This window comes from Macaca nemestrina, chromosome 20 (assembly GCF_043159975.1).
Source record: "Macaca nemestrina isolate mMacNem1 chromosome 20, mMacNem.hap1, whole genome shotgun sequence".
In the NCBI taxonomy this organism is placed as follows: Eukaryota; Metazoa; Chordata; class Mammalia; order Primates; family Cercopithecidae; genus Macaca; species Macaca nemestrina.
The window spans coordinates 22,711,247-22,983,120 of record NC_092144.1 but is presented as its reverse complement, the minus strand read 5'-3'; the positions used below and the strand labels follow the sequence as shown (position 1 = coordinate 22,983,120).

The window sequence follows — 271,874 nt, the reverse complement described above, 5'->3', positions numbered from 1 at the left end:
CTACAAAATGGGGAGAAAACTGTTTGCCTGTGGTACACACCTACACTCATAGGATTGAAGACAGTACAGGCTCCTGTACAGAGAAACGTCTGTCACATCTGAACTGCATACTGAGTGGGTAAGTTGGTTGTAAGTTCAGAAAAATCCTCTAATGATGCCAAAACAAACAAACAGAAAGTATTAAGTTTCACAAGCTCTTTGTATTCAAATCTATTTTCTCAGTTTCAGATCCTCTGCTATTCTATTGAGTGGAAAGTCTTTAGCTAAAAGGGTTCAAAAAGAATGATGTTGCATTTCCTTATGTCGCAGGAAACACTTTTAATGATAACTTGTCAGATTGTCTACGACCAAACCAACTTTTTTAGACACTGATAAAGTATTGTTTTCTTCACATTATAATTTATACAAGCACACTTCAGATGTATTAGATGTGACTGACTTTAACAAATTCTATTAGATTTGTATCAACTAGGTACATGTTCCATTCATGGTCTTTTGTGAAGCATTGCCTTTTCGTTTAAAAAAAATGCCCTATTTTGAGCTTTTGTATAGGTACATTCCTATTTTTGTGACCAAAAAATACAAACTTTAAAATTGTCTCAAACAGAAAAATAATGGCTATCAGAAGCATGTTTTGTCTTAGTGTGAATTACGGTTATTGTATTTGTTTATTGTAAAAGTGGACATTTAGAGTTCAGTGTAGTTTTCAATAAAAAGTAATTTTCAAAAAACTGCTTAATAAACAAAAACAGAACATAGACAATGAAAGAATATTAGAACAAGTGATGCATGAGGAAAATGAGATATCAATAAAACCCAACAAAAATTGTGAATCTAAAGAACACAATAACTGTATTAAAAATTTAATCAACAGTCACAAAAGCAGGCTTAATAAAGTAGAAGAAGAGAGACAGAGAGAAGGCCACAGACAGAGCATGAGGTGGAGGGGGAAGAAGAGAAAAACAGAGGGTAAGAAAGAGAGCAAGAACAATAGAGACTTGGAAAGAAAGTGCTCTGCTCTGGTAGAAAGGTCCCTTTTGAGAAGGCCAAGATAGGGTGGAGGGTGCTTGAGCAGGGACAGAACAGGGTGGCAGGGCCGCCCATGCAGGAGGACAAATGGAGCCCTGAGAAGTGTTTTTTCCTGAATTGGTTGGTTGCTTTGGGGGTGTGTTTTGTAAGGTCATTAATTTGTTGGCTCCTCCCTGTCCTCTTGGTGTGGTGGACCCCGAGATTTGTAGAGTGTGCCCATCCATCTGGTAGGAGCCATAGCACCAGCATGCCCATGGGTCCTGAGGCCTGGGTCTCACTTGTGTCCTCCAGACTAGAGTTTACATGAAGCTGGTAGCAATGGTAATCCAGGTGCACAGGGACAGCTTTCCTCGTTGTTGGCAAAGGCAATGTCCTTCCCCCAGGGAAAGCAGCCCATGCATTCTGGAGTGGAGGTCTTGACTGGCATCTGTAGGACCCGCTGTCCCTGCCTGGCCCTTCCCCGAGCTTTGGACTGGATGAGTGAATAGAATTGCTTAGGCCTTTCAAGAGCGGGAAGACACCTGGGACAGCAGGCAACCTGCACCCGCCCCTTCGAGGTTGGGTACGGGTGTGTCCCATCCTGGCTGGAGCCCAGATTTTGGCGGGGCTGCCACAAGGTGGAAGAGGTGGGATGCTGCTGCCTGGCAATGCTGCAGTGGCAAACCTCCGTGAAGAGGTCCCAGGCTGTGGCCGGGGTGCAGGCGGGTGAAAAAGGGAGAGTAGAGTCAAGGGGCAGTTGGGAAGCAAGACAACAAAAGGGGGAAAGAGGGAGGGAGCAGGAAGCCAAAAGCCTACAGCACCTGGTATTCATAGGTGGAATCCCATACCAAGTACTAACCAGGTCTGACCCTGCTTAGCTTTCGAGATCATAGGAGATTGGGTGCATTCAGTGTCTTATGGCCATAAACACCAGTGAGAGGTGACAACCGTGCTAGCAGCCCTCATTCTGTCTCAGCACCTCAGCCTCAGCAAGCTTGAGGAGCCCTTCAGCCTGCCACTGCACTGTGGGAGCCCCTCTCTGGGCTGGCTAAGGCCTGAGCTGGCTCCCTCTACTTGCAAGGAGGCGTGGAGGGAGAGTCCTTGGTGAGAACTGGGGCTGTGTGTGGCCTTCGTGGTCCAACCCAAGTTCGGGGTGAGGGAGGGTTCGGCAAGCCCGCACTCTGAGCAGCTGGCCAGCACTGCTGCCCCAGGCAGTGAGGGACTAAGCACACCTGGGCGAGCATCTGTAGAGGGTGCACTGGGTTCCCCAGCACTGCCAGCCCACCCACAGTATGCTCAAATTCTCGCCACCTCAACCGCCTCCCAGTGGTGTAGTGCTCGGGACCCACAGTCCGCCATGCCCAAGCCCCCCCACCAGTGGACTCCCGTGCACCAGAGCCTCCCTGACGGGCACCGCCCCCTGCTCTGCAGCACCTGGTCCCATAGGCCACCCAAGAGCAGAGGAGTGTGGGCGCATGGTGTGGGACTGGCAGGCAGCTCTGCCTGCAGCCCTGGTGCAGGATACACTAGGTGAAGCCAGCTGGGCTCCTGAGTCAGGTGGGGACTTGGAGAACTTTTGTGTCTAGCTAAAGCATTGTAAATTTACCAATCAGCACTCTGTGTCTAGCTCAAGGTTTATAAATGCACCAATCAGCACCCTGTCAAAACGGACCAATCAGCTCTCTGTAAAATGGGCCAATCAGCTCTCTGTAAAATGGACCAATAAGCAGGATGTGGGTGGGGTCAAATAAGGGAATAAAAGCAGGCTGCCCCAGCCAGCACCAGCAACCCTTAGGGTTCACTTCCACATTGTGGAAGCTTGGTTCTTTCACTCTTTGCAATAAATCTTGCTGCTGGTCATTCTTTGGGTCCACACCGCCTTTATGAGCTGTAACACTCACCATGAAGGTCTGCAGCTTCACACCCAAAGCCAGCAAAACCACGAACCCACCAGAAGGAAGAAACTCCGGACACATCTGAATATCTGAAAGAACAAACTCCGGACACACCATCTTTAAGAACTGTAACACTCACCATGAGGGTGTGCAGCTTCGTTCTTGAAGTCAGCGAGACCAAGAACCCACCAATTCCAGACACACCAGCACTGGCGCCAGGCTGCCAGAAGAGCCTGGCCCAGCCACACTTGCCCGATCCCACGTGTCACTGCCACCCGGGGCTGTGGGGCTCGGATCAGAGACCCCTGAGCTGCTCACCTGCGGCCGGGCTAGGCTGCTCTCCCCCTCTATACCGGAGCACTGCCATCCTGAAAACTCTTAGAGTTATGTGCCTTAGTCTCCCCATCTGCAGCATGGGTGCTCCCTCCTACCTCCAACCTGATACCTAGAGCCAGCTGAGCCAGACAGTGAGATCTGTGGGTCAGGCATCCAGAGCCATGTCAGTGGCCCAGTCCCTCCTCTACCCTAAGGGAACCCTGACCATCAGTGTGACCCTAGGGAAGTTGTCCCCAAGTCCTTTGTCCCTCAGCTGCCTGTAGGGGGCAGGGTTTGGTGGGTGGGAATCAGGTCCCACCCCAGACCAGCCCTACGTGCCTGGAGTCTGTTCTCACCTGTGTCTTCAGCCTTAGCTTCCCATCTCCTTCACCTCCTGAAATGCAGGAGATGGTGCGTGTGCGTTGTGGCCCCTTGATGGCCCACGTCCAGGTGCCTGCTGCTACTCAGCTGAGGGCAGCATCCTTCTGTCCTGGGGCTCAGCCTTTGACTATTCCCAGGAGGGCCCCGGTTGGCCCTCACTGGTGGGACTGGAGCCCCTCATTCAGGAAGCAACTCCTGGGGGTTCCCTCCTCTCTACCAATTATCAGAGAGACCCTCACAGAGAGGGTGCTGCAGCCACACCTCCTGAGACCCCTTGGCCACTCCAGGCAGTCACTCAGTGAACTTAGCCACCAAGGCCCCCTCCCCACAGCCTGATGTGGACCCAGCAGGCACTCTCTGTCACATGCCCATGTAAGGAACACAGCATTCCCTGGGCGAGCTGCTGCAGCTGTTGTCTCTGATTTCTTCATGGGAGGAAGTCAGCGCCTGCAGTAGTTGGGGCTCAGCAGGATGCAGTCCAGAACACCAGCTCTGCACCACCCTTGACCCAGACAGTGAACTCCATGGGACCCCTTCCAGGTGGGTGGCAGCTCATTTCCAGGGTTCCCACTGCTGAGGACCAATTGTCCCTGCAGGCAGGCCTGCCTCAGGCCCGGGACCTCAGCGGGTGAGATGAGTAACTGTGAAGCACACACACTGAAACCCGGCACACAAGGCCTCAGCATCCCCTTGAGAGGCACCATGTCACTCCCTCTCTACAGGCACACGAATGGAAGCCACAGCAGCTGTGTGACTGAGGAAGGATCTGACCCAGAGCCTGGGGTCCTGCCAGACAACTCTCAAACCCCAGGCTGGAAATTATTCCTCTAAAGGGCCAGGGTTCAATATTATCAGCTTTGGCAACCATTTTCTGTGCCAAGGACTTAACTGTGCCATTGTAGGCAGACAGCAGCCTTCTCCAGACCACCTGTAAATAACAGGCAAGGCTGGACTCCTGTAGAGCTTTATTCATGAAAGAGCAACATTCAAATTTCACAATGTCACGAAGCATATTTGTTTTGATTTGTTTGAATATTTGGAAATGTAAAATCCACTCTTAGCTCACCAGTGGCACAAAAGCAGGCAGGGACAGGCTGCACTTGGCTGACCTCTGGCTGAGATGGAGCTCAGATGAGTGGATGCCAGGATGGGCAAGCCTAATCCCCTCACAGTGGAGATTCACCCCAGGAGAAAAAGAGCAAAATACAAATAGGACAACAGGTCTGGCCAGTTGGGTCTCACAGGCCAGTGGAGTGAGAAGGCCTAAGGTAGTTGGTGGTGGGCCCCTACCTACAGGAAGGTTGGGACCCCCAACTCACAAATAAAGACCCACATAAAGTTCCCACAAACTCAGGGGAGAGTCTGTCAGTCATTAGGCAAAGAGGTCAGAGCCAGAGTCACAGAGCAGGTGAGGAGCCCTGGTCATGTCATCCTGAGGACTGAGAAGCCAGTGTGGGGGCACACATCCAGGGGCAGATGCACACAGGTGGCCCCCATGCCACTCCCCCTGCCCAATGCTTGCCCATCTCCTTAGGGGCCACCAAGGCCTGAGACCCAGAGACACGACATCTGATCATCACACCCAGGCTTCCCTGCCAAGTCTCGACAATGCCCAGTGCAGGCAGGCAGTCTGGGCCTGGGGCCGGTACAAGGGTGGGGGCCTCACTGGGTAGGCCTGCTTCCCCATACCCAGCTGGGATGGTTGACCCACCGCTTGTCATTCTGAAAATGTGCAGCCTAGATGTGAGGGCCCAGCTGCACACTGAGCACAGCAATCACACTCCCCAGCCAGGCCCAATTCTGCCCATCCCACCTAACCTGGCCCCACATGCCCAGTGCCCACCAAGATCCTGCCAGCCAGAAGGACTCATCCTCATCTCCTAAAGCATCCACACATGCCTGCAACCCATAGGGACCCACAGCTCAGGGACAGCCCCTGTGGACCCCATGGTCAGGAGATCTCCTGATCTAACCCCCAGCTCTCCAGTCCTGGCCATCATGTCTTCTGAGGACCACCAACCACTACCCTCTAATGGCCAAGGAGGCAGAGAATGAGTTGGTCATGGCAGCCTCAGGCCTGGGCCCTGGCCCCAGGGAAACAGCTGGTTAGTTCTGATTTGTACTGAGCCCTGACAACAGCTCAAGCCATGTGCACAAGTATTCTTTTCAATCTGGTCCAGCAGGAGACTGGGGGACGCAGTTAAGCCCCCAGGCCAGCCATGCACAGTGGTTCCAGCAGTGTGAGGTGGGGAGCGGAGAAGGGTACCACACTCAGTCGAAAGCTGATCCCTGACCTGCTCAACCACCCTGCACAGGGACCCCGAACTTCAGGCAGAGGCAGGCAGCAGAGTTGCTATCTCCTGCAAGCCCATCCAGGGCCCATAGAGGCCTGAGAAAGCACGGCAGGGACTGAGCTGGGGGAGTCCGGCAGGGGGATGCCAAGTGAAGGGCAGCATGAAACCGGGTATGACTGGCACTAAGAGCTCAGGGTCTAGCTGGCCCTGAAAAGGTGACAACAGGACAGAGGCCAGCTGAGCCCCTCCACACACCTAACCAGCTGCCAGGAACACATGGTGCCCCTCACTTCCCCAGAAACCTCAGGAAGGACTCTTTCTTAATCAACAAAATGGGGGCCCCACCCGCACCCACACATGTAGTGGTGTCTACACACATCAGAGAACGAAACTCCTGCTGTGCCGATGTGGGGAACGAATATCCCTGCCCCCACATTCCCCAGCATCATCACCACATGGTGTCGAGCTTGGGGTACCCAAGCCAACAGCCCACTGATGCCCAAGGGATGCTGTGTCCTGGAGGGACCTGCAGGGCCTAGGGGTCATTTCACAGTCAGAGCATGTCCCTGACTTTGTCATTCACCGGCCCTATGCCTAAGTGTCCTCCACTGTGACACAAAGGAGAAATCCTGCCCCACAGACCTGGGGACCCAGGGAGGCCACCACACCAAGTTAAATGGCTGGAGTGTACAAAAGCGAGGCTGAGAGTTCCTGCTTGGGGTATCTCACCCTGGGACGGAGGTCCACCAGTTCACAGCCAGGCCACCCTGTCGGGGAGGGCTCCCAGTTCCAAGTCCCTGCAACTGAGGCTCCCAGTGCATTGGGGAAGGTACAGGGTGGAACGACGCCCCATCATAAGAGCCCTGGGCAGACCTTAGAGAACAAGCATTAAACTGAGACTCGAGTCTAAAGCCAGCTCCACCAAAAGACTTGAGTTTGGGGTGATATGAGGGCTGGGGTCAGGAAACAAAATATTCTGGTTTTAGACCCACAGGAAGATCTGTGAAGTGCTCTTGGGTAGAGCACATGTTGCCAGGTGTGTGCTTGAAAATAGCCTAAAAAGAGGGGGCACCTAGAAGGAACCCCTATGCCAAGGGAGAGGGTCCAGCCTTCCCACTTCAGTATATTCCGCAGTTTCCTGAGAAAGCCAGAAAAATCTTTTAAAAATCCAGAGGACGGGGTGCTAATGGGGCTTCACTGGGACTATCTGGCCTAATCCTCCAAACAACCCTGCCATAGCAGCCCATCAGTCCACTAGGACAGGTGAGGAATGCTAGGTCCCAGGAGGACACCTAGAAGGTCCAGGCAGAGCCCCTTAGGCCCCCCACCTCCCCCCTACCTCGGGGCAGCTGCAACTCCAGCTTTTTCACTAGTAAGGCACTCGGGCTGCTGGGCCACACCCGCCCCCCCATGTGGGAAGCAGCTTTGCGCTGCAGCCTGGCTGGGGACGGGACACCGCCCTCCCACAGCTCCGGAACTGGCTGCCACCAGGGGGCGCCCCCGCGGGGTCCTGGAGCCTGGTCGCGAGTGTACAGCTGCCCGCGCACCCGCTCCTGCCCTCGCCGCGGCCTCTGCCAGGACCCCGGCGCCCTGCCAGACCTTGCCCTCCAGCAGGGCTGTGACCCCACGGCCTGCGACAGCCGCCCCGCCCGGCATTCCACGCACTCCCCGGGGCAGAGGTCGCAGCGTCCCCAGGCTGTGGCACTGGCCTGCGACCCCCATGTCTGGCTCAGGCAGGCTCCAGCGGAGAAGGGCGTTGCTCCCCGGGGAGGGCGACCGGCCACCTGGGCCGGGAGGGCGGCACAGGGGAAGAAGCTGCGGTCCAGGCTCCTGCTTGCGACTTCTCCGCCCTCTGACAGGTCGCCGCCTGGCGCCGCCGCCTCTCCCCACCGCGGTCCCTCCGGTCTCTCCCTGGTGGCTGCGCAGCCCTTCTGGGACAGGGGCCATAAAAGAGGGAAGCTGCGCCCTTGCGTGGCAGCCACAGGGACCGCTCGAGATGCGAGCCCGCCTGGTGCCCCGGGCGCTTTTCTTGCCTGCGCGGCCCCGCGCCCAGACCTGGCGGCAGCTGGCGCCTGACCCGCTGCGTGGGTCTCCGGGGAGATCGCTGCCCACCCGTCGCTGCGGTATCAGTTTCCCTGTGCGCGCTCTGGTGGTTCCTGCTATGGGCGACCCCGTAGGCCAGCTTCCCACGTCCGGTCCCCAGGCAGTGCCCACCCTGGCTCCCTGGACTAGGGGACTGGCTCCTCCTGGGGACTGTGGGGCTGGGAGGCGGGAGCATTAGGGCAGAGGGTGGGACTGAGGGCAGCCCCTGGTGTGTGCATAGCTAGGTCGACCTCAGGCCCCTGTTGCACAGCGTGCGGCTTCAGCTGGGACTGTGCTGGGGCTCAGAGGGTGGTATCAGTGCGGGAGGCGATGTCAGGGAGGCTTCACCAAGAAGGAGCCACGGAGCTGACCCCTGGGGTGTGAGGTCTTTTTCAGGTGGAAGAGGGCAGGACCTAATTGGAGGTGGAGACAACTGTGTGTGCGCACACCTTGCGGTGAAGGGGACGCAGCCTGTCTACCTGGTGTATAAATACATAAACATACAGATTGAAAATATTTACAATACTAGATCTCTCTGATGTGAGAACCTCCAAACCTGTGTCTTCCTGGGGGAGTGGGTGTTGGGACTCCTGGCGCAGAACTCGCAGCTTAGCTACATGTGTGTCCCAGACTTGCTTAGTCAATGCAGCAGTGAACCTGCTACTTCTGGGGTACAGTCTCCTGCATTTCATGGGTCAGGTAGACAGGCATACAAGAAAGCAAGCTACAGAATTTAAGCTACCAAATAAATTAGATTACACATAAATTTCTGATATTGAAATTGTCAGAAATGTTCAAGTCAATACAGTGGGAAAATATAAAACCAAAATAATGTTGAAAGAGCAAAAAAACTTTAAAGTTGAAAAGCATATATAAAAAGAGCCGATGATAAATTGAATGCTGAAAAATAAAGTATAGAATCTGAATATACATCCTATGGGTTAGCCATCAACTTTTTAAGAGCTGCTGAGAAAAATAGTGCACTGGGAGATTAAGCAGAACAAATCTATAGTGAAAAAGGTAAAAGTCTTTTAATTCAGACATGCATAGTGTTTAAAAAGAGATTAATAAATATAAATATTGATGCAGAAATAAACTAGTACTGCATACTAAAAAAGAGAAGGGAAAACTAGAGAAAGATATATATCTGAAAAATGGAATTTACATCATAAATATTATTTACTATATGGTCAAAATGGTCACAAATGACATCTTTTTTTATTCCATTCAATGTTTTCTTGATTTGTTATATTTTTTAATTTTTTTAATTTTTAGTTTACAAGATGTTAAACACTCAAAATGTTTTCTTGACTAATTCTATCGTAAATTTTTTAAAAATACAGTCACATTATATTGTACACCAAATTATACGTGTATATATAAATACACACACACACACACACACACACACACACACACACACACACAGCACCAGCACATACAAAATTACCCGTGTAGAACGCCTATTATCTTATCTATACTACTATTGCAGGGGCCTTTGAAAACAGTATGCTGAGAATAGATAGGGCTCAAGGACAGTATCTCCAATTGAACTTTTAATGAACTCCCGTAGGTGCCAAGAAGGCGGGCAGATAAGGAAGAGCATAGAAACAAAGAACTGAGTAGAAGGTTACATCTGGGAAAAGAAAGTTTGTTTTGCATTGCATTCTTTCTGCTGACGTGGGGTTTATGGAGTATAAATAAAGTGAGGTGGAGGCTCTGAGCGCGGCCGCCATGTTCTCTGTGTGTCTTTGTCTTTTGTGTGTTCTTTCATTCTCCACCACCCCCGGCACGGACCCCAACAAGTGGCGCAGCGAGCAGGGTCAGCACGGGTGAGTAGGGGAGAACAAGAAGGGGAACCCCCTAGGAGCGGGTAAGGCTCGGATATTGTTAAGGGGAACCTTCTTAAGCTTTCATTATGGGAATTCCATCTCTCTGGCCTCAGAAAATTTATGGCTGTTTCAAGGACTGTTGCTGTCTATGGGAGTAGAAGTGAAAGAAAAAGACTTTGAAGCGATTGTTTGCCCATGTTGAACAACATTGTTACTGGTTTCAGTATCAGACTAAAGTGCAGCTGAATCGGAAAAAATGGTTACAGGTAGTAAAAGCTCTGCTTAGAGCTCTCCAGTTAGGGGATATTATGCCTCTAAAATTGTGGACCTTGTGTAACTCTATCACTCAGACATTAGAGTTACTTGAGACTGATCCGGAGTGTGGTAATGTAGCCACAGGAGGAAAGGTATCTGAGGATTTGGAAAAATAAAATAAAATAAAATAAATCTGAAATGGAGCCCATTTGTGCCAGGGTAGCAAAAGGGGGAGAAGAGAAAAAGCCAGCTCTTCCTTCTTCTAAGGGAAATTCTGACATGCAGTGTATTATGGAAATGCTTCAACAAATATTACAGATACATTCTTCTAATTCACCTTTGTGAGCTTTCCCTGTTTCTTTTCCTTCTGCCCTGTTAAAAGAGGATTTTCCAGTGCCTCCAACCCCCCGGCTTCCTTATCTTTTTTTTTTTTTAATTTATTTATTATTATTATACTTTAAGTTGTAGGGTACATGTGCATAACGTGCAGGTTTGTTACATATGTATACTTGTGCCATGTTGCTGTGCTGCACCCATCAACTCGTCATTTACATCAGGTATAACTCCCAATGCAATCCCTCCCCCCTTCCCCCTCCCCATGATAGGCCCCGGTGTGTGATGTTCCCCTTCCTGAGTCCGAGTGATCTCACTGTTCAGTTCCCACCTATGAGTGAGAACATGCGGTGTTTGGTTTTCTGTTCTTGTGATAGTTTGCTAAGAATGATGGTTTCCAGCTGCATCCATGTCCCTACAAAGGACACAAACTCATCCTTTTTTATGGCTGCATAGTATTCCATGGTGTATATGTGCCACATTTTCTTAATCCAATCTGTCACTGATGGACATTTGGGTTGATTCCAAGTCTTTGCTATTGTGAATAGTGCTGCAATAAACATACGTGTGCATGTGTCTTTATAGCAGCATAATTTATAATCCTTTGGGTATATCCCCAGTAATGGGATGGCTGGGTCATATGGTACATCTAGTTCTAGATCCTTGAGGAATCGCCATACTGTTTTCCATAATGGTTGAACTAGTTTACAATCCCACCAACAGTGTAAAAGCGTTCCTATTTCTCCACATCCTCTCCAGCACCTGTTGTTTCCTGACTTTTTAATGATTGCCATTCTAACTGGTGTGAGATGGTATCTCATTGTGGTTTTGATTTGCATTTCTCTGATGGCCAGTGATGATTTATCCACCATGATCAAGTGGGCTTCATCCCTGGGATGCAAGGCTGGTTCAACATTCGCAAATCAATAAACATAATCCAGCATATAAACAGAACCAAAGACAAGAACCACATGATTATCTCAATAGATGCAGAAAAGGCTTTTGACAAAATTCAACAGCCCTTCATGCTAAAAACACTCAATAAATTCGGTATTGATGGAACGTACCTCAAAATAATAAGAGCTATTTATAACAAACCCACAGCCAATATCATACTGAATGGGTAAAAACTGGAAAAATTCCCTTTGAAAACTGGCACAAGACAGGGATGCCCTCTCTCGCCACTCCTATTCAACATAGTGTTGGAAGTTCTGGCTAGGGCAATCAGGCAAGAGAAAGAAATCAAGGGTATCCAGTTAGGAAAAGAAGAAGTCAAATTGTCCCTGTTTGCAGATGACATGATTGTATATTTAGAAAACCCCATTGTCTCAGCCCAAAATCTCCTTAAGCTGATAAGCAACTTCAGCAAAGTCTCAGGATACAAAATTAATGTGCAAAAATCACAAGCATTCTTACACACCAGTAACAGACAAACAGAGAGCCAAATCAGGAATCAACTTCCATTCACAATTGCTTCAAAGAGAATCAAATACCTAGGAATCCAACTTACAAGAGATGTAAAGGACCTCTTCAAGGAGAACTACAAACCACTGCTCAGTGAAATAAAAGAGGACACAAACAAATGGAAGAACATACCATGCTCAGGGATAGGAAGAATCAATATCGTGAAAATGGCCATACTGCCCAAGGTTATTTATAGATTCAATGCCATTCCCATCAAGCTACCAATGAGTTTCTTCACAGAATTGGAAAAAACTGCTTTAAAGTTCACATGGAACCAAAAAAAAGCCCGCATCTCCAAGACAATCCTAAGTCAAAAGAACAAAGCTGGAGGCATCATGCTACCCGACTTCAAACTATACTACAAGGGTACAGTAACCAAAGCAGCATGGTACTGGTACCAAGACAGAGATATAGACCAATGGAACAGAACAGAGTCCTCAGAAATAATACCACACATCTACAGCCATCTGATCTTTGACAAACCTGAGAGAAACAAGAAATGGGGAAAGGATTCCCTATTTAATAAATGGTGCTGGGAAAATTGGCTAGCCATAAGTAGAAAGCTGAAACTGGATCCTTTCCTTACTCCTTATACGAAAATTAATTCAAGATGGCTTCCTCATCTTTACCTTTGTTTGGCAAAGTTTTCTCAGTGCCTTGCCCGCCATTGGGGGAGGGAGAAAAGGAAAAGATAAAAAAAAAATTGAGGAGCTGGATCTGTTTCCAATTATTTGTGCTTCTTTTGCTCCTAATGCTCAGTTTTCAAATGGTGGCAATAATGTCCAATTTAATGCCTTACAAATTAAATTTTTAAAAGAAATGAAAGCTGCCATTTCTAACTATGAACGCCTATCCTTGGTCTTCTTGATATTTTTTCATCAGAAAATTTGATAATTCCTATAGACTGGAAGACTTTGGGGAAGGCTTTTCTTGATCGTTCTCAGTGGTTACAATTGCACAGCTGGTAAATGAACAAGGTGCATGTACAGGCTAGAAAAAATGTTATGTGTGATCCCCCAGGACCCACTGAGGAACAACTCACAGGCACGGGCCAATATGCTACTCTTAATGCTCAGGCTGGTCTAGATGATGTTGCCCTTACTCAAATCAAGACTTTGTTTTTAAGGGCCTAAAATAAGGTAGAGATAACAGGAAAATCTTCCCTTTCCTCTGTGAAGATTTTACAGGGCACAAATGAACAATATTCAGATTTCGTAGCCCGTATTCAGGATGCTGTCTTGAAAATTGTGGGTGCTAACCTTGCTTCAAAAATTTTGTTACAAACATTGTCTTTTAAAAATGCTTATGCTGACTGTCAAAAATTGTTAAAATCGTTAAAGGCCAATGGGGCCAATTTAGATAAATATATTAAAACTTGTGTTAGTGTTGGAGGGGCTATTTATAATGCTCAATTATTTGCTGGAGCTTTGTCTAAAGCCTTAAAAGGAAATAACAAACAAGGTGTTTGCTTTCAGTGTGGTAAACCTAGACATTTCAAAAAAGAATGTCATAAAAATTGAACACTTTTATCCCTCAAGGCAGAAAGCTGCCTTCAGAGGTGTACAAATGTTGTGGTAAAGGTCGACATTGGACAAATAAATGTCGTTTCAAAATTGATAAAAGTGGAAATTTACTGTCTCCTCTCCTGGGAAATGGGAGCCGGGGCCCACAGGCTTGGGGCCCCAACAATTTATGTCACCAGGTCTGAAAGTGTAGTTGGTTTATCAGTCTTTACAAATGAGAAATATAAGAAAGGAAAAGAATGCACAAACTAACTAGGTTTCTCGTAATAAATCACTAAACTAGTCAAAGGACCAAAAAATACAAGATCAGCATGACTCTGAAGGATGTGAGATTATGGTTCTGCACTTGTTACATTAAAGAGCTAAAATAAATAGACATAATATTAACAGTAATAACAGTAATAATAGCCATAGTATACTGAGTACTTACTATGTGTCCACTACTGTGAAAAAATCTTCACTTGCATTTAGTTCTTCCAACATCCCTTTAAGACTGACAAATTTTATAATTATTACCATTTTGTAGATAGGAAAACAGAGTTAAGACAGTTTTATAAATGTATCCAAGGTCATATAGCTATTATATTTTGAAAATATGACTTTCTGTCCCCAGAGCTTACATGCTTAACCCTTTCCTCTAGACTGCTCTATAAAGTACAAAAATGGTAGTCACCCTCCTTGGAATAATCGGAGGAAAGAAAAATCAATAACTAAGTAAAAGTTGTATCTCAGCACCAGATCCAATCCCAATTTCAAGTATCCATTTAGCCTTGGATAGCATCACTGTGTTTTGAAAACCAAAATCCGTTGAGTATTTTGTGGTCCACCATATTTTACAAAGCAGATACTCTATTGAATAGTAAGCTACGAACTGAATTTCTGTACCTGTAATCACCTTATTTGTTTACAAATATTTGTTATTGACTGAATCTGCATACAATACCCAGTGAGCAATGGCCTACAACATCAAGGAATAAATTCAAGTCCTCCTTAAGGATCCCACACCTTACCCCAGTTTCTCAGCCTTATGCGGCAACTAAGCAGAGCGCCGCTGCTGATGTAGCTATTACTCAGCCTTATACTTTGTCTCCTAATAGAGGAGTATATAAATTAGCTATTCGAGTGTGTGGCCCTTTGCCAAAAGGACATGATGTTACTAATAAAATTCTTATTATGGTACAAGTCTCACAATTTATATGCCTAGAGGCAGGGGAACGTATTCTCAATAGGGAGGGTTTGGTAGCACAGAAAAAACTGTTTTTTGGGAAACTTTAGTTTCTAATCAAAAGCCCTTATGTCCATTGCATATTAATGGAATAGTTTTTAAAGGGTTAATTGATATGGGGGTGAATATGTCTATTATTTGTTTAAATTAGTGGCCTATACAATGGGAAAAAAGACAAGTTTCAGTTATACTCACTGGCTTGGGTGCTGCTTCTGTGGTTTATCAAGACGTAGAACCTTTAACCTGTGTCGGTCCTAAAGGTCAACAAGGTCAAGTGTTTTTTTTTTATTTTTATATTGTTCCTATCAATATTAATTTTTGGGAACAAGATCTTTCACAACAATTTGCTGCTTTTTTAAACATTCCTTATATTTCCTCAGCTGCCAAAAATATGATGTTCAAAATGGGCTACAATCCTTTAAACTCATAGCCACCACTCCTATTTAGGTGAAACAGTGACCATTATTTAAAGAAATACTTAGGACTCTAAAAGAGTAAGTCAAAAATCAAATGGCCGAGAGGAATATAAAGCCACGTATTTCTGCATGAAATTCCCGTCTTTGTCTTGTCTTAAAACTACAAATGTTTACATTAAACCTAGGGAAAGTTTACAGCCTGGTCTTCCTAATCCTGCCCTTATCCCACAAAGTTAAAAATTAATGGTCATAGATCTCAAAAGTTGTTTTTTCTCTATTCAGTTACAACCTCAAGATTGTAAAAAGTTTGTCTTTATTATTCCTAAATATAATAATGGACAACCCATTCAAAACTATCAGCAGAAGCTTCTTCCTCAGGGTATACTTAATAGCCCTACTATATGTCAAAAATTCGTACATAGGACTTTAAATCCTGTAAAAAATCAGTTTCCAACTGTGTTAATTTATCATTGTATGGATCTTCTCTGTCCCTGTTTTTAATAATTCTCAGCCACTTTCTCAATATCAATGGAAAGTTTTACCTCAAGGTATGTTAAGCAGCCCTACCTTGTGTCAAGAACTTGTCCTTTTGCATCATTACAAACTCAGCTTTCTTTCTATTCACTTAATATTGCCCCAGAAAAAATTCAACTGGATTTTCCTATTCAATATTTAGGTTATACCTTAGGAGCACAAAATATTTGACCCCAGAAAATTCAAAGTCGATGTGATCATTTCAAAATATTAAATGACTTTCAAACGATGCGTCTTGTTTTAGGAATATAACATCTTTTTTCTATTCTAGAAGGAGACAGTCACTTGGACAACTCATGCCATTTAACTCCTTTGGCTTTACAGGAACTCCAGCTTGTAGAAGAGCAACTTCAAAAGGCCCATTTACATTATCTCCTTCCCGATGTTCCCCTTTCCCTTTGTTTATTTCATACTTTACATTCTCTTACAGGAATGATTCATCAGACCAATCGGCCGTTAGAATGGATCTTTTTGTCCAATAAAACATCTAAACGCTTGGCTACTTATATCGATCGTTTAGCTGAACTGATCATCAAAGGACGGCATCACTGTCGACAACTTTGGGGAGGAGATCCTTCCTTAATTATCTCTCAATTCACTCATAGTCAGATCACTTATCTTCTTGTAACTTCTGATTCTTGGCAAGAAGCTTCATCAATCTTGAGTTACAGTTTATCCTTATCCCTCGGTGCAACAGGGAGAATTGTTTGCTATTCTCATGGTCTTACTTGATTTCCCTACTACTGGTTGTAACATTGTTAGTGATTCTCAATATGCCGTTTATGTTACTTCTTATATTTCTCAGGCCACTTTACCTCTTTGTGCTACTTTTTCTCTTCAGAAATTCTTTTCTTTGTTATCCTTTACTTTGAGCCAGCGTTGAGCTCCTTTATTCATCACTCATCTTCGTTCTCATTCTCAACTTTCTGGACCATTAGTTCATGGTAATACTCAGATTGATTTGCTTTTAATCGGCCACCTACATGCTGCAGAACAAAAATATACTCTACATCACACTAATAGTTCTGGCCTTCAACGACGGTTTCATTTAACTCATAAACAAGCTCGTTCTCTTATTCGAGCTTGTCCTTCCTGTGCTCCTTTGAGCATTCCATCCTTCCATCCTGGGGTTAATCCACGAGATGTCCCTTCTTTTGGACAACTAAAATGTTCATCATACCATTGATACCTTTTCTCATTTCTGTTATTACTCATCTCTTAGTTTGTTTCGCCATGATGGGAATTCCTCTTATACTTAAAACTGATAATGCCCCTGCTTATGTCTCTCATAAATTACAAGTTTTCTTAGAGCAATACAATATTTAACATATCACCGGTATCCCGGGCAACAGTCAAGGTCAAGCCATCATTAAGCGCACAAATTTAACCTTAAAAACTCAACTGCTAAAACAAAAAGGGGGAAATGAGCCCCCCAAAAAAACAGATTTTTTTGAAGGTTAACCTTTCTACCTTAATTTTTTTTATTTTGAAGGTTCTTTTTACCTTAATTATTTTTTGAATCAATGGAGACAATTGCAAGACTCCGCTGTCGTAACCCATCTTTCCTCACCTCCCTCGGTGATAGTCCCCGCTGACAATTTAAAGATTTGGTATCCTAATGAAGAAGGTAAGTATGTTCAAGGGCAAGTTCTAAAACAGGGACGGGGCTATGCTCTTGTCCTTACAGGGAGCAGACCTGAGTGGTTTCCTACAAGATGATTGAAACCCTGTTGAAAAGAAAACTGGATTCAGCATGCATTTCTTCCTTTGTTGGATGTGCCTCGGTGGGGGACTTATTTCCTTTAGTGAGGCTTTGTATGAATATTGCACTTATATTCCCTTTCCACCCTTGTATCAGGGAGTCGCCTGGGGAGAGGCGGAAATTAAGGTTTTCACCAATGACACTACTTGGATGCCGTCCCCCTATATAGACAAGGACAATATAGAATGGGAAACGGGAATTATAAACAACACATACCAATTTGGAGTGGAAGAACTTCCAATATGCATGGGAAATAGTTCTCATTGTCTCCGAAAATCGCATGAAGCCTGGGTTGTTCGCTATAATCATAGTCATGTGGCTGCTAATACTGTTATTATAATCATACTGTATATAGTAATGAAACTATTCCTAGTTCTTTACCTTTTTGTCCTATTCCAGAGGTTTCTCCTAATATTGAGGTGCTGGAGTGGCAACAATGTCGGGGAAATAAACCCCGGATTTTATTAGAATACAATGGGATGCAAATAACTGATTGAAGTGTGCACGGTGATTTTCAAACAAAATTTAGTGACATACCTTTGAAATGGCACCGGGTAAATAAAAGTATTTCTGCTAACAATAATGAAACCTTGGTATGCCGTGAAGGAGGCCTAACTACAGAGTCATCTTTGGAAGTTGTTAGCTGCAGGCAATGCCATTAGCATTTTTGTGGGGAATATGCCCCTTAATATTTCTAACCCGAATAACTCCTTTCATATTCAGTTATATCAAAATACCTCCTGATATATTATTGCTTGTGTCTGTAAGCCCTACCTATTATTAGCAGGGAATTTGACATGGGATAATGATATGAGGATTGTTAATTGTACAGATACGTGTACATTTTTGTCTTGCCTCAATCATTCATGGTGGCACAACTTTACTGAGGATATTTATATCCTCAGGGCTCGTAAGGAAATTTGGCTACCTGTTAACCTTACGCGACCATGGGGGGCATCATCTCTTGAGACTTATATTTGGACTTCTCTCCAGCGAACCCTCCATGCCCCTGGACTTATAATTGCCTCGGTGATGAGCCTTGTCGCCATCGTCTCCACTGCAGCCATAGCAGGGCTCGCTCTTCATCAAAGCCTACAAAATGCTGAATTTGTGCAGCAATGTCACGAACAATCTCACCGGTTATGGCTTCAACAACGAAACATTGATTCTCAACTTGCTGAAAGATTGGACAACATGGAACAAGCCTTGACATGGCTTGGAGATCAGCTCACTGTCCTCGGTACTCGGATAACATTACAATGTGATTGGAACTCCACTCAATTTTGTGTAACGCCTGTGCTTTTTAACATCTCTCAAAATTGGACCGTAATCCGAAAATTATTAATAGGCCATAAAAATATTAGTTTGGACATCCAAGAGCTCACTCAGAACATTTCTGAAGCATTTTGACAACAATTACATGTGTTGTCTGGAACTGTAACCCTTCAGGAGCTGGGTCAGCGCCTTGCTGCCTTTAACCCATGGACCCAGATGAAGACATGGATTTCTACAATCTCTGGAAGTATATTGCTTTGGGCACTTGGATTGGGTCTACTTCTTTTGGTGATTTGATGCTCCCTCCGTCGCCTCCAAAAACAAAAGAAAACACAAGAACAAATATGGGCTACCTTTTTAGGATTGAGGCAAAACAAAAAAAAAGGGGGGGGAAATGCAGGGGCCTTTGAAAACAGTATGCTGAGAATAGATAGGGCTCAAGGACAGTATCTCCAATTGAACTTTTAATGAACTCCCGTAGGCGCCAAGAAGGCGGGCAGATAAGGAAGAGCATAGAAACAAAGAACTGAGTAGAAGGTTACATCTGGGAAAAGAAAGTTTGTTTTGCATTGCATTCTTTCTGCTGACGTGGGGTTTATGGAGTATAAATGAAGTGAGGCGGAGGCTCTGAGGGCGGCCACCATGTTCTCTGTGTGTCTTTGTCTTTTGTGTGTTCTTTCATTCTCCACCACCCCCGGCACAGACCCCAACAACTATAGTACTGGGGCTCACTGTTTAGAAAACACTTTTTGTAGTTCTAGATTCTCTTGCCTAATATTTATCAACCAGAAGAATGATAGCCACATAAAAATATCTTATGAGTGTTTGTATATCTGAACTAAAGTAAATTTTATTTTAAACAAGAAAGTCACTAAATGGAAAAAAAATTAAAAAAAAAAAAAAAAACAGATTCCCTCACTCACATCACAGCACTCAGATTGTTTCCCTTCTTGGTTTCTCTTTTACATTTGAGGACCCTTTTAATTACATTAGGCCAAATATTCTTATTTTCGAGTCAGCTGATCATCCACCTTTATTTCACCTGCAGTCTTAATTCTGCTTTGTCACATACCACGATACATCCCTAGACCCTATGGGTGAGACATAGGCATTATGGCATTATTTCCCTTACCACCAGGCCATTTAGTTACATCTCCTTAAAATAATTCTGGCTCTTTTCAAGTTTTCTTTCTATCACTGAGAAGTATGTAAACTTTTTTTTTTTTTTTCCATCTCAGGAGGAAATTGCAAAATCCAGCTCTCAGTGTTACAGGACATAGACTACCTTTCTCTACTTTATGACATCAATGAATTTGCATTAAAATAATTTCATGGCAGTCCTTTTCTTGAGTCTTTATACAAGAATACTTTCTCATGCCTTGGGAAAATACTAAATTCTCTAATGGTGAAGATAATTCTCCATATCTTAAGCAAGATATCTCCATATCAAAACCCTTTATAGACAGACAATTTCACTGAATAATTTTGCAGTTACTCTCTCTTGTTATTGTCCTAGATACATGCAAGTAAGTGCATTATATTAGGAAACTGATTCACATACAGTAAATACATATATATGTGTGTATATGCATATATTATATATTTTAATATATATACTTTGTATAAGTCATATCCCATAAAGAAATAATGAAAATAGATAAAATAGCATAGGTAAGAATTCTAACTTTTTTTTTTCTCCCCATGGGGTAAGCAGATCATACACTCTAATTCATGCCACATATTCTCTAAATGTTTACCGCATACTGCAAAAGAGTGTGTTTTGTGAATTATCAAACATGTTCTTTAATGAGGTTTTGAGGGCATTTATGCTAAGTCTTGAGGAAAGAAAAGTGGTTTCCATAAACTAGAATTGAATAGTAAAATATAAGGGGACTCAGGGGATCATGGCCGACAGGAGGCAGGACTAGATTGCAGCTCTGGACAGAGCAACATGCGAAAGCTTGCATTGTAAATTTTAGCTCCAGGTCAATGGTAAGAACAAACCATCAATACCAAGAGGACCCACAGAGCCTCTGAAGGGGTGGACTGTACCTGCAGAGTTACAGGAACCAGCAGAAAGGTCCTGGGAGCTCGCTGGGTCTCCAAGAAACCCATTCCTGCTTGGCACCATAGGAGTCCGTCAGCATGGTGATCAGAGGAGCAGTGGGTAAAACTTCACAGGGAGAAGGAATTCTCTAGCTAAACTTTGTAACATTTTGAACCAGGCAAGAAGCCTCCTGGCCAGAACTCAGGGGAGAATGCGAACCAGGCGTGCAGACTCCACAAGCAGGGGAAGAACTAAAGCCCCTTTCTTTTGCAGCTTGGAGGCAGATAGCCTCAGGCAAATTTTCAAGCCTGTCTCACCCTCAACCTGGAAACAGACTTAGAGGTGTTGGGGGTGGGGGCAGTGGGAGTGAGACCAGCCCTTCAGTTTTTGTGGGAGCTGGGTGAGGCCCTTGACTGCTGGCTTTCCCCCACTTCGCTGACAACCTGCATGACTCAGCAGAGGAGGCCATAATCCTCCTAGGTACACAACTCCAGTGACCTGGGCATCTCACCACAGCGGCTGCAGCAAGACCAGCCCAAAGAGAGTCTGAGCTCAGACATGCTTTGCCCTGCCCCAACCTGATGGTCCTTCCTTATGCAGCCTGGTAATGGAAGACAAAGGACATATAATCTTGGGAGTTCTAGGGCCCCACCCACCACTGTCTGTCTCCACACTACTACAGCTAATGCTTTCCGGAAAGGACCACCTCCTGGCAGAAGGCCAACCAGCACAAATAAAGAGCATTAAACCACCAAAGCTAAGGATCCTCACAGAGTCCATTATACCCTCTGCCACCTCCACTGGAGCAGGCGCTGGTATCCATGGCTGAGAGACTCATTGATGGTTCACGTCACAGGAATCTGTGCAGACAACCTCCAGTAACAGCCCAAAGCTGGGTAAACTTACTGGGTGGCTAAACCCTGAAGATAGACAACAATCACTGCAGTTTGTCTCACAGGAAGCCACACCCATAGGAATAGGGAACACCTCGTGGGACAAAATAATCTGAACAACAGTCTTTAGCCCTAGACCTTTCTTCTGACAGAGTCTACCCAAATTAGAAGGAACCAGAACACCAACCCTGGTAATATGATCCAACAAGGCTCTTCAACACCCCCCAAAAAATCTCACTACTTCACCACCAATGGATCCAAACCAAGAAGAAATCCCTGTTTTATCTGAAAAAGAATTCAGGTTAGTTATTAAGCTAATCAGGACAGGGCCAGAAAAAGGCAAAGCACAACACGAGGAAATAAAAATAAATAAATAAATAAATAAAAGAAGTGAAGGGGCTCACGCCTGTAATCCCAGCACTTTGGGAGACCAAGACGGGAGGATCACGAGGTCAGGAGATCGAGACCATCCTGGCTAACACGGTGAAACCCCGTCTCTACTGAAAATACAAAAAAAAAAAAAAAAAAAAAAAAAGAAGAAGAAAAAGAAGAAGTGAAGGGAGAAATATTCAGGGAAACAGCTTAAAGAAAAAAATCAAAAATTCAGAAAACTTTGGACACAGTTTTAGAAATGTGAAATGCTCTGGAAAGTCTCAGCAATACAATTGAACAAGTAGAAGAAAGAAATTCAAAGCTCAAAGACAAGGTGTTCAAATTAACCCAAACCAATGAAGACAAAGAAAAAAGAATAAGAACATATGAATAAAACCTCCAAGAAGTCTGGGTATGCTAAATGACAAAACCTAAGAATAATTCGCATACCTGAGGAAGAAGTGAATTCTAAAAGCCTGGAAAACATATTTGGGGGAATGATCAAGGAAAACTTCCCTGGCCTTGAGAAAGACCTAGACATTCAAATACAAGAAGCACAAAGAACACCTGGGAAATTCATCACAAAAAGATCTCAGCCTAGGCACATTGTCATCAGGTTATCCAAAGTTAAGATGAAGGAAAGAATCTTAAGAGCTGTGAGACAGAAGCACTAGGTAACCTATAATGGAAAACCTATCAGATTAACATCAGATTTTTCAGCAGAAACCCCATAAGCTAGAAGGGATTGGGGCCCTATCTTCAGCCTCCTCAAACAAAACAGTTATCAGCCAAGAATTTTGTATCCAATGAAACTAAGCATCATATATGAAGGAAAAATACAATTACTTTCAGACAAACAAATGCTGACATAATTTGCCATTACCAAACCAGCACTACAAGAACTGCTAAAAGGAGCTCTAAATCTTGAAACAAATCCTGGAAAAACATCAAAACAGCAACTTTTTAAAGCATAAATCACACAAGGCCTATAAAACAAAAATCCAAGTTAAAAAGTTAAACAAAAAACAAAAGCAAAGTGCACAGGCAACAAAGAGCATGAGGAAAGCAATGGTACCTCACATTTTAATACTAGCATTGAATGTAAATGGCCTAAATGCTCCACTTAAAAGATACAGAACCACAGGATGGATGAGATCTCACCAACCAACTATCTGCTGCTTTCAGGAGACTCACCTAACACATAAAGACTCACATAAATTTAAGAAAAGTGGTGGAAAAAGGCATTTCATGCAAATAGACACCACAAGCGAGCAGTGGTAGCTGTCCTCATATGAGACAAAACAAAGTTTAAAGCAACAGTGGTTAAAAGAGACAAAGAGAGACAGTATATAATGGTAAAAGGCCTTGTCCAACAGGAAAATATGACAATCCTAAACATATATATACCTAACACTGGAGCTCCCAAATTTATAAAACAATTACTAATCGACATAATTAATGAGATAACAACACAATAATAGCAGGGGACTTCAATACTCCACTGACAGCACAGCACTAAACAGGTCAACAAGACTGAAAGTCAACAAAGAAAGAGCAGATTTAAACTATACCTTGGATTTAAACTATACTATTTCAACTAAACAATGAATTAAACTATACCTAAACTATACCTTGGAACAAATGGACTTAACAGATATATAGGGAACATTTCATCCAACAACTGCAGAATACACATTCTATTCAACAGCACACGAACTTTCTCCTAGATAGACCTCGGCCAAAAATGAGCCTCAATAAATTTAAGAAAATTGAAATTATATCATGCACTCTCAGATCACAGTGGAAGTAAAATCATCACTAGCCGTCAGAGAAATGCAAATCATAACCACAATGAGATACCATCTCACACCAGTTAGAATGGCAATCATTAAAAAGTCAGGAAACAACAGGTGCTGGAGAGCATGTGGAGAAATAGGAACACTTTTACACTGTTGGTGGGACTGTAAACTAGTTCAACCATTTTGGAAGATAATGTGGCAATTCCTCAAGGATCTAGAACTGGAAATACCATTTGACCCAGCCATCCCATTACTGGGGATATACCCAAAGGATTATAAATCATGCTGCTATAAAGACACATGCACACGTATGTTTATTGCAGCACTATTCACAATAGCAAAGACTTGGAACCACCCCAAATGTCCACCAGTGACAGAATGGATTAAGAAAATGTGGCACATGTACACCATGGAATACTATGCAGTCATAAAACAGGATGAGTTCATGTCCTTTGTAGGGACATGGACATAGCTGGAAACCATCATTCTGAGCAAACTATCGCAAGAACAGAAAACCAAACACAACATGTTCTCAATCATAGGTGGGAATTGAACAATGAGGACACTTGGACACAGGAAGGGGAACATCACACACTGGGGACTGTTGTGGGGTGGGGGAAGCGGGGAGGGATAGCATTAGGAGGTATACTTAATGTAAATGACGAGTTAATGGGTGCAGCACACCAACACGGCACATGTATACATATGTAAACAAATCTGCACATTGTGCACATGCACCCTAGAACTTAAAGTATAATAAAAAAGAAAAAAAAAGAAATAAATAAAAATAATAAACTAGAAAAAAAACTAATTATAGATTATAGTAAAACATAAATGACAAAATAATTAAAAGTTCTGAAGTTTCCTGTTGGGTATTTACAATAGCTTTTATTATCTAATTATCCATTATTGGTAAGATTTTAAGTTTCATAACTTTTACATAAATAATTTGATTTTTAATGAAAACCTGTTTTATTTAACTCTGAGTTGTGACTCAGAGTTTTTATAGTCTATCTTCAAATTTTTCTGTAGTTTAATAATTTTATTCTTATTTTTATGAATGATTTTGACCCTGATATTTATTTTGGAAAGAGGAATTCTACAAGTTTTCTACCAGGTCAGACCAATTACATTCTGTCATCCAGGATTTAGCAACTGATGTTCCAATTAACAGGTGTACAAGTTGATATGTCAAGTAACCATTAGGGCCATATGTGTCCTAAATAATTCTAAATTATTTGATGAATATTTGATTTTCTTCTTTGGTTTTTTTTTTTTAAACTGTCAATTATTACTTGTTCATGTACAACTCTGAACTCATGCACTAAATTCCACAGTTGCTTACATATCTGGCTCATGGTAAAGGTGGATCTTTAGATGGAACAAACAATTTGGGAATTTGTGACCTTTGGGAAAATAATTTCAGAACAAAACGCAAGTAGTAGAAGTCAATGGTGGGGCAGAAGAAGAGAGATCAGAATCATAAGGGGCGGGAAGGAGAGCTACACATCAGGAGGCAACTGAAGGACAGAGAGGGGAAAGATTTACTTTAAAAATGTGTCTAGTTTTTGTTGCTTCTGATCGTAAAATTTTTCATCTTTAGCCACAGAATATTTTGGTGGAGCAATGTTTAATTCAGAATTATGTATGGAGTACTCTGCCTACCATTAAAAAATTTGACCCAAGGAATCTTTTTCTAAAGTGCCTCTCAAAGCAACAATGTTTCTCTAGTTAACATTCATTAATGTGCCCATTAAAGGCCCAAATAAACTTTGATGAAGTAACGCTGTTCAGACAAATAAGTGTAAGAATTGTAATAAATAAATTGTAATAAAGGTACCAATATTTTTATCCTAAAATGAATAGTATTTAGAGTACGGTTTGTATGTAATTCTGTTCACCTAATGTCTAGGCCCTAATGCAATGGTTGGTCATATCTTAAAGCAGAAAAAAAGTCTGTGATCATAGTGGGTATAAAACCAGAGAAAACATGCTGTATGGATTAAAGATGTTTTCTTAAGATGAAAAAAGTGAAGGGACAATGCAACCAGTTTCAAAGTAACTGACAGCAATATATATCCAAATTGATGCTGATCCAGGGAAAACTACTAACAGATCTCTCTGTGGGGTTGGCTCAAACAACAGGCTCAAAGTTCCTATGCCTATGGTCTACCCTCAGATTATTTTCATAAAAATAACTTCAGGCAGAGCAAGATAGCCGAATAGGAACAGCTCCAGTCTCCAGCTCCCAGTGCCAGCGACACAGAAGACAGGTGATTTCTGCATTTTCAACTGAGGTACTGGGTTCATCTCACTAGGGATTGCCGGACAATCGGTGCGGGTCAGCTGCTGCACACCGACTAGCAAGAGCTGAAGCAGGGCGAGGCATCACCTCACCTGGGAAGTGCAAGGGGGAAAGGAATCCTTTTTCCTAGCCAGGGGAACTGAGACACACAACATCTGGAAAATTGGGTAACTCCCACCCCAATACTATGCTTTACCAAGGGTCTTAGAAAACGGGCACACCAGAAGACTATATCCCACTCCTGGTCAGGAGGGTCTCGCACCCCCGGAGCCTCCCTCATTGCTAGCACAGCAGTCTGCGATCTAACTGCAAGGCAGCAGCGAGGCTGGGGGAGGGACGCCCGCCATTGCTGAGGCTTAAGTAGGTAAACAAAGCCACTGGGAAGCTCGAACGGGTGGAGCTCACAGCAGCTTAAGGAAGCCTGCCTGTCTCTGTAGACTCCACCTCTGGGAACAGGACAAAGCTAAATAACAACAACAACAACAACAAAAGCAGCAGAAACCTCTGCAGATGCAAACGACTCTGTCTGACAGCTTTAAAGAGAGCAGTGGATCTCCCAACATGGAGTTTGACATCTGAGAATGGACAGACTGCCTGCTCAAGTGGGTCCCTGACCCCTGAGTAGCCTAACTGCGAGGCATCCCCCACTAGGGGCAGACCGACACCCCACACCTCACACGGTGGAGGACACCCCTGAGAGGAAGCTTCCAAACCAAGAATCAGACAGGAACACTCGCTATTCAGCAATATTCTATCTTCTGCAGCCTCTGATGCTGATACCCAGGCAAACAGGGTGTGCAGTGGACCTCAAGAAATCTCCAACAGACCTAGAGCTGAGGGTCCTGACTGTTAGAAGGAACACCAACAAACAGGAAGGACACGTACACAAAAACCCCATCAGTACGTCACCATCATCAACGACCAGAGGCAGATAAAACCACAAAGATGGGGAAAAAGCAGGGCAGAAAAGCTGGAAATTCAAAAAATAAGAGCGCATCTCCCCCGGCAAAGGAGTGCAGTTCATCACCAACAACGGATAAAAGCTGGACAGAGAATGACTTTGACGAGATGAGAGAAGAAGGCTTCAGTCCATCAAACTTCTCAGAGCTAAAGGAGGAATTACGTACCCAGTGCAAAGAAACTAAAAATCTTGAAAAAAGAGTGGAAGAATTGATAACTAGAGTAATTAATGCAGAGAAGGCCATAAACGAACGGACAGAGATGAAAACCATGACACAAGAAATACGTGACAAATGCACAAGCTTCAGTAACCAACTCGATCAACTGGAAGAAAGAGTATCAGCGATTGAGGATCAAATGAATGAAATGAAGCGAGAAGAGAAACCTAAAGAAAAAAAGAAGAAAAAGAAATGAACAAAGCCTGCAAGAAGTATGGGATTATGTAAAAAGACCAAATCTACGTCTGATTGGGGTACCTGAAAGTGAGGGGGAAAATGGAACCAAGTTGGAAAACACTCTTCAGGATATCATCCAGGAGAACTTCCCCAACCTAGTAGGGCAGGCCAACATTCAAATTCAGGAAATACAGAGAAAGTCACAAAGATACTCCTCGAGAAGAGCAACTCCAAGACACATAATTACCAGATTCACCAAAGTTGAAATGAAGGAAAAAATCTTAAGGGCAGCCAGAGAGAAAAGTCGCGTTACCCACAAAAGGAAGCCCATCAGACTATCAGCAGATCTCTCGGCAGAAACTCTCCAAGCCAGAAGAGAGTAGGGGCCAATATTCAACATTCTTAAACAGAAGAATTTTCAACCCAGAATTTCATATCAAGCCAAACTAAGTTTCATAAGTGAAGGAGAAATAAGATACTTTACAGATAAGCAAATGCTTAGAGATTTTGTCACCACCACACCTGCCTTACAAGAGACCTTGAAGAAAGCACTAAACATGGAAAGGAACAACTGGTACCAGCCATTGCAAAAACATGCCAAAATGTAAAGACCATCGAGGCTAGGAAGAAACTGCATCAACTAACGACCAAAATAACCAGTTAATATCATAATGGCAGGATCAAGTTCACACATAACAATATTAACCTTAAATGTAAATGGACTAAATGCTCCAATTAAAAGACATAGACTGGCAAGCTGGATAAAGAGTCAAGACCCATCAGTTTGCTGTATTCAGGAGACCCATCTCACACGCAGAGACATACATAGGCTCAAAATAAAGGGATGGAGGAAGATCTACCAAGCAAATGGAGAACAAGAAAAAGCAGGGGTTGCAATCCTAGTTTCTGATAAAACAGACATTAAACCATCAAAGATCAGAAAAGACAAAGAAGGCTATTACATAACGGTAAAAGGATCAATTCAACAGGAAGAGCTAACTATCCTAAATATCTATGCACCCAATGCAGGAGCACCCAGATTCATAAAACAAGTCCTTAGACACTTACAAAGAGACTTAGACTCCCATACAATAATAATGGGAGACTTCAACACCCCACTGTCAACATTAGACAGATCAACGAGACAGAAACTTAACAAGGATATCCAGGAAATGAATCATCTCTGCACCAAGCAGACCTAATAGACATCTACAGAACTCTCCACCACAAATCAACAGAATATACATTCTTCTCAGCACCGCATCACACTTATTCCAAAATTGCACACATAATTAGAAGTAAAGCACTCCTCAGCAAATGTACAAGAACAGAAATTATAACAAACTATCTCTCAGACCACAGTGCAATCAAACTAGAACTCAGGACTAAGAAACTCAATCGAAACCGCTCAACTACATGAAAACTGAATAACCTGCTCCTGAATGACTACTGGGTATGGAATGAAATGAAGGCAGAAACAAAGATGTTCTTTGAAACCAATGAGAACAAAGATACAATATACCAGAATCTCTGGGACACATTTAAAGCAGTATGTAGAGGGAAATTTATAGCACTAAATACCCACAACAGAAAGCTGGAAAGATCTAAAATTGACATTCTAACATCACAAATAAAAGAACTAGAGAAGCAAAAGCAAACACATGCAAAAGCTAGCAGAAGGCAAGAAATAACTAAGATCAGAGCAGAACTGAAGGAGATAGAAACACAAAAAACCCTCCAAAAAATCAATGAATCCAGGAGTTGGTTTTTTGAAAAGATCAACAAAATTGATAGACTGCTAGCAAGACTAATAAAGAAGAAAAGAGAGAAGAATCAAATCGATGCAATAAGAAATGATAAAGGGGATATCACCACCAACCCCACAGAAATACAAACTACCATCAGAGAATACTATAAACACCTCTACGCAAATAAACTAGAAAATCTAGAAGAAATGGATAATTTCCTGGACACTTACACTCTCCCAAGACTAAACCAGGAAGAAACTGTATCCCTGAATAGACCAATAGCAGGCTCTGAAATTGAGGCAATAATTAATAGTCTACCAACGAAAAAGAGTCCAGGACCAGATGGATTGACAGCTGAATTCTACCAGAGGTACAAGGAGGAGCTGGTACCATTCCTTCTGAAACTTTTCCAATCAATAGAAAAAGAGGGAATCCTCCCTAACTCATTTTATGAGGCCAACATCATCCTGATACCAAAGCCTGGCAGAAACACAACAAAAAAAGAGATTTTTAGATCAATATCCCTGATGACCATTGATGCAAAAATCCTCAATAAAATACTGGCAAACCGGATCCAACAGCGCATCAAAAAGCTTATCCACCATGATCAAGTGGGCTTCATCCCTGGGATGCAAGGCTGCTTCAACATACACAAATCAATAAACGTAATCCAGCATATAAACAGAACCAAAGACAAAAACCACATGATTATCTCAATAGATGCAGAAAAGGCCTTTGACAAAATTCAACAGTCCTTCATGCTAAAAACGCTCAATAAATTCGGTATTGATGAAACATATCTCAAAATAATAAGTGCTATTTATGACAAACCCACAGCCAATATCATACTGAATGGGCAAAAACTGGAAACATTCCCTTCGAAAACTGGCACAAGACAGGGATGCCCTCTCTCACCACTCCTATTCAACATAGTGTTGGGAGTTCTGGCTAGGGCAATCAGGCAAGAGAAAGAAATAAAGGGTATTCAGTTAGGAAAAGAAGAAGTCAAATTGTCCCTCTTTGCAGATGACATGATTGTATATTTAGAAAACCCCATTGTCTCAGCCCAAAATCTCCTTAAGCTGATAAGCAACTTCAGCAAAGTCTCAGGATACAAAATTAATATGCAAAAATCACAAGCATTCTTATACACCAGTAACAGACAAACAGAGCCAAATCAGGAATGAACTTCCATTCACAATTGCTTCAAAGAGAATAAAATACCTAGGAATCCAACTTACAAGGGATGTAAAGGCCCTCTTCAAGGAGAACTACAAACCACTGCTCAGTGAAATAAAAGAGGACACAAACAATGGAAGAACATACCATGGTCATGGATAGGAAGAATCAATATCGTGAAAATGGCCATACTGCCCAAGGTTATTTATAGATTCAATGCCATTCCCTTCAAGCTACCAATGAGTTTCTTCACAGAATTGGAGAAAACTGCTTTAAAGTTCACATGGAACCAAAAAAGAGCCCGCATCTCCAAGACAATCCTAAGTCAAAAGAACAAAGCTGAAGGCATCACGCTACCTGACTTCAAACTATACTACAAGGCTACAGTAACCAAAACAGCATGGTACTGGTACCAAAACAGAGATATAGACCAATGGAACAGAACAGAGTCCTCAGAAATAATACCACACATCTACAGCCATCTGATCTTTGACAAACCTGAGAGAAACAAGAAATGGGGAAAGGATTCCCTATTTAATAAATGGTGCTGGGAAAATTGGCTAGCCATAAGTAGAAAGCTGAAACTGGATCCTTTCCTTACTCCTTATACGAAAATTAATTCAAGATGGATTAGAGACTTAAATGTTAGACCTAATACCATAAAAACCCTAGAAGAAAACCTAGGTAGTACCATTCAGGACATAGGCATGGGCAAAGACTTCATGTCTAAAACACCAAAAGCAACGGCAGCAAAAGCCAAAATTGACAAATGAGATCTATGTAAACTAAAGAGCTTCTGCACAGCAAAAGAAACTACCATCAGAGTGAACAGGCAACCTACAGAATGGGAGAAAATTTTTTCCACCTACTCATCGGACAAAGGGCTAATATCCAGAACCTACAAAGAACTCAAACAAATTTACAAGAAAAAAACAAACAACCTCATCCAAAAGTGGGCAAAGGATATGAACGGACATTTCTCAAAAGAAGACATTCATACAGCCAACAGACACATAAAAAAATGCTCATCACTGGTCATCAGAGAAATGCAAATCAAAACCACAATGAGATACCATCTCACACCAGTTAGAATGGCAATCATTCAAAAGTCAGGAAACAACAGGTGCTGGAGAGGATGTGGAGAAATAGGAACACTTTTACACTGTTGGTGGGATTGTAAACTAGTTCAACCATTATGGAAAACAGTATGACGATTCCTCAAGGATCTAGAACTAGATGTACCATATGACCCAGCCATCCCATTACTGGGTATATACCCAAAGGATTACAAATCATGCTGCTATAAAGACACATGCACATGTATGTTTATTGTTGCACTATTCACAATAGCAAAGACTTGGAATCAACCCAAATGTCCACCAGTGACAGACTGGATTAAGAAAATGTGGCACATACACAGCATGGAATACTATGCAGCCATAAAAAAGGATGAGTTTGTGTCCTTTGTAGGGACATGGATGCAGCTGGAAACCATCATTCTCAGCAAACTATCGCAAGAACAGAAAACCAAACACCGCATGTTCTCACTCATAGGTGGGAACTGAACAATGAGATCACTTGGACTTGGGAAGGGAACATCACACACTGGGGCCTATCATGGGGAGGGGGGAGGGGGGAGGGATTGTATTGGGAGTTATACCTGATGTAAATGACAAGTTGATGGGTGCTGACGAGTTGATGGGTGCAGCACACCAACATGACACAAGTATACATATGTAACACACCTGCACGTTATTCACATGTACCCTAGAACTGAAAGTATAATAATAATTTAAAAAAAAAGAAAAAGAAAAGAAAATGTGGCACATATGCACCATGGAATACTATGCAGCCATATAAAAGGATGAGTTCTTGTCCTTTGCAGGGACATGGATGCAGCTGGAAACCATCATTGTCAGCAAACTATCACAAGAACAGAAAACCAAACACTGCATGTTGTAACTCATAGGTGGGAATTGAATAATGAGATCACTTGGACACAGGAAGAGGAATATCACACATCAGGGCCTATTGTGGGGAGGGGGGAGGGCGGAGGTATAGCATTGGGAGATATACCTAATGTAAATGACAAGTTAATGGGTGCAGCATACCACCATGGCACATGTATACATATGTAACAAACCTGCACGTTGTGCACATGTACCCTAGAACTTAAAGTATAAAAATAAAAAAAAAGAACAAAAAAAAATAACTTTAGACATCATAACACATAGCACAATGGGATGAAGATGGCCTGATTCTACCAAGAATGTCAAAGAAATGGGGTCTAATTCCACCAAGAATGTCAAAGAAATCAGGTCTACAAAATCTAGGTACCAAACTCAGGATAAATAGCTGCAGAACTCAATAAAAAGAGAACACTGTTCAGCCCTCGTGCTGGCTTATCACATCATCATGCACTTGACAAGTCAGGAAAGGCAAGGTTAATGGGACCTTTCATGGGTGGTGCACATAGTCAAGACTGTCACCTATGGCAGCGGCTGGTGCAGAATATATCTCAGTGGAATCTTCATGTAACCATGAAAACTAGCAGACCACCTGAGGTAAATGCCCTATTCAAGTGTACAATTTTTTAATCTTTTATACTATATTCTTAATGTACCTTTTCTGTGTTTGTATACACAAATGCTGACCATTGTGTTACACTTGCCTACACTATTTAGCATAGTAACATGCTGTACAGGTTTGTAGTTTAGGAGCAATAGGCCATACCATACAGTCTAGGTGTGTGATAGGCTATACCACCTAGGTTTGTGTAAGTACATTCTATGATGTTCACGCAACAATGACATTACACAATGGTGCATTTCTCTAGATATATCCCCATTATTAAAAATGCATGATTGTACAAAAAATAAAATGGATTTTGAAAGAGCGAAATTGCTATCTATTGTTTCATAACATATAACCTCAAAATTTTGTGGCATAAAATTGCAATATTTATTACCTGATTGAGTTTCTGTAAATGTGGAATTGAAGGACAATTTATCATAGTGGTTGTGCCTCAGGATATCTCATGTGGTTACAGTCAGATTTCAACTGGGGCTGTCATTCAAAGGTTTGACTAAAACTAGAAGATTCACTTTTAAGTTTGCTCACGTTCACGGCCCACTAGTCTGTGAGATGCGTAATTGAAGGCCTCAGGTTCTCTCCACATGGATATTTTTGTAGGGCTGCTTGACTCTTCTCACCAAATAGTTGCTGGTTTCTTCCAGAGTGAGTGGCTTGGGAAAAAGCAAAGCATAAGTGGCAAAATATTTTATGACCTAGACTCAGAAGTCACACATAGTCACTTCTGTCAAATTCTATTCACCAGAAAGGATTCTTAAGCTTGAGATACCTTCAAGAAGAAGAGAATTCAGGCTTATGAAAGGACTTCAATAGTGTGTGAAAAAAATGAAAGTAAAACACAAAAATAAAATATACAAACTTTATTTTTCAACATAAGCTTTATCAAGTTCAAGAGACTTTTACAAGCAATAATACCAGCCTTTAGTCTCTCCCTACAAAAACTAAGGTCCTGGAAATTTAACCATGTCGAGACAGTTTTTTACATTATTAACTAAAGAAAAATGGGTGTCCTTTAAAGTTTTTTAATATCAGAAAAGAAAAAGAAGTTAGAGGGAGCCAAATCATGGCTAAAGGGGGGATGCCTAATAAATTTCCACTGAAACTCTGGCAAAATTGTCTCTTTTTGGTGAGAGTAATGAAGAGGAACATTGTTGTGGTGGAGAATAATTCTCTGGTGAAATTTCTCAGAAGTTTCTCTTCTAAAGGTTTGGCTAACTTTCTCAAAATATTCATAATAACACGTGTTATTGGGGTTTTTTTTTTGTTTTTGGCCCTCTAGAAAGTCAATAAGCAAAATGCCTTGAGCATCTTAGGACACTGTTGCTATGAGCTTTGTTCTAGACCAGTCACCTTGTGCTGTGACTGGACCACTTTCACCTCTTGCTTTGATTGTGTTTTGTTTTGAGGATTTCACTAGAACAGCTGTGTTTTACCTGCTTTTACAATTATTTGAAGAAATGCTTCAGGATCTTGATTCCACTTATGTAAAACTTCAGTTGAAAGCTCTAGTCTCGTCTGCAGCCGATTTGGGAACAATAATTTTTGTATCGTGAGAAGTTTTTCAAAATTATGTAAATTTAACCAATTGAGATGGCTATGGTATTGGCGGTTGTGTATGCTATTGTCATTCCTAAAGCAGGGCATGAAAAAGATTAATTTTTTTCTGGTGAATTAATGTGAATTGTCTGCCACTGCAGGCTTTATCTTCAACATCTTGTCATCCCTTCTTAAAATGAGTTATTTATTTGTAAACTTGTGAATGTTGGGGGGCATTGGCCTCATAAACTTGTCATAAAGAATCAGTGATTTTACTATTCTTTCACCACTGTCATAAGTTTGATGTTTATTCTTGCTTTAATTTTAGCAGAGTTCATGTTGCTCTAATAGCACCTCTTTTCAAATTTGTATCTTAGTTTTCCTATTGTAATTTTTCAAATTAGATCCTGTTCAGACATGTTATAACAAGGTAGTACATGTTTATTTAGGTGTAACATATTTCTGAAACCTATGCATAGTCTCTTTATGATATGCATTTCCCATAAACTTTTTGAAGATCCTTCATACTTTGAAGAGTTTCAAACCATTTTTGAACATATTTTTAAATCATCACAAGAAAATTTTCTATAGCACTGAATTTCAGGCTTATCAAGTTTGTGCTATGTATAATAACCAATGGAAATACCAGATGGGCAGCTTAGCTATTGAAATAGAATTGAAGTTAAATGATTATGGTGGTATTCAGTAAAGACCTGCAGGAATTGAAAAGCATTAAAAAGTTTAGAAATGAAAGCACAGGATTATATGTACCAATTAAGAGGAAGGAGAAGAGAGGAGCGATAACAGAAAAAAAAAAAAAAACAGAGAAGAACCAATAATAGCAAATTTTATGTAAAATTTAAGAGTAGGGAAGCCATTGCTGTTCTTCACAGGAACACTGACATTTCTTTGTCAATAGTATCACTGAAATGCCTGCTTCCATTTCCAATATCCTGTCTTTGTGAAGCAGAGAATTTTTCAATGACAGCAACCAAAACAAGATTATGGAGTAGACTGGACATAAGCACCACATTTTGGGTGTCACTGTCTCCCATCACCCCCTGATGGAACTGTCTAGTTGCAGGAAAACAAGCTCAGGACTCCCACTCTACATTGTAGTGAGTTGTATAATTATTTCATTATATATTACAATTCAATAATAATAGAAATAAAATATGCAATATATGTAATGTACTTGAATCATCCTGAAACCATGCCTCTGCTCAGTCCATGGAAAACTTGTTTTCCATGAAACCAGTCCCTGGTGACAAAAAGATTGGGGACTGTTGCAATATAGGAATAACAACATAAAGCGAGGAAAACAGAAGATCACATCTTTAATAATATATGCACTGATGGTGTACAGAATACACTAATTACATTCATTCAGTTAAGTATCAACCAGTACCTACAAACCACATACAAATGTGTGCAATTATTTTAGGAGAGCAGTGAATGAAAGAGCAAGAGAGACAGACAGCAAATTAAAGATATACATGCATAATTATTGAAGCAAGAACTCATCCCTATGAAGAAAAATCTACACACACGTCAAGTAGTAATGAGTACTAAGAACACAAAGAAGAGTGAGAAAAAAGATACAGGTTAATTCATATAGAACAATCAAGGAAGTTTTTCTGCAATAACAGTAGTTACCATCACAGGTTTCATAATCAGGCAGATGCCAGTTTTAATCTTGATTCCACATCTTATAGCTGGGTGTCCCATGCACAGTTTATTCCACTTGTAAATCTCAGTTTTCTAATTTCTAATTTCTAAATGTTTATTGCATTATTAGAAATAAAAGCACATGAACAAATACTAACATATGTAAAGAATCAAGAACAGAAAAAATAATAAGACTATATAATGATTCAAGAGTAATGGTATAAAAATGAAGACAATAAAACTGCCAAACTTATTAGAAGATAAATACACATAAAGAATTTAGCATGTCATGTGGCATACAATTAGCCCAAGGTAACCACAATTATTATCCTCACATTACTAAGGAAAAATGCGTATCATACTTGGGCATTTTAAAAGCTGTGAGACATAATTTTTCAAATTATGCTAATATGTAAAGATTCAATTTTGTGTAAAATTAAATAGTTCTACCTTTAACATTTTTTAAAGAGATTTATTGAAAGCATATGTCAAGAATCTCATGTCATGCTTTCTGCTTCTTAACCAAAGTTTAGAGGGACTTAACATTAAATCAGACTCTTAAAATGTAGTTGTATTAAATAAACTGTTTAAAGCAAGAATAAGCACAACAGCATTAGCTTCTTAAAAACTGCTTAAGCACTTCATCTACAAAATTATTTGACTTTCAAATACACAGGAATCTGTTTAGAAAAATTTTAACTAGAAAAAGCTGGAATTCTAAAATAAAAAGTGCATAAGGCCATAAACATTTTTACAGCTTTTAATTTAGATGTCAACTGAGGAGAAAAAAACATTCTCTGGTTTGCTTTTATACCATGAAAGACTTTATCTTTTATTACCTGCCATACAGAGCAACTCAATCATGTTGAATCTTGAAGATAAACTTTAACTTAATTTTAAGTTTTGGCTAATTTTTAAGCATTTTTCAGTCACCTGCCACAATTTTATATCAGAAACCCAAAGCTCAATTTCATTTAGACATTTGGAATATTAAAACAGAAGGTTAAATACTTCAAAATAATATTCATGTAGAGGCTTATGAATGTGGACCAGGAATCCTTATGTATTACAAAGTTTATGAGAACATAACAAATGTTGATATACACATTTAATTCTAAAATAAAAACTTAAATAAAATTGTAACAAATCAAGTATATTCTGCGGTTTACACATTTTGTCTAAAAATACAGGTATTAAACACTCAAGGATGAATAAAAGAAGAAATCACAAGAGAAAATAGAAAACATCTAAAGACAAATAAAAAATATAAAGTACCAAAAGTTAATAAATACATCAAAAGCAGTACCATAAGAGAAAAATTTATAGCTATAAATGATTATATAAAATAAGGTATCAAATCAACAACAACTATACACCTAAGGAACTAGAAACAGAGGAAACAAGAGAGAACAATTAATAGCTAGCAAAAGACAAAAAAATGATAATGATAGCTAGCAGTGGAAATAAGTGAAATAGAGAATAGAAAAACAATATCAAAAATGAACACAACCAAGTTTGTTCTCTGAAAAAGATCAACAAAACTGACAAACCTTTAACAACATGGACTAAGAAAAAAGGAGAATACTCAAATTAATAAACTCCAAAATAAAATGAGTACATTACTACCAAAGTTACAGAGTAATAAAAGGATATAAGAGGGTATCATAAAGACTTGTACACCAAAAAATTGAATAACCTAAATAAAATGAACAAATTCCTAGAAACAAAAAAACTACTAAGAATGAATCATAAAAGTCAAATAAACCTATACATCAAGGAGATTCACCAAGAAGATTGCATCAGTAATCAACAATCCAGCTACAACAACAACAAAAAGCCCTGGACTACACGGCTTCATTGTTGAATTCTACCCAACATTTAAAGCAGAATTAACACCCAGTTTTTCTCAAACTCTTTCAAAGCGTTGAAGGGGAGGTAACCATTTTCTAACTTATTTTGTGAGGCCAGGATTACCCTGACACCAAGTCAAAGACATCACAAGAAAACTACAAACATAATCCTCCACAAAATGCCAGAAATTCAAATTTAGCAGTGCATTAAAAGGATTATACACTATGAGTGAGTATAATTGACTCCCGAAATAAAAATATGCTCTAACACATGAAAATCAGTGTAATACCACATTAACATAAAGAAGAAAAAACCTCATGTGATCATATTAATCAAAGAAGCATATTATATTTAAAAAAAACAGCTAACATTACAGTGAAAGACTGGAAGCTTTTACCCTAAGAGCAAAAACAAGGATGCCTGCTTTTATCACTTCTTTTTGACATAGTACTGGAGGTTCTAATTAGTTAGAGCAAAAAGACAAGTAAAAGAATAAAAGATATTCCAATTTTTTAAAAAAGTAAAATTACCTGTTTGCAGATGACATAATCTTATATATTAAAAATCTTATAGTTTCTGTGATATCAACTGTCAGATGGAATAAAATTTAGCAAAGCTACAGGATACTAAGTCAATACACAAAAATCAATTGTATCTCTACAATAACTAACAATAAACTATCTGAAGAAGAAATCAAGACAACAGTATCATTTGTGATGCATCAAAAGAATAAAATACTTAGAAACCAACTTAACCAACGAAATGAAAACCCTGCACAGCAAAAACTATAAACATTGCAGAAAGATATTAAAGATGACACAAACAAATGAAAAGACGTGTGTTTATGGATTGGAAGACAAAACATTGTCAAGATGCCATTTTTAACTATAGTCATCTGTGCATTCAATAAAATTTCTATAAAAATCCCAATATTTGCAAAAATAGAAAAACCTATTCTAAAATTCAGATGAAATCTCAGAAAACTACAAGTTGCCAAATTAATCTTAAAAATGAACGATTTTATAGGACTAACACCTCCTGGTTTCAAATTTACTGCAATGCATCAGTACCAAAAGCAACGTTGTACCAGCATAGAGACAGACATAAAGACCAATACAATAGAAATAAATAACCAAAAAACATGGTCATGATTTTCAAGAAGGCAGCCAAAACTATTCAATAAGAAAAAAACAGTAGTTTTAATGGTGTTAGAAAAAAATGGATATTTACACAGAAAGAACGAAATTGGACCCTTACTTTATATCATATAAAAACCTAATTTCAAAATGGGCCAAACATCTAATTGTAAGAGCTAAAACTGTAAAACCCTTCCAAGAAAACATAGGGAAAAAGTTTCATAATATAGAATCTGCAATAATTCCTTGGATATGACAGTGAAAACACAGACAACAACAACAACAAAAATACATAAAAAGAACTTCAACAAAGTTAAAAACTTTTATGTATCTGAGGATACAATCAACAGATTGAAAATGCAATTCACACAGGGGGAGAAAATATCCACACATTATATACGTGATAAGTAATTAATATCCAGGCTATATAAAGACCTCAGCAACAGCAACAAAATAATCAAATTTAAACAAGAGCAAAGGTTTTAAAATACACATTTCTTTAAAGAAGATATACAAATGACCAGTAAGCACAGCATAAGGTGCTCAGCATCACTAATCATGATAAAAATGCAAATCAAAATCACAATGCAATACCAACTGACACATATAAGTACAGCTACCATCAAAAATAAAACAACAACAACCCAAAACAACAAAAACCCAGAAACAACAAATGCTGAATGTGGAGAAGTCAGAACTTTTGCACACTGCTGGTGGGAAAGTAAAATGGGACAGCCACAATGGAAAACAGTAATCACCATGTGACCCAGTAATTCCACTTCTGGGTATATACCCAAAAGAAGTGAAAGTGGGAATTTGCATAGATATTTGCACACCCATGTTTATAGCAGCATTTACAATAGCCAAAGGTGGACAAAGCCCAAATGTCCATCTACCGATGAATGGATAAGCAAATATGGTCAATACACTCAATGATATATTATTCAGCCTTAAAAAGAAAAGAAATTCTAACACATGCTACAACATAGATAAATCTTGAAAAGATTATGCTAAGTACAATAAGCCAGACACACAAAAAAGCAAATACTGTATGCTTCCACTTTTATGATCCACCTAAAGCAGTTAAACTCATAGACACAGAAAGTACGTTGGTGATTGCCAGGGGGTGGGGAGAAGGGAAATGGGGAGCTATTGTTTCATGGATACGGAGTTTCACTTTGGGATGATAAAATAGGTTCAGAAATGGATAGTGGCGATGGTTGCACAACAATGTATTTGTGCTTAATGCCACTGAATTGTACACCTCAAAGTGGTTAAAATAGTAAATTTTCTGTTACACATATTTTACCAAAGTAAAAAAAAAAAAGCAAATATTTTAAAAACTACATTTTTCTTTGAACTGTCTCTTTACATCCTTTGTCCATTTTTCAATTCGGCTGCTGGTTTTTTGTTTAATAATTTATGATAGCTATATATATATATATATATATATAGCTATATATATATATATATATAACCCAAATTAGCTTTTTATCTGTCATGTATGTTGCAGATCTATTTCCCCAGTCTGTTGACTTTTGACTTTGAGGCATTTTTCTCTCATAGAAAATTTTAATTTTTATGGAGTTAAATGCATCAGTCTTCTATTCAATGACTTCTTAATGGGTATGGTGTTTCAGTTTAGGATGATAAAAAAAAAAAAGTTGTAGATGTGGTTAAAGATGGTTGCACAACACTGTGAGTATACTGGATGCCACTGAACTGTACATTTAAACATGGTTAAAGTGGTAAATTTTATGTTATGTATATTTTACCAACAAAAAAGGGCCAGGCTTAGATGTTTCTACGTTAGGGGTTTGAAGTACCTCTAACATTTATCCCCCTCCAGGACTCTAATTTATAAAACACCCACACAAGAAAAGTAGCTATTGACTTCACAAATCTCCATTGCACCTTACAGTCCCCTCAGAAGGGACTGTCTGGGAAAGCAGAGCTGGAAAAAGCCGCATAAACTTGAGGTCAATATGAGACCTCCCATCCCCTACTCTGGAACCTAATGGAGGAAGCATGCATGCAGGCTGACCTGGAGAGATGAGATGGGGTGGGTAGAACAGTCCTCCCATTAGCCTAGACTTTGAGTGCTCTCACATGCTCTTAGGAATGCATCAAACCAAGAAAGCAAGCTAGGAGGGTAACACAGCTACCTGTACACAGGGAGTTATGAAATGTCTGCGCTGAGCAAGTGACGCACAAGACGACAGAATCAGTATGACCTTTACACAGTGACCTGGCTTAAATAATTTCAGGCTCTCATTAACCAGGTGAGCTCCTCTTTCCCTCTGAGGTAGGTAAACTAGAGGGAATGAAGTCGGATTTGAGGATAATGGAAACGAAAGCCTGTTGTATTTCTTCTAACTCTGTTATAAATATAAAGTAAAAAATAAATTCCCTTTCTCAGGGCCCAAATGTTGGGTAAAAAAATTTTTTCTTCGTCATCTCCGTCACGTAATGACGACTTTAGCAGAGCAATACAATCATGATTGTTTACCCTTTCTCTGCACATTGTGTGCTTTTTCAATTTTATAAGGTAACTGATCCACTCGTCTCATCACTAGAGGTGACAATGCCAGCCGTCCTCACTCGCTCTCGGGGCCTCCTCAGCCTAGGCGTCCGCTCTGGCCACACCTGAGGAACCCTTCAGCCTGTGGCTGCGCTGTAAGGGCCCCTCTCTGGGGCTGGCCGAGGTCGGAGCCGGCTGCCTCTGCTAGCTGGGAGGTGTAGAGCGAGAGACGCGCGCGGGAACCCGGGCTGCTGCGCGGCCCTCTTGGGCCGGCGGGGGTTCCGGGTGGGTGCGGGCTCTGCGGCCCTGCATTCCACTCGGGGTGGTCGGCCGGCGCCTGCTGGGTTTGGTGGGGGGATGAGTTCCCTCTGGGCTGCCAGAGTGCCCGGGCTGGGTGCCACAGAGTCCTGCCGGGAGTGCAGTGAGAGGTGAAACCGGCTGAGTTTCTGGGACTGGCGGGGACTTGGAGAACTTTTCTGTCTAGCTAAAGGATTGTAAATGTACTAATCAGCACTCTGTGTCTAGCTAAAGATCTGTAAATGCACCAATCAGCACTCTGTGTCTAGCTAACCAGGTGGGGACTTGGAGAACTTTCCTGCCTAGCTAAAGGCACCAATCAGCACCCTGTCAAAACGGACCAATCAGCTCTCTGTAAAATGGACCAATCAGCAGGCTGTGGGTGGGGCCAGATAAGGGAATAAAAGGCTGCCAGAGCCAGCAACTGCAACCTACTGGGGTCAGCTTCCATATGTTGAGAGCTTTGTTCTTTTGCTCTTTGCAATAAGTCTTGCTGGTGCTCACTCTTTGGGTCCATGCTGCCTTTATGAGATGTAACACTCACTGCGAAGGTCAGAAGCTTCACTGCTGAAACCACAAACCCACCAGAAGGAACAAACTCCGGAGGCACCATCTTTAAGAATTGTAACACTCACTGTGAGGGTCTGCAGCTTCATTCTTGAAGTCAGCGAGACCAAGAACCCACCAATTCCGGACACAATCATACTAGCTGTGAGCAAGACCACTGAATGTCACACCGGGTGGTCAGCATGTCTGGGAAGAGCAGAAACTGGGGCAGCCAAACGGCTGGCGGAGGCCAGCTAGTATGTATGCGATGCCTACTCCATGGAGGACTCCATATTTAAAAGACAAGATAACCAAATGCCAGGCTGCCTCGCCAATTATCCCCCAAATAAAACAATACAAGTAAACTCTCCAGGGAATGTGTACGTGTGCACACCTAAGCACATGCACACAGCTACATGCAAAAGGGAAAGGCTGGGAAGGAACGAAACCAATCTCTGAACACCAGTTACTTCTGAGAAAGGGTCAGGTGAAGCTGACTGTCAGTATTACTCAGCTTTTCAACTGATGAGATTGCGTCAATATATTTTGGCAATTTTTTTTTTAAAGTCAATTTGCACTCCTTGGGTGATCACACAGGCCCCGCAAAACTGAACCAGCAACAACTATCTGCACCACTTCCTATGAGGCCAAATAATGGCTTCCCTCATAGCTCAGCCCTCCCACCCACCTCCTAGTCGTGGTCCCATGCAGGGGACTACTGGGCTTCTGAGGTACAGGGATCCAGGCCAAACCCACCCCACAGATTCCTGGTGAAACCAGAATGTTTCCGAGTGCCTTTCCCCCACCTGGGCCACGTACCCACTGCATTGATATGCCTGTGTTTGCTCCCCTAGGGCAGAGGCTACATTTTCTTACAGCTGGAATGAGGAGTGGGGAGATTTGATGATGTCCTGTACACGTTGGATGTTAATCTGATGTGGTGCTGTAGGAGTAGCTTGCCTGAATCAGGTGCATTCTCAGCACGTGGTGTGTGCTGCCCCTTCCAGCTGCAGGAGTCCCAGAAGGTAAATGCTACCACAGCCCGCATCTACTGGTGAGCAAATGTCAGGTGACCTGCAGCCGGCCAAACAGCTGCTAAGTGACCAACAGGCTGGATCTGCATCTCACTTGCAGAGGCCCTGCCTGGCTGCTGGGGCTGCCCTGTAGACTCATCCTGCCTCCTCCTGCTCTTCTGTCCACAGCTATCCCAGCTTCTAGCCACAGCTGCTCTCCAGGTGGGGAAAATCTATGGATGCACCAGAGTGCAAGTACTCAAAGACTCCAGTGTGCAGACAGGCCCCTGCTCCATGTTGTTCCCATATCCAAGCCCAAGTTTATCTAGAGCTTCAGCAAATCCAAGCTTCCCTGAATTCCCTGCTGAGGCCAAACTGAGTCCTGCAACCCCCTACACTGGTAAGCTACACTGAGTCCTACAACACTACACTGGTAAGCTGCTAGTCCCAGCCTCTCCTTCCTCCTGGGCCCCTGTCTGTACAGTTCTGAAGCCCTACAATAATGTTGAGATTCTAAGCCAACGCTCACCCATAGAGGTAAACAACCAGGGGCCGCCAGGGGTAGAGAACATACTCAGACAAGTTCCACTGCCTGTAGGCTTAATGTCCTTCCCCCACTACCCGCCATATTTGCCAGGCTGGAAGGGGACTCCAGAAACTTTGGAAACCCAATCTTGTAGCTGGTGTACGAAAAAGAGGCCAGGAAAAGCACCACTTCTGTCCATGAAGCCCCTAGATGGAACCCAGGAATTGGGAAATATGTGGGTACCAAGCCTGATACCCACTCAGACCCAGGTGGCAACTGCAGCAGTGGTTGCCCCCTTTGCCACTCCCGCTGTATCAGTACAGGAGGGAGGAGCATCTGACCCCATGTGTGAGAGTAGAGACACTAAGTGTGGGAAGGTTCCAGTGGTTACTGCAGTTGAACCTTCCCAACTAGATCCATGCAAGGCCATCTTAGGTGGGTGCATGCCTGGGCTGGGCTGGGCTGGGCAAGGACACCCTTCGGAGGGTGAGAGCCATGGAGGAGGGCTGTCACAGAGGTTCCTTTTCCTGCTCTGAGAACAGGTTGGGGGAGTATGGGTACCTCTCCCACCTCCCTGCTGCTTCCAGGACCCCCTTCTTTCAAGATGAGGCATTTTTCTGCCTGCCTGTTCTCATTTGACCCCCATAGGCCATTGCAAACATTCAGATAAGAAAAAGGAAACAGCCCCATCTGTTTCCCCTGACACATCTGAGGCAGGGGGGTGTGCCTAGGGAACCTAGAGTGGAACCCATACATCTGCCCACCCCCAAGGCTATGCTGGCTTCATCTTGTCTATCTGTGTGATATGGGGGGAGAGGTCATCAGACAGGCCGTGGACGAGTTCTACAAGAGCCAAATAGAAGAGCACTGTCCTGGCATGCTGCCCAGCACCCAGCTCACATACACATCTCCAACTGGACAGCTTCCCTGAAGCAGGCCTTGAAGTCAGGCTCCCTGAGAAGCCTGGAAAGGAAACTCTGCCAGGCTAAAGGGCCTATCCCCAAAGGTGCCACCCACACCAGTCTCATCCTGACAATCTTGGATTATTTTTGCCCTGAAGTTTTGGAGTGGAGGACAGGGAGACAGGAGACAGTGCACATTAGCCACCTTTCCAGAGAGAGTACGCCAGCCCTCCAGATTGGGGCGGGTCAGACCTCCTCCTCACTGGTTGCCAGTTGAGGAAAGCAGCACTCGTGAGCATCCGCCTGTCTCCCCAGGTCCTGTTTAGAAACCCCATCTGTGCCTTTGGAGAGAGACTGCCCTGAGAACACAGGCCCAGCAACTGCCATCTACTACTCCCAGGGCCTAATCCCCTTCTACATGGGGTTCACTGCCTGTGACTATATAGTGGGCTTGATTCCTGCCCACTAGTGCCTGCCAGATACCCCATGCCCACCTCATGAAGAGAATGAGGTCACATAGACACACCCAGGCCACCACGGTGAGGGGGTGACTGGGGCCCTACTTGCCCACCCTTCATTGCTGGTTCAAGGCCAGCTGTCTGACCACATTCATACCCTGAGGTGGGATGTTGGGGACGTTGTCCACTGGGGTCACTAACCACTTTTACATTTCCAGAAACAGAGGGCCAGCTGGTCCCCCTGGAAGTTCGGTACATGGGATAAGCCAAGGTTTAACCTTCAGGAACAGGTTTCTCACCAATTAGCTGCCCAAGACCCAGGGCAGCCCCAAGTTTGTGTGAAACCTTCCTTCCATGTCCATGGCCCATGTCGACCCCTCCAGGAGCCACTGGAATGCTTGTTCCTGGGCATGTGATAAGCCCAAGACAGCTGCAGCTCTGCAGAACCACTATGCCCATCTGGCAGCAGTACACCGAGAGGGTATAGAATGAAGTTGGAAGTGAAACCAGATACTATGTGAATGCTTTACTAGGTAAAATCACTTCCTATAAAAATGGTCTAAAATGCAAAAGGAGATGTGAAGACACAAAGAAAAAGTGCGTAGTGACACATGGCTATCAGGACACACTAAAGAATCCACACTGCTTCCCCCCTTTACCCAGAAAAGAAAGGCTCTAGGCCACCTCCTCCTCAGCACACTCCTCAAACTCCTTGGCCAAGGCATTCTGGCACTGCTGGTACTCAAACCAGATCATGTTGCTTTCGACCTCAGTGAACTCCATCTCATCCATGCCCTCACCCGTGTACCAGTGCGGGAAATCCTTGTGCCTGAACATAGCTGTGAATTGATCTGAGACATGCTTGAAGAGTTCCTGGGTGGCCATGTTGTTGCTGCTGAAGGTGGCTGACATTTTTAGCCCCTGGGGTGGGATGTCACAGATGGCTGTTTTTACATTGTGGGGGAGCCAGTCAGTAAAGTAGCTGCTATTCTTGTGTTGAATATTGAACATTTGCTCTTCCACCTCCCTCATGGACATGCAACTTCTGAAAATGGCAGTCACCGTTAGGTAGCTGCCATGATAGGGGGTCACAGGCAGCCATCATATTCTTAGCATCAAGCATCTGCTGGGTGGGTCAGGGCTCAGTACTGCTGGCTGCCCTGGCTGGTGAGTGAGGCAAAGCCAGGCATGAAGTGCAGCCAGGGAAACAGGACCATGTTCACAGGCAGATTCCACAGGTCAGCATTCAGTTGGCCTGGGAAGCTCAGGCACATGGTGGCCCCACTCATGGCAGCAGACATCAGGTGATTCAGGTCACCATAGGTGGGTGTGGGCAGCTTTAGATTTCTGGGGCACATGTTATAGAGAGCTTCATTATCAATGCAAAAGGTCTCATCTGCACTTTCTACAAGCTGGTGGACTGAGAGGGTGGCATTGTAGGGCTCCACCATGGCATCTGACACTTTGGGTGAGGACAGGACACTGGATGCGTTTATGATCCTATCTGGGTATTCTTCCTAGATCTTACTGATGAGAAGGGTACCCATCCCAGACCCAGTCCCCCCACCCAGGGAGTGAGTCAGCTGGAACCCTGCAGTCAGTCACGGCTCTCAGCCTCTTTCCTCACAACGTCCACTACCCACTCCATCAGCTCTGCGCCTTCTGTGTAGCGCCCCCTGGCCCAGTTGTTCCTAGCTTCACACTGACCTGAAAGAAAGTACAGCCACTCAATGGCCAGGTATACGGTAATCACTGGTCACCACAATGCAAAAAGGGCCAAGTGTCACATGTAAGGTGAAAGTATCATTCACCCTGCAGGTGGAGCAAATAAAACCCCCTCCCCCAAAGTTACAGGACAGCAGCGTCACCTGTTATAAATTCAGTCAAGAGCCAAACCTGAGACAGCCTAACATCAGACCATGCTGCAGGTGCCTCCTTGCTCATTACCAGGGAAGGCAGCAGCCATGGTCCCAGCTCAGCTCCCTGCAGGGAGATTACATCAGCAGCTCCTCACCTTGAGGAAACAGCTGAGCCTTCCTCCCAAAGCCCATTTAGGAGAGGGAGATTTCCTGACTCAGGATAGAAGGGTGTTCAGGATCCTTGACTCCACAGTTCCCACAGCGATGACCTTGGGGCACTCCTTGACTTTGAGCTGCCCTAAGGAGCTGCACCCCAGTCTTGACCTGCAGCTCACCGAAGATGGAGTTGTCCAGCCTGAAGATCCACCCGAAGGGCCTGGAGTACACAGAGTCCATGATGCCCGGCTCCAGATCCATGAGCACAGCGCGGGCTACCTACCTGCCACATGAGGGGGATGGGCGGGCATCAGCGAGGGGAGGGCCGCCATTCTCAGGAGGGCGGTTGGGGAATGACTGGGGTCTCACCGCTGGCCTCGTTGTAGTACACGTTGATGTGCTCCAGATACAAGTTGCTGTCCCCGTGGTAGCTGTCAGTGGAGTCAATGGCATGTTCGTCAGAGATCACCTCCCAGAACTGCGAGACAAGAGGGGCCAGACAGGCCAGGGGTGAGCCAAGGAGGCCACGGAGCTGTAGGCACCCTAGCCCCTCTCCCACCTCCACCCCTCCCGCAACCCCCAGACCGCTGTGTCCCTGGGGGTCCTCTCTGGCAGCCTCACCAGCGGCCCAGCTCCACCGTGTCACGGCAGGGAGCCCAGGGTCCCCAAAGCAGAGGCGCCAGCCCCGTCACTGCGAATATCTTCCCGGCCACCCAGCAGGCCTGCGCTGGGCCCTCAGAGCACCGGCCGCCAACCTTGGCGCCAAACTAGTTCCTGCACTGCTCGGTCTGCTTGAGTACGAGCTCCCTCATGGCCAAAACAGGACTAGGGCGGCAGGAAAAACGCCAGGAGGAGCAGACGCGCAACGACCTAGCCCGCGCTTCCCCAAGGCTTAACTAGCCCCGCGCCTACCTACCCCAGCCTCGGATTGGGCTCCCAGAATAAGCAACAGCTTTACTTCCACACAGGGGTACCCGCCTGTGAATCCCTTGTAGTTTATCGTCTATTGGAGAGTTCAGGTGGCCTTGCTCTGGTCCTTTCCACGTTGGGGAAAGCTGATCAGCTGGAAAACTTCCTCCCATGTCTTCAGTAAAACTAAATCCCTAGGTGAGCTGAAACTGAATTTTCCTCCCATGTGAAAGAGGCAGGCTTTTGTTTCCATATTCACAGAGGGCCTTTGCACCTGTCCTAGATTGGTGACCTATTTTTGTAATTGATGAGTCCTTTCATCTCTTAGGAGATCTGTCGTTGTGAAAGGCCTTCCATGTGCTAACTCAACAGGACTTAATTATAAGTTTACCTTTGGAGCAGCTCAAACCCGCAGTAAGCTATGAGTGTTAGAGATAGGCCTCTGATTTAGCTAGAGTCTTCTTTAGAATATAATTAGCCCTTTCACCTTTCCAGAGGACTGCGGTCCCCATGCAGACTTAAGGTGATATTGGATTCCTAAAGCTAAGAATAGGTGTTGGGATACGCCTGATGTGAAAGACGGGCCATTGTAACTTTGCAAGCTCTTAGATGACCCATACTGAGGAATTATTTCTTCCGGTAAACACTTTTCAGATAGAATGGGGAATGCCTTGATCTAACCAGTGAAGGTATCACTAAGCATTAGCAAATATTTGAATCTCCTACAGAAAGGCATCTGAGTAAATTAGAGTTGCCAGTCCTCACCTGGATAGATTCCCCGAGGTTGGACAAGTTTAACTGGAGAAGAGAAAATTGCTGGGCCCTTTATTTCAGGCATAGAGCTCACAGGGCTGAGTCACCTGTTTTAGTGTCTTGAAAAGATTTATCCTCATAAACAAATGAGACATTAACTGAAACAAAGAATCCCTTCTAGGGCGAAAAGAATCATGAAAGTGCTTATTTTCCTATAATTGGTACCTGGCATTAGTAATTTATTACCATCAGTCAGCCAGCCAGAGGGGCCCTGGACTAAATTTCAATCCCTGGCCCATTTTTCTTCTTCCTCAGAGTATTCTGGCCCAGCTCTATGTATGCTGACCAGCATGCCCATGAGTTTAATTGGTCCTTTCAGTGAGGGGCCTTGGCTGCCACATCTGCAAGGGCATTTCCTTTTACACAATCAGCCTCTCTTTTGATGTCCTCTGCAATTAATTATTGCCACTTTTTTTGGCAGCAAGGCAGCATTCTAACAAGCTCAAAATCTGAGTGATGTATGGAAAACCGCTTAGTAGTCAGGAGTCCCTACCCATTCCCAGTTGCAGCATAAGCACGAAACACGTAAAAAGCATACTTGGAATCAGTGTAAATGTTAACTTTTCAATCCTTTCCAAACTACAGGGCTCTAGTAAGTTCAATTAACTCAGCTTTTTGAACTGAGGTAGAGGCGAGCTAGGCTTGTGCCTTGACTACCTTGTGCTGACTGATAACAGCATATCTAGCCCTCCTGTTTTCCTGATGCAAAAAACAACTTGCATCTGTTAACCATTCTTCCTTGGGATGGTCGAGGGGCTCATCTCTTACGTCTGGTCTGCTAGAATAAATTTTTTTCAAAACCTGTGACATGGGTTGGCTGTTTCTCCAGTCAAATCTTGTCTTGAATTGTAGCTCCCATAATTCCCATGTGTCAGGAGAGGGACATTTTCTGAAACATTTCTTGTCTCTTTTTTTTCATCTCTGATTTTATTGATTTGTATCTTGTCTGCTTTTTAGTTAGCTTGTCTAAATGTCAGTTGTTTGACTTTTCAAAAAATCAACTTTTTGTTTAATTTTTTGTATTGTTTTCTTTATTTCAACTTTATTTCTGCTCTGATCTTTATTATTCCTTTTCTTCTATTTTTGGGTTTGGTTTGGCCTTTCTTTCTAGTTAATTAAGATGTATTGTTATTTATTTAAAGATTTTCTGTTTTTTTGTAGGCACTTACAGTTACAAATTTTTCTTTTATACTGGTACCTCTTTTACAGTATTCCATAGATTTTGCTGTGCTATGTTTCCATTATCATTTGTTTCAAGGAATTTTTCTATTTTCTTCTTAACATTTTATTGAGATACTGATCATTCAAGAGCGTATTGTTTAATGTCAACATGTTTCTACAGTTTTTGAAATTCCTTTCATTTATTGATTTATAGTTTTATTCCATTGTGGTCAGAGAAAAATGCTTGATATTACTTTAATTTTTTGAATGTTCATAGACTTGTTTTGTTACCTAACATATGGTCTATGCTTGAGAATAACCCATGTGCTGAGGAGAAGAAAGTGTATTCTGTAGCTGTTGGATAAAATTTTCTGGAAATATTAGGTTCATTTGTTCTATAGTATAGTTTAAGTCTGATGTTTCTTTGTTGATTTTCTGTCTGGATGATCTATCCAATGACTAAAGTGGGGTGTTGAAGTGTCCAGCCATTATTGTATTAAGGTCTTTTTCTTTAGCTCTTATAATATTTGCTTCATTTATCTAGGTGCTTTACTGTTGGGTGCATATATATTTCTAATTATATCCTCTTGATGAATTGATATCTTTATTACTGTATAATGACTTTCTTCATCTCTTCCTACAGTCTTTTGTTGAAATCTATTATTGTCTGGTATAAGTATAGTTATTTCTGCTCTTTTTTTGGTTTCTGTTGGCATGGAATACATTTTCCAATCCTTTTATTTTCAGTCTAAATGTATCTTTATGGGCAGAGTATGTTTTTTGTGGGTCACAGACTATTGTCTTGTTTATCCATTCATCCACTCTTTGTCTTTTGACTGGAGTATTTAGTTCATTTACATTCAATGTTATTATTGATAACTAAGCACTTACTCCTGCCATTTTGTTATTTGTTTTCTGATTAATTTTTGTCCTCTCTTCCTTCTTTCCTTTCTCTCTGTCCTCCTTTTAGTGAAGGTGATTTCTCTTGTAATATAATCTAATTTCTTGCTTTTTATTTTTTGTATATCTGTGGTACGCTTTTTGATAGGAAATTACCATGAGGCTTGAAAATAATATAACACATCATTTAAAACTGGACAATTTAACACTGATTGCATAAACAAAGAAATAAGCAAAACAACTAATAAAAACTCTACACTTTAACTTCATTGCCATTCTTTTTTTTTTTTTTTTTTTTTTTTTGAGACAGAATCTCACTCTTTTGCCCAAGCTGGAGTGCGGTGGCACTATCTAGGCTCACTGCAAGCTCCGCCTCCTGGGTTCACACCTTTCTCCTGCCTCAGCCTCCCGAGTAGCTGGGACTACAGGTGCCCACCACTGCACCTGGCTAATTTTTTGTATTTTTAGTAGAGACAGGGTTTCACCATGTTAGCCAGGATGGTCTCGATCTCCCAACCTCATGATCCACCCGCCTCGGCCTCCCAAAGTGCTGGGATTACAGGTGTGAGCAACCGCGCCCGGCCTTCATTGCCATTCCTTTAAACTTTTTGTTGTTTCTCTTCCTTCCCTATTTTACTGTCTATGTCTTGGAAAGATGTTGTAGCTATTAATTTTTATTGGCTTGTTGTTTACTCTTTCTATTTGAGATTTTTGCACACCATGATTACCGTGTTATAATATTCTATGTTTTCTTCGTGTGCTATTACTAGTGAGTTTTCTACCTTCACATTATTTCTTGTTGCTCACTAACACCTTTTTTTTTTTTTTTCCAGGTTAAGAACTCCCTTTAGCATTTCCTGTAGGACAGGTCTGGTGTTAATGAAATCCCTAAGTTTTCATTTGTCTGGAAAAGTTCTTATTTCTCCTTCAAGTTTAAAGGATGTTTTTGCCAGATGCATTATTCTAAAGTAGAGGTCTTTTTTTTTCCTTCGGCTCTTTGAATATGTCATGCCACTCTCTTAGCCTGTAAATTTTCCACTGAAAAGTCTGCTGTCAGATGTATTGGAGTTCCACTGAATGTTGTTTCTCTTCTCTTGCTGCTTTTAGAATCATTTTGTGTCCTTAACCTTTGGAAGTTCAGTTAAGTGCCTTGAGGTGGTCTTCTTTGGGTTAAATCTGCTTGGTGTTCTATAACCTTCTTGTACTTGAATGTTGCTATCAAATGTTGGGGAATTATTTAATATTATTTAACATTTCTTTAAATAAATGTTTAACTCTTATCTCTTTCTCTACCTTCTCTTTAAGGCCAATAACTTAGATTTGCTATTTTGAGGCCATTTTTAAGATTCTGCAGGCGTGCTTTATTTTTTATTCCTTTTTTGTCTCCTCTGACTTTGTATTTTCAAATACTCTGACTTCAAGTGCTCTAATCTATCTTCTTGATCAATTCTTTTAAGTAATTCTGGCACATTCTTCGGTATGCAAATTTCATTTTAACTTCAGAATTTCTGCTTTATTCTTTTTATAGAGTGATCTCATTGTTAAATTTATCTGATAGAATGTCGAATTCCTTCTCTGTGTTATATTGCATTTATTTAAATTACCTCAACCAGCTATTTTGGATTTCCTGTCTGAAAGGTCACATATCTCTGTTTTTCTAGGATTTGTCCCTGGTGCCTTATTTAGCTTGTTTGGTGAGGTCATGTTTTCCTAGATGGTCCTGATACTTGTAGATGTTCATCTATATCTGGGCATTGAAGAGTTCAGCCTTTATTGTAGTCTTCACAGCCTGGGCTTGTTTGTACCCAAGATTTCTGGGAAAATTTTCCAGGTTTGGGAGACTTGGGCCCCAAACCCAATAACACAGTAGTTTATGCAAACACATAGAAGTACTGCCTTGGTGGTCTTGGATTAACATCAAGAAAAATTCTCTTGGTTTATAGAGACTCTTGTTTTCTTACCTTACTTTCTCCCAAACCAACAGTCTCTTTTTCTGTGCTGAGGCATCTGGTGCTGGGGTTGGGGTAACATAAGCACCCCTGTGGCCATCACCACTGGGACTGTGCTGGTTCACACCTGAAGCAGGCACATAGCTTGGTCTCACCCAAGGCCCACGGTAACCACTCCTTGGCTACCATATAAATTCGCTCAAAGACCTAGGGCTCTATGATTAATAGGTGGCAAAGCCAGCCAGGTTTGTGTCTCTTCCTCCAGGATGGCAAGTTGCCCTAGCCATGAACGGGTCCATAGATGCTATCTGGGAGCCAGAGACTGAAGTATAGAATCCTCAATATTTACCTGCTCTTCTATTTTACTGTAGATAACCTGGCACTTAGGCTATAAGACAAAGTAATTTTTACTCTTCCTTCCCCTTTCTGTAGGCAGAGGAGCCTCTTCTATGACTGCCAACACCACCGGACCATAGGATGGTGGGGCCGGGGGGGATTCTGCCAAATTATCATCAATTTCTCACTTAAAGCCCAAGGACTCTTTAGTTAGCTTATGATAAATTCTGCAATGCCCGGGACTCAACTTTTGGACCAGGGCAAGTGCAGAAGTGCTGACCTAGTCACTAGGCCTGGACTCAAGAACTCTAAGATTCTGCTTGGTGCTCTACCCTACTGTGGCTGAGCTGGTATAAAAAGTGCAACACAGAATTCTCTTTACTTTCTCCCCTGCTTTTCTCAAACAGAAGAAGTCTTTCACTGTAGCTACCACCACTGGAAATGTGCTGGGTCACACCTGAAGTTAGCACCTCTCAGAGCAAAATGCCCATGGTGCATTATCTGGGTATCATTGTTTTTTATTCTGGGTGCAGGTGCTCTTTAGTCAGCAGGTGATGAATTATGCCAGATCTTTACTGACATGGCAGCACTGGGTTTAAGGTAAAGTCCTCCAATCACTGTGCTCTCCCTCTCCCAAATTCACAGGTTTCTCTGTATAGTGTGACTGCTGCTGACTGGCGGAGGTGGGAGAGTGGTGTTGTGAGCACTCCCTTAGCTGTTCTGCCTGGTGTCTCAGTAGTTCACATTCTTCCCATTCCCTCCCTACATTCCACTGGCCCTGAGCCCAGCTTGGCAGTATGACTTGCCTAATAATTGAAGTCCTTGTGGCCTAGACTGCCCCCTTAAGTTCTCTTAGGGTCCAATAGCAGTTCAATTCATAGTGGCAAGGCTTTTGAAGACTCAAGATCCCAACACTGAGATGGGAGATTTTCCTCTTACTAAGGCCAGTCCGAATGCTCCCTCCATTGTCAGATGTCAGCTGAGTACAGCCTGTTTCTGCTTTTCACTGTGACAGGATAGTACTGAGTTTATTGCAAAGCCTCACAATCTGTGCTCTCCCTCTCCCAAACATACAATCTCTGCACTATGTGACCACTACTGGTGGTTGAAAAGGCGGTGGCATCAGTGCTTCTAGACTGTCATTTTTTTGTCTTCTCCAATGTCTCTTTCAGTGATATGAAGTTAATACCAGCTACTGTGATTGCTCACCTAATTTTTGGTCCTTTTGGCAGTGCTTCTTACATGTAATGAGTTGTAAAAAATTGGTGTTTCTGTGTGGGGGATGAGTAGTGTAGGGTTCTATTCTGCCTCCTTACTCTGTCCCTGCCTTAAATTTTTTAGATTCAGGGAGTAGATTTGCAAGTTTGTTACCTGGATATATTGTGTGATCCTGAGATATGTGGGATATTATTGATCCCATCACCAAGATAGTGAGAATGTACTGTGGAATATGATTGATCCCATCAGTAAAGTAGTGACCATATCACCCATAGTTTCTCACACCCTGCCATCCTCCTTCTTTCCTTCATCTAATAGTCCTCAGTGTCTACTGTTGACATCTTTATATTCATGAGTACCCCATGTTTACATCCCACTTATAGGCAAGAACATGTGGTATTTGGTTTTCTGTTCCTGTGTTAATTTCCTTAGGATAATGGCCTCCAGATGCATCCAGGTTGCTGCACAGGACATGATTGTATTCTTTTTAATGTGTGCATGGTATTTCATGGTGTATATGTATATTTAGAACATATTTCTATGCAATTCATTGATTCAAATATAAATTAATTCCATGCCCTTCCTACTGTGAATAGCAATATGATGAACACACAAGTGCATGCGGGTTATTTTTGTAGAATTTTTTTATTTTCTTTTGGATAAGTACTCAGTGATGGAATTGCTGGTTGAATGTTCTTCTGTTTTAAATTTTTTTAAATATCTCCAAACTGCTTTTCACAGTGGCTGAGCTAATTTACTTTCTCACTAAGTGTATAAGCATTTCATTTTCTCTGAAGTCTAACCAGAATTTATTTTCTCACTTTTTAATAGTAGCCGTTCTGTCTAATATGAGATGGTATCTCACATTGATTTGCATTTCTCTGATGATTAGTGATGTTGAACATTAAGAAAAAGATCCCATTAAAACAGTGACAAGGGACAAAAGCAGACACTTCTCAAAAGAAGACATACAAGTGGCATTCTTATTCTGTCACAATAAGTTGTCTTTCCTTTGAAAAATACAAAATCACAACATTTGAAAAATCACTTTCATTTTAGCATGTTTTCCCTTCTCTATCTTCTTTTCTCATTTGTTAATCTTTTCCCTGATCATTATGAATCCACTCAGAAGAGTAACCTCCATTCTTAGTCTGCGTGATTTGTGCTGATGAGCTAGTCAGCTCTCTTAAAGTCACCAACAAAAAAGTTTTAAATTTCCTAGTTAGTAATACATTTTTAGCATGCCACAGGATACTAGTAGAGCAAGGACTTCTGGTCCAGGCATTGTGGATTATGATGATTAGTTCTCTGGATTTCTATATGCTTTGAGATTAAGAGGTATAAATTTAAAATAAATTGGATTCATACTCTTTACACATTTATTGGATTTGTTAATTATTCCATAGGAAAACAGACAAAAGACTTTTGTGTAATTCAGTTCTGTTTCACCATATTTAGGGTTACAAAAAAAAAGAATTATATTGATTATTTGAGAGATTAAATTAACCTCAATCATCACATGTGATTTTTCTACAGATTTTTAATGGTACTGACATTCTTTTCAATATGTCAATGCCTAACTTGAGTTTCTGGGGGAGAGATGAGCAGCTAGTACTACCCATCTAAAACATAATGTTTGTTACTTGGAATAATGGTGTGATAAGATAGTCTTCAAGATGATGCCCTCAATTTCTTTCTTCCTTGCATGCACATGCTGCTCTTTACATTGACAGGTAGTGTAATCTCCCATTTCTTGAATCTGAGCTGGGCACAATGACTTGCTTTGCTAAGAGGATGCAGCAGAAGTCATATTCTAAGACCTCCATGCATAGGTTATAAGAAACTTTGTAGTATTTTCCTGTGTGTCTTGGGACTAATTACCATGTTGTGAGGACTCCAGGTAATATGGAGAGGTCAGATAGGCATCACACAAAGCAGCCAATATGCACTGCCAGCCACGTGAATGGCCCGTCTAGGCTTTTTAACCTAGTTGAGCTTTCAGTTGACTTCAGCAGCAGCCAACCAAGTATTTTTTGCAACTGCAAGAAATACTCCAAAAGAAAACTTTTGTAGCACCCGTCAATCCACAAAATCATGACAAATAATGTTTTTTAAAATTACTAAACAAATAATAAAAATAAACACATACTAAACAATAAATAATGCCTTAAGTTTTGGAATGGCTTACTATTCAGCAAGAGATAGCTAGAACAAGTACTAAATATTGTACAATACTGAATAAGTATAAGTTTAGTCGTGTAATATACTTCTATATTTTAAAGTCATTGACATTTCTGAAAACAGTGTAGAGGTGAGCACTGATTAAATGGTTCCCAGGAGAAGTTATCTGTTGTATCTCAACATCACCATTTGCCAATGGGAGCTGTATTTTGTTTATGGAAAATATACATTTTAATGTTCAGTTTAAAAAAATATACTAACAATTGTTTAGAAAGGCATATACTATTTTGAAAACAAAATCAGAGAACCAAAAAAGTGTAAACTTTAAGGCTCTAATCATATTTATATACTATTTAACACATATATCCAAAGTCTCATGGTAAATATGTTTATGTAACACTGATATTTGGATAAATAAGTTAAATTATCAGTTTTCTTTTTAAATGATAGGCCTCATAATTGATGTGACATTGAGATGGCTGCAGTGAATGGGCTTATCACCATAATAATATTTTCTTTTTAATAGTTATTTAGGAAGTTAAGTGACAACCGAAGTGTCTAAAGCTGGGTTACATAGTAGTAATAAAATTAGAGTGACGCTTATTTTGCAGCACCAAGATTGTAATTCTTGCTGTTGGGGTTTCTGATAGCAAACTCAATCATGGGTGGCTTCTGCTTCATGCTTAGATGGTTGGCTGGAACATTTCCTGTTTAGAACTTTCTATTTTAACACTTCCTGCCTGGAGCTGTTTAAAATAGAAACAAATCGATCTGATTTTGAATTTAGCCAAGTTATTGTTATAATTTGTTCATATGTTTCTACTTTTTAGACTGTGGCTTTCATGTAGACAGAAATTGTATCTTATACCTCTTTTTCTTCAGCACCTGTATGCCTGGCACCTAGTTAAATTTTTGGGTTTGTTGAATAAGTAAAGTAAAATCATACCAGAGTAAACTATTAAATTTATGAATTTTACTCAGAAAATTTATAGGTAAATAAAATATATGAATCCTTTAATTGTGATGTTAGGGTGTTGATTTTAGATTTTTCCTGCTTTCTCTTATAAACATATCTCAAAATAATAAGAGTTATTCATGGCAAACCCATAGCCAATATCACACTGAATGGGCAAAAGTTGGAAGCATCCCCTTTGAAAACCAGCACAAGACAAAGTTACCCTTTCTCACCACTCCTATTCAACATAGTATTGGAAGTTCTGACTAGAGTAATCAAGCAAGAGAAAGAAATAGGAAGAGAAGTCAAATTGTCTGTTTACAGACAACATGACTGTATATTTAGAAAACCCATTGTCTAAGCCCAAAAACTTCTTAAGCTGATAAACAACTTTAGCAAAGTCTCAGGATACAAAATCAATGTGCGAAAATTACAACCATTTCTCTACAACAATAACAGACAAGCAAAGAGCCAAATCATGAGTGAATTCCCATTCACAATTACTACAAAGAAAACAAAATGCCTAAGAATACAACTTACAAGGGACATAAAGAACCTCTTCAAGAATAACTACAAACCACTGCTCAAGGAAGTAAGAGAGAACACAAATGGAAAAGTATTCCATGCTTATGGATAGGAAGAATCAATATCACGAAAATGGCCATAATGCCCAAAGTAATTTATAGATTCAATGCTATTACCATCAAGCTATCATTGACTTTCTTCACATAATTATAAAAAAACAGTTTTAAAATTGTTTTATAAATAATAAAATCTAAAAAAGAGCCCATATAGCCCAGATAATCCTAAGAAAAAAGAACAAATATGGAGGCATCCCGTTACCTGATTTCAAACTATACTACAATGCTAAAATAACCAAAATAGCATGGTACTGGTACCAAAACAGATATACAGACCAATGGAACAGAACAGAGGCCTCAGAAATAATGCCACACATCTACAACCATCTGATGTTTGACATACCTGACATAAACAAGCAATGCGGAAAAGATTTCCTATTTAATAAATGGTGCTGGGAAAACTGGCTAGCCATACGCAGAAAACAGAAACTAGACCCCTTCCTTATACCTTATACAAAAATTAACTCAAGATGGATTAAGGACTTAAAACCTAAAACCATAAAAACCCTAGAGGAAAACCCAGGCAATACCATTCAGAACAAAGGCATGGGCAAAGACTTCATGACTAAAACACCAAAAGCAATTGCAACAAAAGCCAAAAGTGACAAATGTGATGTAATTAAACTAAAAAGCTTCTGCTCAGCAAATTAAAATATCATCAGAGTGAACAGGTAACCTACAGAATGGGAGTAAATTTTTGCAATCTATCTGTCTGACAAAGGTTCAATATCCAGAATCTTAGACAAATTGACAAGAATAAAACAAGCCCATGAAAAAGTGGGTAAAGGATATGAATAGACACTTCTCAAAGGAAGATATTTATGTAGTCAACAAAGGTATTTTAAAAAGCTCATCACTGCTGGCCATTAGAGAAATGCAAATCAAAACCACAATGAGATACTATCTCATGCCTGTTAGAATGACGATCATTTAAAAAGTCTGGAAACAACAGATGCTGGCAAGGATGCAGAGACATAGGAACACTTTTACACTGTTGGTGAAAGTGTAAATTAGTTCAAAACATTGTGGAGTACAGTGTTGCATTGTTCAAGGATCTAGCACCAGAAATACCATTTGACCCAGTAATCCCATTGTTGGATATATACCCAAATGATTATAAATTATTCTACTATAAAGACACATGCACACATATGTTTATTGCAGCACTATTTACAATAACAAAGACTTGGAACCAACCCAAATGCCAATCAATAAGAAATTGGATAAAGAAAGCATGGCATATACACCAAGGAACATTATGCGACCATTAAAAAAGAATGAGTTCATGTCATTTGCAGGAACATGGATGAAGCTGGAAAGCATCATCCTCAGCAAACTAACACAGGAACAGAAAACCAAACACCACATGTTCTCACTCATAAGTGGGAGCTGAACAATGGGAAAACATAGACACAGGGAGGGGAACATCACACACTGGGGCCTGTCGTGGTGTCAGGGGAAAGGGGAGGGAGAGCATTAGGACAAATACCTAATGCATGCCGAGCTTAAAATCTAGATGACAGCTTGACAGGGGCAGCAAAGCACCATGGCACATGTATGCCTAGGTGACAAACCAGCACATTCAGCACATGTATCCCCAAACTTAAAGTAAAATAAATTTTTTTAAGTTATTAAAATCAAAAAAAAAAGGAAGCACAGATTCTGTTTTGTGAGATGAATCCACACATCACAAAGCATTTTCACACATAGGTTGTTGTTTCTAGTTTTTAATCACTGGATATTCGATTTTTCTCTTATATCCCTCATTGGGGTCAGAAATGTCCCTTCATAGATTCTTAAAAAAGTGTTTGCAATCTGATGAATCAAAAAACGGGTGCCATTCTGTTAGATGAATCCACAAAACACAAAACATTTTCACAGATATCTTGTTTCTAATTTTTGTCACTGGATATTTGATTTTTCCTTATATGCTGAAATGGGTCAGAAATGTGTCTTTGCAGATTCTACAAAAAGAGTGCTTCCAACCTGGTGAATGAAAACACAGGTTCCATTCTGTAAGATGAATCCACACATTACAAAGCATTTTCACAGATAGCTTGTTTCTAGTTTTTATGGCTAGATTTTCTGTTTATCCTTACAAGCCTCAATGGGCTCAGAAATATCTCATCATAGATTCTACAAAAAGAATGTTTCCAACATGCACAATAAAAACACAGATTGCATTCTGTAAGAAGAATCCACATATCACATAGAATTTTCACAGAAAGCTTGTTTTTAGTTTTTATCGCTGGCTATTCTATTTTTCCTCATAGTCCTCAACGAGTTTGGAAATATTCCTTTGTATGTTCTGCAAAAAGAGTGTCTCCAGCCTGTGGAATGAAAACATAGGTTCCATTCTGGGAGATGAATCCACACATCATGGAGGATTTTCATAGGTACCTTGTTTCTAGTTTTTATCACTGGATATTCGTTATTCCCATATAGGCTTCGATAAACTCGGAAATGTCACTTTCTAGAATCTACAAATAGAGTGAGTCCAAGCTATGGAATCAAAATGCAAATTCTACTCTGTGAGATGAATCCACATATAGCAAACCATTTCCACAGATAGCTTGTTTCTAGTTTTTAAAACTGGATAATTGATTTTTCCTTACAGGCCTCAATGGACTCAAAAATGTCCCTTCATAGATTCTACAAAAAGAGTGGTTGGTACCTGGTGAATGAAAATACAGGCTGCATTACGTGTGAGAAACCACACTTCACAAAACATTTTCACAGATAGCTGGTTTGTAGATTTTATGGCTGGATATTTGATATTTCCTTACAGGCCACAATGGGCTCAAAAATGTCCTTTTGTAGATTCTACAGAGAGAGTGTTCCCAGTGTGGTGAACCAAAATACATGCTCCTTGAGATGAATTCCTACATCACCAAGAATTTTGACAGTTTTCTTTCTTCTTTCTTTTATGGCTGGATATTCCATTTTTCCTCATAAGCAACAACAATCACCAAAATGTCCCTTTGTATATTTTACAAAAACTATGATTGAAACCTTGTGAATTTAAAAACATGTATTCTGTGAGAAGAAACAAAACATCAGAGAGCATTTTCACAGATAGCTTGTTTCTAGTTTTTATCGCTGGATATTCAATTTTTTATAGGTTTAAGTAGGCTCAGAAACATCACTTCCTAGATTCTACAAAAACGGTCTTATCAAAAACAAGAAATGGGGAAAGGATTCCCTATTTAAAAAATGGTGCTGGGAAAACTGGCTAGCCATATGTAGAAAGCTGAAACTAGATCCTTCCCTTACTACTTTTATGAAAATTTATTCGACATGGTTTAAAGACTTAAATGTTAGACCTAAAACCATAAAAACCCTAGAAGAAAACCTAGGCAGTACTATTCAGGACATAGGCATGTGCAAGGACTTCATGACAAACACCGAAAGCAATGGCAACAGAAGCCAATATTGACAAATGGGATCTAATTAAACTAAAGAGCTTCTGCACAGCAAAAGAAACTACCATCAGAGTAAACAGGCAGCCTATAGAATGGGAGAAAATTTTTGTAATCTACCCATCTGACAAAGGGCTAATATCCAGAATATACAAAGAACTTAAAGAAATTTACAAGAAGAAATCAACCCCATGAAAAAGCGGGCAAAGGATATGAACAGACACGTCTCAAAATAAGACCTTTATGCGGCCAACAGACACATGAAAAAATGTTCATCATCACTGGTCATCAGAGAAATGCAAATCAAAACCACAATGAGATACCATCTCACACCAGTTAGAATGGTGATCATTAAAAAGTCAGGAAACAACAGGTGCTGGAGAGGATGTGAAGAAATTGGAACACTTTTACATTGTTGGTGGGACTGTAAACTAGTTCGACCATTTTGGAAGACAGTGTGGCAATTCCTCAAGGATCTAGAACAAGAAATACCATTTGACCCAGCGATCCCATTACTGGGTATATACTCAAAGGATTATAAATCATGCTGCTATAAAGACACAAACACATGTATGTTTATTGCAGCACTATTCAAGATAGCAAAGACTTGGAACCATCAACTTGGAACCATTGATGTCCATCAATGATAGATTAGATTAAGAAAATGTGGCACACATACACGATGGAATACTATGCAGTCATGAAAAAGGATGAGTTAATGTCCTTTGTAGGGACATGGATGAAGCTGGAAACCATCATTCTGAGCAAACTATCACAAAGACAGAAAACCAAACAGCGCATGTTCTCACTCATAGGTGGGAAATGAGCAATGATAACACTTGTACACAGAGCAGGGAATATCACACACCAGGGCCTGTCATGGGGTGGAGGGATGGGGGAGGGATAGCATTAGGAGAAACACCTAATGTAAATGACAAGTTAATGGGTGCAGCAAACCAACACGACACATGTATACATATGTAACAAACCTGCACGTTGTGCACATGTACCCTAGAACTTAAAGTGTAATAAAAAATAATAATAAGTCTTATCAAGCTGGTGAATCAAAACACAGTTTCCATTCTGTGAGAAGAAACCACACATCAAAAAGAATTTTCACAAATAGCTTGTATCTACTCTTTATCCATAAATAATTGTTGTTTCCTGATAATAAAGCCTCAAAAGGGTGAGAAATTTTTTTTCATAGATTCCACAATAAGAGTGTTTCAAACATGGTGAACCAAAACACAAGTTTCATTCTGTGACATGCATCCACACAACACAAAGCATTTTCACAGTTTGGTTGTTTCTTGTTTTTATGGCTGGATATTCAATTTTTTTCTTGTAGGACTCAATAGACCCAGAAACATCCTTTCATAGATTCTACAAATAGAATGTTTCTAATCTGGTGAATCAAAACACAAGTTCACTTCTATGAAAAGAAATCACACATCTCAAAACATTTTCACAGATAGCTTGTTTCTTCTTTTTACTGCTGGATTTTCTATTTCAAGAATTGTTTCTTGTATATTCTGCAAAATGGGTAAGTCACAGTTTTCATTCTGTGAAAAGAATAAACATATCACAAAGCATTTTCAGAGATAGATTGTTTTATGTTTTATTGCTGGATATTCCATTATATTTTCTATGCCTTAATGGGTTCAGAGAAGTCCCTTCATAGATTCTACACAAAGAGTGATTGAAACCTGGTGAATCAAAACACAGGTTCCATTCTGTGGGAAGAAGCCACACATCACAAATTATTTTCACAGATAGCTTCTTTCTAATTGTTACTGTCAGATATTTGATTTTTTTCTCACAGGCGTCAAAGGGCTTAGAAATGTCCCTTCATGGATTGTACAAAAACTGTGTTTGCAAGCTGGTAAATTAAAACATAGATTTTATTCTGCAATTGAATTTACACATAACCAAGCATTTTCACAGAGAGCTAGTTTCTAGCTTTTATTGTGGGATATTCAGTTTTTCCATATGGGCCTTGCTTGGCTCAGAATTATCCCCCCATAGGTTCAGCAAAAAGGGTGTTCCCAACCAGGTGAATCAAAACATAGGTTCTATTCTGAGAGGTGAATCCAAGCATCACAAAGCATTTTCACAGATATCTTGTTTCTGGTATTTGTCTCTGAATATTTGACTTTTATATATGCCTTAATGGGCTCAGGAATGTCCATGTGTAGATTCTATACAAAAAATAATTGGAACAATGATAATCAAAACAGTTTCCTTTCTATGCAGTGAATCCACACATCACAAAGCATTTTCAACGGTAGTTCATTTCTACTTTTTATCAGAGGATATTTTAATTTTTATAGGCCTCTGTGGGCTCAGAAATGTCTTTTTGCAGATACTACACAAAAAGTGATTGGAACTAGATGAATCAAAAAAATTCCATTCTGTGAGAGGAAACCCCATATCACAAAGCATTTTCACAGAGAACATGTTTCTAGTTTTTAGTGGTGGATGTTTGATTTATTCTTATATGTTTCAATGGACTTAAAAGTGTTTCTTAGTAGATTCTACAAAAACGGTGTTTCCAATTTGATGAATTAAAACACTGGTTAAAAACTGTGAGAAGAAACTACACATTGCAAAGAATTTTTAAAGACAGCATATTTCTAGTTTTTGTCACTGGATTTTTTTACTTTTAACCGTCATTAGACTCAAAAGAGTCTCTTCATAGAGTATTAAAAAAAAAAAAAAAAAAAAAAACAAAACCGTGTTTCCATCCAGGTGAACCAAAACACAGGCTCTATTCTGTTAGATGAAATGACAAATCTCACAGCATTTTTACAGGTAGATGATTTGCAGTTTTTATCACTGGAAATTAAATTTTTTTGTATAGGCATCAATCAGCTCAGAAATGTCACCTCATCAATTCTACCAAAAGAGTGTTTCCAATCTGGTGAATCAAAACACAGGTTCCATTCTGATACATGAATCCACACATCACAAAGCATTTTCACAGATAGCTTTTTCTTAGTTATTACATCTGGATATTTGATTTTACTTACAGGCATCAATGTGCTCAGAAATGTTCCTTTATAGAGGCTACACAAAAAGTGATTGGAACCACATGAGTAAAAACACAGGTTTCATTCTGTTAGAAAAAAACACACATCAAAAAGCATTTTCACAGATAGCTTGTTTCCTAGTTTTTATTGCTCGGTATCCAATTTTTCCTTATAGGCCTCAATGGGTACAGAAATATCTCATCATAGATTCTACAAAAGCAGTGTTTCCAATCTGGTTAATCAAAGCACAGGTTCCCCACTGTGAGAAGAAACCACTCTTCATGAAGCATTTTCACAGAAAGCTTGTTTATAGCTTTTATAGATGGATATTTGTTTTTTTTTCCTTTTAAACATCATTTGGCACAAAAAAAATCACTTTGTAGATTCTAAAAACAGAGTATTTCCAACCATATGAATAAAAATACAAGCTCATTTCTGTGAGATAAAATGACACATCACAAAGCATTTTCACAGATAGCTTGTTTGTAGTTATTACTGCTGGATATTTGATTTCTTTCTTATCGGCTTCAAAGGGCTATTCATGGGTTCTACAAAAAGAGTGTTTACAAGCTGGTGAATTAAAACACAGATTTTATTCTGTGATTAACTTTACACATAACCAAGCATTTTCACAGATAGCTTGTTTCCAGTTTTTATTGCTGGATATTTGATTTTTTCTTTTAGACCTTAGTGGGCTCAAAATTGTCCCTTCATAGATTCAGCAAAAAGAGTGTTCCCACTTTGATTTGAGTGCAAATCAAAACACAGGTTCCATTCTGAGAGATGAATCTACACATCACAAAGCATTTTCACAGATACCTTGTTTCTAGTTTGTATCATTGGATATTCTATTTATTTTTACAGGCCTCAAAGGCCTCAGAATTGTCTCTTCACAGGTACTAGATAGTGTTTAAAACCTGGTTAATCAAAATGCTGATTCCATTCTGAGAATAGAAACCACACATCACAAAGCATTTTCACAGACATTTTGTTTCTTGTTTTCATTACTAGATATTCTATTGATCCTTATAGGCATCAATGGGCTAAGAAATGTCCTTTTGTTGATTCTACATAAGGAGTGATTGGAATCTGGTTGATCAAAACCCTGGTTCCATTTTTTTGTGGAAAAAAACACACATCACAAAGCATTTTACACAGATACATTTTTCTAGTTTTTAATCAGTGAATATTTGATTTTTTTCTTATAGGCCTCAAAAGGCTCAGAAATGTCCCTTTGTAGATGCTACATAAAGAGTGATTTGAATCTGTTAAATCAATATACAGGTCCCATTCCGTGTGAGGAAACTGCACATCACAAAACATTTTCACCAGTATATTGTTTTTAGTTTTATCGCTGGATACTCGATTTTTTCTTTTTTGTTTTTTGTTTTTTTTTTTTTTATTGTTTCTTGACTTTTAATTTTTTTTTTATTTTTATTTTTTTTTATTTTTATTTTTTTAATTATTATTATTATACTTTAAGTTGTAGGGTACATGTGCATAACGTGCAGGTTTGTTACATATGTATACTTGTGCCTTGTTGGTGTGCTGCACCCATCAACTCGTCATTTACATCAGGTATAACTCCCAATGCAATCCCTCCCCCCTCCCCCCTCCCCCCTCCCCCCTCCCCATGATAGGCCCCGGTGTGTGATGTTCCCCTTCCTGAGTCCAAGTGATCTCATTGTTCAGTTCCCACCTATGAGTGAGAACATGCGGTGTTTGGTTTTCTGTTCTTGTGATAGTTTGCTAAGAATGATGGTTTCCAGCTGCATCCATGTCCCTACAAAGGACACAAACTCATCCTTTTTGATGGCTGCATAGTATTCCATGGTGTATATGTGCCACATTTTCTTAATCCAATCTGTCACTGATGGACATTTGGGTTGATTCCAAGTCTTTGCTATTGTGAATAGTGCCGCAATAAACATACGTGTGCATGTGTCTTTATAGCAGCATAATTTATAATCCTTTGGGTATATACCCAGTAATGGGATGGCTGGGTCATATGGTACATCTAGTTCTAGATCCTTGAGGAATCACCATACTGTTTTCCATAATGGTTGAACTAGTTTACAATCCCACCAACAGTGTAAATTGTTCCTATTTCTCCACATCCTCTCCAGCACCTGTTGTTTCCTGACTTTTTAATGATCGCCATTCTAACTGGTGTGAGATGGTATCTCATTGTGGTTTTGATTTGCATTTCTGTGATGGCCAGTGATGATGAGCATTTTTTTCATGTGTCTGTTGGCTGTATGAATGTCTTCTTTTGAGAAATGTCTGTTCATATCCTTTGCCCACTTTTTGATGGGGTTGTTTGTTTTTTTCTTGTAAATTTGTTTGAGTTCTTTGTAGGTTCTGGATATTAGCCCTTTGTCAGATGAGTAGATTGCAAAAATTTTCTCCCATTGTGTAGGTTGCCTGTTCACTCTGATGGTAGTTTCTTTTGCTGTGCAGAAGCTCTTTAGTTTAATGAGATCCCATTTGTCAATTTTGGCTTTTGCTGCCGTTGCTTTTGGTGTTTTAGACATGAAGTCTTTGCCCATGCCTATGTCCTGAATGGTACTACCTAGGTTTTCCTGTAGGATTTTTATGGTATTAGGTCTAACATTTAAGTCTCTAATCCATCTTGAATTAATTTTCGTATAAGGAGTAAGGAAAGGATCCAGTTTCAGCTTTCTACTTATGGCTAGCCAATTTTCCCAGCACCATTTATTAAATAGGGAATCCTTTCCCCATTTCTTGTTTTTGTCAGGTTTGTCAAAGATCAGATGGCTGTAGATGTGTGGTATTATTTCTGAGGACTCTGTTCTGTTCCATTGGTCTATATCTCTGTTTTGGTACCAGTACCATGCTGTTTTGGTTACTGTAGCTTTGTAGTATAGTTTGAAGTCAGGTAGCGTGATGCCTCCAGCTATGTTCTTTTGACTTAGGATTGTCTTGGAGATGCGGGCTCTTTTTTGGTTCCATATGAACTTTAAAGCAGTTTTTTCCAATTCTGTGAAGAAACTCGTTGGTAACTTGATGGGGATGGCATTGAATCTATAAATAACCTTGGGCAGTATGGCCATTTTCACGATATTGATTCTTCCTATCCATGAGCATGGTATGTTCTTCCATTTGTTTGTGTCCTCTTTGATTTCACTGAGCAGTGGTTTGTAGTTCTCCTTGAAGAGGTCTTTTACATCCCTTGTAAGTTGGATTCCTAGGTATTTTATTCTCTTTGAAGCAATTGTGAATGGAAGTTCATTCCTGATTTGGCTCTCTGTTTGTCTGTTACTGGTGTATAAGAATGCTTGTGATTTTTGCACATTAATTTTGTATCCTGAGACTTTGCTGAAATTGCTTATCAGCTTAAGGAGATTTTGGGCTGAGACAATGGGGTTTTCTAAATATACAATCATGTCATCTGCAAACAGGGAGAATTTGACTTCTTCTTTTCCTAACTGAATACCCTTGATTTCTTTCTCTTGCCTAATTGCCCTAGCCAGAACTTCCAACACTATGTTGAATAGGAGTGGTGAGAGAGGGCATCCCTGTCTTGTGCCAGTTTTCAAAGGGAATTTTTCCAGTTTTTGCCCATTCAGTATGATATTGGCTGTGGGTTTGTCATAGATAGCTCTTATTATTTTGAGGTACGTTCCATCAATACCGAATTTATTGAGCGTTTTTAGCATGAAGGGCTGTTGAATTTTGTCAAAAGCCTTTTCTGCATCTATTGAGATAATCATGTGGTTCTTGTCTTTGGTTCTGTTTATATGCTGGATTATGTTTATTGATTTGCGAATGTTGAACCAGCCTTGCATCCCGGGGATGAAGCCCACTTGATCATGGTGGATAAGCTTTTTGATGTGTTGCTGAACCCGGTTTGCCAGTATTTTATTGAGGATTTTTGCATCGATGTTCATCAGGGATATTGGTCTAAAATTCTCTTTTTTTGTTGTGTCTCTGCCAGGCTTTGGTATCAGAATGATGTTGGCCTCATAAAATGAGTTAGGGAGGATTCCCTCTTTTTCTATTGATTGGAATAGTTTCAGAAGGAATGGTACCAACTCCTCCTTGTACCTCTGGTAGAATTCAGCTGTGAATCCATCTGGTCCTGGACTTTTTTTGGTTGGTAGGCTATTAATTATTGCCTCAATTTCAGAGCCTACTATTGGTCTATTCAGGGATTCAACTTCTTCCTGGTTTAGTCTTGGAAGAGTGTAAGTGTCCAGGAAATTATCCATTTCTTCTAGATTTACCAGTTTATTTGCGTAGAGGTGTTTATAGTATTCTCTGATGGTAGTTTGTATTTCTGTGGGGTCGGTGGTGATATCCCCTTTATCATTTTTAATTGCGTCAATTTGATTCTTCTCTCTTTTCTTCTTTATTAGTCTGGCTAGTGGTCTGTCAATTTTGTTGATCTTTTCAAAAAACCAACTCCTAGATTCATTGATTTTTTGGAGAGTTTTTTGTGTCTCTATCTCCTTCAGTTCTGCTCTGATCTTAGTTATTTCTTGCCTTCTGCTAGCTTTCGAATGTGTTTGCTCTTGCTTCTCTAACTCTTTTAATTGTGATGTTAGAGTGTCAATTTTAGATCTTTCCTGCTTTCTCTTGTGGGCATTTAGTGCTATAAATTTCCCTCTACACACTGCTTTAAATGTGTCCTAGAGATTCTGGTATGTTGTATCTTTGTTCTCATTGGTTTCAAAGAACATCTTTATTTCTGCCTTCATTTCGTTCTGTACCCAGTAGTCATTCAGGAGCAGGTTGTTCAGTTTCCATGTAGTTGAGCAGTTTTGATTGAGTTTCTTAGTCCTGAGTTCTAGTTTGATTGCACTGTGGTCTGAGAGACAGTTTGTTATAATTTCTGTTCTTGTACATTTGCTGAGGAGTGCTTTACTTCCAATTACGTGGTCAATTTTGGAGTAAGTACGATGTGGTGCTGAGAAGAATGTATATTCTGTTGATTTGGGGTGGAGAGTTCTGTAGATGTCTATTAGGTCTGCTTGCTGCAGAGATGAGTTCAATTCCTGGATATCCTTGTTAACTTTCTGTCTCGTTGATCTGTCTAATGTTGACAGTGGAGTGTTGAAGTCTCCCATTATTATTGTATGGGAGTCTAAGTCTCTTTGTAAGTCTCTAAGGACTTGCTTGATGAATCTGGGTGCTCCTGTATTGGGTGCATATATATTTAGGATAGTTAGCTCTTCCTGTTGAATTGATCCCTTTACCATTATGTAATGGCCTTCTTTGTCTCTTTTGATCTTTGTTGGTTTAAAGTCTGTTTTATCGGAGACTAGTATTGCAACCCCCGCTTTTTTTTGTTCTCCATTTGCTTGGTAGATCTTCCTCCATCCCTTTATTTTGAGCCTATGTATGTCTCTGCGTGTGAGATGGGTCTCCTGAATACAGCAGACTGATGGGTCTTGACTCTTTATCCAGTTTGCCAGTCTGTGTCTTTTAATTGGAGCATTTAGTCCATTTACATTTAAGGTTAATATTGTTATGTGTGAACTTGATCCTGCCATTATGATATTAACTGGTTATTTTGCTCGTTAGTTGATGCAGTTTCTTCCTAGCCTCGATGGTCTTTACATTTTGGCATGTTTTTGCAATGGCTGGTACCGGTTGTTCCTTTCCATGTTTAGTGCTTCCTTCAGGATCTCTTGTAAGGCAGGCCTAGTGGTGACAAAATCTCTAAGCATTTGCTTATCTGTAAAGGATTTTATTTCTCCTTCACTTATGAAACTTAGTTTGGCTGGATATGAAATTCTGGGTTTAAAATTCTTTTCTTTAAGAATGTTGAATATTGGCCCCCACTCTCTTCTGGCTTGTAGAGTTTCTGCCGAGAGATCTGCTGTTAGTCTGATGGGCTTCCCTTTGTGGGTAACCCGACCTTTCTCTCTGGCTGCCCTTAAGATTTTTTCCTTCATTTCAACTTTGGTGAATCTGGCAATTATGTGTCTTGGAGTTGCTCTTCTCGAGGAGTATCTTTGTGACTTTCTCTGTATTTCCTGGATTTGAATGTTGGCCTGCCCTACTAGGTTGGGGAAGTTCTCCTGGATGATATCCTGAAGAGTGTTTTCCAACTTGGTTCCATTTTCCCCCTCACTTTCAGGCACCCCAATCAGACGTAGATTTGGTCTTTTTACATAATCCCATACTTCTTGCAGGCTTTGTTCATTTCTTTTTCTTCTTTTTTCTTTTGGTTTCTCTTCTCGCTTCATTTCATTCATTTGATCCTCAATCGCTGATACTCTTTCTTCCAGTTGATCGAGTCGGTTACTGAAGCTTGTGCATTTGTCACGTATTTCTCGTGTCATGGTTTTCATCTCTTTCATTTCGTTTAGGACCTTCTCTGCATTAATTACTCTAGCCATCAATTCTTCCACTTTTTTTTCAAGCTTTTTAGTTTCTTTGCGCTGGGTACGTAATTCCTCCTTTAGCTCTGAGAAATTTGATGGACTGAAGCCTTCTTCTCTCATCTCGTCAAAGTCATTCTCCGTCCAGCTTTGATCTGTTGCTGGCGATGAGCTGCGCTCCTTTGCCGGGGGAGATGCGCTCTTATTTTTTGAATTTCCAGCTTTTCTGCCCTGCTTTTTCCCCATCTTTGTGGTTTTATCTGCCTCTGGTCTTTGATGATGGTGATGTACTGATGGGGTTTTGGTGTAGGTGTCCTTCCTGTTTGATAGTTTTCCTTCTAATAGTCAGGACCCTCAGCTGTAGGTCTGTTGGAGATTGCTTGAGGTCCACTCCAGACCCTGTTTGCCTGGGTATCAGCAGCAGAGGCTGCAGAAGATAGAATATTTCTGAACAGCGAGTGTACCTGTCTGATTCTTGCTTTGGAAGCTTCCTCTCAGGGGTGTACTCCACCCTGTGAGGTGTGGGGTATCAGACTGCCCCTAGTGGGGGATGTCTCCCAGTTAGGCTGCTCAGGGGTCAGGGACCCACTTGAGCAGGGAGTCTGTCCCTTCTCAGATCTCAACCTCCGTGTTGGGAGATCCACTGCTCTCTTCAAAGCTGTCAGACAGAGTCGTTTGTGTCTGCAGAGTTTTCTGCTGCTTTTGTTGTTGTATAGTTGTGCCCTGTCCCCAGAGGTGGAGTCTCAGTTGAAAATGCAGAAATCACCGGTCTTCTGTGTCGCTCGCGCTGGGAGTTGGAGACTGGAGCTGTACCTATTCGGCCATCTTGCTCCGCCCCCTCGATTTTTTCTTATTGGACTCAATGGGCTGAGAAATTTCACTTGGTAGATTCTACACAAAACGCATTTTCCATCCTAGTGAGTTAAACATAAGTTCCATTTGTGAGAATAAACCACACATCAAAAGTGCGTGTGTGTGTGTGTGTGTATGTATGTATATATATATATATACACACATATATATATATATATATATATATATATATATACACACACACATGTATTTGTAGACCTCAATGGGCTCAAAAATGTCCATTCGAAGATTCTACAAAAAGAGTGTTTCTAAATTGGTATATGAAAACACAGTTTCCATTTTGTGAGATGAGTCAACACATCATGAAACTTTTTCCCATATAGATTTTTTTCTAGTTTTTATCGATGGATATTCAATTTTTGTTTACAGGCATCAATATGCTCAGAAATGTCCCTTCATAGATTGTACAAAAAAAGTGTTTCCAACCTGGTGAAACAAAACACAGGTTCCATTTTGTGAGATAAGCCCACCATCACAAAACATTTTCACAGATAGATGTTTTTGTTTTTATTGTTGGATATTTGATTTTTCTTTATATACCTCAATGGGCTAAGAAATATCCCTTCATAGATTCTACACTAAGACTGATTGGAACATGATGAATCAAATCACAGGTTCCCTTCTGTGAGAAGAAACCACATATTACAAATCATTTTTCCAGATAGCCAGTATCTAGTTTTCATTGCTGGCTTTTCAATATTTTTATAAGCCTTAATGTGCTCAGAAATGTCTCATTATATTCTACACAAAAAGTGACTGGAACAGGCTGAATCATAACAAAGTTTCTATTCTGTGAGAAGGAAACACACATCTCAAAGCATTTTCACTGATAACTTGTTTCTAGTTTTTATCATTGTATATTTGATTTTTCCTCATGGGCCTCAGTATTCTCAGAAATATACCTTCATAGATTCTATAGTAAAAGTATGTTTAACCTGGTGCATCAAAGCAGAGGTTCAATTCTGTGAGAAGAGACCACACACAACAAAGCACTTTCACAGATAGTCTCTTTCTTTTTTCATGCTGGATATTCAATTTTTTATGGATCTCAATTGACTTGCAAACATCCCTCTGTAGATTCTACAAAAAGAGTGTTTGTAAACTGTTGAATAAAAACCTTAGTTCCATTCTGTTTGAAGAAATCACACAGAAGAAAGCATTTTCATGGATAGCTTATTTCTAGATTTTATCGCTGAATATGCAATTTTTGTATAGACCTCAATGGGATCAGAAATGTCACTTTGTAAATTCTACAAAGACAGCGTTTCCAATCTGATTAATCAAAACATAGGTTCCATTCTGTGGGATGAAATGACACTTCACAAAGTATTTTCACAGATAGCTTGTTTCTCATTTTTATTGCTGGATATGCAACTTTTTCTTAGAGGACTACTGGGCTCAAAAATGTCACTTCATAGGTTCTCCAAAAAGAGTGTTTTTCAAAATCAAAACATTTTTACAGAATCAAAACACAGGTTCCATTCTGTGAGATGACCAAAACATTACAAAGGCTTTTCCCAGATTGCTTGTTTCTAGCTTTTATCACTGGATATTTGATTTTTCCTTAAAGGACTCAATGGGCTCAGGAATGTCACTTCATGGATTCTCCAAAAAGAGGGTTTTTAACCTGGTGAATCAAAACATATGTTCTATTCTGTGAGATGAAATGACATATTACAAAGAATTTTCACAAATAGTTTGTCTCTAGTTTGTATTGCTGGGCATTTAATTTTTTCTTATAGGCTTCAATGGGCTTAGATATGTCACTTCATAGATTCTACAAAAGAGCGTTTCTAACCTGCTAAATAAAAACACATTTTTCATTCTGAGAAATTAAATGGCACATCACAAAGAATTTTCACAGATAGCTTGTGTCTAGTTGTTATCACTGGATTTTCAAATTTTTTTAGAACCTGTGAGATGAAATGACACATCAACAAGCACTTTCACAGATAAATTGTTTCTAGATTTTATCACAAGATGTTCAATTTTTCCTTATGGGCCTCAATGAGCTCAGAAATATCACACTTCATAAACTCTACAAGGATGGTGTTTCCAACCTGGTTAATCAAAACACAGGTTCCATTCTGTGAAATAAAATGACACATCAGAAAGTATTTTCACAGATAGCTTGTTTCCAGTTTTTAATCACTGGATATTCAACTTTTTTTAAGAGGCCTCAATTGGCTCAGAAATGTCACTTTGTATATTCTCCAAAAAGAGTGACTTTAACCTGGTGAATCACAATACAGATTTCATTCTGTGAGATGAAACGACACATCCCAAAGCATTTTCACAGATAGTTGTTTCCAGTTTTTAGATGGATATTCGGTTTTTCTTTATAGACCTCAATGGACTCAGAAACGTCTCTTTGTAGAATCCACAAAAAAGAGTGTTTCCAGCCTGGTGAATCAGAATGCAGGTTCCTTTCGGTGATGTGAAGTGTCACATCACAAAGCATTTTTACAGATCACTTTTTTCTTGTTTTTCTTGTTGAATATTCTACTTTTTCTTGTAGGCCTCAATGGGCTCAGAAATGTCACTTCATAGATTCCACAAGAAGAGTGCTTTCAACCTGGTGAATCAAAACAGTTACATTCTGTGAGATAAAACCACACATCACAATGCTTTTTCACAGATAACTGGTTTCTAGTTTTTATCATTGGATATTCCATTTTTCCCTATGGGCCTTGTTCCATTAAGAAATGTCACCTCATAGATTCTACAAAAAGAGTGTTTCCAACCTCCTGAATATAAAGACAGATATCTTTTTGTGAGATTAAATGAAACATCACAAAATATTTTCACAGATAGCTCATGTCTAGTTTTTATTTTTGGATATTCCATCTTTCATTATAGGCCTCAATGGGCTCCGATATGTCACTTCACTGATCCTACAGAAAGAGATTGTCAAACATGGTGAATCAAAACCCATTTTCCATTCATTGGTATGAAACAGCACATCACAAAGCCTTTTGACACATAGCTTGTGTACAGCTTTTAGTGATGGACATTCCATTTTTTTATAGGCTTCAATTGCCTCAGAAATGTCACTTTGTGGGTTCCACAATAAGACTGTCCTGAACCTGGTCAATCAAAACACAGGTTTTATCATGTGATATGAAATGGCATATCATAAAGTATTTCCACATATATCTTGTTTCTAGTTTTCATTGCTTGATATTTGAGTTTTTCTTTTAGGCCTGAACATGCTCAGAAATGTCACTTTTTAGAGTGTATAAAAAGAGCGCTTGGAAACTGTTGAATCAAAACACTGGTTCTAGTCTGTGATATGAAAGAGCACAACAGAAAGTATTTTCTCATATAGCTTGTTGCTTGTTTTTGGAATGGGATATTCACTTTTTTCTTACAGGCCTCAAATGACTCAGAAATGTCACTTTGTGCATTATACAAAAAGAGCGTTTCAAACCTGGTGAACCAAAACACAGTTTACATTCTGTGATATGAAACAGCACATCACAAAGCATTTTCACAGATGGCTTCATCGCATTTTTTTGCTGCATTTTCTTTTTTTCTCCTGATGGACTTCAATGAACTCAGAAATGTCATTTTGTCTATTTTTACAATAAGAGTGTTTGGAACCTGTGAATCAAAACACAGTATTAATTCTGTGACAAGAAAGAGGACAGCAAAGGCATTTTTACAGGTAGCTTGCTTCTAGTTCTAAGAGCTGGATATTTGATTTTTTTTCCTATAGGCTTCAAAGGGCCCAGAAATATTACTTCATAGATTCTACAAAAAGAGTTTTTGGCAACTGATGAATAAAAACTCAGTTTATATTCCATGATAACAAACAGCCATCACAAAGCATTTCCATATATATTTTGTTTCTAGCTATTAGTGCTATATATTTGATTTTTCCTGAGAGGCCTCAGTAGGCTTAGACATGTCACTTGTCATATTCTACAAAAAAAAAGGGGGGGGTTGGAACCTGGTGAATTGAAACATAGGTTGTATTCCAAAATATGAAAGAGATTATGAAGTAGTTTCACATATATCTTGTTTCTATTTGTCATTGTTGGATATTCAATTTTTGTCTTATAAGCCACAATCAGCTCAGAAATTTCACTTCATGGATTCTACAAAAACTGTGTTGGAACCTTTTGAATCAAAAGGCAGTTTCCATTATGTGACAAGAAAGAGCACGTCAAAAGCATTTACACTGATAGCTTGGTTCTAGTCATTAGAACTGAATATTCATTTTTTCCTAGTAGGCCTCAATGTGATCAGAAATGTCACCTGGTAAATTCTACAAAAAGAGTGCATGTAACCTGGTGAATCAAAACACAGGTTCCATTCTGTCACAAGCAATAACACAGCTCTGAGCATTTTCATATATAGGTTGTTCATAGTTTTTGTGCATGGATATTCAATTTCTTCCTTATAGGGTACAATAGAATCAGAAATGTAACTTCATAGATACTACAAAAAGAGTGTTTTGAATCTGATGAATCAAAACATGGGATCCATTTTGTGATATGAAACAGCATATCAGAAAGCATTTACACACAGAGCTTGTCTTTAGTTTTTATTGCCGGATATTTAATTTTCCATATATGCTTCAATGGGCTCAGAAATGTCACTTTGTATATTCTACAAAAAAGAGTGTTTTAATTGGTAAATCAAAAAACTGAATTTTGTAATATAAACAACACACCACAAAGCATTTTCACACAAAGCTTGCTTGTACTATTTAAAGCAGGGCATTCAATTTTTCCTTGAAGACCTCAATTGTCTCAGAAATGCCACTTTGTATGTTGAATGAAAAGAGTGTTTGAAACCTACTGAACCCAAAATAAGTTCCATTCTGCAATACAAGACACGCATCACCAAGCATTTTCATGTACAGCCTTTTTCACATTTTTATTTCTGAATATTCTATTTTTTCTTATAGGCCTCAAAGGGCTCAGAAATCTCACTTTGTAGATTCTACAAAAAAAGGTGTTTCCAACCTGGTGAATCAAAACACATGTTCAATTCTCAGAAATGAAACGAGACATCACAAAGCATTTTTACACATAGCTTGCTTTTAGTTTTTATTGCTGAATATTCCATTTTTCCATATAGGGCTTCAGTGGGCTCAGAAATATCATTTCAGAGATTCTACAAAAAGAGTGTTTCCAACCTGATGAATCATAATAAAGGTTCCATTCTGTGAGAAAAATCAATTTATTGAAAGCATTTTCACAGACAGCTTGTTTTTAGTTTTTATTGCAGGATATTTGATTTTTTTCTTATAGGAAAGAGTGTTTACAACCTGGTGATTCAAAACACAGGTTGTGTTTTGTAATTTTAAACTGCACAACAGAAAGCATTTTCACACATAGCTTGTTTCTAGTTTTATTGCTGGATATTTGAATTTTTTCTTGTTGGCCTCAATGGGCTCAGAAACGTCACTTCATAGATTCTATAGAAAGAGTGTTTCAAACCTGGTGAATCAAAACACAGATTTTGGTCTGAGAAGCAAAACCGCATATCACAAAGCATGTTTACAGATATCTTGCTTCTAGTTTTTATCACTGGATATTTGATTTTATTTTATAGGTTTCAATGGGTTCAATAATATCACTTTGTACATTGTACAGAGTGTTTCGAACCTGGTGAATGAAATCATGGTTTCATTCTGTAATATGAACATCACACCTTAAGCATTTTCAGACTTAACTTGTTTTTAGTTTTCAGCTTGGTGTATTCTATTTTTCTGTACAGGCTTCAGTTAACTCAGATATGTCACTTCGTAGATTCTATAAAAAGAGTGTTTTGAACCTGGTGAATCAAACACAGTTTCCATTCTGTGATATGAGACAGCACATCACAGAGCATTTTCACAGATACCTTGTTTCTAGTTTTTATCGATGCATTTTTAACTTTTTTATTATTGTCCTCAAATGGCTCTGAAATGTTACTTCACATATTTTACAAAAAGAGTGTTTATATTCTATTATCTCAAAACATAGGTTTCATTCTGTGATATAATACAGCACATTACAGTGTTCTCACAGGTAGCACGTTGCCAGGTTTTATTGCTGTATATTCTATTTTTTCTTATAGGCTTCAATGGGCTCAGAAATGTCACTTCATATATTCTCCAAAATAGTGATTGGACCCTGGTGAATGAAAACACCAGTTGTATTTCTTGATATGAAATAGCACATCAAAAAGCATTGTCACACATAACTTCTATATGGATTTTAGAAATAGATAGTCAACTTTTCTGTATAGCCCTCAATGGCAATAGAAGTGTCACTTCATAGATTCTACAAAAGGAGAGTTTTGGATCTGGTAAGTTAAGACACAGGTTTCCATTCTGTGATATAAAACATAACATCACAAAGCATTTTCATTCATACATGCTTTTTAGTTTTTACATATGTATATGCAATTTTTACTTATAGGCCTCTATTGGCAGAGAAATGTCACTTCATAGAAGTTTTTGAACCTGGCGAATCACAACATAGCTTCCATTATATGATGTGAAACAGCAAATCACAAAGCATTTTCATGAATACCTTCTTCCAGTTTTTAGAGATGAATATTTGATTGTTTTCTCATAGGCCTCAATGGGCTCAGAAATGTCACTTTGTAGACTCTACAAAGATAGTGTTTAAAACCTGGTGAATCAAAAAACAGGTTCCATTCTTTGATATATGTACAAAGCATTTTTGCACATAGCTTCTTTCTAGGTTTTATTACCGGTAATTTCATTTCTCTTTATAGGCCTCAATGAGTTCAGAAATGTCACTTTGTAGACTCTATATAAAAAATGTTTGAAATCTGGTGTATCAAAACACAGGTTTCATTCTGTGATATGAAACAGATCATCACAAAGCATTCTCACAGATAGCCTTCTTCTAGCTTTTAAAGCTGGATATTTGATATTTCCTTATAGACTTTAATCTTCACATGTTTTTCACTTCATATATTATATAGAAAGTATGTTTGGAACCTAGTTTATCAGCCTCAATGAGCTCAGATTTGTGACTTCATAGATTCTTCATAAAGCATGTTTACAACCGAGTGAATCAAAAAATGATTCCATTTTATGATATGAAACAGCACATCACAAAGAATTTTCACAGATAGCTTGTTTCTCATTTTAACTGCTGTATATTCATTTTTTTCTTTTTATAGGGATTAATGGGCTCAGAAATGTTACTTGTTATATTCTACAAAAAAGGGTTAGAAATCTGGCGAATCAAAACAGAACTTTCATTGTGAGATATGAAACAGCACATCACAAAGCATTTTCACATGTAGCTTGTTTCTACTTTTCATTGCTAGATGTTAATGCTTCTCTTATAGACCACAATTGACTCAGAAATGTCATGTTGTAGATACTACAAAAGGATTGTGAAAACTTGTTGAATGAAAATATAGGTTCTATTATGTGATAACAAAGAGCACAACAAAAAGCATTTACACTGATAGCATAGCTCTAGTTATTAAATCTTAATATTCATTTTTTCTTACTAGTAGGCCTCAATGTACTCAGAAATGTCACTTCATAGACTTTACAAGAAGAGTGTAACATGGAGAATCAAAGGACAGGTTTCATCTGTCATAAACAAAAGCACATCTTAAAGCATTTTAACATATATTTTTTCTAGTTTTTATTGCTGGATATTCAATTTTTCTTTATAGGATGCAATGGGATCAGAAATGTAACTTCATAGATTCTACAAAAAGCGTGTTTAGAACCTGCTGAATCAAAACACAAGTTTCATTTTGTGTCATAAAACCACACATCACAAAGCATTTTCACCAATAGTTTTTTCTAGTTTTATCACTGGATATTCAATTTTTCTATGTAGGTTTCAATGGGCTCAGAAATTTCCATTTGTAGATTCTACAAAAAGAGTGTTTTTACCTGGTAAATCAAAACACAGGTTCAATTATGTGACATTAAACAGCACATAATAATGCATTTGCACAAATAGCTTGTTTCTACTTTTTAAAGCAGATTATTCTATTTTTTCCTTATAGGTTTCAGTGGGCTCAGAAATGTCATTCTGTATGTTCAATGAAATGAGTGTTTGAAACCTGGTGAATCAAACATAGGTTTCATTCTGTGATATGAAACACACATCACACAGCATTTTCATGTAACTTTTTTCAAATTTTTATCTCCAGATATTTGATTTTTTCTTATTGGCCTCAATAGGCTCAGAAGTATAACTTCGTAGAGTCTACAAAAAGAGTGTTTCCAATCTGGAGAATCAAAACAGAGTTTCTATTCTGTGAGACATATTGTTACATTACAACACATTTTCACAGATAGCTTGTTTCTAGTTTCTATCACTGGATATTTGTTTTCTTTTCATAGGCCTCAATGGGCTCAGAAAAATTACTTCATAGATTCTACAAAAAGAGTGTTTGGAACCTGATTTATCAAAACACAGTTTGATATTCTGTGGTATAAAACAGTTCATCACAATGCGTTTTCACAGACAGCCCTTTTCTAGTTTTTAGAGTTGCATACTTGATATTTATTATAGGCTTTAATAGGCACAGCCTTGTCACTTTGTGTATTATCCAGAATGAATGTTTGGAACTTGTAGAAACAAAATCAGTTCTGTGATGTGAAACAACATGTCACAAACTAACTTTAAAGATAATATCTTCTAGTGTTCATTGATGGGTGTTCGTGTGTGTGTGTGTGTGTGTGTGTGTGTGTGTGTGTGTTATAGGACTCAATGAGCTCAGAATTATCACTTTGTAGATTCTACACAAATAGTGTTTGGAACCCCATGATTCAAAAAACTGGTTCCATTCAGTGCAATGAAACAGCAAGTCACAAGGCATTTTCACAGATAGCTTGTTTGCAGTTTTTACTGTGGGATATTAGTTTTTTGTTTATAGTACTTAATAGATACAGAAATGTCACTTCATAGATTCTATGAAAAGAGTATTTGGAACCAGGTGAAACAAAACACAGTTTCCATTTTGTGATACAAAAGAACACATGACTTTTTAATTTTAATTATACTTTTTTGAGACAGTTTCACTATCTCTGCCCATGCTGCAGTACAGTGGCATGATGTTGGCTCTCTCCAACCTCTGCCTCTGGCATGAAGTGATTCTGCTTCCTCAGATTCCTGAGTAGCTGGGATTATAGGCATGTGCCACCATGCCCAGCTAATTTTGTATTTTTAGTAGGAATGGGTTTTCACTATGTTTGCCAGGTCTGTTCTTGAATTCCTGACCTTAGGTGATCCTCCTGCCTTGACCTCCTAAGTGCTGGGATTACAGGTATAAGCCACCTTACCTAGACTTCTTCCAGTTTTTAGAATGGGATATTTAATTTCTCCTTATAGGCTTAAATGGGATCAGAAATGGCACTTTGTAGATACTACAAAAAGATTGTTTTTAACATTGTGAATTAAAATATAAGTTGTATTCTGTGATTTGAAACATCACATCAGAAAGCATTTTGATATATAGGTGGCTTCTAGATTTTATTGCTGGATATTCAATTTTTCCTATCAAAAAGAGTATTTGGAACCTGTAGAATTAAAAACAGATTTTAATTTGTGACATAAAAGAGCACCTCACAAAGAATTTTCACACAGAGCTTGTTTCTATTTTTTAGAGTGGGATATTCAATTTTTCCTTATAGGTACCAATGGGCTGAGAAATGTCACTATGTAGATTCTACATAAAGAATATTTGGAACTTGGCAAATCAAAACACATATTCCACTTTGGAGATAAAACATCACATCACAAAGTATATGAACAGATAACTTTTTTGTAGCTTTTGTCACTCAATTGTTTTTCCATTATTGGCCTCAAAGTGTATTGAAATGTCACTTCACAGATTCCACAAAAATAGTATATGGAGGCCGGGCGCGGTGGCTCAAGCCTGTAATCCCAGCACTTTGGGAGGCTCAGACGGGCGGATCACGAGGTCAGGAGATCGAGACCATCCTGGCTAACACGGTGAAACCTCATCTCTACTAAAAAATACAAAAAATTAGCCGGGCGAGGTGGCGGGCGCCTGTAGTCCCAGCTACTCGGGAGGCTGAGGCAGGAGAATGGCCTAAACCCGGGAGGCGGAGCTTGCAGTGAGCTGAGATCCAGCCACTGCACTCCAGCCTGGGGACAGAGCGAGACTCCATCTCAAAAAAAAAAAAAAAAGTTTATGGAACCTGGTGAATCTAAACACAAGTTCCATTATGTGGTATAAAACAGCACATCTGAAAGCATTTTCACAGATAACATGTTTCTAGTTTTTAGAGCTAGATATTCAATATTTCTTTATAGGCTTTAATGAGCTCAAAATTGTCATGTCACATATTATACAGAGTGTTTGGAGCCTGGTGAATCACAACACAGGTTCCGTTCTGTGATATTAAACAGCACGTCACAAAGCATTTTTACAGATAACCTGTTAATACCTTTTATCACTGAATCTAGATACATTTTATGGGCCTCAAGGGGCTCATATATGTCACTCTATAGATTCTACAAAAAGAGTGTTTGGAATCTGTTAAATCAACACAGGTTTCACAGGTTTCATTCTATGATATAAAACAGCACATTACAAAGTACTTTCACAGATATCTTGTTTCTAGTTTTTTCACTGGATATTTCGTTTTTCCTTCTAGGCCTTAATAGGTCAGAATTGCCAATATATTGATTCTATAAATAGATGATTTGGGATCTGGTGAACAAAACACAAATTTAATTTTGTAATATGAATCAGCACATTAAAAAGCATTTTCACAGATAGCTTGTTTCCAATCTTTAGAGCTGGATCATTGATATTTGGTTATATGCCTCAATACACTAGGGCATATCACTTCATAGATTCTCCAAAAAGTTTTGGGAAGTGGTGAATCAAAACACAGTTTCTATTCTGTGGTGTCAAACAGCACATCACAAAGCATTTTCTCACATACCATTTTCTAGTTTCTATCACTGGGTATTTGATTTTTTCTTACAGCCCCCAGTGGGCTTAGAAATGTAACTTGTGGATTCTACAAAAAGAGTGTTTTAAATATGGTGAATGAAAACACAGGTTCCATTCTGCGATAAGAGACAGCACATCATAAAGCATTTTCACAGATTGCTTGTTTCTTGGTTTTATTGCTGGATAATCGATTTTTTCTTACAGGCCTCAATGGGCTTAGAAGTGTCACTTTGTAGATTCTACAAAAAGTGTTTCAAACCTGGTGACCAAAACACAGATACTATTCTGTGATGTAAAACAATGCATCATGAAGCATTATCACAAATAGATTTTTTCTAGTTTTTAAAGATGAATTTTCTATGTTTTCTTATAGACCTCAAAGGGATCAGAAATATCGCTTTGTAGATTCTACAAAAAGAATGTTTCAAACCTGGTGAATCAAAACACAGGTTCCATTCTGTGATATGCAACAGTATATCACAAAGTATTTTTCACATAGTTTCTGTCTAGCTTTCATTGCTGGATAGTCTGTTTTTACTTATAGGGCTCAATAGACTCAGAAATGTCAATTCATAGATTGTACACCAAAAAGGTTTAGAACATGTCAATCAGAACACGGATTTTAATCTGTGACATGAAACAGCACATCAGAAAGCATTTTCACAGATAGCTTGGTTCTCGTTTTTATTGCTGGACATTCCGTTTTTTTTCTTGTACAGCTCAATTGGCTCACAATGCTCCCCTCATAGATTCTATGAAAAGATTGTTTAGAACCTGATAAAAAAAAAAAAAAAAAAAAAGGTTCTGGGGGGGCAGAGCAAGATGGCCGAATAGGAACAGCTCCAGTCTCCAACTCCCAGTGCGAGTGACACAGAAGACAGGTGATTTCTGCATTTTCAACTGAGGTACTGGGTTCATCTCACTAGGGAGTGCGGGACAATCTGTGCTGGTCAGCTGCTGCAGCCCGTCCAGCGAGAGCTGAAGCAGGGCGAGGCATTGCCTCACCTGGGAAGTGCAAGGGGGAAGGGAATCCCTTTTTCTAGCCAGGGGAACTGAAACACACAACAACTGGAAAATTGCATAACTCCCACCCCAATACCGTGCTTTAACAAGGATCTTAGCAAACGGGCACACCAGGAGATTATATCCCACACCTGGCTGGGAGGGTCCCACGTCCACGGAGCCTCCCTCATTGCTAGCACAGCAGTCTGCGATCTACCGGCAAGGCAGCAGCAAGGCTGGGGGAGGGGTGCCCGCCATTGCTGAGGCTTAAGTAGGTAAACAAAGCCGCTGGGAAGCTCGAACTGGGTGGAGCTCACAGCAGCTCAAGGAAGCCTGCCTGTCTGTGTAGACTCCACCTCTGGGGACAGGGCACAGCTAAACAACAACAACAACAACAAAAGCAGCTGAAACCTCTGCAAATGCAAATGACTCTAACAGCTTTGAAGAGAGCAGTGGATCTCCCAACACGGAGGTTGAGATCTGAGAATGGACAGACTGCCTGCTCAAGTGGGTCCCTGACCCGTGAGTAGCCTAACCGGGACACATCCCCCACTAGGGGCAGACCTACACCCCACACCTCACATGGTGGAGTACAGCCCTGAGAGGAAGCTTCCAAAGCAAGAATCAGACAGGTACACGTGCTGTTCAGTAATATTCTATCTTCTGCAGCCTCTGCTGCTGATACCCAGGAAACAGGGTCTGGAGTGCACCTCAAACAATCTCCAACAGACCTACAGCTGAGGGTCCTGACTGTTAGAAGGAAAACTAACAAACAGGAAGGACACCCACACCAACCCTATCAGTACATCACCATCATCAAAGACCAGAGGCAGATAAAACCACAAAGATGGGGAAAGAGCAGGGCAGAAAAGCTGGAAATTGAAAAAATCAGAGCAAATCTCCCCCTGCAAAGGAAGGCAGCTCATCATCAGCAACGGAACAAAGCTAGACGGAGAACGACTTTGATGAGATGAGAGAAGAAGCCTCCGGTCCATCAAATTTCTCAGAGCTAAAGGAGAAATTACGTACCCAGCACAAAGAAACTAAAAATCTTGAAAAAACAGTGGAAGAATTGGTAACTAGAATAATTAATGCAGAGAAAGCCATAAACGAACTGACAGAGATGAAAACCATGACACGAGAAATACGTGACAAATGCACAAGCTTCAGTAACCGACTCGATCAACTGGAAAAAATAGTATCAGTGATTGAGGATCAAATGAATGAAATGAAGCGAGACGAGAAATCTAAAGAAAAAAGAAGAAAAAGAAATGAACAAAGCCTGCAAGAAGTATGGGATTATGTAAAAAGACCAAATCTATGTCTGACTGGGGTGCCTGAAAGTGAGGGGGAAAATGGAACCAAGTTGGAAAACACTCTTCAGGATATCATCCAGGAGAACTTCCCCAACCTAGTAGGGCAGGCCAACATTCAAATTCAGGAAATACAGAGAACACCACAAAGATACTCCTCGAGAAGAGCAACTCCAAGACACATAATTGCCAGATTCACCAAAGTTGAAATGAAGGAAAAAATCTTAAGGGCAGCCAGAGAGAAAGGTTGGGTTACACACAAAGGGAAGCCCATCAGACTAACAGCAGATCTCTCGGCAGAAACTCTCCAAGCCAGAAGAGAGTGGGGGGCAATATTCAACATTTTTAAAGAAAAGAATTTTAAACCCAGAATTTCATATCCGGCCAAACTAAGTTTCATAAGTGAAGGAGAAATAAAATCCTTTACAGATAAACAAATGCTTAGAGATTTTGTCACCACCAGGCCTGCTTACAAGCAGTACAAGCCATTGCAAAAACATGCCAAAATGTAAAGACCATTGAGGCTAGGAAGAAACTGCATCAACTAACGAGCAAAGTAACCAGTTAATATCATAATGCCAGGATCAAGTTCACACATAACAATATTAACGTTAAATATAAATGGACTAAATGCTCCAATTAAAAGACACAGACTGGCAAACTGGATAAAGAGTCAAGACCCATCAGTTTGTTGTATTCAGGAGACCCATCTCACATGCAGAGACATACCTAGGCTCAAAATAAAGGGATGGAGGAAGATCTACCAAGCAAATGGAGAACAAAAAAACACAGGGGTTGCAATCCTAGTCTCTGATAAAACAGACTTTAAACCAGCAAAGATCAAAAGAGACAAAGAAAACCATTACATAATGGTAAAGAGATCAATTCAACAAGAAGAGCTAACTATCCTAAATATCTAGCACGCAATACAGGAGCACCCAGATTCATAAAACAAGTCCTTAGAGACTTACAAAGAGACTTAGACTCCCATACAATAATAATGGGAGAATTCAACACCCCACTGTCAACATTAGACAGATCAACGAGACAGAAAGTTAACAAGGATATCCAAGAATTGAACTCGTCTGTGCAGCAAGCAGACCTAATAGTCATCTACAGAACTCTCCACCCCAAATCAACAGAATATACATTCTACTCATCACCACATCACACTTATTCCAAAATTGACCACATAATTGGAAGTAAAGCACTCCTCAGCAAATGTACAAGAACAGAAATTATAACAAACTGTTTCTCAGACCACAGTGCAATCAAACTAGAACTCAGGACTAAGAAACTCAAGCAAAACCACTCAACTACATGGAAACTGAACAACCTGCTCCTGAATGACTACTGGGTACATAATGAAATGAAGGCAGAAATAAAGAAGTTCTTTGAAACCAACGAGAACAAAGATACAACATAACAGAATCTCTGGGACACATTTAAAGCAGTGTGTAGAGGGAAATTTATAGCACTAAATGCCAACAAGAGAAAGCTGGAAAGATCTAAAATTGACATTCTAACATCATAATTAAAAGAACTAGAAAAGCAAGAGCAAACACATTCAAAAGCTAGCAGAAGGCAAGAAATAACTAAAATCAGAGCAGAACTGAAGGAGATAGAGACACAAAAAAAACCTCCAAAAAAATCAATGAATCCAGGAGTTGGTTTTTTGAAAAGATCAACAAAATGGATAGACTGCTAGCAAGACTAATAAAGAAGAAAAGAGAGAAGAATCAAATAGACGCAAAAAAAAATGATAAAGGGGATATCACCACCGACCCCACAGAAATACAAACTACCATCAGAGAATACTATAAACACCTTTATGCAAATAAACTAGAAAATCTAGAAGAAATGGATAATTTCCTGGATACTTACACTCTCCCAAGACTAAACCAGGAAGAAGCTGAATTCCTGAATAGACCAATAGCAGGCACTGAAATTGAGGCAATAATTAATAGCCTACCAACCAAAAATATCCAGGACCAGATGGATTCACAGCTGAATTATACCAGAGGTACAAGGAGGAGCTGGTATTTTGAAAATATTCCAATATAATATTTTCTGAAATATTCCAATTGAAACTTTTCCAATCAATAGAAAAAGAGGGAATCCTCCCTAACTCATTTTATGAGGCCAATATCATCCTGATACCAAAGCCTGGCAGAGACACAACAAAAAAAGAGAATTTTAGACCGATATCCCTGATGAACATCAATGCAAAAATCCTCAATAAAATACTGGCAAACCGGATGCAGCAGCACATCAAAATGCTTATCCACCATGATCAAGTGGGCTTCATCCCTGGGATGCAAGGCTGGGTCAACATATGCAAATCAATAAACGTAATCCAGCATATAAACAGAACCAAAGACAAAAACCACATGATTATCTCAATAGATGCAGAAAAGGCTTTTGACAAAATTCAACAGCCCTTCATGCTAAAAACTCTCAATAAATTCGGTATTGATGGAACGTATCTCAAAATAATAAGAGCTATTTATGACGAACCCACAGCCAATATCATACTGAATGGGCAAAAACTGGAAACATTCCCTTTGAAAACTGGCACAAGACAGGGATGCCCTCTCTCACCACTCCTATTCAACATAGTGTTGGAAGTTCTGGCTAGGGCAATCAGGCAAGAGAAAGAAATCAAGGGTATTCAGTTAGGAAAAGAAGAAGTCAAATTGTCCCTGTTTGCAGATGACATGATTGTATATTTAGAAAACCACACTGTCTCCACCCAAAATCTTCTTAAGCTGATAAGCAACTTCAGCAAAGTCTCAGGATACAAAATCAATGTGCAAAAATCACAAGCATTCTCATACACCAGTAACAGACAAACAGAGAGCCAAATCATGAATGAACTTCCATTCACAATTGCTTTAAAGAGAATAAAATACCTAGGAATCCAACTTAAAAGAGATGTAAAGGACCTCTTCAGGAGAACTACAAACCACTGCTCAGTGAAATGAAAGAGGACACAAACAAATGGAAGAACATACCATGCTCATGGATAGGAAGAATCAATATCGTGAAAATGGCCATACTGCCCAAGGTAATTTATAGATTCAATGCCATCCCCATCAAGCTACCAATGAGTTTCTTCACAGAATTGGAAAAAACTGCTTTAAAGTTCATATGGAACCAAAAAAGAGCCCGCATCTCCAAGACAATCCTAAGTCAAAAGAACAAAGCTGGAGGCATCATGCTACCTGACTTCAAACTATACTACAAGGCTACAGTAACCAAAACAGCATGGTACTGGTACCAAAACAGAGATATAGACCAATGGAACAGAACAGAGTCCTCAGAAATAATACCACACATCTACAGCCATCTGATCTTTGACAAACCTGAGAAAAACAAGAAATGGGGAAAGGATTCCCTATTTAATAAATGGTGCTGGGAAAACTGGCTAGCCATAAGTAGAAAGCTGAAACTGTATCCCTTCCTTACTTGTTATAAGAAAATTAATTCAAGATGGATTAGAGACTTAAATGTTAGACCTAATGCCATAAAAACCCTAGAAGAAAACCTAGGAAATACAATTGAGAACACAGTCATGGGCAAGGACTTCATGTCTAAAACACCAAAAGCAACGGCAGCAAAAGCCAAAATTGACAAATGGGATCTCATTAAACTAAAGAGCTTCTGCACAGCAAAAGAAACTACCATCAGAGTGAACAGGCAACCTACAGAATGGGAGAAAATTTTTGCAATCTACTCATCTGACAAAGGGCTAATATCCAGAACCTACAAAGAACTCAAACAAATTTACAAGAAAAAAACAAACAAACCCATCCAAAAGTGGGCAAAGGATATGAACAGACATTTTTCAAAAGAAGACATTCATACAGCCAACAGACACATGAAAAAATGCTCATCATCACTGGCCATCAGAGAAATGCAAATCAAAACCACAATGAGATACCATCTCACACCAGTTAGAATGGCAATCATTCAAAAGTCAGGAAACAACAGGTGCTGGAGAGGATGTGGAGAAATAGGAACACTTTTACACTGTTGGTGGGATTGTAAACTAGTTCAACCATTATGGAAAACAGTATGGCGATTCCTCAAGGATCTAGAACTAGATGTACCATATGACCCAGCCATCCCATTACTGGGTATATACCCAAAGGATTCTAAATCATGCTGCTATAAAGACACATGAACACGTATGTTTATTGCAGCACTATTCACAATAGCAAAGACTTGGAATCAACCCAAACGTCCATCAGTGACAGACTGAATTAAGAAAATGTAGCACATATACACCATGGAATACTATGCAGCCATAAAAAAGGATGAGTTTGTGTCCTTTGTAGGGACATGGATGCAGCTGGAAACCATCATTCTCAGCAAACTATCGCAAGAACAGAAAACCAAACACCGCATGTTCTCACTCATAGGTGGGAACTGAACAATGAGATCATTTGGACTCGGGAAGGGGAACATCACACACCAGGGCCTATCATGGGGAGGGGGGAGGGGGGAGGGATTGCATTGGGAGTTATACCTGATGTAAATGACGAGTTGATGGGTGCTGACGAGTTGATGGGTGCAGCACACCAACATGGCACAAGTATACATATGTAACAAACCTGCACGTTTTGCACATGTACCCTAGAACTTAAAGTGTTATAATAATAATAATAATTTTAAAAAGATTCTATTCTGATATGAAATGGCATATCAGAAAGCATTTTCCCACATGGGATTTTTCAAGTTTTTTCACTTGATATTTGATTTTTCCTCATCCTCTTGTAGGCTTACATATGTCACCATGTAGATTCTACAACAAGAGAGTTTCAAACCTGGTGAGTCAAAAAACAGGTTCAATTCTGTGATATGAAACAGCACAATGAAAAGTACTTTAACAGATAGTGTGTTTCCAGTTTTTATGCCTCGATATTCGATTTTTCCTCATCAGCCTCAGTGGGCTCAGATATGTCACTTTATATATTCTACACAAAGAGTGCTTGGAACCTGGTAAATTAAAACACTGGTTCTATTCTATGTGATAAATTGGCACATCTGGAAACATTTTTACAGACTGTTTCTACTTTTTAATCACTAGATATTCAATTTATCTGTACAGGCTTCAATGGGCTCAAAATGTCACTTCATAGCTTCTGAAAACAGTGTCAAAATTGATGAATCAAAACACAGGTTTCATTCTGTGATACAACATAACACATCAGAAAACGTTTTCACATATAGGTTTTTTCTAGTTTTAATTGCTGGACATTCAAGTTTTCTTTTAAGTTTTAAGGTGCTCAAAAATTTCACTTCATAGATCCTACAAAAAATGTATTTGGAAACTGTTGAATCAATACACAGGTTGCATTCTGTCATATAAAACAGCACATCACAAAGCATTTTTACACATAGCTTGTTTCTAGTTTTTAGAGCAGAACATTCTATTTTCCCTTATAAACCCCACTGAGCTCTGAAATGTCACCTCATAGATTCTATAGAAAAAGTGTTTCAAACCAGATGAATCAAAACACAGGTTCCATTCTATGATATAAAACAGCATATCACAAAGCATTTTCACAGAAAACTTGTTTCTGTTTTTAATCACTGGATGTTCCTTTTTTCAAAGGCCTCACTGGGCTCAGAAATGTCACTTTATAGATTCTACAAAAAGAGGGTTTTGAACATGGTGAATCAAAAGCCAGGTTCCGTTCTGTGACATAAAACAGCACACATCAAAAAATATTTTTGCACATAGCTTGTTTGTAGTTTTTAATGCCCAATATTCTATTTTTTATAGGCCTCAATGGCCTCAGGAATATCAATTTGTCAATTCTACAAAAAGACTGTTTGCAACCTGGTGTATCAAAACACAGGTTTCATTCTGTGATATGAGATAGCTCATCACAAAGCATTTTTACACGTAGCCCTTTTCTGGATTTTAGAACTGAGTATTTGATATTTCCTTATAGGCTTTAATCAGCAAAGCAGTGGCATTTTGTGTATCACACAGAAACAGTGTTTGGAACCTGGTGAAACAAAGCACAGGCTCCATTCTGTTATGTGAAACAGCATGTCACAAATCATATTTTAAAATAACTTGTTTTTAGTGTTCATTGCTGGATATTTGTTTTGTTTTTCTTTTAATAAGCCTCAGTGAGCTTAGAATTGTCACTTTGCAGATTCTGCAAAAAGAGTGTTTGGAATATGATGAATAAAAAAACTGGTTCCATTCAGCATGTTACAAATTATTTTTACAGATAGCTTGTTTCTAGTTCTTATCACTAGATTTTTTATTTTATTTTTATTTTTGTTTTTATTTATTTATTTATTATTTATTTATTTGCTGATAGGCTTTAGTGGACTCAGAAATGTCACTTCGTAGAGTCTGTAAAAAGATTTTGTTTGGAACCAAGTGAATCAAAATGGAGGTTTCATTTTGTGACATGAAAGAGCACATCACAAAGCATTTTCACAAATATCTTTTTCTTGTTTTTACCATTGTGTTTTTATTTCTTTAAGACAGACTTTTGCTCTTTTTGCCCAGACTGGAGTACAGTGGTGCAATCTTAGCACTCTGCAACCTTCACCACCTGCATTCAAGTGATTCTCCTGAATCATCTTTCTGAGTAGCTGGGATTAAACATGCACTACCATATCCAGGTAATTTCATATGTTTAGTAGATATGAGGTTTCACCTTGTTGGCCAGGCTGGCCTTGAACTCCTGATCTCAAGTGTTCCACCTACTTTGGCCTCTCAAAATGCTGGGATTTCAGAAGAGAGCCATCACACCTGGTTTTTTTCTAGTTTTTAGAGTGTGATATTCGATTTTTCTATATAGGTCTCAATGGGGTCAGAAATGGCACTTTGTAAATGCTACAAATCATTGTTTGGAACATGGTGAATGAAAACATCAGAGGTTGTATTCTGTGATATGAAACAGCACATCACAAAGCATTTTCACATATAGCTTGTTTCCAGTTTTTATTACTGGATATTTGATTTTTACATATAGGCCTCAATGGGCTCAGAAATATTACTTTGTAGACTCTACAAAAAGAGTATTTGGAACCTGTTGAATCAAAAAACAGATTTCAATCTGTGACATGAAACAGTACATCACAAAGCACTGTCACATATAGCTTCTTTCTAGTTTATTTTGTTAGATATTCCATTTTTTTCTTGTAGGCCCCAATAAGCTCAGAAATGTCACATCATAGACTAAAAAAAGAGTGTTTCAAACCTGGTGAATCAAAACACTGGTTCCATTCTTTGATATGAAATAGCACATCACAAAGCATATTTACAGATAGTTTGTTTATAGTTTTTATTGGTATTCATTTTTTAATAGGCCTCAATAGGCTCAGATATGTCACTTTGTTGATTCCACAGAAAGAGCGTTTGGATCCTGGTGAATCAAAACACAGGTTCTATTCTGTGAGATTGGATGACAATTGACAAAGCATTTTCACAGCTTGTTTTTAGATTTTATCACTGGATATGTTTCTTTTTTAATAGGCCTCAGTGGACTCAGAAATATCACTTCATTGGTTCTACAAAAAGATGATTTAGAACCTGGTGAATCAAAACACAGTTTCTATGCTGTGATATAAAACAGCACATCGTGAATCAGTTTCACACATAGCTTGTTGCTGATTTGTAGAGGTGGATATTCATTTTTTTCTTATCAATCTCAATGGGCTCAGAATTGTCACTTTGTAGATTTTATGACAAGAGTGTTTGGAACCTGGTGAATCAAATCACAGGTTCTATTGTGTGATATGAAACAGCACATCACAAAGCATTTTCACATATGGCTTGTTTCCAGTTTTTATTGCTGGATAAACCAATTATATGACTGGCATATATTTTAAAATAAACAAAATTTAACAATAACAAAGAAATAATAATGAACACTATTAAGGGTCAATAAATAAATAAGTGGGAGTGATTAGTAATTAGTAATAGTAGTAATTAGTATCATAATTAAAATCTTCTTCTTTTCTTCTTCTTCCTCCTTCTTCTTTTCTCTCTCTCTTTCTCTCTCTCTCTCTCTCTCTCCCCTCCCCCTCCTCTAGTCTGGAGTGTGACAGAAAGACAAATCTTAAAAGGTCAACTTCAGCATGTAGAAAGGAGCATAGGAAAATACAGGGGAAAAAAAGAACAAAGAAGAAAAGCAACAGTAAGTCACTATAAGTACTGTAGAAACAAACTGAAAGTGGGGTTAGAAGAAAAAAGTGGGAGAAAGTCTGAGTAATGCCAGGTGGGAGGCTGGGATAGGAAGACCACCTGGGCAAGAACGGAAAGATTGAGGATGCAGTGAATCACGATCACATCCCTCTGCTAGACCTGAACAGTACTACTGCCATTGAGAGCCACCTGGTTGACCTTGCCACTGGCAAGAGCCACTGGTAGACCTTAGACATAGCAAGCCAGTGGCTAAGTTCAATGTTTGTGGTCAGCATCTATCTCAAAATAAATTTAAAAGGATGTAAACATTTAACAATAACAAAGAAATAATAAACAATATTAAACACCAGTAAATAAGTAAGAGTGAACAAAGGCAAAATGTAATTAATATATTATTTTCTCTCTCTCTCTCTCTCTCTTCATTTGTCACACACATTTTGCAGTATGGCAAAAAAACAAATAAACCACAAAAGGTCAACGTTACCATGCAAGAATAAGCATAGAAAAATAGGTAGAGAAAAGAACTTAGCAGAAAAACAACAGCAAGTCACTCTAAGTACTGTGAAAAGAAACTGAAAGCAGGGTTAGAAAAAAAGGAAAAAGGAAGGTCCAAGTAGTCCCAAGTACCCGGGAGGCTGAGATGAGAAGACCTGGCTGAGACCAGGGAGATTGAGGCCACAGGAGGTCACATCCCCCTTCTGGATCTAAACAGTACTGCCAATGGCAAGAACCATCTGGTTGACCTTGCTGTCAGCAAGAACCATCTGGCCACTTCATACCTAGCAAGCTTGTGGCAAAGTCCAACCTCTGCAGCTGACATCAGTCTCAAAATAAATATACCAAAAAAAGTAAATATTTAACAATAACCAACAGTTAATAACAAACATTACTAAAAGTTAAGAAATAAATAAGTGGGAGTGAACAAAAGTAAGAGGTAATTAATATCACAATTAAGATCTTCTCTCTCTCTCTCTCCTTTTTATTGTCACACCCAGGGTGGAGTATGACAAAAACAACAGTAACAGGTCAAATTCAACATGCAGGAAGAAGGGTAGGAAAATAAAGAAAAGAAAAAAGAAGAAAAACAACAGCAAGTCACTCTAAGTACTGTGGAAACAAACTGAAAGTGGGGTTAAAAAAGAAGAGGAAATAGGTTGAAGTAGTCCGAGGTACTTGGGAGGCTGAGATGGGAACACCACCTGAGCGAGACTGGGGAGATTGAGGCTGCAGTAAATCATGATTGCATCCCTCTGCTGGATCTAAACATTACTGCTACAATGAAGAGTCATCTGATTGACATTACTGCTGGTGAGAGCCATCTGGTAGACCTTAGACATGACAAGCTGGCAGCTAAGTCCAATGTTCATGGTCAACATCTGTCTCAAATAAACAAAAAAAGACAGTAAATATATAACAGTAACAAAGAAATAACAACAAACAATATTCAACACCAATAAATAGGTGGGAGTGAACAAGGGCAAAAGGTAATTAATATCTTCTTCTCTCTCTCTCACTTCCTTTGTCACATCCAGGCTGCAGTATACTTTTTCTAAAAAAAGTAGAAAACTGAAAGGTCAACTTCAGTGTTACACTTCAGAAGTGTAGGAAAATAAGTAGAGAGAAGAACATAGGAGAAAAACAACAGCAAGTCACTCTAAGTACTGTGGAAAGAAACTGCAAATGATGTTAGAAAAAAAAAAGAAAAGAAAGAAGGTCTAAGTAGTCCCAGGTACTTGGGAGGCCGAGATGGGAAGATCACTCAGATGAAACTGGAGTGATTGAGGCCACAGTGAATCACAATCACATCTCTGTTGGATCTGAACAGTACTGCCACAAGCAAGAGACCTCTGGTTGACCTCTGTCATGGTAAACTTGTGGCAAAGTCCAACCTCCATGGCTGACATCTGTCTCAAAATAAATACACAAAAAACCAACAGTAAATATTTAACAATAACCAAGAATTAATAACAAACAGCATTACAGACCAAGAAATAAATAAGTAGGAGTGAACAAAAGTCAGAGGTGTTAATACCACTTTTTGATTAATATCAAAGTAAGAGGTATTAAGATCTTCTCTCTGTATCTCTGTCTCTCTTTGATTGTCACACCCAGGCTAGAGCATGACCAAAAAAAAAAAAAAAAGGTCAAATTCAGCATGCAGGAAGAAGCATAGGAAAATAGGGACAGAAAACATAAAAGAAAAACAACAGCAAATCACTCTAAGCACTGTGGAAACAATCTGAATCAGTGGTTAACAAAGAAGAATAAAAAGATTCAAGTAGTCCCAGATACTCAGGAAGCCGAGACTAGGAAGATCACCAGGGCAAGACCAGGGAGGTCTAGGCCACAGTGAAACACAATCGTGTTCTGCTGGACCTGAACGGTACTGCCACTGGGGAGAGTCATATGGATGACCTTAGACAAAGCAAGGTGAGAGGAACTGGTCATCCTTAGACATGGAAAGTTGGCAGCTAAGTCCAATGCTTACGACTGACATCTGTCTCAAAATAAATTTAAAACCTACAGTAAATGTATAACGGTAACAAAAAATAATAACAAACAATATTAAAAACCAATAAATAAATAAGTGGGAGTGAACAAAGGTAAAAGGTAATTAACATCACAATTAAGGTTTCTTCTCTCTCACACACACACTCTCTCTCTGTCTGTTTGTCACACCCAGTCTGGAATGTGACAAAAAATAAACGAAAAGGCCAACTTCAGCATGCAGGAGGGAGCATAGGAGAAAAGAGAAACAAAAGAACAAAGAAGAAAAAACAACAGCAAGTCACTCTAAGTATTGTGGAAACAAACTAGAAGTATGGGTAGGAGAAAAACAGAGGCAGAAAGTCCGAGTAATCGGGTGGCTGAGATGGGAAGATCACCCAAGTGGGTCTGGGGAGATCAAGGCTGCAGTGAATCAGGATCACATCCCACTGCTGGACCTGAATGATACTGCCACCAGCGAGAGCCATCCAATTCACTTTAGACAAGGCAAAGTGAGAGCCATCTGATCGACCTTAGAGATGGCAAGCTGACAGCTAAGTCTGAGGCTTACAGCCTACATCAGTCTCAAAATAAATAAACAAAACAAGTAAATATTTAATAATAACAAAAAAGCAAACAATATTACAGACCAATAAATAAATAAGAGGGAGCAAACAATGGTAAAAGATAATTAATATCACAGTTAAGATCTTCTCCTTTCCCCTCTGTCTCTCTCTGTCTCTCTCTGTCTCTCTCTCTCCCTCTCTCTCTTCTCTCTCTTTCTCTTGATTTGTCACACAGAGGCTGGAATGTGACAAAAAATAAAATCTAAAACTTCAATGTGCAGGAAGGAGCATAGGAAAATAGAAAAGAACAAAGAAGAAAAACAACAGCAAGTTACTCTAAGTACTGTGGAAACACTCTGAAAGCGGGGTTAGAGAACAAACAGAAGAAGAAAGTCCAAGTACTCCCAGGTACTACTTGGGAGGCCAAGATGGGTAGACCACCAAGGGGGCGGGGGTGAGACCTGAGAGATGGAGGCCACAGTGAATCACAATTGCATTCCTCTGCTGGATCTGTATGGTACTACAGCTGGTGAGAGCCATCTGGTCAACTTTAGACATGGCAAGCTGTTGGCTAAGTCCAATGCTTGCGACTAACATCTGTCTCAAAATAAATTTAAACATCAACAGTAAATATATAACAAAAAAAATAGCAGACAATATTAAAGACCAATAAATAAATAAGTGTGGGTGAAGAAAGGTCAAAGATCATTACTATTACAGTTAAAATCTTCTCCTTTTACTCTCACTTTCTCACTTTCTCTCTCTTTCTCTCCCTGTTTGTCACACTTAGGCTCAACTGTGACAAAAATAAAACAAAAGGTCAAATTCAGCATGCCGGATGGAGCAGAGAAGAATAGTTTTGGGGTTAGGGCTCAGAAATGGGAGGAAGACTGGGAAGCGCAGGACCAGAAGAAATGAAAAGCTGTGTTCATTCTCCCCTTGTGACCCTGTGCTCAGCAGGGCCTAGAAGAAATTGAGGGGTTTGTGATTTGAAGGGAAGGATGAGTCCAGCTACATACCCCTGGCTGTTACCTAATGTGTGGGCTTCTCTAGGATTAGGGAGTAATTTGGGGAAAAGAGTAGAAATAGCTCACTTGTTTGTCTCCATGTAAGATTTGTGTGTGTGTGTGTGTGTGTGTGTGTGTTTTAAGACAAGGTCTCACTCTGTCACCCAGGCTGGAGTCCAATACTGCAATCTCGGCACACTGCAACCCCTGCCTCTGGGGCTCAGGCAATTCTCCTGCCTCAGCCTCCCAAGTAGCTGGGACTACAGGAAAAAGCCACTGCGCCCAGCTAATTTTTGTATTTTTGTAGAGATAGGTTCTCACCATGTTCCCCAGCCTGGTCTCAAACTCCTGAGCTCAAAGATCCATCCTAGTCTCCCTCCCAAAGTGCTGGAATTACAGACATCAGCCACAGCACCCAGACTTCATGTAAGAGTTTTTAGTCTGAATTTTTTTCTCTTCTACTGGTCAGCATAGAACCTTTTTTCAACATGTGAGTTTCTTCCTAATTACAGGTTTGTGGCACCAAATGAAGAGGTATATTTGAAGTTCTGAATGTCATATTTTACCCTGTGAAGTGATTTCTGAGAGCTGATCTTACCTAAGAAATAAGTATGGAGAAAGAGAGAAAAGAAAGAGATGTGAAGAATGGCACTATCAACCCAGTCATTCTTGGTTGATTGCTCTGTCTTCTTACTGCAGTGCTGGATTTAACACTCACCAAACTGACTCTGCAGGCTCCTACCTGACACACTGGCTTTCACTCACCCAGAACCTTACCCTAGTCTTCTCCCATCTTCATCTAATTGTCATTTCATGAAATGGCACTTGTGAAAAGATAAATAGAATATTGTCTTGGACAGAGCTTCACTCCAGACCTGGATCAAGGACAAGGAGAGGGCTCTGTGGGATCAGTGGGGTTGAGCTGTAATGATTGTTTAGGGGACACATCTGCAGGTACCATCTGCTTTCTTTGAACCAAAATTAAGGAAACTGCACACATAATGGTGCATTAATATCCAGGAAGATTTGGGGAATCTTAGACAAAGAATATTGATACCAGAAAACCTGCTAAGTTTGACTTCATAATACATTTGAAGGTAAGCCAAGCAAATCAGTGCTGTTCAAGCCTCAAAGTAGAATCCATAAAATTCTGCAATTACAAATATAAGCCAATTCCATCTTTAAATTACATTTGTTGTAGGTGGCGCCTTGTCTGGAAAAGTAACTCTTTTGTTTCAGAAACTGACCACTGCCAAAGCTACGCATGAGGTGTGAAAAAATTTATAACTCATAGGCTGAAATTGTGGAGAGAATATAATGTCAAAAACATAAGCCAGTCCTTAACTGATCCTAATTTAATAAAATGTAATTTTCAGTGGTCATTATTGTTGCTTTGTGATGTATAAAGCCATGAAATATGTTTTACAAAAAGTTCTTTAATACAATTTAACAGTAAATCCACTAACTCTTATTTTCTCTAAAAGAGTCAGGAATGACTCCAAGGTTAGTAGATGTATTTCTACAATACCTTCTTGCATATAAAGTGCATAGGATGTAGCTGATTGAATTATCTTATTCTTTTCAAAAATATTAAATATAGGGTTTTTTGGTGTTATTTTACCTATTAGGGCATATTATGTACTTAAGAATGGTCATAATTGGATGGTGATAGAAAATATCTGGTCTTTGTCCATTATGTTAAGACTATTTGATTCATGAAATCGGGAAAAGAGAATTCAAGGAAAGGTAACTTGCTGACCTTAGGTTTTCACATTAGAAAAAAATAATGGACTTCAGTAGTTTTCAAAATTGAATAGCTTGTGACATTTTCTCTGGGTTTAAAAATATTCTAAAGCACCAACCTGGCCAACACAGTGAAGTGAGGTCTTTACTGAAAATACAAAAATTAGTCAGGCATGGTGGCACATCTTTGTAGTACCAGCTACTTGGGAGGCTGAGGCAGGAGAATCACTTGAACCCAGGAGACAGAGGCTGTGGTGAGCCCAAATCGCATCACTGCACTCCAGTCTGGGCAACAGAATGAGACTCCATCTCAAAACAAACAAAACAAAAAATTCTAAAGCCATTGCCAGGCTTAATACTCATCTATTTAAATTAGTTAATTAAATAATTGTTTCTGCCTCCAGTTTCCTGCTCCAAAATGATTTTATGTTTTAATATATTTAATAATTCTAACATTGAAATAACTTTCTTTGATGCTTTTATTCATTAAAAATACCAATTTTTCCTATTATTAATGGTTAGATTTAACTTAATTAGATTTAAATGAGAAACTGCCACAATCAAAGCTTTTTTTAAAGTACAATAATATTTTGTAACTGACAAGATATACAAAATTAAAAATAAAAAATGTGTGACATATTAAAGTGTATCTGTGTCTGAAAGATTGAGAAACATAGTGGATAAGCACGTTGTCTACTCCTCAAACTTTCTTTTTACAATGAGGTGACTTTAGAAATGTCATTCAGCCTTCTTTAATTTAATATTTTTTCACCTGTAAAAGGGAACAATAAAGCACATTGTAGCTTTATTATAAAAACATATGTTATAGTATTCTAAAGTAGTACTATAGTAGAGTGAGAATTCTACAGTATTCTAGAGTAGTACTACAGTATTCTAGAGTAGTACTGTAGTATATCGAGAATATATATGTTTTTCTTTTTAGAACAAAACTATTATAAAAAAGAGGTTCAATAAAATATTTCTGAACATTGTTGGAAACAATGGCAAGTACATGATAGAATGTTTTTGTTTCCCCTGTAAAACAGACCTCATGTGTCCATGAAAGATCTCCTCACTCAGAATGAAATTATCAGTTACTGAAAACATCAAATTTTCTCCAATAATACAGCAGTAGGAATGATCTTATCTCAGACCATAGTTAAATAGCTGGAATTTTTTTCTTCCTTGACATCAGAGTTTTCTTTATTTACCAGATGCACATTATGATCCACAGATTTGATTCTCAAGCACCTGACTATGGCCATCTCCTTGGTACTCTCTAAAAAAGTCCTTCAGACAATGACTGGTTTGGAGTTGAAGTATTTTTTCAGTAATATTAGAGAGAAAGTTGTTTTCTGTCTTCACAGAGTGGCCAGAGCATGTGCATTGGCACCAGCTGTCTCTTGAGTATCTCTCAGGCCATCACCATTAGTCCCAAAAATCTCAGGTGAGCAAAACATAAATACATGCTTCCAAATATATGTGCTATCTAATATCCAAATTATGTGCTGAATTCTGAATATGCTTGAAAATGTCATTTTTCCTATGTATGTTACTGGCAAGTGGAACACCATAAGCAACACAGAAATTCTTTTAAACATTGTTCTGGAGTTGTTAATAACAGAATTCCACATTTATCACATGTTGTGTTTTTATCATTTTTTAGTGTTTTGTGTTTGGGACTTATAATGTGGGCCAGCAGCTCCATGACTTTTATTCTGTTCAACACAAGGGGGCAGGGTCCAACACTTTCATAGGTCCAAAACCACTCCTAAATTCTCACCTGAGTCCAGAATCACCCAAAGCATCTTTGTCCTAAGGAGCACCTTTGCATGATTTTACACTCTCTCCTACATCTTTTCAGTATATATGTCCGATTTTTTTAATAATCCAAATTGTTGACTGATGAACAACTCTAAATTGATCACTGCTTGTTTTCTCTATAGTCAGGCCCATTGTTCTCATAAGCCATGACCTGAGGATATCCAGGTAAACCTCTTCCTGCCTTGGAAAGAATACACAATTTCCTAATATGATCAGATAGATCTACACTTTATGTGGAATTATTTTTTAATGTGCAGACATTTATTAATTATTTCATGCAGAGGTTTAATTACCACAAAGAGCAGTCACATATCAGAGAACCTGAGTCACAGACTGAGTCCCTGCCCTCATAGAATTTATTATATGGTACCAATGACAGTTACAGACTAAACATTTTGCAGAGTTTTTCCATAATTTTCTATTTACTAAATGTTATAATAAAGAAATTTAGAGGCCAAAAATTTATTTTAAAATGGAGCCTCTAATAATTTAGAGACAAAGGAAAACTTATGTGGTTATGTAGCTTTAAATTAATTAATTTAAAATGTCATAGATGGCTCATAGGTACAGCCAGATGGCAGAATAGAAGACTTCACCAACCATTCCCCCCTGCAAGGACGCCAATTTAACAACAACCTACATTTCAAAAGAACTGTTGTAAGAACCAAAAATAAGGTGAGTACTCATAGTACCTGGTTTTAACTTCATATCACTAAAAGAAGCACTGAACAGGTAGGAAAGACAGTCTTGAATCTTTTACATCATTTCTCCCCCATCTCCCAACAATGGTGGCATGATGCAGAAAGGGAGAATACAGCAATTGTGAGGCATTGAACTCAGTGCTTTCTTGTTAGAAAGAAAAACCAAACCAAACTCAGCTTACACCTGCCAATGGAGGAATTATTTAAACCATATAAATATAATTCCTGGTGATAGTAAGTACAGAGAAAATCAAATGATATTATAACACTGTGACTGTGGTGTATGAACTAATCTTATGCAAAGTAGAAAGGCTAAAAAATAAACCAGTCAAAAATAGCAACTACAGCTTTTCAAGACATAGACAGTAAAATTACACATAAATAGAAACAAAGTCAGGGGAAGAGTTAAAGCATACAGTTTTTATTACTATTATTTTTGTTTCTTTTTCTATTCAAACAGTGTTAAGTTGTTATTAGATTAAAATAAGAGGCTATAAGTTATCATTTGCAAGCCTCATGATAACCTCAAACCAAAAAGACAAACAAGGAATACACTAAAAATGAAAAGCACACAACTAAATTATATCATCAGAGAAAATTACCTTCACTAAAAGGAAGACAAAAAGCAAAGTAAGATAAAAAGAAAGGCCACAAAGCAAGCATAAATCAAAAAAAAAAGGCAGAAGTAAGTTCTTGCTTATTAACAATAACATTGAATGTATATAGACTAAACTCTCCAATCAAGACAGAGTGGATGAATGCATATAAAAACAAGACATATTGATCTTTTGCCTATAAGAAATTCACCTCATCTACAAAGACATAGACTGAAAATTTTAGAAATGGAAAAAGATATTGAATGTCAATGGAAACAAAAAAATGCAGAAGTAACTATACTTACATCAAAAAATAGATTTTAAGACAAAAATTATAAGACAAAGAAGTTACTATATAGTGATAAAAGGGTAAATTTAACAAGAAGATATAACAATTTTAAATATAAATGCACTTAACTCTTGAGCACTGAAATATATAAAGCAAATATTACTAGAGCCAAAGAGAGAGATAGACTCCAACACAATAATAGCTGGAGACTCCAACACCCCACTTTCAACATTGAATAGATATTCCAGACAGAATAGCAACAAAGAAACATTAGACTTAATCTGTACTATAGACCAAATGTATGTAATAGATATTTGCAGAACATTTATCTAGTGGTTGAAGAATACACATTCTTTTCTTTAGCATATTATTTTCAAGCATATGTTAGGTCACAAAACAATTCTTAAAACATTCAAAAACTTGAAATAATATCAAACATCTTATTTGTCCGTAATGGAATAAAATTATAAATTAACAAAAAGAGAAACTATAAAAACTATACAAATATACAAAAAATAAACAATATGCTAGTGAATGATCAGTGGGTCAATGGAGAAATTAAGAAAATTAAAAAATTTTTTAAACAAATGATAATAAAAACACTACATATCAAAATCTATAGGATACATAAAAACACTACTAATAGGAAAGTTTACAGGTATAAGTGCCCCCATCCCAAAAAAGAGAAAATTTTCAAATAAATAACCTAGTAATGTATCTTAAAGAACTAGAAAAGCAAGAGCAAACCAAACCCACAGTTATTAGAAGAAAAAAATCATAAAGATTAGAGCAGAAAAAAATAATATTGCAACAAAAAATACAAAAGATCAGTGAAAAGAAATTTCCTTTTGAAAAGTTAAAAATTGACAAACTTTCAGCAGACTAAAAAAATTAAAAATCCAAATTTAGAAAAATTTAACAAACAGAAAATTAAACTATGAAAGAGGAGGGCAAATGAGTGAGGCCTACAGGCTCCAGAGCAATGTAAGAGACCTCAGAAGCCTCCTGTGCTTCCTTGTTTCCCTCCACTGTTCTGAAGTATACAGTTAACTCAAAAGATTTCACCATCCTAGCCTGGAAAATGACTCTGGTTCCACTTCCAAAAAAGAAGCCTGAAGCTATGAAAGGGATGGCCTTCAGAGCAGTGATCTGATGCTCTGCCACATTCTACACTAACCTGAGTGCTCAGTCCCACAAATCCCCAGGCCAATTTCTGCTCTAAAAGATCTCCAGAGGATATACAGTAGTTTCCAAGGATCTGAGAGTACAACAAGTAATTGATTAGACAGCAAGGTCAACTCACTTTTTTAAGCCTTTGAAATTTAAGGGCCACCAAAGTCAATTACTTCAATTCGTAGAGAAAAATTTGAGGTTTTCATTACTGTATTCCCTTCCATACTGAGTGTAGGGGAATTCCTCCCAATTTTAATTATGCAGAGCAGTGAATGCAGAAACCAAGTTTTTGTCCTCTGAAGGCTTTCCTGGGGATGGCCACAGCCCAGGCAGATCCATGGGAACCTTGAGGTTCCCAAGTCATCAGCCTGTTATCTTTTTTCCTCCCCATGTTTTAAGTCCTGGACATGTTACCAAGAGACTGGGCGCCCTACCCCATGGCAGAGCTGTCCCATCCTCTGTCTTCTTTCTTCTTGTCACTCCATCAGTGTTAACTCTACTTCCTACCTTTAACCTGAAAAGTCTATGTGTGTGTGTGTGTGTGTGTGTGTGTGTGTGTGTGTGTGTGTGTGTCTATGCGTGCACACAAACCTATGAAAATTTAATGGTGCAGACATGAGTTGGCTCTATATGAGAAAATTGGCAGAATTTCCCAAGATCTCAGGGACTCTCATTACCAAAGCAAAGACCTCAGTTTCCCAGTTATCCAGTGAGACGTTAGATGTCAAAGTGCTTAAGCCACAGCTCAGCATGCACATGATGCAAGCTCCCTACCAACTAGGGTGGGTGTAGCAGGGCTTTGATCAGGGTGTGGCCAGATCTTCCTCACTTGGGCAGAAATAGATGGGTTATGCACTGAGCAGCTGAACTTTCTGTCCAAGAAAGCTCATACACACAGGATTCTTCAAGACCCACAAACAATGTGTGCATGTGAGCCCCACCTCTAACCCCCAACAGCTCCCCATGGACCATACCCAATATATCCTCTGTCCTCTGCATCTAGCAAGTGGTGACATCCTCATTTAACACGCTGACTGATGGACCCTTTGTGGTGGAGTGGTCCCACAAAGAGAATGTGAGATGCTATTAACTATACAAGGAACTATGGGTGTGGGCCATACGAAGGCACTAGAACTTCAAAATTAAATCTTCCCCACTCCTACCTCCACTACTATGCAGATAGAAAAATGTCTTAGGAAAGAGACATGTCTTATCGAAGATTTCAAGGAATTCCATGACAAAGCTAGCCCTTTGATTACATTTGCCTACAAGTAAAAGGATGCCCAATATAATGGTAGTACAGACAAGAAAGAGAATGCTCTCTTTCTCATAAATAAGAATCTTAGAGCTGGACAGTCCATACTGACTCTGGACTGTGCACCAACTCAATAATTTTTCCTAGAAATTTTTTTCTTTTTCTAAGTTTTAAGTTCAGGGGTACAAGTGCAGGATGTGCAGGTTTGTTACATAGGTAAATGTGTGTCATAAAGGTTGGTTGTACAGATTGTTTTATCACCCAGGTATGAAGCCTACTATCCATTAGTTATTTTCTTCTTTCCCTCCTCCCACTCTCCACCTCATGATATGTCTTAGTGCATGTTGTTCGCCTCTATGTGTCTGGGTGTTCTCATCATCTAGCACGCACTTAAAAGTGAGAACATGTCATATTTGGTTTTCTGTATCTGTGTTAGTTTGCTAAAGATAATGACCGCCAGCTTCTTCCATGTCTTTACAAAGGATATGATCTTGTTTTCTTTTATGGCTGCATAGTATTCCATGGTGTATATGTACTACATTTTTTTATCCAGTCTGTGATTGGTGAACAAGTGGGTTGATTTAATGTATTTGCTATTGTGAATAGGTCTGCAATGAACGTGTCTGTGCATATGTCTTTATAATAGAATGACATATTCCTTTGGGCATATACTCAGTAATGAGACTGCTGGGTTGAATGGCATTTCTATATTTAGGTCTTTGAGGAATCATCACACTGTCTTCCACAATGGTTGAACTCATTTACACTCTCACCAACAGGGTGAAAACGTTCTTTTTCCTGCACAACTTTGCCAATATCTCTCTTTTTTTTTTTTTTTACTTTTTAATAATGGCCATTTTGACTGGTACAAAACGGTATCTCATTGTGGTGTGGATTTGCATTTCTCTAATGATCAGTGATGTTGAAGTTATTTCATATGCTTTGTTAACTGCATGTATGACTTCTTTTGAGAAGTGTCACTTCCTGTCCTTTGCCCACCTTTTGATAGGGTTGTTTGCTTTTTTCTTGTAAATTTAAGTTCCTTATAGATGCTGGAAATTAAATCTTTGTCAGATGTGTAGTTTGCAAACATTTTCTCCCATTCTGTATGTTGTCTGCTTACTCTATTAACAGTTGTTTTTTGTTTTTGTTTTTGTTTTTTCTGGGCAGAAGCTCTTTAATTTAATTAGATCCCATTTGTCAATATTTCCATTGTTCCAACTGATTTTGGCATCTCCATCATAAAATATTTTTCCATGCCTGTGTCCTGAATTGTATCGCCTAGGTTGCCTTCAAAAGTTTTTATACTTTTGGGTTTTACATTTAAGTCTTTAAACCATCTTGAGTTGATTATTGTATATGGTGTAAGGAAGGAGTTCAGTTTTTTTTTTTTTAATTTTACTTTAAGTTCTGGGATACAAGTGCAGAGTTGACAGGTTTGTTACATAGGTATATGTGTGCCATGGTGGTTTGCAGCACCTATCAATCCATCGTCTAGGTTTTAAATCCCTCATGCATTAGCTATTTGTCCTTATGCTCTCTGTCTCCTCGCCCCCACCCCCTGACTAGCCCTGGTATATGTTGTTCCCCTCCATGTGTCCATGTGGTATCATTGTTCAACTTACAAGTGAGAACAAGTGGTGTTTGGTTTTCTGTTCCTGTGTTAGTTTGCTGAGGATGATGGAGGAAAGGGGTCAATTTCAATTTCCTGCATATGGTTAGCCAGTTATCCCAGCACCATTTATTGAATAAGGAGTCCTCTTCCTACTGCTTGTTTTTGTCAGGTTTGTAAAAAATCAGATAGTTGTAGGTGTGTGGTCTTATTTCTGGGTTTTCTATTCTGTTTCATTGGTCTATGTGTGTAGAGAGCTGGGAAAGGGATTGTGATCAACTCAACATTCCACTGGAGGCCATATGATCAAACAACAAACCGTTTATCATGAATACAGGGTGTGGGCCAACTGATATCTGCTCCAGCTGCAAGAAGATTTGCTGAAGGCAATCACTCCCTGGCGCTGTGCTCCTTGAAATTATCTACTGGAACATCTAGAGCCTATTGTTCAAAGAATGCAGTCGTGCAAGCCTGCTGTGAATCAAACTGCCAACCGACAATCACCCCCACTTCTCACTATCTCTTTTACCTAAAAAATATGGAGGGGCTGAGAAAACTCAAGGTCCTTGTTCACTAGAAGCAAGGAGCCCCCTAACCCCTTCTTCCAAATATTCTCTTTTGTCTTTATCTTTATTCTCACATTTGTCATCCTTTGTTCAGTCCAACAAGGATAAGGCCCATGGCAAACTGGCGCCCCAGAACAGGGACTTCGAGGACATCAGCAAATGGTGTCCTAACACAGGGACTTCAAGGACATGAACAAAGAAGGTCTGCTGGAGCAGAGCAACTGAAATTGAGAAGATGAACGGGGACCGGATGAGTCTGCCGGCAGCGGATATAAGGTCAGTTCCCTAAAGTGGTACTGATCAGTGCCCTAAAGAGGTACTGGGACTGATATAACGTTAGTACTCTAAAGAAGTACTGGGAATGGGAAGTTTTCTGAATCAGGGTAACATGGGGCAGAATTTGTCTGTTGAAGAAAAACATTATGTGCAGTTGCTTAAAGTTTTGTTGAAACAGTCTGGTGCTTAGGTTAGTTCTCAGATACTAACCCCCTGCAGAAGCCACAAAAGATTATTACGCATAACCTATGGTTTCCACAGGCAGGCACTCTTGATGTGGAAAGTTGAGATAGAGTAGGAGGAGGGTTAAAACAGCCTCATCAAAAAGGTCTTAAAGTTGATTCTTCTGTTTTCTCCACTTAGATTCTAGTTTGTATGGAACTTCTGCCTTATTACTCTGCTGGACAGCAGGCTATGTCTAAAAATCTGCAATTATCTGTTGTCCCACCCATAGCTTTAATTGAAAATAAAAAACAGGAGAGTGAGGATTAAAAATTGGTCAATACTGCCTCTCCAGTTGCAGAAACATCTGTACCGCCTCCTTCATTAGAAGAAATAGAGACACCAATACAAATAATTTTACGCTCTTCTGCCATAGCTGGAGAGCCCTTAGAACCTTGTGCTTTTTCCATTTCTGTAATGCCTGATACAAATAATACATATTAGTTTATTCATGAACACACCCCACTAGAGTTTAAGTTCTTGAAGGAATTAAAAATTAGTGTAGTTAATAATGGGGTACAGAGCCCATTCACTTTAAGATTGCTAGAATCTGCATTTGGTGCTATGTGCCTTCTACCCTTTGATGTAAAACACTTGGCTAGAACTTGCTTGTCTGCTAGTGCATATCTGACATGGAATTTAAATTGCCAAGAACTGTATGCAGACCAGGCTAGACAGAATTGTGTTGCTGGACATGAGACATTACAGAAGACATGCTATTGGGTAATGGTCCTTATTCAGACCCGGAAAGTCAAATGGCACTCCCAGATGCTGCTTATCAGCAGTGTACACAGGCCACTAAATGCACCTGGGACTCAATTCCTGAAGAGGGAGTCCTAGCAAAATCCTTTTTACATGTCATGCAAGGGTTGCAGGAGCCCTATGCACATTTTCTTGCAAGATTACAAGAGACAGTGAAGCATCAAATTCCTCATACCACTGCCACAGAAATGTGAACCTTAACTTTAGCTTTAGGGAATGCAAACACGGATTGCAAATGTGCCCTAGCACCTATGAGGTGTACAAAAAAACTTGGGAAATTTTCTCAGAGCTTGTCAGGATGTAGAAACTGAGCTTCATCACTCTGCAATATTAGCATAAGCAATGGCTAATTTAGTAGCTGACAAATCTAAAAGGAGCCAAGGATTAGGCCCTTAAGTGAGAAAATGTTATAATTACAGAAAAACTGGACATTTTAAAAAGGAATGCCGCCAGATCTCAGGACAGAAAGGACCTTACAGTGCAGTAATCCCCAACCCAGTGGAAAAAAACCACCAGGACTCTGTCCCCGCTGTAACAAAGGAAATCACTGGACTAATCAATGCCGCTAAAAATTTCATCAGAATGGCAACTCCCTGTAGGGAAATGAGAAGGGGGCCTGGGTCCAGGCCCCTCAAACAATGAAGACATTCCCAGTTCAGACCACAACCTCGTCTCAGGGATGGGTTCCCAGAGGCACATTAATTCCCTCTCCCCAGGAACACCTGGAAGCTCAGGATTAGATCTCCCAGTCAGAGAATGTGTAATGTTAGTGGGAGGAGACAAACTCACCAAGATTCCCACTGGTATTTGGGGACCTTTGCCAGCAAGATAAATGGGACTAGTTTTAGGTAAAATCTGTCTTAACTTCCAAGGCATTACTGTAGTCCCAGGAGTAGTTGACTTGATTTTGAAGGAGAAATTCAAGTAGTTTTAATATCACAAGATCTTTGGGGTTTTGAACTGGGAGAATATATAGCACAATTGTTACTTATTCCCTGAAAACTACACCATTCTCCACAAAAGGAGAAACAAGGAAATAAAGGGTTTAGGAGCACAACTACACAAGAAATCTATTTATCACAACCTATAGCCTCTAACAGACCCACCTGTGTAGTACAAATTAAAGAAAAGAAATTTTATGGGCTTATGGACACAGGAGCTGATGTGTTAGTAATATCCAGTAAGGGCTGGCCCCCAGTATGTCCTCTCAGACTAACCTCTACATCCCTAGTGGGAGTAGGAGCAGTTAAAAGTGTTCAACAGAGTGCTGAGATGTTGTCTTGTCTTGGTCCAGATGGACAATCATGTACTTTTCAGCCTTATGTTGCAAATATAGCTATCAATTTATGGGGTGAGACTTACTTACAGCATGGGATATGAGACTTACAAATAACAATTTTGAAAACCCAGGATTTAAAATGTTGAAGGACATGGGATACCAGAGTGGGAAAGGTTTAGGGAAATTTCTACAAGGAAACCCTAACCCGATATCAGTAACTGGAAAAACATATAGAAAAGGGCCAGGATGTCAGGATTTCTGACGGGATCATTGATATGTCTCCTCTGCCCACTGCTTTACCATTAGAATGACTTAGTTTCAAACCTGTGTGAGTGGACCAATGACTCCTAACACAGGAGAAGTTAGATCAACTTCATCTGTTGGTTAAAGAACAATTGAATGCAGGAGATATAGAAAAGTCAGTCCCTGGAATTCACTGGTATTTGTTATTCCAAAAAAGTCTGGGAGATGGTGATTGCTGCATGATTTGAGAACTATTAATGCACAAATTAAACCGATGGGTGCCTTTCAGCAAGGTTTAGCCTTGAAATATGTTTCCCATTGTGTCTATCACTTTATTTTATGGATGATATTCTTTTGGTCATTTCTACAGATCAAATAGTGCATCAATTATTCAAAAAAGTAAAGCAAACTCTTGTTAAATGGGATCTCAAAATTACTCCAGAGAAGGTACAAACAACTTCCCCATACCAATATTTAGGAACGTTGTTACGGAGAGGAGTGTATGGCCTCAGAAAGTAGTTCTCCATAAAGACAGATTACAGACATTAAAAGATTTTCAACAATTATTAGGAGATATTAATTGGCTACACCTGATGCTAGGTATTGCGATGTATCAACTTACACATCTTTACCAAACCTTGCAAGGAAATTCTTCCTTAAATTCCCCCACAGCAATTAACTAAAGAGGTCGAAGAGGAATTAAGACTTGTTGAGCAGATGCTTCAGCAGAGACATGCCTCATAGCTACAGCCACAAAAAAACCTTTGCTTTTGTTTATTCTCCCTAACCCCTCCATGGACCCAGTGTCTTGGTCCACTGACCAAAAAATCAATCTATGTTTACTGGAGACATTGTGGATTGGGAACCTACAGGTCAACTATATGGTAAAGATAAAAATGAGAAATCATGGCACAAACTTCGCTGGCGTTGGTGGCAATCTTTTAATGTTTCTTCATTATACCACACTGGGATCCAATCCCAGTCTGCTGCCCAGATTGCTTGGCATGGGGCAGGCTTTAGCCCGCCTCTTCATCAGTGGTATTATCTAGGGAGGAAAGGACCAATTCAAGAGACATTATGGAAGGCAGCATTCCCATTTATTAATGGCACTATCTGGATTGGGATACTAACCAATAATAGCAATAGTAAGCAACACAGTCTTAATGTTACTTTTGTAAAGAATATCATCCGTCAATTTATGGTTTGTGTTTTTAATCCTTATGTCTTTTTGGCAGCTAAGAAGGACCAGCTCCGGGTAAACAATACTCAATTGACCTGTAAATCTTATCAGTTACATCACTGTATTAATCACAGAACATTGCAAAGCAGATGCTTTGCACACAATATCTCTACTTTGAAAATTTTGGGTCACATCCCTGGACTATGGATTCCCATAAATCTGTCTGAGCCTTGGGCTGCCACCCCTGCTTTACGTTTTGTGAAACTTCTTCTAACTCCACTTACTCATTGTGTTCATAGAGCCTTAGGCATGATAATTTTTGCTATTGTTTCCTTAGTCACACTAATAACTTCTGTTGTGATGTCCTCTGTAGCTTTGCATAGTTCTGTTCAATTTCTCAGTACATAGAGAACTGGACATGTACAGCCAACCAAGGGTGGCTACTTCAGAATGAAATTAACACTGAGTTACAAACTGAAGGGGCAATGTTGAAATCCATGGTTCTGTGGTTAAGAGAACAAGTACAAAGCTTACAATTGCATCAGTAATTGCACTGTCATTTCAATCAAACTCATATTTGTGTAACCAACTTAGAATATAACCAAAGGGAGTATCCATGGGACCTTGTGAGAGCCCATTTGCAGGGAGCTTTCACATCCAACATCACCTTTGATATTGGTGAATTATAAAACAAAATTCTTGATTTAAATAAAAAACTCAAGAGTTTCAGCCTTCTTTAGAAGACTGGACTGAATTCCAGCAAGGCCTGGAGAGCCTCAACCCTTGGACCTATCTAAAGCACCACATTAACATCTTATATGTAGTTCTTGGACTAATGTTGTTGTGTCTCTGTCTTCTGTTCATAGTCTGTAAAATAAGATGGACCGCCTATTGGAAAATGAGAGCTGCCCAACCTGGCCTCGCATTCTTTCAATTAATACATAAACATAAAAGGGGAGATGTAGAGAGCCAACAAAGATATCATGACCAACTCAACATTCCCCTGGAGGCTACATTCAGGCTATATGATCAAACAGCAAACTGTTTATCAAGAATGCAGAACGTGGGCAAACTCACATGTGCTCCAGTCACCAGAAGGTTTGCTGAAGGCAATCACTCCCTGGCACCATGCTCCTTGAGATTATCTACTGAGACATCTAAAGCCTATTGCTAGAAGAATGCAGTCTTGCAAGCCTGCTGTGACTCAAACTGACAACCAAAAATCACTCTCCCTTCTTACTATCTCTGTTACCTAATAAATATTCAGGGCTGAAAAAGTTCAGGGCCCTTGTTCACTAGAAGCAAGGAGCCCCCGACCCCTTCTTCCAAATATACTCTTTTGTCTTTATCTTTATTCCCGTGTTTATCATCCTTTGTTCAGTCCAACAGGGATAGGGTCCACCCCATATGTGTCTTTTCTTGTATCAGTAACATGCTTTTTTCGTTACAGTAGCCCCATGGCATAGTTTGAAGTTGAGTAGCGTGATATTTTCAACTTTGTTCTTTTTGCTTAGAACTGTCTTTACTCTTCAGGGTCTTGTTTGGTTTCATATAAATTTTAAAATAGATTTTTCTTGTTTTGTGAAAAATGTCAGTGGCAGTTTAACGAGAATAGTGTTAACTCTACAAATTTCTTTGGGGCGTATGACCATTTTAACAACCTTAATTCTTCCTATCCATAAGCATTGACTGTTTTTCATTTGTTAATATTATCTCTGATTTTCTTTTTTGTTTTTCTCTTTTTTAGACAGTCTCACTCTGCCACCTAGGCTGGAGTGCAGTGGCGTGATCTCAGCTCACTACAATCTCCACCTCCCAGGTTCAAGCAGTTCTCCTGAGCAGCTGGGATTACAGGGGTGCACCACCACACCCTGCTAATTTATGTATTTTTAGTAGAGACGGGGTTTCACCTTGTTGGTCAGGCTGGTCTCGAGCTCCTGACCTCATGATCCACATGCCTCAGCCTCCCAAAGTGCTGGGAATACAGGTGTGAGCCACCATGCCTGGCTCTGATTTCTTTGAGTAGTGGTTTATAGTTCTTTTTGTAGAGGTCTTTCACTTCCTTTGTTAGATGAATTCCTACCTGTTTTATTCTATTCCTGGTGATTGTGAATGGGAGTTTATTCATGATTTCACTCTCGGCTTGGCTGTTGTTGGTGTATAAGAATGCTAGTAAATTTTGCACATTGATTTTGTATCCTGAGACTTTGGTAAAGATGTTTATCAGTTTAAGAAGCTTGGGGGCTGACACAATGGGGTTTTCTAGATATAGGATCATACCATCTGCCATCAGGCATAGTTTAACTTCCTCTCTTTCTATTTGAATGCCTTTTATTTCTTTCTCTTGCCTGATTGCTTTGGTCAGGACTTTCAATACTATCTTAAATTGGAGTAATGAGAGAAGGCATCTTTGTCTTGTGTCAGTTTAAACGGGAAATGCTTTCAGCTTATGCCCTTTCAGTATGATGCTGTCTGTGAGTTTTTCGTATATGGTTCTTACAATTTTGAGGGTTTTTTTAATACGTATTGAGAGTTTTTAACTTGAATGGATATTGAATTTTGTTAAAGTTTTTCTGCATCTATTGAGATAATCATGTGGTTTTTGTCTTTAGTTCTGTTTATGTGATAAACCACATATTGATTTGTGTATGTTAAACCAACCTTCCATCTTATGGATGAAGCCTACTTGATTGTGGTGGTAAGCTTTTTGATGTGCTGCTGGATTGGATTTCCCAGTATTTCATTGAGAATCTTTGCATTAATGTTCATCAAGAATATTGGCCTGGAGTTTTCTTTTGTGTGTGAGTGTCTCTGCCAGGTTTGGGTACCACGATGATGCTGGCCCCATGGAAAATGTTAGGAAGGAGTCCCTCTGTTTCAATTCTTTGAAATAGTTTCAGTAGGAATTTTACCAGCTCTTTTTTGTAAATCTGGTAGCATTCAGCTGTTAATCTCTCTGGTCCTGGGCTTTTTTCGGTTGGCAGGCTGTTTATTGTTGCCTCAATTTTAGAGCCTGTTATTTGTCTTTTCAGGGATTCAATTTCTTCCTAGTTTATTCTTGGGAGAGTGTATATGTCCAGGAATTTATCCATTTCTACTAGATTTTCTATCTTATGTGCATAAAGGTGTTTATAATATTCTCTGATGACTATTTTTATTTCTGTGGAGTCAATGGTAATATCCCCCTTATTGTTTCTGATTGTGTTTACTTGAATTTTTTTTTAATTTTTTTTTATTATTATTATACTTTAAGTTCTAGGGTACATGTGCATAATGTGCAGGTTTGTTACATATGTATACTTGTGCCATGTTGGTGTGCTGCACCCATCAACTCGTCAGCACCCATCAACTTGTCATTTATATCAGGTATAACTCCCAATGCAATCCCTCCCCCCTCCCCCCTCCCCCCTCCCCATGACAGGCCCCGGTGTGTGATGTTCCCCTTCCCGAGTCCAAGTGATCTCATTGTTCAGTTCCCACCTATGAGTGAGAACATGCGGTGTTTGGTTTTCTGTTCTTGTGATAGTTTGCTAAGAATGATGGTTTCCAGCTGCATCCATGTCCCTACAAAGGACACAAACTCATCCTTTTTTATGGCTGCATAGTATTCCATGCTGTATATGTGCCACATTTTCTTAATCCAGTCTGTCACTGATGGACATTTGGGTTGATTCCAAGTCTTTGCTATTGTGAATAGTGCCGCAATAAACCTACGTGTGCATGTGTCTTTATAGCAGCATGATTTAGAATCCTTTGGGTATATACCCAGTAATGGGATGGCTAGGTCGTATGGTACATCTAGTTCTAGATCCTTGAGGAATTGCCATACTGTTTTCCATAATGGTTGAACTAGTTTACAATCCTACCAACAGTGTAAAAGTGTTCCTATTTCTCCATATCCTCTCCAGCACCTGTTGTTTCCTGACTTTTTAACGATTGCCATTCTAACTGGTGTGAGATGGTATCTCATTGTGGTTTTGATTTGCAGTTCTCTGATGGCCAGTGATGATGAGCATTTTTTCATGTGTCTGTTGGCTGTATGAATGTCTTTTAAAAACCCTGGAAGAAAACCTAGGTAGTACCATTCAGGACATAGGCATGGGCAAGGACTTCATGTCTAAAACACCAAAAGCAACAGCAGCAAAAGCCAAAATTGACAAATGGGATCTAATTAAACTAAAGAGCTTCTGCACAGCAAAAGAAACTACCATTAGAGTGAATAGGCAACCTACAGAATGGGAGAAAATTTTTGCAATCTACTCATCTGACAAAGGGCTAATATCCAGAACCTTCAAGGAACTCAAACAAATTTACAAGAAAAAAACAAACAACCCCATCAAAAAGTGGGCAAAAGATATGAACAGACATTTTTCAAAAGTTTACTTGAATTTTTGATCTTTTCTTCCTTATTAGTCTAGCTAGTGGTATATCTATATTATTAGATTTTTCAAGAAAGAGCTCCTGAATTTATTGATCTTTTGAGTGGTTTCTCATGTCTCTATCTTTTTCTGTTCAGCTCTGATTTTTGTAATTTCTTGTCTTCTGCTAGCTCTAGCATTTCTTTTCTCTTATTTCTCTAGTTATTTTAGTCGTGATGTTAGGTTGTCAACTTGAGATCATTCTAGCTTTTTGATATGTGCATTTAGTGCTACCAATTTTCCTCTTAACACTGCCTTAGCTGTTTCCCAGAGATTCTGGTATGTTTTGTCTTTGTTCCATTAGTTTCAAATAATTTCTTGATATCTGCCTTAATTTCATTATTTGCCCAAAAGTTATTCAACAACAGGTTATCCAATTTCCATGTAACTGTATGAGTTTCAGTAAATTTCCTTTTTTTTTTTTTTTTTTTGTGTGTGTGTGTGAGATGGATTGGCGCAATCTCAGCACTCTGCAAGCTCCAACTCCTGGGTTCATGCCATTCTCCTGCCTCAGCCTCCCGAGTAACTGGGACTACAAGCACCCACCACCATGCCCAGCTAATTTTTTGTATTTTTAGTAGAGATGGGTTTCACCATGTTCGCCAGGATGGTCTTGATCTCCTGACCTTGTAATCCACCTGCCTTGGCCTCCCAAGGTGCTGGGATTACAGGCATGAGTCACAGCACCCAGCTGATTTTTAGTAAATTTCTTAGTCTTGAATTCTAATTTGATTGTGTTGTGTTCTAAAACATTGTTTATTATGATTTCAGTTCTTTTGCATTTCTGAGGAATGTTTTACTTCTGACTATAGGACTGATTTTAGAGAAAGTGCCCTGTGGGAATGAGAAGAATGCATATTCTGCTGTTTTGTGGTGGAGAGTTCTATAAACATCTATCACATCCATTTGATCCATAACTATGTCCAATTCCTGAATATTTTTGTCAGTTTTCTGTCTCAATAATCTGTCTAATATTATCAGTGTGGTGTTAAAGTATCCCACTATAATTGTGTGAGGGTCTAAATCTCTTTGAAGACCTCTAGGAACTTGTTATATAAATCTGGTTGCTCCTGTGTTTGGCACATATATATTTAGGATATATAGTTCTTCTTGTTTAATTGAACCTTTTGCCATTATGTAATGCCTTTATTTTTCTTTTTTGATCTTTGTTGGATTAAAGTCTGTTTTGTTGGAAACTAGGATTGCAACCCCTGCTTTTTTTCTGCTTTCCATTTGTTTGGTAAAATGTCCTCCATTTCTTTATTTTGAGCCTATGTGTATCATTGCATGTGAGGTGGGTGTCTTGAAGACAGCATATCAATTGGTCTTAGTTCTTTATCCACTTGCCATTCTGTGTCTTTTAATTGCAGCATTTAGTCCATTTATATTTCAAGTTAGTATTTTTATATGTAGTTTTGATCCTGTCACATTGATGTTAGCTGGTTATTTTGTAGACTTGTTTATGTGGTTGGTTGGTTTTGAGTGTCACTACTCTGTGTACTTAAGTGTGATATTGCAGTGGCTGGTAAAAAATTTTTCTTTCCAAATTAGTGCTTCCTTCAGGAGCCCTTGAAAGGCAGATCTGGTGGTAAAAAATTACCCCAGCATTTGCTTGTCTGAAAGGAATGTTATTTCTCCCTAGCTTAGGCTTAGTTTGGCAAGATATAAAATTCTGGGTTAAAATTTCTTTTCTTTGAGAATATTAAATATTGGCCCACAGTCTCTTTTGGCTTCTAGGGTTTTAACTGAGGAATCTTCTGTTAGTCTGATGGGCTTCCCTTTGCAGGTGACCTGGCCTTTCTCTCTGGCTGCCCTTAACATTTCTTTTCATTTCAACTTTGGAGAAACTGAGGATTATAAGGTCTTAGGTGTGATCTTTTTATGGAGTATCTTACTGGGTTCTCTGCATTTTCTGAATTTGAATGTTGGCCCACATAGCAAGGTTGGGGATGTTCTCATGGGTGATATTCTGAAATATGTTTTCCATATTGGTTCCAGTCTCCTCCGCTCTTTGAGCTACACCAATCATTTATAGATTTGGTCTGTACCTAATTCCATTTTTCTCAGAGTTTTCTTTTGTTCCTTTTTATTCTTTTTTCTCTATTCTCATCTACCTTTATTACTTCAGAAAGACAGTCTTCAAGCTCCAAGATTCTTTCCTCTGCTTGGTCTATTCGGCTATTCATACTTGTGATGGCATTATGAAATTATTATATTGTGTTTTTCAGCTCTACCAGGTTGGTTAGGTTCTTCTCTATCCTGGCTACATTGTTTGTCAGCTCCTGCAATGCCTTATTATAATTTTTAGCTTTTTTGCATTAAGTTAGAACATGCTCCTTTAGCTCAGTGAAGTTCACTTTTATCCTCATTCTGGGGTCTACTTCTGTTATTTCAGCCATCTCAGCCTCAACCCTATTCTTAACCCTTGCTGGAGAAGTAATGTGGTCATTTGGAGAAGGGAGGCCACTCTGGCATTTTTAGTTTTTACTTTTCTTGTGCTGATCCTTTCTCACCTTTGTGTGCCTATCTATCTTTAATCTTTGAGGTTGCTTACTTTTAAATGGGAGTTTTTGTTTGTTTGCTTTCTTTTTGACTGTTTGGTCATCTTTTGTAAAGCTGCTGCAGTTCATTGGGCATCTGCCCCAGTCCCTAGTTATTGGATTTTTCAGTATCTGGATGTATCACCAGTGAAGGCTGTAAAACAACAAATATAGCAGCCCACTCTTTCCCCTGGGAGCTCCATCCCAGAGGAGGTGCAGACATGTTGCTGGCCCAAACACATTTGGAGGAGGTGACTGGGGATCCCGGTTAGAAGGTCTCACCCAGCCAGGAGGAACAGGGTTGGGGACCCACTTAAAGAAGCAGTCCAGCTCCACTCTCATAGAGCAGCCATGTTGTGCTGGGGTGCCATTTCTGCCCCTCATCAGGTTGGGCTCTCCCAAGCCTGGAGGCTGAAACAGCTAAGTTGCTGAAACAGCAAAGATGGTGGCCCACCTTTCTTTCTAGGAACTCTGTCCTAAAAAGTTTTCAAACCTTTGTTGGACAGAGGACATCAGTGGGAGTAGATGGAGGCCCTAGTTGGGAATTACCACCCAGAGATGAGGAGCATATCAGGGTCCCACTTAAAGAAGCAAGGACTTCATGTCACATTATGGTAAAGAGCTACACTGGGAGATCCCTTCTGCCCCTGGATGGTTTGGACTCTCCTAAGCCGATAGGCTGGAATGGCTGAGATGTCCTAATACCAAATATGGTGGCCCACTCCTCCCACTGGGCACTGTATCTCAGGGAGAAATCAAAACCCTGTCTGCCAGAGAATATGGGAGGGGCTGAACAAAGGCCCTAGTAGGAGGCCCCATCCTGAGACCAAAAGAATGTGTCAGTGTCCCACTTAAAGAAGCAGTCTGGCCACAATTTTGGTAGTGCCACTGTACTGTGCTGGGGGCTTCCTTCCATAGGCTGTCAGTTTTGTTTGGACTTTCCTAAACCCACAGACTGGAATGACTGAGTCATCCAAACAGCAAATATGGCAGTCTGCCCCTGCCTCCAGGACTCTGTCCCATCCCAGGAAAGTGCAACGCAGTTCCTGGGAAGTGGCTGCAATTCCAAGACATTGGGTCTTATCCTGTGAAGCGCCATGAAAGTGGGGCCCACAGACTGATGCTGCTTTGCCCCACAGATTCAGCTCCCTTCCTAGGGGTGTTTATGGATGTCCAAACTCCTGCATTGTCTGAGTTGTTTTCACCTTTGCCAGTCCTTGATCCAGAATATCTAAGGCTCCTGAGATTCTGTTTGTGCCTGAGCTGTTACTCTGGCAAGACCACACAGTTCTGTGTGTCAGACCAAAAGACCTGGTGGAATGGGTTCATGAGAAAATCTGACCTGAGGGTTGCAAAGATCCATGGGAGAAGTGTGATTTTCCAGGGTCACACATTCACTCACTAAAGTACCTGGGTGTTTCAGTTGAAGATGCTGCATTCACTCTTCTCTTTTGTTCCTTTCCATGACAGCCACACATCATAGCTGCTTCTAGCCAGGCATCTTGGCACCCTTGCCTGCTACAATATTTTGATAGATGGTTTTTATTCTGTAGACTGTCTCATGGCCCAAGATTGCTATAGGAGCACCAGCCTGCACCAACAACCACGTGCATTTCAAAGAGCAAGGAGAAGGAAAGATGCAAAGTCAAAGTGCCTGATACAGCTGTGTTAGCTCCATCTAAGGAGACTCCTCAAAATGCCATCAATACTTCTTGTTATACCTAATTGTCCTGAATGTCCTGTAATCATTGTTACCTTCAACAGGGATTAGGAACTATAACCTTTGTGTTTGCTAATTTGCTGTTTGAATGAAACTGAATCTCTCCTTTTAATAATGAAATAAGCAATAAAAACTGTGACAATGACCAGAGCTCTTTTGCTACACTAAATTCAAATAGGAAGAGAAGAAGATAGAGTTACTCTCAGGTGAAGTGGGAACTTGTTTTCCAAACAAAGGCTCTTTTGGTGTTTATTTTCAGATTAGATGGGAAAAAGTCTTCTTTCTGACAAGCACTCCCTTTATGACCAAAGGTTAGTCAAGATTAACGGAACCCTCTTTTTGACTAAGCCAACCTTGACTCACTACCCTGCTCCTGGTTTGAGAAGCTGATTTTCAGAAATTCTGCTAAGATTGCCTAGTAAGAATCCACATATTCTTTACATTTACTGAAATCTTCATTTCTCTTCCTTGATATTTAAGTCCTTAGCCTGCCAGTAGCCAGAATCCTGTTAGAAAAAAAAGAATCTTTTCTTTTGGTATTTTATCAAATTTCTCCCAGTAATTTTTTATCCAATGATCTATTCTGCCTATTGGTTATAAATCCTGAGTTGTCTGTGTTCAGAGTTATGATCAATTTTTGAACCCTATTACAATGGCCACAACATTTACTGCATTAGTATTAAAGTCTTTTTTCCCAATTTTTAAAAAATGTCAGAATTATTTTATTTGACAGTTGCCCAACAGGATGTTTGAGTATAAAAACAGTTTTTGGTTTCCAAGAAAAATGATGTGAATAATGTGTAATTGTATCTGCCTGACCCTTGTAAGTGTGTCTGAAAAATTATCTTGTTTTTCAAATGGGGTGAGGGTGAAAGATTATAGAGCCAACATGTTCCTAAAATGCTGAGTCATAATTGAAACCATACAAATCAAAGAGGTAGAATGCTTAGACTCCAACATCTTTAACCCCAAGGATACTTTGATGTCCACGCTCAAAATTATTGTGAAACTGGCTGGGCATGGTGGCTCACACCTGTAATCCCAGGATTTGGGGAGGCCAAGGAGGGCAGATCACCTGGGGTCGGGAGTTCAAGACCAGACTGACTAACATGGAGAAATGCTGTCTCTACTAAAAATACAAAATTTGTCAGGCTTGGTGGCACATACCTGTAATCCCAGATACTCAGGAGGCTGAGGCAGTAGAACCACTTGAACCCAGGAGGTGGATATTGCAGTGAGCCAAGCTCCTGCCATTGTACTCCAGCCTGGGCAACAAAAACAAAACTCTGTCTCAAAAAAGAAAATATTATGTAACTAACAACAACAACAGCAAAACTGATAATGGTTAAAATTGAATATGGTAAAATGTATCATTGACTAAAAACTGATATAAGAAAAAATATTCTCAAAAATCTTTGGGGATCCACAATTTGACTCAGGAAAGTAGACTAGGTAGAAATAATGATCCCTATGAAAATTTTTAGAAGAAGAATCTGTAAATTATAATGTGAAAAAAGTCAGGTAATTCTTATTTTAAAATAGTAATCCTGATAAAAAATAATTTAATTAAATTAAAAATTAGAGCAGATTAACATGAATTAGTTATTTTTTAATAAAATATAAATCCTCAAGTTGAAATGTCATAGGTAAGTTTACTCTGTAAAATGCATTCTTAAATAAATAAAATCTGAATTTATGTAATTATTTGATTGTTTGATTTTATCTGTTTATTAAACCCATAATAAAATTATTTTGTGCAGTTCAAGTTCTCTAACAAAACATAGTATGGTCAAAATGGAAGGGTAAAAATTGCAAAACCAACTTAATATTTGTCAAATGTACTATAAGAATGCCTTTTAAATTAATTTAATGATTAGGCATTTAAGTGTATGTTTTAGGTTATGCTGAAGTGTCAAATACCACCCTCCCTAATTTGCAGTAGATTAACAGCATATTTTAGCACGTATAACAGTGCTGTTGTGTGTCCAAGATGAAAAGGCATCTCCTCTCTATGTGGTCTTCAGGAACTCAGAGTTCTTTCATTATTTCCTTTCACCATCTATGAGTCGTGGTTTTCCTTTGTATTCAGTCCCCTGATACTTTAAGAAATGCATCATGGAAGATTTAATGGACTCATCTAATTGTGGCTCACATCTGCCTCATTCCATCAACTTTGGCAATGAGTGGTCACATATCCACATCTGATGCAAAGGAGGCTAAGAAATGTAATTCAGTTCTGTGGCTATAAAAGGGGAGAATAGATTTTAATGAAAGACAAAAGTTTTCTGTAACAGTATGTCACTCATAAGGATTTATTGTGTCTCTCAAATATTTCTTGAGCATCTATCATAGCTACGCACTGTAATAAGGGCTGCAGGGAGAAGAGAGAGCTGACACAGGAAAGTCCTAGTCTGAGGAAGCTCACAATCTAAGAAAGTAAGAAAAGACATGGTATGGAGTGCCTGCTCTCATGAGAAAGAAAAGAATAATGTGAAAGGGCTCTGAAAGTTTAATTATTCTGCTCTGGGAAACTTCCCGAAGATCATAGCAAGTAAGCTCCACTCTCAGTGATAAGTAAGATTTGGTTGGTAGAGAAAGATGGAAGCAGATACTGCTGAGCAATGGCATGGTGACAGGATGACAGAAGAGTAGTCACCATCAAATGGGAAAGAAAGCTCTATCTTTGGCAATGGGGAGGGATAGGGTTGGAATCATTCCAATGTCAACACTTACTCAAAGTGAATCATTTTACACTGATTCCACTCATGCTGGAACAGTTCTACAAGCACTTGTGAGACTGTATTGTACACTGTGGGGCTGAAGAACAAGAGTATGGGTGACTCTTGCTTCCAAAGAATTCAATATCCCATTTGTCTCAGTATACCCAGTGCTCAGAGTCATTTTCAGAAAAGTTTCAAATGCTTGGGAAAGACTGGCCTCTGAACTAAAGAGAGTTCTCTGTCTGGACACAGGTGGAACTGTAAAACATTCACTCTGTGTCCCTATTTTACTGTCATAGAATTTTTCATATCTGCTTCTAGGAGGAATGAGCTGGATGTGTTTAAAGACAAGCTGAAGAGCTACATTACATCATGAAAAAGATGAGAATGCTGGCCCCACTTAACCCTGCAGGGGAAAGAGCTAACCAACATCACCACATGCAACATTATTTAACCTCCACGGTGTGAAATTTTGAGAGTGGGACCTGTACCTCGTGGCAGGTGCATACCTGTAGTCAGTATTACTGCTACTCCTGGTTAAACTGCACTGATGTTACTTTCCTGATAGATAAATATGTTCCAGGTCATTTATATTTCCCTGGGTTTACTAGAGAGACAAAGAGGTCAGGACACAGGCCATATTTTATAAACCTATTTAAGGCTAAACTAAAAGGTGAACATGTTCTAAGAATTTTTTTAAATAGCTTGCTTATTTTTAATGCCTATTGGAAGAATTTAAATGATTATTTAATTTCAAATTTGGACAAAATAAAACACCAAACACTGTTTTTTAGTTAAGGTGGTAAGAAAAGTTTGTTGATGTCTTTCAAACTTTGTCTTAAATTCACTTGTATCTTAAAATGGAAGGTTTCTTTGAAAAATTACATATTCTAGTAATAAGCTCACTGCCCATGAGTGGAAACCTATTAACTATTCCCCAATGAGGAAAGATCTTCTAAAATGGGGCTAAAATATATTACACAAATGATTTCCAACAGCTCCTGGAGCCCTGCCAACTCCATGTCAAAAAATTACATGTATGATTTTTTTTCTGACCCTGAATTCTATTCCATTAATGTGCATGTATTGATCTTGTATCCTACAACTTTGCAGAATTTGATTATTAGTGTTAACAGCTTTATGATATTATTTAGGATTTTAATTATATATATAATTATAACATCTAGATATAAAAATGAGCTTATTTCTTTTCCAATTGAAGTGTTTCTTTTCTTTCATTGCCCAATTATTCTGGCCTGATTTCTATTACAATGTTGATCAGAAGTGATGAATGCAAGTATCCTTGTCTTGTTCCCAATCTTAAGGAGGAAGCTTTCCATCTTTTACCATTGCATATAATGGTAGTTTTGAGGTTTTTATACATATCTTTTCCTGTGTTGAGGAAGTTTTAGTCTATATCTAACATACTAAGTGCTCTTATCATGAAAGAGTTTTGGATTATGTCAAATTTTTTCCTCTATCAATTGAGATGATTATGTTGTTTTTTTAAATTTATTCTATTGAGTGGGTATATTGCATTGATTGATTTCAATGTTTGAAGACTTCGAGAAAAATTTGGAGTTACAACTTTTAATGTTTAAAACAATTCATTAGTAAAGCCATCTGGTTATGGACTTTTCTTTGTTAGTATATTTTTGATAACTCATGCAGTCTTTTACTTGTTACACATTGGATTAGAGTTATCCAGAGAAATAGAAGCAATAGAATAAGTGTCTACATCTATATCTATACAGTCTCTGTGTGTGTATTTATCAATATAAATATTAATTTATAGAACAGAGCCCTTTAGAGTTGCCATAGTGGTGTCTGGCCAGGGGGCCTTCCTCAGGCATCTGTGGGCTCTGCTGTGGAGAACCCTCTGCTCTTCCACTCACCTCAGGTAATGCTGGCCCTTGTTGGGAGGAGCAAGCTTCTGCCCCTCACCGGAGTGTTGCCCCATAGACACCTTTTTACCAATCTCCTGTGTGGAGCTCTGCACTGACAGTGACTGGCAGAAAGACCTGGAAGCCTCAGAGCTATTCCTGATCATCACTGCTGCCCCTTACACCCCAAGCAACATCCATGTTGTAGCATGTATCAGCATTACTTTTTTTTTTTTTTTTTTTTTTGAGACAGAGTCTCATTCTGTCACCCAGGTTGGAATCATGACTCACTGCAGCCTCAACCTCCCAGGGCTCAGGTGATCCTTCTGACTCAGGTGATCCTCCCCTGTGGCTGGGACTGCAGGCACACAACATCAAACTGAGCAAATGTTTGTATTTTTTGTACAGAAGAGATTTTGCTATGTTTCCCAGGCTGGCCTCAAACTCCAGATTCAAGAGATCCTCTCATCTTGGTCTCCCAAAGTTCTGGGATTGTAGGCATGAGCCACCATGCCCATCAGCATTGCATTCATTTTAAAGCTCCACATTTTGTACTGTAAATGATGCTGCTATAAAGAATGGTGTGAAAATATCAGCTTAAGTCCCTGCTTTCAATTATTTTGGATAGACACTTGTAATGGAATTGCTGGAACATATTGTAATTCTATTTAGAACTTTCTGATAAATTGCCAAACTATTTTCCACAGTTGATAAACCATTTTATATTCTCACCAGCAATGCACCAGGGTTCCACTTCCTCCACATCCTAGCCAATACTTGTTATTTTTCATTTTTGTTGTTTTGGGTTTTTTTATATAGCCATCCTAATAGGTGGAAAGTGGTATCTCATTGTGGTTTTGGTTTGCATTTCTCTAATGACTGGTAATGCTGAGCATTTTTCCATACACTTATTGACCCAATGTAGATTCAAGTTCTCTGAACTTTTATAAATGCTGTTGTTAATTTGTCTTCTTGTTGAGTTTTAGGAGTTCTTTATATATTCTGCTTATACCTTACGTACCTAATCAGATACATGATTCACAAATATTTTCTCCCATTCAGTGGTTGTCTTTTCACTCTGTTTTTCTTGTTTTTTGATAGAGAAAAGTATCACATTTTGATTAAGTCCCATGTATCTGTTTCCTATTTTGTTGCCTGTGCTTTTGGTGTCACAGTCAAGAAACAATCACCAAATTTAATGTCATAAGATTTTTGCTTATGCTTTTTTCTAAGAGTTTTTAAAGTTTTAACGTTTTAAACTTTTATTTTAGGTTCAGGGGTACATATGAAGGTTTGTTACATAGGTAAACGTGTCACAGGGGTTTGCCGTACAGATTATTTCATCACCCAGATATTAAGTCCAGTACCCAATAAGAGATTTTTTCTGCTTCTCTCCTTCCTCCCACCCTCTACCCTCAAATGGACCCCAGTGTTTTTGGTTTTCTTCTTTGTGTTCATAAGTTCTTATCATTTAACTCCCACTTGTAAGTGAGGACATGCAGTATTAGGTTTTCTGTTCCTGTCTTAGTTCGCTGAGGATAATAGCTTCCAGCTCCATCCACGTTCCCAAAAAAAATAATAATCTTATTCTTTTTTATGGCTGCATAGTTTTCCATAGTGTATATGTACCACATTTTCTTAATCCAATCTGTCAATGATGACATTTAGGTTGACCATGTCTTTGCTATTGTGAATTGTGCTGCAATGAAATATTTGCATGTGTGGGTCTTCATGGTAGAGTAATTTACATTTCTCTGGGTTTATATGCAGTAATAGGATGGCTAGCAGAACTATTGAATGGTAGTTCTGCTTTTAGCTCTTTGAGGAATCACCTAACTACTTTTTACAATGGTTGAACTAATTTACACTACCACCAACAGTATATAAGTATTCCCTTTTCTCGACCACCTGACCAGCATTTATTATTTGACCCTTTAATTATTGCCATTCTGACAGGTATGAGGTGGGATCTCATTGTGGTTTTGATTTTCATTTCTCTAACGATCAGTGATGTTGAGCTTTGTTTCATATGCTTGTTGGCTGAATGTGTGTCTTAAGAAGTGTCTGTCGATATTTTCTGCCCAATTTTTAATGGAGTTGTCTGCTTATCTATTGTCATTGCCATGGTTGCATCTGCTGAGTGGAGGCTTACCCAGTGGCCTTCATGCCACTGTGTGTGCTGCCCATGTTTGTCTCTGCACCGTGGGGGGTGGGAACCCCTGGACACCCGTGGAGTGTCCATGCTTACCCTTGTGGGAGCAGCATGCATGCACCTGTGGTGAAACATTCCAACTGCTCTGAAGTCTGGTGTCATTGCCATCTCACTAGCTGGCCTAAGGCAACCCCTCCAGGGATGTGCTGTGGCAGGAGGGCCTCCCCATTTTGAGCAACCTTCACCAAGAAACCTTCTACAACACTTAGGGGCAGATCACTCAACTCATGCTTTGATGAAGAATGCAGCCAGCTGTGAAAATTAATGTAAATTGCAGGACACACTCATCATCAACACTTCCAATGCACTTGTGGCCCCATGTTCCTCCCAGGGCTACGCCTGTCTGAGCCCTCACTTGCTGATCAATCGCCCCCAGCGATGCTTCTGGCCTCCTGGGGGTGCATGGCTGGGGGTTCCCTCACAGAACTCGTTGGTCCCTCTGTCCTCCCAAGTGCAGACCTAGTGGTGCCCACCTCCTCATTCATCTGCACCTTCCCCCCCCAACCCCAACCTCCATGCCAGCCCTGGGAGGGACCACGTGGTGGGGGAAGAGGCCTTGGTTAGGAGGTAGCCCACTGCCTGTGAGAGGGAAGGAAAAGAGAGCCGGCTGGGGCCGAGTTCCTGTGGCTGCCACAGTCCGGGTTCCACTAGAGAGCTCACTCCTGCTGCAGGCGGTCCAGGGTTCGCCTGAGCCTGGATAGAAGGTCTGGTGCTGTGGTGCATCGGCGGGGTGAGAGTGGGGGTGGAAAGCGAGATTGCTTCCCGGTCGCCCCAGTTCACTGCCACCCCCAGTGGCAACCTGGTGTCTTGCCAACTGCTGCTCCTCCCTACACCCTCCTCCTCTCCCGCCCAGCCTGCTGTGCTGTTCCCGGAACGGAAGTCTACCCTGCGTGACCCCTCTGTCTAGGTCAGGGCCCAGCCGCGGGCTTGGCCGTGCCGCCGTTGGTGACCCATGGGACCACCATGGCAGTATCCACCATTGTGTGCTTACCTCTGATTCATGGCTGTGACGTGCCTCGTGGCGCCTCTGAGCCGCATTGTGGCGAGGTGGAGCCACATCCTCAGTCCGGGTCCTTTGGACGACCTCAGGGCACTGTGTCTTCCTCGCCCCGAGTTCTCTCGCTCCTCCTTCCCGTCGTCCAGCTCTGGGCGGCAAGCGGGCCATCAGCCACAGCTCTTCTCTCTCACCCCCGCTCCCTTCACTGGACTCGTCTCCCGACGGAATGTCCAGGCTACCGTCCTCCTTGCCCACCTATTTCTTCCTCCCCTCCCAGAGGTAACCTCAGGCTAGAGATGGCGACCCTCTGAATTTAAGCATACTAGTCAATGGAGGAAAATAAACTAACCAGGATTCCCTTAGTAAAGGGGAGTGAACAAGGAGCCCAGTGCCAAATCCCTGTCCCTTGGTGGGGTGCGGGAAATGAGGTGTATGGAAGACTTACTCCCCAGCACCACTTGTGGGGGCCTAGGTTCTTCCGATTGAGGCCCAGCCAACCTGTGGACGATGTGAGGTCATTAGCAGCCCCTGGCTGCCACGCTTGGGTCTTCCCAGAGTCGGGTTGCTTGGGAATGCAACCTAAAGCTGGTGGTAAACTCTATCTAAGGCTAAATATCGGCATGACACCACAATAGTCAACAAGTGCTGTAAGGGAAAGTTGACGCAGTTCAAGAGGGCATGAAACCTTTAAGACTTAAATGGGTGGGGTCCATGCAGTCTGATGGAAGATTAAAACAGGCAGCAGGTCGGGCTGTGCCAGTGATCTGGCGGATCTTTCCTGCCTCCCGTTCCTCCTGACCCCTCCAATCGCCCTCCCTTCCGGGGCACCCCTCCTCCTTCTTGGTGCAGAGGTGGGTGGGTTGGACAGGCGGGGGAGTCGTTGGGAACTGTCCCCCAGACGGTGACTGGCCACCGCCAGGTGCATTTCCACTGTGGTTCTGCGCCCTGACTGGCTCTGGGACGTCTGGGAAGGCCCGGAAGGGAAGGTGGCTCGGGGGATCATGTCCTCCCCGTCCCTCGGGAGGGAGTGGGGTGGGCCACCCCCCGAATGTTACAGTCCCCCAGCAGTAGCATTCGCCGAATCCCGGGACTGAGGTAGTGAGACCTGTTGCCGTGCTCTCCCCTTCCCTGCACCCACTCCTGTGGGAGCCCCCCATGAGGGGATGCCCCGTGGGGTCGTGACAGCGTCACTCTAGGGGGCTGGGCCACCCGTCCCACTGTGTAACTACTCCACCACTCCCTTTCTACCCCCAGTGAAGAGGCTGCATGGGAGGGGCTGGGGCTGACTGTGGTGTGCCCCAGGAAGGTTGTGCTGTCGGGCCTGGGGCGTTCTCTTCGACCACGCACTCATCCCAAAAGAACAGTGGAACAAGTGCATGAGATCGGTGGTGGCGCTGTCGGCTACCTACATGATCCATCTTGAAACACGAACCAAGGAGTGTAACACGTGTGCGAGTCAGGGCTCGCACGAAAGCTGCCGTGGCACAATGAAGGTGAAGATTGGTGCGCTCACAGGCCGAGATGGGATCCTGAGGCCTCTCCAGTTTGCCGAGGGTACACCACCTGCCCGTTTCCCCACCATGCTGGGGAGGTGGATCACAAGCCCCTGTGTTAGGCACCAAAAGATAATGAACTATGCCTGGGCAGGGCCAAGCCAGAGAAAACCCTGTGGGCGTCTGTAGCAGTCCTGACGTGCAAATCAGTCGTCTGATCTGTGTATAGGGGCAAAAGACTAATGGAACCTTCTAGTAGGTAGTTCCCTGTGAAGTTTTCCTAAGGATAGCTGTCACTCTGGCAAAAACCCCATGCCACGCAGTTATCCCGTAAAGCGAATGATTAGAGGTCTTGGGGCCGAAACGATCTCAACTTATTCTCAAACTTTAAATGAGCAAGAAGCCCGGCTCACTGGGGTGTAGCCAGGCAGGGAATGCGAGTGCCTAGTGGGCCACGTTTGGTAAGCAGAACTAATGCTGTGGGATTAATCAAATGCCTGACACTGATGCTCATCAGATCACAGAAAAGATGTTGGTTCATATAGACAGCATGGGGGCCATAGAAGGTGAAATCCACTAAGGACTGTTTAACAAGTCACCTGTGGAATCAACTAGCCCTGAAAATAGATGGTGCTGAAGCATTGGGCCCACACCCAGCTGTTGCCAGCAGTTGAGAGTGGACAGGAGTGGTGAGGGCGGTAACCCCCCAACCAGAGCCCTGAGGATGGTATGCTGCTATGAGTAGGAGGGTAGCTGTGGTGAGCCTTGAAGCCTAGGGCATGAGCCTGGGTGGAGCTGCCACGGGTGCAGATGGGCGAGTGCCATTCCGAAGGGATGGGAGATGACTTCCATTGCCCTCAGCCTATCAAAATGGAGTCAAGCTCAGATCCCTGAATCTGGAGTGGCAGATAGGTCTATGTAATGTCCATTTATGAGTACGTCTTGTAAAAATAAATAAATAAATAAAACACGGTGAAACCCCGTCTCTACTAAAAAATACAAAAAAAAAAAAAAAAAAAAAAAACCAGCCGGGCGAGGTGGCGGGCGCCTGTAGTCCCAGCTACTCCGGAGGCTGAGGCAAGAGAATGGCGTAAACCCGGGAGGCGGAGCTTGCAGTGAGCTGAGATCTGGCCACTGCACTCCAGCCTGGGCAAGAGAGTGAGACTCTGCCTCAAAATAAATAAATAAATAAATAAATAAATAAATAAATAAATAAATAAATAAAACAAATTAAAAGTAAGTAAGGCCAGGCACGGTGGCTCATGCCTGTAATCCCAACACTTTGGGAGGCCAAGGCGGGCAAATCACCTGAGGTCAGGAGTTTGAGACCAGCCTGATCAATATGAAGAAACCCTGTCTCTACCAAAAATACAAAAAAATTAGCCAGGCATGGTGGCAGGCACCATTAATCTCAGTTGCTGGGGAGGCTTAGGCAGGAAGATCGCTTGAACCTAGGAGACAGAGGTTGTGATGAACTGAGATCGCACCATTGCACTTCATTCAGCCTGGGCAATAAAAGCAAAACTGTCAAGAAAAAAAGAAAAAGTATGTCAGAGGTCATTTTCCTACTTACTCTCCTCAGGGGTGGTGAATACAATCAGCCCATTTACTCAGCCCTGATTATTTCAATCAGCCAATTAGCTCAGCCCAGTTTATTCCAATTAGCCAGTTAGATTGGTCTAGGTAATAATTCTGATCAGCCAATTAACTCAGATCAGGTAAATTCCATCAATTACTTCATTCCAGGTGATTTCAATCAGCCAATTAGGTCAGCACTTTTGATTTCAATCAGCCAATTAACTCAAACCATGTAACTACAGTCAATTAGCTGATCCTAAGGAGATTAAAATTAGCCAATTAGTTTAGCCCAGGTGACTCCATTCAGCCAATATTTGAGCCCATAATATTTTAATTGGACTATAAGTGCAGCCCAGGTGAGTTCAATCAATTAGATCAGCGCAGGTGGATTCAATCAGCCAGTTCTCTAAATAACAACTGTAGATCAATCAAGACGGGCCCCCAGTGGTGGATGAGAATAGTTCATGCATACTCTGAGAAGGAAAGCAAGGTCCAGAAATGCTAACTTGCACAGAAAGTGTTACATGGCTTTACTATCAGCTTATTTCCCAGACCTTGTCCCTGAAAGTGAAGCTTTGTTTGTCTATACAAACAACATTGTATAGCTATATTCCATTCTGACATGCTATGGGGACAGAGAAGAGAAATAATTCTACATCTGCACCCTTAGAATATGCTAAGAGATTGAAAAATGTCTTTTGAGGAACAGTATTTGTGCACATATTTACATAGATATACTCATATAATCTTGTATATATATATATATATATATCTCAATATTCATATGTGCATTCATATAGAAGAAAGATGTAGAATGTGGAAGAATCAATAGGTACTGGTACTATTAGTAATGCAAATAGAAAATAGGATCTCACACATGGATCAAGTCAATTGTTGAGATTGTGACTCATCTGTTTGGCTCCAACTCACACGTGTTGACTCTCATACCGAGAACCGGGACGTGTGCGAGATTGTTAATCTCATTACTGGACCTTCCTGCAGGTGTGATTGTGACATATGCACCTCACAGAACCTTTGTGATTTGACATATCTGCCCGGGCCCAACCCAGGTGGAATTGTGACATATCACTGGACTCAGACCCTAGGTGATGTTACTCTATTCTTCTGCTTTACTGCTGCTCACAGGGGAATTTTAACATATCACTGGGCCTTATATGCAGGTGATGTGAATCTCCTCTCCTGCTTTGCCACTGCCCACAGTAGGCATTTTGACGTATAACTGAGCCCCACACCCAGGTTATGTGACTCTTCTGTCTGTGTCTGGCCCATATCGGCCCTTTTGACAAGTTGCTTGGTCTAACACCCAGGTTGTGTAACTCTTATGCCCTGGCCCTGCCTACAGAGAGCATTATGAGGTATCTCTGTGTCCACCACAGAAGTGATGTGACTCTCTTCTCTTGACTGTTCCCATCTTTTCCCATCTTTATAGGTTCTGCCTACAAAGAAAACTGTAACATATTGCTGCACTCAACACCAAGATGATGTTACCTTTTTGGCTCTGCTCTCAAAACGTACTGTGATATATTGCTCATCCTACCACCAAGGTGATGTGAATTTCCTGCCTGGTCCCTGTCCACAAGGGGCAATGTGATATATCTCTGGGCTCATCAACCACTTGATGTGACTCTGCTCTCTTGCCTGAGCATTGCCCAAAAAAGAGACTGAGATATATCTGTGAATCCAGAGCTTAGGTGATATGACTCTTCTCTCCTGCCTGGTCCATGCCTAAAAAAGAGAGAGTGACGTATTGCTTAGTCCAGCACACAGGTTGTGTGATACTTCTTTGCCTCTGTCCAAACAAGTAACTGTGACATAACTCAGGTTTTGTTACCTAAATGATGTGACTGTCCTCTTTTTCCTGGGGTCTGTCCATAGTGAAGGTTGTGGCAAATGGCTCAGCCCAGCACCTATGTGATATAACTCTATCCTCATGCCTGGGACCTGTCCACTGGGGTGATTGTAACATATAGCGGGGCCCAGCTTCTAGATTATGTGACTCTCTTCTTTTTCCTGAGTTCTACCCACGGGGGGTATTGTGAGATATCTCTGGGCCCCCACCTAAGTGACATGGCTCTCTTGCCTGTACCCTCCCCTCAGCAGGTATTGTGACACATTGCTGGACCCAGCACCTAGGTGATGTGACTCTCCTCTACTACTCAGGCTTTGCCCAAAAAATGATTGTATAGCTGGGCTCAACAAATAAATGAAGTAACTGTTGTCTCATGCCCCAGCCCTGCATACTCTATATACTGTGACATATTTCTGGGTCCAACACCTAGGCTATGTGACTATCCTGCAGGGGTCCTGCCCACAAAACTATTATAACATGTATTTTCATTCATCACCAAGGTGATGTAGCTTTTCTTTCTGCCTGGGCCCTGCCAAAATAGAAAATAGTAATATATCATTGGACCCAGTACCTAGGTGATGTGACTCTCCTTTTTTTGCCTAGGCTGTGCATAATTTGGGTATTGTGACATATCATTGGACCCAAACCCTAGTGGACAGAAGGCTTCAGTCTGGACCCTGCCCACAGGAGCCTTGTGACATGTCTCTGCATCCATCACCTATGAAATATGACTCTCCTCTTCTGCCTGCATCATGTCCACAGGAAAGATTGTAATATATCCCTAGTTAAGCAACCAAGTAATGCCTTTTGACTGCCTGGGTCTTTCATACAAGGCATTGTGACATATCTCTGGTAACACCTACTATCTGATGTTACTCTTCTCTTATACCTGGGTTTGGCCCATGTAAAAGATTGTGACATATCTTTTGGCCCAGCAATTAGGTAATGTGACTCTGCTGTTCTGCTTGGGCCATGTACAAATAAATGAGAGTGACTTACCACTAGGCCCAACACACAAGTGATGTAATTCTTCTGCCTGGTCTCTGCCTAAAGAGGTCATTGTGATGTGTCTCTGGACCTATCACCATGGGGAATTTGACATACCACTTTGCCCAGCACCTACGTGATGTGACACTCTTCTCCCTAATGGACTTGCCCACTAGGGTGATTGTGTCATAGAGCTGAGTCCAGCTTCTAGGTTATAGGACTTCCTTCGTTTTTGTGAATACCAAAAAGTGGAATTGCCACATATCTCTGAGATTCTCACCAATGTGACTCTTTTTCCAGAGCCCTCTTCTCAGGGGCTATTGTGATATATTGCTATATTCCAAACCTAGGTAATGTGATTCTTTTTTACTGCCTGAGCTTTGCCCAATAAGTGATTGAGATGTATTGGAGGGCCTAGCACCTAAGTGATGTGACTCTCCTCTCCTTCCAAAGTGTTGCAGACCAAAGTGTCGCTGAGTCCAACACCTAGAAGATGCAAATTTTCTGCACAAGCCCTGCCCACAGGGAAATAATGACAAATATTTTCGTTCATTACCTAGATGATGACTCTTCTCTTCTACCTGGGCCCTGCCAAAAAAAAAGAAAAAGAAGAAAAGAAAAGAAAAAAAGGTTATTGTAACATATCACTGGATTAAGCGCCTAGGTAATGTAACTCTTCTTTTTTGCCTGGCTGCTGCATATGCTGGGTATTGTGACTTAATACTGCTCCTATTTAGCAATATGAGAGACTCCTGCCTGGGCTATGCCCACCAGAGGCCTTGTGACATATCTTTGCATCTGTCACCTAAGAGATATGACTCTCCTCCTCTGCGTTTATGCTGCTTAAAGGAAACATTGCTACATATCGTGAAACCCAGAAACCAGGTGATGTGTCTTTCATGCCTGGGTATTACCCAAAGGTCACAGTGTGACATTGTCACTGAGCCCTGAATCTGAGTGATGTGTTGCTGTTGTCTGTGCCCTGCTTTCAGTGGGGAATTTTAACATATCCTTGGCTGAGAACCCAGGTGATGTGTCTCTTTTTCCTGGTCCCTCCTTTCAGAAAAGATTGTCACATATCCCTGGCCCAGCACTTAGGTGACATGACTCTTCTGTTTGCTCCCTACACGTAGGTAGGGTTTTGACATATATATTGGCTCAGTAAACAGGTGCAATAATGACTCTAATATTTTGAACCAGCCAAGAGGACATATACTGTCTGTCGTAGCTGTGTATGAAAATGGGTAAAATCCTGGATTTCCTTTCTGTATGAAGGTTATAAAAGGTTAACACTCTCTCATATATTTTTTTTTTCACATATTGTATAAAGCCTTTGGGTGGTAGAGAGAGTGTAGTGTCATCACAAGGCCCGGCATGCAGATGAGATTGTGTTTCTTGTGTGCTCACCCTGACAACCATTAGGATTGTCACCCTCACACGTGGACAAAGCCCACCAGTGAGGAACTTAATCTCACACATGGATGCAGTCCACAGTTAAAATTGTGACATTCATTTGTGAATTTCTGTCCAGAGTTGTGATGGTGACTCATTTTTAAACCCAGCTCTGGCAGGTTAAAAACTCTCCTATCTGGACCCAGCCAATTAGAAAGATGTTGACTGTCATACCTGGGCTTAAAACTACAGACACTATCACGGGTCCATACCAGCACAAAGGATTTAGAGGAAATTGTGACTCCCATGCATACCATATAAAGCCCTTGGGTGATACAGAACATGTCTTAACATGGCCCTGAACAAATGTAAGATTGTGACACTCTTACACACACACAGCAAATAGTAAAGATGATCATCCTTTCACAGCCCACTGTTGAAATTCTGAATCTCATACCTGGAGACAGTCAAAAGTTGGAAAATTGACTCTCATAAGTGGATCTTGTCCACAGACTGATTGGTGTCTCTCAGACAAAAATCTAGCACACCTGTGAGACTGTGATTCTATTAAGGGAACACAGTACACAGAAAAGTGAGACTCTCATGAGTGGATTCAATCCATTGTAGAGATTGTGGATCATGTATATAGAAGCAACATACAGGAGGCATTGACTCTCGTACCTAGAACTTGGACATGTGTGGAATTTTTAATCTCATTCTTGGACTTCCTTACAGGTGTGAAATATGCCTCTTCCCAGCACCCAAGTTATTTGACTCTCCTTGTTTGGGCCCAGCCCGCAGAAGGGATTGTGACATATCACTGAACCCTGCAGCTAGGTGATGTGACTCTCCTGCATGGGTCCTGCCCACAAGGTTATTAGGATGTGACTTTTTGATCATCCCCTAGCTGTTTCAGATTTCCTCTTCTGCCTTGACCATCCCAATAAAAAGTGTTGTGACACATCACTGGAGCCAGCACTAGATAATGTGGCTTTGCTGATTGGACCTAGCCACAGAAGACATTCTGACATATTGTTTGGCCCAGCAACCAGCTGAAGGGACTCTGATGCCTTAGTCCTGCTTTCAGGAGGGGATTGTAACATATCCCTGGCTGAAAACACAGGTACTGTGACTCTCCTATGTGAATCTGATCCACAGGTACGTTGATGACTCTAAGACCAATATTCAGCACACCTGCGAGGCTGTAACTCACTCAGCTAAAACAGGACACAGGAAGGATTGTGCTTCTCATGCACAGATCCAGTTTATTGTTGAGATAAACTTATGTGCTAAGACCCAGCATACATAAGGCGTTAACTCACATACTCAGAAACAAGACATGTGCTGGATTGTAAATATCATTTTATGACCTTCCTACAAGTGTAAATGTGATATATGCCTCTGGCCAGCACCTGAGTGATTTAACTTTCTAGCCTGGGCTCAGCCCACATACAGGATTGTGAGTTATCACTGGACCCAGCACCTAGTGATGTGGCCTTATTATCCTGCCTTGACAATGCCCACAGGGGACATTGTTGGGACTCACTTCTCCTGCCTGGTTCCAGCTCACAGTGGGGATTGTGACCTATGACCTATTCTGTTTCTCTTCTACCTCTGCTAGACCTATTAATCGATAGGAATCCCATCTGATAAGTCAATAATCAAAAGTTGTACTTTAATTTTCACACTTTGTTGGTTGTTAGCTTTTTTACATGGAAACACACTCAGCATGATAGCAGTAAGAGCAGAAGTCATAAGATCTAACAATTATTAAACACTAGCTACCAGCATCCTTTTTTTTTTTTTTTTAATGCATCGTCTTTTTCATTCATTACAATTCTATGACAGAGGGATGTAGATGTAATTATTATCCTCAGGATTCACATGAGAAAAGAGGGACCCAGAGAGGGGGCCAGCTATTAGAACTCAAACAGTTAAGTTTGTCTCCAGGGCTGTGCTTCTGATGCCTGCCAGACTACCTACCATAGAGACACGATTCATTCACCAAACAAATGCTAACTGAAAACCTCCTGTGTGCAGAGTTCTCCCTGTTAGGCACATCAAGGGAAAAGATGGGCACACCAAGGAAAAAGTGTAAGTGTGCCAGGACAGGGTTCTGGTTTCCAGAAATAAATCACAGCTAACCTATTCAACAGCTGATTTTAGCTAATATTTGAGGACATAAGTTAGACCTTCCCTTGTGTGATGATCAGGAATGGAGACTGGTGTTCTGTGGACTGAGGGGCTTGCAGAGGTCGTGTTAGTACATGAACTGACTGACTTGGATTTGTGTGGCCTTAAATAGGGAGAGTTCAACAAAACACTAAAGCAGAATGCTGGCAGACTGAGACCCACTGGGAAAGTAGAGTGAAACCCTGAACAAAGCCTATCAAGGATCAAATTTTTACTATGTTCTCATTGGAAAGGATAGTGTGTGAAAAACAGGTGGTCTTTCACATGGGGGGAAATATTCCAGAAGTGAAAAAGGGTGGGCATGGACTCTGCGATCTGCTGGTCTGTGTGGTGGGTAGTGGGGGACTCTCTTATCTCTTGAAACCTTTTTTGTGGACACCCACTTTTAACCTCACTGAAAGTGATGAGCCCTGTTCAAGGACTCATATGAAGCCTACTTTTGAAGAGATTTGAAGCTGTAAACTCATAAGTGTTTGGGAAATTTAGTTTTGCTTTGGGTAGGGCCAACGCCTTGAGAATAGGTCTATTGGCTTGTTATAATAGGTTATTGTTACTTTACATAATAAAGAAACTCAAAGTTTTGCTCCAGAATTTGCATTGGGATGATCCTAAGAAGTTCATAACATATGATATGAGCCAAGGAAGGGCAACAATTGAATTGACTTGACTACACACCTAATCTAAAGATTTGTCCAAGATCAACTGTGATAGCCTCTGGGAAGTATGATTTCTTTGTTGTTCTGCTTTTTAAGCAGGAGCCACATGTACTGGAGGACAGTGAGAGGAAGACCTTCTGTCTTTTTTGAATGTGTTTGAGATGGGGTCACCAGTGTGCCTAACTTCTTTTATGAGGGTACCTGAGCAAGTTATGAAATTGGCAGGTCTTGCATTGTGATAGGCACTTGAGGGTCTGTTTCCTGTTTCTTCCTACCTGTGGATAAGGACTATTTTGAAACTAGGAATAAATAGAGAATTGAAGTCATGCATGTTACCAGCTCAATTTTAACTGACTTACCTTCTGTATTTACTACTAGTATTATTATCAGTTATTTTTCTCATGACATTGGGAGAGTTTCAGCAAAACAATAGTGAAAAGCAATCTGGATGAGTAGACCAGCATTCTGGCTTCTTTCTTTTCTCATCTGTTGAATATCACTTTCAGCAAGCTTGCATTGGGAACCATTTTTTGACACCTACACCGGGTACCAGGCTCTAGAACTACAATGATGGATATAGTATGGTTCTAGTTCTAAAATTCACCAGTGCCTCACAACCAGCAAGAACAAGTGGAGAATCGACAAGTGAGAAGCTGCAGTGGAAAGAAAAGGTGATACCCTCAAATATGCAGGTTTTTCATGTGTAGAAGAAGAATGCGGGAAAGAATAAATGCAAATTTGGGCAAAAAAGCAGTTTAAGTACAGGACTTGAAGTATTAAAATATGAGACTTATTTGAGCGCAGGGTAGGACAAGAAGTAGAGTGTGACAAGAGAATATCATTTGGGAGTGTTGTGTAGCATTGACATGATAAAAGATGTTTGGCCTTAGGAAAATGGATAAGGACTCAGCTGTGTAGGCTGTTATGAGCCATCAAATGGGATTTGGAGCAGGGCTGTAATGTGAGCAGCTCTGTGTTTTAGAGAGAACACTGCTAACCTTTTAGAAAGTTTAAGCTTGAAAAAAGACACCGTGTTCAGCTAGGTGATGTGACTCTACTCTTTTTCGTTACCAATATCCACAGGGGCATTGTGACGTACTGGTAGGCCTTGCCCCCAGGTGATGTGAGTCTCCTGTTCTGCCTTGGTAATGTTTATAGGAAGCATGGTGACAAATCACTGGACACAACACCGAAGTGATGTCACTTTTTGCCTTATCCCTGCTTCTAAAGGCACTATTACAAATTGCTTGGACTATTACCAAGGTGATTTGAGTTTCTTGCTTGGATCATCCCCACAGTAGGCATTGTGACGTCACACCTGGAAAATGTGACTCCTCACCTCTGCCTGCACCCAGACCACAGAAAGAATTGTGACATATCACTGGATCCAGAAACCAGATGATGTGTTTCTTTTGCCTGGAACTTTGTCAGAAAAAGCATTGTAACATATCTCTGGGTCTCTTAGCTAAGTGATGTGACTCACTGTCCTGCCTGGGGTCTTCACTCAGAGGGTATTGTGACATATTGCTGAACCAAGCTTTTAGGTGATGCGACTCTCTCAACATCTTGGACTCTGACCAATAAGGAATTTTTATGTGTTGATATGCTCCGCACCTAGGTGATGTGACTCTTCTCTCCTGCTTGGGCCCTGCATACATTGTGTGTTGTGACATATTGCATGTTATCACACCTAGGTGATAGCTACTATCTCACGTAAGTCCTGCTCACAAAGGCATTTTAATATATTTTTTATGTCTGTTTCCTATGTGATGTGTCTCTCCTCTTCTGCCTGGGTCTTACAAAAAGTGGGGGTTGTGACATATTACTGGACACAAACTCTAGGTGACATGACACTCTTCTTTTGTCTGGGCCCCGGATATTTAGGATATTGTGACACATTTTTGCACTAAACATCTAGAAAATAAAAGGCTCCTGCCTGGGCCCTGACCATAGAAGACCTGTAACATATCACTACATCTATCACTTAGGAAATGTGACTCTCCTCTTCTGTCTGCACCCCGTGCACAGGGGAGATGGTGACATATCACTGAGCCCAGTAAGCATGTGATGTAACTCTCCTCTCCTGCCTGGGCCCCACGTATATTGTGTATTGTGAAATATGGCTGGATCCAACACCTAGGTGATGTGACTCTCCTGCATGGGTCTGCCCACAAGGTTATTATTGTGTGTCTTTTTCTTCATCACCTAGGTGTTTCAAATTTCCTCTTTTGCCTGGGCCATGCCAAAAGCATTGTGACACATCACTGGAGCCAGCACTTGGTAATGTGCCTTTGCTGATTGGGCCTAGCCACAGAAGACACTATGACACATCGTTAGGCCCAGCAACCAGGTGAAGGGACTCTGCTGCTTTAGTCCTGCTTTCAGGAGGGGATTATAACATCTCTGGCTAAAAACACAGGTACTGTGACTCTCTTGCCTGGTCCCTACTCTCAGAACAAATTATGACATAATTCCAGCCCAGCAACAACATGATGTGACTCTCCTGCCTGGTCACTGCCCTCAGAGAAGGTTGTAAATATCTCTGGCACAGCACCCAGGTGATGTGATTCTCCTGCTCACTCCCTCCTTACCCAGTTGTGGGATTGTCACATATGTCTTCATTCAGTTTACAGGTGTCAATAATGACTCTTACAACTTGAGCCAGCCAGTATGAAAGATACTGTCTGTCTTAGCTACTGATATGCCCTGGTCTCCTGCAGTACCCTCAGGCTTACTGGGATTGAGAAATTCCAGCCTGGTAAATTTTGGTCAGACTGGTTATCTGTTCTTGAACCCCGTTTCCTATTAAAATGTTTATCAAGACAATATGTGCACAGCGGGACATAGATCCTCATCAGTAATTCTAATTTTGCCTTTGCCTTGTGATCTTTATTGCCCTTTGAAGCATGTGATCTTTGTGACCTACTCCCTGTTCGTGCATCCTTCCCCTCCTCCTTTTTTTAAAAAATTATACTTTAAGTTCTAGGGTACATGTGCACAACATGCAGGATTGTTACATATGTATACATGTGCCATGTTGGTGTGCTGCACCCATTAACTTGTCATTTACATTAGGTATATCTCCTAACGCTATCCCTTCCCCCTCCCCTTCTCCCCTCCCCCGCTCCCTCCTTCCCCCTCTCCCCTCCCGCCTCCCCACAATAGGCCCTAGTGTGTGATGTTCCCCTTCTTGTGTCCAAGTGATCTCATTGTTCAGTTCCCACCTATCAGTGAGAACATGCAGTGTTTGGTTTTCTGTTCTTGAGATAGTTTGCTGAGAATGATGGTTTCCAGCTGCATCCATGTCCCTACAAAGGACACGAACTCATCCTTTTTTATGGCTGCATACCATTCCATGGTGTGTATGTGCCACATTTTCTTAATCCAGTCTGTCACTGGTGGACATTTGGGTTGATTCCAAGTCTTTGCTATTGTGAATAGTGCCGCAGTAAACATACGTGTGCATGTATCTTTATAGCAGCATGACGTATAATCCTTTGGGTATATCCCCTCCCCTTTTAAAATCCCTAATAAAAACTTGCTGACAAGGAAAATAGAAAGAACCTATGTTAAAATATTGGGGGCTGGTTCCTCCAATAGTCATCTTCCCACATGAACACAGCTCATTGTTAAGGCTCTGGATTTCACAACAAAAAGCAGTCAAACATTGGAAAATTGACTCTCATATGTGAATCTGATCCACAGGTAGGTTGATGACTCTAAGACCAATATTCAGCACACCTTTGAGGCTGTAACTTTACTCAGATAAAACAGCACACAGGAAGGAATGTTCCTCTCATGCACAGATCCAGTTTATTGTTGAGATGAACTCATGTACTTACACCCAAGATACATGAGGTGTTCACTACATACTTAGCAACAGGACATGTGCTGGATTGTAAATATCATTTTATGACCTTCCTACAGGTGTAAATGTGATATATGCCTCTGGCCAGCACCTGAGTGATTTGATCTGTAGTCTGGGCCCAGCCCACATACAGGATTGTGACTTATTGTTGAACCGAGCACCTAGGTGATATGACCCTATTATCCTGCCTTGACACTGTCCAAAGGGGACATTGTTGGGACTCACTTCTCCTGCCTGGTTCCTGCTCACAGAGGGGATTGTGACCTATGACTGACCCAGCACCGTGCTGATGTGACTCTTGTTCTTCTTTTTCTGTTCTTGCCTCAGGGGAGATCGTGATGTATCACCGGTCCCAGAAGCCCAGGTGATGTGTCTCTCCTTCATGTTCCTGCTAACAGAGAACATTGTGATTTACTGCTGGGTTCGGCATCCAGGTGAGGTGACTTTGCTGCCCGTGTCCTGCTTTCAGGAGATTGTAACATATCTCTAGCCCAGGTGAGATTGTGACACTCTTATGCACACAAAGCTCATAGTAAAGATTTTCATTCTTGCACATGAACTCAGCTTACTGCTGAGGTTCTGAATCTCACATTAGGAGGAAGTTAAAAGTTGGATAATTGACTCTCATACTTGGATGCAATTCCCAGGTGGGTTGGTGAATTTCAGACTAAGATTCAACTTACCTGTGAGGCTATTACTCCATGAATAAGATACGGTCCAAAGAAGGGATTGAAGTTCTCAAGCACAGATTCAGTCCACTGTTTATATTGGGAATTTTGTACTTAGACCCAACATACAAGAGGTGTTTGCGCTCATAGGGACATGTGTAAGATTTTTAATCTTATCCTTGAACCTACCTACAGCTCTGATTGTGACATGCACTTCTTCCAAGCACTTGAGTGAGGATGTCACAATAAAGACATATACCCTAGGTGTTAGGTCCAGGAATGTCACATGAAATTGTGACATATTTCTGCACCTAGCACCTAGAGTATATGTTTTTTATTCTTTTGTCTTGACATTGCCCAAATTGCATCTTGTGATGTATTTCTAGGTCTAAAACCCAGGTGATGTAAGTCTCCTGCCTAGATTCTGCCTACAAGGGGAATTGTGACATATTTCTGGACCCATAATCTATTTGATGTTACTCTCCTCTCTTACTTGGTATTTGCCAGCAGGTGAAATTGTGACATATCTCTGGCCCCAGCACCTAGATAATGTGACTCTCCTTTTTCCTGGGCTCTGATACACAGAAGGGAGAGTAAATTATCCCTGGACACAGTCCATAGGAGATGTGACTATTCTACCTGGTTCTTGTCCATAAGGACAAGAGATAAATACATTGTGATGTATCTCTGTGACCATCAACTGGATTATGTGATGCACCTTTATTTCTAGAGACCTGTCCACAGTGTGAGTTGTGACATATCACTTGGCACAGTGTCTATGTTATGTGACCCTCCTCTCATACCTGGGCCCTGCTCACTGAGGTTGTTGTAACATATGGCTGGCCCCAGCCCCTAGGTTATTTTTCTCTTCTCTTCTTCCTGAGCCTTACCCACAGGAGGCATTTTGACATATTGCTGGAACCCTCCTGAAGCGATGTGATTCTTCTGCCTGGGACCTTTTTCAGGGTGTATTGTGCCATATTTTTGGGTCCAGCAGCAAGGATTACCTCTACTGCTTGGGCTTTGCCCTAGAGGAGATTGTAATGTATTGCTGGGAGCAGTACCTAGGGGATGTGACTGTCCTCTCCTTTCTGGGCTCTGCATACATTCTGTATTGCAAAATATGCAGCACTTGTGTGGTGCAGCCCTCCCCCTGTGTTTGAGCTCTTCCCGCTAGAGTGATTGTGACATATAGATCAGCCCACTTATTAGGTTATATAACTTCCCTCTTCATTCTGTTCTTTACCCACACAGAGAATTGTGACATATTTCTAGACCTCTCATGTACAAGATGCTACCCTTTTACCTGGGCCATCCTCTCAGGGGTCATTGCAAGGTATTGCTGGACCTAAAGCCTAGGTGGTGTGACTCTCCTCTGCTGCTTAGCCTTTGCTCGAGGAATAATTGTAATGTTTTCATGGATCCAAGACCTAAATGATGTGACTATCATCTCTTGCCTGAGCCCTGAATACATTGTGTATTGTGACATATGGCTATGTCCAACATCTAGATGTTAAGACTCTCTTGCATGGGCCCTGCCAACAGAAGGCATTATGACATATCTCTGGCTGCATCAATTATTTGATGTGACTCTGCTGTTTTACGTGGACTTTGCCCATAGAAGAGGTAGTGACATATTTCTGGGCCAAGCAGCTAGGTGTTGTGACTCTTCTCTTTCGCCTGCGCCAGGCCCACAGAAGGAATAATGAACTATCACTGGGCCCAGCACACAAGCAATGTCATTCCTCTGCCTGGTTATTGCTCACAAGGGCCATGGTGACGTATCTCTGGGCTCATGACCTACATGATTTGATTCTCATTTTCTTTGTTGGACCTGTCCACAGTGGAAATTATGACATATTGCTTGCTGCAGCACCTACATAATATTACTCTCCACTTTTGCTGAGCCCTGCCCACTGGTGTGATTGTGACAGATAAGTGAGCACTGACCCTACATTATGTGATGCATCTCTTTTTTTCTAGCCCTACTGCCAGGGACATTGCCCCATATTTCTTCACCTCACCAAGGTGATGTGACACTTCTGCCTAGGCCTTTCTCTCAGGAAGTATTGTGACAAATTGTTGTACCTGGTACCTAAGTAATGTGACTCTTCTCTACTTATTGGGCTCTGCTGAAGGAGGCATTGCGATGTATCCCTGGACACAGGACCTAGGGGATGTTACTCTCCTCTCCTGCCTGGGCCCAGTACACATTGGGTATAGTAATATATGGCTGAACCCAACAAGTAGGTGATGTGACTCTTTTCCATGAGCCTTGAAGACAGGGGTATTAGATGATACTGTTTATTCATCACCTAGGAGATGTGACACATTTTTGTTGCCTGGGACCTGCCAAATAAGATTGTGATATACCATTTGACCCGGCATCGAGGCAAGGTGAGTCTCTCTCTTTTTTTTTTTTTTTTTCGGCCTGGTCCCCACATGTCTTGGGTTTTGTGACATATCACTGGCCCCAATACCTAGAAAGTAGAAGGCTCCTGCCTGGGGCTGTCCACAGTGGACCTGGTGACATATCTCTGCATTCATCATCTGAGAGATGTGGCTGTCTTCTTCTGCCTGCACACTGCCTACAGGAAAGACAGTGACATATTGCTGGCCTCAGCAAACAGATGATGAGTCTCTTGTAATTGGGCCTTGCCCACAGAAAGCATTTTGACACATCACTGGGCCCATTACCGAGGTGAGGTGACTCTGCAGCCTGCACCCTGCTTTCAGGAGGGGATTGTAACATATTCCTGGCTGAGTACCCAGGTGATGTGACTCTTCTGCCTGGTCCCTTGTGTCAGGGAATATTGTGACATATTCCTGGCCCAGAACACAGGTGATGTGACCCTCCTGTTTGCTTCCTACACACAGGTAAGACTGTGACAAATATCTTGGTCCAGCCAGCAGTTGCAATGGTGACTGTCATACCACACACCAGCTAATAGAAAAGACACTGTCTGTTTTAGCTGGAATTAGAGAAACAGGTAAGATCCCATGTGTCCTCTTTTATGAAGGTATAGAAAATTACCACTTTCTCCCACACTGTATAAAGCCCTAGTGTGGAAAAAAAAATGTCATCACAGACCCCAGCATCCAAATGAGTTTGTGTTTCTCATCCTACTATCCATCAGGATTTTCACCCTTCCACATGGACAGAGCCCACAGGTGAGATCCTGAATCTCACAGGTTGACACAGTCCACGGCTGGAATTGTTTCTGTCATATGCTACAGTTGACGGTGACTCATTTCTAAACCTAGCTCATTGGTAGGTAAGGAAACTTTCATTTGGACCCAGCCAATTGGAGAGAAGTTGACTCTGAGACTAGAGGTTAGGATACAAATTTTAACCATGGGTCCCACCAGCACGGAGGTCTCTGATCATATTGAGACTCTCATGCAGAAAGCCCTCAGGTGCTACGAAGAGTTTCCTAACAAGGCACAGCCCAGGTGAGATTTTAACACTTGTATGCCCATCCAGTTGACAATATTGCCATACTGCCACATGAACACGGCCAACTTTTGAGGTTCTGAATGTCACATTTGGAGATGGTCAAAACTTGAAAGAGTGACTGTTACATGTGGATCCAGTGCACAGGTGGGCTGGTGACTCTCAGATCAAGATTCAGCACACCTGTGAGGCTGTGACTCTACTAAGGAGGTTTAGTGCACTGAAGAAAGCGAGCTTCTCATGCAAAGGCCTAGTCCATTAAGATTGTGACTTGGCCAGACGTGATGGCTCATGCCTATAACCCTAACACTTTGGGAGGCTAAGGCAGGTAGATCACCTGAGGTCAAGAGTTTGAAACAAGACTGACCAATATGGTAAAACCCCGTCTCTACTAAAGATACAAAAATTAACTGGACATGATGATGTGAGCCTGTAGTCCCAGCTTCTCAGGAGGCTGAGACAGGAGAATCACTTGAACCTGGGAGGCGGAGGTTGCAGTGAGCCAAGATCATGCCACTGCACTCCAGCCTGGGTGACAGAGTGACATCCCATCTCAAAAAAAAAAAAAAAAAGATTGTGACTCATGTACTTAGACTTAACATAGAGGAGATGTTGACTCCCATACTTAGAACTGGTTCATATGCAAGAATTTTGATTTTATGTCTGTATCATTCTGCATCTGAGATTGTGTGACATATGCCTCTGTCCAGCAACTAAGTGATTTGACCCTTCTGCCTGTGCCCATCCCACAGATGGAATTTTGACATCTTGCTAAACCCAGCACCTTCATGATGGGACACTAGTCCACTGCCTTGGCACTGCCCACAGACAGCACTGTGACATATCACTGTCACTAGGCCTTATATCCAGTTAATGTGAGTCTACCCTTGTCTTTTGTCACGGTTCACAGAAGGCATTGTGATGTAGCACTGGGCCCCACACCCAGGTTATGTGATTCTCCTGCCTGTACCCTGCCCAAATGACCCATTGTGATATATTACTGGGTCCAAAACCCAGGTGATGTAACTCTCCTGCCTGGGCCTTGCCTTCAGGAGGCATTGTGACATCTCTGCACCCATTAGCCAGGTGATGTGACTCACTTCTGCCTGATCTCTGCTCACAGGGAATATTGTGACCTATCACTGGGCCCAGCATTGAGTTGATGTGAATCTTCTATTCTTTTTAGGTTCTGCTTGCAGGACAGATTGTGATGTGTCTCTGGACCCAACAATAAGGTGATGTTACCCTTTTGCCTTGGTCCTGACTTCAGAAAGCTTTGTGACATATTGCTGGGCTCAGCATCAAGATGATGTGAGTCTCTTCCCTGGACCTTGCCCACAGGGGGGCCCTGTGACATATCTCTAAGTTAATGAACTATTTACTGTGACTCTTCTCATTTACTTGGGCTTTGCCATTAGAAGAGATTGTGACATGTCTCTGATTCCAGCACCTAGGTGTTGTGACTCTCCTCGTTTGCCTGTGCTATGCCCACAACAGTTAGAGTGAATTATCCCTAAGCCCTACACACAGGCGATGTCCTTCTACTGCCTGGCCATTGCCCACAGGGGTCACTGCAACGTATCTCTGGGCCCATTACCTAGATGGTGTAATTCTCCTTATTTTTCTGCTTCGGTCCCCAGTGGGGATTGTGGCATATCCCTTCAACCAATATTTATGTGATGTGATTCTCCTCTCATGCCTGGACTCTGACATCTGTTGTAATTTTGACATAGAGCTGGTCTCATCTGTCTAGATTATGTGACAGGTTATGCGACTCTTTCTTTTCTCCTAAGCCCTACATACAGAAAGAGTTGGTACATATCTCTTGGCCCCTCACCAAAAATGATGGAATTCTTATTCTTGGGCCCTTTCTTCAGTGAGTATTGTGACATATTGATGGACTCAGCGCCTAGGTGAGGTAACTCTCTTCTACTTCTTGGGCTCTGACCAAGGAGGTATTGTGATGTATCACTGAGCCCAGCACATAGGTAATATTCTTTTCTCCTGCCTGAGCTCAGTATAAATTGTGTACTGTGATATATGACCTATCTTAACAACGATGAGACGCACCTCTTCTGCAAGAGCCCTGCCCGCAGGGGTATTACACCATAATTTTTTAACATATCACTTGGCCCAGCACCTATGTGATGTGACTCCTTTATCCCAGACCCCAAATATTTGGTGTATTGTGAAATAACGTCAGGTCCAACACCTAGAAAATAAGAGGTTCCTGCCTGGGAACTGCCCATAGGGGGCCTTGTGATATATATCTGCATACGCTACCTAGGAAATGTGATTCTTATTTTCTGCCTGGATCCTCCAACAGAAAAGATTATGACGTATCACTGGACCCTGCAACAAGGTGATGAGGCCCTTTTGACAGGGTCTTGAATACATAGATCGTTGTGACATATTGCTGAGCCCTGAGAGAAGATTGTGACATACATCTGGCCCCAAACCCAGGTAATGTTACTCTCCTGCTTACTCCTAAACCAGAGGGGTATTGTGACATATATCTTGGCCCATCTCACAGGTGTGATGATGACTGTCATACCTTGAACTAGCCAATAAGAAAGATAACTAGGCTTAGGGAAAAGGTAAGATCCTGGGTGTCCTCTTGTATGAAGATCACAGAGGTTTACCACTCTCTTGCATATTGTGTAAAGCCCTCAAGTGGTACAGAGAGTGTCATCACAAGTCCAAGGACACAGGAGATATTGTGCTTCTGGTATACACACTCTGCCAATCCTTAAAATAGTCATCCTCACACATGGACACAACCCACTGGTGACATTCTGAATCTCACGCATAGACACAGTCTACAGATGGAATTGTGTCAGTCATATGTTAACGTCTGGCCACATATGAGATTAGTGACCCATTTCTAAACCCAGCTCATAGGCAGATGAGTACTTTTCTATTTAGACCCAGCCAACTGGGGAAGTGTTGACTCTCACACCTGAGCTTAGAATGACACATGCAATCATGGGTCCATATCAGCATAAAGGTCTTAATACAGATTGCAACTCTCATGCATATCGTATTGTACTAGTTCATTTTCACACTGCTATAAAGAACTCCTCAAGACCAGGAAATTTATGTAGAAAAGAGGTTTAATTGACTCACAGTTCCACATGGCTGAGAAGGCCTCAGGAAATATATAATCATGGCAGAAGGGGAAGCAGGGACCTTCTTCACAAGGTGGCAGGAGGGAGAAAGTGATGAAGGAGGAACTTCCAACACTTAAAGAACCATCAGATCTCCTGAGAACTCACTCACTTTCATGAAAACAGCATGGGGGAAACTGCCCCATGATCCAATTACCTTCCTCCCTTAACACGTGGAGATTACAATTGTAGATGAGATTTGGGTGAGGACATAGAGCCAAACCATGTATCTCATAACTTCTTTGAGTGGTACAGAGAGTGCACTAACAGAGCCCAGCTCAAAGGTGAGATTGTAACACTAGTAAGAGACACAGTCAAGAGTAAAGATTGTTGTCCTCTCACATGAGCATGGCCCACTGTTGAGGTTTTGAATCTTATATCTAGAGGCAGTCAAGAGTTGCAATGTTGACTCTCATACATGGATTTGTTATGCATGGGTTCGGTGACCCTCAAACCATCATTTAGCACACGTGTCAGGCTGTGACTTATCTAAGGGGACACAATGCCCAGAAAACATTGGGAAGTTGCTGCACAGATCCAGTTCACAATTGAGATTGTGACTCGTGTGTTTCACACAACATACAAGACATGTTGACTCTCAGACCTAGAACCAGGACATGTGAGAGACTCGTAATCTCATCCCTGGATTTTTTTTGAAGGTGAGATTGTGACATACACCTCTGTCAAATACCTGATTTGACTCTCCTGCCTGGGCTCGGTTCACAAATAGAATCGTGATATATAGTTGAACCCAGCACCCAGGTGAGATGACTCTATTCTCAAGCCTTGGTGCTTCTTACAGGAGGCATTGTGACATACCACTGGGACTTGTACTCAGGTGATATAAGTTTTCTCTCCTACTTTGGTGTTGCCCACAAGGCGCATTCTGACATATTGCTCATTTTAACACCCGGGTGATGTGACTCTTCTGCCTGGGCCCAGCCTAAAGGGGAGATGGTGACATCTCTCTGCACTCATCACCCAGGTAATGTACTCTTGCCTGGTTTCTGCTCACAGGAGAGAGGGTGACATATCTCTGAGCTCAGCACCTAGCTAATGTGACACTTCTCTTCTTCCTAGGTTCTGCCCACAGGGGAGATTTTTGCACATATGTTGGGCCCAGCTTTAAGATGTTACTCATTTGTCTTGTCCCTGTCTTCAGAAGGCATTTTGACCTATTGCTGGGCCCAGGACCAAGGTGATGTGACTTTCTTGCCTTGACTCTGTCAAGAGGAAACATCATGACATATCTCTGGGTCCATAAAATATTTGATGTGTCTTTTTTTTCTTACCAGGGTTTTGCTTATAGAAGAGATTGTTACATATCTCTGTGCCCAGCATCTAAATGATGTGACTCTCCTCATCTGCCTGGGCCATGTCCACAGATGAAAAATTGACTTTTCCCTGGGCCCAGCACACAGGCAATTGGATTTATTTCTCCTAGTCTCTTTCTACAGGGGGCATTGTGAAGTGTCTCTTAGCCCATCAACTATTTGATGTAAATCTCTTCTATTACCTGGGCTTTGCCCATAGGGGATGTTGCAACATATCTCATGGCCCAGCGTGTAGGAGATGACACTCTTCTCTGATTGTTACATATTGCTTTGCTCAGCACCTACTTGATGTGACCCTCCTCTCATGCATTGTCCCTGCCCCTTGGGGTGATTGTGACATATAGCTGGCGGTAGCCCCTAGGTTATGTCACTTTCCTCTTCTTCCTGAGCCCTACCTACAGAAGGCATTGTGCCGTATCTCTGGGGCTCTGACTTAGGTGATGTGGCTCTCCTGCTTTGGTCCTCCTCTCAGAAAGTATTGTGATGTATTGCTGGACCTAGAACCTCGGTGATGTGACTCTCCTCTACTGTTTGAACTCTGCCCAAGAAGAGATTGCGATGTATCACTGGGCCCAGCACCCTGCTGTCTCCTGAGCACTACATATATTGTGTCTGGAGACATATGGCTGGATCCAAAACCAAAATAATGCAACTCTTTTGCATTGACAATGTCCACAGGTGTATTACCACATATCTGTTTTTTTAGCTCTGAAATTGAGCTCTGAAATTATCTGGATCTTTGTGCCCATCTCTCCTATTGAGTTTAAACTTTAATCCAAAAGCCATGAAAATAGTCATCATTACTAAACACCACAAATTAATAACTTTTTTCATCTCCTCCTTTTCTCTTCCTCCTTTCCATCTTCTCCTTTCCTCTTCCTCTTCTGCTCCTCCCCTCATCCTTCTCCTCCTCTCCTCCTCTCCTCTTCCTCTCTACTCCTCCCCTCCTCCCCCTTTTTCTCCTCTTCTCCTCTTTGTCTCCTCCTCTTCCTCCTCTCCTCATCTTCTCCTCTTTCTCTCTTCCTCCTCCTCTCCTTTTCTTCCCTCATCTTTCTCTCCTCCTCCTTCTCTCCTCTTGCTCCTCTACTCCTCCTCCTTCTCCTTTCCCCCCTCTTCCTTTTCTTTTTCTCCTCCTCCTTCTCCCCTTCTCCTACTTCTCTTCTTCTCCTCTTTCTCCCCTCCTCCTTCTCCTCCTCTCCTCCTCCTCCACTGTTCCTCCCACTTCTCCTCTTCTCCTCTTCTCCATTTCCTCTTCCTCCTCCTCTCTTCCTCCTCTTCCACTGGTCCTCCTCCATTTCTCCTCTCCTCCTCCTCTCATTTTATCCTTTATTTCATCCTCCTCTCCTTCTCCTACTCTTTTCTTCCTCCTCCCCCTCCTTCTACTTTCTTTCTCCTCTTTCTCCTTTCCTCCTCCTTCTCCTTCTGCTCTCATCCTCCTCCTCCTTCTCTTCTTCTCCTCCTCCTTTTTCTCATCTCCTACTCTGTTCCTCCTCATATCCTCTTCTTCTCCTCATTCTGCTCTCCTCCTTTTCCCCCTAAACCTTTCGTCCTACTACTACTCATCTTTTACTTTGCCTCCTCTCCTACTCCTTCTCAGCCTCCTCTCCTCAACTCCTCCTCTTCTCCTCTCCTCCTTTCCTTTTCTTCCTCCTCCTCTCCTCCTCCTTCTCTCCTCTTCCTCGTCCTTTCCTTCTTCTCTCCTTTTCTCCTCCTACTCCTCCTTCTCGTCTCCCTCTCCTCCCTCCTCCTCTCCTCCTCCTGCAATTTCTCTCCTCCTTCTCTTCCTCTCTTCATCTCCTCTTCCTCCTCCACTCCTTCTTTTCCTCTCTTCCTCCTCTGCTTTTCCTACTTCTCCCCTCCTCCTTCTCCATGTTTCCTCTTCCTCTTCCTCCTCCACTCCTCCTCCTTCTCCTCTCCTGCTCTCCTTTTCCTCCTCCTTCTTCTCCTGTCCTCCTCCTACTCCTCTTTCTACTCTCCTCCTCCTTTTTCTCCTCTCCTAGTCCCCCCAATCTCCTCCCCCCTTTTCTCCTCCTCTCCTCCTCCTTCTCTCTTCCTCCTTGCCTTTTTCTCCTCTCCATCTCCTCTTCTCCTGCTCCTCCTTCTCCTCTCATCCTCCCCTCCTTCTTCTTTTTCCCTCCTCCTACTTCTCTCCTATTCCGCCTCCATTTCTCCTCTCCACCTCCTTCTCTCTCCTCTTCCTCCTCCTCTCTTCCTTCTTCTCCTCTCCTCCTCCACCTCCTCCTCCTCTTCTACTTATCTTCCTATTTTCCCCTCACCTCCTTTTCTTCTCCTCCTCCTCTCCTCCTTTTCCTCTCCTTCTCATCTCCTGCTCCTCCTCCTCCTCTTCTCTTCTCCTTCTTTTCCTTTCCTCTTCTCCTCCTCCTTCCCCTCCATCTCCTTTCCTGCTTCTCCTTTTCCTCTCCTCCTCCTTCTCCTCTTCCTCTCCTCCTCCCATCCTCCCCTACTTCCTCCTTCTTCTCCTTCTCTCCTTCTTCCCTGTTTATTTCCTCCTCTCATCCTCCTCCTCCCCTCTTCCTCCTCTCTTCCTTTTCTCCCTCTTCTCCTCCTGCTCTTCTCCTTCTCCCCTCCTGCTTTTTCTCCTCATCCTCCTCTCCTCTGCTCCTCTCTTTTTCTCTCCTCCTTCTCCTCTCCTCCTTCTCATCTCTTCCTTTACTCCCTCTCTTCCTTTTCTTTTCCTCTTCATCCTTCTCCTCCCATCCTTCTTCTCCTCTTTCTCTCCTACTCCTCTTCCTCCTTCCCTCCTTTTACTCTCCTCCTCTCCTTCTAGTCCTCCTCTTTGCCTCCTTCTCTTTTCCTCCTCTTCCTCCTTCTCTTTTCTTCCTCCTCTCTCCTTCTCCTCTCTTTGTCCCAGCTTCCTTTTCCTCCTCTCTTCTCCTGGTTCCATTGTCCCCCTCTGATTTTTTTTCTCCACTTCCTCTGTTCTTACTATCTTTTTCTCATTTTCTCCTCCTCTGCTCTTGTTCTTCTTGTTTCCTCCTCCCTTTTTCTGTCTTCCTTTTCCTCTTCTCATTTACTTCTCCCCTTCTTTTTTCCTCTTCCCTATCTCCACTCCTCCACTGCTACTACTCCTCTTACAGAGCCACTTGCCCATGCCAATCAGCATCCAGCGCACGTAGTGGCAGCCTCTGCAGCACTGTGCTAGCAAGACGTGATGTGCATCTATATTAGCTTGTGGAGGGTAGGAATCCGGCCCAACCCCGGCGGCAGAGTTTATGTATGTATGTATGTATGTATGTATGTATGTATGTATGTATGTATTTATTTATTTATTTATTTAATGAGAAAGGGTCTTGCTCTATCACCTAGATTGAAGTGCAGTGGCACAAGATTATGACTCACTGTAGTCTCAAGAGTTCATCTCACCTCAGCCTCCCGAGTAGCTGGGAATACAGGCGTGGCGCATCACACCTGACTAAATGTTTTTTATAGTGACGGGGTCTCACCGCGTTGTCCAGGCTGATCTGAAATTTCTGGGCCCAAGTGCTCTGCCTGCCTTGGCCTCCCGGAATAATGGGGTGAATTCATTTGTTATAGTACCGCCAGGACTCGGAAGGTGCAGCCTTGAATGCCAGAAACATCTTCCCGACGCTGCTCACCATCTTCTGCCCTCTGTCTCCCAGCATCCTTCCCCTGTGGAATGAGGAACTTTCCTCCTGTGGTCTTTCCAAGCCCTTTCTGGAAGGGAAGCCTGGAAACTAGAGCTTCTGCTTTCCCCTGAAGCCACAAAGCACTGGGGGTGCCAGTCATGAGGTGGCCTCCCGGGGTGCTCTCACCAGGGTATTTGGTAGAAGCCCCTGCCGCACGCTACTCTGTGGATTTGATCTTCCTGGGCAGAGGACACTGGCATCGAGGGGGCAGCAGGCACCCTTCCAACCTGGCCTTTTCCTGGCTGGCGGTTGTGGTGTGGCCGACTACCACCTAAGGCGCTCAGGAAAGAAGGGTGCCAGGGCCTTACCATGGGGGCGCCTATCGTTCCTCTCCCTTCTGTTGGAGGGGATCCATCCAACAGATGGGATCCATCAGTGTGGCGTGCACCTTCCTTGCGTGAGTCGCGGGCTGGGAGCCAGGAGCCACTGTGAGTCCAGGAAAAAGGCAAGGGGGGCTTCTCCCGCTGGAACAATTTGTGGCTAGTTCCAGTGCTTCCCTTCCTCCTCCCACATCAGCCCTCATCATACTGTGGCTTCCTCTGCCCCCAGCACCAGCCTCGCCTAGGTCCCCTCCCCACATCCCACTCGCGTCTCTTAGGAAATCGCAACCCTAATGTTTGCTAAGGAGCAGGGGAGGTCCTTCCCTTTGCCAACGCCCTCCCTGGGAAGCGGCGCGTTTTCTGGGCCGAGGGCACATCGAGGATGTGCCCTGCTCCCTGGCCAAGGATGAGGACGGGGCGCGGCGTGCGATTCCACTGCCTGGTGGGACCACTTCCTTTCCAGGCAGGGCGGAGACATGCAGTGCGCGGGGACCCAGCTCGGCGCAGAACGCGCTGGCCATTGGGCGACTTGGTAGCGGCCCCGTGCCCTGGCCACGTTCATCAACGCTGCATCCCTGAAAGGTTATAATGAGGAGGAAAGACTTTTCTCCTGCTCAGCGGATTTGTCCTCCCTCTCTCCTTACTGGTTAGGAGGTAGAACAGGAGCCCAGATCCGGGGCAGCAGTTCACACTCCATTACAAAACTCTACGCAGCTTCCAAGCTAGCAACAGCACACATTGGGGGAACGTTGGAGGGATTTTCTTCTTCTTTTGTGGGTGGTAATGTTAGTGGTTATGGAGAGAGAGAGAAGGGTGAATAAAAAGTGTAACTATTTGGTAGGTTGAAAAACCTGTCTGGGATTTTCATTAATAAAAAGTTGAACCCTCATTCTTGTTTATGAGTTTAGATTTAAGTTTAGCCCTTTCAAAGTCAATGGAAACAGTTTTCCTGTTAGGTAAGAAAGCTGAAAATAGTGAGACACTTCTGTCTGGAGGAAACAAAAATGATCTCTGCAAAGGCAAGATTGCCAGTGCATCCCCATATATTTGAGAGTTTTTTCCTTTTTTAGAAATGTAGTGGTCTCTGAACCTATGCACAATGATGCTGAAGTATATTTAATAGAAGTGGAAGGTGAGAAAAAGTGAATTGCAAAAAGAAGAATGTGATTTTGCTTTCATTTTTTACACCCATGAAAAGCATTCTGTAGATTTGATGCTTTTTCAAGTAGGCAGGTATCGTTTCTAAACCATATTTTAATCAGTGAGTCTGTTAGAGACCAAAGTCTTGGCTAAAATCTCTTTGGAAACACACACAAAAGAACGCTTAGTTCTGTGCTGCCTTCAAGAGTCCCAGAACTTCTGCAGGAATGGGTATGAATTCCTTCAAAAAGAACTTGTGCTCCATTTCAGGTAAACGAAGCTGCACTGTCTTATCAGTCTGAAAAATATTTCTGGCCGGGCACGGTGGCTCACGCCTGTAATCCCAGCACTTTGGGAAGCTGAGGTGGGCGGATCATGAGGTCAGGAAATCAAGACCATCCTGAGTAACACGGTGAAACCCCGTCTCTACTAAAAAATGAAGAAGAAAAGAAGGAGAAGGAGAAGGAGGAGGAGGAGGAGAAGGAAAGAAAGAAGAAGATAGCGGGTCGTGATGGCGGGAGCCTGTAGTCCCAGCTACTCGGGAGGCTGAGACAGGAGATTGGCGTGAACCCAGGAGGCGGAGCTTGCAATGAGCGGAGTTCGCGCCACTGCAATCCAGCCTGGATGAGAGAGAGATAGTCGGTCTCAAAAAAAAAAAAAAAAAAAAAAAAAAAAAAGAAAGAAAGAAACAAAATTGCTAAACTGGCTGTATATTAGGATATCTTGTTTTTAAAGGATTTGCTGGATGTATGAAACTTTTAAGAAATGAAATGCTACTGATGCTTATGGATATATGGACTATCATTCTCTGGGGTTTTCTACATGCCGCTCTATTTCTCATCAGAAATTCAGACTCTAAGCCCTTAGTGTGGCAAACACGTGTTTGTTATGTGATGGTAAACATTCATCTCACTAAGTTGGTAAAGGTGGTACATTCATATCTAACTTGTTACACCATCCAAGTGATTGTTTGATGAAAGGGTTTTCTATTTTATGTTACTTCAGGCAGACTCCGGAGGTCTTATTTGCATCTGACACAAGTACAGCATGTTAAAGGAGAAAAAAAACAAACTTCACCTTATTATTCCTGCATTAGATCAAAAGCTGTTTATTGGCTACCTGGTGTATGCCAGAACTGTACAACATAGGTGTCCTGGTAATAAATGTAGTTGCCATCCGGGCATGGTAGCTCGCACCTGTAGTCCCAGCATTTTGGGAGACTGAGGCGCGCAAATCCGCTGAGGCAAGCCCATGCCATCACCAGCCCCGGGTATGCCTGACCATTGAGGTCCAGGAAGTTAACTGTCTCCTGGACACTGGCGTGTCCTTCTCAGTCTTACTTTCCTGTTCCGGACAACTGTCCTCCAGATCTGTCGCTATCCAAGGGGTCATAGGACAGGCAGTCACTAGATACTTCTCCCAGCCACTAAGTTGTGACTGGGGAACTTTACTCTTTTCACATACCTTTCTAATTATGCCTGAAAGACCCACTCATTTGTTAGAGAGAGACATCCTAGCAAAAGCAGGAGCCACGATACACTAGAATTAGAATGAAAAAGGATAAATATATATACAAACTCTAAGTATGTTTACCTAGACCTCCATGCCCCCACAGCAATATGGAGAAAAAGGGAATTCCTAACTTCCGAGGGAACACCTATCAAACATCAGGAAGCCATTAGGCCCCAAAATTCTCCTTACCTCTGAGCCTACATCCTCCGATCCCTGCCTAAAGATAATTTTATAGGGAAGGGGATTTGCTTGTGTCTCTCTAAGTGACAATCAGATGCCTATGTGGGTGCCCACCAAGCATCTAAAGATCTATCGTGAGCCACAGTATCTAGTGGACCTACCTGTACAGTGCGAATTGAAGGTTTGAAAAGCCTCAATTTGCTTTCTCTATACCTTCTGTTAATCAGAAAAGGTCTGTTTCTCATTATCAGTGGCCTCCCGGCCACAACGACAAAAGTTTTTGCTTCTGTTTCAGTAGATTTACTAAAGTAGGGGTGAGGGTATGCTTTTGCTTTTGCAGGAGATGAACAAACCATGTGGACGCCCTCAAGATGTGTATGACCATTGAATGGGAGACTGGAGGGACACATGGATCCCAACCATGGACCGGATTTCCCCAATATAAGCCATGAAACAATTGAATCTGAATGTGAAGATGGAATGAGGACCGACTGGAGTCATGATGATTAATGGACCAATGCTTTCTGACTCAGCTCCTCTCTGCCTTGAATACAAGAAATGCTGATAGTTAGGCAGGAATATCATCACCCCTATACAGCACGAAGTTACAGAAGATGGACCTTCATCCTCCTGCAACGCCTCGGATTAAGGGTCCTCTTGTAAAAGGGAAAGGGGAGATTTATAGGAAGCATTCAAGCCAGAGCGACTCCAGTTTGGATAAGGGCTAAGAAAAATAAAGCTGGATCACCAACCATTAATTAAGGGCTACAAAAACCTGCAATCGCCTTGCTCAATTAAAAGAGGCCACCTTTTATGCTGGTAATGATAGCTAGTAATAACGATAGTAATAATGATACCTTCTTTTACAAAAACAGAAGGGGAGCATGTTGGGAAAAAGCTGAGTGTTGGGAGGGAAGCTGAGGCAGGGCTTGCATAATGTCCTCTGGAATGTGTCGACTTGCTGGCTCCTTCTGGCCTTCCTAGGCTCCTATTCCCATTATCTCAAGTAGCAGAACATATTCCATATAAATATTAAACCATCGCAGCTATAGATCATGTACCTGATCTTTTGATCTCCACATTCTCACCACCTATTTCTTTGATGGATTAGCAATAAACACCATGGGCTAAACAAGGCCTTCGCAGCCTCCACGATAGAGATGGCCCCTGGTGTCCCACTTTTTTCTCAATCTTTTTCTCAATCCTTTGACTCAGCCGAATTTTGTCACCCCCAAGATGTAGTGTTGGGTCTGATCACCCCAACATAAAGTTTGGCCTTTTTGTATGGGAGAGGAATGGAGGATACCAGGAAGAAGGTGACCCGTGGAAGTGACATTTGAGCTAGTATCTGAAGAATAGGTGACAGAAGGAAAAAGAATGCTTTTCAGAGAACAGCGTGGATGTTGGTGCCTCAGTGAGATTGGAATGCTGGATTAAGCATTGTATATGAACAGGGAATGTTTCCTACTCTTTAAAGAGTTATGTATATGTTTTCCATGATTTTAGCTATTTCTCTACTTGTAATGTGTTTTAGTTGGTTAAAAATTATAGCACAGATGAAGCAAGAAAAGTACTTATGTAACTGAGAAACCAATGTTATATTTTTAACTATGAAAATAATTAAATGCCTTTCTCTTATTCTTTTCCTTCTTTTATTGATACTAAAAGGCAAAGATTTCTTGTAGATAACCTGAGCTTTTGAATGGTTTTCAGATGAGATGTACACCTACATGTTAAGAGTGTTGAAGTTTGTGTTTGATCTAGGGATGCTTTATCTATTTGACCTGTAAGCATAGGATTCATGAGAAGAGACTTTGGGTAGGAACCAAGCTAGGACTGTCACCATGGCTTAAGCACATCATAACATTTCTGATGCTACTTAGAAGGATTAAAACTCCTTTTGTAGCCAGATTTTTCAACTCATTTCATAATTGAAACCCCATAAAGAACATGAGTGGTCTTGTGATACCCTTCATGTCTTGGAGATGCATCAATATTTTGCTTCACCAGTAATCTGTGAAAATAAAGTTTATTTAGTAAACAGAAGTTGCTGTTTACCTACTGTATGCTACGCTCTTCACTAGATATGTCAGTGCCCAAGAAAAAGATTTTACTCCTTTCCCAAACAGTGAAACTTATTTCCACAGAGTATGTGTCTAGTCAGCATTTAAATACTACTGATGACAGACTTACTCCCTACTCCTCGGTAGTTCTTGGGTTTCTACTATATTCACTTTTTTTCATAGCAAAGTATTTTTGAAACAAAATAGACAGTGATGTGTTTTCTGCTGAGTTGGTGCACACTGGAAACTGTAATGCAGCATGCTGTTCTGTGCTTTATGCAACTCAGGGAGACAGTGTGCAGTCTGACCCCCAGAGAGTTCCATCAGGGCATGCTTTGACTGCTCAATGAGTGGCCGTCTCCTACTTTGAGATTTCTGCTCCTGAGAAAAAAATATCTGTCTTACTTGGCTGCACAGTCATCTTCTGAGTTGGACCACCATCTTCTAAGACAATCATACATGAAAATCTTATTGGGATGCTCATTTTGTGTAACTCCTGTCTCTGATGTCATCCATATGGGTCACCAAAATCTCAGGTGAACCACACTTCTCCAAAGATGGTTCTCTTGTACAGTATCAATTCTGACAGATGTAACCTGAACATCTCTTTGGGCTCCAGGTAGCACTTGTTTCTCTGTTTTGGGGAGATCATAATTTTTCATCTCTTGCATGGAAGCATAGATATTTCTGTATCACCACACCATAAATATCATTAGGACAGACACCACACTTTATTCCATTGTTGTATGGCATAAGATAAACTGAATAGAAAGAAATAAAACTTTAAAAAGCCCTCCCTACTCTTCACTTTTTAAAATTGAAATAGCTTGGTGGGGGGTGCAAGCAAGATGGCCAAATAGGGACAGCTCCAGCCTCCAGCTCCCAGTGCGAGCGACACAGAAGACGGGTGATTTCTGCATTTTCAACTGAGGTACCGGGTTCATCTCACTAGGGAGCGCCAGACAATCGGTGCTGGTCAGCTGCTGCAGCCCAACCAGCCAGAGCTGAAGCAGGACGAGGCATCGCCTCACCTGGGAAGCGCAAGGGGGAAGGGAATCCCTTTAGAAACTCAGACACACAACACCTGGAAAATCAGGTAACTCCCACCCTAATACTGCGCTTTACCAAGGGTCTTAGCAAACCACACAGTGGGAGATTACATCCCACATGTGGCCGGGAGGGTCCCACGCCCACAGAGCCTCCCTCATTGCTAGCACAGCAGTCTGAGATCTAACTGCAAGCCAGCAGTGAGGCTGGAGGAGGGGTGCCCGCCATTGCTGAGACTTAAGTAGGTAAACAAAGCCTCCAGGAAGAAATTCAAAAAATAAGAGCGCATCTCCTCCTCCAAAGGAACGCAGCTCATTGCCAGCAACGGATCAAAGCTGGACGGAGAATGACTTTGACGAGATGAGAGAAGAAGACTTCAGTCCATCAAACTTCTCAGAGCTAAAGGAGGAATTACATACCCAGCGCAAAGAAACTAAAAAGCTTGAAAAAAGACTGGAAGAATTGATAACCAGAATAATTAATGCAGAGAACGCCACAAACGAATGGACAGAGATGAAAACCATGACACGAGAAATACATGACAAATGCACAAGCTTCAGTAAACGACTCGATCAACTGGAAGAAAGAGTATCAGCGATTGAGGATCAAATGAATGAAATGAAGCGAGACGAGAAATCTAAAGAAAAAAGAAGAAAAAGAAATGAACAAAGCCTGCAAGAAGTATGGGATTCTGTAAAAAGACCAAATCTACGTCTGATTGGGGTGCCTGAAAGTGAGGGGGAAAATGGAACCAAGTTGGAAAACACTCTTCAGGATATCATCCAGGAGAACTTCCCCAACCTAGTAGGGCAGGCCAATATTCAAATTCAGGAAATACGGAGAACGCCACAAAGATACTCCTTGAGAAGAGCAACTCCGAGACACATAATTGCCAGATTCACCAAAGTTGAAATGAAGGAAACAATCTTAAGGGCAGCCAGAGAGAAAGGTCGGGTTACCCACAAAAGGAAGCCCATCAGACTAACAGCAGATCTCTCGGCAGAAACTCTACAAGCCAGAAGAGAGTGGGGGCCAATATTCAACATTCTTAAAGAAAAGAATTTTAAACCCAGAATTTCATATCCAGCCAAACTAAGTTTCATAAGTGAAGGAGAAATAAAATCCTTTACAGATAAGCAAATGCTTAGAGATTTTGTCACCACCAGGCCTGCCTTACAAGAGACCCTGAAGGAAGCACTAAACATGGAAAGGAACAACCGGTACCAGCCATTGCAAAAACATGCCAAAATGTAAAGACCATTGAGGCTAGGAAGAAACTGCATCAACTAACGAGCAAAATAACAAAATAACCAGTTAATATCATAATGGCAGGATCAAGTACACACATAACAATATTAACCTTAAATGTAAATGGACTAAATGCTCCAATTAAAAGAGACAGACTGACAAACTAGATAAAGAGTCAAGACCCATCAGTCTGCTGTATTCAGGAGACCCATCTCATATGCAGAGACATATATAGGCTCAAAATAAAGGGATGGAGGAAGATCTACCAAGCAAATGGAGAACAAAAAAAAGCAGGGGTTGCAATCCTAGTCTCTGATAAAACAGACTTTAAACCATCAAAGATCAAAAGAGACAAAAAAGGCCATTACATAATGGTAAAGGGATCAATTCAACAGGAAGAGCTAACTATCCTAAATATCTATGCACCCAATACAGGAGCACCCAGATTCATAAAGCAAGTCCTTAGAGACTTAGAAAGAGACTTAGACTCCCATACAATAATAATGGGAGACTTCAACACTCCACTGTCAACATTAGACAGATCAACGAGACAGAAAGTTAACAAGGATATCCAGGAATTGAACTCATCTCTGCACCAAGCGGACCTAATAGACATATACAGAACTCTTCACCCCAAATCAACAGAATATACATTCTTCTCAGCACCACATCGCACTTATTCCAAAATTGACCACATAATTGGAAGTAAAGCACTCCTCAGCAAATGTACAAGAACACAAATTATAACAAACAGTCTCTCAGACCACAGTGCAATCAAACTAGAACTCAGGACTAAGAAACTCAAGCAAAACCGCTCAACTACATGGAAACTGAATAACCTGCTCCTGAATGACTACTGGGTACACAATGAAATGAAGGCAGAAATAAAGATGTTCTTTGAAACCAATGAGAAAAAGATACAACATACCAGAATCTCTAGGACACATTTAAAGCAGTGTGTAGAGGGAAATTTATAGCACTAAATGCCCACAAGAGAAAGCAGGAAAGATCTACAATTGACACTCTAACATCACAATTAAAAGAACTAGGGAAGCAAGAGCAAACACATTCAAAAGCTAGCAGAAAGCAATAAGTAACTAAGATCAGAGCAGAACTGAAGGAGATAGAGACACAAAAAACCCTCCAAAAAATCAATGGATCCAGGAGTTGGTTTTTTGAAAAGATCAACAAAATTGATAGACCGCTAGCAAGACTAATAAAGAAGAAAAGAGAGAAGAATCAAATAGACGCAATAAAAAATGATAAAGGGGATATCACCACCGACCCCACAGAAATACAAACTACCATCAGAGAATACTATAAACACCTCTACGCAAATAAACTAGAAAATCTAGAAGAAATGGATAATTTCCTGGACACTTACACTCTCCCAAGACTAAACCAGGAAGAAGCTGAATCCCTGAATAGACCAATAGCAGGTTCTGAAATTGAGGCAATAATTAATAGCTTACCAACCAAAAAAGTTCAGGACCAGATGGATTCAAAGCTGAATTCTACCAGAGGTACAAGGAGGAGCTGGTACCATTCCTTCTGAAACGATTCCAGTCAATAGAAAAAGAGGGAATCCTCCCTAACTCATTTTATGAGGCCAACATCATCCTGATACCAAAGCCTGGCAGAGACACAACTAAAGAAGAGAATTTTAGACCAATATCCCTGATGAACATCGATGCAAAAATCCTCAATAAAATACTGCCAAACCAGATCCAGCAGCACATCAAAAAGCTTATCCACCATGATCAAGTGGGCTTCATCCCTGGGATGCAAGGGTGGTTCAACATACGCAAATCAATAAATGTAATCCAGCATATAAACAGAACCAAAGACAAAAACCACATGATTATCTCAATAGATGCAGAAAAGGCCTTTGACAAAATTCAACAGTCCTTCATGCTAAAAACGCTCAATAAATTCGGTATTGATGGAACATACCCCAAAATAATAAGAGCTATTTATGACAAACCCATAGCCAATATCATACTGAATGGGCAAAAACTGGAAAAATTCCCTTTGAAAACTGGCACAAGACAGGGATGCCCTCTCTCACCACTCCTATTCAACATAGTGTTGGAAGTTCTGGCTAGGGCAATCAGGAAAGAGAAAGAAATCAAGGGTATTTAGTTAGGAAAAGAAGAAGTCAAATTGTCCCTGTTTGCAGATGACATGATTGTATATTTAGAAAACCCCATCGTCTCAGCCCAAAATCTCCTTAAGCTGATAAGAAACTTCAGCAAAGTCTCAGGATACAAAATTAATGTGCAAAAATCACAAGCATTCTTGTACACCAGTAACAGACAAACAGAGAGCCAAATCATGAATGAACTTCCATTCACAATTGCTTCAAAGAGAATAAAATACCTAGGAATCCAACTTACAAGGGATGTAAAGGACCTCTTCAAGGAGAACTACAAACCACTGCTCAGTGAAATAAAAGACGACATAAACAAATGGAAGAACATACCATGCTCATGGATAGGAAGAATCAATATCATGAAAATGGCCATACTGCCCAAGGTTATTTATAGATTCAATGCCATCCCCATCAAGCTACCAATGAGTTTCTTCACAGAATTGGAAAAAAACAGCTTTAAAGTTCGTCTCTCAAAAAAGAGCCTGCATTGCCAAGACAATCCTAAGTCAAAAGAACAAAGCTGGAGGCATCACGCTACCTGACTTCAAACTATACTACAAGGCTACAGTAACCAAAACAGCATGATACTGGTACCAAAACAGAGATATAGACCAATGGAACAGAACAGAGCCCTCAGAAATAATACCACACATCTACAGCCAAAGGATCTTTGATAAACCTGAGAAAAACAAGAAATGGGGAAAGGATTCCCTATTTAATAAATGGTGCTGGGATAATTGGCTAGCCATAAATAGAAAGCTGAAACTGGATCCTTTCCTTACTCCTTATTCGAAAATTAATTCAAGATGGATTAGAGACTTAAATGTTAGACCTAATACCATAAAAATCCTAGAAGAAAACCTAGGTAATACCATTCAGGACATAGGCATGGGCAAGGACTTCATGTCTAAAACAGCAAAAGCAATGGCAACAAAAGCAAAAATTGACAAATGGGATCTAATTAAACTAAAGAGCTTCTGCACAGCAAAAGAAACTACCCTCAGAGTGAACAGGCAACCTACACAATGGGAGAAAATTTTTGCAATCTACTCACCAGACAAAGGGCTAATATCTAGAACCTACAAAGAACTCCAACAAATTTACAAGAAAAAAACAAAAAACCCCATCCAAAAGTGGGCAAAGGATATGAATAGACATTTCTCAAAAGAGGACACTCATACAGCCACCAGACACATGAAAAAATGCTCATCATCACTGGCCATCAGAGAAATGCAAATCAAAACCACAATGAGATACCATCTCACACCAGTTAGAATGGCAATCATTCAAAAGTCAGGAAACAACAGGTGCTGGAGAGGATGTGGAGAAATAGGAACACTTTTACACTGTTGGTGGGATTGTAAACTAGTTCAACCATTATGGAAAACAGTATGGCAATTCCTCAAGGATCTAGAACTAGAAATACCATATGACCCAGCCATCCCATTACTGGGTATATACCCAAAGGATTCTAAATCATGCTGCTATAAAGACACATGCACACATAGGTTTATTGCGGCACTATTCACAATAGCAAAGACTTGGAATCAACCCAAATGTCCATCAGTGACAGACTGGATTAAGAAAATGTGGCACATATACACCATGGAATACTATGCAGCCATAAAAAAGGATGAGTTTGTGTCCTTTGTAGGGACATGGATGCAAATGGAAACCATCATTCTCAGCAAACTATCACAAGAACAGAAAACCAAACACCGCATGTTCTCACTCATAGGTGTGACCTGAACAATGAAATCACCTGGACTCGGGAAGGGGAACATCACACACCGGGGCCTATCATGGGGAGGGGGGAGCAGGGAGGGATTGCATTGGGAGTTATACCTGATGTAAATGACGAGTTGATGGGTGCTGACGAGTTGATGGGTGCAGCACACCAACACGGCACAAGTATACATATGTAACAAACCAGCACGTTATGCACATGTACCCTAGAACTTAAAGTATAATTAAAAAAAAAAAAAAAAACCTTAAAAAAAAAAAACAAATATAAGAAGCACAAAGAACAGCTGGGAAATTAATAGCAAAAAGATCTTCATCTTAGCACATTGTGATCAGGTTATCCAAAGTTAAGACAAAAAAATCTTAAGAGCTGTGAGAGAGAACCAGGTAACCTATAAAAGAAAACCTATCAGATTAACAGCAGATTTCTCAGCAGAAACCTTATAAGTTAGAAGGGATTGGAGCCCCAACTACAGCCTCCTCAAACAAAACAATTATCAGTCAAGAATTTTCCATGCCATGAAACTAAGCATCATATATAAGGAAAGATACAGTCATTTTCAGACAAACAAATATTGAGATAATTCACCATTACCAAGCCCCTAATAGAAAATCTGCTAAGAGAAACTCTAGTTCATAAAACAAATCCTGGAAACATATCCAAACAGAATCTCTTTACAGCATAAATCAAACAGGATTTATAAAACAGAAATACAAGATAAAAAAACAAAAGTGACAAACAAAAAAAAGGCCAGGTGCAGTGGTCCACACCTATAATCTCAGCACTTTTGGGGGCTATGGCGGGCGGATCACAAGGTCAGGAGTTCAGGACCAGCCTGGCCAATATGGTGAACCCCGTCTCTACTAAGTACAAAAAAATTAGCCGTGCGTGGTTGGGGGCACCTCTACTCCCAGCTACTTGGGAGCCTGACGCAGGAGAATCGCTTGAACCTGGGAGGCGGAGGTTGCAGTGAACCAAGATGGCGCCACTGCACTCCTGCCTGGGTGACAGAGTGAGATTCCATTTCCACAAAACAAAACACCAAAGTACGCAGGCAACAAAGAGCATAATGAACGCAGTGGTACCTCACATTTCAATACTAACATTGAATGTAAATGGCCTAAATGCTCCACTTAAAACAGAACTGCAGAATGGATAAGAACTAACCAACCAACTATCTGCTATCTTCAGGAGACTCACCTAGCACATAAGGACTCACATAAACTTAGAGGGGTGGAAAAAGGCGCTTCATGCAAATGGACACCAAAAACAAGCAGGGGTAGCTATTCTTATATAAGACAAAACAAACTTTAAAGTAACAGTGGCTAAAAGAGACAAACAGGGGCATTAAATAATGGTAAATGGCTGGTCCAACAGGAAAACATCACAACCCTAAACATATATCCACCTAATACTGGAGGGCCCAAATTTATAAAACAATTGGTAACAGACCTAAGAAATGAGATAGACAGCAACAACGTTAATAGTGGGGAACTTCAACTCCACTGACAGCACTAGACAGGCCATCAAGACAGAAAGTCAACCAAGAAAGAGTGGATTTAAACTATACCCTGGAAAAAAAATGGACTTAACATACACAAAACATTTCATTCAACAACTACAGAACACAATTCTACTTAACAGTGTATGGAACTTTCTCCAAGACAGACCATATGATAGGTTATAAAATAAGCCTCAACCATTTAAGAAAATTGAAATTATATCCAAGCACTCTCAGACCACAGTAGAATAAAACTGGAAATCAACTCCCAAAGGAAATTTCAAAACCACGTAAATATACGGAAATTAAATAACCTGCTCTTGAATAAGCACTGGGGCAAAAACCAAATCAATATGAAAATTAAGAAATTCTTCAAACAGAATGACAATAATGACACAACCTATCAAAACCTCTGGGACACAGCTAAGGTGGTGCTAAGAGGAAAGTTCATAGCCCTAAATGCTTACATCTAAAAGTCTGAAAGAGCACAAACAGACAATCTTAGGTCACACCACAAGAAACTAGAGAAACAAGAAAAAACCAAACCCAAACCCAGAAGAAAAAACAGAAAATAACCAAGATCAGAGCAGAACTAAATGAAATTGAAACAAAAAAATACAAAAGATAAATGAAACAAAAAGCTGCTTCTTTGAAAATATAAATAAAATTGATAGACCATTAGCAAGATTAACCAAGAAAAGAGAGAAAATCCAAATAACCTCACTGAGAAATGAAACAGGAGATAACTGACACCACTGAAATACAAAAAATCATTCAAGACTACTATGAACACCTCTACACACATAAATTAGAAAACCTAGAAGAGAAGAATAAATTCTTGTAAAAATACAACCCTCTTAACTTAAATCAGGAAGAACTAGATACCCTGAACAGACCAATAACAAGCAGTGAGATTAAAATAGTAATTTAAAAAATTAGCAATAAAAAGTCCAGGACCAGACAGATTCAAAGCAGAATTCTACCAGACATTCAAAGAATTGGTACCAATCTTCTTGACACTATTCCACCAGATAGAGAAATAAGGAACCCTCCCTAATTCATTCTATTAAGTCAGCATCACCCTGGTACCAAAATCAGGAAAAGACACAACTACGAAAGAAAACTGCAGGCCAATATCCTTGATAAACATTGATGCTAAAATCCTTAAAAAAATACTAGCTAACCGAATCCAACAACATGTCAAAAAGATAATGCACCATGACAAAGTGGGTTTCATAGCAGGAATGCAGGGATGGTCTGACACACACAAGTCAACAAATGTGATACACCACAAAAATAGAATTGAAAACAAAAATAGCATGATCATCTCAATAGACACAGAAAAAGCATTCGACAAAATCCAGCATCTCTTTGTAAGTAAAACTCTCAGCTTGGTCTGGCGCACGGTGGCTCACGCCTGTAACCCCAGCACTTTGGGAGGCAGAGGCAGGCAGATCACCTGACATCAGGAGTTCAAGACCAGCCTGACCAATATGATGAAACCTCGTCTCTACTACAAGTACAAAAATTAGCCGGGCATGGTGACATGTGCCTGTAATCTCAGCTACTTGGGAGGCTGAGACAGAAGAATCGTTTGAACCCAGGAGGCAGAGGTTGTGGTGAGCCGAGATCATGCCATTGCCCTCCAGCCTGGGCAACAAGAGTAAAACTCTGTCAAAACAAACAAACAAAACCTCTCAGGAAAGTTGGCATACAAAGAATAGCTTAAGGTAATAAAAGCTATCTACAACAAACCCACAGCCAACATAATACTGAATGAGGAAAAGTTGAAAGTATTCTCTCTGAGAATGGAAACAAGACTAGGATGCCCACTCTCACCAACATAGTCCTGGACATCCTCCAGAGTTACCCAGAAAAAGAAATAAAGGGCATCCAAGTCAGTAAACAGGAAGTCAAGCTGTCCCTGGTTGCTGATGATATGAATATTTACCTCGAAAAGCCTAAGGACTCCTCCAGAGGCTCCTACAACTGATAAAAGAATTCAGCAAAGTTTCTGGATACAAGATTAATGTACACAAATCAGTAGCTCTTTTATTCTTTTATTCACTAACAGAAACCAAATGGAGAATTAAATCAAGAACTCCCCTTTTACAATAGCTGAAAAAAAAGAAAAAGAAAAACTTAGGCGTATACCTAATGAAGGAGTCAAAAGACCTCTAAAAGGAAAACTACAAAACACTACTGAAAGAAATCATAGATGACATCAACAAATGGAAACACATTCCATGCTCAAGGATGGGTAGAATCAATATTGTGAAAATGATCATACTGCCAAAAGCAATCTACGAATTCAGCACAACTCCCATCAAAATACTACCATCATTCTTCACAGTTAGAAAAAACAATTCTAAAATTCATATGGAACCAAAAAAGGGCCCACAGAGCCAAAGAAAAACTAAGCAAAAAACAAATCTGGAGGCACCACACTACCTGATTTCAAACTATACTACAAAATCATAGTGTCCAAAACAGCATGGTATAAAAATAGACACACACACCAATGGAACAGAGAATCCAGAAATAAACTGAAATAATTACAGCCAAGCAATCTTCAAAAAAGTAAAAATACATAAAGTGGGGAAAAGACACCCATTTCAACAAATGGTGTTGGGATAATTGGCTAGCCACATGTAGGAGAATAAAACCGGATCCTCATCTCTCACCTTACTAAAAAAAAAAAAAAAAAAAAAAAAAAAAATCAACACAAGATGGATTAAGGACTTAAACGTAAGACCTGAAACTATAAAAATTCTGGAAGATAACAATGGAAAAACCCTTCTAGACATTGGCTAGGCAAAAATTTCATGACCAAAAACCCAAAAGCAAATGCAGTATAAACAAAGATAAATAGCTGGGACTTAATTAAATAGAGAGTTTTTGCATGGCAAAAGGAACAGTAAACAGACAACTCACAGAGTGGGAGAAAATCTTCACAATCTATACATCTGACAAAGGACTAATATACAGAATCTACAAGGAACTCAAACAAATCAGTAAGAAAAAAAAAAAATCAAAAACTGTGCTAAAGATAATTCTCAAAAGAAGATATACAAATGGACAACAAACATATGAAAAAATGCTCAACATCACTATTGATCAGGAAAATGAAAATCAAAACCACAATGCAAAACCACCTTATTCCTGCAAGAATAGTCATAATCAAAAGATCAAAAGACTGTAGATGTTGGCGTGGATGCGGTGATTAGGGAACACTTTGTAAAAAGTAAAGTAGAGGTTCCTCTTCAAAGTTTTTTCCCCCCATCTAATTAGGAATAAATGGTAACTTTTCTTAGAAGCAAAATTTATTCAAAGACCTGTACTCCTAAATATTTGCCCTGGTATGCTTATAGTGGTCCACGCAAGCATTAGGTCATAGCCCGTTCCTCTTCCTTATTTAAAAGTGGTTTTACCTTTCTCAGCATTCCACAAGTTACTCACTCCTTTCTTTGTTCTCCTTTACCTTTGCCTCTTTTAAAAAGTTCTAAGTTGCTAGCTAATCAGGACAAATACAGAATGTGAGGTCCCATTCCAGCCAACGGAAACCGGACACAACAGTAGGGTGGAAGCGTCAGGTTATAAATGACCCTGTCTCCTTTGTTCATTGTACTTTCATGGCAAAACTGCTGGCGAGTGTGCACTTTCTGCAGGAAGTAAAAATGGCCTTATTAAACAAATTATGTTCAAGTGCTATTTCTTTATGGCACTAAGGAATAAACATTTCAAACAACTTCTACACTGCTGGTGGGAATGTAAACTAGTACAGCTGCAATGAAAAACAGTGTAGATATTCCTTAAAGAACTAAAAGTAGAACTACCATTTGATCCAGCAATCCCACTACTGGGTATCTATCCAGAGAAAAACTAGTCATTATTTGAAAAATACACTTGCACATGCATGTTTCTAGCAGCACAATTCGCAACTAAAAAAATCACAGAACCAACTGAAATGCCCAGCAATCAATGAGTGGATACACACACACACACACACACACACACACACACACACACACACACCCCGGACTACTACTCAGCCACAAAAAGGAATGAATTAACAGCATTTGCAATGACCTGGATGAGACTGGAGACTGTAATTCTAAGTGAAGTAACTCAGGAATAGAAAACCAAACATCATATGTTCTCACTGATATGTGGGAGATAAGCTATGAGGACACAAAAGCATAAGAATTATACAATGAACTTTGGGGACTTTGGGGAAAGAGTGGCGGGGGGAGATAAAAGACAACTTATATGGTGGAGTGTATCCTGCTCAGATGATGATTGCACCAGGATCTCACAGGTCACCACTTAAGAACTTATTCATCTAACCAAATACCACATGTACCCCAATAACTTAAGGAACAGCAAAATTAAAAATATATATATTCTTATAATTACAGACCAGCTCACATAATACTTCTAAAACTATTACACAGGTCAGGCATACTGGCTCACGCCTGTAATCCCAGGACTTTCAGAGGCCAACGTGGGTGGATCACCTAAGGTCAGGAGTTGAAGACCAGCCTGACCAACATGGTGAAACCTCATCTCTACTAAAAATACAAAAATTAGCTGGGCATGGTGGCGGGCACCTGTAATCCCAGCTACTTGGGAGGCTGAGGCAGGAGAATTGCTTGAACGTAAAAGGCAGAGATTACAGTGAGCTGAGATCGCACCATTGAACTTCAGCCTTGGTGACAGAGCAAGACTCTGTCTCAAAAATAAATAGATAAACAAACAAGCAAACAAGTAACAAAAAAAAAAAGTTGTGGGTCTAGCACGAGTACCAGTCAAGTTAAAACATAGAATCTGCATGGGGAGATTCTGAATCATAAGCCCAAAGACTGTACAGTAATAAATTCAACACAAAGCAAATAGCATGAATTTGGTTTCAGCATTTTTGAAAATTTTTGTTTTCTAGTAAATTAGACACCTTATTAAAATAATTTATTTTGTTCCAATATTGCTTTTTGCTGCTAAAAACTTTCAAACCTGTACTCACACAAACATACTTACTCCATAATTTATTTACACCTAAGGTTTATCTTTAACAGATTTATATATATTTAATTTTATGTAAATCAATTCTAAGAGTCCATATGTGCTTGCGGGCAGAGGCCACATGTTCAAAGAAAAATATACTAAAATTTTTAAAAATATTCAGAACTCAGAAATGTATGGATTTTACATGTTTGTATATAATTTTTTATTATGACCATAAAAATGACCCTGTAGTCAATAACAATTGTAAATTTAAAAATAACTAAAACAGTAGAATTGAATTGCTTGTAGTAAAAAGAATAAATGCTAGAGGTAATGGATATCTCATTTCCTCTAATGTGATTATTATATAGAGTATGCCTGCATCAAAATATACCATAAATGGCATACATATATACACATATTATGTATCCACAAAAATTAAGAAAAATAAATTTAAATCTGAAAATAAGAATAAAAATTTAACCTATAGGAACAATATTCTTTAACTTATTGGCAATTTAAAGTCACTGGCAAAAAAGATTCCCAGAGATGACAGTCCATTATCTTACAAAAGTGTATTGTTATCATCTTTTACCTACACCCTTGAATAAAGTGGAATAGGTTAATGTTAGTGGCATGAGAACACTTCATTGAATTCACAATAGTATTTAACATGTTAAAAATGTTGAATTGAAAAGCTAAGTTCACACATAATTTATAATTTAAAAATATACTGCATATTATTCCATAGAAGTACAATTAATAAAATAACATATAACTTAATTTTAACTAAAATTAAGAATATTTTTCATTCATAGTGAACACCTACCTCATGCATCACTCAATATTATAAGTTAACCACAAAGAGCCTCTCTACTTAAATTTTCATCATGCATCTTACATTTTAATGTCCTTATCTTTTCATAGAAAAGATCATAAATAATGCCTAATAAAAATCTCATATATTTTATGCAGCAACAATTAGTCACATGCTTTCACATGTGAATACACTAGGAAAGATGAAACAGTATGAAGTAATTTAAGAGTTTAACACATTCACTTTTTAAAAAATGTATTTTTTTAAAAGTACTTTGAATGTAAAGTTATATACAAATAATGTTTACACAAATTTTAGTTTGTATTATTTTCTACTCAGCACTCTGATTTAGTGTAATGTCTAATGTTTGAGCACCCTAGATATTTCTACTGTGAATTGTTCCCTGATATACATATAGACTTAATTTTGGATTATCATTCATATTTAATGCATCTACAAAAATATATTTTAGATGAACACCTCAGTGGTTTATAATTTGTAGTTTTTGAAAAAATGTTTTTCCAAATTCATTACACTTGCAGGGTTTTCTTCAATATAAACTCCCTGATGTTCAACACAATTTTAACAACTGCCTGAGGGTTTTTCTCTAGTACAAAATGTGTACAATAAGATCTGTGATGCAAGTAAAGATATTACAATCCTCTTCATATTTGTAATGCTTTTACAAAATAAATATTCTTCTATACTTTAAAAACATATTTTCTGATCTTCTGAGAGTAGATTTTAATGCTTTTATTTAGTATGAACTCTATGATTTTGAGTAAGATGTGGGCAGGCATTAATGGCTTTTTTACTTTGCCTATATTTGTACATTTGTTCTGAAGTATAAATGCTTTCCTGTGCAATAAGGTGTGAGCATTGGTTCGAAGCCTGGCCACACTGTTCACACTGGTAGTTCTCCAGTATGAATTATCTTACCTACAATCAAGTGTGACAATCATTTAAAGGCTTTGTCACATTCTTCACATTTCTAGGATTTTTCAGCAGAATGATTTTCTTTAAAGTTTGAGGTATTGTCAAAAGCAACAGCACCTCTCTCAGGTTTGTAGTTTCTCTCCAGTATGAATAATCTTATATCTAATAAGAATTGAGGACTTTCATAGGCTTTGGCACATTATTCATACTTGCAATATTTCTCTCCAATATGAGTTATCCTATCTGTGGTGAGGTAGGGCTGGTTAACAGCTTTGCCACATTTTCCCCATTTATAGGGTTGCTCTCCAGTATGAATTCTCTTATGTTTAGTTAGGGTTGAGGACCAGAAAAAGGCTTTGCCACATTCTTCACATTTGTAGGGTTTTACTCCAGTATGAATTACCTTATGTTTAGTAAAAGTTGAAGACCGGCTAAAAGATTTGCCACATTCTTCACATTTGTAAGGTTTCTCTCCAGTATGAATTCTCTTATGGTTAGTAAGGATTGAAGACTGCTTAAAGGCTTTGCCACATTTCTCACATTGGTAGGGTTTCTCTTCAGTATGAATTATCTTATGTTTAGTAAGAGTCGAGGACCAGTTAAAGGCTTTGCCACATTCTTCACATTTGTAGGGTTTCTCTCCAGTATGAATTATCTTATGCGTAGTAAGGGTTGAGGATTGGCTAAAAGCTTTGCCACATTCTTCACATTTGTAGGGTTTCTCTCCAGTGTGCATCCTCTTATGTCTAGTTAGGGTTGAGGACCATATAAATGTCTTGCCACATTCTTCACATTTGTAGGGTTTCTCCCTAGTATGAATTCTCTTATGTTTAGTAAGGGTTGAGGACCAGATAAAAGCTTTGCCACATTCTTCACATTTGTAAGGTTTCTCTCCAGTATGAATTATCTTATGTGTAGTAAGATTTGAAGATCGATTAAAACCTTTGCCACATTCTTCACATTTGTAGAGTTTCTCTCCAACATGAATTATTTTATGTGTAGTAAGAGTTGAGAGTTGCTTAAAAGCTTTGCCACATTCTAAACATTTGTAGCGTTTCTCTCCTGTATGAATTATCTTATGTGTAGTAAGGGTTGAGGATTGGCTAAAAGCTTTGCCACATTCTTCACATTTGTAGGGTTTCTCTCCAGTGTGCATCCTCTTATGTCTAGTTAGGGTTGAGGACCATATAAATGCTTTGCCACATTCTTCACAGTTGTAGGGTTTCTTTCTAGTATGAATTCTCTTATGTTCAGTAAGGGTTGAGGACCAGATAAATGTTTTGCCACATTCTTCACACTTGTAAGGTTTCTCTCCAGTATGAATTATCTTATGTGTAGTAAGATTTGAGGGTCGATTAAAAGCTTCACCACATTCTTCACATTTGTAGAGTTTCTCTCCAGCATGAATTATTTCATGTGTAGTAAGGGTTGAGAGTTGCTTAGAAGCTTTGCCATACTCTTCACATTTGCAGGGTTTCTCTTCAGTATAAATTTTCCTATGATTAGTAAGGGTTGAGGACCAATTAAAGGTTTTTCCACATTCTTTACATTTGTAGGACATCTCTCTATGATAAATGCTTCTGTGTTGGGTTTTATGTGAAAGCATGCAAAATGGTTTGACACATTTTTTACCTTTGGAAGATTTCTTTTCAGTATGTCTTATCTTATGTCTGTTTGAATTTAAAAATTTAAATAAGACTTTCAAATATTTATCACTTTGAAATACTTTGCTCTGGGCAGTTGTGAAACACTGGTTATGTCCATTATAACCTTCTTTGTTCACCTTACACTCATCCACACTTTTATAGCCTTTTCTTAACTGTAAATTCTCAGGTCCGTATTTTTCATATCTTCTCAGTATTACTTTTTGAAAAGAATCATCCATGCCCTGCTCTGGCCAAAGGTCTTGAGCAAAACGAGGACATATACCTGAAAAAATAAATAAATAAATAAATTACTCCATTTACTAGAGTCAGATGAATATAGTTTTAAAATCTTACCTATAAAATTATACAAACTACATAAACAAGATGGCACTGCAAAATACCACAGGCCCTAATTCTTTCATAGACATAAATGTAACAAAAACATACAGACCAAAACACATCTGTGGAAAAGTTATATATGAGTCAAGTGTGTGCAGTGTCCCAGGTGAGCACAATGCAAAAGAAACACGTGGAAGAAAAAGAAAAGTCTGTTAAATTTACTCAACACATCTTTTTCTGGTTCCCACTATAACATAGTGCCTTTACAACGAAATTGCCAACTCTTGGTTTCTGTTTTAAAAGAAAGGTAAAATACTGGCACATTCATTGTCATTTCTGGCTTTTAGTGGTTTTTCCTGACACTGGTTTCTGTCTCTCATAACATAAAGTACTGAAAGAAATGGTGGTATATTTTGGAATGAGAGTTTGAGTCTGCTGAGACCAAAGAAAAACGTTACATACAGCAGCAGACAGACTGCAGTGCCACAGAAATGGAACAGGTGTAGCAAGTGATGACTGACTCTACGAAGTAACATGAGTAAACTCTCTTAACTAAAGAATAAACACAAAATTTCAGACAACACATATCCTAAGAACATGTTTAAGGAACTCTCATAATCAACAGGCAAGAAAATTGTTTTCAGAATATGCCAGGACAAAGCTACATTATAAAGATTTTGACAAGAAGCTTTTTTTAATGTCCAAATCTCAATCAAAGATTATAATATATACAAAATAGGACAATACAATACCACCAAAAATATATAATTTTCTGAAAGAAACCATAAAAAAGATGTATACATTAATTTTAATATTTGGTAATAAACTGATTAAAATAGGTACAGAGACAACTATGGAAAATTAGAAAAATGATGATGAGAATAAAAAATATTTAAGATATCAAAAAACAGAAATTGTGGAGATAAAATATACACCAAAAAACTGACAGATCCTGAAAGTAAAAAAAAAAAAAAAAAAAAAAAAAAGATGTAAAAATTAAAAAGTTCAACAAACAAACTAGAATAACAAAAAGACATTTATTACAAACACATACATAAGCACAATTTCAAAAGTCACAGACAAAAAGATTATCTTTGAAGCTGCAAGATAAAACTGATGTGCCAGGTCAGGCACAGTGGCTCACACCTGTAATCCAGGCACTTTGGGAGGCTGAGGTGGGCTGATCACCTGAGGTCAGGAGTTTGAGACCAACCTGACCAACATGGCAAAACTCCATCTCTACTAAAACTACAAAAATTAGCCAGGCATGGTGGTGTATGCCTGTAATCCCAGCTACTCAGGAAGCTGAGGCTGGAGAACCACCTGAACCCCTTAAGTGGAGATTGCAGTGAGCTCACGTCACACCACTACACTCCAGCCTGGCTGAGGGATACAGTGAGACTCTGTCTGCACAAAAAAAAAAAAAAAAAAAAAAAAAAGAAAAGAAAAGAAGTGATGTGCCATTTACAAACATACTCTTATGAGATAATCAGTGAACTGTTAACAGAAATTTTGCAGGCCATAAGGGAACTGTGTGATGTAGTCATGAAAAAAATTGTGAAAAAAAAAAATAGCTTCAATTAATTGAGAATAATACCATCAGTGAATCTGTCCTCCCAAATAAAAAAAGTAAACACCTTCCAAAGTAACCAAATTCTAAAAAAGTATATTGGAAGTGCATATGCCCTACAGATAAAAGGTGCTGAAAACAGTTCATTCTACTGAAAATAACATGATTTTTTTTAAAAAAAAAAAAACCAGAATAATATAAAAATACATGATTTTCTAGGAAAAAATATGCAAATACACAAAAGTAGAATTTCTTAGCATTACCCTAGTGATGCAGAAAACATTTTTAATTATTCTCTGAAATTTGAAGGATAAAAGCATAGAAATCATCATAAATATTCATTAATGAATATACAATATAAAAAGATACCATTAACAACATCTATGACAAATTTGAGGGAAGGTGTAATAAGAACAAATTTTTGTATACAACGTAAGTTTATTTACCAGATTAAAATATGTTGTTGTATCTTTTAGAGGTTATATGTAATACCCCAAGGTACCACAAAAATATTTGTATAAATACACAAAACAAAATAAGTGAAAGCCTATCAATACAAATATCAAAAAGACACAAAGAAAGATGGAAAGAGAATAAAAGACAAAGACACAAGAATCAAATAAAATACTTAATAAAGTAACAATCTATTTCAGAAAATTATTTAAATATATATAAAATTAACTTTTAAATTGAGACATACTTTCAATAAATAGTTTTATTAAAATATTTTAAAGACCGAGATTCATCTTGCCTTTCTACAAGAGTCAGTTGAAATCTAATGATAAAAAAAGACTGGAAGAGGTAGGAAGAAAGTAGACATTCCATGAAAATATTAATCAAATGAGAGCAGAAACAGTCAAAATAATCTTACACAAGCTACATCTTAAGTGAAAAATTATAATATTTTATAAAATGTACTTGAAATTGAAACTCCAAAGAAACAAAGAAGGACATCAAAAAATAATAGATTTATTCACTGGGAACCTATGAAAAATTTGTGTCTGTGCGTGTGCATGTGTGTGTGTCTCACATTAGGGTTCCAAATATATAGAGCAAATATTGACAGAATGGAAGAAACACACAGAAAGCAATATAATTATAGCAAGATATTTTAATACCATACTTACTGTAATAAAAATAAAACAAGAAAGAATGTTAATAAGCAAACAGACTACTTAAAGGCAGTATAAAACAATTATTCCAGAGTTATAGAGAACACTCCTCAACAACATCAGAATATACACCCTTCTCAATAGCTCATACATTTTCCTTGATAAACCACATCTTAAGCCAAAAAGGAAGTCTTACCAAAAATTTTTAAAAGTAAACTTCCATGAACTACTTTCTATGAGTAAAATGGAGTATGAGTATCCAACAATGAGAGAAAAACTGAAAAATTTACAAATATATAGAAATTAAACAACACACCCTTGAGTGTGCTTTTATACAAAGGTTGAAATAGTTAATATTGTGAAAAGGTCCATCCTGCTCAATGCAATCCACAGACTTAATGCAATGTTTTTCAAATTTCTCACTGCATTTTTGAAGAAACAGGAACAGCAACCCCAAAAGTATACAGAATCGCAAGAGACAATAAAGTACCCAACAATCTTCAAAAAATAAAAGGAACAATGCTGCAGGCATTAAAGTTCTTGATTAAAACACACTACAAAGCTACAGAATTAAAACAATTTGGTATAAGTATAAAGGTGAAAAAGTAGACTAATAAAATAGAATGCAGCACATATATAAACATTCACATATATGGTCATATAAGGAGTCATTTACATACTCATAATTACTGCAGCATTGTTACTGCAAGCCAATAGGTAAAAGCAATGCAAATTTCTTTCACCAAATCATTCAGTAGACATAATTTGAAATATAAAAATTCTGAAATATTACTCAGTCTTCAAAAAGCAGGAAATATTGTACCAACTGTAAAGATAAATGTTGATGGCATTATGCAAAATGAAATGAGAGTTACACTCTTAGAAACAAAGAACAGAGTGGTGTTCACAAACTGCCATAAAACAGAAAAAATTGGGGCCAGGCGTGGTGGCTCACACCTGTAATCCGAGCACTTTGAGAGACCCAAGTGGGTGGATCACCTAAAGTCAGGAGTTTAAAATGAGCCTGGCCAACATGGTGAAACCCCATCTCTAATAAAAATACAAAAATTAGCCAGGCATGATGGTAGGCACCTGTAATCTGAGCTACTCAGGAGGCTGAGGCACGAGAATCACTTGAACCTGGGAGGTGGAGGTTGCAGCGAGCTGAGATGGCACCACTGCACTTCAGCCTGGGTGACAGAGCAAGACTCCACCTCAAAAAAGAAAAAAAAAAAGGAACAATTGGTAATCAATATGTATTAAGATTTAGCTTTGCAAGATAAAAACATTTTAGCAATGTGTTGCATGGCAATGTCAAGATAATTAATATGACTAAACTGAATATTTAAAAATATTTTGTGGTAAATTTTGTTATTTTTTTGACAAGTAAACAATAATACCCAAAAGAGATACAGAGTTATGATAGTTATAAATTATATTCAAATCCAAGTGTTTCTCCCAACAAAAATCATATAGATTCATAAATAGGATGTTGAAATTACAAGAATTTTATGAGTACTCATCTACACAGGATTAGAAAACCATTCACAACAAACCTAAACGACACATATACAAGTAATTAAAACAACAACAACAACAAGGGTAGCCAGGTGCAGTGGCTCATGCCTGTAATCACTTTGGGAGGCTGAAAAGGGAGGATCAAGAGGTCAAGAGTTGGAACCAGTCTGGCCAACGTGGTAAACTGTCTCTACTAAAAATACAAAAATTAGCCAGGCGTGGTGGTGGGCACCTGTAATCCCAGCTACTCGGGAGGCTGAGGCAGGAAAATCACTTGAACCTGGAAGGCAGAGGTTGCAGTGAGCCGAGATCATGCCACCGCACTCCAGCCTGGTCAACAAGAGCAAAAATTTGTCTCGGAAAAAAACAAAAAACAAAACAACAACAACAACAAAAAACAAGGATAACATTTACACAGGCAAACAAAAATAGAAATAATTCCACTGGAAAAAGACATATGGCTGATTCCTATTTGATTTTTCTCCACATTGTCTTAAATTGTACAAAGTTAAATATTATCATGCACAATTATGATATATACTACAAAATCAAAACACAAATAACAGATGTGCGGTGGCATACGCTAGAATATATAACACAAAAATATAAAATTGCAAAACAAAATTAAAACATGGAATGTAAAACTTAATTAGATACCATCAAATAGATCAATATATTCATTAAGGGAATCTTAGAAGAAGGATATGGGAAAAAAATAATACAGTGGTTACTTGAAGATAAAGGGTGAGAACTTCCCAAATTTTGATGTAATAAAAGAAAAAAATTGTAACCAAGAATATTTGATTTAAATTTATTTCCCTTTAAGAGTAAGATGAAAATTTAAAATTTCCAAAATAAAAGGTGAGGGAGCTCATCACCAGTAGCACAGTTCTGCAAAAAAATGCTACATGGTGGCCAGACATTGTGGCTTATACCTGTAATTCTACAGTTTTAGGAGGCCAAAGCTGTCACAACACTAAAGACCAGGAGATTCAGATCAGCCTGAGTAATACAGCAGAGACTCTGCATGCCGGGCGCGGTGGCTCACGCCTGTAATCCCAGCACTTTGGGAGGCCGAGGCGGGAGGATCACAAGGTCAGGAAATCGAGACCATCCTGGTGAACACAGTGAAACCCTGTTTCTACTAAAAATACAAAAAATTAGCCAGGCGTGGTGGTGGGCACCTGTAGTCCCAGGTACTCCAGAGGCTGAGGCAGGAGAATGGTGTGAACCCGGGAGGCAGGGGTTGCAGTGAGCTGAGATCGCGCCACTGCATTCCAGCCTGGGTGACAGAGCCAGACTCCGTCTCAAAAAAAAAAAAAAAAAAAGAAAAAAGAAATGGGCCGGGCACGGTGGCTCACACCTGTAATCCCAGCACTTTGGGAGGCTGAGGCAGGTGGATCACAAGGTCAGGAGATCGAGACCATCCTGGCTAACATGGTGAAACCCTGTTTCTACTAAAAATACAAAATAAAAACAAAATTAGCTGGGCGTAGTGGGGTGCACCTGTAGTCCAAGCTACTCAGGAGGCTGACGCAGGAGAATGGCATGAACCCAGGAGGCGAAGCTTGCAGTGAGCCAAGAATGCGCCACTGCACTCCAGCCTGGGCAACAGAGGGAGACTCCGTCTCAACAACAACAAAAACGACAAAAAAGAAGGTAAAATGCGTCAATTTTGTTTAAAAATAAAATAATACTGGACAGCATCATAAAACCATACATAAAAATAAAGCTATTAAATGTAAACATGCAAATGTATGAATCTTTACTATCATAATGATGACACATAAAACCCTTAAGAGCTCTTCTGTAGAATATTCAAAACAATAAAAATCTGCATAAATGTTAATACACAAAATAAATTTTAATATTAATAAACTGAAAAATACAGAGGTATAATTTTATATTCAATTGAAGTTGTCATGAGATTAAAATAGATTGTTTTAATTTTTAGATGTTTTACGTGAACTCCATTTTTAACATGATATGGTTTAGCCGTGTCCCAGCCCAAGACTCATCTTTAATTTCCATATGTTGTGGGAGGGACGTGGTAGCAGGAATTGAATCATGGGGGCAGATCTTTTCTGTGCTGTTCTCATGATAGTGAATAAGTCTCATGAAATCTGAAGGCTTTATAAGGCAGCTTTCCTGCACAAGCTCTCTTTCTTTTGTCTGCCACCATGGGGGACATGCCTTTCACTTTCCACCATGATTGTGATGACTCCTCAGTCACACGAAACTGTAAGACCAATAAACCTCTTTCTTTTGTAAATTGCCCAGTCTGAGGTATGTCTTTATCAGCAGCATGAAAACAGACTAATACACAAGATGATTATGAAGATAATATTTCTAGAAACTATGCAAAACAAAATTTAATAATTCAAGCTTGTCACTACACAAATAAAAGGCAATAAAACAGTAAATAAGGAAAAATATACCACTCAAACACATAAAACAATAGCAATAAAACTAGTAATTTCATTTTAAGAAATAATTTTAAATATAAATTAATTAAACTACTTAATAAAAAGAAATGTAGGCTGGGCGCGGTGGCTCAAGCCTGTAATCCCGGCACTTTGGGAGGCCGAGACGGGCAGATCACAAGGTCAGGACATCGAGACCATCCTGGCTAACCCGGTGAAACCCCGTCTCTACTAAAGAAAAAAAAAAAACTAGCCGGGCGAGGTGGTGGGCGCCTGTAGTCCCAGCTACTCGAGAGGCTGAGGCAGGAGAATGGTGTGAACCCGGGAGGCGGAGCTTGCAGTGAGCTGAGATCCAGCCACTGCACTCCAGCCTGGGCGACAGAGCGAGACTCCGTCTCAAAAAAAAAAAAAAAAAATGTAATATCAGGACTTTGGGAGATTAAGGTGGGCTGATCACTGGATCTCAGAAGTTTGGGACCAGTCTCAGCAATGTGGTAAAACCCTGTCTCAACCAAAAATACAAAAAAATTGGCAGGGCATGATGCTACATACTAATAACCCAGCTACCTGAGAGGCTGAAATCAGAGAATTTTCTGAGTTTGGGAGGTTGAGGCTGCAGAGAGCCATGATCACAACACTGCAAACCAGCCTGGTTGAGAGAGTGCGACCCTATCTCAAGAACAAACGAATAAGGCTGGGTGTCATGGCTGACACCTATACTCCCAGCACTTTGGGAGGCTGAGGCAGGTAGATCACCCGAGGAGTTCGAGAACAGCCTGGCCAATATGGTGAAACCCCGTCTCTACTAAAAACACAAAAATTCACCAGGCATGGTCACACACACATGTGGTCCCAGCTGCTCAGGAGGCTGAGAAAGGAGAATCACTTGAACCTAGGAGGCAGATGTTGCAGTGAGCCGAGATTGTGTCACTGCACTCTAGCCTGGGCAACAAAGTGAGGCTTCGTCTCGAAACAAATTAAACAAATTAAAAAAATTAAAGTTTGATTATTTCCTTAAACAATATGTGGAAAAATCTTTTCATTAGACATAAGAAGTTAACATTTTTTGTTTTTTGAGTCAGAATCTCACTCTGTTGCCCAGGTTGGATGGAGTGCAGTGGCATGGTCTCTCCTCACTCCAACCTCCGTCTCCTGGATTTAAGTTATTCTCCTGGCTTGGCCTCCTGAGTAGCTGGGATTACAGGCACCCACCACCATGCCTGGCTAATTTTTTGTATTTTTAGTAGAAACAGGGTTTCACCATATTGGCCAGGCTGGTCTCAAACTCCTGACCTCATGATCCACCTCCCTCAGGCTCCCAAAGCACTAGGATTACAGGTGTGAGGCGCCGCTTCAGGCCGCATAACTTCTTCATCATTTAAAAATATATAGGGGAAACACATGACAATAATCTTGGCGCCACTTTCTTAGATACAACATTAAATGCATAAGCAACAAAGAAAAAAACAGAAAAATCTACACTACACTTCAAAATTTCTGCACATCTAAGTAAACATTTAACAGAGGAATAGGACCTCATAGAAAATGGGTGAAAATATTTACAAATCACATGTGATAGGAGTCAATATTCAAAAAATGTAAACAACTTTTAAAACTAAACAATAAATTTGAATGAATTTATTTAGAAATAGGCAAATAATTGAAATACATTTTCATCAAAAAAACACAAAAAAATTTAAAAGGACACACAAAATTTCTCATTTCTAGAGAAATGCATAAAAATAACAATGAAAAAAAAATTCCCTCACACCCATGTAAATGGCCACTATCAATTTTTTAAAAACACCAAATCTGTTGATGATGCAATAAAACCCTTGGCCAGGCAAGGTGGCTCACGCCTGTAGTCCCAGAACTTTGGGAGGCTGATGCGGGCAGATTTCAAGGTCAGGAGTTCAAGACCAGCCTGACCAACATGGTGACACCCCATCTCTACTAAAAATGCAAAAATTGGCTAGATGTGGTGGCACGTGCCTGTAATCCCAGCTACTCAGGAGGCTGAGGCAGGAGAATTGCTTGAACCTGGGAGGTAGAGGTTGCAGTGAGTCAAGATCGTGCCACTAAACTCCAGCCTGGGTGACAAAGGGAGACTCTGTCTCAAAAAAAAAAAAAGAAATCCATGTGAATTTTTGGTAGAAAACTAGGATGCACATATTATTTTATAATGTTATAAATGTACTTCAAATAAAAATAAAATTATTATCAAATACAGCAATTACATTTATGAATCTGTATCTAAAATATGCAACAAAAGACCTTGAAGACATGTTTGATACAATGGAATATTATTCAGCCTTATAAAAAAAATCTTGTCGGCCGGGCGCGGTGGCTCAAGCCTGTAATCCCAGCACTTTGGGAGGCCGAGATGGGCGGATCACGAGGTCAGGAGATCGAGACCATCCTGGCTAACACGGTGAAACCCCGTCTCTACTACAAAATACAAAAAAACTAGCCGGGCGAGGTGGCGGGCGCCTGTAGTCCCAGCTACTCGGGAGGCTGAGGCAGGAGAATGGCGTGAACCCGGGAGGCGGAGCTTGCAGTGAGCTGAGATCCGGCCACTGCACTCCAGCCTGGGCCACAGAGCGAGACTCCGTCTCAAAAAAAAAAAAAAAAAATCTTGTCACATTTAAAGATACACTTTGAGAATATTATGTCCACTGAAATAAACCAGTTACGAAATGATGGATGTTATGATTTTACTTATATGAAATATATAAAATAGTCACACTCATAAAAACAGAAAGTGGAAGGGTGTTTTTCAAGGGCTGGAGAGAACATAAAACAAGTAAATGTTATTTAATGGATATTGAGTTTTGTTTTAGAAGACGTAAAATTTCTAGAAGTCTTTTGCATAACAATGTGAATATAGTTAACATGCCTGAAATATACAGGTTTTGTTTTTTGTTTTTTTAGAAACAGGGTCTCAATCTGTAACCCAAGATTGAATGCAATGGCACAACTATGGCTCGCTACAGCCTCACAATCCCAGGCTCAAGTAATCCTGCCCCTCAATCTCTAAAGTAGCTGGGACTTGGCCGGGCGCGGTGGCTGAAGCCTGTAATCCCAGCACTTTGGGAGGCCAAGACGGGCGGATCACGAGGTCAGGAGATCGAGATCATCCTGGCTAACACGCTGAAACCCCGTCTCTACTAAAAAATACAAAAAAACTAGCCAGGCAACGTGGCAGGCGCCTTTAGTCCCAGCTACTCGGGAAGCTGAGGCAGGAGAATGGCATAACCCCAGGAGGCGGAGCTTGCAGTGAGCTGAGATCCGGCCACTGCATTCCAGCCTGGGTGGCAGAGCGAGACTCCGTCTCAAAAACCAAAACAAAAAAAAAGTAGCTGGGACCATAGGTGTACACCACCATGCCTGGCTATTTTTTAGAAAAAAAAAAAAAATGTTTGTGGAGAGGGTGTCTCCATATTTTGCCCAGGTTTGTCTCAAACTTTTAGGCTCAAGCAATCCTCCTGTCCTGGCCTCTCAAAATCCTGGTTTTAAAGATGGGAGCCACCACCATGCCTGGCCCTGACATGTACATTTAAATAGATTTAAGAAGGTAAATTATATGTTAAGTGTTTTTACAACAAATATATTTTTTTTAACTGGAAAAAATACAATATACATCTTTTTAAAAATTACCTTCAAATCACAAAAGTGCTTTTCTCACACAAAAGAAATACATATTTATCATTAAACACATGGCGAAAATAAGACTATTTCCAAGGCTACTGACTTAGACAAGATAAAACCAACATTGAAAATGAGCTAAGAGGCCAGGCACGGTGGCTCATGCCTGTAATCCCAGCACTTTGGGAGGCCAAGGCAAGCTGATCACCTGAGGTCAGGAGTTCGAGACCAGCCTGACTAACATGGCAAACCCCATCTCTACTAAAAAATAAATAAATAAATAAATACAAAATTAGCCAGGGATGGTGGCACATGCCTGTAATCCCAGCTACTCAGGAGACTGAGGCTGGAGAATCACTTGAACCCGAGAGGCAGAGGTTGCAGTGAGCCAAGATCATGCACTGCACTCTAGCCTTGGCAACAAGTGCAAAACTCTGTCTGAAAACAAAAAGAAAAGAAAAAGAAAATGAGCTAAGAAAGAATATATACAATATATACAAGTAAACTATAACCAAATTTGGGTCATATTTGTAGCTATAAACACACACATATAATCTGACTGTGATAGACATATGGCTCATTTATCTTTTAATTAAACCAGACACTGACTTAAAGTATACAAACAGAATTGTAAATTGTCTAAAATTAAAATGCATGAAATCAAGACAAAATAAACTGATATTAAGAAACTTGCACTAAAAAAAACACTAATATAGAACCGTAAGACAATAATGAAAGAAATGTTTACTCATAAAATCTAGTTGGCAACAATAATGTACATTAACAAATAATTTGTCTAGATAAGCGCAATGTTTGACTGTAACTGTGCATTCAGGGAAAGCAGGCGTTTTAAATTACTGGCATCTGTTATGTGGCAATAAAATTTTAGACAAAATGCAGTAAAATCGTAAATAGGAGATGCTAATGAGAAACTTTTAATAGATAAGCATTCAATAGATAAGATAGTCAACTTTTATGTTTTAAATATATGCTATTTTACACCAAAAACTACTGTAATCCAAGTTTAGAAGCAAAGAATAGTCTTACATTGCTAAATTATGTATATATTTAGCAGAATATGGTTAGAGCCTCACATATAAAACAAATATTGGGGGAATAAATTATGTTATTATTTAGATATAGGCTGATAAAAGTGGTTGAAATTTCTATAATTCCTTTTCTTTTGAGACGGAGTCTCCGCTCTGTCTCCCAGGCTAGAGTGCAGTGGCACAATCTTGGCTCACCACAACCTCCACCTCCCAGGTTCAAGTGATTCTCCTGCCTCAGGTTCGCTAGTAGCTGGGACTACAGGTGCGTGCTGCCATGCCCAGCTAATTTTTTGTATTTTTAGTAGGGATGGGGTTTCAAAGTGTTAGCCAGGATGGTCTCGATCTCCTGACCTCGTGATCTACCCGCCTCAGTCTCCCAAAGTGCTGGGATTACAGGCATGAGCCACTGTACCCGGCTCTCTAATTCCTTTTTGCCGGCCTGCATACTAATTATCTAATTTAATTCAGACACAACATGTATATTCTAGTATATTGCCCTAAATGTCTGAATCTAAAATTACAGACAAATTTGAAGTAGAAAATAGTAAAAATTTATATGGAGAGTGACATTAATAAGATAAAAAATTAAAGGTGCCCTATTTGCTTATTCTCCAACAGCAAGAAAATCTGTCAGCCATTGCTGACAAAAATGCCTTTATGAGAGAACCAGGCACCATGGTTCACACCTGTAATGACAGCTACATGGTACATAAAAGTTGGAGAATTGCTTTCAGTCAAAATATTAAGACCTGCCTGGGTTATGTTACAAGACCCCAGCTCAAAAATAAGTGCCTTTAAAAGAACTCTGAGATCCAGGAAAGGAGTTGTGAAACTCTGCTAAAGCGCAAGATTGAAGGTAATCCTTTTTAGAAGGCAGGCCCTCATTCAGGTGGCAAACTACAGAACTACTGTTTCTGGCTACAGACAAGAAATTGTTCCACCGAACTTGGTTCCCCTGAGAATTTTAAACTTACTCTGTAAATGTCCCAAACTCTTCCCAGTCACAGTGTGGGGGAGGTCCTGCCTTTCCAGAGGCCTGGAGAAAGATACCCATTTATAGCCATGCTGGCAGGCCTGCAGACCTTGACCTTTACTGTGGTCCCTGGAGCAGTTCCATGACTCAATTCCAGCTCCCTGAGCCATAGTTCATGGCCAGTTTTGCCTATGTAGAAACCCAAAGCTACCTGGGAAAATCCGCTCTTGTACTTGTCATCCACATCCTGATATAAAACCCACCATACGCAGGCCTGACTGCAGAAACCTGCCCTTGGGTCTGCCCTGCAGAGCAAAGTCCTGAAGGATATTCACTCTGTCCAAAAATTAAATGAGAATTACAACTATCCACGCTCCTTTTAACAAGACAACTAAAGGTGGACCCTTGTGCAAACTCAGCAGCCTTAAGGCCAAGCTACAACCCCTCTTTACTACAAACCCAGAGGGCATTTTATCACTCTGCGGGCCCAACAAAAATACATATTTACTTTCTGAAACCAGTTTGTAAAAACTTGAAGAGGTGTTTGCTCCTTCAAAAAAAAATTTTTTTTTTGAGACGGAGTCTCCCTCTGTTGCCCAGGCTGGAGTACAGTGGCGCGATCTCGGCTCACTGTAAGCTCCGCCTCCCAGGTTCACGCCATTCTCCTGCGTCAGCCTCCCGAGTAGCTGGGACTACAGGCACCCGCCACCACGCCCAGCTAATTTTTTGTATTTTTAGTACAGACGGGGTTTCACAGTGTTAGCCAGGATGGTCTCCATCTCCTGACCTCATGATCCACCCGCCTCGGCCTCCCAAAGTGCTGGGATTACAGGCGTGAGCCACTGCGCCAGGCTGCTCCTTCAAATTTAGACACTAATGCAAAACTAGCTTCTATTTTAACACAGCACTCGAAGTATATAGAAGACAAAATAGTCAAAAGAAAAATTTAAAGTCATTGAAATTGAAGACCAATAAGTAAAATGTTGCTGTTTGTAGATCATGTAATCACATATATAGATATAAATATAGTATATTAAAACCTGTTTAAACTAATGAATACACTCAGTTAATTAGCAAAATATAAAATTAACATACAAGTATAAGTGATGGTTCCATACACTTAAAACAAACTATCTGATAAAATAAAGGAAAAAAACAATCTTACATACAATACCAATGAAATAATCAATTTTAGAACAAATTTAAACAAGGAGTTCATAAATCTTTTAAGTGAAAGATACATCAATGAACAAAATTAGAGGACACAAATAAATTTTAAAATATTTTATTTCTATTGAAAGAGTAAGTATTGTGAAACTGCCATATTATCCAAAGTGACCTGTAGATTCAATGAACTCCCTATCAAAATTCCAGCGTTTTTCTTCACAGTAATAAAAAATACAATCCTAAAATATACATGAAACTACAATAAACTTTGAATAGCCAAAGCAATCTTGAGGAAAAAAAAGGAAGCAGAAGGACATCCTACTTTATAATTTCAAAGTAGATTTCAAGACTACAGTAATGAAAACTGGGATGAAATGTGCAGGAAAAAAAAAAAAAACCAATAGAACAGAAACTACTACTGTCACACATTTCAGACGTGATGCAAAAAGAGAACTTAAAAAACAGTTTAACAGAGTATCTCAAAATTATGGAGATATCTGTCTGTCCACAAAACAAGAAAAAAGAAGTCAGATTGTACACTCTTTTTGTATGCCATGAACAGTACTTTGGCTGTCACTGTAAACTTGAAGGAAGATCATTGAAGGGAAAGTAGAATTCTTAGATTTTATAGGCATAAGTAGAAGATGCCCCTATGTAAGAGTATAATTAAAAAAAAAAAATTTTAGGCTTCCCAGAAACTGTTTCCTTTGAAACACAGCTTCCCAAATTAAAGAGTGGCTTTCTTCTTGACTTTGGACCTCTCAACCATGTCATCTGTTGTATTCATTCTTACCTACCTGGGGACTCATCCACCATCTCATGTTGCGTCATATTCCAGGGCTCTTTTCCTTGCTCCAGACAGGTGATCAGGTCTGGCTTAGAGACGGCAATACCTGTTTTATTAAAAATAACTAACATGAATCTTGCTCATATTCTCCAATTGCCAACTTAGTAATGTGCTCAGTAAAGAGGATATAATAGAATATTCTAACAACTTTATTCCAATATACTAATTTATAAAAGAGATTTTTAAATATTCAGAAAATATTTTAATTTTTTAGGTTCTTAATTTCACTGCCTGGTACTACTGAATCAAATTTGGTGATGCCAATTAGATTTTAAGGTATAACAATATTTCATGCCACTAAACTTCTGAAATTAGCCTTAATCTAAAGTGCAGGACACAGATCAGCTCAGGAATGCGGAAAGTTCAGGTCAAGATGAAACATCTTGAAGAAATTCTTTTCTCAAGACAAATCCCCAGTATTTTCTTGAAAACAGAAATCTGAAAGCATAAATTACCAGAAAACATTCTACAAAAGAGAAATGAAAGCTTTAGTTTATATTAGGAATCTTGTATTAAAGTTATCCTCACCCAGGAAGGCCAGGTTTCTGTAGTTCTCTAACATCACATTTCTATATAAATTCTGCTGTGCAATGTCCAGGTGTTGCCACTCCTCCAGAGAGAATTCTATAGCCACATCCCTAAATGTCAACAGTCCCTGGAAAACACACACAAACACACATATTTACAAAGTGGCTATAGGCAGAATTTTTCATGTGATTCAAGGTAAAATTAGAGTAAACAGAACTGATTCTGACTTATAAGAGTGATTGAAATTATCCAATAAAATAATTGTCAACACATAAACATTTTCTAATGTATTCTCTAACTCTGAGAAAAGACAGTGGAAAAATATTCACAACATCAGTGTATATATGATAATTGTCTGGATGATAAAATGTAAAATTGAAGGCATAAACACTAACATACATTTTTGAGTGCTATATTTACATAATGCAGAATGAGTTATGTATATTTTTCAGAGGAAAAAGACATAGTTCTTTATATTTTTCAGACAAAATAGACATCTTAAGTTAGAAGGTTCACTCAAATTTTAATGTGTACAATAAACTGGACATCTTGTTAATGCAGATCTTTTTTTTTAGGAGATCTGAAATAAAGTCTGAGTTACTGAATCTCTGCCAAGCTCACCAGTAATGCCAATGTTTTGGCCCCAAAAGACTATTTTGTCAAACATCCAGTAAGTGGAACAGCCTGTGTTTTTTGTTTGTTTGTTTCAGTTTTTCTAGCCTGTAAACAAAGATGAGAGCTTTCATTTACCAAAGAAAAATAAATGCAAAGAAAATCTACAAAAAAAAAAAAAAAAAGGGCAGCCAGATTAAATGTGATGGTTTATACACATCAGTTCCCATAAAGATGCTTAATGATGAAGAGAAAAATAACTCTATAGTGAAAAAAATCTGTAAGAGAGCTTATTGAGTTATTAACATCAACATCAACTGCCCTAGGACAAGTTTTTATAGTGTGCTAATGCACCCAGAAGGACATGGCATTACTACTGAGATATTGTCCCCACTAAATTACAGTCTGAATTTAACCATAAAAAAAATCAGTTTTATGGAAAGTTCAAGATACAGATATCTTTCATGTTCTGCAGTTTTTAATAGTGATTTTAAGTAGTCTTTCTATGGCACCCTAATAAGGAGGTCTCTCTTGATAATTTTTTCAGAACTTTCTGGGTAATAAATGCCATCCTGTTTAAATAAGCATTTTCTTAATTGTGTAATGCATACAGATAATAAAGAACACAGATAGAACCTCAACATTACACGTTCTACATCTTTACTAAGAACCCCAGGGTTTCCCCATAGAAATATTGAGTATCCACACCTCTCCATGTTCAACAGCCACAAGGAGAACATTTTTAATATTGCACACCACAAATTCATGGTGAGAATTCTGCATGGCATATAAGTAGCCGTGATGTAGAGAAGGCTCTGGTATATAGAAAAATTTTTCAGACACCCTTGACTATCATAAACATTTTTAAAAGTAGTTAAGATAAACTCATTAGGGAGAAAAAACACAGGTATAGAAGTGAAGATTTGCAAGTACTAAATGCATGGCATTCCAAAAAGCAGAGTAGACACAGCTCTCGATCTAAGACACGTTTAGCTGAAGAAAAGTCACTTTTTCTCTTTCTCCTCCTCCTTTAGAATTCTTTCTCAGATGAGATTTTCTGGACTAATTACACCTGCATCTTGAGAATATGCCTTTAAAATTCTGAGCACCACATGTTCACTTGTTACCACCACACTCAAAGTCAGAAGGCCCAAGACAGAAAAACTCTACCCGTTTCTGTCCTTTATAACAATAAAGATTCAGGAACAATGAGCTGCTCCACAGAGATAAAAATTTAAGTTTCTCTTTTTTATGTCCCCAGGTGCTCTCCCCTGTTACAAACACCGGCAATTTCTGCTACAGTAATAGAAATATTGAATCCCAGCACTTTGGGAGGCCAAGGCAGGTGGACACCTGAGGTCAGGAGTTCGAGACCAGCCTGGCCAACAGGGTGAAACCCCCTCTCTATCAAAAATACAAAAATTAGCTGCGCATGGTGGCAGGCACCTGTAATCCCAGCTACTCGGGAGGCTGAGGCAGGAGAATCACTTGAACCTGGGAGGCAGAGGTTGCAGTGAGCCGAGATCGTGCCATTCATAAAACTCCAGCCTGGGTGAGACAGCGAGACTCCATCTCAAAAAACGGGCAAGAAATATTGGCCACAGTGTCCTGTCCTTATCAAACCCAAACAGAATAGATTCCTGGACCATTCTTTAGTGCAAAGGTGGAACTTAACTCCGATGAATGTATCTTGAACTCCACGAATTTGATTCTGGCACGTGAGAGTCACATGAGGCACTTAATTAAAACAAATAGATGCTTTCACCCAGCACAGAAACTGTGAAAAGGGTACAAGTAAAGAGACTTCCGTGAATTGGTCATGAGATTCTAATTAGAAGCCTGAGCTTATAACCACTTACCTAAGCATTGTCACTCTAGCTTTAATGAGCTTATTATAAATCACTTAGTAAACATGGCCCCACTCTATGTAATGTGATTCTTCAGGTTTGGAAATGGACCATAAATAGGTGTTCTAAACAAGTCTTCTGTCAATGCTGGTGTCACTCTCTCTGGGTTCATTATTAGCATTAGTTAGAAAAATGAGGCACAGCACAGAGCTCCTTACACTCAGCAGTTTTGTAACAACACAAATACTTCTGATGCAAATGAAGACAATCATTCTCTATCTTAAAGTATCATATTATTTTCTGGCTCTTTAAAGTTTACAGAGAAAACAGAAAGCAGCAACCTCTGAGTAAGTCTGCATTTGGAAAACAACATGTGCACATGTCCTAATGCAATGTTTATTAAGCAGGTACTATGTGATCAATAGGATGTTACAAAGCACTGTGATAGCACATTATTTGATTCTAATAACACTCTGTGAGTTGATACTAAGTGTCCAATAAGTCCAAGTATTTAGAATAAAGACCCAGCATTTTTATTTCCTCTTCTGTTTATCGTTCATTGATTTTTTTTAAATTCACAGAATAAAATCTAAATGCAGACAGTTGAGAAGGATACAAATAGAGTTTAATGAAATGTAGATGAATTTTTACTGTGTTTATATTTGCTATTTTGTGACTTGTGAATCAACTACTATATCTGCAGGAACAGAAAACAAGCTGCTAAATGGAATGTCTCTGTAAACACTGGTTTTAATATAAAATTAATAAATTAAGACCCTATAATACATGTTATATTTTCTATTTATCTGCCACTGGGTTTCAGAAAATTGTGAGCACCAACTCTAAAAAGGCAACAGGATTCATCAGCCAAAACTCTGATCTCTTCTAGTTAGTTGTGTGAGGCAAGACTCCAGGGTAGGGAAAGACCTAAATAAGGCCTTCAAAAAGGGTGAATCTGAACAGGGCTGGGGGAGGGTGTAGAGCTGATGTAAAATTCTGTTCTTTATGCCACTGGGGAGTATTTTTATTTCTGTTTCTTTTTTTAAGCTTACCTAAAAGAAAAAAAAAACAAAACTTAAATCTCAGAGTTTGTGTAATTTTATCTTTTTTTAGCCCCACTGCCCTGTCAATTTTTTATCACATACTAATAAGCAATTTAAACAAATCCCTTAAGGTTTTCTAGAATAATTTTTAGAAGATAAGTATTCTTAGCAAGGCAAAAAAAAAAATAACTTTGTTTATTAATATATGTTCAGGTATAGACATCAGAAGTCACAATATAAAGAAAATGGACCAAATAAAGCCCATATTTTTGCACACATCTATTTATTGTACCCACCATATGATGCATAATTAAATCATTTATCCAGTTGCTAGTCTAGACTAAAAGTTCCTGCATGGTAGGGACCATGACCGCCTTATCTATTTTTCTAATGACTATATGAAATGGAAGCAATTAGTTTATCTGTTTGAGTCTGCAGATCTCCTCCTTGTTTTTCACCCAAGTATCAGGGAACTGGAGAAACTCTCATCTGGGTACCAACCAAAGACATCTCTTGTATGAGGGGAGGAACAATCACAGGATGATTCATTTCGTTTATACTAAGACAGAAGCAAAATTAACCACTCTTGTCAGCCTGACACATTTCTGTTCTGGAGATTCTCAAATGTCTCAAAGATGCCTAGTTGATTATGAGAGCATTTCCAGTGACTCTGGGCTGACGGTTCAATAATAAGCCAGCAGGAGAGACTCAGGCTGATTCTAAATAGAAAATGGAAGTACCCTGGTGGAACTCCAGAACCTGGATCACCTGTCCTGATTAGCTAGCTTTTGGGTATGTAGAAGTGCAAGAATACTCTAGTATCACATTCTCTAGGTAGGTATAGTTGTGCTCAGGGATCTGGCTACTTTGTGGCCTTGATCTCTCACTCCTAAGATGCTTGTTTACACTTAAGAGATTCTGTCATCAGATTCTATTTACACCTGGGGCCTCTCACATAACTAGCAGATGAACACACAAGATGTGAAAAGGTCAAAGAGCCACACTCTCAAAGGAGGGATCTGAAATGTCTATGTTGACATCTCACAATGCAGAAAATGCCTCCTGCTGGTTTTCTGTACATTCTCAATCTAAAGTCGGACCCTGTTTCACAAAAAAAGAAACAGAAATAAAAAGGCAGAGACCAGACCTTATTTGCAGATTCTAAATAAAATAAACATCACTCTGCATTTTTGGCTGTTACAGAAAGTGGAATGCAATCAAAAGATCTACTCATAGAGGCTGCTCTTGAAAATTCTAAGTAATATTTTACCTAAAAAAAGGCTGATACAGGTTGGGTCCCATGGCTCATGCCTGTAATTCCAGCACTTTGGGAGGCCGAGGCAGGTAGATCCCCTGAGGTCGAAGATCACCTGAGGTCAGGAGTTTGAGACCAGCCTGACCAACATAGAGAAACCCCATCTCTACCAAAAATACAAAATTAGCTGGGGAAGGTGGCCCATGCCTGTAATCCCAGCTACTTGGGAGGCAGAGGTAGGAGAACCATTTGAACTTGGGAGGCAGAGGTTGCGGTGAGGCAAGATCAAGCTATTGCACTCCAGCCTGGGCAACTAGAGCAAAACTCCGTCTAAAAAAAAAAAAAAAAAAAAAGCTGACACAACATGACTATAAGTAGACGGTTTATTTGGGCCAAGTTTAAGTATTGTAACTTGAGAAGAAATATTCAAGATGCCTGGAATTTACACTTTGATTAGCAGCAGTTACAAGTGGATTTGCGAAGGCAAAAAAAAAAGAGACATACAAACTTGTTTGTCAAAAATTCTTGTTTAAATAAATAACTTTAATTATTGACTGACTGTACACTAAGGGTAAGGGTATACAATATAGTGTCCAGTGTGTCATTATTAATTTAACTTACACCTACTTGTGGCAATAGTGAACAGTTTCAAGAGATGAATACATAGTTGAAGGAAGGGAGAAAGCCGTAATTGTGCTCTTATTTTAATGTCTCTCTGAGTTTCATAAGTAAAAATAGTTGCATTCTCGAACAAAAGTTTTGGAATTTTTTTTTTTTTTTTTTTTCAAATTTCAAGACCTAGATTTAGAATTTAGAGCTGCAGACTTAGGTCCCAGATGGGTGGAGTAGCAGCAGTTGTTACCTGCAATTGTGAGCATTTTAGCGAGAGAAGGAAAAGAGAAGTGGAGATTCTCATGTCTCCGTATCAACCCAATGCACACTGTTACTATGATTAGGTTTCTGGGCTCCACGGTCTCTGAATCAGTTTCAGTTCTGAAGATACAAGAGTCATTGAATGAAGTAAAATGATTAATATCTGCTCTATAAAGTTTGCAGAAATCTGGTCTAGCCACTCTAGATACCAAATAGGCAGAGACACAATTCTGTCTGCATATTTAGGTGACAGCATGCATTTTACAGCACAATTGTGAGCTGACTAGAAGACTACGAGGGAAAGTCCCCTCTACAGTAAAGCTTGGTTGGCACCTTATGTGTTTATATTATGTCTGGTAATTCTAGATAGCATTTGGAAAATATAGTTTTTAAAAAATTCTCTTTAGCCCCAGAGAAACCACAATCATGTAACAGAAAGAAAACTGTTTCATTACACAATTAAATCTGAATGTCACATATATTACAGTCAGTCTACTTAAGAGATTGAAAAGACAGAAAGACAGTTACCATAATTGGTTCACAAGTAGAAGATTTTACAGCACCATGTCATACATAGTTCATCCTAAATTCACCTGGTCACTGGGGAGGCCATCCATGTATGCTAATTGGTTATATTCAATGACAAAATAAGCTTTTCACATCTTCATGACAGAAGGTAGTTTTGCAACTTCAAGCCAGGTAGACTTTCACTCTTCTACAACAGTGACTGAATAGGGTGCTATCCTTTTGGCTACTTGCATTTTAAATCAGTGGCTCTCTACTCCCTGAGGACTGGGCTAGAGCACTCTTGCTTCCCCTCTTCTGGTGGCCAGTGTCCTCTTTTGTTTCCTACCATCTGCCACTGACGTACAGCCCACAGCACAGGGCTCACGGCTGGCAGCTCACATCTTAGGTGAATGCCAATTGTCACAGCAGCACTTCAGTGTCACATCAAAGAGTGAAGCCTGGCTGGGCACGGTGGCTCATGCCTGTTATCCTAGCACTTTGGGAGGCCGAGGCTGGTGGATCATGAGGCCAGGAGTTCGAGACCAGCCTGGCCAACAAAGTGAAACCCCATCTCTACCAAAAAAAAAAAAATTGCTGGGCGTGCTGGTGGGCACCTGTAATTTCAGCTGCTTGGAGGCTGAGGCAGAAGAATCGCTTGAACCCAGGAGGCAGAGGTTGCAGGGAGCTGAGATCATGTCACTGCACTCCAGCTTGGGAGACAGGGCAAGACTTTGTCTCAAAAAAAAACAAAAAAGAGTGAAGCCTGAGCTGCAGAAGGAGAGCCTACAGGCCTCTTGGGTAGAACTGCACCTTCACAATATGGTAATGAGAGCATTATTTAAGCCACAGTTTCTATTTATAATGGTTACATGGAAAAAATACTGCTGGATTTCCAGCATGCATCCAGATAAAGATAGCTCCAAGAGTTCTCACTGTGATAGCCCATGTCTTTCAGAGATATTATGGGATACTAATAGGGATTCTAAAACAGACATACAAAGCATTCAAAAGAAAAACAGCTCTCACTCCAAGAAAGATTATACTGAGAAAAAAGGAAGTTAAAAGCCTCTTTAAAAAAAACCTGAGATTAGATATAAGATTGATCAAGTCAGCCAGAAAATATTCCTCTAAAAAGAATTTCTCTCTAAATACCCAGAGTGCATAGCTACTCTCAGCATGAGTAATATGAGTGTTATGAAGAAAGGGGGCATATTATCAGTGGAATTTTAAGTTTGTATTCATCTCTGCTGCTCTCATCTAGCCACTGAAGGCAGAATCTATATTGAAATATATTTGACAACTTCCACCAGTACTTTTGATAAAAAAATAAAATCTGACTGTGATAGTACAATGGAATATATGTGAGCCTGCAACATAGCTCACTAGAGAGTTATTACAGTTTTTGGGTGGCCACATCACTTGCCTTTATTTGTCCTGTAATAGCAGCATTCCAATTTGTGAAATGAAAGACACTAACATTATGCTTACTTATAATTATCCCTATTGGTTAAATTAATAAGCCTATCAGACTAACATCTACTGTAACAATTTGGTAGTAAATTTTCTTTGGATATTAAACATAAATATGTAAGTATGAATAATTTTAATGTACTACTCATAATGTATGTGGAATCTTTAAAATTTTTCTGTAACTATAATCCAGTTCAAAAACTACATTTCAAAAGTATGAATCGCAACACTAAAATAGCTATTTAAGGAATTCACTTAAAGTAAATATTATGGCTTTATTCATATTATTGTAGAAAATACTAGTGAATGTATATGAATGAGGCTGTCTACAAACACTGCACATAACTATACTAATTGTACTGAAGTAATAAATAGAAACCAAGGTATGACAACAGACTCCACTGTTCAGTTTATAAACTGAACTTTTGTTTGTTTGCTTGTTTTTTTTATTTTATTTTTGAGACAGAGTTTTGCTTTTGCTGCCCAGGCTGGAGTGCAATGACATGATCTCAGCTTACCACAACCTCTACCTCCCAGGTTCAAGCAACTATCCTGCCTCAGCCTCCCGAATACCTGGGATTACAGGCATGTGCCACCCTGCCCTGCTAATTTTGTATTTTTAGTAAAGATGGGGTTTCTCCATGTTGGTCAGGCTGGTCTCAAACTCCCAACCTCAGGTGATCTGCCCACCTCAACCTCCCAAAATCCTGGGATTACAGGCATGAGCCACCACATCCAGCCATAAACTAAACTCTTTTTGCTTTTGTAGTATAAATACTTCAGCCCGCAAACAATCACCATGGATAATCAGGTTTCTGTCAAACAACTTACTCAGTATCTTTTAATCTTTATAATTCTGTATTGCTAAATTTTATCTATTTTTATGCTCGGCTTTTGTGTGCTCTTGGAATGAGCTTTACTCTGAACAAATCTGTGTCAACTTTAAAAGACTAAAAATCATAAGAATAATCTTTTGCCAAAGCAAAAACAAAGCAATTAATCTCAGGTCCCAGATAAAGACAATCCTGAGACCAAAAATATGACAAAAGGTTTATTCTGCTGTTAATATGACTTACATATATTTCAAAAAAACAGGGATAAAAATCTACACATAATCTAAATGTTTTAAGAAAAGAGGTTTTAATATTTTCCCTTATTTTAATGTAGACTAAGCCTCTTATTTCTAATTTATATTTTGTTTTACAACAGACAGGTCTCTAAACATGTCCTTGAACTCTTGGACATCTGAATTTTGCACACTGTGTGCACATGTAAGAATGATTATGGGAGAAAAAGCAGAAGACAGAAAGGCGTTATATAAAATTCATGGGTTCACATGAATAAAGCAAGTTCTTAGAGACTTATGAAGAGTTTCAGATTCTGACACAATAATAGTGGGAGACTACAACATCCCACAGGCACTAATAGATAACTGAAGAAGACAATTAACAAAACATTAGGATCTAAACTCCACACTTGACCAAACAGTCCTAATAGATATCTACAGAAGTCTTCATCTAAAAATAACATAACATACATTGTTCTCATCATCATGTGGCACATACTCAAAAACTGACCACACAATCAGAAATAGAATAATCCTCAGCAAATTCAAAAATCTCAAAATTATACAAACCCAAACACAGCCCACAGTTGAACAGAAATATAGTTCAATAAAAATATAACAACTGATACAATTACATAAAAATTAAACAACCTGCACTTGAATAACTTTTTGGTAAATAATGATATTAAGGCAGAAACCAAGAAGTTCTTTTAAACAAATAAGAACCAAAGAACAGGCCAAGCACGGTGGCTCATACCTGTAATCCCAGCACTTTGGGAAGCTGAGGCAAGCAGATCACATGAGGTCAGCAGTTCGAGACCAGCCTGGCCAACATGGTGAAATCCTGTCTCTACTAAAATTACAAAAATTTAGGCAGGCATGGTGACACACGCCTGTAATCCCAACTACTTGAAAGGCTAAGGTAAGAGAATGCTTGAACCCGAGAGGCGGAGGTTGCAATGAGTTAAGACTGTGCCATTGCATTTGACCTGGGCAACAAGAGTAAAACTCCATCTCAAAAAAACAAACAAACAAACAAACAAACAAAAAACCAAAAAACACATCAGAATCTCTGCAATATAGCTAAGATGGCATTAAAGGGAAATTTATAGCATTTAATGCTCAAATCAAAAAGTTAGAAAGATCTTCATTTTACAACCTGACATCATCAATAAAAGAATGAAAGAAGCAAGAGCAAATCAATCCCTACGGTAGCAGCAGACAAGAAATAACCAAAATCAGATCTAAACTGAGATTTAGACATAAAACTTCACAAAATATAAAAAAATCCCGGAATTAAATCTATGAAAAAAATAAATAAACCACTAACTAGATTAATGCAGGAAGAAGGGATGACCCAAATAAACACAATTAGAAATAACAAAAGAGAGACATTACCACTGACCCACAAAAATAACTTGAAGTCTACTATGAACACCTCTGTGCACACAAACAAGACAATCTAGAAAAAATGAAAAAAGTACTGAACAAATACATCCTTCCAAGAATTAACAAAAAAGAAATGAAACCCCTAAATAGATGAATAAGAAGCTCAAAAATTGAATTAGTAATAAATAGCCTACCAACCAAATAAAGCCAAGGACCAGACAGATTCACAGCTGAATTCTATCAAATGTACAAAAAAGTGCTGATATTATTTCTACAGAAACTATTTTAAGCAATTAAGAAAAAGTAACTTCTTTCCAACTCATTATATAAGAACAGCATTATTCTGATACCAAAACCTGGCAGAGATAAAACAAAAACAAAAATAAATTCAGGCCAATATCTTTGAACATTGATGCAAAAATCTTCAACAAAACACTGACAAACCAAATCCGGCAGCATATCAAAAAGCTAACCCAGTATGATCAAGTAGAATTTATTCTGGGAATGCAAGGTTGGTTCAACATACAGAAATCAATAAATGTGATTCATCACATAAACAAAACTAGACAGAAACCACAAGATTACCGCAATAGATGCAGAAAAAGCTTTTGATAAAATTTAAGATCTTTCATGTTAAAAACCCTCAACAACCTAGCCACTGAAGGTACATACTTTAAAATAGTAAGTTATCTATGACAAACCATCAGCAAACATACTGAATGGACAAAAACCTGCAAGTGGACAGGTGCAGTAGCTCATGCCTATAATTGCAGCAATTTGGGAGGCCAAGGCAGGTGGAACACCTGAGGTCAGGATTCCAAGATCAACCTGGCTAACATGGCAAAACCCTATCTCCACTAAAAATACAAAAATTAGCCAGGTATGATGGCAGGTGCCTGTAATCCCAGCTACTCGAGAGGCTGAGCAAAGAGAATCACTTGAACCCAGAAGGTTGAGGCTGCAGAGGGCCGAGATTGTGCCACTGCACTCCAGCCTGGGAGACAAAGTGAGACTCTATCTCAAAAAGAAAAACAAACAAGCAAGCAAACAAAGCATTCCTCTTTGAAAACCAGCACAAGGCAAAGATGCCTTCTCTCAACACTACTCCTCAACATAAAATTGGAAGTACTGGTTATAGTAATTAGGCAAAACTTTGGCAATTTGGCCAGGCACAGTGGCTCACGCCTGTAATCTCAGCACTTTGGCAGGCCAAGGCGGGCAGCTCACGAGGTCAGAAGTTCGAGACCAGCCTGGCCAACATGGTGAAACCTCGCCTCCACTAAAAATACAAAAATTAACCAGGCACAGTGGCGGACGCCTGTAATCCCAGCTACTCGGGAGGCTGAGGCAGGAGAATCGCTTGAACCTGGGAGGTGGAATTTGCGGTGAGCCAAGACTATGCCACTATACTCCAGCCTGGGTGACAGAGCGAGACTCCATCTCACAAAAATAAAAAAATAAATAAAAGGCATTTAAACAGGAAGAGAGGAAGTCAAACAATCCCTATTTGCAGACAACATAATTATCCATCTGGAAAACCATCTAGTCTTAGCAAAACAGCTCTTTAACTTGGCAGAAAAGCTCTTTCTTGGCAGAAAAACAAATTCAGTATCATTTCAGGATACAAAATAAGTGTACAAAAATTAGTAGTGCTCCTGTAAATCAACAACATCCAAGCCAAATATGAATCATAAACACAATCCCTTCACAACTGCTGCAAAAAGAATAAAATATCTACAAATACCAGGAAGGTGAAAGATCTCTATAAGAATTGCAAAACAATGCTTAAAGAAGTCAGAAAAGGCACAAATGGAAAACAACTTTATGCTCATAAACAGAAAAGATCAATATCCTAAAAATGATCATAATGTCCCCCAAAATATTTACAGATTTAATCTATTCTAATCAAATGACCAAAATATTTTTACTAAAAAAAAAAAAAAAACTATTGTAAAATTCATATAAAACCAAAACAGAGTCTGAATAGCCAAGGTAATCATAAGCAAAAACAGCAAAGCTGAAGGCATTACATTACCTGTCTTCAAACTATACTACAGAGCTACAGTAAACAAAGCAACATGGAACTGGTACAAAAACAAACTCATAGACCAATGTAACAGAATAGACAGTCCAGAAATAATGTCACACACCTACAACCATCTGATCTTCAACAAAGGTGACAATAGAAATGTGGAAACAATTCCCTATGCAATAAATGGTGGTGGAATAACTAGCTAACATTATGTAGAAGACTGAAACTGGACCCCTTTATTACACCATATACAAAAATCAACTCAAGATTAATTAAAGACTGAAATGTTTATTTTAACATTATAAAAAACCCTGGAAGATAACTTAGGAAATACCATTCTAGACATAGAATCTAGTAGAGATTTCATGATGAAGATACCAAAAGCAACTGCAAAAAAGCAAAAATTGACAAATTGGACCTAATTAAACTAAAGAACTTCTTTACAGCAAAGGAAACTATCAACACAGTAAATAGACAACCTACAGAATAATAGGAAATATTTTCAAACTATGCTTCTAACAAAGGTCTAGTATCCATAAGAAATCCATAAGAAACTTAAACAAGTTTACAAGAAAAAAAAGACCTCACTAAAATGCAGACAAAAAAACATGAAAAAGATGCTTCTCAAAAGAAGACAAACATGTGGCTAACACACATATAATAAAATGCTTATCAATAATTATTGGAGAAATGCAAAGAAAAACCATGAGATACCATCTCACGCCAGTGAGAACGGCTATTAAGCCAAAAAATAGATTATGTCAAGGTTGCAGAGAAAAGGGAATACTTATACACTGCTGTTAAAAGGGTACATTGTGGTGGCTCAACCCTATATTCCCAGCACTTTGGGAGGCCGAGATGGGCGGATCACGAGGTCAGCAGATCGAGACCATCCTGGCTAACACGGTGAAACCCCGTCTCTACTAAAAAAATACAAAAAAAAAAAAAACTAGCTGGGCAAGGTGGCGGGCACCTGTAGTCCCAGCTAGTCGGGAGGCTGAGACAGAAGAATGGTGTAAACCCGGGAGGCAGAGCTTGCAGTGAGCTGAGATCCGGCTACTGCACTCCAGCCTGGGCAACAGAGCGAGACTCCATCTCAAAAAAAAAAAAAAAAACAATTACCATTTCATCAAGCAACCTCATAATTGGGTATATACCCAAAGAAATATAAATTATTCTGTCATAAAGACACATGCACAAGGGTGTTCACTGCAGCACTATTCACAGTAGCAAAGACATGGAATCAACTTGAATGTCTATCAATGGTAGACTGAATAAAGAAAATATGGTATGATCAGGCACAATGACTCACGCCTGTAATCCCAGCACTCTGAGAGGCCAAGACAGGTGGATTGCCTGAGCTCAGGAGTTTGACACCAGCCTGAGCAACATGGAAAAATCCCATCTCTAAGAAACTACAAAAACAAACATTACCTAAGGCATGGTGCTGTATGCCTGTAGTCCCAGCTACTTGGAAGGCCGAGGTACAAGACGATTGCTTGGCCCAGCGTGATGGCTCACACCTGTAATCCCAGCACTTTGGGAAGCCGAGGCGACGGATCGCCTGAGGTCAGGAGTTCAAGACCAGCCTGGCCAACATGGTGAAACCCCGTCTCTATTAAAAATACAAAAATTAGCCAGGCATGGTGGTGGGCACCTGTAATCCCAGCTACTCAAGAGGCTGAGGCAGGAGAACTGCTTGAACCCAGGAGGCATAGGTTGAGGTGAGCCGAGATCACCCATTGCACTCCACCTTGGGCAATAAGATCAAAACTCCACTTAAAAAAAAAAAAAAAAAATTAATCACATAGGAACACTTCTAGGAGGTACCAAGTTGCATCACATAAAATGTAGCATTAAACTCAAAAATCAAAATAACAGGATATTGGGCTGGGCGCAGTGGCTCACGCCTGTAATCCCAGCAATTTGGGAGGCTGAGATAGGCAGATCACTCGAGGTCAGGAGTTCGAGACTAGCCTGGCCAATACCGTGAAACTTCATCTCTACTGAAAATACAAAAACTAGCCAGGTGTGGTGACACATGCCTGTAGTCTCAGCTACTCAGGAGGCAGAGACAGGAGAATCACTTGAACCTGGGAACTGGAGGTTGCAGTGAGCTAAGATTGCACCATTGTACTCCAGCCTGGGTGTTGCAGTGCAACTGTTTATCTCAAAAACAATCAAACACACAAAAAAACACAGGATATAGAACAAAGATACTCACTATCAAAAATTTACCCGGCTAAAAAAAGGAACTGAAGTTTTCAGGAATCTATGTAACTCATCAATTATCTACCACATTGTTTTATGGAAATGTATTCATTGTCTACAGCTGAAATTGAAGAGAGATTTTTTTTTTTTTTCTTTTTTTCCTTGGTAGCTACCAGTCTAAAAGCTAGATGGAATTCTGTTTGAAATCACTCAGCCACAGGCCAAGCATGGTTCATTCCTGTAATCCCAGCCCTTTGGGAGGCCGAGGCGGGTGGATCACCTGAGGTCAGGAGTTTGAGACCAGCCTAACATGGTGAAACCATCTCTACTAAAAGTACAAAAATTAGCCAAGTATGGTGGTATGTGCCTGAAATCCCAGCTACCAAGGAGGCTGAGGCAGGAGAATCGCTTGAACCCGGGAGGCAGAGGTTGCAGTGAGCCGAGAGGCACCATTGCACTCTAGCCTGGGCGACAGAGTGAGATTCTGTCTCAAAAAAAATAAAAAAAAAAATCACTCAGCCATAAAATAAACATGCCCGAGAAACTTGCTAAACTCACTCTGAGAAAGAAAAAAGGAAATGAAAATTTTCAACAAATAAAATATATTATTAGATATTAATGTTTTTGAAACTCACCTCTTTTATGCCCTTTGTAAATATTTTCTTACCTTTCAAGCTCTACTAATAAAATGCAATATACAGTTAAAAAACTGAGGTGAGCTGGGCACAGTGGCTCAGGCCTGTAGTCTCAGCACTTTGGAAGGCCCGGGCAGAGGAGTCACTTAAGGCCGGAAGTTTGAGAACAGCCTGGCTAACATGATGAAACTCCATCTCTACTAAAACTACAGAAACGAGCTGAGTGTGGTGGCGCACACCTGTAGTCCCAGCTACTTGGGAGGCTGAGGCATGAAAATCACCTGAACTCAAGATCTAGAGGTTGCAGTGGGCCGAGATGGCACCACTGTACTCCAGCCTGGGTGACAGAGGGAAACTCTGTCTCAAAAAACCAAAAACAAACCTTCGGTCAAAATACGTGAAAAAACCTTTTCAAGACACAGATATGTCTTAATCATGTGTCAAGTCAGGCAACCCAAATACTTGAGAGACTGTCCCACCCCATCCTACTCACTGAAGTGCTCAATAACCCCCTCTCAGGAGACTCTGAACTATGCTCCATTGAGTGCCTCAGACGCATTTTATTCCTCAAGTTTTTGCACCATCTCACTGGGGTCAGTTTTTTGGGGTTTGTTTTTGTTTTTGAGAAGGGGTCTCACTCTGTTGCCCAGGCTGGAGTGCAGTGGCGTGATATCCGCTCACTGCAACCTCCACCTCCAAGGTTCAAGTGATTCTCCTGCCTTAGCCTCCTGAGTAGCTGCGATTACAGCCGTGTACCACTACACCCAGCTATGTATTTTATTTTATTTTATTTTTTTATATTTTTAGTAGAGATGGGGTTTCACCATGTTGGCCAGCTGGTCTTGAACTCCTGACTTCATGATCCACCCTCCTTGGCCTCCCAAAGTGCCAGGATTACAGGCGTGAGCCACTGTGCCTGGCCCTGGTTTGGTTTTGTTTTGTTTCTAGAATTTTTTTTACTATTTTTCTGCCCTCTAAAGGAAACCAGGAGTTAGAAATTACTTGTTTTCTCCTCAATACTAGTATCTGATTGGCTGACCAGCAATGTGTCTTTAAGAAACGAAAGCCGGGTTGGGTGAAGACAATATTAATGTCTCAAAAAATTAGCTTTAAAAAAAAAAAAAAGTGCACCAGGAAATGCCTCTTAGACTCAGGGCATCCACCTGCACACTTGGGAAGCTACACTCAATACCTCAGATTTTCCTATGAGAGAATATGACCCAAAGCTGATATTTACTAGACACTCTAGCAGACACAGCCACGGTGGGTATCTTAGTTTATCCCAATACAGTTCTGAAACCCAGGTCCAAGAAAACCGAACGGTGACTGAAGACACATCACACTATAGTTTCCAAAAGGAAAACTTGACCCAAAAACATTCTGATAAGATATCTGTGTCTAGGGAAAATAGAAGAAAAAAACACACAGAGATATTTTACAATACAGTGTCAAGAGATTATTCTTTGCTTTCTTCTCATAGGAAATATTTACAAAAAGAAAACAAATCTTTTTAAATGTGCCATCAAATGCTGTCAAAAAATGATTAATTGACCAGGCGAGGTGGCTCACGTCTGTAATACCAGCTCTTTGGGAGGCCGAGGCAGGCGTATGGCTTGAGGCTAGGAGTTTGAAACCATCCTGGCCGATACAGTGAAGCCCGGTCTCTACCAAAAATACAAAAATTAGCCAGGTATAGGGGCGGGCGCCTGTAATTCCAGCTACTTGGGAGACTGAGACAAGAGAATCGTTTGATCCCATAAGGCAGAGGTTGCAGACAGCCTAGATCGCACCACTGCACTCCATCTGAGGCGACAGAGCAAGCCTCTGTCTCAAAAATTAAAAAAAAAAAAAAATTAAAATAGGTATCAAAACGTACACTAAAGGACAAATATATGATGAAGTGAATTAGGGAGGGGAAACTGGCATTTGGGAATATCAGACGAAACGGGAAATTTAGTATTTTCCTGCAAGCCAGAGTTAGGCTGGAGGAATAGGGGATGAGGGGTGAACTTGAAGCCCTGCTTGGGACACATGTGAAAATTTCAGAAAAAAATCAGTCCCCTATGGAATGTGAAAATAATTAAGTGGCAGACAATTAGATTGAGGTGGCTCTAGTCCCCGGATTTCTACTTCTAAAAATAAAAATCTAAACTCAAGAGCATTTTTTTGGTATATTACTACATTAGCGGAAACAAAATTCAGGCTTAACCAAGAATAAGCTGCCAATTGAGCTCTGATTACATTACCAGGCTATTTCTACCTTGAATGTAAAAATCAAGAAAATAGGCTGGGCACGGCGGCTCACTCCTGTAATCCTAGCACTTTCGGAGGCCGAGGTGGGTGGATCACCTGAGGTGAGGAGTTGGAGACCAGCCTGGCCAACATGGTGAAACCCCGTCTCTACTAAAAATAAAAAAATTATGGTGGCGGGCGCCTGTAATCCCAGCTACTAGGGAGGCTGAGGCAGGAGAATCGCTTGAACCCAAGAGGCAGAGGTTGCGGTGAGTCGAGATCACACCACTGCACTCCAGCCTGGGCAAAAGAGTGAGACTGTCTCCAAAAAAAAAAAAAAAAAAGCTAGATAATTGTACCTAGCCAATTACTGAATTTGGTTTTCTTTATCATGAACCTTATATCAATCTTTTCTTCAAGCCCCTTCCATGGACCACAAATTACAAACCACAGCTGGGTGCTGTACAATTTTTTCAATTATTCTTTTATTAAATTACTTAGTATTTTTGCAGTGACGCCCATAAATTTTTAATGGGAAAAAAGAGGGCCTGGGAACCCCACAGACCAAAGCTCTTCCCGTTCATGAACACGCAACCCGAGTCAGGATTCTCCCCTGACGACCATCCCTGGGTCCCTGCACAATTTGGGAGAGACGCGGGACTGCGGGTCACTGCGCAGGGAAGAGACAGGACGCCTGGGGATTTGGCTGTCAGCGTAGCCGCCATCTTATTTCTGCAGGGGACTGAGGCCGAGCTGGGAAAGGAGAACTCCGGACACAGATTGTGGAGCTGACTGCAGGGAGGCCTGCGTCCCGCCACAACCGCTTCCCACCAGTTCCAACCAGCCCCCTCCCCTCTCTCGGGATGTCGGACTGGAATTCTTACCATTTCTAGGCCTCTAGGGGGTCCCGGCATCTTAGCTGTGGATCTCCAATACCTGCTGGTAACAGCGCCACAAACGCGGTGCCTCTAGGAGCAGGGGATACAGATCAGTGAAGACAGACCTGCAGCTCCAGCGGCAGCAAGAGACAAAGGCCCCGCCATATCCCGGAAGCCGCCCTGTCCGCTCCAGCTGTGTGCCTGATTGGACAGTTCCCAGCCCAACGTCCCTGATTGGATAACGTTTAAGGCCCCGCCTAGTCAGACCCTGAGTGATAGAAGATGTGATCACACGCTGGACTGAAGAGTGACAGCTTAAGCTGCAGCCTTATCAGGCAGGGTTTCCTCCCTGAGCTGAGCCAGGCCCACCCTAGAGCATGCGAAAATTCTATATCCGTTTTGCTCTCTCTCTTTTTCAACGTATTCAAAATGTGAACAAACATATTTTATGTATATTAATAATACATAAAATTTTTGTTCAAGAGAAAATCAACTTTTACTTTAGTAATAATGTATTATCAGTACAAAAGCTAATTTAATAAACCGTTATAAGTAAACCCATCAGCTGGGCGCGGTGACTCACGCCTGTAATCCCAGCACTTTCGATGGCCCAGGCGGGCGGACCACCTGAGGTCAGGAGTTCAAGACCAGTCTGACTAACATAGTGAAACCTCATCTCCACTAAAAATACAAAGTTAGCTACGCGTAGTGGCATGTGCCTGTAATCCCAGCTTCTCGGGAGGCTGAGGCAGGAGAACTGCTTGAACCCAGGAGGTGGTGGCCGCAGTGAGTGTAGATCGCGTTATTACACTCCAGCCTGGACAAGAGTGAAATTCTGTCTCAAAAAAATAAAAGTAAAAAAAAATTAGCTGGGTATGGTGGCGCGTGCCTGTAATCCCAGCTTCTCAGGAGGCTGAGGCAGCAGAATTCCTTGAACCCTGGGGGCTGAGGTTGCAGTGAGTCAAGATCTTGCCACCGCACCCTAGCCTGGGCGACACAGCGAAACTTTGTCTCAAAAATAATAATAATAATAATAATAACAAAAATAAAGTCCATCGAATTTGTCTTTTTGACCATTCTAGATTTTTATACATATTTTATGATCTCTTATCATTTTTTATTTATTATTTTTTGTCTAGACAAAGTCTAGCTCTGTCGCCCAAGCTGGAGTGCAGTGGCGCCATCTCGGCTCACTGCAACCTCTGCCTCCTGAGTTCAAGCGATTCTCCTGCCTCAGCTCCCGAGTAGCTGGGATTACAGGCATGCATCACCAAACTCGGCTAATTTTTTGTATTTTTAGTAGAGACGGGGTTTCACTGTGTTGCCAAGCTGGTCACGAACTCTTGGCCTCAGGTAATCCACCCTTCTCAGCCTCCCAAATTACTGGGATTACAGGCGTGAGCCATCGTGCCCGGCCATTTTTTAAGTTTTTATATTTTATTTTAATTTACATTATTTTTATGTTTTCAATTTGAAACAACCTTTAAGTAATTTCAAAGTAGACAAAATGTTTCTTTTTTTTTTTTTTTTTTTTTTTTTTTTTTTTGAGGCGGAGTCTCGCTCTGTCGCCCAGGCTGGAGTGCAGTGGCGCGATCTCGGCTCACTGCAAGCTCCGCCTCCTGGGTTCCCGCCATTCTCCTGCCTCAGCCTCCCGAGTAGCTGGGACTACAGGCGCCGCCACCACGCCCGGCTAATTTTTTTGTATTTTTAGTGGAGACGGGGTTTCATTGTGTTAGCCAGGATGGTCTCGATCTCCTGACCTCGTGATCCGCCCGTCTCGGCCTCCCAAAGTGCCGGGATTACAGGCTTGAGCCACCGCGCCCGGCGACAAAATGTTTCTAACTTTCTTCATCAAAAACATATTTTGCTTTGGTTTATACACTCTCTTTTTTTATTTCCGGGAGAGAGGCTTGTTCTTTCACCCAGGCTGAAGTGCGGTGGCGCAAACTTGACTCACTGCAACCTCCGCCTCCCAGGTTCAAGCGAATCTCCAGCCTCAGCCTCTGAAGTAGCTGGGACTACAGGCGTAAGCCATCAGGCCCGGTTTATTTCCGTATTTTAAGTAGAGAATGGAATTTGCCTTGTTGCTCAGGTTGGTCTGGAACTCCTAAACTCGAAATGATCCGTCTGCCCTGGCCTCCCAAAATGTTGGGATTACAGATGTGAGCCACTGCACCTGACCTTTGTTTATACACTCTCTACGAAAAATCGGTTTTCTTACACCTAGAAATATGTTTTATATATATAAATTACATTAACCCTTAACAAACCAATTTTTAATGAAATCCCTAGAAAGTAATTTTGAACTGTTTTGTATCAATATTTGTAGATAAAAAATATTTTGTTTTTTAATGTTTATTCAAATTTTCTGTTAAGTAACAGATCTAAATATAGTTAACTTTTCTATATCATGTTTTAAAAAAATTGTGGGCTGGGTGCAGTGGCTCACGCCTGTATTCCCAACATTTTGGGAGGCCGAGGTGGGTGGATCACGAGGTCAGGAGTTCGAGACCAGCCTGGCCAAGATGGTGAAACCCCATCTCCACTAATAAATACAAAAATTAGCTGGGCATGGTGGCGTGCACCTGTAGTCCCAGCTACTCGGAGGCTGAGGCAGGAGAATCGCTTGAACCTGACAGGCGGTGGTTGCAGTGAGTCAAGATCAGGTCACTGCACTCCAGCCTGGGTGACAGAGTGAGGCTCTGTCTCCAAAAAAGGAGAAAAGATTGTGGTCACTCGTGATGGCTCATGCTTATAATCCCAGCACTTTGGGAGGCCAAGAAACGAAGACTGCTTAAGCCCAGGAATTCGAGATCAGCCTGGGCAACATGGTAAAAACATGTATCTAAAAAATTACAAAAGTTAACTGAGCATGGTGGCCTGCACCTTTAGTACCAGCTATTCAGGATGCTGAGGGAGGAGGATTGACTGAACCAAGGAGGTCGAGGCTGCAATGAGCCCTGATCAAGCCATTGCACTCTATTCTGGGTGACAGAGTGAGACCCCTTCTGAAAAATAAAAAATAAACCAAAAACAGCCAAAGCACAGAAAGTTAAACTTATGGGGTTTGGGGTTATTTTGTTTCTGTTTATTATTTCCAAAGTTTCTAAAGTACAGATGATGTTTGGTTACATGGATAAGTTCTTTTGTAGTGATTTCTAATATTTAGGTGCACTCATCTCCCAAGCAGTGTGCACTGTACCCAATATGTAGTCTTTTATCCCTCACTCCTCTCCCACCCTTGCCACTGAGTACCCAGAGTCCATTTATATAATTCTTATGCCATTGCATTGTCATAGCTTAGTTCCCACTTATAAGTGAGAACATACAATGTTTGGTTTTTTATTTCTTAGTTAATTCACTTAGAATAATGGTCTTCAACTCCATCGAGGTTGCTGCAAATACTATTATTTTATTCCTAGTTATGACTGAGTAGCATTCATTGGTGTGTATATATGTATGTATATATACACACATATATATGTGTGGCATATGCCACATTTTCTTTTTCCACTCATTAGTTGATGGGCATTAATTAGGCTGCTTCCATTCTTTTGCAATTGCAAATTGTGCTGCTATAAACATGCATGTGCAAGTGTCTTACTCATATAATGACTTCTTTTTCTCCGTGTAGATACCCAGTAGTGGGATTGCTGAATCAAATGGTAGTTCTACTTTTAGTTTTTTAATGAATCTCCATACTGTTTTCCATAGTGGTTGTACTAGTATACATTCTCACCAGCAGTGTAGAAGTATTCCCTTTTCACCGCAGCCATGACAACATGTATTATTTTTTGATGTTTTAATTATTGTCATTTTTGCAGGAATAAGGTGGTATCACATTGTGGTTTTGATTTGCATTTTCCTGATCATTAATCATTAATGTTGAGCATTTTTATCAATGTTTTTTGGCCATTTGTATATCTTCTTTTGAGAGTTAATTAAGTCTCATCTGTCTTTGTTTCATGTTGCATGTGTTTTTGGGTTCTTGGTCATGTACACTTTGCCAAAGCCAATGTCTAGAAGAGTTTTTCCAGTATTATCTTCTACAATTTTTATAGTTTCAGGTCTTTTTTTTTTTTTTTTTTTTTTTGAGGCGGAGTCTCGCTCTGTTGCCCAGGCTGGAGTGCAGTGGCGCGATCTCGGCTCACTGCAAGCTCCGCCTCCCAGGTTCCCGCCATTCTCCTGCCTCAGCCTCCCGAGTAGCTGGGACTACAGGCGCCGCCACCACGCCCGGCTAATTTTTTTGTATTTTTAGTGGAGACGGGGTTTCATTGTGTTAGCCAGGATGGTCTCGATCTCCTGACCTCGTGATCCGCCCGTCTCGGCCTCCCAAAGTGCTGGGATTACAGGCTTGAGCCACCGCGCCCGGCCTAGTTTCAGGTCTTAACGTTTTTGATCCATCTTGAGTTGATTTTTGTTTTGCTTAGTCTTACTTTATCTATGCAGGTTCTTTTTTGTTTCATATGAATTTTAGATGTTCTTAGTTATGTGAGGAAATTATGATGTTACCTTCATGGGAATTGTATTGAATTTGTAGCTCACTTTTGGTAATATCATCATTTTTACAATACTAACCCTACCCCTCTATAAGCATGGGATGTGTTTTTATTTGTTTGTGTCATCTATGATACCTTTCGGCAATGTTTTATAGTTTTTCTTGTAAAGATCTTTCATGGCCTTCTTTAGGGATAATCCTAATTATTATTACTATTTTTTTGCAGCTGCTTTAAAAGAGGCTGAGTTCTTGATTTAAATATCAGTTAGGTTGCTATTGGTGTATACCAATGCCACTAATATGTGCACATTAATTTTGTATCCTAAAACTTTACAGAATTTATTTATCAGATCTAGATGCTTTTTGATGAGTATTTAGGGTTTCCTAATTAGATAAGTGTAACATCAGTGAACAGTGGCAATTTGACTACCTCTTTACCAACTTGGAGGCTCTTTATTTCTTTCTTTTCTCTAGTTGCTCTGGCTAGGACTTTCAGTACTATGTTGAATAGAAGTGATAAAAGTGGGCACTATTGTCTTGTTCCAGTTCTCAGAGGAAATGTTTCCAACTTTTTCCTGTTCAGTTTAATGTTGACTGTGGGTTTGTCACAGACAGTTTTAAAAAAAAATTGAAGAGATTGATTCTGAGCCATATATGCGTGGCAATGGCCTATGACACAACTGTCAGGAGGTTCTGAGAACATGTGCCCAAGGTGGTTGAGGTAGAGCTTACTTTTATGTATTTTGGAATGAGACATCAATCGAATATTTTTTTTTTTTTTGAGATGGAGTCTTGCTCTGTTGCCCAGACTGGAGTGCAGTGGCATGATCTGGTCTCACTGCAACCTCCGCCTCCCAGGTTCAAGAGATTCTTCTACCTCAGGCTCCCAAGTAGCTGGGACTACAGGTGCATGCCACCATGCCCGGCTAATTTTTTTTGTATTTTCAGTAGGGACGGAGTTTCACCGTGTTAGCCAGGACCTGACCTCATGATCCGCCCGCCTTGGCCTCCCAAAGTGCTGGCATTACAGGCGTGAGCCACTGTGCCTGGCCAATCACATACATTTAAAAAATGCACTGGTAGGCAGGTGCAGTGGTCTGAGCAACAGACCAACACTCTGCCTCAAAAATAAATAAATAAATACATACATACGTACATACATACATACATTGGTTTGATTCAGAATGGTTGGACAACTCAAGCAGGGGGCTCTCCGGTAAATTTAAACATTTTCTGGTTGACAATTGGTGGAATTTATCTGAAGACTTGGGATCAACAAAAGGGAATTTTTAGGTTAAGGTAAAGAATTATGGAGACCAAGTTTTACTGTGCAGAGAAATCTCTCAGATAGCTGACTTCAGAGACAGAACAGGTTGGAAAATGTTTCTTATCAGACCTAAAAGGGTGGTTGGCTCTTAGTTGACTATCTCCTGGATCTGCACAGGAAGAAAGGAAAACAAAGGGGGAAGGAGATTCTCTACAGAATGTGAGTTTTTCCCACAAGAGACTTTGTGGGGCAATTTCCAGATATGGCAAGGAAATCTATTTTGGGTTTAAATACTTTTTTCTTGTCTCATAATGTTATGAGAGAGTTAGACTGAAAAGTAAGTCATGACATATAGGGTCAAATAAACTGCATCTGATGAGAATTTATGGTTTGTAGGGTATGACTCCCTATATCCCCTAGGTACAAATTTGGGCAAGATAAAAAATCAGAGGTCAGTCCTCAGTCCTCCTCTTGGCCAAAAAGCATTCCACAGAATGCATATGCAAGCTAACAGCAGCAGGTCCCATGGTACTAGGAAGGGTTCATCCTAGAGTTGTCTGATCTGGTCATTAGGTGAGCTCCCACAATGCTAGGAAGGCTCATTTCTAGAGTAGTCTGGTTGGTGGTAGTTTTAAATATTAGCAATTTGGATAATGCTATGAGGACATAGTCTGACCTGATGTAACAGTCAATTGTTTAAAGGTGAGATGGGGTCAGGCCTAGGTTTAGTCTAAAATAAAAAATCTTGGATAAAATCTATTTTCTGAGCTATCGTGATGCAGGTCTTTAATTGTGCCTTTCCTTCTGCTGCATCCAGCATAACATCTTCAAAAAATATATAAAAAGATAGCAAGGATTAGGCACCCAAAACGTTATACGTAGAGTCAGAGGGCAGTAAACAGCCTCTGTGTACTAACCAGCCCAAAAACCACTGCATGCATCATCATACTTTTTGATCAGACTCACAATGTGTTTATCCTCCTTATAAAGGGTTATTTGGACCTTGTGATAAATCTTACTTGAGAATTGTGGGACCAGCGTTAAATTAGAATTTAATAAGTTTAACTTTTTTCCAGCCAATTTATCTCCATAGGTATAGCATCCTGAGGAGCGTATAAATTCAATGCAAGAAATGTCTGGTCCTCGGTGTCTAAATTGTTATAGACTTGTTAACAGTAGACAAATCCATTTTTCCTCCGATTTTTGTATTGCACCATATACTGGTATTTGGGAGAGAAAAGGTTTTGTCACAGGAGAAGTCATATAATTCTACAGTGTCAGTTTTCCCGTGGCAGGATTCCCTATGGCTGAGGGCCTTAACAGTCAAAAGACTTAAAGCCAATTAATTGTCCCAGGCCAGATAGGAATGGATGTGGACAGGAATTTGTTATTTTTCTCTTTTTTTTTTCGTGAGATGGAGTCTCGCTCTGTCGCCAGACTGGAGTGCAGTGGCCTGATCTTGGCTCACTGCAACCTCCACCTCCCGGGTTCAAGCAATTCCCCTGCCTCAGCCCCCTGAGTAGCTGGGACTACAGGTGAATGCCAGCACATCTGGCTAATTTTTTGTATTTTTAGTAGAGACAGGGTTGCACCACATTGGCCAGGATGGTCTCCATCTCTTGACTTCGTGATCCGCCCACCTCGGCCTCCCAAAGTGCTTGGATTACAGGCTTAAGCCACCACGCCCAGCCCGTTGGTTACTTTTTTAAATTATTTTAAATAAAAAGGCTGACAGAAAAACCAAAAGGAAACGTTACAAGACGGATTTATTTTTAACTTCTGTATTGAGCTGCTGTGAGCTTGGTTATTAAAGACTTTTTTTTTTTTTTTTTTTTTTTTTTTTGAGACGGAATCTCACCCTGGCGCCTAGGCTGGAGTGCAGTGGCGCAATCTCTTCTCACTGCAAGCTCCGCCTCCCAGGTTCACGCCATTCTCCTGCCTCAGCCTCTCGAGTAGCTGGGACTACAGGTGCCTGCCACCATGCCCGGCTAATTTTTTGTACTTTTTTTTTTTTTTTTTTTTTTTGCTTAGTATAGATAGGGTTTCACCGTGTTAGTCAGGATGGTCTCGATCGCCTGACCTCATGATCCGCCCGCCTCGGCCTCCCAAAGTGCTGGGATTACAGGCAAGAGCCACCGCATCCGGCCCAGTTTTTGTTAAGGACTTAAAGGAATTAGCTATATGAAACATAAGCATTGTTCTGAAAAATTAAATAAAAAACAATTTTGAATGATTTTAATAACTAATTAATTTACTATTGAGGAACACATTTACCATAGTTATAGTGTTTCTACATATGAGGAGATGTGCTCTGTGGCAAGGGTTTGCGATAAAGAATTAATTTTCTTAATTACTATATTTCACGAGACTCTTTTTTTTTTTTTTTTTTTGAGATAGAGTTTCACTCTTGTTGCCCAGCCTAGAGTGCAATGGCACAATCTCGGTTCACTGCAACCTCTGCCTCCAAGGTTCAAGTGATTCTCATGCCTCAGCCTCCAGAGTAGCTGGGACTACAGGTGCACACCACCACACCCAGCTAATTTTTGTATTTTTAGTAGAGACGGGGTTTCACCATGTTAGCCAGGCTGGTCTCGAACTCCTGACCTCAGGTGATCTACCTGCCTTGGCCTCCCAATGTGCAGGGATTACAGGTGTGAGCCACCACACCCACCAGAATTATTTCTTTTAGTAGTTTAGAAATCTCAATTGCCTTTTCAGACTGCATAGGAAAAGCCTCAATCCAAACAGTAAAGGTGTCAATGAATGCCTAAGAAATATTTAAACCCTTTACATGGGGGCATCTGTTATAGTCTATTTGCCAATCTTCACCAGGGTACATTCCTCTATGCTGAACAGGTCTTACTAAAGGAGGAGGTAAACATTGGTCATTTGGGTTGTTCCAGGCATATAGTTCACAGGCCCGAGTGACCTGGTCTACTCTTTTAAGTAATTCTTTTTCTATAAAAAGCCAAGATATTAATTTAAACAGGGAATTTATTCCCAAATGAGTAGAGTCATGCAAATGTTTAACTATTTATTGATTAGCATCTCATATCAGGTTTATTGGAGTGTCTAGCAAAATGCCTGCTATTTCAATAAGAATTCCCGGTCATCCACTGGTGTCTTTTAGCTTATAGAACTCCTTGTACTTGGTGTGGGCTTAAACCTCACGGTGTTGTTCTAAAGCCAGTTTATTGGCTTTATCTACCAAAAGAGAAGTTGCTACAATTTCCCTGAGGCATCCAGGCATGATAAGAAAGTTATATAAGAAAACCAGTCACTGAAAAACAGCTTAGAGATTAGGTAAAATGGCATCTATGGGCTTGTCAATCTATCCCCGTGACCATACAGTTTTGGGGTGACAGAGACCCATTATAATGGGTCAAAACAGAGTAAGCAGTCCAGAAGAAAGTTAATATTCTTTTTTTTGAGATGGAGTCTCACTCTGTCGCCCAGGCTGGAGTGCAGTGGTGTGACCTCAGCTTATTGCAACCTCCGCCTCCCGGGTTCATATGATTCTCTTGCCTCAGCCTCCTGAGTAGCTGGGATTACAGGCATGTGCCGCCACGCCCAGTTAATTTTGTATTTATAGTAGAGATGGGGGTTTCTCCATGTTGGTCAGGCTGGTCTCAAACTCCTGACCTCAGGTGATCCACCCGCCCACCTCGGGCTCCCAAAGTACTGGGATTACAGGCATGAGGCAACGCACCTGGCCTTTTTTTTTTTTTTTTTTTTTTTTTTTTTTTTTTTTTTTTCTGAGACGGAGTCTCTGTTTCCCAGAATGGAGTGCAGTGGCATGATCTCAGCTCACTGCAACCTCCACCTCTCAGGTTCAAGCAATTTCTGGATAATTTTTTGTATTTTTAGTAGAGATAGGGTTTCACCATGTTGACCAGGTAGTCATGAACTCCTGACCTCAAGTCATCCACCCACCTCGGCCTCCCAAAGTGCTAGGATTACAGGTGTGAGCCACCACACCTGGTGAAACTTCATATTCTTACCTGCCATGGCAAAGGTTACCAAGGCTTTTCCAGATATATGGCTAGTTGTCTGATGGAAACAGTGGTGGAAGGTCTCAGGTCCCGTCACTCTTGGGTACTTGCCTGGCTGTTTTACCCATCATTAGTTCAGGTGCTGATGGCTCTCTTCAGAACACTGGACAAACCCTCTTCCAATGGTCAGTTTTCTTACAGTGCACACCCTGATTTATGCCCAAGGCACAGTGACTCCGACGCCCAAGTTTGGGCTTCCCACTTTTCAGCTTCCCTTGTTCAAGCCAAGACCCAGGAGGGCAACCCCATTTGGGAGGTTAGCTTAAGGTTGCAACCAAGAGCTGCAACTTGTGGGAGGTTCTTCTTCCTCTTCTGCTTCCTCTGCTTTGTCCCTGTTATTAAAAACTAAAAATGCCATATCCAAAGCTGTTCCAGAGAACTTTGGGAACCCATAGCTGCTTTTAGTAGTTTTCTATAGATATTAGGGGCAGACTTGGTTATAAAATGTACTCTCAGAAGGGTTTATCTTTTCCTTGAGGCAAGACCAGTGTTAGTATATTTCCCGATTGCCTCAACTAAAGGCTATTAAAACAAAGTTGGATTGTCATCTTTGCCCTGAGAAACTTCCTTAACCTTTTCATTGTTAATGGGTTTTTTCATACATTTCTTCATCTGTTTCAACAAACAAGTGACCATATGATCTCTTCTTCCAAGTCCTCACACCCACTTTGATAGTTCCACTCTAGATCTTTATCTGGAACTGCTATACCTCCTGTCTGATATATATTATGGTTCAGGTTATGAGCCAATACCTCACCTGCATGAGTCCTAGCCGTCCCCAAAATGCATTGTTTTTCTTCCACTGTACAACACAGAGACAACAAAATATACAGATCCTGCCATGTTAAACTGTAGGTCAGAGTTAACTTCTCAAGTTCACCCATGAATTTTCCTGGATCTTCAGAGAAATGACCAAACTTCTCTTATTATAGAGCTAAACCAGACAGAGAAAAGGGGACACATCCTCTCACAGGCCTTCTTCCCCATTTGCAACCTCTGTAAGTGATCAAAGATTTCCCCTTGGAAGTTGATAGGCAGCCCCACTACAAGTAGTACTCACAGGGCTAAGTTCTTCAGGGACTGGTGGGTGTAGAGTAGGACTAGATGGGTAAGGAGGAGGGACAAATGGTTCTCAATAGAACTTTCAGGTGTACTAGTGGGAAAAAGGACCAACACATCTGAACCTTCAGACCTGAGAGAAAGAAGTTCTGCTTCACCCAAAAATGCCCACTGAACCAAGTGGCAGGGGGGCTTGTCATAAAGGATCATCTTGTATGTCCAATTATTTTTCTTCTATTTCTCTCATGAAACACGGACATGCCTGCTGCAGGGTTTCATTCTGACTGAGCAGCAAAAATACTTGAACATACGGTATTTTATCCCATTTTCCCTACCACTTACAGAACAAATTGAGTTGAAGTATAAATACCCATTAGAGGCCATTTTTCTTGTATCTTTCTGAAACTGTTTGCTGCTTTTCCATACATACCATCCTTAAGAAAGGGCACACTCTTAACCCAATCTGTAATCTCTGTTCCTGAGGTTTTAGTAACCCGATGTTTCTCTTTTGTCGCAGACAGCCCTGAAGATGAGTTTTCACCCCAGAGAACAGAAAGGTCAAGATGTGCTTGAAAAAGCGGATGGGGAGCATTGGGTCAGGAAAGACCAGGCTGTCTAAGCATTCAGAGACACCTATGTAACTGTCCTTGCAATTAGGAGCCAGGCCCCAAAAAGCTTTCCACTGCATGTGTCTTTAACCTAGGCTCAGGCAGAAGAGAAAAGTCACATAACCTAGGCCCTTCACCTAGTTATATGTCACAGTCACCCCAGTGGGAAGCACCCAGGCACGGGGAAAAAATTATGTCAGTGCTGAGACAAGTGATCTGTCACAATCCCCACTGTTGACAGGTCTCAGAGACAAAAAATTGTCATATCATCTTGTTTAGTAGGCCAAGGACATTCACTATGTTTCCTGTGGACAGGGAACAGGCAGAAATATTACATCACCTGTGTGTTGTGCCTAGGGATTAGTCACTCCCCCTTCTGTGGTCAGGGCCCAGGCAGGAGCAAAGAGTAACATCATATAGGTGCTTGGCCCAGATATGTTACAATGTCTCCTAGGGAAAAGCCTATGTAAAAGTCCAGAGTAGGGGGCCTTCTCTTTTGGCTTTGGAGCTCCCCTCCCTCTGTCTCTGTACAGGGGAGCTTCTTCCTTCTGTCTTCTCCCTTCCTTCTTGCCTAAGAAACTCTCCACTCCTTAAAACCAAGAAGAAAAAAAAAAGTGGAGAGTAACATCAAATAGATGATGGGTTCTATTTCCATCTATTTCCAAAAATGGCCCCTGTAGTCAGGATATAGGTAGGAGATTCACATTACCTGGGTGTTGGACCCAGCAATATGTTATAATAGCCCATGTGGGCAGGGCATAGAAAGGACAAGCACATTACCTGGGTGCAGGGACCAGTGATATGTCACAATGTCCTCTGTGGCAGGAACAAGACGAGAGTATAGGGTCACATCATCTACATACTGGTTCCAACAATATGTCCCAATCCTATCTGTGTGCTGGGCCCAGGCAGGAGTCAAATCCCTCAGGTTTTGAGCAGAGATGTGTGTCACAATCACACATGCAGAAAGGCTCAGGAATAACATGAATAATTCCTCACATATTCCCATTATAGGTATGAGAGGCAAGACCATTTGGAAGCTGGGTCTAAGTGCACAAATCACAATCTCAATATGGATGAATTCATGAAAAAGAGCCTCAATCTCTCCTTCAGACTGTGTCTCTCAGTAAAATCATGCCTCACAGGTATGCTGAATCTTGAGCTGAGTCAGCAGCCCAGCTGTGGACCAGATCCACATATGGGAGTCAATTTTGCAACTTTCCATTGCCTCCAGGGGTGAGATTCAGAACTTCAGAAGTAGGTTGTGTTTTTCTAAAAGGATGACATATTTTACTGTTGACTGGGTGTGAAAACCCGTATCACAATGTCACCTGTTGCTGGGCCATGCAAGGGCATTCAATGCATTACCTGAAGACTTTATGCAATATGCATGTGAGTCACAATTCACTCTAAGACATTTGTGATGGTATGGACCCTTGAAAGTACGTGTTGCTCTGATCCCAGAAATGAGAGTCAACATCTCTTCAATTGGCTAATCCATATAGGAGAGTCCTCATCTGCCTATGAGCTACATTTAGAAGTGAGTCATCATTTGTAGCTTTAGAAATGAGCCATTCCTGGCTGGATGTCTGCATATCACAGTCACAATTCCAACTGTGGACTTGAGCCACCGTGCCTGGCCAGGATATTCTTTTAAGAAACACAATCTTGGGCTGGGAGCAGTGGCTCACGCCTGTAATCCCAGCACTTTGGGAGGCCAAGGCGGGCGGATCACCTGAGGTCAGGAGTTCAAGACCAGCTTGGCCAACATGGTGAAAACCCATCTCTACTAAAAATACAAAAATTAGCTGGGCTTGGTGGCATGCACCTGTAGTCTCAGTTACTCGGGAAGCTGAGGCAGGAGAATCGCTTGAACTCAGGAGACAGAGGTTATAGTGAGCTGAGATCATGCCACTGCACTTTAGCCTGGGTGACAAAGTGAGACTCCATCTCCAAAAAAGAAAAGAAACACAATATCATCAGTGTTTTTATCCCTTGATGACACTCTTATGTGCCACCCGAGGGCTTTATACAATATTTGAGAGAGTGGTAATTCTCTATGACCTTGTCAAAAAGAAGAGACTAAGGATTATTTTTGTTTTCCTAAGCCTAGCTAGGAGAGAGTAGAACTCTTTTATTGCCTAGTTCAAGGTATAAGAATCATCATAGCAATTGCAAGTTGAAGCAAGATATATGTCCCAATGACATTGGTGGGTAGGAAGTGAACAGAATAGTGACATCACCTGGGTCTTGTCTAAAGGTATGTCACAATCTTTTGAAGGCAAGGACCAGACAGGAGAGTCATATCACATCACTTAGGTTCTTGGCAGGGGATGGATTAAAATCTAATCCTATAAAATGGCCACAGGTAGACTGGGTACAGTGGCTCATGCCAGTAATCCCAGCACTTTGGGAGGCCAAGGCAAGTAGATCACCTGAGGTCAGGAGTTAGAAACCAGCCTGACCATCATGGTAAAACCCCGCCTCTACTAAAAATACAAATATTAGACCAATGTGGTAATGCATGACTGTAATCCCAGCTCCTTGGGAGGCTAAGGCAGAAGAACTGCTTGAACCCAGGAGGCGGAGGTTGCAGTGAGCCAAGATCACATCACTGCACTCTAACCTGGGCAACAGAGTGAGACTCTGCCTTAAAAAAAAAAAAAAAAAGACGAGATGGGCACAGGCCACAAGTCACATCACCTGGGTGCTGGTCCCAGTGATACGTTACAATGGTCTCTTTAAGAAACACCCTGAGAGGATAGACACACACTGGGTGGCTGATCCCAGTGATATGTCACAATCTTTTATTTGTGCACGGTGCATGTAGGTGAGGAGAGTCACATTTCTTAGGTGATGGATGCCAAAATAGGTCACAAGGCCGTCTGTGGGGAGGGCCCAGGCAGAGGTCTCTCATCCCCTAATGTCAGATGCAGTGATATGTAACAATATGTAAAATATGAAAGGTTCAGCCAAAAGATGAGTTACATCATCTAGGTGCTGGGCCCAGTGATACATCACAATTCCCTTGTGGCAAGGTACAGGCTGAGGAAGAGTCACATCACTACCTAGGCAATAAATAAAAAGTTATTTCATAACACTCTTGTGGCCAGGGCTTATGTGGAAGACTCATGTTACCTGGGTGGCAGACCCAGCTATATGTCACAATGCAAAATGTTTGCAGGGCACAGACAAGAGAAAAGAGTTCCATTATGTAGGTGCTGTGCCCAGTGATATATCACAATCCCTTTTTGGTAAGAGTCCAAGCTGTAGAGGAAGCTTCGCATCACCTAAATGCTGTATTCAGCAACATGTCACAATTCCCTCTGAGAGGACAAGCCGGGAAGAAAAGTCACATCACCTAGGTAAAAGACCCAGAAATATTTTATAATGCTATCTTTTTGTAGGACTCAGGAAGAAAACAGGAGTCAGATAACATAGGAGCTGGACCCAGCTATATGGCACAATCACTACTGTAGGCAAGGCCTTGGCATGAGAGGAGAGTCATATCAGATAGGTGCTGGGCCCAGCGATATGTAACGTTTCCTACTGTGGACAGGTCCAGAAAGATAAAAAGAGTCCTATCATTTAGGCGACTGACCCAGAGATATGTCACAATGACGATTTGGGCAGGAACCAAGAAGAAGAATCACATCCCCTGTGTGCTGGGCCCAGCAATAAGTCACTCTCGCTTCTGTTAGTGTGACCCAGGCCCAAAGATATATTATAATCTAACCATGGACAAAGTGAAGATGAGAGAGGAGAGTCACATAAAATAGCTGACGGGCAGAAAACTCACACCATCTAGGTTTAGGGCTCAGCAATATGTCACAATGTTTTACATGGGCAAGTCCAAGAAAAAAAAACATATCCCTTTGGTGCTTAGTTCAGTAATATTTCACAATCTTTCCTGCAAGAAGAAACTAAGAAATTAAAAAAAAAAAAATAGCTATATGCTGTGAAAGGTCACAATACTTCCTGGGAACAGAGACCAGGTAACACAAGAGAGTCACATCACCTGTGGGATTGGTGCAAAGACATTTTTTTTATTTTTATTTTTTATTTTTTTTGGAAATGGAGTCTCACTCTGTTGTCCAGGATGGAGTGCAGTGCCATGATCTCGGCTCACTGTAATCTCCACCTCCTGGGCTCAAGCGATTCTCCTGCCTCAGCCTCTTGAGTAGCTGGGACTACAGGCACCCATTACCACACCTGGCTGATTTTTGGTTGTTTGTTTGTTTGTTTGTTTGTTTGTTTGTTTTTACTAGAGACAGGTTTTCACCATATTGACCAGGCTGGTCTCAAACTCCTGACTTTGTGATCTGCCCACCTTGGCCTCCCAAAGTGCTGGGATTACAGACATGAGCCACCGTGCCTAGCCACAAAGACATTTCAAAATGCCTCCTGTAGGCAAAGCCCAGGCATAAAAGTTACATCACCTGAGTGTTAAACCCAGCAATATGTCACAATGGCCCAAGTGGGCAAATCACAGGCAGAAGTGTCACAAATTGTCAGTGCAGGGTCCAGCAATATGTCACAATATCCCCTGAAGGCAAAAACCTAAAAGAAGAGTCACATAAGCTAGGAGCTGGGTGTAGCAATATGCTACAATTTCCCTGTAAGCAGGGACCAACAGAAGAAGAGAGTCACATCCTCTGGATGCTGGGCCCAGTAATGTGTCAACCATCTTTCCTGTAATAAAGACCCAGGCAGAAGAAACACATCATCTGGTTGCTGACCACAGCAATACGCCGCAACTTTCTGTATAGGCAGGTGTAGGCAGAAGAGAAGAGTCACATCTCCTGGATGAGGAATGCAGAGACATGTCACAATGCCCCTTGTAGGAAGGGCCTAGGTAGAAGACTCCCATCCCTTAGGTGTTGAGTTCAGCAATACATCACAATACCCAAATATGTGGAGCCTGAAAAAAAGAAGAAAGTTGCATCATCTAGATGTGAGGTCAGTGATGTGTCACAATTTCTCTGTGAGCAGAGATCAGGCAGGAGAAGAGAGTAACATTTCCATGGTGATGGGCATTGAGTTATGTCACAAGGTCCCCTGTAGGAAGGCCCAGAAAAAAAGTTACATCCATCACCCAGGTGTTGAACCCAATAATATTTAACCATGTCTAATGTGATATATTGAGCCACAATATGGCACAACATGTAAGGCACACGTGGGAGAGTCACATAACATGAGTGCAGGATTCAGAAATAATTGGCAATACCCAAAATTTGTGGGATTCCCCCCCGCAAAAAAAAAAAAAAAAGAGGAGAGCCAAATCACCGAGCTGCTGGATTCAGTGATAAATCACAATCTTACCTTTGGACTGAGACCAGGCAGCAAAATCAAATCACATGGGTGCTGAACGTAGGCATATGTAACAATCACACCCACAGGAAGGTCCAGTAATGAATTAACAATCCTGCACAGGTCCCAGTTCTAGGTATGAGAGTCACCACATTTCCTATGTTGGGTCTAAGTATGGTAGTGACAATCTCACCAATAAACTGGATGGGAGCCTGAGAGCTTTCATTCCTCCTGTAAACTCTGTTTACTCTGGCACTAAGCCCAAGGAGAATTTTCATGGGGTCACACAGAATTCTCATCTGCCAATGAACTGGGTTTAGAAATAAGTCATCATTCCAACTCTGGCTGGATGTTCACATGATAGTCACAATTTCTTTTTTTTTTTTTTTTTTTTTTTATTATTATACTTTAAGTTGTAGGGTACATGTGTATAACGTGCAGGTTTGTTACATATGTATACTTGTGCCATGTTGCTGTGCTGCACCCATCAACTCGTCATTTACATCAGGTATAACTCCCAATGCAATCCCTCCCCCCTCCCCCCTCCCCCCTCCCCATGATAGGCCCCAGTGTGTGATGTTCCCCTTCCTGAGTCCAAGTGATCTCATTGTTCAGTTCCCACCTATGAGTGAGAACATGCGGTGTTTGGTTTTCTGTTCTTGTGATAGTTTGCTAAGAATGATGGTTTCCAGCTGCATCCATGTCCCTACAAAGGACACAAACTCATCCTTTTTGATGGCTGCATAGTATTCCATGGTGTATATGTGCCACATTTTCTTAATCCAATCTGTCACTGATGGACATTTGGGTTGATTCCAAGTCTTTGCTATTGTGAATAGTGCTGCAATAAACATACGTGTGCATGTGTCTTTATAGCAGCATGATTTAGAATCCTTTGGGTATATACCCAGTAATGGGATGGCTGGGTCATATGGTACATCTAGTTCTAGATCCTTGAGGAATCGCCATACAGTTTTCCATAATGGTTGAACTAGTTTACAATCCCACCAACAGTGTAAAAGTGTTCCTATTTCTCCACAGCCTCTCCAGCATCTGTTATTTCCTGACTTTTTAATGATCGCCATTCTAACTGGTGTTAGATGGTATCTCATTGTGGTTTTGATTTGCATTTCTCTGATGGCCAGTGATGATGAGCATTTTTTCATGTGTCTGTTGGCTGTATGAATGTCTTCTTTTGAGAAATGTCTGTTCATATCCTTTGCCCACTTTTTGATGGGGTTGTTTGTTTTTTTCTTGTAAATTTGTTTGAGTTCTTTGTAGGTTCTGGATATTAGCCCTTTGTCAGATGAGTAGATTGCAAAAATTTTCTCCCATTCTGTAGGTTGCCTGTTCACTCTGATGGTAGTTAATTTTGCTGTGCAGAAGCTCTTTAGTTTAATGAGATCCCATTTGTCAATTTTGGCTTTTGCTGCCATTGCTTTTGGTGTTTTAGACATGAAGTCTTTGCCCATGCCTATGTCCTGAATGGTACTACCTAGGTTTTCCTCTAGGATTTTTATGGTATTAGGTCTAACATTTAAGTCTCTAATCCATCTTGAATTAATTTTCGTATAAGGAGTAAGGAAAGGATCCAGTTTCAGCTTTCTACTTATGGCTAGCCAATTTTCCCAGCACCATTTATTAAATAGGGAATCCTTTCCCCATTTCTTGTTTCTCTCAGGTTTGTCAAAGATCAGATGACTGTAGATGTGTGGTATTATTTCTGAGGACTCTGTTCTGTTCCATTGGTCTATATCTCTGTTTTGGTACCAGTACCATGCTGTTTTGGTTACTGTAGCCTTGTAGTATAGTTTGAAGTCAGGTAGCGTGATGCCTCCAGCTTTGTTCTTTTGACTTAGGATTGTCTTGGAGATGCGGGCTCTTTTTTGGTTCCATATGAACTTTAAAGCAGTTTTTTCCAATTCTGTGAAGAAACTCATTGGTTGCTTGATGGGGATGGCATTGAATCTATAAATTACCTTGGGCAGTATGGCCATTTTCACGATATTGATTCTTCCTATCCATGAGCATGGTATGTTCTTCCATTTGTTTGTGTCCTCTTTTATTTCACTGAGCAGTGGTTTGTAGTTCTCCTTGAAGAGGTCCTTTACATCCCTTGTAAGTTGGATTCCTAGGTATTTTATTCTCTTTGAAGCAATTGTGAATGGAAGTTCATTCCTGATTTGGCTCTCTGTTTGTCTGTTACTGGTGTATAAGAATGCTTGTGATTTTTGCACATTAATTTTGTATCCTGAGACTTTGCTGAAGTTGCTTATCAGCTTAAGGAGATTTTGGGCTGAGACAATGGGGTTTTCTAAATATACAATCATGTCATCTGCAAACAGGGACAATTTGATTTCTTCTTTTCCTAACTGAATACCCTTGATTTCTTTCTCTTGCCTAATTGCCCTAGCCAGAAATTCCAACACTATGTTGAATAGGAGTGGTGAGAGAGGGCATCCCTGTCTTGTGCCAGTTTTCAAAGGGAATTTTTCCAGTTTTTGCCCATTCAGTATGATATTGGCTGTGGGTTTGTCATAAATAGCTCTTATTATTTTGAGGTACGTTCCATCAATACCTAATTTATTGAGCGTTTTTAGCATGAAGGGCTGTTGAATGTTGTCAAAAGCCTTTTCTGCATCTATTGAGATAATCATGTGGTTCTTGTCTTTGGTTCTGTTTATATGCTGGATTATGTTTATTGATTTGCGTATGTTGAACCACCCTTGCATCCCAGGGATGAAGCCCACTTGATCATGGTGGATAAGCTTTTTGATGTGTTGCTGAATCCGGTTTGCCAGTATTTTATTGAGGATTTTTGCATCAATGTTCATCAGGGATATTGGTCTAAAATTCTCTTTTTTTGTTGTGTCTCTGCCAGGCTTTGGTATCAGGATGATGTTGGCCTCATAAAATGAGTTAGGGAGGATTCCCTCTTTTTCTATTGATTGGAATAGTTTCAGAAGGAATGGTACCAACTCCTCCTTGTACCTCTGGTAGAATTCAGCTGTGAATCCATCTGGTCCTGGACTTTTTTTGGTTGGTAGGCTATTAATTATTGCCTCAATTTCAGAGCCTGCTATTGGTCTATTCAGGGATTCAACTTCTTCCTGGTTTAGTCTTGGAAGAGAGTAAGTGTCCAGGAAATTATCCATTTCTTCTAGATTTTCCAGTTTATTTGCCTAGAGGTGTTTATAGTATTCTCTGATGGTAGTTTGTATTTCTGTGGGGTCGGTGGTGATATCCCCTTTATCATTTTTAATTGCGTCGATTTGATTCTTCTCTCTTTTCTTCTTTATTAGTCTTGCTAGTGGTCTGTCAATTTTGTTGATCTTTTCAAAAAACCAACTCCTGGATTCATTGATTTTTTGGAGAGTTTTTTGTGTCTCTATCTCCTTCAGTTCTGCTCTGATCTTAGTTATTTCTTGCCTTCTGCTAGCTTTCGAATGTGTTTGCTCTTGCTTCTCTAGTTCTTTCAATTGCAATGTTAGAGTGTCAATTTTAGATCTTTCCTGCTTTCTCTTGTGGGCATTTAGTGCTATAAATTTCCCTCTACACACTGCTTTAAATGTGTCCCAGAGATTCTGGTATGTTGTATCTTTGTTCTCATTGGTTTCAAAGAACATCTTTATTTCTGCCTTCATTTTGTTATGTACCCAGTAGTCATTCAGGAGCAGGTTGTTCAGTTTCCATGTAGTTGAGCGGTTTTGCTTGAGTTTCTTAGTCCTGAGTTCTAGTTTGATTGCACTGTGGTCTGAGAGACAGTTTGTTATAATTTTTGTTCTTGTACATTTGCTGAGGAGTGCTTTACTTCCAATTATGTGGTCGATTTTGGAGTAAGTACGATGTGGTGCTGAGAAGAATGTATATTCTGTTGATTTGGGGTGGAGAGTTCTATAGATGTCTATTAGCTCTGCTTGCTGCAGAGATGAGTTCAATTCCTGGATATCCTTGTTAACTTTCTGTCTCGTTGATTTGTCTAATGTTGACAGTGGAGTGTTGAAGTCTCCCATTATTATTGTATGGGAGTCTAAGTCTCTTTGTAAGTCTCTAAGGACTTGCTTTATGAATCTGGGTGCTCCTGTATTGGGTGCATAGATATTTAGGATAGTTAGCTCTTCCTGTTGAATTGATCCCTTTACCATTATGTAATGGCCTTGTCTCTTTTGATCTTTGATGGTTTAAAGTCTGTTTTATCAGAGACTAGTATTGCAACCCCCGCTTTTTTTTGTTCTCCATTTGCTTGGTAAATCTTCCTCCATCCCTTTATTTTGAGCCTATGTATGTCTCTGCGTGTGAGATGGGTCTCCTGAACACAGCAGACTGATGGGTCTTGACTCTTTATCCAGTTTGCCAGTCTGTGTCTTTTAATTGGAGCATTTAGTCCATTTACATTTAAGGATTGTTATGTGTGAACTTGATGCTGCCATTATGATATTAACTGGTTATTTTGCTCGTTAGTTGATGCAGTTTCTTCCTAGCATCGATGGTCTTTACATTTTGGCATGTTTTTGCAATGGCTGGTACCGGTTGTTCCTTTCCATGTTTAGTGCTTCCTTCAGGGTCTCTTGTAAGGCAGGCCTAGTGGTGACAAAATCTCTAAGCATTTGCTTCTCTGTAAAGGATTTTATTTCTCCTTCACTTATGAAACTTAGTTTGGCTGGATATGAAATTCTGGGTTTAAAATTCTTTTCTTTAAGAATGTTGAACATTGGCCCCCACTCTCTTCTGGCTTGGAGAGTTTCTGCCGAGAGATCTACTGTTAGTCTGATGGGCTTCCCTTTGTGGGTAACCCGACCTTTCTCTCTGGCTGCCCTTAAGATTGTTTCCTTCATTTCAACTTTGGTGAATCTGGCAATTATGTGTCTCGGAGTTGCTCTTCTCGAGGAGTATCTTTGTGGCATTCTCCATATTTCCTGAATTTGAATGTTGGCCTGCCCTACTAGGTTGGGGAAGTTCTCCTGGATGATATCCTGTAGAGTGTTTTCCAACTTGGTTCCATTTTCCCCCTCACTTTCAGGCACCCCAATCAGACGTAGATTTGGTCTTTTTACATAATCCCATACTTCTTGCAGGCTTTGTTCATTTCTTTTTCTTCTTTTTTCTTTTGGTTTCTCTTCTCGCTTCATTTCATTCATTTGATCCTCAATCGCAGATACTCTTTCTTCCAGTTGATCGAGTCGGTTACTGAAGCTTGTGCATTTGTCACGTATTTCTCGTGTCATGGTTTTCATCTCTTTCATTTCGTTTAGGACCTTCTCTGCATTAATTACTCTAGCCATCAATTCTTCCACTTTTTTTTCAAGATTTTTAGTTTCTTTGCGCTGGGTACGTAATTCCTCCTTTAGCTCTGAGAAATTTGATGGACTGAAGCCTTCTTCTCTCATCTCGTCAAAGTCATTCTCCGTCCAGCTTTGATCCGTTGCTGGCGATGAGCTGCGCTCCTTTGCCGGGGGAGATGCGCTCTTATTTTTTGAATTTCCAGCTTTTCTGCCCTGCTTTTTCCCCATCTTTGTGGTTTTATCTGCCTCTGGTCTTTGATGATGGTGATGTACTGATGGGGTTTTGGTGTAGGTGTCCTTCCTGTTTGATAGTTTTCCTTCTAACAGTCAGGACCCTCAGCTGTAGGTCTGTTGGAGATTGCTTGAGGTCCACTCCAGACCCTGTTTGCCTGGGTATCAGCAGCAGAGGCTGCAGAAGATAGAATATTTCTGAACAGCGAGTGTACCTGTCTGATTCTTGCTTTGGAAGCTTCCTCTCAGGGGTGTACTCCACCCTGTGAGGTGTGGGGTGTCAGACTGCCCCTAGTGGGGGATGTCTCCCAGTTAGGCTACTCAGGGGTCAGGGACCCACTTGAGCAGGGAGTCTGTCCCTTCTCAGATCTCAACCTCCGTGTTGGGAGATCCACTGCTCTCTTCAAAGCTGTCAGACAGAGTCATTTGCGTCTGCAGAGGTTTCGGCTGTGTTTGTTATTGTTTACTGTGCCCTGTCCTCAGAGGTGGAGTCTACAGAGACAGGCAGGTTTCCTTGAGCTGCTGTGAGCTCCACCCAGTTCGAGCTTCCCAGCAGCTTTGTTTACCTACTTAAGCCTCAGCAATGGCGGGCACCCCTCCCCCAGCCTCGCTGCTGCCTTGCCGGTAGATCACAGACTGCTGTGCTAGCAATGAGGGAGGCTCCGTGGGCGTGGGACCCTCCCGGCCAGGTGTAGGATATGATTTCCTGGTGTGCCTGTTTGCTTAAAGCGCAGTATTGGGGTGGGAGTTACCCGATTTTCCAGGTTTTGTGTGTCTCAGTTCCCCTGGCTAGGAAAAGGGATTCCCTTCCCCCTTGCGCTTCCCAGGTGAGGCGATGCCTCGCCCTGCTTCAGCTCTCGCTGGTCGGGCTGCAGCAGCTGACCAGCACCGATCGTCCGGCACTCCCCAGTGAGATGAACCCAGTACCTCAGTTGAAAATGCAGAAATCACCGGTCTTCTGTGTCGCTCGCGCTGGGAGTTGGAGACTGGAGCTGTTCCTATTCGGCCATCTTCGATAGTCACAATTTCAACTGCTGACTGTGTGTGTGTGAAATTCAGGGCCTTACCAGTGGGCTCTGTCTATGAGTGAGAGTGACAAGCCTAACAATTGGTGGGGTGTGCACATGAGAACCACAATCTCATCTGTGTGCTGAATGCTGAAATGATACTCTCTGTACCACAAGAGATTTATTTTTTAAATCTAATGTGTTTTTTTTTGTTTTTGTTTTTGTTTTTTTTTTTTAGTCCGAGCTTTGCTCTTGTTGCCCAGGTTGGAGCGCAATGGCACAATCTTGGCTCAATGCAGCCTCCGCCTCCCAGGTTCAAGTGATTCTTCGGCCTCAGCCTCCCAAGTAGCTGGGATTACAGGCATGTGCCACCATGCCTGGCTAATTTTTTGTATTTAGTAGAGATGGGGTTTCACCATGTTGGTCAGAGTTGTGTCAAACTCCTGACCTCAGGTGATCCACCCGCCTCAGCCTCCCAAAGTGCTGAGCCACTATGGGAGGCATGAGCCACCATGCCCAGCAAGGGATTTATATAGTATGCAAGAAAGTGGTAATTTCCTATGACTTTGTACAAAAAAGGAGACCCAGGATCTTAATCATTACCCAAGGCCTAGCTATAAAAGACAGCATCTCTCCTATTGGATAGTTTGAGGTATGAGACTCACCATTGCACCTGTGAGCTAGGCCAAAGTATAATTTACAATCCTACCTATGAATAGGCAGAGAGAAGAGTCACATCACCTGAGTTTTTGGCCAGGAATACATCACAATCTTTACTGAGGGCAGGAACCAGACAGGACTGTCACATCACTTTAATACTAGCCAGGAATACGTTACAACCTTCTCCTGAAAGCAGGATACAAGCAGCAGAGTCACATCTCCTGGGTGCTGAGTCCAGCAATAGGTAACAATGCTTTCTATGGTCAAGGCCTATGCAGGAGAGACACATCACCCCGTACCTGGGCCTAGTGATAATTCACAAGTTTTCCTGTGGGCAGAATGCAGGCAAAAATGGAGTAACATCTCCTAGGTGATTGATGCAAAGATATGTCACAAGGCCCTCTGAAGACAGGGCCCAGACAGAAGCCTCCCATTTTATAGATTTTGGTCCTAGTAATATGCCCTAACATGCAAATATAGGGCTTAGGAAAAAAAAAAAAAAGGAGTCACATAACCTGAGTGTAGACCTTAGCAATATGTCACAATGCACTCTGTGGGCAGTGCCAAGAAAAAAAGACATCACCTGGGTGGAAGGTCCAGCCATATGTCACAATGCCACCTGTGGGCAGCACCAAGGCTGGAAGAGGGTCACATCTTTGAGGTGCAGAATCAAGAGATATGTCACAATCTCATCTCTGGGCTGGGCCAAGGCAGGAGAGTCAAATCACTACAATGCTTAGCAGACATAATCACACCTGAAGGAAATTCCAGGAATGAGATTAGAAATTTCATACATGTCCACATTCTAGATATGAGAGTCAACACCTCCTGTATGTTGGGTCTGAGTACATGAGTAAAAATCTCAAGAGCTGACAGACTTTTTGCAAGAGAGCCACAACTTCTTCTGCAGACTTATCCTTTCAGTGCAGTCACTGCCTCATGTGTATGCTGAAGTTTGGTCTGAGAGTCACCAGCCCACCTGTGAACCAGATCCACATATGAGAGTCAATTCTCCAACTTTCAACAGCCTCCACGTGTGAGATTCAGAACCTCAACAGTGGGATATGTTTATGTGGGAGAATGACAATCTTTATTGTTGCCTGGATGTGCATTCAAGAACACTATCTCACCTGTGTGCTGTGCACTCTTATGACACTCTCCATGTCACCTGAGGGCTTTTTTTTTTTTTTTTTTTTTTTTTTTGAGACGGAGTCTCACGCTGTTGCCCAGGCTGGAGTGCAGTGGCTCGATCTCGGCTCACTGCAAGCTCCGCCTCCTGGGTTCACGCCATTCTCCTGCCTCAGCCTCCTGAGTAGCTAGGACTACAGGCGCCCGCCACCGCGCCCGGCTAATTTTTTGTATTTTTAGTAGAGACGGGGTTTCACTGTGGTCTCGATCTCCTGACCTTGTGATCCGCCTGCCTCGGCCTCCCAAAGTGCTGAGATTACAGGCTTGAGCCACCGTGCCCGGCCCACCTGAGGGCTTTATACAATATGCAAGAGTGGTGATCCTCTGTAACCTTCGTACAAGAAGGAAATCCAGAATCTTTTCTGTGGTTGTAAGCCCACAGTCAACATCTCTCTAATTGGCTGAGTCCAGATAAGAGAATTCTCACCTTCCTGTGAGCTGGGTTTAGAAATGAGTCATCACCAGCTGGGTGCAGTGGCTAACGCCAGTAATCCCAACACTTTGGGAGGCCAAGGCAGGTGGATCACCTGAGATCATCAGTTTGTGACCAGCCTGACCAACACGGTGAAACCCCCGTCTCCACTAAAAATACAAAAAATTAGCTAGGCATGGTGGCAGGTGCCTGTAATCCCAGTTACTCAAGAGGCTGAGGCAGGAGAATTGCTTGAACCTGAAAGGCAGAGGTTGCAGTGAGCCGAGATCACGCCATTGCCCTCTAGCCTGGGCAACAAGAGCGAAACTCCGTCTCAATAAAAAAAATAAAAATAATAAAAAAAAGAGAGCCATCTGGTGCAGTGGCTCATGCCTGTGATCCCAACATTTTGGAAGGCCAAGGTGGGCGGATCCCCTGAGGTTGGGAGTTCAAGACCAGCCTGACCAACATGGAAAAACCTCATCTCTACGAAAAATACAAACTTAGCCAGGTGTGGTGGCATATGCCTGTAATCCTAGCTACTTGGGAGGCTGAAGCAAAAGAATCACTTGAACCCAGGAGGCGAAGGTTGCGGTGAGCCAATATGGTGCCATTGCACTCCATGCTTAGGCAACAGGAGTGAGACTCTGTCTCAAAAAAAAAAAAAAAAAAAAGAAAAAGAAAAAGTCCTATCTTAGCTGTGGCCATATGTTCACATATGACAGTCAAAGTTGCAACTGTGGAGTGCGTTGATGTGAGATTCAGGATCTCACCAGAGGGTTCTGTCCATGTGTGAGGATGACAATTCTTCTAAACTTTGGTGGTGTATTCATAGGACAAACACTATCTCATCTGCATGGTGGAACCTCTTATGACATTCTCCAACACACTAGGGCTTTACATATGTGAGGGAGTTTTAATTCTCTATGACTTTTGTATAGAAAGAAGAGCTAGGATCTTCTTTGTTTTCCTAACCGTAACTATAAGCAACATTATCTCTCCTACTGGCTTCCTCGAGCTATGAAAATCATCGTTACATCTGTGTGCTTGGCCAGGTTATGTCACAATTCCACCTGTGGGTGGAGAACAAGCACAAGAGTCACATCAACTGTGTGCTGAGCCAGGGTTATGTCACAATCTTCCCTGACAGCATGCACCAGCCAGGAGAGTCACATCACAGGGTCCTCAACCAGAGATGTTACAATCCTCTCCTGAAAGCAGGGCACAGGAAGAAGAGTACGATCACCTGGGTGCTGGGCTCAGCTAAATGTGCCACAAGGCTCACTGTGGGCAAAGCCTAGAAAGGACAGACAAAACACCTGGTTGCTGGGCCCAGCAATATATCACTATCTTCTCTAAGGGAAGAATGCAGGTAGAAGTAGAGGGTTTCATCTCCCAGGTGATGGATAAAAAAATATATATTCCAAGGTCCTCTGTGGGAGGGGCTCAGGCAGAAGCCTTCCAACCCCTAGGTGTTTGTTTCAGTAATATGTCACAATAACCAAAATACGCAGGTCTCAGGCAAGTGAAAAGTCACATCACCTAGGTGCTAAGTCCAGCGATCTGTGACAAACTTTTCTTTTGGCAGTACTCAAGTGGAACGGAAAAGTCAAATCGCCAAGATAATGAATGAAAAGATGTGTTAGAATAGTTCTGTGTGAGAGCCCATGCAGGAAAGTCACATAACCATGTTGATGGACCCAGAGACATGTTGAAATACGTGATGCTGGCCAGGTACGGTGGCTCACACCAGTAATCCCAGCACTTTAGGAGGCTGAGGTGGGTGGATCACCTGAGGTTGGGAGTCCGAGACCAGCCTGACCAACATGGAGAAACCTCATCTCTACTACAAATACAAAAATTAGCTGGGCTTGGTGGCACATGTCTGTAATCCCAGATACTCGGGAGGCTGAGGCAGAATTGCTTGAACCTGGGAGATGAAGGTTGCGGTGAGCTGAGATTGCGCCATTGCACTCCAGCCTGGGCAACAAGAGTGAAACTCCATCGCAAAAACAAACAAACAAACCAAAAAAACACACAAAAAAAGATGCATGCAGGTCTCAGGCACAAAAGGAGAGTAACATCACTTAGGTGCTGGATGCACCTAAATGCACATCACAATTTCTTCTTAATCACACCCCAAGCAGTAGCAGAGATTCCTACCACCTAGGTTCTTGGTCTAGCAGTATCTCACAATAACCCTGAGGGGAGGACATAGGTAAAAAAGTCACATTACCTAGGTGAAAAGCCTAGAGATACATCACAATGTCTTTTGTGAGTAGGGCTTATAAAGAAGAGGAGAGACATAGCCTAGATGCTGGGCTCAGCTTTATGTTCCAGTCACCCCAGTGGAAAGAAGCCAAGAATGAGGAAGAGTCACATCACATAGGAGCTACATCATCACATGGCATATCACAATTCCCACTGTGGACAAACCCCAGAAGAAAAGAGTCACATCATCCAGGCGGGAGGCCCAAACATATATCACAGTGACTCCTGTGTGCAGGGACCAAGCAGAATAATTACATCACTGTTTTGCTTGCCCCAGCAATAAGTCACTCTCTATTCTGTGGGCATGGCCCAGGCAGAAGAGGAATGTCATATCACGTAGGTAAAAAGGGCATTTACCTCAGCTTTGCCCATAGGAGAGATTGTAATGGGTCAAGAAATACGTCACAGTGCTCCCTGTGGTCAGGCTTCAGGCAGAGGACTCACATCTTCTTAGTGCTGAGCCCAGTCATATGTCTCAATGCTTTCTAAGGGCAGAGCCAAAGCAAAAAATAGTAACACCTTAGTGTTAGGCACAGTCATATGTCATAATCTCTTTTGTGAGCAAAACCTAAAAAAAGTATCACATCAGCTAGGAGCTGGGCCCAACAAATATGTCCCAACATCCCCTGTGATTAGGGAACAGGCAGGAAAAGTCAGTCACATTTCCAGGGTGATTGGATGATTGGTGAAGACATATATTACAATCCCCTCTGTACACAGGTCCAGGATGAAGTGTTACATCACCTAGGTGTTGGACTCAGCAACGTTACAATGGCCTATGTGTTTAGCGTACAAGCAAAAGATTAACATAACATAGGCCCAGCAATATGTCACAATACATCTGTGGGTAGCACCAAGGCAGAAGAGTCGACTCACATCACCTGGGTGCAACACCCAGCAATATGTCACAATGACCACTGTGGGCTGTATCAAGGCAGAATAGAATCATAGTACCAAGGGTCTGGGCCCGGTGATATGGCACTGTGAGCTGGGACCAGGATAAAAAGACAAACAACTCAGATGCTGGGCTAAGATGTATGTCACATGACACTTGTAGAAAGGTCTTGTGATGATATTAACAATTACACTCATGTCCTGAGTCAAAGGATGAGAGTCAATACCTCCAGCATGTTGGATCTAAGTACAGGGGTCACAATCTCAATGGTGGACTGGAGCTGTGCATAAGAGCCTCAATTTCTTTTGCAAATGATGTGCCTTAGTCTGCGCATGGTGGCTCACACCTGTAATCCCAGCACTTTGGGAGGCCAAGGTAAGCAGATCACTTGAGGTCAAGAGTTCAAGACCAGCCTGACCAACATGGTGAAACCCCAGCTCTACTAAAAATACAAAAAATTAACTGGCACAGTGGTGGGCACCCATAATCCCAGCTACTCAGGAGGCTGAGGCAGAAGAATCACTTGAACCCAGGAAGCAGTTTGCAGTGAGCCAAGATTGCACCACTGCTCTCCAGCCTGGGTAACAAGAGCAAAACTCCATCTCAAAAGAAATAAATAAATTATGCTCCTTAGTGAAATTGCAGTCACAAAGCTGTGCTGAATTTTGGTTAATTAGTCACTAACCCAACTGTGGACAAAATCCACAAATGAGAGTCAATTTTCCAACATTGAACTGCCTCCAAAAGTGCGATTCAGAACCTCAAAAGAAGAGTGTAAGTGGATGAGTCTTTGGTACTGACTGGGTGTGAATATAAATTTCACAATCTCACCTGTGTGTTTGTCCCTGTCAGGGCACTCTCTTGTGGACTGTATATGGTGTGCATGAGAGTTGCAACCTGCTCTGAGAGCTTTGCGCTGCTTTGGACCCATGATCTAATGTGACCCTAAGTCTAGGTATGAGAGTCAACATCTCTCCAATTGGCTGGCTCCAGAGAAGAGAGTCCTCACCCACCTATAAGCTGGGTTTAGAAATGAGTCACCATCTCAAGTGTGGCCACATGTTCACATATGATAGTCACAATTTTATCTGTGGACTGCATCCATTCACAATTATGACCTCATCAGCGGGCTTTTCCATGTGTGAGGATGACAATCCTAAAAATTGGCAGGGAGTGCTTACATGAAACATGATCTAACCTGTTTGCTGGGTCCTATGATGACATGCTCTGTACCATCCGAGTGCTTTATACAATATACAAGAGAATGGTAATTCTCTATAACCTTCATACAGAGAGCAGACCGGGATTTTACGCCTTTTTCTTTTTTTTCTTTTTTTGCGAGATGGAGTTTCGCTTTTGTTGCCCAGGCTGGAGTGCAATGGCGTGCGTGATCTCAGCTCACCACAACCCCCGCCTCCTGGGTCCAAGCGATTCTCCTGCCTCAGCCTAAGTAGCTGGGATTACAGGCACGTGCCACCATGCCTGGCTAATTTTTTGTATTTTTAGTAGAGACAGGGTTTCTCCATGTTGATCAGGCTGGTCTTGAACTCCCAACCTCAGGTGATCCGCCCACCTTGGCCTCCCAATGTGCTGGGATTACAGGCGTGAGCCACCACACCCAGCCAGGAATTTTACTCCTTTTTCTAAGCTGTGAGAGATAGTATTTCTTCTACTAGCTGGTATGAGGTATTAGAGTCATCATCAAACCTGTGAGCTGGGCCGAGATATATGTCACCAACCAACTTGTTGGCACAAACCACTCAGGAGAGTGACATCACCTGGATGCTGGGCAAATGATATGTAATTTTTTTCCCTGAGGGCTGTGAAAAGGCAGGACAGTCACATCATCTGGGTTTTCAACCAGTGGCATGTTACAATTTTCTCCTGAAAGTTATGCACATGCAGGAGAGACACATCACCTGGTGGCTGGGCCCTGCAGTGTGTCACAATCTTTCCTGCGGGCAGAGTGCAGGCAGAAAAGGCATCACATCTTTTATGTAATGGATGCAGATATATGTCACAAGAACCCCTGGGGACAGGGCTGAGGTGGGAGCCTCCCATTTTTTAGGTGTTTGGCTCAGTGAAATGTCACAATAACCAAAATATGTGGTTGTTAGACAGAAGAGTCACATCAACGAAGTTCTGGTTTGAGTGACATGTCACAATCTTTCCTTTTGACAGGGATCAGAGAGGAGTCACATGACTTAGGTGATGAACAAAAAAAAAAATGTCCCAATAACCCCATGCTCATGGTACATGTGAGAGAGTTGAATCACCCATGTGTTGAACCCAGTGACATGTCAAAATGTACAATTTATGCAGGGCCCAGGCAGGAGAAGACAGTATCTTCACCTAGGTGTCAGGCCCAGTGATACATCACAATACCTTCTGTGACACAGTCCAAGCAGTAGAGAAGAATCACATTACCTAGGTGCTGAGTCAAAAACTATGTCACAAAAATCACTGAGGGGAGGGCCCAGGCAGGAGTCAAATTACCTAAATGAGGGGCTCAGGGATATGTTGCAATGACCTCTGTGGACTCAGAGAAACAGGACAGTCACATAATCTAGGTGCCAAGTAAAGCTATATGACACAATCACCCAAACTGATAGGCCCAGGCAAAAGAAGGGAGTCATATCACATAGGTGTTGGGCCAAGTGATGTGTCACAATCCTCATTATGGATAGTTCCCAGGAAGAAAAGGAGAGTCACATCATCTAGATAATGAACCTAGAGATGTCACAATAAGCCATGCAGAAGAATGGAATCATTTGTGGGTTGATCCTAGTATAAGTCACTCTCTTTTTTGTGGGCATAGACCAGGCAGGAGAGTCATAACATCTAGGTGCTGGGCCCAGAGATAGGTCACAATCTCTACTATTAGCAAAGCCCAGGTAAGAAGGCAGAGTCACATCAAATAGTTGATGGACCAAGAGATATGTCACAATGTCCCCAGTAGGCAGGAGACAAATTACATTGGTGCTGGGCACTGCAGTGTGTCACAATGTCTTTTAAGGGCAGGGCCAGGCAAAATAATTTTGCTGATGGGCCTAGTGATGTGTCAGTTTTTTTGTGGGCAGAATCTACGAAGAAGAGGCAAGTCACATCAGCTCGGTGCTGAAACCAGCAATAGATAGCATTATCCCCCAGTGAACAAGGACCAGGCAGGTGAAAAGATTCACATCACCTTGGTGACTGGCACAAAGGTATGTAACAATATCCCTGGAAGGCAGTGGCCTGGCAGGAAAGTTACATCACCTGGGTATTGAAACCAGTTTCACAATAGCCTAAGTAGACAGGGCACAGGTGGCAGAATTCCACCACCTGGGTGTTGAGCCTAAAGATACGTCACAATGTTCCTGTGGGCAAGGCTCAGGCAGGAGAGAAACATCTTCTAATTGCTGGGTCCAGTGATGTCACAATTTTCTCTGAGGGAAGAACACAGGTAGAAGAGAAGAGTCACATCTTTCTAGATAATGAGGCCAGAGACATGCCACAAAGCCTCCTATAGGCAGGGCCCAGGAAGGAACCTCTCATCCCCTAGGTGTCAGGCCCAGAGATGTCACAATACTCATAATATGCCATGCTCTGGCAATAAAGGCAAGTTAAATCACTTAAGTGCTAGGGTCAGGGATGTGTCACAATTCCTCTTTCATCAAGACCCAGGCATAAGTGGAGAGTCACACCACTTGGGTGATGAATGAAAAGATACATCATCATACCCCTGTAGGCAAAGCCCATGCAGGAGAGTTACATCACCTAGGTTTTGGCCCCAGTGATGTGTCAAAATACATAATGTATGCAGGGTTTACGCAGGAGAAAAGAGTAATACCACCTAGGATCCTGGCTAAGCAATATATCAAACTCTCTTTTTGGAACTATTGCAAGCACTAGAGGAGAGTCACATCACCTAAGTTCTCAGTCTATCAATATGTCACAATGCCCCCTGTGAAAATGACTGAAGAATAAGAGGAGAGTAACATAATCTAGGGGCTAGGCCAAGCTGTGTGTCACAATCACACCTGTGAACAGGGCCTAGGCATGAGAGGAGAGTCACATCAAGTAAGTTCTGGGCCACACAATATATCACAATCCCCATATGGACAGGTCCCAGGAAGACATCACCTAGGTGCTGGGCCAAGAAACATGTGACAATGTCTCTTATAGGCAAACACAGGGTAGGAAAGGGGAGGTGATAACATTAAACATCTGATGGGCCAAGAGATATGTCACAATGCCCCCTGTGGGCAGGATCCAAGCTGGAGACACACATCACCTCAGTGTTGGGGCCATGAGTATCTTATAGTGCCTTCTGAGGGGAGGCCCAAGGCAAAAGAGCAATGTCATTATGCTGTTGGGCCCAGTGGTATGTTACAACTTTTGCTGCAGGTGAAACCTAGAAAGAAGAGTCACACCAGCCAGGTACTGGACCTAGCCATATGTCACAAGATGCTTTGTGAGAAGGAACTAGGCAGTAAAAGGCAGTCACATCACCCAGGTGATGAGCACAGAGATGTGTGACAATGGCTCCTGCAGGCAGAACCTAAATAAGGGAGTTACATTTTGTGGGTTTTAGACCCAGTAATATGTCACAATGACCCATGTGGGCAAAGCAGAGGCAGGAGAGTAACATAATCTAGGGGTGATGGCAGCAATATTTTACAATGCTCACTGTGGTCAGCACCAAAGCAGGAGAGAAAACTCCTATCACTGGCCAGGCACGGTGGCTCACGACTGTAATCCCAGCACTTTGGGAGGCCAAGGCAGGTGGATCACCTGAGGTCAGGAGTTCAAGACCAGCCGGACCAACATGGAGAAACCCTGTCTCTACTAAAAATACAAAAATTAGCCGGGCATGGTGGCGCATGCCTGTAATCTAAGCTACTTGGAAGGCTGAGACAGGAGAATTGCTTAAACCCAGGAGGCGGAGGTTGCTGTGAGCCGAGATTGTACCATTACAGTACAGCCTGGGCAACAAGAGCGAAACTCTGTCTCAAAAAAAAAAAAAAAAAGAAAAGAAAAGAAAAAGAAAAAGAAAATTCCCATCACCTGCATCACCTGGATGCAAGGCCCAGTGATATGTCACAATTTCTTACCTCTGTGTGGAAAGCACAGAGGTAAGAAAAGAGAGTCACATCACCTAGTTTCTGGTCCAGCGATATGTCACGATTCCATCTGTGGGTTAAATCCAGGCAGGAGAGTAAACTCACTCAGGTTCTACACAGAGGCATGTGTCACAGTCACACGGGCAGGAAGGTCCAAGATGAGATTAACAATCCTGTACACATCCCGCTTGTGTGTGCAGCAGCAGCATGCAGGAGAGGAGACTCACAATACCTGGGTGCAAGGCTCTCAGATATGCTACAATGTCTTTTTCGAATAGCACCAAGGCAGGAGAATAGTTACATCACCTAGGTGCTGGGTCCAGCAGTGTGGCACAATCCTATTTGTAGGCTGGGCCAATTCTGAAGAATCACATTACTCAGCTGCTGGGCAGAAGTGTGTCAAAATCGCACCTGAAGGAAAGACCAAGGATGAGACTAACAATCCTATATATACCACAATGCTTGGTATGACAGTCAACACCTCCTGCATGTTAAATCTAAGTACACAAGTCACAATTTTTAGAATGAGCTGAATCACTGAATGAGAGACTCTATCCCTCTTACTGGCTGTGTCACCTTAGTGGAATCACAGACGAACAGTGTGTTCAATCTTGGTCTGAAAGTCACCAACTTAACTGTGGACTAGATTCACTTATAATAGTAAATTTTCCAACTTGCAACTGTCTCTGGATATGAGATTCAGAACCTCCAGTGGACTGTGTTCATGTGAAAAGAGGATAATCTTTACCGTCGGCTGGGTGTGCATGAGTGTCAAAACCTCAACTGTACAATGAGCCTAGTTAGAACACTCTCTGTACCAACCGAGGAATTTATAAGGTTCCCATGAGAGTCGCAATCTTTTGTGACAGGGAGACATTTGTGCTGGTATGGACCCATGATCGTACCTATGGCTCTATGCCCAGATATGAGAGTTGTCACCTGCCTATAAGCTAGGCTTACTAATGAGTCACCACCTCAGCTGTTGCCTGATGTTCACATATGACAGTCACAATTTCAACTCTGCACTGCATCCACATGTAAGACTTAAGACCTCACCAGAAGGCTCTATCCATGGATGAGGGTGACAATCTTAACAATTGGCAAAGTGTGCATACATAAAACACAATCTCATCTGTTTTCTAGAGCCGTTACGATACTCTGTGTACCACTTGAGGGTTTTACACAATATGTGAGAGAGTGTAATTTTCTCTGACCTTTCTACAAAGGGGACAGTGAGAATCTTACCCATGTACCTAAGCCCACATATGAGAGATATACAGTATGTCTCCTATTGGCTGATTTCGGTATGAGAGGCAACATCATACCTATGATCTGAACAAAGATATATGTCACAATCTCCCCTGTGAATAGGGGAGAGAGCAGGAGAGTTACATCATCTGGGTAACAGGCTAGGGATATGTCACAATCTTCTCTGAGAGCAGGTACCAGGCAGAAGAATTAAAACCTGGGTGTGCTCAGTCAGTGATATGTTAAATTTCCTCCTGAAATCAGGGCACAGACAGTAGAGTCACATCACCCGGGTGCTGAGACCAGTGATATGTCACAATGCTCCCTGCAAGCAAAGCTCAGACAGGAGAAACACATCACCTGATTTCTGGGCAAGAAGATACGTCACAATCTCTCATTGTGGGGAAGCCTTGGTAGAAAAGGAGAGTCATATCAAATAGTTGATGCTCTTAAAGATATGTCATAATGCTCTGTTGTCAGGGTCCATACAGGAGACTCATGTCACCTTGTTGCTGGGCCCAGCAATATGTCACAATGCCTTTTGAGGTCCAGGCCAAGGAAAACAGTAAGGTCACACTGGCGTAGAGCTCCACAATATGTCTCAATCTCCCTTGCCAGCAGAACTTACGATGAAAGAACAATGACACTTGTTTGGTACAGAGCCAAGGGATATGTTACAACTCCCTCTGTGAGCAGGGACCAGGCAGGAGAAGACAGTCACATCACCTGGGTAATGAGTGGAAATATATGTCGTAATGCTCCTTTTTGGCAGGAGAGTTGCATTACCAGGGTGTCAAACCTAGCAATACGTCACAATTGCTTATGTGGTCGGGAGACAGGCAGGAGAGTCACATAACCTGGGTATAGGGCCCAGAGACATGTCCCAATGCTTTCTGTGGGCAGTGCCAAGGCAGGGGAGGAGACTCGCATCAGTTAAGCGTAAGGTCCAGTGATATGTCACAATGTCCCCTGTGAGCAGCACCAATGCAGAAAAATAGAATCACATCCCCTCAGTTCTGGGTTCAGCTATATGTCACTATTCCATCTGTGGGCTGGTCTTAGGCAAGAGTCAGATCACTCAGGTGCTGGGCAGAGAAAAATGTTACAATTAAACCTGTGGGAAGGTGCAGAGATGAAATTAACAATCCCACACATGTTCCGGTTTTAGGTAAAGGAGGTTAACCCTTCCTATATGTTGTGTCTAAGAACAGCAGTTACAATGTCATCAGTGAACTAAATTTGTACCTGACAGCCTATACTCCTCCTGCGGACTTTGTCTAATTAGTGAAGTCACAGCCTCATAGGTGTGCTGAATCTTGCTCTTAGGGTCACCAACTCACTGTGGACTGGATCCATATACGAGAGTCAATTTTTCCACCTTTGACTTTCTCCATATGCTATCCAGAACTTCAAAAGTGGGCTGTTTATGTGAGAGTATGATGATGTATACTGTTCAATAGGTGTTCATATGACTGTAAAAATCTCCAGGCCGGCTGCAGCGGCTCATGCCTATAATCCCAGCACTTTGGGAGGCCAATGCAGGTGGATCATGAGGTCAGGAGATTGAGATCATCCTGGCCAGCATGGTGAAACCCCCTTTCTACTAAAAATAAAAAAATTAGCTGGGTATGGTGGCGTGTGCCTGTAATCCCAGCTACTCAGGAGGCTGAGGCAGGAGAATCACTTGAACCCGGAGGCGGAGGTTGCACTAAGCTGAGATCACACCACTGCACTCCAGCTGGGGTGACAGAGTGAGACTTCATCTCAAAAAAAGAAAAAGAAAAAAAGAAAATCATCCCCATGTGCTAGATGTTGTTAGTACACTCCTTTTTTTTTTTTTCTTTTTTTGTAAGACAGAGTCTTGCACTATCACTCAGGCAGGAGAACAGTGGCATGATCTCGACTCAATGCAATCTCCACCTCCCGGGGTTCAAGCAATTCTCCTGCCTCAGGCTCCCAAGTAGCTGGGATTACAGGGCCCGCCACCATGCCCAACTAATTTTTCGTATTTTTTAGTAGAGACGGGGTTTCACCACGTTGGTCAGGCTGGTCTCAAACTCCTGACCTTGTTTCATCCACCTCAGCCTCCCAAAGTGCTGGGATTGCAGGCGTGAGCCACAGCGCCTGGTTAGTACACCATCTATACTACTCAAGGTTTTTATCCAGTATAAATGAGAGGCAGTTTACTCTTAAATCATGTTTGTAAACACCCATGACCATACTTGTGGCCCTAAGTCTAGGTATTAGAGTCAACCTCTCTCTAGTTTGTTGGGTTTAGAGAATAGAGTCCTCATCTGCTATGTTCTGAGTTTAGAAATGTGTCACCATCTCAACTGTGACTGGAGGCTCATATATGACAGTCACAATTCCAACTGTGCACAGTGTTTGCATTTGAAAGTCTGTTTGCATTTGAGATTCAAGACTTCAGCCATGGGCTCTTTACCTGTGGGGGGGTGATAATCCTAATAGTTGGTGAGGTGTGAATATAAGAAACAATCTCACCTTTATGCTGTGACCTGGGATAACACTCTTTGTAACACTCGAGGGCATTATATATGTTAGAGTGTGGCAATTCTTTATGACCTTCATAAAAAGAGAAGACTAAGGATGTGACTCATCTAAGGCAAGCTATGAGAGACACTATTTCTTCTAATAGCTGACTTGAGGTATGAGAGTCATCACTGCACTTATAAGCTGACTGTAGTATATGTAACCATTTAGCCTGTACGTAGGGAGTTAGCAAGAGTTACATCACCTGGGATTTCAGCCAAGGATATCTCACACTCTTCCCTGAGGGAAGGAACCAAGCAGGAGTGTCACATCACCTGGCTGCTCAGCCAGGGATATGTTACAATTCTCTCCTGAAAGCACAGCACAGGCAACACAGTCACATCACCTGGGTGCTGAGCTCAGCACTATGTCACAATGCTCCCTGGGGGCAAGACAGAGGCAGAACACCCACATCACCTGGGGTCTGGTTCCAGGGATATGTCACAATCTTTCCTGTGCAGGGCAGGGTGCATGCAAGAAGTGTCACCTTTTAGGTCTGGATGCAGATATATGTCACAAGGTCCCTGTGGGCAGAGCCCAAGCAGGAGCATGCAATCCCATAGGTGTTGGTCCCAGTAATATTTTACATTATCCAAAATATTTGAGGCCCAGAGAAAACAGGAGAATCACATCACCTAGGTGCTGGGTCTAGTGATACATCCCAATCCTCCCTTTTGGCAGGGCCCAGGCAGAAGAATTACATCACCTAGGTGATGAATGAAAAGATATGTAATAACACCTCTGTGGGCAGGGCCCATGTGGGAGATTCACATCACCAAAGTGTTAGAACAAGCCACATGTCAATACACAATGTACAAGAGGAACCAGGCAGCAGAGGAAAGTCACATCACCTAGGTTCTGACCCAGCAATATATTACAATCCCTTCTTAGGAAAAGCCCAGGAAGTAGAGGGAAGTCACATCACCAGGACACTAGGCCCAGTGATATGTTCAGTGTTCTCTGTGGAAAGCACTAAGACCAGAGAATAGACTCACATCACCTAAATGCTGGGTCCAGAAATATGGCACAATCCCATCTGTACATTCAGCTCAGGCAGTAGAGTCGAATTACTCAGGTGCTAAAAAAAAAAAGGTGTATGTCACAAACACACCTGAATTAAGGTCAAGGTATGAGATTAACAATTTCACACATGTCTTAGTTCTAGGTATGAGACGTAATATCCTCTGTATGTTGGGTGTTAAGTACATGAGTGACAATCTCCATGATGGTCTGGATTTGTGTATGGGAACTTCAGTCCCTCCTGCAAATGGTGTCATTTTAGTGAAGTCACTGACTCACAGGTGTGCTGAATCTTGGTCTCAGAGACACTAACCTCTCTATGGACCGAATTAACATGAGATTTAATTTTCTAACTTTCAACTGCATCTGCATATGAGATTCGGAACCTCAACAGTGAGCTGTGTTTACGTGGAAGGATGACAGTCTTTACTGTTGGCAGGCTATGCATATGAGTGTCACAACCTCCCCTGTGTGCTGAGTTCTGTTAGGACATTCTCTGAACCTCTTGACAACTTTATACAGTGAGAGAGTGTTAATTCTTTATGATCTTCATACAAAGAAGAAACCCAAGACATTACTCATTTTCCTGACCCTGGCTATGAGAGATAATGTATCTGCTATTGGTTGTTTAGAGGTATGAAAGTCATATTGCACCTGTAAGTTTGGATAATATGCATCACAATCCACCAGTGAATAGGGATTAACCAAAAGATTCACCTCACCCGCCTTTTGGGGCAGTGATATGTCAGAGGGCAGGGACAGGGACAGGGCAGAAGTGTCACATCACCTGGGTGCTCAATTAGGGATATGTTACAGTCTCCTCTTGAAAGCAGAATACAGTCAGCAGAGTCACATCACCTGGATGCTAGACCCAGTGATATGTTACAATGATCTGTGGGCAAGGACCAGGCAGGAAAAACACATCACCTGATTGCTGAGTCTGGTGATTTGCCACAATCTTCCCAGTGGTCAGGGTGCAGGCAGAAAAGGGGAGTTAAACCTCCTAGATAATGCATGCAAAGATATGTCACAAGGCCACTTATGTGCTGGGCTCAGGCAGAAGCCTCCCATTTCATGGGTGTTAAACTCAATGATATGTCACTATTCCCAAAATATGCCAGAAACAGGAAAAATAAAAGAATCACATCATCTAAGTGATGGAAAGATGACTTCGGATATGAAGTCATCGGATGGAAAGATGGATAATACTTTCGGATGGAAAGATGGATAATACTTCGGTGGGCAGTTCCCATGCCACAAAGTTATATCACCTAGGTGTTGAATCCAGGCATATGTCACAACACACAATGCATGCAGGGCTTAGGCAGAAGAAGAGAGTCACAACACATAGGTGGTGAGTCCAGCAACACATCACAATCCCTGCTTGGGCAAAGCCCAAACCATAAAGAAGAGCCACATCACCTATGTACTGGGCTCAGCAATATGTCACACTACCCCTTATGTGGAGGGCCCACGCAAGAGGTCACATCACCTATATAATGAGCTCAGCAATATGTCACAGTACCCACTTCGGGGAGGGCCCATCCAAGAGAGTCACATCATCTAAATTATGGGCCTCAAAATATGTCAAAATGTTCTCTATGAAGAGGAACAGCTCGGGAAAACAAAAGAATCACACGACCTAGGGTTTAGGCCCAACTATATGTAATAAACACCCCAGTTCGCAGAGCCCACGCATGAGAAAAGAGTCACATCACCTAGGTGCTGGGCCCAGTGATATGTACCAATACGGTTTTTTTGGCAGTTCCCAGGTAGGAGTGTCACATCACCTAGGTGATTAATATAAAAATATTTCATAGGCCGGGCGCGGTGGCTCACACCTGTAATCCCAGCACTTTGGGAGGCCGAGGCGGGCGGATCACAAGGTCAGGAGATCGAGACCACGGTGAAACCCCGTCTCTACTAAAAATACAAAAAATTAGCCGGGCGCGGTTGTGGGCGCCTGTAGTCCCAGCTACTCGGGAGGCTGAGGCCGGAGAATGGCGTGAACCCGGGAGGCGGAGCTTGCAGTGAGCCGAGATCGCGCCACTGCCCTCCAGCCTGGGCGACAGAGCCAGACTCCGTCTCAAAAAAAAAAAAAAAAAAAAAAATATTTCATAATACCTCTATGGGCGGGGCCCATGCAGGAGAGTTGCATTACCTATGTGTTAGACCCAGTGATATATCTCAATACACAATGTGTGCAAGTACCAGGCTGGAGACGAGAGTCACCTCATCTAGGTTCTTGACCCAGTGGTATGTCACAATCTCTTTTTGGGCAGAGATGGAACAGCAGAGAAGAGTCACATCACCTAGATTCTGGGCCCAGCAATATGTCACAATACCCGAAGAAGAGGGTCCAAACAAAAGAGTTACATCGGCCGGGTGTGGTGACTCATGCCTGTAATCCCAGCACTTTGGGAGGCCAAGGTGGGTGGATCACTTGAGGTCAGCAGTTCAAGACCAGCCTGGCTAACATGGTGAAACTCCGTCCCTACTAAAAATACAAAAATTGGCCGGGCGCGGTGGCTCAAGCCTGTAATCCCAGCACTTTGGGAGGCCGAGGCGGGTGGATCACGAGGTCAGGAGATTGAGACTATCCTGGCTAACATGGTGAAACCCCGTCTCTACTAAAAATACAAAAAAAACTAGCCGGGCGTGGTGGCGGGCACCTGTAGTCTCAGCTACTTGGGAGGCTGAGGCGGGAGAATGGCGTGAACCTGGGAGGCGGAGCTTGCAGTGAGCCGAGATCACGCCACTGCACTCCAGCCTGGGAGACACAGCGAGACTCCGTCTCAAAAAAAAAAAAAAAATACAAAAATTAGCTGTCTGTGGTGATGTGCGCCTATAATCCCAGCTACTCAGGATGCTGAGGCAAGTGAATCACTTGAACCCAGGAGGCGGAGGTTGCAGTGAACCAAGATCGCACCACTGCACTCCAGCCAGGGCAAAAGAGCCAGACACTGTCTCAAAAAAAAAAAAAAAAAATTGTTACATCACCTAACTAAAGGATTAAGGGTCTCCGATATAAGACACAGCGCACCTCATGGATAGGGCTCAGGAAGAAGTGTGCAGTCACATAACATTTGAGCTGGTCCCAGCTATGTGTCAAAATCACTCCAGTGGGCAGGGCCCTGGCATAAGAAGAGAGTCATATCGAAGCTAGGTGCAGTGGCTCATGCCTGAAATCCCAGCACTTTGGGAGGCCAAGGCAGGCGGATCACCTGAGGTCGGGAGTTGGAGACCAGCCTGACCAACATGGAGAAACCCCATCTCTACTAAAAATACAAAAAAAATTTGCCAGGCCTGGTGGCGCATGCCTGTAATCCCAGCTGAGCCCAGATGGCACCATTGCACTCCAGCCTGGGCAACAAGAGCGAAACTCCATCTTAAAAAGTAAATAAATAAAAAGTCACATAATGTAGGTGCTTGGCTAAGCAATATGTCACAATCCCCACTGTGGACAGGTCCCAAGGAGAAGAGAGTCACACAGTCTCAGTAATGGGTCCAGACATATGTTACAGTGACTTCTGGGAGTCAGCAGAAGAATCATATCACCTGTATGCTACATTCAGCAGTAAGTCACTCTCTATTCTATAGGCAAGGCCCAGGCAGGAGAGGAGAGTCACGTCACCTTGGTGCTGCGTCCAAAGATATGTCACAATCTCTTTTTGGTCAATGTCCAGGTAAGAGAGAAGAGTCACATAAAATAGTCAATGGGTGCCAAGAGCAATGGCTCACATCTGTAATCTCGGCACATTGGGAAGTCAAGGCCGGCAGATCGGCTGAGGTCAGGAGTTTGATATCAGCCTGGCCAGCAGGGTGATATCTTGTCTCTACTAAAAACACAAAAATTATCCGGGCTTGGTGGCACACAGCTGTAGTTTCAGCTACTCAGGAGGCTGAGGAAGGAGAATCACTTGAACCCAGGAGGCAAAAGTTGAAGTGAGCAGAGATCACGCCACTGCACTCCATCCTGGGTGACAGAGTGAGATTCCATCTCAAAAATAAAATTAAAATAAATAAAATATAATACAATAAATAAAATAGTCAAAGGGCCCCAGGTATGTTACAATGCACCTTGTAGGCAGGGTCCAGGCAGGAGACTCATATCACATTTGTTCTGGGCCCAGGAATACATCACTATGCCTTCTGAGAGCAGTGCCATGACAAAAGAGTAATGTCACCTTAGTATTAGGCCCAGTGACATGTCACAATATCCCCTGTGGGCAAAAACCTAGGAAGAGGAGAAAAGTCATGTTAGCCAGGTGCTGAGCCCAGTGATACGTCACAATCCTTTCTGTGAGTCGGGGCCAAGCAGAAGGGAGCTGCATTACCTGTGTGACGGATGCGGGGATATGTCACAATGTCCTCTGTAGGCAGGGCCTAAGCAGTAGAGTTACATCACCTAGGTTTTGGACCCAGCAATATGTCACAATGGGCCACATGGGCAGGGCACAGGCAGAAGAGTCACATACCCTATGTGTGGAGCCCAGCGATATGACACAATGCCCCCTGTGGAAGAGCCAAGGCTGGAGAGAAGATTCACACCACCTGGGTACAAGACCCAGCGATATGTCACAATGTCTTCTGTGGGCAGTGCCAGGGCAGTAGAATAGTTACATCACCTCAATTCTGGGTCCAACGATATGTCACAATCCTTTCTGTGGGCTGGGCTCAGGCGGGAGCATCAACTCACTCTGTTGCCGGGTAAAGTCATATGTCATAATCACACTGTCAGACATGTTCAGGGATGAGATAATACATCTGGACTGGAAAGAATCAACACATCAAAAATATGACCAAGACCGTGCACAGTGGCGCATGCCTGTAATCCCAGCACTTTGGGAGGTCCAGGCGGGAGGATACTTTGAGCCCAGCAGTTTAAGACTATCCTGGGGGCCACATTGTGAGACAACACCTATATTAAAAAATAATAATTAAATTTAAAAAAAATATATATATATATATAAAAAAACACCAGAGCCTGAAAAACATAGCAAGACCACGTCTCTTCTTAAAAAACAAACAAAAAAAAAGGAGATAGATGATAGATTGATTGATAGGTAGGCAGGCAGGTAGGTAGATAGAGAGAGAACCAGTCATGGTGGCTCACGCCTATAAGCTCAGTACCTTGAGAGGCCGAGGCCAAGCGATCACTTGACTGCAGGAGTTTGAGATCAGCCTGGAAAACATGATGGAACTCCATCTCTACAAAAATAAAATGCAAGATATACAAAATAATGTGCCAGTGTGGTGCCCTATACCTTTAGTCCCAGCTACGAAAGAGGCAGGGTGTCTGAGACGGGAGGATCACCTGAGCCCAGGGAGGTCGAGGCTGCAGTGAGCTGTGATCAGGTAACTGCACTTAAGCCTGGGTGAAAGAAATCGAAAACAACAGCAACTTCAGTATACAGGAAGGAGCATGAGAGAGAGAAAAAAAACCCAAAACACAAAAACCTACAGAACTCAATGTACTGTGGAAACAAACTCAAAGTGGGGATAGAAAACAAACAAACGAACAAACAGAACGATCCCCAGATCCCCAGCTATTTGGGAGGCCAAAATGGGAGGATCACCTGCGTGAGCCCAGGAAGGTGGAGGGCACAGTGAACCATCATTGAATTTCTCTGCTGGACCTAAGCGGTACTGCACCGGGGAGAGCCATCGGGTCCATCTTAAACATTTTAAGCTGGCGACCAAGTCCTACGCTTGTGGCTTACATCCTGTAGACCTAGCGGCCAGAAGGAAAAGCCAGCTGATGGCGGAGGCAGAAGCCCACTGGTTCCACCCTACAGGCCACGTGTGGCGCTCGCGGCCTGAAGTTGTCCCCGTTGGAAACTTATTCCCCCCAAGGTGGCCCACCTCAGCGGCCGGCCTCTAAGTCCGCTGGCCTTCCTTCCTAAGCTTTCAATCTCTGATCAACCCAAACGTGAGGCCAGCGGCCTCAAGTACTGGCCACAGCTTGCAGCCCACATCTGGTCACCTGACGGCCTGACCAGGAAGCTACTGGGTCCACCCTGCCGGCCATGTGTGGCGCTCGCGCTCAAAACCGTCCCTCTGGCAGCTAAGTCTGAGAGCTTCCCACCTACTCTGGGCGACAGAGTGAGACTCCATCTCAAAAAAAGAAAAAGAAAAAGAAAAAGAAGAAGAAAGAAAGAGAAAGAGAAAAAGAAAAAGAAGAGCCGGCGCAGTGGCTCAGGCCTGTAATCCCAGCACTTTGGGAGGATGAGGCGGGAGGATCACCTCATGTCAGGAGTTTGAGACCAGCCTGACCAACATGGAGAAACCCCATCTCTACCAAAAATACAAAATTACCTGGGCATGGTAGCACATGCCTGTAATCCCAGCCACTTGGGAGGCTGAGGCAGGAGATTACTTGAACCAGGGAGGTGGAGGTTGCGGTGAGCTGAGATCACGCCATTGAACTCCAGCCTGGGCAACAAGAGTGAAACTCCATCTCAAAAAAAGAAAAAAAGAAAAATGTAGAATAAAGAAAGAAATGAAGGAAAGAAACCAAGCAAGAAAAGAGAGCCAAAAAAAAGGAAGAATGAAAAGGAAAAAGAAGAAAATAAAAGTGGGCAGAACATGTTGGCTCAAACCTATAATCCCAACACTTTGGGAAGCTGAAATGGAAGAACTAGCTGTTGACACAAGCCCTGGGAACATAGCGAGGCCTTGTCTCTACTACAAGAAATAAAACATTTAGCCAGGCATGATGGCATGCTCATGTAGTAAGAAAGAAAACAGGCAGGAGGAAAGGAGCAAAGGAAAGAAGAAAGGTAGGAAGGAAAAAGAAACCAAGTTCTACAAGGAAAAAAAAATTAAAAAGAAACAAAAAGAGAGAAATATATAAAAAAAAAAAAAAAAAAGGAGGAGAGAAATAGGGAAAGACAGACAGAAAGAAAGAGACAGAAAGGGAGAAAAAAATAGGAAAAGAGGAAAGGAGGCCAGGCGCAGTGGTTCACACCTATAATTCCAGCACCTTGGGAAGCCAAGGCAGGAGGATCCCTTGAGGTCAGGAGTTCGAGACCAGACTGGCCAACATGGCAAAACCCTGTCTCTACTAAAAAAATACAAAGAATTAGCCAGGCATCATGGCGCACAACTGTAATGCCAGCTATTCAGAGGCTGAAGCATGAGAATCACTTGATCGTAGGATTCAGAGATTGCAATGAGCTGAGATTGCACCATTGCACTCCAGCCTGGGCAATAGAGCAAGACTCTATCTCAAGGGGGAAAAAAAAAAGAGGAAAGAAGAAAGATGAAAAAACAGAACCTAAAAAAGGAGAGGCAGAGAAGAAATTAGCGCTGGTTGAAGCCTCCAGGAGGCCACACCAACTGTTTGCCCACCTGCTGTGTAATGACCTTAGATGTTCAGAAGCCACTCCCTCTACACTGAAGAGCCATGAGATATGTGAAATACTTGCTGCTCACACTGTGACTCTCATGCAAACAAAATACACGGTTTCATTGTTTGAATCCTGTGGTTTCTTTCAGCCCACTTTTGTTGATTTAACCTAGTTAATGTATATTTTGAATTGTGTGTATGGCTTCAGAACTAAAGTTGATAATGAAATCTCAAGTTTTAATAGCCCAGGAAGAGCATAAATATCTAATTTCACCTGAATTGATTTGAGGGAAAATTACCAGTGGAATGCCTTGGTCTGATTATCTGATAGAATCAATTGTTGTACATAAAACAGATCTGCAAACATAGATATATTATAACAAAATAAAGGAAGACAAAAAAAAAAAAAAAATCTGGTTTCTTGACCTTCGAACCTCTCACCCAGGCCACCTACCATCTTTACTCCCACTTACCTGGTTGTGCAGCTGTGGTCTCCTCACTCTTCACAGTCCAGGGCTCTTTCTTTCCCTCCAAAAAAGTCACCAGGTCCAGCTTAGAGATGGCAAGACCTGTTTTTAATAAAAAGTCAGATGACTCATGCTGGAGGATCTGTAATTTCCAGCTCAGTACTGTGGCTCAGTAGAGAAAAGGGAACATTATATGAGATTTTTAAAAATTGTTCCCCAAAATACTGTTTCCTACCAGCTTCTTTAGAATATGTAGGAAGTATTTTAAGTTTAGAAATTCTAAGCTTCATTTTCAAGTTTGAATGAATCAAAACTAACGGGGAGGGCTGGAAACACTAGGAAGATTTTTTTCTGCATCAACAAACTTACAATTTTTTTTTTTCCTGAAAGCAAAACTCTGAAATTCATTCAGACAAAGCACTACCTCCCAAGGAGACATTCTAAAAAGGAAAGAAAGAAAGCCCTTGTTATGTTGTAACCCAGCGAGTTGTAGAGAAACACCACGCTCTGCGACTAATTCAGGAGTCCTTTATTGCCGGTGGCCGAGAGACAGCTAGCACTCAAAATTCTCTCCGCCCCGAAGAAGGGGCTAGATTTCCTTTCATACCCTGGTCTAAAAGGGCAGCGGGGAGCCTAGTTGAAGCAATTTTACAGAAGCAGAACAGGCAAAAAGTTAAAAAGATAAATGGTTACAGAAACAGTTACAGAAAAAATAAACAGTTCCAGGTGCAGGGGCTTAAACTATCACAAAGCGATAAACGCAGGGGCTTTGAATGCATTCCCAGGAGCTGCTGGTACAGCTTGCCTCAGTATCTTATCAGTAAGTGTATTCCTGGATGTGCTTGGAGTCAGCTTGCACTAGTTATGTCCGTAAGGGAGTAGGGTAACGGGGCTGCAAGCGAAGAAACTAAAATGGAGTCTGTCCAGCTCTCTCAGCTACGAGAGACAATCAGGTTAAAACAAGGTAGGGTATCACAGTTATTAGACATTAGATATTCTGAAGGCAAGTTATTCCGACTCAGAGACAACGTATGTATAGTTCTCTAACATCAAATCTTTATACATATTCTGCTGAGGATTCAGGTATTTTTACTCCTCCAGAGAGAATTCTATGGCCACATCCCTGAATGTCAACAGTTTCTGTAATAAAAATAAATAATGCATTGATCATGCAGTCAAGGGTAGAGTTCCTAATTTGACCCAAGATGAAATTAAAAAGTTAAGAGAAGAACTGGTTCTGACTTATGAGTGGCCTGAGTTATTAAATAAGATACTTTTAAACACAGTAATATTTCGAATGTATTCTCTAATTCTGTGGAAATAGAATAAGATCCACAAAACTAGCAGAAATATGTACATATAAAACAAAATCTAAACAGGAATCAGTAAAAGAATATACATTTTTGAGTGCTATTTTTGTTTTTTGTTTTTTGAGACGGAGTCTTGCTCTGTCTCCAGGCTGGAGTGCAGTGGTATAATCTCGGCTCACTGCAACCTCCACCTCCCGGGCTCAAGCAATTCTCCTGCCTCAGCCTCCTGAGTAGCTAGGATTACAGGCGCCCACCACCACGCCCAGCTAATTTTTTGTATTTTCAGTACAGATGGGGTTTCACCATGTTGGCCAGGCTGGTCTCAGACTCCTGACCTCGTGATTTGCCTGCCTCAGTTTCCCAAAGTGCTGAGATTACAGGCGTGAGTCACCATGCCCAGCCGAGCTTTGCGTTTTACCCCTATTTATCTGATTTGAAATTTATCTCAAAAGGATTTATGACCCAATACACAGAGATAACTGTAAAACAACATCCAGGACAGTTTTCATAACTGAGTAATATAAACAAGGCAACAACAGAAAATTGATCAAATGATGCTTACATTTTATGCATACACCCACAGAAATGGTAACTATGTACACACGAAAAGTGGGAGAGTAGAACATTTCTGTTTAAATGAAATTAACAAATATTTTAAATTGTATAAAAATTATAAGCCTTTTTGTGTATGCTTTTTTGTGTTTCCTAAAACAAGGATGAAGATCAAAACATTTAACGATATAAACTAAATTAAGAGCTATTGTTACTGAATCAGGTGTTTTTTAAAATTTTTTTGCTTTGGCTGGTACAGTGGCTCATGCCTGTAATCTCAGCAATTTGGGAGGCCGAGGTAGGTGGATCACCTGAGGTCAGGAGTTTGAGACCAGCCTGACCAATATAGTGAAATGCCGTCTCCAGTAAAACTACAAAAATTAGCCAGGCGTGGTGGCATGCACCTGTAGTACCAGCTACTCAGGAAGCTGAGACAGGACAATTGCTTGAACCCAGGATATTAAGGTTGCAGTGAGCTGAGATCGTGCCACTGCACTGCAGCCTGGGTGACAAAGTAAGACTCTGTCTCAAAAAAAAACAAACAAAAAAATTTTTTTGGCTTTATGTGCCACGTTATATTTTAGATTTTTAAGATGATATATTAGTTATATATTAATTTTTGTTCTCTTTCTCTGAATATGCAAAAAGTAAAGTGTATGCTTGTAAAATAAAGATGAAATAAAATAAAAACCTACAAAACTAATGCCTTTTTTAGAACTTCCAGTTTCAAAAGCTGATATCTACAGTCAACAAATATGAGATCATTTGTTCTCCAAAGCAAGCTATAAGCAAAAAACAAACAAAAAAAACCTAAAAAGAAAAAGAAACAGAGTTTTTGGATTAAATGTGACCATTTATAAACCTCACTTAGGAAACCCATCCCTCCAAGAAACTCATTTCATAATAAAGAGAAAAATAACTTTATAGAGAAGAAACTTGGCAGAAAACACCTTAGCCAGATGAATAAAGTTAGTGTCAGCTGTAATTAGACAAATTGGATCCAGAAGCCAATGCACAGATGGGCCCATAATTACTGCTATGATATTGGTGGAGAGAAAAGTAAATACTAATCTGAATCTAATAATGAAAAAACAGAACCTGTAGGGAAGACACAGGTAGTGGTATTTCTTCAAACTTGTCATGTAATCCTAACTGGAAGCCTGGGCTAAGAACCACTTAGCTGACCATTGCTTCTCAAGCTTCGATGTGCATATAGCTCATTTGGTATTCTGAGCCACTCTCTAACTAATGTGATTCTGCAGGTTTTGGAGGGGTCCAGAAATTAGCTTGTTTATCAAAAGTTCCCTGTTAATGCGCTGTTGCTCTCCAGCACTCAGAGAAAGCAGGCATAGCACACAGAGTCCCTTACATCTGATACCCTTATTGCAACACAAATACTTTTTGTTACAGTGAAGACCACAAGTCACTGTCTCAGAGAATCACATGCTTCGCCAGCTTTTTAAAGTTTACAGAAGGCTGGAGAATGTAGTAATGTCTACATCTGCATTTGAACAACAACATGTACACATACATTAATATGGTGTTTATTGAGCTTGTACTATGTGCTCACCAAGTATGCTATAATATACTGTGCTGGGAAACTCACATGGTGTCAGCTAAGCCTCAAAAAACTTTGAAAGGTGGGTACTAAGTGTCTCATAATTCCCAGTAGGATTTAGATGACGGCTTAGGCTATTTCTTCTGGTTTCCCTATCACTATAAAAGCTAAATACACACAGATGGGAGGGATATAGAAAGGAAGGGGTAAGTAGAGAGACTTTTAATTGTTGTGTTTCTATTTACTTTCTCATGACTGTGGATCTGCAGAAGTGTAAAACAGGTTGCTGTGTAAAATGTAAGCACTGGTTTCATTGAGAAAGAAAGACATTAAGATTCTAAAATGTATACTCCTTTGTTCCCATGTATTTGCTTTTGTGTTTGGAAAAATTGTGAGCTCCAGCTCTGAAGAGACACCAAGGGTAGACACCTGTTTCACACTCCTGCAGATCCAATAGTTGTTCCAAACAGGAGTCTGATCTCCTCTAATTGGTTCTGTGAGGGGAGATTTCAGTGTGGGTCAGACCTGGACAAGGCTCAAATAGGGTAGGTCTGGATAGGGCTGGGGTAGGGAGCTGGCCCTCATCTTCTCATCTCTATGCTGCTGGCTTATTTTGTGTTCTATCTTTCCTAAGCTGGACCAACAAGAGCTTGACTCCCAAGAATTTTTCTGATTTTAATGGTTTAAGCTTCATCTCTATTCTGCATGACACACGAACAACCGATTTAACCAAAACATGTAGTACTTTCTATAAAAACTACATTAGAAACGATTCTTAACAAGAGAAAAGCAACAGAAAAAATTGTATCAACTCTTCTGTCTATGATGTCCCTTCAGGTGGTGACATCAGAACTCACAACATAAGAGCAGTGTCCCAAATAAAGCCCAAGTCTTCTGTGCCAACTCCTTTCTTCATTCTGATCACATTACTCCTAATTCAACCATGTATTTATTGGCTTTAGAATAATAATTCCTGAATAGTAGAGTCCATGATTATTTCACCTGTTCTTCTAATGGCAAATAATAATAATAAAAGCAATGTGTTTACCTATCAATTTGAGCCTCCAGACCTCCTACTTGTTCTTCACCCAAGTATCAGGAAACAAGAGCAACTCCCATTTGGATGTCAAATAAGAACATTCCATGAGGGGAGAAACAAGCCCTGGATTACTCACTCTTCTTTGTTTGAGATAAGAGGAAAATTGGACTCTGTTGTCAGCCTGACCCCAGTCTGCACAGGACACCCCCAAATGCCTCAGACTATTAGGCGCTAGTGAAAGGGTCTGTAGTGGCCCTGGGCTGATGCTCCAAAAGTTATTCAAACAGAGGAGACTCAGGCTGACTCTGTGAGGCCAGAATAAAAAATAAAACAGCTGGCCAGATGCGGTGGCTCATGCCTATAATCCCAGCACCTTGGGAGGCTGAGGTGGGCAGATGACTTGAGATCAGGAGTTCGAGACCAGCCTGGCCAACATGGCGAAACTCCATCTCTACTAAAAATAAAAAATTAGCCAGGCATGGTGGTGGGCACCTGTAATCCCAGCTATTTGGGAGGTTGAGGCAGCAGAATCGCTTAAACCCAGGAGGTGGAGTTTGCAGTGAGCCGAGATTGCACCACTGCACTGCCAGGGCCACAGAGTGAGACTCCGTCTCAAAAAATAATAAAAAATAACAAAAACTTAAAAAATAAAAATAAAACTGCCTCTAATTCTTGATCCTGATCTGATGTTACCTATAGCTATTCAGCTAACTGTTGGGTACAAGGACAAGAATACTTTTCTTGGCCAGGCGTGGTGGCTCACGCCTGTAATCCCAACACTTTGGGAGGCCGAGGCAGGCATTTCACCTGAGGTCAGGAATTCGAGACCAGCGTGACCAACATGGAGAAACCCTGTCTCTACTAGAAATACAAAACTAGCCAGGCGTGGTGGCGCAGGTATGTAATCCTAGTTTTTCGGAGGGCTGAGGCACCAGAATCGCTTGACTCTGGGAGACGGAGGTTGTAGTGATCGCGCCACTGCACTCCAGCCTGGGCGACAAGGCAAGACTCCGTCTCAAACAAAATGTTTAAGAAAAGAGACTTGGCAGCCCCACCTGCCGCAGCTCCTGCCACGCACACACCGAGTCAGGATTCTGCCCTGATGATCCGCCTGGCATCCCTGAACAATCTGGGAAATACTCGGGACTGCGTGCAGAGCTGCCCAGGGAGCTCCAGATAGGGCGCCGCAGGGACGGGGCGGAACGCGGGGATCCCGGCTGCGGGCCCAGCCGCCATCTTGCGGCCAGAGGGTCCGGGCGCGGAACTGCGCCATCAGGGACTCAGGTCGGAAACCCAGGAGCGGAAAGGAGACCAGTCCCGCCGGTTACACAGGCCGCTCTCTCCTCTCGGGATGCCCCAACCCCGCACACTCACCCTTTCCCAGCTTTCAGGATGTCCTGGCATCTTAGCTGTGCGTCTCTCCCGACCTGCAGATCACAGGGCAACAGAGGCCGTCACAGAGTCACCAAGGGCTCCCGAGGTGAAGAACGTAGAAGAGTGGAGACAGATCCCAAGCTCTGGTGGGAGCGACAAAGGCCCCGCCAAATGGCGAAAACCACGCCCTCCTCTTCAACTGTGCGCTTGATTGGGCGGTTCCCGCGCCAGCGCCAATGATTGGATAAAGCACAGACACTCTCCCCATACCACCCCCGACGCCCGCCCTCCTCTCAGCGTTAGTGCGTTTTATGAACAGAAAAACAGGCAGGCCAGGCGCAGTGGCTCACGCCTGTAATCCCAGCAGCTTGGGAGGCCGAGGCGGGTGGGTCAGAAGGTCAGGAGTTCAAGACCAGCCTGGCCAAAATGGTGAAACCCCGTCTCTACTAAAAATACGAAAATTAAGCGGGCGTGGTGGCAGGTGCCTGTAATCCCAGCTACTGGGGAGGCTGAGGTAGGCGAATCACTTGAACCTGGGAGGCAGAGGTTTCAGGGAGCCAAGATCGTGCCACTGCACTCCAGCCTGGGCAACAGAGGGAGACTTTGTCTCAAAAAAAAAAGAAAAGAAAAGAAAAACAGGCTAAAGTAGGTAGGGTAAAATGCACAGGGAATTACAGCTAATTAAGAAGTGAGTTGAGACTTAAAATGCACTTGCTCTTTCCCTTGCCTGCGTCTGCTTGTATAATGCATCTTATTTGCTACTTAAGGGTAAGAAAAGATCATTTGGATTTTTTTTTTTTTTTTTTTTTTGAGACTGAGTTTCACTCTTATTGCCCAGGCTGGAGTGCAATGGTGCGATCTTGGCTCACTGCAACCTCTGCCTCCCGGGTTCAAATGATTCTCCTGCCTCAACCTCCCAAGTAGCTGGGATTACCCCGAGTAACTGGGATTACAGGCATATGCCACCATGCCCGACTACTTTTGTATTTTTAGTAGAGACAGGGTTTCGCCATGTTACCCAGGCTGGTCTTGAACTCCTGACACCACGCTGCTCTGAACTCGTGACCGCCCGCCAGAGCCTCCCAAAGTGCTGGGATTACAGGCGTGAGCCACCACGACCAGCCCATTTGGACATTTTTTAACAACTTTTTAATCATTTTGATAATGCAGGAAAGACCTTCATCCCATCCCTGGACCCCTCTCTCACCATGCTGTACCACACTGCTGACCACATCGTGGGATGTCCATTAGGAATGGGGCTGGGGTGGGGGGCAGCCAAGGCTGAGAATGGTTAAGCAAGAATTATGTTACCCAAATTTGTTCATCTTAGAAAGCCTCCTCTATCGTTCCGTGTGAAGTGGCTATTCCAGGGTAACTGTGCCCTGACTGCACTGCGTCTCAGTCTGACTTCTCTTTTTTAAAATCACTGGATTACTCTCACTAACGGGGTATATCATTTTCTATTTGAAAATGGCCAACAGTCCTTTGTGGGCATCCTGATTTGATTTGCTAGTTTAGACCCTGGAGATAGAGGTGAGGAAATATTGGGCCACATCAGAATACCTTATTCTCACTTAGAGGATATATAGGAATTTCTTAATATCTAACAGTTTTCTCAATAAAAAAAATTTAACAATGATAACTTACAAGGCAGAAAGGGGACACAGATGACACAGTCTTAGAAGTTTAATTTGGTCATAATTTTTTTTGTTTTGCTTTGTTTTTGGAGACAAGGTAAGGGTAAGGAAAGATCTTTTGGATTTTTTTTTTTTTTTTTTTTTTTGAGATCGAGTTTCACACTTATTGCCCAGGCTGGAGCGCAATGGTGCAATCTTGGCTCACTGCAACCTCCGCCTCCCGGGTTCAAATGATTTTCTAGTGCCCAGGCTGCAGTGCAGTGGCACAACCATAGCTCATAATTGGGTTGTAATAGTTCTTATAAAAATATTTTTGGCTGGGTTTGATGGCAAACACCTGTAATCCAAACACTTTCGAAGACCATAGTGGAATGATTGCTTAAGTCCAGGAGCTCAAGACCAGTCTAGGCAACATAGTGAGACTCGGTTTCTAGAATAATTTTAAAAATTGGCCTTGTGTGATGTTGCATGCCTATAGTCCCAGCTGCTTGAGAGGCTGAAGTGGAAGGATCACTGGAGGTTGAGGCTGCAGTAGCCCATCATTTGGCCACTGCATTCCAGCCTGGGTGACAGAGTGACACCTGTATGTGTACACACACACACACAAACATATACATATACATACACCCACACACACACATGCATATACATATATATACATATATGCATGTGTGTGTGTATATATATATAATCAAAATAATATGTATGTCGAAAGAAATTCAAGCACAGAAGAAAAATGAAAGACTATGGTGGGGAATGTGATAAAAGGTGAGTGTGACTCCTACAGCTCAGGGAGGCTTGGTTTCCATCTTAAGGAACTGCCCTCCCACACTGAAACCACAACCCAGCACATGCCAATTCTCACACTCTTTATACTTTGCCCAAAAGCAACAGAAGGAGGTCAGCATCATCATTTGTGGCATGGAAGTCTATTCCCCACGGAGAACTTTTAAAAATGTTATTGTCTTAAACCCTCTTCCTTCTAATAAAGTCTATACAACTACATACATACAAGCCTGAAACTACTATAAATAAAATATCAGGGGGTTTTTTGGCCAGACGCGGAGACTCATGCCTGTAATCTCAGCACTTTGGGAGGCCGAGACGGGCGGATCAGCTGAGGTCGGGAGTTTGAGACCAGCCTGGCCAACATGGAGAAACTCCTTCTCTACTAAAAATACAAAATGAGCTGGGTGTGGTGGCGCATGCCTGTAATCCCAGCTACTCAGGAGGCTGAGGCAGGAGAACTGCTTGAGCACAGGAGGCAGAGGTTGCAGTGAACTGAGATTGTGCCATTGCACTCCAGCCTGGGTAACAAGAGCAAAACTCCGTCTCAAAAAAAAAAAAAAAAATTAGGTTTTTAAATTCCCATAAACAAACAAGCACACACAAAAACAGCCATTTTGATTGAGGAGATAGTGGCATGGAGGGGGTTAGGAGGCTGCTCACATCACCTCCAGGCCCCATGTGGAGGAGGGGATGGAGTCTAGGAAGACCCTGGCTAGTCACTTGTTCTGACTGGGCTTTCCTCCCGCTCCACACTTTGTTAACCATTTCCTGGGAAGAGCTTAGGAACCTCTTGTGCCCTAGTGAGGAAGGGCCTCCCCTCACAGGGTGTTGGCGAGGAGGCATTCTGAGACTCTGTGAGAAGCTAGCACAGTGCTTGACAAGTACCTGTGGGAACTGTCATCCTCTGTAACTATCATGTGGCCTTGGAGTGTTCAGATGGCCTGGCCTGGCCTGGCCTGGGGCTTGGCGGAGCTGTTTGAGGGTCAGCTGCTTTAGGCTCCCACTTTCTCCTCAATCAAAGTGGCTGTTTTTGTGTCTGTTTGTTTATTTTGGTTTTTAAAATCCTCATATACAAATAGAAAGTGCAGCCCGGAGGTGCCAAGGCTCAGGGTCTAGAGCTGTGCCACTTGGGCTTCCTTGCTGGCCTGTGGCCAGGTGAACTCTGGGTGTGAGATGATTCCCACCCTGGATCTACAATCCCCACCACCTCTCCCCAGGCCCTGAGAAACCAACACAAGGCAGTGCTAAAGAGCAGGTGAGTGACGGGCATCAAGCCCATTCAGGAAGATTTGAATGCTATCTGGGCTGAGGCTGTCAGCTGTAGGGACTATGTCTGCCTTGGCTTGTCATGGCCCCACCCACAGATGTGCCTGCCCTGTGCTGTTTCTCCAGCAGCCAGCGATCCATGGCCCTGAGCCTCTTGTACCATGCCTGCTTCTTCATGTTGATCATGTTTTTTTTAAAAAAAATTCCTGAGATGGCACTGCTGGATATGAGTGCTGGAAAGGGGAAGGCACCTTTGTCCTAGGGAATTGGGAGCTAACCAGATCCCTCCTGAGTGCCCCCCAGAACAAGTGGGGAGTGGTCCTGCACTAAATGATGCCCCCCCGAATATGTATTTGCACTAGCTCAATGAATACACAATGCAGAGGCCTAAATCAAAACACGTGAATGGCGTATGAGGCCATCAGCTTGCTGCTGGGAAACAGGTGCCTCTCATTCTCCCCAGCAAGTGTAGAATGTGTCCGTGGCCATAAGTGTATAGACCTGGCCTTCTTAACTTGTACACAACTGCAGGTCTGTTCTGAGTGAATGACGTGCAGATGAGATTTCTCAAGTCATTCATATGTTTGACATTGTGGCTGCTGCTTTTGGTGCCACTACCCCCAGGCCCCAACCTGGCTTAAAGTCCAGGCTTTAGGTAAAAAAGACGGAGGGCTTCCTGTGTTCTGGGATGGGAAGTTGCAGATCTCTGGTAGGACTGCGGGTTGGGTTACACTTAAGTTTTGTGCAGGATGTGAGCTGCAGTGGTTTTATTAATTGTGATTGGCCTGGCCTGGTTGTAGCTCTGGGTAGGGAGAAGGAATTAGCAGTGGCGTTTTCCCAGATATCCATGTGCCCAGCCCTGGCCTTCCTGCCCTCAGGCCCGGAAGTAAGCACCACCACAGACTGATTTGCCTCCCTACTCCCTGTACCCCAGATGGGAATACCTTGAAGGCTACGATCTGAATGTATTATTCTCCCCATTTTAACTAGACCTGCCTAACACACGATGAGGGAGTGAGGGCAGGATGGGTGGGGGACCTGGGGAGAACCAGAGTGGAATCATAAATCCCTGGGAAAAGTTAAAGGTACAGAAGTGGTGGTTACCTCTCCATGAAGCCCAGCTCCCTACCTGATTCTTGCCACACAGCCCCTCCTACAGACACCGGCTCTGGGGGTGGTTGGGGATCCCTACAGGCCCGGGCTGCTCTCTGTCCCCACCTGCCCATGCTCCTTCTCTGTTTTGTTATTGTTGTTGTTGTTTGTTTTGTTTTGTTTTTCAGATAGCAGTTTCATTGTTATTTCCCAGGCTGGAGTACAATGGTGCAATTTCAGCTCACAGCAACTTCTACCTCCTGGGTTCAAATGATTCTCCCGTCTCAGCCTCCCGAGTAGCTGGGATTACAGGTGCACACCACCACGCGTGGCCAATTTTTGAATTTTTAGTAGAGAAGGGGTTTTGCTATGTTGACCAGGCTCATCTCAAACTCCTGACCTCAGGTGATCGGCCTGCCTCAGCCTCCCAAAGTGCTGAGATTATAGCCGTGAGCCACCACACCCGGCCCCTATGCTCCTCTTTGCCTGCTGTGAGGGCCCTAATGTGAAGGAGAAGGCAGGTCCTCAGCCCTAGGTATAGCTGAATGTCTTTTGGAGTGTTTGAAGCATACTTTATGTCTTAGAAATTCTAAAAAGTAAAACGAATTCCAATAGTAATGTCTGTTAGTTTTCTTGAGCCAACTGGAAGAGGATTTTTCACTTGAAATTTTTAAATGACACCCAAGGAGAGCCACCAGTGTCTTGGCCATGGAAACCTCCTACGTGCTTCCCGCCCCCGGTTTGATTTGCAGCCTCGTGATTGTGTTGTTCTGAACATACTTTCCTCTGGTGAATATGGTTCACATGGTTAACATCACTTCATGAGAGGGGGACATCATGTAGAGCTGAGAATGGATTGTCTTTAGTTACCACTGTGCCTCTTTGTCACCTGAGAGGCCCATTTTTCCTGGCTGATTCCCTAAGTGTGTTAGTGTTGTCAGACACCTCTGGACAACTCGAATGACAAGGGGCTGTTGTTTTATAAAGGAAACAAAGGCTTTAGATGTGAAATCCTTCTTTTCTTTTTCCCTTCTTTTAGGTGAAATACTTCAATTTTTTTTTTAAGGGTAAACAGTGGTATCTTAGCAGGTTTAGAGTGCAAATTGGCATGTGCTACATTGTGGTTTCAACACGGGCAGTTCTCATGATGGAAAACCAGGTCTCACTGAATTGCAGGAGCCACACTTTCTCTCTTTCACATCCCCCACCGTGTGTGTGTGTGTGTGTGTGTGTGTGTGTGTGTGTGTGTGTGTACACATACAGGTCTTACTCTGTCACCCAAGCTGGAGTGCAGTGGCTGAATGCTGGGTCACTGCAGCTTCAAACTTTTAGTCTTAAGTGGTCCTGCTACCTCAGCCTCCCCAGTAGCTGGGACCATAGGCATGCACCAGCCTGCCTGGATCATTTTTTTTTTTTTTTTTTTTTTTTTGAGACGGAGTCTCACTCTGTCACCCAGGCTGGAGTGCAGTGGCGCAATCTCGGCTCACTGCAAGCTCCGCCTCCCGGGTTCACGCCATTCTCCGGCCTCAGCCTCCCGAGTAGCTGGGACTACAGGCGCCCGCCACTGCGCCCGGCTAATTTTTTTCTATTTTTAGTAGAGACGGGGTTTCACCATGGTCTCGATCTCCTGACCTTGTGATCCGCCCGCCTCGGCCTTCCAAAGTGCTGGGATTACAGGCGTGAGCCACCGCGCCCGGCCTTTTTGATATTTTTTTAAAGTAGAGACAGAGCCTTGTCATGTTGGGTAGGCTAGTCTTGAACTCCTGAGCTCAAGCAATCCGCCCGCATTGGCTTCCCAATGTACTGCAATTACAGACATGAACCACTGTATCCAGACTAGTTTTATTATCTGATTACACAAGTGTATTTCTTCATAATTCACTGAGCTTTACTTGAATGAAGCATTTGTGCATGTATTTCTCTATGCATGTTACATATCAATAAAAAATTACGTAGTACATATTAGCACAAAATGCTAACTCACTATCTCAAAATAACAGCAGTATTTTTTTTTTTTTGCTTGTTTCATGGTGAGACACACTCACTCAGAACATGATCATACTTCTCTGCTATCATGACACCCTTACTTCACAGTTTTTTATGGCTCTACAAACAATAGAAATAAAGAAAGGGGTCCCTTATGTGCACTTACGGGGTATACTTAAATGTAGAGAATTTTGCAGCCAACATTATATATGAAAAAACTTATACCTTGATAGATAAAAGATGAAGGGCCAGTGTGGGTGAAAAATTTTTAGGGGATATTTGTTCCCTCACAATATCAGAAACAGAACATTGGTCCACTGCTCTTAACTTACTTCATAAGTTAAAGAGGACTTTTTCACAATAAGTTAAGCAGCATTGCCAGGATACCCTTACTCTTCTGAATGGCCATCATTTATATCATTACTTTCCATGGTATAGAGTAAATGAGGCAATGGTTAGAAATGTATCCTCCCGAATAGGCCTGTATGGCGGATTATACTGTAAAGGCTATGGTTACACAATAGATTTTAAATTTACTTACTAAAGTTGTGCTAAATAATATTCTCTCTTTTAATTACTTATCGGATGAACAGAGAAGTACCTGGGAACTTGCTAACACTGGTAGTTGCACTTGGAGAAATACATTAGGTAGGCTCCCTGAGCCTACTCTGCATCCACAGAAATGCAGTTGTAGAGGATTAATGAACAGTGTGCTTGGTTGAAATGAGTAGAGCACTTATCTAGCTAACTATTCGACCTATTTAATTTTAGTTGGTTGTTCATGGGGACCCTGGCTAAAAAGCATGCTTCAGACTCTTGGTATCATCTTCCTGATAGTTAAAATAGTAGTATCTTCCTACTTCACTGTATTCTCTCAAAAGTTATAAATGTTTGCATGTAGTCATCTCTAGAATGTCAGATGGTCTCTTTTAAACCAGAATGACAGAAACTCGAAGACATATGTGACTATGAAGACACCATCACCTATGAATGACATGATAAGGACAAAAACCCAAAATAGGCCAGGCACAGTGGCCCACGCCTGTAACCTCAGCACTTTGGGAAACTGAGGTGAGTGGATCATGAGGTCAGGAGTTTGAGACAAGCCTGGCCAACATAGTGAAACCCCATCTCTACTAAAAATACAAAAATTGGCCTGGCACAGTGGCTCAGGCCTGTAATCCTAGCACTTTGGGAGGTCAAGGTGGAAGGATCATGAGGTCAGGAGATGGAGACCATCCTGGCTAACATGGTGAAAACCTGTCCACACTAAAAATACAAAAATTTAGCCATGCATGGTGGCACAGGCCTGTAGTCCCAGCTACTCAGAAGGCTGAGGCAGGAGAATCGCTTGAACCCGGGAGGCAGAGGTAGCAGTGAGCCGAGATAGTGCCACTGCACTCCAGCCTGGACAACAAACTGAGATTTCATCTAAAAAAAAAAACAAAAAAAGAAAAATATAATGGAAACAGAGTGGGACTAGAGCCCTGAGTTTTGGTCACACCATGACCTATGTAAGAACTTAAACAAATGGGGTGATTTTTTTTTCTTTTTTGAGATGGAGTCTCGCTGTGTTGCCCAGACTGGAGTATAGTGGCACGATCTGGGCTCACTGCAACCTCTGCCTCCCAGGTTCAAGAGATTCTTCTGCCTCAGCCTCCCAAGTAGCTGGGACTATAGGTGTGTGCCACCACACCCGGCTAATTTTTGTGTTTTTACTAGAGACAGAGTTTCACCATATTGGCCAGACTGGTCTTGATCTCCTGACCTTTTGATCCGCCAGCCTCGGCCTCCCAAAGTCCTGTGATTACAGACCGGAGCCACTGTGCCCGTCCTGGAGTGAATTTTTTAAACAAAATTATTTATGGTCATCATCTAGACTGAGCACGTGCACTCATCCCAAACAGACCAAAACAAAACAAAATGAGTCACTTATGCTGAAAGTGAGCTTATCAAACCTAAAATTTAAGAAAATAGGTAGATCTTAAAACAGACCAATTTTTCTTTGGGAGGCCAAGGTGAGCAGATCACCTGAGATCAGGAGCCTGAGACCAGTCTGACCAACACGGAGAAACCCCTGTCTCTACTAAAAATACAGAATTAAGGCGGGGTGGCTCATGCCTGTAATCCCAGCACTTTGGAAGGCTGAGGCGGGTGGATCACCTGAGGTTGGGAGTTTGAGACCAGCCTGACCAACTTGGAGAAACTCCGTCTCTACTGAAAATACAAAATTAGCTGGGTGTGGTGGCAAACGCCTGGAATCCCAGCTACTTGGGAGGCTGAGGCAGGAGAATCACTTGAACCTGGGAGGCGGAGGTTGCAGTGAGAGGAGATCATGCCACCAAACTCCAGCTTGGGCAACAAGAGTGAGGAACTGTGTCTCAAAAAAAAAAAAAAAAAAAAAAAACAGACCAGTTTTTGTTTTCTTCTGTAAATAGCAGATTTCAACACAAGGAGATCCCCTGTAGTCTAATCCTTTAAAAATAATAATAATAAAATAATAACCTGAAGTTCTTGCTTCCACTTTACAAAACCCACAGTTCTGCTATTTCACAGTGGGATTTGAGACTAAATAAGTTCATTTTTCATTTTGACACAGTGATATCAATGTCTAAATTTTGGTCTATCTCGGCCAGGTGTGGTGGCTCATGCCTGTAATCCCAGTACGTTAGGAGGCAGAAGCAAACAGATCACTTGAGGTCAGGAATTTGAGACCAGCCTGGGCAACATGGTAAAACCCCGTCTCTACTAAAAATACAAAAATTAGCTGAGCGTGGTGGCACACACCTATAGTCCCAGCTACTTGGGTGGCTGAGGCGGGAGAATTGCTTGAACCTGTGAAGTGGAGGCTGCAGTAAGCTGAGATAGCGCCACTGCACTCCAGCCTGATGACAGAGCAAAACTCTGTCTCAAAAAGAAAAAAAAAAAAAAAGTTTTGGGCTGTGACCGTAGGGAAAAATTGTTAAATTAATTATACCCTAAAGCTGCCCCCTTTCCTGTTTAATTTTAGTCAATAGTTTTTGTTTGTTTGTTTTACACAGTAAACTGAAACCTAACTGGATATGTGAATAGACTGTATCCATTCTTGTACCAACCACTGTGGTTTGGTCAATAAAAGGATGTCAACTGTTCAAACCATGTTCAAATAAGGCAAACCTCAAGCTGTGATCAATCTGGCCGTTTCTGTACCTCACTTCCATTTTCTGTATGTCACTTTGCTTTGTCTGTCCGTAAGTCTTTGTCCACCACGTGGCTATGCTGAAATGTCCCTGAGCCTACTCTAGATTCACAGGCTACTCTATTTGCAAATCACTCTTTGTTCAATTAAAGTCTGTTGAATTTAATTTCTCTACAGTTTATTTTTTATTTAAAAATTTTTCCAGGCCGGGTATGGTGGCTCATGCCTGTAATCCCAGCACTGTGGGAGGATGAGGCGGGTGGATGATAAGGTCAGGAGTTCAAGATCAACCTGGCCAATATGGTGAAACCCTGTTTCTACTAACAATACAAAAATTAGCAGGACATGGTGGCATGCACCTGTAATCCCAGCTATTCTGGAGGCTGAGGCAGAAGAATCGCTTGAACCTGGGAGGCGGAGGTTGCAGTGAGCCGAGATTACACCACCGCACTTCAGCCTGGGCTACAGAGCGAAGACTCTATTTAAAAAAAAAAAAAAAAAAAAATTCCTAAAATTTTTTTCTATCATTAAAATGAATAATGTGTTTTGGGGCTTTAATTTTCTAAACTCATCCCTCATCTATTTTCTCAAATTATTTTGTCCTTTCAAAATGTTTCTGCATTTTTTTTTTTTTTTTTGAGACAGAGTCTCACTCTGTCTCACAGACTGGAGTACAGTGATATCATCTCGGCTCACTGCAACATCTGCCTCCTGGGTTCAAGCCTCCGTCTCCAGGATCAAGTGATTCTCCTGCGTCAGCCTCCTGAGTAGCTGAGACTACAGGCATGCACCACCACGCCCGGCTAATTTTTTCTATTTTAGTAGGGACGGTGTTTCACCGTGTTTCCCAAGGTTGTCTCAAACTCCTGAGCTCCGTCAATCTGCCTGCCTTGGCCTCCCAAAGTGCTAGGATTACAGGCGCGTGAGCCACTGTGCCCAGTAAATTTTTTTTTTTTTTTTTTTAATGAC

At 41.1% G+C, this 271,874-nt stretch overlaps 1 protein-coding gene, 4 long non-coding RNA genes and 1 pseudogene across 29 annotated transcripts; 2 read left to right on the top strand and 4 right to left on the bottom strand.

Moving 5' to 3' along the window:
• Nucleotides 1–45,887: 45,887 nt before the first annotated feature.
• LOC105494275 (tubulin beta-8 chain-like) lies at nucleotides 45,888–128,180 on the bottom strand (annotated as a pseudogene).
• Nucleotides 111,052–127,631, bottom strand: LOC139360237 (uncharacterized). Its single transcript, XR_011617503.1, has 4 exons — nucleotides 126,827–127,631; nucleotides 121,143–121,240; nucleotides 119,666–119,846; nucleotides 111,052–111,162 (listed from the first exon to the last, which is right to left on the bottom strand). It is a non-coding gene; the product is annotated as an uncharacterized lncRNA (long non-coding RNA).
• Nucleotides 128,181–129,104: 924 nt separating the features above from the next.
• On the top strand, nucleotides 129,105–138,621 carry LOC139360530 (uncharacterized). Its single transcript, XR_011617976.1, has 6 exons — nucleotides 129,105–129,280; nucleotides 132,309–132,423; nucleotides 133,332–133,498; nucleotides 134,276–134,379; nucleotides 135,843–136,265; nucleotides 138,463–138,621. It is a non-coding gene; the product is annotated as an uncharacterized lncRNA (long non-coding RNA).
• Nucleotides 130,469–135,859, bottom strand: LOC112428958 (uncharacterized). 2 transcript variants are annotated; one of them, XR_011617978.1, is made up of 4 exons: nucleotides 135,789–135,859; nucleotides 134,272–134,303; nucleotides 132,368–132,604; nucleotides 130,469–130,804 (listed from the first exon to the last, which is right to left on the bottom strand). It is a non-coding gene; the product is annotated as an uncharacterized lncRNA (long non-coding RNA). The 2 variants fall into 2 exon arrangements; XR_011617977.1 differs by lacking the exon at nucleotides 130,469–130,804 and adding an exon at nucleotides 131,193–131,331.
• Nucleotides 138,622–142,017: 3,396 nt separating the features above from the next.
• Nucleotides 142,018–191,278, top strand: LOC105494273 (uncharacterized). Of its 2 annotated transcripts, none has more exons than XR_011617972.1 (6): nucleotides 142,018–142,319; nucleotides 144,812–144,889; nucleotides 145,370–145,482; nucleotides 147,133–147,257; nucleotides 148,273–148,409; nucleotides 191,169–191,278. It is a non-coding gene; the product is annotated as an uncharacterized lncRNA (long non-coding RNA). The 2 variants fall into 2 exon arrangements; XR_011617971.1 differs by lacking the exon at nucleotides 191,169–191,278 and adding an exon at nucleotides 155,846–155,981.
• LOC105494280 (zinc finger protein 254) lies at nucleotides 169,726–261,208 on the bottom strand. Of its 23 annotated transcripts, XR_011617937.1 has the most exons (11): nucleotides 260,958–261,208; nucleotides 255,131–255,226; nucleotides 252,440–253,040; nucleotides 251,644–252,078; nucleotides 251,387–251,543; nucleotides 249,431–251,282; nucleotides 247,282–247,364; nucleotides 242,594–242,899; nucleotides 234,093–240,811; nucleotides 233,201–233,785; nucleotides 221,862–225,048 (listed from the first exon to the last, which is right to left on the bottom strand). XR_011617937.1 is itself a non-coding variant. In XM_071088052.1 (8 exons), exons 6-8 carry the CDS (start codon nucleotides 190,625–190,627, stop codon nucleotides 173,976–173,978), a joined length of 1,860 nt encoding a protein of 619 aa, XP_070944153.1. In that variant the 5' UTR covers nucleotides 190,628–190,720; nucleotides 247,282–247,364; nucleotides 251,644–252,078; nucleotides 252,440–253,040; nucleotides 255,131–255,226; nucleotides 260,958–261,208; the 3' UTR covers nucleotides 169,726–173,975. The 23 variants fall into 23 exon arrangements, 13 of the variants coding, with proteins under 13 accessions (XP_070944153.1, XP_070944152.1, XP_070944154.1 ...); XR_011617935.1 differs by lacking the exon at nucleotides 221,862–225,048 and having other exon boundaries at nucleotides 230,446–233,785; XR_011617941.1 differs by lacking the exon at nucleotides 221,862–225,048 and having other exon boundaries at nucleotides 230,446–233,596; nucleotides 235,193–240,811.
• Nucleotides 261,209–271,874: the final 10,666 nt, after the last annotated feature.

Bases quoted from the DNA above. Each gene is read 5' to 3' on its own strand.
- LOC105494280 (XM_024796690.2), bottom strand. From the start codon at position 208,679: ATGCCGGGACCCCCTAGAGGCCTAGAAATG. The intron at 190,721-208,649 runs GTAAGAATTCCA...TGTGTTTTCCAG, and splicing joins CCCCTAGAGGCCTAGAAATG to GGACTGTTGACATTTAGGGA. The intron at 190,112-190,593 runs GTGAGGATAACT...TTAATAAAACAG, and splicing joins CAGAAACCTGGCCTTCCTGG to GTATTGCCGTCTCTAAGCCA.